The sequence below is a fragment of the Myxine glutinosa genome, chromosome 9, assembly GCF_964187855.1.
Source record: "Myxine glutinosa chromosome 9, kmMyxGlut1.1, whole genome shotgun sequence".
In the NCBI taxonomy this organism is placed as follows: Eukaryota; Metazoa; Chordata; class Myxini; order Myxiniformes; family Myxinidae; genus Myxine; species Myxine glutinosa.
Window position 1 is genome coordinate 96,559,277 of NC_136269.1, and position 288,358 is coordinate 96,847,634.

A 288,358-nucleotide genomic window follows, 5' to 3' on the forward strand; every position below is an offset into this window, starting at 1 on the left:
GCGCTATACAAAATAAATGAATTATTATTATTATTATTAACCTTCATTCCATACCAATGCTAACTTGACTCAAACAGAGAAAATCATGGATGAAATGAGTTGGCTTGATTATTCGTTTGATTTTTTTTTTTTTTTTTTACATCATTATCATTGCACCATACTAGGGCATGCCCGTACTATATATATGCCCGTACTATATATCTATCTAAAATTATATCCCCCCCCTCTATTTACATGAAATGGTTTGGTCCATTCGCAACGCCAAAGCGAACGGCGAACGGCTTGCGAGTACAGTGACAATCCCCCCCCTCTATTTACATGAATGGTTTGGTCCATTCGCAACGACCACAGAACCCCCCCCTCTATTTACATGAAATGGTTCGGTCCAAAGCGAACGGCTTCCGGAGTTTGGTAAAGAAATCGCCATCGCGTACACAAACGCGCAGGAAAGCGAATGAATCGCAAATTCGTTTTTATTAGTTTTAAAACATCGTTTAACGCCAACATAGCGCCAACATAGTTTGCAAACGTGAAATAAATGAATACGCTCTCAAATGTGCCATCCGAGGCAGAGTGTGTCCGCCACGTTCGGCACACGCGCTAGTTCGCTGCTCTCTGATTGGTTGAATCGTTTTTTGGACATCGCTCGGTAAGTAATTGTCCGATTAATATGAAACCTTGAAAAGGCACATCCTCGGGTCCCCAGCAATATACCTGGCAAGTTAAAAGTATATCGGACCCGTGGTTGTCGAGAAACAGCGGTCACAGACAAACACACAGACAGACACACACACACACAGAGATTACTGGAATTATAGATAGATTATTACCCTGCGCTCGCGAAGCGAAAAGCGGGGTTAAGCATTCAGTTACACATGTACGTCTGCATTTTAAAAATTCATTTTCTCGCCAACCACTGGTCCAATTTACATTAAATTTTACCATAGAAGGGCCTCCTCCTGTAGAATATTTTAATTATTATGACGTCATAGATCACGTGGTACAGGCGCCATCTTGGAAAAACGTCACACCTCTATATCTCTGAAACCACTCCATGCAAAAAATTGAGACCTGGCTCATTGTCAAGTACTCCCCATGGGGAATAAGACATGTTAATGATGTCATCGGTGCCTTCCTTATGACGTCATAATTTGACAAGTACAACACTTAACCGATCATTTAAAAAAAAAAAATTCAGCAACTGTTGGTCTGATGGACACGAAATTTTCACCATAGGAGCACCTCTTCCTGTAGAATATTTTAATGATAATCATGACGTCATTGGTCATGTGGTACAGGCGCCATCTTGAAAAAAAAATCGAAAAATGTTGCACCTCTATATCTCCAAAACCGCTGCATGGAAAAAATTGAAACATGGCTCATTGTGAAGAACTCCATATATGGGGAATAGGTGCTGTTAACGATGACGTCATTGGTGCCATAATTATGATGTCATAATTCGACAGGGCCAACGCTTAGTCTGATCAATTTGAAATGTAGTGAGCGTGATCTAAGCAACAATTATATTAGAGAATAGAAATTTATGAAGTCATCACTCACGTGGTCTGGCAGCCATATTGGATCAAAGAAAAAAATGTTCAAAAACAGAAGAGTTGTCTCGTAATAAGTTGACTGTGCAGGGTAAGTATTCTATGAATACCATCTAGTTACCTTCGCAAAAGCGGAAGGTTATGTTTTGATCGCTGTGTATTTATTTGTATGTCTGTGTGTGTGTGTGTATGTTATTCGCATAACTCAAAAAGTATTCAACCGAATTGCATGAAATTTGGTGGGATGATTGGTTATTATACGGGACACATTTGATTAGATTTTGGGAGCAATCGGGTCAAAGGTCAAGGTCAAGGTCACGAAAAGGTCAAAATCGTATTTTTACCAAGTACAGAACAGTAGCTGCGGCGAAGGTATGCGCTCTACCGAGTGCCCGTTCTAGTTTACAAAGCGTTGGTGCAGCTAAATGAGAGGGTTTGCCATCGTCTTCCAAGGAGTCAATGAGGGCAGTAATTTGGAACTTTTTTCGGGTGCCGGCAATTCGCCGCTCACCGTGAAAGACAAGATGGGATCTGTCCTCCATCAACAACGCCGGCACACATTTTGATGAATCTCCCTGACTGAGATACACCAGGATGACAGTTTATAGCCGGGTTGGGATTCGAACACAGGCTTGAGTTGCGCAAACATCGAAACCTATCCTGCCAGACTCTACATCTTGCTAGAGGCAAGCAGAGGTCATATTGAAAGAAGTCTTCATAGTGAATGAACAACATTGATAATAAAACATTGGGGTAATACACCTGGCGTTCACCTGGTAGAATAAACAGTATACTGCACCGACTGAGGGTATTTTAAACCAATTTCAATGGTTGCTAGAAGACAGGGCAGCAGGTAGAATCATACTAACATAATCATAAGACTTTAAACAAACAAACAAACAAAAAAACCTATAACCTCCTAAGACCCCAATTTTTCTAATGTCCTGAACAAACATTGGTACATCATGGGTGATTAAGGTTGTGGTGAAGTTTCATCGAAATTGCGTGTGTAGTTTCTGAGAAGAAAGCAAATACCTATCTATTTTAGGGGGAAAACCCCCCATTGACCCCTAAAGTGGCAGTTTAAAAAAAAATGTCTTGAAGCTGATAATGATCCATGTTCAATGACAATGGAAGCTGAATGGAATTCTAAATGGGAACCTTCACTTTGCAATCCTTTTTCTCAGAACTCACATCATGCTGGATATCCCAGTTCACTTGGCAGCAGCTCAGGTGTAATATTCGAGCGCCCCGACTTCTTCATACTCTCAAAATGATCAATGATCCTGGTTTGAGCCTTCTATAACCTTACATGATTAGATTGTGACCGTTTCTGGAGAATCACAAGATCACAGCTAAAATCAGTCATCCGTCAACAACTTTTTGAGATATCCTGCTATGTATCGTTTGTGGCCCAATCTCCCAATGGTGAAAAATCACTTTAAAAATTCTAGTAGCCGGATCCGAATCCAGATCTTCATCAAAATCTAATCATTTTGTCCTCAACACATACACTACATCTCTGCCAAATTTCGTTTGAAAAAGGTCCACAACATTGAGATATTTTGTTCACAAACAGACAAATAGACAGGGGTGCAAACATAACCTCCATCCACCATTGGTGGCGGAGGTAACTAGAATGACACTCGGTAAAGCACCTACCTCCACCAGACGGAACACTGTGTTTTGGATCCCACTGGTAGGCCACATCTGATTCCGGACCTGAACCATTGCTTGTTCTTGTCACTTAATCAACTCATCCACCTAATTTTGTTATACTCCATCCACAACTTTTTGAAATATCATGCTATATACAGGGTGAGTCTCAAAAGTAGTGCCCGATTTCTGTTTATATATATATATATATATATATATATATATATAAATACACATATATATATTTATTTATATTTCTGTCAGTTGATTGTTTGTTTGACATTTGTATTACAGTGTACAATAAAGTATAAATAAGTGAATGACATGTTTATCTAACCATTTATTCAGGGGAAAGTTATTACGGAAGTGTACCAAGCTGTTTTACTTGCAATTTTCAAAGTGCCCTCCCTCGTGATCGATGCACAATTGCAGCCGAGCAGGCACACACGCTTTACATTCCATTCAGGAATTGAAGGCTCAAATCACTGCAAAGTTTGAGGAAATCGATATCGAACTCTGCAAGCGTGTGTGCCACTCTGTGCCTGCTCGGCTGCAATTGTGCATCGATCACGAGGGAGGGCACTTTGAAAATTGCAAGTAAAACAGATTGGTACACTTCCGTAATAATTTTCCCCAGAATAAATGGTTAGATAAACATGTCATTGATTTATTTATATTTTCTTGTACACTAATACAAATGGCAAACAAACAATCAACTGACAGAAATATATATATATATATATAAACAGAAATCGGGCGCTACTTTTGACTCACCCTGTATATCGTTGTTGACCCGATCACAATGGTGAAGAATCATTAAAAAAAAAAAAAAAGTCTCATATCCAGATTGGATCTTCACCAAAATCCAAAAATTTGTCCTCGTCACACACCCAACCTGTCCATCCAGTTTCGTCCAAATCTGTCCACAACTTTATGAGATATCGTGCTCACAAACATAAACAGAGGTGAAATCATAGCCACAGTCTACCTTCAGTGCTGGAGGTAACAAAATGTGAGGACAAATGAGGTTTACGACAAAATGATCCAAATAAATGTCAAATGACACACGACATTAAACATTAACAAAAAAAACAAAAAAAAACAATCTCTGTAAACTATAAAGTTCATAGAACACGATTCCCCCATGCAGTGGCATGAAGCCATGAAGCCCCATGAAGTATATACTTCAATTTTAATAAAATGCTTTTAAAGATTGTAAAAAAAATAATAAAGTATATACTTCAATATACACTAATAGGAAGTTGAATCACAGTTTGACATGGAGGCTTTATTGATCACCAGAAACGCAGCATCAATGGGCTTCTTACATAGCCATATTGGCATCCTCTTCTTCACCCCATCACTGCACCCTCTCACATGCCACACCCACTTCCCAGGGGGTGAATTTGACAGCTCCTATTAAATCTACGACCCGATAAAACATGTGCAATTACTGCAAAACTGGAGCTTCTTGGAAGTAAAGTCCCATGTCCTTTTTCTCAAGACTGAGCTGGGTAAAGAGTTCCATGTACTCTAAAGTCGTAATAGTAATCTGATGTGTGTCTACCTTTTCCAATAACTGGCGGAATCGTTTTGGAGCAATGTCGGGTCCACAAATTTTAAAATGTGCTAAGAAAAGATTGTTGGATAGTTCAATATTTCAGAAAATTTACAATGAAAAAAAAATGTTCTCTTATGATTAAAGGTACAAAAGCGATTCAATTCCAACCTGACCCAATCCATCTTTGTGATTCTTGAGAATTATACAAATTGATTATACATATTGATTGATTATATTATAATTATACAAATTATATATATACTAGGGCATGCCCGTACTATATATATATCTAAAATTATATCCCCCCCCTCTATTTACATGAAATGGTTTGGTCCATGAAATGTTTTGGTCCATTCGCAACGCCAAAGCGAACGGCGAACGGCTTGCGAGTACAGTGACAATCCCCCCCCCCTCTATTTACATGAAATGGTTTTAATTAGTTTTAAAACATAGTTTAACGCCAACATATGGCATGCCCGTACCCGTACTATTCGTAATGGCGCACGGGCCGCACGCTCTCACAGGAGCTCCGGAAGGTCGCATATCGCAGGAAAGCGAAAGAATCGCAAATTAGTTTGAATTAGTTTTAAAACATAGTTTAACGCCAACATAGCGCCAACATAGTTTGCCGACGGGAAATAAATGAATACGCTCTCAAATGTGCCATCCGAGGCAGAGTCTGTTCGCCACGTTCGGCACACGTGATAGCTCGCTGCTCTCTGATTGGTTGAATCGTTTTTTGGACATAGCTCGGTAACTACTTCTGCGATTAATTTAAAACCTTGAAAAGGCACATCCTCGGGTCCCCAGCAATATACCTGGCAAGTTTAAAGTATATCGGACCCGTGGTTGTCGAGAAACAGCGGTCACAGACAAACACACACACACACAGACACACACACACACAGACACACACACACACAGAGATTGCTGGAATTATAGATAGATAATGTATAATATATAATATAATTATATAATATAATTATATATAATGCTGATTATACAAACACAAACTGTACAACTTTCAAAGCAACTTGGGGCCGTCTACTTAGGAATCCTCCACCACCGAAGGTGGACAAAGATTGTGTTTTCACCTGTCTGTCTGTGAGCAGGATATCTCAAAAAAGTTGTGCACGGATTCAGACGAAACCTGGCGGACAGGCTAGGTGTGTGACCAGGACGAAATGTTTAGATTTTGGTGAAGATCCAGACACGAATTTTTTAAATGCGATTCTTTACCATTCAGAGATATGATCAAAAACTATATGTAGCACAATATTTCAAATTGGTGGATGGATTATGACAAAACTAGAACGGCACTCAGTCGAGAGCATACCTCCACTTGGTTGGCCATATCACTCAATGGTGAAGAATAACTTTAAAAATTCTAGTAGCCGGATCCGGATCTTCACCAAAATCTAATCATTTCATCCTTGTCACATAAGCTACATCCCTGCCAAATTTCGTTTGAATCCGTCCACAACTTTTTGAGATATTTTGTTCACAAACAAACAGACAGACAGACAGGGGTGAAAACATATCGTCCATCACCTTTGGTGGCGGAGGTAACTTGGTGGATAAGTTGGTTGGGTTACAAGAACAAGCTGATTAGATATTGGTTCAGGTTCAGGTCCAGATCCAGGTCCAGGTCCAGGTCCAGCCTATCAATGGGAAACAAAACATAGACTGTTCGGCCTGGCACATGTATACGCTCTACTGAGTACCGTTCTCGTAACATATGCAACGGGATGGAAAAGGAGATGTGGGCAAATTAGGAAAATCAGGTGAAGGGAGAGAAAGAAAAGCGGGTTGTCAGAGGGGGAAAAAAACATTTACCCTCCAACAGGTTAAGGTTTGTGTGCATGTGATTCCATTGTTAAACGTACAACCATCTTAGATTGAAAAGTAAATAAAACAGATCTCGCCGTATCCTTTGGCTTAATGCGTTTTAATTTGAGGACAACAGAGCATCCATGTTGAGTCGATGGTACACCAAGACCAAAGGAGAAACCAATAACAGCTCGAATGGGCAGCCGGGCCGTGTTTACAACGCAGACATTCAATGTCCGACCAATGGTGACAACCAGGCAGATGTGCACGATGATAGTCCGACACGTGGTCAGCCAAGGACCCTTAATCATTGGCAGGAACCTCAGCTGAAGATTCGGTGGAAAACCCGCGAGGAACCTCGGCTGAAGACCCGCCAGAGACCTCGGCTGAAGGAAGCCTCGCCAGTGACCTCACCTGAAGACTCGCCAAGGACCTCAACTGAAGACTCACCAAGGACTTCACCTGAAGACTCGCCAAGGACTTCACCTGAAGACTCGCCAAGGACTTCACCTGAAGACTCGCCAAGGACTTCACCTGAAGACTCGCCAAGGACTTCACCTGAAGACTCGCCAAGGACTTCACCTGAAGACTCACGAGGAACGTCGGCTGAAGACCCGCGAGGGACCTCGGCTGAAGACCCGCGAGGGACCTCGGCTGAAGACTCACCAAGGACTTCACTTCAAGACTCACGAGGGACGTCGGCTGAAGACCCGCAAGGGACGTCGGCTGAAGACCAGCGAGGGACCTCACCTGAAAACTCACCAAGGACTTCACCTGAAGACTCACGAGAGACCTCGGCTGAAGACCCGCGAGGGACCTCGGCAGAAGACCCGCGACGGACCTCGGCTGAAGATCCGCCAGGGACATCACCTGAAGGAAGCCTCGCCAGGGACCTCGGCTGAAGATCCGCCAGGGACATCACCTGAAGGAAGCCTCGCCAGGGACCTCACCTGAAGACTCGCCAAGGACGTCACCTGACGACTCGTCAGGGACAACAGCAGGAACCTTGGCTTGGCTCCGAGCTCGTTCTCTGGCAAGGACCCGCTTCTGCTTCTTGTCCTCCTTGACCTGCTTGCGTTCCTCTTTGTCGATCTCCTGCACCATGAGCAGAAAGTCCGCACTCCGCTGATCGACGTTGTACCCAAGCCGTTCCTGCGCTTGCTCGAGAATCCTTTTCTTTCGCGCCTCAGCAGCCCGGGCCGTTGCTCGCAATTCCTTTTTGGCCTTTTTCCATTTGACCACAGCCTGGTCCATGCCGGCCATGCATTCTACGATGTGACGTCGTCGGGCCTTGCGTTGCTCCTCGAGGTCGGCAAGACGCTCTCGGTCAGCGCTCACGATCTCCTCCAGGCTCGGGTACAATTCTCCTTCCTCCTGGATAATCCTGCTCAATTGGTCTCGGCTCGGCCAGAGCTCGGCCACGTCCACGCCCGACGCCTCACCCTTTCGCCCGAACTGCTTGCGCCGCCACAGCGGGCTGCGCCTCCACGCAGGGTCTTTTCCGTTCGGATCGTCAAGGGCAAATGATCTTGGAGTGGCTACTGACAAAATGACTGGAGGTCGTGCATGGTAGCAAGTCAGAGAGACCCACCTTGAGAATGCCACAGGAGAAAGAAAGGGCGAAGAAACGCACCGGAACAAGGGCAGCGCCATGACGCCGGGAATCTTCTTCTGCCTGCCTCCTCTTCTTCTTCTTCTTCTTCACAGAGCATTCATTGCGTGTTTCCGTCAGTACATCTTTTGTCAGTTCATAAAACAAACATTTAAATTAAGCTGATACTAAATCGAATATGTACACCGAAAAATCATCAGAATCGGGTTGAAAATAAAAAACAAATTTAATCCACCATTGGATATACGGATGTGTTCCCCGCTCCGTGCAACTTCCCGCCTTTTGCATACGGAGTAAATAGATGGTTTTAAACCTGTAAACGTTTACAAAATTAACTAATAAATATTGTAAGTATTTCCCCTTTGAAAATGAAAGTATTTCCCCCCCGAAAAATCATCAGAATCGGGTTGAAAATAAAAAACAAATTTAATCCACCATTGGATATACGGATGTGTTCCCCGCTCCGTGCAACTTCCCGCCTTTTGCATACGGAGTAAATAGATGGTTTTAAACCTGTAAACGTTTACAAAATTAACTAATAAATATTGTAAGTATTTCCCCTTTAACCCCTCCATCGGCGCCCCTGCACCTGACACCTTAAAGTAGGGGTGTGCTCCATTACCAATCTGCTTGTAGTGCGCTCGCCAAGCGGCTTAAGCATTCCATTCAAAACAGCTGTAAAGGAACGGCTGGCTTGGCAAACGCTAGCTGACTGATTGGTAATGGGACACATCATGTCTCCAGGTATAAAGTCAAGCAGAGTCGAGAATGCAGCAATGGCGTTGAATGCACAGAAAGAAGGATAATAGGGAAGTTTTGGCGGGTACAGGATATACATTGTTACGTATCAATGACAAGCACAGACATCATACTCATAGGCAAAGCTCCAGGATATATATTGTTGCGAATATGGAATTTGGCCTCCATATCCGCTTGTAAATATTCCCCTATTTCCCCAATACTCCCCAACTATCCCCAATCCCCCATTCCCTAGTCCCATTGTCTGTAAACAACAATCAGTAGAGCCGACCTTCCCCTTATTCCCCCATTAAATGTCGTGCCCAGGTCCACCGCACCACACGTAGACAACTTTCGGACATCTTGCTAGTTATTCTTAGTCTATGTCAGTTAAGGCCTCGTTTCCATTAATTATGACTCTTCGTTGCACCAGAATGTGATTATATGGCACCAGTAGTGAGTTTAGGACCTTTCCCATACCTCCTCCCATCTTCTTCCCCGTCTACAACAACAGAGGGGCACGGCGCTGCGCGGGGGGGAGTGTGCGTCCTCCCACCGGCTCGGTTAGCCGCCATCGACAATGCGCTCCAGACAACGCGCTCCAGACCATGCGCTCCACGGGGTTACCACGAAGGGGCTGGCTGTCAGCTCCTCGTCAAGGGCGGAGCCGGTAACCCCCCCGCACGCACCCAAGGAGAAGCAACGTGCCGATTCCACGAGGCGGAGCTAACGAGCCGAGGGCGTGTCACTCCCCGCCGGATATACGCGGCCCCGCGCCGGATGTGACGTCAGATGCGCCCCCAGCTTGAGCAGACAAGACGCCATCCGAGCGCTGCGACCTCCCCGCATCTCTAGACCGGACCGGGTCGACCCTGTCCTTGAGCCAAGAGTGCACCTTGAGCCATCGATACCCGCTGTCCTTTCCATCAATCCCCGTGTGAGTCAGCTTTGTCCCGTTTATCTGTCGTCTGTTGGGAATAATATAAGATTGTGTCTAAGTGCTTGTCTTTCTATGTTGTACCTCTCGTCCCTGTAATCTGACCTTCCGAACGAATATAATCTCCTCCGGAGGTCTTGAGAACTGAACCCTGGGTGTCGTGTCATTTGAAACCCAGCCGTGTGTCCTTTTCCTTTGTTGCCTTTATTGGCCTAGCGCAGCGCGATTAGTCAACGTTCGGGTATAATCGGGTAACTTGTGCAGACGTGGTCATACCAAAACCGCTCGGTAAATAACATCTAAGCCACGTCTGTAACAATATATTATTTTTTTTGTATACAGAATCGAGGCTCGTGTAAGAGCTAACACATTGAACATGACAACATGCACAGACACATTAAACATGCAATAAAGGGAGCGGGAGACAAGAGGGGGAGAGAGAGGGAAGCACACAAGCACAACAGAAGAGAACAGGGACGTCGGTAGATCTGTGGAAGGGAGAGGCTGGGGGAGGAGGGAGCTGTACGCTGTATAAAGCAAATGAACACTTCTAGGAATTTGAGGAAAGGTGGGGATTTAAAGAAGCGGATTTGGGGTGTTTTAACGGGGGTAGAAAAGATCAAGGTTTTGGATGGGGGAAGATAAGAGATGGTGGTAAACAGCTGTTTTAAAGACCTAGAGTGAGGAGAGGGATTGAAGAGAGTGTGCGGGTTTGTTCCAGAGGCAGGAGAAAAGAGGAATGGAGTGAAGGTGAGCAGAGTCTTGATTTTGGCAGTTTAACAATAAGAGGGTTGCTGGCAGATCTTGTGCGTCCTGCAGGAATATTTGGGGGACAGCCAGAGCTGGGGGATCTAGGCCGGAGAGGAGTCGGTAGAAGACAGAAAGACCACCTACCTGCCTGCGGTGAGAGAGAAAGGCCCTCAGAATCGGCTTCATCGCAGGAGATTGCAATGATTCTGAATGCTTTGGTTTCAACCGCATGAAGCCAAACTAGGTGAGAAAGGAGCACCAGCCCAGAGGGGAGAGCAGATTAGTTTTTGAAGCAGAGAGAAGAGAAGTTTAATGGGACAAAATTAATCATGTAAGTTTTTGAAGCAATTTGTTTAAGGGATCATACCCCTGACCCATTCGCACCCAAAAAATGTTTTGGGAAAATAAAAAGCCAGATAATCTTGTTTTAAAATCACTTTTCACTTCCATTATGAAAATGAGCTACTTCCGTCGATTCGCGTGATGTCACAGATGCACCACTCATGGATGGTGCACCAGGTATTGACGGATGTGTACGTCTGCGTTTCATCGCAAGTTATTTTGGCGTTCAAGATGCCGATGTGCCAAGCTTTTAACTAACTGTTCCGTCGAGATATTTACCCAAAAACCTCAGAAGTCATTTTTATTCATCCCTGACCAACCAAAAGATCATCAACAATCATGTGCTTTGTGAATGATAAACCAAGGAACAACCAAATTCAACAGCAAAACGCTTGATCATTCAAAATATCGTGTTGTTTGTGAAGTCTACTTCGAGCCGTGAGTGTTCGTACTTGAAAAACAGGCGATCACGACCTGGGAAACAAGCCTCATAAATCGCTGAAACACGATGCCGTACCGACACTCAACGGGCGAGAGTTATGTGTTGATTTGAAGCCACGCCCATGTGCGGCAAGCTCAGAGCTAGTCCTCAAGTAGTTACCTATATTACTAGCATACCAGGAGAGCCTACCTGTCACTTCGCTGATCGACCAATTAGTCATCCTGTTTGCCAAAAATTGCTATATGGGTTTTTGGTTTCCTGTGTATGTATTGAGTCCGTACATCACGATAAACTTGACCAGAATATTTCATCAGTTGATGAAGTGCCCTCAGGTCTATTATTGGTCATGGCTCATTGGGGCTTCCTTTGTCATATGCCCCAAGGGCAGTTTGCATTCTCATGAGATAGCTGATCGATCTCCCAGGAGTGGCCTGCAAATGCTTACTATGGCTTCGCCTTCAAGTTCGGCTACTTCACAGCCTCAGCTGACTGTCGTATAGTTTAGGTTCACCCATCATTTTTTTTTTTGACGAATTCACCACTATCATCCAACTCTTCGACCTGTTGCCTTATGCATGTTGTAATACATTTCTCATTTTATTCCAATCCTGCCCGTCGCTTGTCTCACGGATTTAAACAAAAGACAGACATTGGCCTTTCATAATCCCCCCTCACAGCACCCGTTCACCCCAAGCTCCCCCATCCCACCCGTTTCTATAATCTTTCCGGTTTCTCTCACCTTCCTACCTAATTAAGTTAAATTGAAAATTGTAATGACCTAATTGATATGTAGTTCTGTGATTTTGGATTGATACTCGTGTCGTAAATTCAATATAAAAAAGTTTATGGCACATTTTAGCAGCCATATTAAAATAAAATGGCCACCGTGTTGAACTTTGAGTCGGCTAATCGACTGGATTTAAAGAATAGCTATATATACACAAAGAATTAAGTTAAGCACCCCCCCCCCCGTTTTTTTACAACCTCGCACATTACAAGTTTGTTGTCGTCAAAACAGTGTAATATACCCATGTTATTGCTATATTTTCTGGAGAAGTGATATTATGGTCACATAAAAACATAACAATCATGCCGTTTTCAATATTTTATTCTGAATAATTTAAGGTGAAATGTTTTGGGAATTTTAGGCATATTTTCACCTCAATTTAAGTATGGAGCTATAGGTCCATCACGGACAGTGTGGATGACGTTTATGTTTTCTAACGTACAGTCATTGTTCTGAGAAGACCTCTAGCGATCTTTGCGTCAATAACGTGTGTAGGACCCACGTGATCGGATCACTGACTCAACCCTACGTCTCATAGACCCTGTAAGCCGTCGTATGCGTTGCTGTGGCAGGTTGTTCCATTCCCGATGTAATGCACGTTCGGGACATGTTGGGACGACAAATTGCGAAGATGGTCCCTCCAATAGCCAATCTGGATGAATTGGAACGTGCATTACATCGGGAATGGAACAACCTGCCACAGCAACGCATACGACGGCTTACAGGGTCTATGAGACGTAGGGTTGAGTCAGTGATCCGATCACGTGGGTCCTACACACGTTATTGACGCAAAGATCGCTAGAGGTCTTCTCAGAACAATGACTGTACGTTAGAAAACATAAACGTCATCCACACTGTCCGTGATGGACCTATAGCTCCATACTTAAATTGAGGTGAAAATATGCCTAAAATTCCCAAAACATTTCACCTTAAATTATTCAGAATAAAATATTGAAAACGGCATGATTGTTATGTTTTTATGTGACCATAATATCACTTCTCCAGAAAATATAGCAATAACATGGGTATATTACACTGTTTTGACGACAACAAACTTGTAATGTGCGAGGTTGTAAAAAAACGGGGGGGGGTGCTTAACTTAATTCTTTGTGTATAAGAACATCACTGCCAAGTTTTGTGAATGTATCACAATGTCAACGTTTTTCGTTAACCACGTACTTATTTACCTCCGTCAAGATGAACAGTTTACGTTTTGTATCCCTTCTGCTGCTAGATTTTTAAAGTTTAGACACATTAATGGGAGGACATTTAAGGCACTAATAGAAAGAAAAAGTAATGAATCAAAACCATCAATTGACAAACGTATACTTTAACGGCATAGATACTCCGTAAATGTAAGAAATGCACCAACCAGCACATATGCAAACTAATAAACTGCAATATACGGTAAGATGTTTTTCATAAGCGCTTCACATTCTGTTCAGTCCTTAATCACCATAGAGGAAAAAGATGTAAATATAAACAGGTACAATCAACTGCATAATTTGCATTGGACCAACAAGAGAATAATTCACGATTCAACTCCAACCATAATGAAATTTTCCTTTATTCAGCACAGTTGTTACATGTACTGGAAGCTGTAAGAATGCACTAAAAATTAAATTAAGGCTTGTTCCAGATCGGGCTTGAAGTGTTTGACCTGCATTTCCATGGCCATTCTGATGAATCTTATGTTGCTTAAAATATGTTTTTGTCGGCAGGTTTCTCCACTCTCCACATTCTCAAATGAAATATGGTCAAAGAAGGAATAAAAGGTAAAACAAAATAGATACAAATGGAAATGAAGGAAAAAATAATTCAAACAACATACCCTGCTGGATTTTGGCAGAAAAAAAGTATATTAGGCTTTAGCAGTCAAGACATCCTGAGCTTCAGTAGAGATCTTATTGAGGTACATAACTTTCACTAGGTCTTAATCAGTTATGGAATAATAATTTTATACAAGTAGTCCTTTGTTTTGAGCAACAGGCAGGCGTTTGCATACATTTTAGCAAGTGCAGTAAAAAAAAAAAAATACAATAGTAGCACGTTAGCTTCAGGACAGGAAAGAATGAGCTTCACAACAATGTCAAGGTGGTTGGTGACAGCCTTCTTACAGCTCACCCTGTTCAGTTAATTCCTTAATCCACAATTAGTCATTAAAACGGCAAGCCATGCAAAAGAACAGCGATGGTGAATGCACATTTTTCAACTGCCTTTTGTACAACCCATTATTAAAAACCTGCATGAACAAGGAAAATATGGTAGTCAGATTTTCTTATCACAAAAGCAAGTTGAAAAAGCAAACCAAGTTGTTAACCAATGAAAGGTGAAAGCTTCCGGCCAAAGTAGATCAACAAATATGACACTTTGACAAATAAGAAGCATAAACAGAAACTTGAAATTACACCAGCCCCCCCCTGCCCCCCCCCCAAAAAAGTTAATTCAAACACGATTTAAGATTTATTTTTTCTAGATTCAAGCGCCTTAATTAAAGGAGTGCAACATAATGGAAATGTGTATACATGTATATATTTTTTAAATCACGACAGCCAAATGGAAAGAAAATTGTTTGCTGCAACATAAATAAACATCAACGATGAGACAACATATTTTCAGGAATGAATACAAAAATTAAAAGTTAATTTAAAATATCAAAATTTAAATCGGTTTCTATAGAAAAGGGCAACCAAAAATAATCTCGTAAACGATTCTGATGTATATTCTGTTTGCGTCGCTGCTACATCTGTCAAATATTGTGTTCTCATGATATGGAGATGACTGTGCAAAATATAACAAAAGTAATGAACAAAGAAAAGATAGACGCAAAGGGTAAAAAGTGAAAAGGGAGGGGGATTAAAGCAGAGTATATTAGAGCAATTAAGAGAAAGAATGAACATTACAAGCAACACAAAAGATGATCGTTTTTGGACGGGAAAAAAAGAAGAAAAAAGAAAAGAAGCTAGAACAAGAATTCTGTAGAGCTCGGTAGAGCGCATACCTCCACCAGGCTGAACAGTTTACGTTTTGTATCCCACCAATAGGCCAGATCCAGACTTTAATCAAAATCTAATTGGCTTGTTCTTGTCACCCACCCAACTCGCCCACCAAGTTGTCATAACCCGTCGACAACCTTTTGAAATATATTGCTAAATATTGTTTTTGGCTCCATCTCTCAATGGTGAAGAATCATTTTCAAAATTTGAAAAATTATCGTATCTGGATCCATTCTAATCCAAAATCTAATCAATTAGTCCGTGTCACACTCCAAACCTGTCGACCAAGTTTCGTCCAAATCTGTCCATTACTTTGAGATATCCTGCCCATAAACAGACATGGGTGAAGATATAACCTCCGTCTTCCTTTGGTGGTGGAGATAAAAAAAATCCCATCTTTTGGACATTAATAAACTTATTTGAGAATTTAAAAAAAAACAAGTCAATAATTAACATATTTCAAAACATTTTGTATCTGGTGTGTCTCACATTGACCGATGCTTCAATAGAGAATCTACACATTAAAAAATATACACATTACATACAAAGACAATCACATTACATACAATAATGACAATTTTTGACCATTTTTTCTTTTCTTTCTTTAAACTTAAAGTGGTGAGACAGGGGTAAAAGAGCCATTCGTTATAAAGAGGGCATTTTTTGTAAATGATAAAATAATAAATAAAATGAGGTGTGTGGTCACAACATGATCCATGCCGACTGAATGGGCACATAATCCTATTTGAAGTGCAAGTTGAAAAGAGATCCCCTTGATGCACATCGCAATTCCTCAATCTCTCTTCCTGGATATTCTCTCCTCTGTATAACCAGGCACTACTTCATTCTGGTGGTGGGGTGTGTCAAGAACTCCATTTTTCATTGTCAATGCTGGACTTTTGAAATGACGTATTAATGTTAACAAGGCCTTTCAACACATGCACTACTGTGTGCGTGTTTTCAGCGACTCACTTCTACTAACTGGGCCACTTTTAACCTACAGTTGCTAGCACGAAATCTGGAATTTCATTGGTCTTTTAAAAAGAATTTTCAGCATTTAAACAAGAGAGGCAATCTCAAGATGGTTAACCATAATTGTTGTGTCCCTGTATGCAAATCAGACACACAGATGTTCAGCCTCGACAATGTAGCTCCAGAAATGCAGCTGGTCCAGATAGCACCTGTGTCCGTGTTCTCAAATCCTTCTCTGGTGTTCTTGCTTCTCTTCTGTCTGATCTCTTCAATCTGTCAATCTTTGGCTATGCCCATTTGCCTGGAAAACAGCTAATATCACTCCCATTCACAATAAGGGTTAAAAACAAAAAAGCAGTTCCTCTCAACTATAGGCCAATATGCTTGCAACCAAATGCAAGTGAAGTAATTTGATACCAGCATTGCTGTTGCAAATTTTCCCCCCAATGGAGGCTCATCAGTTTGGACTTTGTTCCAGTCACTAAACTTAGGATATACTGCTTCTCTTCAAACAATGGTCTGAGACCCAAAACGTGTAGTGGGGCGGCTTAGCCCAAATATTCAAAAGAATTGTGCATTTTGTGAAACAAGCACCAAATTTGGCACAAATGTACATTAATATGTTGCGAACATTTTCAGATATTGGGCCACTTGAAATTCCGTAATTTTTTTCTTCAAATTTTTTCAAATTTCGTAATTTCAAATTTTTCGGGTGACACCGTCACAATTTCGGTCTTCGAGGCCGGCCGATAGGCAAAGTGTGACCGGAAGGGACGAGGTTCTCCTGACCACGTGGCTGGGAAGCGAGAGGCGTTCCATTAGTGGACGCGCCCCTCACGCCCGACTTTTGGGCGGCCCCGGCAGGCCGTTTGTTTTGACGTTCCGTGACAGGCCCCGCACCCCCACCTCCGGGCCGACCGGAAGCTTGTGCTGAGTACATCATACCTGAACAACTCAGTGAGGCAGAACACAGCAGTGCACATCAGGGTGACCCGACCCCTTCAGTGCATAAACCAATTAACCTGTCCACTGCAGGGCATATAGAAATGAAGTTATTTCCTGCATATAATAATAATATAAGTTCAGTTCTATATAACAATTTCTGTTATCACCACTACCACTACAACTACTACAAGCTTTGTCTGGAATTTTGTGGACTAACAGACAAACAGACATACAGACAAGCTGGGATCAAAACATTACCTCCTTCCACCATTGAGTGTAGAGGTAAACATCATGGAAATTATATCATGCCCTAGATTTAATTCATGCTTACCCGTGTATTTGCTTCACTGGTTCACAAGGTCTTTTGCATACATGTAATTCAGACTCTCGTCTTCATTGCTGACCACACAATGTTCGCAACATATTAATGTACATTTGTGCCAAATTTGGTGCTTGTATCACAAAATGCACAATTCTTTTGAATATTTGGGCTAAGCCGCCCCACTATATCGGCCGGCCTCGAAGACCGAAATTGTGACGGTGTCACCCGAAAAATTTGAAATTACGAAATTTGAAAAAAAAAATTGCGGAATTTCAAGTGGCCCAATATCTGAAAATGTTCGCAACATATTAATGTACATTTGTGCCAAATTTGGTGCTTGTATCACAAAATGCACAACAGGTTTGCTATGCTGCTACACTAGTGTGCATTTTCAACTCTTCAACTTCCAGGTCTCGGCATCAGCTTCAAACATAAAAGTGGCATCCAAAGACAGCCACAGAATGGGTATCTTCCGTTGTTCCAAAATCTGAACTAATCAATCTAAAAATCATTGGTCCATAGCTCAATGGAGTAATCCTTGGTCCGTAGCCATGTTCTTCCCTCTGGGATGACGCCACTGCATCAAATATGCATCTGCAATGGATTTGGATTTGAGCACTATTATCATCATCATCATCCATGTTAAAGCAGAAGCACAAGATCCGCTGCTCTCACGTCAGACAGGTTGGTAGCGTTGCCGTTATTTGCATTCAAAACCACCTCCTCGCTGGTCTTTCTCCCTCAGTCCAATGAACCCTCCACTGCCTCCACAGGATGCACATCTTCTTTCACTAACCCAACCTGATTAAAGTCCCAAAATTCACGTTTACTACACACCTGCACACGTTTTATTTTTTTCTCCCATATGGGGAACAGCTTTCCTTAAGCTGTTCAATCATAATATTCCCTGCAGGGCTTCAACGTTGCCAGTACACCACCATCCATCATCCCCTACCCGAATAACTTTGCTACCTTCCACTCCCTCCCCCCTCACTTCCAAACCAACCCGCTTCTCACAGTTTACAGAGTATCCATCCCCTCCTTTCACTGCTCCGTCTACCCCTTTCTAGTATATGTCCATCTGTTGCCCAACTGCCCCAGTGCCATTACAGCAGAAACATTCAGTTCCTGCAGGAGAGAAATATGGTGTCACTGAATCATTTGCACTATGCAATGTCTCATTTCCCCACCGTTCGGCAGAGGGTCAGTGGTTAAACCACTTGCAAAGATGAAAATTGCTAGTCTCCACATCATCATTGGAGGAAGTGGCAGGCAGGGGAAGAGGATTTATATCATACCCAGGAGTCTACCTTGGGTACCCCAAGCACACGTGCAATATCTGAGGGAAATCGGCCTGTTTGATTCTACAAGGTTCAGACATCCACATCCACATCCACATAGAGAAATGCCAAAGTTTACTACGATTGCCTTTGTCATCTACCACCTCTTCCATAAACCTAGATGTTGCATAAAAAAAGGCGTATTGCATACCATTCTGCTACCAGTGTGCAACTGCACAAAAAGTCTCACGTCAAGGCTTCTTAATCACACTGAAATATGGAATTTGGTGTCTGTCTGACCACGATACATTCGGTCATTACTTATCCAATCTCAACCAAACTTGACAGGAGGACAAAGCGTCACATGATGGGGGTTGTGGGGACCTCATTTGACATCCCTCCCCAAGGAGGTTTTCCGCCTTGGGTAAAATCCGTGTTACGGTGTATATCCGTGTTACGATTCTAATAACAAAAGTAACAACAATGAAATACATGAATGTGAATGTTGTCACAAAACCAAATTAATACAAATAATATCCCCCCCCCCCCCCTCGCCAAATGGTTTTTCGTTCTTGAAGAAATGCCGTGTTAATGCTTATAAACACCTTATCGTGGCATTTTGTGGGGCACGCCTACCAGAAGTAAAAATATTATAAACTACAAGCACACATGATTACCTTTTGAAACAGTAGCTACTGCTGTTTAACACTAAACTGAAAGGGAGGAAACCTGGGGTATGTTAATTTTCGAAGCAGCCAGCTCGCGCTTGCCAAGCCAGCCGTTCCTCATCAACAGTTTCAAATGGAGTGTTTGCTCGAATGCTTCACCCACTTGGTGAGCACACGACAAGAAACTTGGTAACTGTACACACCCCCGAGCTACTCAAAATCTACTACAATCTATACAAGATGACCTTTCCTGCCTCTCCCCTAAAGAGAGGGTGTACTAGTTATTAAAATATAAACCAATACTTACAAAGCAAAAAATTCAATCGATTTGATTTGAGCTACAGCAAAGAAATATTTATTAATGTTTGATAACTTATCCCTTTCAATTTCACCAACATAATTAGTTTGTTTGTTATTTCAGCAGTTTAGACTGAGGAAACTTTTCTTTGTCATGCTTCACTGAAGCGAGTAGCCTTCAATTGCATGTTACAGATAAAAATAAAATCTGCATGAAGAAACAATGAAACCCACATTATTTGGGAACTACAAAATTACAAGAAAGCAAAGGCAAACCATCCAACTTATTCCTTCCCGTGAGTAGCATCTTATTGTTCTTATGTTTTACGTGAGTAGCATCGTGAGTAGCATTTTATTCCTTCCAAAAATTTGTATTGGGAACATAATGCATCAAATCTGTCAAGCAAAAGTAGAGCTGTGCTGTCAAAGATGATCCACAGTCACTCTTCAGAACTAATTCCCAAGAATTACGATCTCTAGCTGTGAGGTTTTTTTAGCATGGATGGAAATATTCAATTTTGCCAGAAAGCAGGTGGCAGACGAGTTGGGATCACGAGATAACGTCACTCCCAACCACATGACTACCATTGCCAGATGAACTTCTCTGTGGACACACCTTAACTACAGAACTGAGGTTGTTCAACAGTATAAAAGACAGACACATGCCTATACTTTTGTCAGTCAGTACATAATTAAGACGGTAAATGACAATATTTCTGCAAAATAAAAATAAATAAAAATTCCGAGGAGCGAAACTTGTGCTTTCAGAACTACACACCACCCAAAAATGATGAACGGATGATGTTCCTTACCAACACAAAATAGTGACGTTTCTCACCACAAAAAAAGAAAGAAATACTCAATCCATGTAGTAATAAAATAAAATAAAATAAACCAGACTAAGTTATTTAGCCACTGAAAAGAGTGAAGACCACTTGCATTATTCCTGGTGTGAAAGGGTTAAGGAAGAGTGCAATTCTCAAAGCTTTCTGCAGAGGGGAACACACTAACATGATTGCAGGTCTGACATTCACAGCAGTAAACTTCACTTATAAATAGTTCCATGAAACTGATCAATATTTATAAATCTATTAAAAACCTGATTACCAGATTACTAATACAGGTGAGGTAAAGGAAAAATTTGGAATGCCTAAGGCTGTTGTCTTGGGAAGGATTTGGTATGTACGTAGATGGCTATCGAAAACATGATCGGTGGAGATAAAAAGACAACTTGAGCTTGCAGACAGAGATTGGGTAAGCCAGTGCATCTTGTAACATACACCCTGAAGATCTTTAGGACTCCTGTGGGATGACCGTCAGCAATTTCTGGCAGACCATCGTAGTAGATTCTGCACAAGTGAAGGACAGACACTGTATTAGTATCTCACATTGAAACAGTTTGAAAGCTACAGCTCAGTAGTATTAGGTATTGTAAAGTCCTGTTCAAACAGCATCGAGTTGTAAATATCTATTCGGACCTGTACATTTAACTCGTCTCACGTATTGTTGCATTACTGCTGTGCTGAAAGAATAAATAAGTAAAATCAGTTACACGGGGAAACAAAATGTCAAGTTGAAGGTATATTCATTGGAAGAGAAGCTTGGCTCAATATTGGAGCAGCACACATTTGAATTTGTGAATGAAAACAGCAGCAACTTCCTGCCTCTCTGTCCCAGCTACATTCCCTTTTTTACCCTTCTGAAATTCCTGCTCCAATGTTTCCTCCCTTGCATCAAAAACAATTTCTTCCCCATTTTTGTCGTCACAGCACATTGTGTGAATTAAAACAGGGGAGAAATTCAATCCCAATGGTTCACAACAAATCTGCTCATCAGATCACGCCAAGAACTGGTCGAGCCGTTGAATTGGTCAATCGACTTGCTGCCCAGCGTCAGAGGTGTACAAATTGTCCTCCAGGTTTCTGATGTTTCTCATCATTTTAATGACGATTCTGGGCCACGTGAACAATAGCGGAATGTATAGGAATTGATTTATGAGATTATGGCCTGGCAGTGGAGCGTTCCTTCATGTATATAGTACTGGTGTGATATGAACAACAGTAACCAAAGCTACTTTCCATACTGCAGCTCACAAAATTACTTTATGTATGTTATTAATGACGTTTTCTTCAAATATTTGGTATGTGCCATGGTTTGTGTGGCGAGATTGTGGTTGTGTTGTGACCAAAAATACTCCTATCTAAAATTCTTAGCCAAATCGGGCCACGATCGTGGTCCTACCAAATATGGTCATTATATGGGTGTGTTCTAGCCACCATATTTTGTATGTGAATGGGTTTAATGTTTAATAATGTGAATAAGATCCCTGGTGTTGGGCTAGCGGCTAGGGTGCCGGCTTAGGATCCTAGGATCCTGGGTTCGAATCCCGGTTGATCGCTGAATTAACGCCAGGGGGGTTGACTCAGCCTGTCATCCTTCCGAGGTCGGCTAATTGAGTACCAGTTCACTGGTAATTCCCTGTTTGTCGTTAAAGACGGCAAAAAGGGTTGGCGTCAGGAAGGGCATCCGGCCGTAAAAGCATTGCTTCAAAAAGGGGACCAAAAAAAACAACAACAACCACGGTTCCCGAAAAAGGCCAACCCCCGCTTGCGGGTAAAAATGGCCTCTAAAGGTGGTTTTTTTTTTTAATGGGTTTAAACTGGCATCAACCCAAATAACGAATCATGACCTTTCTTACAATATATAATACCCGGGGCAACTCATGAAAGCTCGTTTCTAATTGGTGGAGAAAAGCCGATGCTAACCGATAGGCATTTCTGGCCTACTAACCAGTAAATCCAGCACTTCATGGGTTAATGATTTTGCAGTTTAAAATCCACAATTTTAATCGTCGAGTTGATTCATTCATTCTTGTCATATGACATGATTCTCCAACAGTTTGGCTAACCATCCATGGCCCGTTGTCAATGTGTATGGTTCCATCGCAATGTAAATTTTATATTTATTATACATTATTTGTAACATAACAAGCTACATTCGTTATGCCGCATCATGCAAAGATCGTTGTAATAATGACAACAAATACTGAAGATAAATGGTACACAAAATATCGGTTTGGCTTCATCAGACTACAGTACTGCATAACAAAAGACTATGTAGATAGTTTTTTACTTTTTAAATTAACACCACAGAGGAAGGGTCAAGCCCAAAGTGAATATGAACTATAAATTACGGAAATATGAATGTAAATATATCAATGAAATTGAATGTTTTATACTATATTTTCATTCCTTCTGCCCTACATCTATTCCGCTACTCTGTCAACTCCTTCCAGTATCAGCATGTGCACTTCGGCAATTCCGCACGCTTGGTTTGGTATAAATAAATGCAGGGTGGCTTAAGACAGAATGATGAGAAAATATAGAATGGGCACCCATCATTATAATGGGCTTTTGCACTAGTAATACAATGTATTGAAGAGGACAATACAAACTTGGAACCACCTTTAGAGGCCATTTTTCCCCGCAGAGCAGGGGTTGGCCTTTTTCAGGCACCTTGGCCCCCTTTTTGAAGCAATGTTTTATGGCCGGATGCCCTTCCTGCCGCCAACCCTGTTATAGTCACCTCTTGCATTTCTTACAACATATAATTATTTCATAATCTTCATAATCAACTAGAAAGCATCTCAAAATGTAAAGCCTGTCCACGTGTGCTTTGCACACAGGGAATTACCAGCAAGCTGGTACTCAATTTGCCGACCTCAGAAGGATGACAGGCTGAGTCAACCCCCCTGGCGTTAATTCAGCGATCGACCGGGATTCAAACCCAGGATCCTAGGATCCCAAGCCGGCACCCCAATCGCTAAGCCAACACCCAATAACGGAGGCATAAAAATGTAGAATACTAGGCTTTTTTGCTTAAAAACAAAAAGCAATCACAACACATTCTTGAAAATAAACTTGCATAATCAACTAGAAATAATCAACTTCATAATCAACGAAAAGAAAAAAGAAAAAAGAAAAAAGAAAGCATCTCCTGTGCTAAAGAAATCTAAAGCCCATCCGCATGTGCTTTGCACCCAAACTAAACTTGATTAAAACAACAGACCAGATAAAAACAAAATGTAAATTTTAGTTTACCTAATTATTCTCCATATTCTCAATTAAGGTTTGCTGAAAATTTGATGACAAATGCTCAAATGGTTAAAAAGAAAAGTTATGGCCGAGATAGACACACAAACTCAAATGGCAAATAAATAAAGAAATACGGAAATGATGAAAAACCCGGCCATCTCACACTGCGCTATATTTCCAGCGATGGATGGTCTAAATATAAAATAAATGGAATTGAAGAAAGGGTGTGTTTAAATAAATAAAGAAAGAAAGAAAGAAAGAAGAAAACTGTGAGGCAATGTCAAAAAAATGAATTAATGCAAATGTATTTGACACGCTACTAACCAATTGCATTGATAAATTTTGCGGGCTTATTCTGCCACTTCACCCCGATCATATAGACCGGAATTCCCGAGAGTAGAATGGCCAAACCGATGCCACACTCCACCGGAGTCTCCTTGATGGACACGACGACAAGGAAGATGCATGCGAGTATAAAACTGACGGGGAGGACAACATTGACCTGCAAATAACAACAAAAAGAAGACAATGGCAGCACATCTGTACAGGTCACAACCAAATAATTTATTTACAAACTGCACGAGGCAAATGACTCAGTGATTAGCTCAGCATTTGAGGCAGAAACAAATCTAACTGACCTTGATGGGTCTTTCCAGGTCAGGCTTTTTATATCGAAGCCACAACATGCCAGCAATTGCCAAAGCAATGCACAGCCAGTTGAAGAAGCTGAAGAAGTTGATGACGGAGAAGACGTCGTCGGAAATGGCGTACAACAACGTCAAGAAGCACTGAGAATAGAGGACAAAGAATTGTCATTTTTAGCGATTTGAATGCGTTCAGAGTGCACCAAGATGGCAATGGGGCCTTGATAGGCTTTTAAAACAAAAATAATTCAAAGCAAAACAAGCATTACCGCATGCCCGGCCCTCTCCAATACTTAGCGAAATTTGGTTTGACGAAATCATACAACAGTCGTAATGTTAAGTGTTGAGCAAATAAAATAACCGAATGAAAACGGCTCTCCAACAAATCGTGCTTCTTATCACCGATATCACGATCCAAGAAAGAAAAGAAAGGTGCAAGGGAAAAATTCCAGTGATTTTAGAAACTTTACACTCGTATTGCACCACTTTTTACAGCACAATGAAATTGGTGTAAAGCCTGCAACAACGTGACACCATCTTGCCTGGCACCATCTACTCTGCACTTTTCAAATAAAGAATGCTCTTGTGACATTCTAATGAAATCAAATAGTGAGACTCAAATAGACATTTCATAGTCATGCATCTTAAAGAATAAATATGGATCTTAACTAAGCTTGTGCAAGACGAGTTAAAAAAAAAAGAAGGAAAGTACAGTACTGTACTTCACAATCGGATAATGTCCGAAAATGGAAAAAATTTAGAAAATAGAAGTAACATGCCCATGAGTGACAATACAGGAAAAAGCAAAATCGCTATTTCAGGAAAGAAAGAGCATATTGAAGGTTCAACAATGGAAACTTTTCAGAAAGCTGTGGTTGGTTTCAACGGTTTAGTTGCAATTAGTTATATCTTTTTTGGTTCTAGCTTAATTTTTCTGCAAATTTTGACCAAAAGTTGCTCCCAGGAATGTATCCTAAATTTTTATCATCAAGTCAATGGTAAAATAGCCTGGTGTTGGCTCAGCGGTCAGGGTGCCGGCTTGGGATCTGAGGATCATGGGTTCGAATCCCGGTTGATCGCTGAATTAACGCCAGGGGGGTTGACTCAGCCTGTCATCCTTCCGAGGTCGGCAAATTGAGTACCAGCTTGCTGGGATGAATGATCATGGTGTGTACCCCGGTTTAGAATAGGTACACTGCATCCCTGCGCATCGTAAGAATGTGACCAAGGGTTGGCGTCAGGAAGGGCATCTGGCCATAAAAGCATTGCCTCAAACAGGGAACCATGATTGTCATGGGGCCCGCAAGGCTAAACCCCACTCTAGCGGGGAAAATGGCCTTAAAACGATCATTCATTCATTCATTCATTCATTCAAGTCAATGGTAAAATAGGGCTCGATTTACAATGCTCGACCTAACCGTATTTTCCAGGAACGCATACACAACAACAACAACAACAACATGCATTTTAAGGCCATTTTCCCTGCGAGAGCGTGGGTTAGCCTTGTGGTCCGGTCCCCATGACAATCTTCTCCATGTTGCCCTATTTTCTGCATCTCCCCTTGTTAACCCCCTTGCCCGCATTTCTTCTTCGACCATCTTTAGCCAAGTCTTTCTCGGTCTTCCCCGTCCTCTACTTCCTTCTACATTCATTTCCATCACTCTTCTCAACCAGTCACTTTCATCCTTCCTCAACACATGACCAAATCATCTCAAACTGTTTCTCTTCACAGCATCCATCACAGGCTCTAGTCCCATCATCTTTCGCAATTCATTATTTGTCTTCCTCTCTCTCAACGATACTCCACACATCCACCGAACCATTCACATTTCCACCCTTTCCAGCCTTCGTTGCTGCTCTACGTTCATTACCCATGTCTCGCTCCCATAAATCATACAACATAATAACACTTCTCACACAATTATAAATCATAACAATCAATTATAAATCATAATAACACTTCTCACACATGCAGCATACACCCTTCCCTTCAGCTTCAACGACACTCCCCTCCTCATCAGCACGCCACTCAGTTCCCGAAACTTCATCCATGCACACCTCACTCCAGCAACCGTTGCAGAGTCTGATCTACCTTCTCGATTCAGCATGTCTCCGAGGTAACAAAATGTTTTCACACCTTCCAGCTTCATGCCGTCTCCAAGATCCAACTCCACATTTCCTCCATCTGCAGCTCCCTCTGTGCACACCTTACACTTGAATGTAGCTGCCAAACTGGTCAATGACCCTCTCAAACCACTACATTTTTGATGAACCCACTCAGCGCACATTGTACATCGAATGGAATTCACTCCGACACCCTTCCTGCACACAGCACACGGCCACTTCCCAGTTCTTTCCACCTCACCACATGCTTTACCACTTGACATCACCTTCGTTTTTCCGATATTCACCTTCAGACCTTTTGTCTCCAAACATTCCTTCCACTTGTTCATCTTCTCCTTCAGTCCATCCATACTTTCTGCAAACGAGATCATCTGCATACAACAACTCCCACGGTAAACCCTCCTTTACGTTCCAAGCCAGCACCTCCATCACAGCTACAAATAGTAGTGGACTTAGTACCGACCCCTGATGCACTCCCACCTTCACCTCAAACTCACCACTGTTCCCGTCCTTCGCCCTTACAGCTGTGCGCGCTCTTTTGTACATTTCCATTTTCCAGGAACGCATCCCCAACATAAATGAAAGACTTGTGGGGTAAACGTCACATTGAGAAGTAGAATGGAAATTGGAAGAGCACAAACCTCTGCCAGACTGAACTGTATGTTTTTTATCCCACAGATAGGCCGGATCTAGATGCAGATCCGAACCAAAAATCGAATCGGCTTGTTCTTTTCACTGTACAAACTCATCCACCGAGTTTTGTCACAACACGTCCACAACTTTTTGAAAAATCGTGCGATATATCGTTGTGAGCCCCATTTCTCAATGGTGAAGAAACAACAACAACAACATGCATTTTAAGGCCATTTTCCCTGCCAGAGCGGGGGTTAGCCTTGCAGTCCCCATGACAATCTTTTCCATTTTGCCTTATTTTCTGCATCTCTCCTTGTTAACCCCCTTGCCCACATTTCTTCTTCCACCATCTTTAGCCAAGTCTTTCTCGGTCTTCCCGGTCCTCTACTTCCTTCTACATTCATTTCCATCATTCTTCTCACACAGTCACTTTCATCCTTCCTCAACACATGACCAAACCATCTCAACCTGTTCCTCTTCACAGCAATCACAGGCTCTATTCCCATCATCTTTCGCAATTCATCATTTGTCTTCCTCTCTCTCAATGATACTCCGCACATCCACCGAACCATTCGCATTTCCACCCTTTCCAGCCTTTGTTGCTGCTCTACGTTCATTACCCATGTCTCGCTCCCATAAATCATAACACTTCTCACACATGCAGCATACACCTTTCCCTTCAGCTTCAACGACACACCCCTCATCAGCACGCAACTCAGTTCCCGAAACTTCTTCCATGCACATCTCACTCCAGCAACCGTTGCCGAGTCTGATCCACCTTCTCCATTCAGCATGTCTCCGAGGTAGCAAAATGTTTTCACACCTTCCAGCTTCATGCAGTCTCCAATATCCAACTCAACATTTCCTCCGTCTGCAGCTCCCTCTGTGCACACCTTACATTTGAATGTAGCTGCCACACTGGTTAATGACCCTCTCAGACCACAGCATTTTTGATTAACCCACTCAGCGCACATTGTACATTGAATGGAGTTCACTCCGACACCCTTCCTGCACACAGCACATGGCCACTTCCCAGTTCTTTCCACCTCACCACATGCTTTACCACTTGCCATCACCTTCGTCTTTCCGATATTCACCTTCAGACCTTTTGTCTCCATACATTCCTTCCACGTGTTCATCTTTTCCTTCAGTCCATCCATACTTTCCGCAATCAACACCAGATCATCTGCATGCAACAACTCCCACGGTAAACCCTCCTTTACGTTCTGAGCCAGCACCTCCATCACAGCTACAAATAGTAGTGGACTTAGTACCGACCCCTGATGCACTCCCACCTTCACCTCAAACTCAACACTGTTCCCGTCCTTCGTCCTTACAGCTGTGCGCGCTCTTTTGTACATTGCCATCACTACTCTGATCAACCATTCCTCCACTCCTAACTTCCTCGATGCCCATGTCAATACTTCGCGTGGAACCCTTTCGAATGTTTTCTCCAGATCAACAAACCAAAGAAACAACTTCTTCCGCTTCTCCATGTACTTCTCCTGCACCTGCCTCACAATAAAGAGCACGTCTGTTATTCCTCTTCCTGGCATAAATCCAAACTGCATTTCGTCGATCTTCACCTTCTTCCTTATCCTCCTCTCCAACACCCTTTCCAATACCTTCATTCCATGCTCCAAGCCACACTCCAGAGGGTCACCTTTCCCCTTGTATAGAGGGACGAGGGTACTCAGTTCCCAATCCACTAGAATGTGGCCTTCTTTCACCACCAGATTACAGATCTCTGTCATTCTCTTCACACCCCAACTTCCTGCTGCCTTCAACATATCTCCCACAACTCCCGTGGCCCCTCCCGCTTTTCTACTCTTCATTGCTTTTATCGCTTCCTCAACTTCCTTCTCAGTTATCTTCTGTCGGTCCGAAAACTGGGTTACTCTCTATGTTGCCATCGCATTCATTCTCTGTATTCAACAGCATTTCCATATATCTTTTCCATCTTCCTTCAATTCCATCTGGGTCCACAACAATTTGTCCCACTTCATCCTTCAAGCAACTCACCCCCATCACATTACACCTCTTTCGCTATCTGCTTTGCCATCCTGAATACCGCTCTCTGACCCTCTTCCGAATCCAAGCGTTCTCCGAACATTTTCCTACATGCCTCCTGCGCCTTTACTACCTCTTTCGTTGCAGCCTTCTTGGCTGCCTTATAAATTCCATGCTCTGCTTTTTCTGCTCCCGTACCCTTCGCCTTCTGCCACTCCTTGAACTTCTTCCTCTTCTCGTCAATCCTCTTTCCAACTTCATCATCCCACCACCATGTTTCCGAGTGCCTCGGTGGTAGTGCTGTTAGCTAGATTCAAAATCCCGTCTCGGAACCGTCTCGATAAATTTTCAATTTTCATAACGGGATCTCGGATCGGCTCGGTTCCCGGCAAAGTAAAAAAAAAAAAAAAAAAAAAAAAAAAAAAAAAAAAGGCTTCAAAAATAATGGAATTTTAATTACAATATATTGTTACAGACGTGGCTTAGATGTTATTTACCGAGCGGTTTTGGTATGACCACGTCTGCACAAGTTACCCGATTATACCCGAACGTTGACTAATCGCGCTACGCTAGGTCAATGAAGGAAAAGACACACAGCTGGGATTCAAATGACACGACACCAGGGTTCAGTTCTCAAGACCTCCGGAGGAGGTTATATTGTTACGGAAGGTTAGATTACAAGGACGAGAGGTACAGCATAGAAAGACAAGCACTTAGACACACTCTTATATTATTCCCAACAGACGACAGATAAACGGGACAAAAGGCTGACTCACACGGGGTTTGATGGCTAGGAAAGGCAGGATCGATGGCTCCAGGTGCACCTGGGCTCAAAGGTCAGAATCGACTCGGTCCGGTCCAGAGATGCGGGGAGGTATTCAGCGCTCGTACGTGGCAACTTCTCTCTCCAGGCTGGGGGCGCATCTGACCTCACATCCGGCAAGTGGCTGCGTAGATCCGGCGGGGAGTGACACGCCCTCGGCTCGTTAGCTCCGCCCCAGATGGAATCGGCTCGTTGCTTCTCATTGGGTGCGTGCGGGGGGTTTACCAGGCTCCGCCCTTGACGGGGGACTGACAAGGAGCCCCTTCGTGGTAACCCCGTGGAGCGCATGGTCCGGCGCGCATTGTCAATGGCGGCTAACCGAGCCGGTGTGATGACGCACACTCCCCCCGCGCAGCGTCGTTGTTGTTGTAATTGTTGTTGTAGTTGTAGTTGTAGTTGTAGTTGTAGTTGTTGTTGTAGTTGTTGTTTGGGGAAGAAGATGGAAGGAGGTATGGGAAAGGTCCTAAACTCACTACTGGTGCCATATAATCACATTCTGGTGCAACGAAGAGTCATAATTAATGGAAAGGAGTCCTTAAATGACATAGACTAAGAATAACTAGCAAGATGTCCGAAAGTTGTCTACGTGAGATGCGGTGGACCTGGGCACGACATTTAATGGGGGAAAAAGGGGAAGGTCGGCTCTACTGATTGTTGTTTACAGACAATGGGACTAGGGAATGGGGGATTGGGGATAGTTGGGGAGTATTGGGGAAATAGGGGAATATTTACAAGCGGATATGGAGGCCAAATTCCATATTCGCAACATTGCACCCTTCTCTACCCTCGGGGCGTCCCGACCCGATAAATTTTTACCTACTTTAGTGTGGCACGCAATGTAGTTCCCTCTACTATTAACTCTACCCTGAGTGCGACAGTTTTACAGATATTCACAAATGAGTAAATATGTCCCCCTGCGACGTTGCACCCTTCTCCTCACAGAAACACACCCACAGGATAACCGAATCCGGAAAGAATCCTCAAACTAAACATACAGCCGGTAGGGAGCATTATTTACACAAGACTACGCTGATATTTACACTACGATCCAGGACCTGTTTTTGGAGGAACACATGCAGATGTTATGCATAGAGAGAGCACGCATGCTAGCATCGATACACCAACCCACGAGTGCTCTGTGGCCTACGGCCTTTAATAATGTGCAGAGCACCCCTTCCAAGCATCAAGCACCACCCCATCACACAGTGAGCACCATCCGGTGCACCAATAAAGTGTCTATAAATCACCGGTGGTGTCGCAGCCGGCCGATGTTCTGCCGCTGGTCTTGCCTTCGTGTGGTGCACTTGGCCTTCTTGCCTCTTTCAAAAAATAAAGAAAGGCGCCAACCGCGTCCATTTCTATATTGTGGCCTTCAGTGGTGTCAACTAAAAGTGGTTCACCTGCATGGCATAGGTGCCACGTTGACCCATAGGTCCATCCACGGGTGGTGCTTGGCCGCAAAAGAGCTGCGGTCCATGGTGGGTGGCCACAAACATTGCGGTCCATATGGTGTATCGATCCAAGCAGCAAGCAGCGAAAGTGCAGGCCCACAACTGCGTAGCCAGCACCTCTCTCTCCTCTCTCTCTACCCCAAAGCCAGATCCTCGGAGGCGGGAGACAAAAGAAAAGACAAGTGAGTAAGGTGGTAAGGGCGCAAAAGTGCACGCAATGTAAGATGATGCACACTGGGGGCACATGGGAACCAGGTGAGACAGGTACGTTTCTATCGTACGCCCCCCCCCCCCCCCCCCCACCAGGTAACCTACATGGCCCCTCCCTTACCCCTTACTGTATCCACACAACACAACACTACCCATAAACATCTACTTTACAAATCAACAAACATCCCTACTGTCTTCCCCGTTCCTCCCATAAAGCAAATTCGTCTTCTCTCCCTCCTAACCAATCAAATTTGCCATTTTCAACTTTCATCAAAATTTGCCATCTCCAACTCAACATCATAATTTGCCATCACCAATTCATCATCAGTCCCTCCTAAGGAGGGAGAGATGGAATCACCCCAATGTCTCATCCACGTCGTGATGCGTCTCACAATCCACACAGCAATTCTCATTTCCTGCACACAGAACAAAGAAAACACAGGTGTGGAGTCCTCATCATCACCACAGGTAAGTGGCTGCGTATGGTGCGACAGGTTCATCAATCCTATCTCCTAAATGACTTTAACAACTTTACACTACCCGGGGTCTTTCTCCGGCCAAACCATTGGCCTTCTTATACTATGGGTTCTAAAAACCAATTCCCATTGGCCAAACTGTGGTGCTTTTCAATTTGGGGTCTCACTCCCCCGATTCATCTCCCGGTGCCCTCGCACAATTTCTGGGCTGTGGCGTGTACCTCTCCCAGCGGGTCTACCCACCTGCACACCTCCACCACTGCAGTTGCCTCCGAGCTTACCTGCTCCTTACCCTAACCTAACTACCTGGGGAAGGCCCTCTGGCGCTCTCCCCACTCGGTGCCCTCTCTGGCACTGGGCTGCCCGATCCACACCCGGGATCCTCAGGCACCCACTCACAACTACCGGCTCCCAGAGCCCACCTGCGGCCTCACCTGGCTGACATCCTCACAGTGGTGGAGTGCCCAACCAACTACACACACTAACAGGCTACACGCCCAGCCATTTCCACAACACTAATGCACCCATCCACAACACCATTCTGCAACCGCACCACAGATGCCAATATCCAACCACAATTTACCTGTACCCTCTACCTAACACTTACACTACCCGCCCCGGGTATCCGTGATGGGGGTCCACTCTTCCCCCATTCACACCTTCGCACCATGCACACCACTCCGTACCACTTACTCCAACTCTCTCCACACACCTGTACCTGCACACCTGTGCTCTCACACCTGGTGCCACCTGCACCCTTCTCTCCCCAAGCGCATTCGCGCTGATCTACAACACTCACTACTCACACACTGCTCCACACACCTGTCCAGTTGCACACCTGTGCAATTCTCACACACACGGCATCATCTCAGCTAACTACTCCCTTCTGAAACTTGCGCTTCCCAGTCGTCCCTTTAAACTATTGCGCTCCCACGTCATTATCATCCACACTAATCTACCTGCGTCCCCACTACAGGTATCAGTCACTAACTAAACTTAACGTTACCTAATGTCATCTTCTAGGGCCCTATCAATATAACCTAACCCACCCGGGCTAGTTTTCACTGCCATACACCCCATAAGCTATTGCGCATTTGCCCCACATGGGAAGGGTGGCAGGGATGCCACCCTTACCCACCGGGCCTATCGCTCCTCAATCCCCCAGTCCTCTGGCACTAATAAGCCCCCCCTTATTCAGAGGTACTGGGTCCCGCCTCGGCATCTAAAGCCGAGGCAATCCACGGGGGCGCCTGCTCGCCGGTGTAAGGTCTTATCCGGTCGGCGTGGACGATCCGAGGGAGGGCTCGTGGTCCAAATTTGGATCTTGATGACCACGTCACAGATTTGCGACAGGACGACTCCCGGGCCTTGCCAGGGGGAGGTGAGCTTTGGGCACCTTCCCTTCCGCCTCCGGGGATTAAAGAACCAAATCTTCATCCCCGGAGCGTATTGACTCCCCTGGCTCCGGTCGTCGTACCTGCGCTTCATCTTCTCCCCCGCCAGATGGAGTTGGCGGCGGGCGAAGGCATGGACTAGCTCCATGCCTTCCTCTAGGTGACGTGCGTACCCCTCCCTCGGCGGGTTAACCACCGTGTCTGGCACGGGACCGCATAGCAAGTCGGCGGGAGCCCGTAACTCCCGCCCATACATAAGCAACGCTGGACTGCATGCGGTGGCCCCGTGCTGGCTGGTTCGGTAGGCCATGAGCAAATAAGGGAGATGTTCGTCCCAGTCATCCTGACGGGTGGCGGTGAACAGTGCCAGTTGTTGGATTAAAGTTCGGTTGAATCTTTCCACCATCCCGTCAGATTGAGGTCTAAAAGGCGTTGTTCTGGTTTTCCGAATTGACAGGAGACTGCACACATCTTTTAGCAATTTGCTCTCAAAATTTCGTCCCTGGTCGGTGTGCAACTCCTGTGGAATCCCATGCCGGCACACAAATCCTTCCACGAAGGCCTGCGCTACCACCCCTGCTTCTTGGTTGGGGAGGGCATAGGCCTCCAGCCACTTGGTGAAATAGTCCATTACAATGAGGATATACTTATTACCTTGGCGGGTGCGGGGCAGCGGTCCTAGAATATCCATAGCCACCCGCTCAAGGGGGGCCCCCACCTGATGTAATTGAAGGGGGGCCCTCATCCTCCGTGCTGGTCCCTTTTTGGCAGAACAGGCGTCGCATCTCCGACACCAGTCCTGTATGTCGCGCCCCATATTCACCCAATAGAACCTCCGGCGGACCCGAGATATTGTCTTTGTCCTGCCCAAATGGCCGCCGGAGCGGGTACCATGCACCTGTTGCAATATGACGTTCTTGAATTTGTCAGGGACTATCACCAGCCAGGAAGTTCGATCAGAGGGAACCTCCACCCACTTGCGATACAAGATGTTGCCTTTCAATTCCAGGGTCTGCCACTGAGCCCAATATGCCTTTGTTTGTGCCCCGAGGGGGGTGACCTCTTCCCCCTTTGGTCTTTGCCCCAATTTGACCCATTGGAACACCGGCCCCAGAACAGGATCCTCCTGCTGGGCCGTGCTCCAAGCCAACTCTCCAAATTCTTCGTCCGCGGTTAGTGGCAAAATTGGCCCTCTCACCCGGGTTGCCCGGACAACGAGGGTCGGGTCCGAATCGCCCAATTGCTCCCTCTCCTCGTGTCTCGCACAAAATTTGCAGTTTTCCCCCAGACAAGGACGCCGAGAGAGTGCGTCCGCATTACCATGGGCCTTCCCGGCCCTATGGGCCACATCAAAATCGTACTGCTGCAACTTTTCCAACCACCTTGCAATTTGGCCCTCCGGTTCCTTGAACCGAAGGAGCCATTGCAAGGAGGAATGGTCAGTTCTAACCAAAAATTTCCGCCCGTACAAGTACGGGTGGAAATGGTTCATGGCAGCCAGCATAGCCAATAACTCTTTGCGAGTGACGCAATAATTTCTCTCGGGCCTACTTAAGGCCCGACTATAATAACCAATCACTCTCTCCACGCCCTCCTGTGTCTGAGACAAAACTGCGCCCAATCCTTCCTGGCTCGCATCCGTGTCCAGGGTAAATGCTCCGTCGCTAGTGGGGTAAGCTAGAAGGGGTGCGGATGTTAGACACCCCTTCAATTTTTGGAAGGCCTCGTGGCACTCCCGTGTCCAATTAAATCGCGTCCCCTTCTCCGTAAGCCGGTGGAGGGGACGGGCCAACTCCGCAAATTTCGCCACAAAGCGCCGGTAGTAGGAGCAGAGTCCCAAAAATCCCCGCACCTCTTTGATGGTACGTGGTGCGGGCCACTCCTCTACCGCTTTAATTTTTTCTGGGTCCGTTTTTACCCCCTCGCGGCCGATCACGTGACCTAGATAGGCCACCTCTCTTGCAAACAAAGTGCACTTACTCGGGTTCAGCTTCAACCCTGCCTGTCTGAGGCACCCGAACACCTGGTCCAAATTAGCTACTGCCTGGGGGAACGTTTGGGCATGTACCAGGACGTCATCCAGGTACACCAGGCATGACTGCCATGGCATGCCGCCTAGTACATGCTCCATCAATCTTTCAAAGGTGGCGGGGGCGTTACACAAACCAAACGGCATCACAGTAAACTGATACAGTCCCTTACCTGTGGAAAATGCCGTTTTCTCCTTCCCTGCCCTATCCATCTCCACCTGCCAATACCCACTCTTGAGGTCCAAAGTTGTGAACCAATTTGAGCCCGCAACGGCATCGAGGGTGTCATCAATCCTTGGCAGGGGATATGAGTCCTTGAGTGTCACGTTGTTTAGCTGGCGATAGTCCACGCAGAACCGCGTGGTCCCATCCTTCTTTTTGACCAGCACAACAGGTGACATCCAAGGACTTCCCGAGGGCTCGATCACACCTGCGTCGAGCATTTTTTCAACCTGCTCGTCAGCTTCCGCCCTCTTGCTCCAAGGGAGCCGTCGGGCGGCCTGACGAATAGGCCGGGCCTCACCGGTGTGGATCTGATGTTTCACCAGGCCCGTACGTCCAATATCCTCGGTGGACAGGGAGAAGAGGTCCAAATGGGACCCAACCAGTTTGTGCAAGGCCTCCCTCTGGGTACCTCCCAACTCTACGCTACTACGATTTACCATCTCGCAAATGGGATCGGGCCAATTCCTACTTGTTATTGAAGGCTCCCCCCGGGGTCGGCTCGGCTGGACGTTCTCGCCCCTCACTGTCGCGACTTCCTCAACTGGGGTGCAGCCAGCTACCCTCGTGCCCCTTACTATAGTGCGTGGTTCTGTACTCATATTTATTACTCGGACGGCCACTACCGGTCCGTCCGTTTTTACAAGGGTGCGGCCCACGATTAAACCCGGTATGGACTGCGCTGCCACCGGTTCGACCAGGCCGCAGGACTCCTGCCATGTTGGGCGAGCTGCCCACCGGGCCGGCACTATCGCCTCGGCCCTTGGGGGGATGGTCACAGCCTCGGAAGCCTCCAGCTCCGCTCTCTCGGCCGTGCTCACTCCCCCTAACGGCAGCTCTTCTACTCCCACCTGCAGGATCCCCCGGCACAAGTCGATTTTACAACCGCTGGCAGTCAACAGGTCCAACCCTATTAAACATGGGTCGCACACCTCCGCCACCCAAACATCTATCTCCCTCCTTACCGACCCTAACTTGAGGGTCACAGAACCACGCCCTATGATCGGGGCCGTTACCCCGGTAGCAAGCTGCAAACTATAATTTTGCAGGTGCTGGATCTTATCCCAGCCACCTGCGCTCGAATCAAGGACCACAGGGCTGATGATCGTGGCGCTAGCTCCTGTGTCCACTACGGCGTCTACCCCCACGCCGGCAATTTTGCATCTAATTGTCAGGCTACCGGTTCCAATTTGGCCACAATAAATGACCTGTCGCGTCAATGAGGGCTCTCCTCCATCCTCTGCTGCCGAACACCGCCCTACGTGCCCGACACCTTCTAGTTTCCCGGGGTCTGGCGGGGGGGGGTGTCTGGGGTCGGCTAACCCGCTCCCCCCTGGGCGGAGTTGAGGACCTCAACTGCCGGGGATCATCCCGGCGCGCGTTTCGACAGTGCCGTGCCAGGTGACCCAGGCGGTTGCAGGTATAGCACCTCACCTGATAAGGTGCTTGCCTCCGGAATTCCAAATTCCCCCCCCTGTAGGTCCGAATTGGATTACCCGCTCATGGTCCACCGCGGGCCACCTCCGGGGCCGCCTGCCATGGTCCAGGTCCTGCCAGGCGCTGGTCCACCAGCCTCCGGACCATGCCCGCCAGGTCAGGACCCACGTCGTGGGCGGGCCCCCTTAGGGGTCCGCCCTCCATCGGGGGTCCCACCTGGCGGACCGCCATTGCGAGACGCTCGCCCCCCCGGGCCAGGGGCCTCGCTGCTTCCCAACGGGCCGCAGCGTCAGCCGCCTGGCTCAGAGTCTGCGGGCGCCACATGGCGAGCTGTTGCCGGAGCTCAATGTCCGGGAGGGCCTGGATAAAATGGTCCAGCGCCAGGCTTTCCCGGGAATCCGCTGCCATGCTAGCATGTGCGATCCCCACTGCGCGGCGAATGTCGTGGGCAAGTTCCCCGATGGCTTCCTGGGGCTTGCGCTTTCGCAGCGCGAGCTGAGCTTTAACAAGCTCGCTCTGCTGTTCTATGCCGAATCGATTAATTAGGGCGTCGCGGAGGGCTGGCAGGGTGAGAGCACCCGCTGGTAATGCCGTCAGCACCTCCGCCGCCGCGCCGCGCAATGCGGCCACCAGGTGTACTCCACCTTCGTCCTCACCCCAACCGTTGCCCTTACACACACAGTCGAACTGCGCCAGGTACGCGCGTAGATCACTCTTGCCGTCATACGGCGCGAGTGGGACCTTGTGGGACCACCTCGCATGCGAGTCGTTGCCCGCCTGCCGGACCCCGTGCGTCGCCCCTTGCGGGGTCAGCGCGGGGCCGAACCGGCCGGGCCCCCACAGTACATTACCCCCAAGGGGCTCTCGTGCCTCCCCAGTCCCTCCAACAACTACCCCTGTTGGTGTCGATGCATGGGTCACACCTCCGCAACCCGCTACCCATTCCATACCACCACAACCTTGCTCACCCACACCTCGCACCTCTTGTTCCATACCCTCCGGACCAGCCATACACCTCACTCGTGGCCTCTCACGAACATCCGGGTCTATCTCGACCCCCAAGCTTATTAAATCACCCGGCGCATCATACGCACGACCATATTGGTCACCACTTACACCGGGTCCTCTTTCTCTTCGCTTCTCCTCCATCACCTGCGAATCCCTCATCCGGTTAATGAGCACATCATCACGATCCGAACACAGACTTTGGACCAATTCTTTTACTTCCTCCTTTATCTCTTTCTTATCCTCTCTCCGTCGCTTCTTAATTTCGCTCACCCCTTCTTCCACTTCTTCTAATTTCTGCTTCACCTCCTTCATCTCTTCGTGCGCCCCTTTAAGTTCTTCCTCTAACTCCACTTTATTTTTTTCTATGTGCTCCCGCACCTCCCGCTCTTTAACCTCCATCACCTCTACCACCTTGTCCATTTTCCTCGTCAGGTCCTCATGTACCGTCTGACACTCTTTTTTAATTACCCCTACGTCCTTTTTCATCTCCTTCTGTGTCGATTTTAAACCCTCTATTACCGCTGTGTTCTTCTTTACCTGGTCCCCCAACTCCTTTTGTCCCACTGTCAGTTGTTCTACTCCCAGCGTCAACTCCTCTATACCCCCTTGCAATTTTACAGTCCCTTTTCTCACCTCCTTCTCCATGCGCTCCTTACAGTGCCTCACCTCCTCGCGCACTCCTCCGACCTCCTCACTCACTCCTCTTCTGATCTCCTCCCCCATCACTTGCATCTCCTGCCCAGATGCCACCCTCATCTGCTCCATTTCCTCCCTGTGAGCATCCAGTTTGGCTTCTACCCCCATTCTGACCCCCTCTATCTGCTGCCCCATTTGGTTAACTTCCCTTTCCGCTTGGTCCCTCATGTCCCTCAATTTGCCTTCCATGGTGTTTTCTAACCCCTCTAACCCCTTTTGCATCCCTTCCATTTGATTCTCTTGAGCGGCCATTCTGTTTTCTACCCCCATTAACCCATTTTTCACCTCTTTTATCCCGTTGTCTAGCCCCTCAAAATTATTGTCTAACTTCCCAAATTTCTTGTCTAATTCCTCAAAATTATTGTCTAACTTCCCAAATTTCTTGTCTAATTCCTCAAAATTATTGTCTAACTTCCCAAATTTCTTGTCTAATCCCTCATCGGTACCCCTCGCTTCGTCCCTCATTACCCCCATTTGGTTTCCCATTACCCCCATTTGGTTTCCCATTACCCCCAATTGCTCACTCCGAGCCCTCGCTTCGTCCCTCATTACCCCCATTTGGCCCTCCAATCGCTCACCCAATCGCTCACTATCGGCCCTCATTTGCTCACTCCGAGCCCTCGCTTCGTCCCTCATTGCCCCCATTTGCTCACTATTAGCCCTCATATCGTCCTTCTGCAGGTTGAGGGACGCCTGCATTTGCGCCATAAATTGCTCCATGAGGGCCTGCATTTGGGCCATCCCTCCCACTTGTGCAGCGGGTGCGGCCGCCGTAGCTATGTGCGAGGCGCCATTTCGCGCGCCCGTTACCTCGTGCGTGACGACGCTATTTTGCGAATCTGCTACCCTCACTGCTTCGCTCTCCTCTTGTCCCTCAATTTGGTCCTGGATCGACCCTGCCTCACTCTCCCCTACCGGACCCCAGCTGTCTTGGTCTGCCATAGCGCGACTTTCAAAATTCGGGTTTTTATTTTCGTATAACAAAATCAAATTTCGCCGTTATAATTTCGCGCGGGAAACGCGCTCCGAATCGATTCTAATTGTTACAAATTTGGGCCTAATAAATTTAGTCCCGGGTCCGAATTCCACTCCTCTACACCAATTGTTACAGACGTGGCTTAGATGTTATTTACCGAGCGGTTTTGGTATGACCACGTCTGCACAAGTTACCCGATTATACCCGAACGTTGACTAATCGCGCTACGCTAGGTCAATGAAGGAAAAGACACACAGCTGGGATTCAAATGACACGACACCAGGGTTCAGTTCTCAAGACCTCCGGAGGAGATTATATTGTTACGGAAGGTTAGATTACAAGGACGAGAGGTACAGCATAGAAAGACAAGCACTTAGACACACTCTTATATTATTCCCAACAGACGACAGATAAACGGGACAAAAGGCTGACTCACACGGGGTTTGATGGCTAGGAAAGGCAGGATCGATGGCTCCAGGTGCACCTGGGCTCAAAGGTCAGAATCGACTCGGTCCGGTCCAGAGATGCGGGGAGGTATTCAGCGCTCGTACGTGGCAACTTCTCTCTCCAGGCTGGGGGCGCATCTGACCTCACATCCGGCAAGTGGCTGCGTAGATCCGGCGGGGAGTGACACGCCCTCGGCTCGTTAGCTCCGCCCCAGATGGAATCGGCTCGTTGCTTCTCATTGGGTGCGTGCGGGGGGTTTACCAGGCTCCGCCCTTGACGGGGGACTGACAAGGAGCCCCTTCGTGGTAACCCCGTGGAGCGCATGGTCCGGCGCGCATTGTCAATGGCGGCTAACCGAGCCGGTGTGATGACGCACACTCCCCCCGCGCAGCGTCGTTGTTGTTGTAATTGTTGTTGTAGTTGTAGTTGTAGTTGTTGTTGTAGTTGTTGTTTGGGGAAGAAGATGGAAGGAGGTATGGGAAAGGTCCTAAACTCACTACTGGTGCCATATAATCACATTCTGGTGCAACGAAGAGTCATAATTAATGGAAAGGAGTCCTTAACTGACATAGACTAAGAATAACTAGCAAGATGTCCGAAAGTTGTCTACGTGAGATGCGGTGGACCTGGGCACGACATTTAATGGGGGAAAAAGGGGAAGGTCGGCTCTACTGATTGTTGTTTACAGACAATGGGACTAGGGAATGGGGGATTGGGGATAGTTGGGGAGTATTGGGGAAATAGGGGAATATTTACAAGCGGATATGGAGGCCAAATTCCATATTCGCAACAATATAAACAACAATGAAAAAAATTCATTTCTGATGTTGAGTACTTAAATTCCGACTTAGCTTCCATTTACCGGGATGAAATAAAATACACCGCCTACATGCAGATGATCGGCTACCGACGGGACCGGGTTATCTCATTACAGTTTGTATTGTCGTGTAATTTCTTGCTCGGAATGTCAGAGGGAGAAAATGTTTCTGCCCAGGCATATTCGAGTCCCGGTTGGAGTTTCATTATCATTTTGTGAGTTGTGATCGCCAAGGGGCTCGCTCCCCCCCCCCCCCCCCCCGTTCCCCTCCCCTCCCCGGCAATGCCGGGTACTTCTGCTAGTAAATTATAAAGCAGGCGGTGTAGTGATCACCCCCCCCCCCCTCCTCCTTATTTTGACTCTGTGACTAAAGTAAACGTAATCAACTTATCAGGCCTAAAGTGGAGATAAGATAACCAAAATACTTTCACATTCAAACCGTCAAACCAAACCCCGAGGGATTCTTACAATTTATAGATTTAGCGTTGCAATTAAACATAAACGTTCATCAAAAACTCATTTCAAAAAACTACATAATGTATTGTACTTGTATTAATACATTGTGTGGAGAATAATCCGTTATAAACGTGTTTTGAATCCAAATAAACATCGTCCCTCCATTCACGGAGCCTCGAGCGAGTCCCTCGATATTAATGTGCAAAAGACCATAGCAACCACATTCCGTAACTCGTCTCCAAGGACGGACACGTGACCGCAGCGTAAGGCGGGGCGAGGCGGAGTGATACAGCGGAAGGATTCAACGGTTTAAATGAAGCCGCGATGCGGCGGATTTTCATTGGGACCTTCATCCTGATTTCGTTACCTGCGCCACCAAAGGTCGATGGAGATTATGTTTTCACTCCTGTCTGTTTGTCCGTTTGTTTGTGAACACAATATCTCAAAAAGTTGTGGACGGATTCGGACGAAATTTTGTGGAAATGCAGCGTGTGTGACAAGGACGACATGATTAGATGTTGGTGAAGATCCGGATTCGGAATTCGGATTCGTTTGCAGTGCATTGTTTGTTGACAAGGGGAAAATCCTGGAACAGTGAGTTTACTTTATCTATCATCGTTTGTGTCAGTTCAGCTGCACTTGCGAAAAATGATGCTTGTGCAGAAGCAGAGTAATGAAAGCAAGGCTCAATAAATTCCTCTATTATGGAAAATATCTGCAAGAAGTTGGAATTTTAACCGGGATTTTTTTACCGAGAAATTGCGTCAATCAATTTATCTCGGGACCGTCCCGAGACCGTCTCGAAAGCCGAAACCGCCGGGATTTCGTCCCGGTCTCGGCTCGGTTGACAGCCCTACTCGGTGGTCCTTTTGTCCATCCACATACCTCACCAACGGCTCCCAACAGACTATCTTTCATTGACATCCAACCACTTTCAAGCTCAACCACATCATCCTCTACCCTACTCAGCCTCTCTTTTAATGCCTCCCTTACTGTCACCTCTTTCAACCTGCACACCTTCATTCTCGGTTGGTACTTCACCCGCCGAGCTCTCCTCGCACCTTTCACCCTTATGTCGCAGACAACCAAGTGGTGCTGTGAAACAGCCTCCTCCCCCGGGATCACCTTTGTGTCCCGGAGGTGCCCCCTGTCTCGCCTACGCACCATCAGATAGTCATCGGTTGTCGTCGACCTACCTGACGTGTATGTAACAAGCTTATTATCCTCTTTCTGGAACTGAGTATTACAAATCAACAAATCAGCTCCATCAGCAAACTCCAAAATCCTTTCACCTTCTCCATTTTTCACACCATATCTGTAACCCCCATGAACTCCCTCAAAACCATCCATACTCCTTCCCACATGTCCATTCAGGTCTCCTCCTACCACAACAACTTCCTCATCTTTCACGTTTTTCATCAGCTTCTCTATCGCACACCAGAACTTGTCCTTCTCTTCATCACTCCGACCAACCTGCGGAGCATATCCTGAGATGACGTTCACCAAGAGCTTTCCAATCATCATTTTCACCATCATCAACCTATCACTCACTCTAGTCACACTCACCACACTGTACAAACTCCTCAGAAAACAGGACACCAACACCATTCACGCCCTCCGGGCACCTTTGCCACACAAAATTGTATTTCTGTGCCTGCCTACCCTTTACCATTTTCACACCACTTCCCTTCCATCTAGTCTCTTGCACACAACATATGTCCACTCTTCTTCTGATCAATACTTCCACCACTTCTCCTGATCTCCCTGTCATTGTCCCTACATTCCATGTCCCAAACCTCAGAAACCGATCTCCACTTCGGGCTGTACCCTGCCCATATGTACTTGTAATCGTCATGGTTCTCTTTTTGAGGCAATGTTTTTATGGCCTGATGCCCTTCCTGACGCCAACCCTCTTAGTCGCCTCTTATGACACACAGGGATATGGTGTACCTATTCTAAACCAGGGTACACACCAGGATCAATGGTGAAGAAAGACTAAAGAAAAAAAAAAATTATCATCTCCGGATCTTCACCAAAATCTACTCAATTAGTCCTTGTCACACACCCAACCTCTCCACGAAAACTTTATCTGAATCCATTCACAACTTTGAGATATCCTGCAGGTGTGAAAACATCATCCATTCACATTCGGTGGTGGAGGTAATTAAATCACATTGTGATTTATTAAATCAAAAGCTTCAGAAAAATCTGTTACAACCACCTAGCTGTGACTTAGTTGTTTGTCAGCGTGCTCGTATAGATTATTCATTAACTTCACAAGGTAGTGTGAGGTGGAATAACCTGCTCAGTTACCAAATTGATTGATGTCAACATTGTCTTTAATGTCACTGAGAATCCATCGAATTGCAAAAGTTTTCGCAAGTTTTGCAAAGTGATCAGTCAACGATATTGGCCTGAGCTTATTCCAAACTGGTCGCGAAGTCTTCGGGATCGGGCCAACGATTGCTTTTTTCCATCAAAATGACAAAAATCAAAGCAATTTTGAGGGAAAGGTGGTGGGGGCGGAGGGGCTCACCGACACCGTTTCTGCTTTTCATCAACGACTTTCTGCCACAAACAATCAAATGGAATTGGCTCTTGACTGACAACTCCACTCATGATCCACTCTTCTTCCTGTTACAAATCTCAGTCCGTTTCCTCCCAGTCAAATTGATACCAACAACCTCCAACTTGCTCAATGCTGATTTGGATTTTATATCCTCAAGTGGGGCTTAGATAACCTGGTCTCTTTCGACCAAACAAAGTATCGATCCTTTCTCATCTCTAGCAAGACCAACACCAACGTTCCTCCTCTCCACACATCTGACAAACAACTTCACCAATCCTCGGCCATTGGCATGTTGGGGTTTTCATCTGCTTTTTCCTGGCAGCCAACAATGCTGGAAAGGCTTTCTGGAAGGTCGGCTTTTTAGAGCCAGGAAGTATTTTACATGTGGCAGCTCCTTACTCTTTACAAAGCTCAGGTTGGGTCCACGATAGAATACTGCTCTCACTTCGAGGATACGACTCTTCATTCTGTCCTTCACATTTAGGTCAAAACTGTCCAACCGATTGGCAACAGCTCACTTATCACCAATCTTTAGCCTATGGCACATGATCAAGTTATTTAATCACGGTTTACTTTAATCACTATTACTGTTCAGCAGAATATCCCGGTGTGTACCCCGGTTTAGAATAGGTACACCGTATCCCTGCGCATCGTAGGAGGCGACTAAGGGTTGGCGTCAGGAAGGGCATCCGGCCATAAAAACATTGCCTCAAACAGGGAACCATGATTGTCATGGGGCCCGCAAGGCTAACCCCCGCTCCAGCGGGGAAAATGGCCTTAAAACGATCATTCATTCATTCATTGTTCAGCAGAATTAGCGAGTATCACCCCTTCACCAAGGCCTCAGCCTTGACAATCTAGGTTGGCCTCTACATGTCACACTGCATGCAATGACACATACCCATTCATTCCATGTAATTTGACTGGAATGATAATAACCCACACCCCGTCCTCCCACATCACTCAGTGGTTCCTTTGATCTACAGGTTTCCACAAATTACCATCCTAAAATCAAACCATAATTTAACAAGACCGAAAGTCTAACATCGGTGTAGCCGGGCTTGTTTGATACTTTAGTTGAAGAGGATAGTATGACCTAGGTGGAGATACCAGTTAGCAGATAATGTAAGTATTAAATTATTTTGAAGTACTCAATCTCTAAGCTGTCTGTCACCATGGAGATGGAGATTGTATTGGGACACTGCTTTATTCTGTGTTGATCAGTTAGTCAACACGATCACCATTGTGTGTGTTACGGAATGAGGCGTTTTACGGCGGCCGGAGTGCAAATTCTGGCACCAACCTCCTTAAGAAAGGACCCAATGATTGGTACTCATTTTGCCAACCTCGGAAGGATGACAGGCTGAGTCAACCCCACCTGGTGTTAATTCAACAGCTGACCGGGATTCTAACTCGGAACCCTAAGATCCCAATTCCCAAGCCCTCCACCCTAACCGTCAAGCCAACACCAGGCTTGGGTGGTTGGAGGAAGTCATATGAAATGCTTCAATGTTTGAAGAGCCCTTCATCAAAGTTTTATTTATATATGATCTGGGGGGCATACACCTCCCCCCCCCTAACCCACCCCCATCATATATCATCGCCCTGTTGTCTTAATTTCAGTTTCCCCCCCAATTATCAAATATGGCAATTTGCCCCAACCAGATATATGACATAATATATGAACGTTCCCTAAAGGGTGTTGAAAAACATAACTGGCAAAGCTAAATGGCGATGGGGGGGGATGGGGGAAACATTCTTTCTACCTATCACAAGCATAATTGTCAGCTATAAAACTCACCCAGTATGTAGGATATATATATATATATATATATATATATATATATATATATATATATATATATATATATATATATATATATATATATATATATGCGAGGGTCATACGTACATGCGGAGAGATAAACGCTGTAAACACAGGAACCAAACATCTGCACCATAAAAATATCGTTTGTTTAAATCACTAATTTGGCAGTTCTAAAAGCCTGTTGGCAAGTTTAAAGAAGAGGAAGAAGCGCGAATGTATGGTTCATTCACACAGCAGTTTGAATGGAAACATTTATTATTCTACGACACTAGAAACCCTTTAGGACATGGAATGAGCATAAAAAATTATATATACAGCAGTGATATTTTGCGAAGCAATAGAAAAATATATAATTCGACACAGGAGACCACAAACAACAACAACAACAACAACCACCACCACCACCACCATGGCCATGATAAAAATCGAGTGTTAGAAAAGATCGTTATTTTCACATGTTTTACTTCATGTGTTGCAAATGTTTGTGTTTCGCACGGAATGAAAAATGTAAAGGTAGAGCATGCAGATTGCGATACTTGACAGGTTCAACGATATGTCCGGCCTGAACGGCATCGGAATCAAATGGCGGTGTGTGGCTTCAGCAGTCATACCACCATAATGACATCACATCACCCCTGTCATGTGACCAGATCCTCAGCTCTGATTGTTATACGTTCGAGGGGGCATACATATATACATACATACATACATACATACATGTGGTGGACACGATGGCTCACTGGCGCGGTGACATCATTCCGCGCACCAATGGGGTGTCGGCCACGCCGGAGGGGTAGGCGTGGCTTCGGGATATACACGGGGCTCGCAGTCCCGAGCGAGTCAGTGCTACAGTTTGAGCTTTACAATAAAGACTCTTTTGGTTTTGATCCTACGTGTTGTGGCTTACCTTTTTGGCAAACAAGTTGTGTGCATAGCACCGCACTACACTGGTGACCTCGATTGGTTCAGCCGTCGCTGACCACAGAACACGCCATGGCCAGCAACGCGGTCGCGGTAAAGCTCCCTGAGTTTTGGGAAGCACAGGCCGAGGTATGGTTCGTGCAGGCCGAAGCACAGTTCCAGCTTCGAGGAATAATGGCGGACGAGACGCGTTACTACCACGTGATCGCCGCCCTCGGGCCCGGCACAGCCGCCCGAGTCGTGTCCATCCTGCGGCACCCACCGGCAGAGCACAAGTACAAGGCACTCAAACGTCTCATCGCCACGTTCGGCCTCACGGAGTTCGAACTGGCGGACCGCCTCCTGGACCTACCCGAACTCGGCGACACACGACCATCGGTGCGGATGGATTACATGCTGTCGTTGCTGGGTGACAAAGTCCCGGATTTTTTTTATTCCGGGCACTTTTTCTACGCCAGCTACCGGCACAGGTACGCCTCGCGTTGGCCGGTTCCAAAATAGGGGAACCCCCGCGCTCTGGCCATCGAGGCCGACAAGTTTTTCGCAGCTTGTGACACGCGGGCGAGCTTCGGTGCGGCCGTCGTGGATCCTGAGGCTGATGCGGCTGCACACCTCGTGGATCCCGAGGCTGATGCACACCTCGTGGCCGCCGCCACGCCCCGCCCTCCACCACCGCAGCTGCGAAAGCCGCGGCCTCCGCCGATCCCGCCGCAAGCCTGGTGCTATTTCCATGCCAGGTTCGGCCACAAGGCTAAGAAGTGTTGCCCGCCGTGCTCGTTTGGCAAGTCGGGAAACGACCGAGCCGGCGCTCAGTAGCGGCACTGAGCGTCGGCAATTCCGGCAGCCTCTTATTCATCACGGACACCTTGTCCGGGCGCCGTTTCCTCTGCGATACAGGAGCGCAGGTAAGCGTCATCCCAGCCCACACGTCCGACAAGCGAACCGCGGGCCGGGGCCCCGCGTTGCTTGCAGCCAACGGTACACCCATACGCACATTCGGGAAGCGCTGCCTCTCCCTGCGGTTCGGAGCGCAGCGCTTTCAATGGTCGCTCGTAACCGCCAGCGTGCCCATGGCATTGCTCGGTGCGGACGTCCTATGTGCAAATGGGTTGTTGGTGGACGTGAAGCACAGACGGCTCGTCCAGGCCGAAACCTTCAGCTCGCTCGCTCACTGAGCGGCTTACCGAGCGGCTCACCAAGCGGCTCACCAAGCGGCTCACCAAGCGGCTCACCAAGCGGCTCACCAAGCGGCTCGCTAAACGGTTCCGTCCCGGCGAGTTTGGTTTGTACGCTTCCGGCAGCGGATGACTTTACCCGCCTCCTCGCCAGTTTCCCGGCCCTCATGCGGCCCACCTTCTCGGCGGTGGCCGTCAAGCACGGGGTGGAGCATCACATCCCCACCGTCGGGCCACCGGTCTACGCCCGGGCACGCCGCCTCGAGCCGACGAAGCTCGCGGTGGCGAAAGCGGAATTCGCTATGCTGGAGCGGCTGGGCATCGTACGGCACTCCAAGAGCGCTTGGGCATCGCCGCTGCACATCGTGCCGAAGCCCGGCGGGGGATGGCGGCTGTGCGGAGACTACCGCCACCTCAACGATGCTACCACCCCCGACCGCTACCCGGTCCCTCACATCCAAGACGTTTCCGCCCGGTTGGCGAAAATGTCCCTCTTCTCCAAAGTGGACCTCATCCGCGGATACCACCAGGTCCCCGTCAAGCCGGAGGACATACCGAAGACGGCCGTAATCACACCATTCGGCCTCTTCGAGTTTCTGCGGATGCCCTTCGAGTTGAAGAATGCGGGTCAGGCGTTCCAAAGGCTGATGGACAGCGTCTTGCGCGACTTGGACTTCATTTACGTCTACGACGTCCTCGTCGCAAGCGCGTCCCGTGAGGAGCACCTCCGCCATCTCCGCACGCTCTTCGAACGCCTGGGCTGGCATGGCCTGATCATCAACCCCGCCAAGTGCCGGTTCGGCGTCGCCGAAATCGACTTTTTGGGGCACCGCGTCACCAGGCACGGGGCCATCCCCTTACCGGCCAAGGTGGAGGCGGTCAGGGGGTTTCCGCGACCCCGCACGATCAAGTGGCTCCAGGAGTTCCTGGGCATGGTGAACTTTTACCACCGTTTCCTGCCCCGCGTCGCCCAGCTCCTGCGCCCCCTGCACGAGGCCCTCCGGGGGAGGCCGGGCAAAGGTGACGTTGCTTGGACCGAGCCGATGGACGCGGCATTCGCGGGCGCGAAGCTCGCCTTGGCTAACGCCACCATGCTCACGAACCCGGCACCCGATGCACCGATCGCCCTCACCACCGACGCGTCGGACTACGCGGTGGGCGCGGTGCACGAGCAATGGGTGAAGGGAGCTTGGCAGCCGCTGGCGTTTTTTAGCCGGCAGCTCCGCCTGCACGAACGGCGGTACAGTACCTTCGACCGTGAGCTCCTCGGGCTTCACCTGGCGGTCCGGCATTTCCGCCATCTGCTCGAGGGCTGTTCGTTCACGGCCTTCGTCGACCACAAGCCCCTGGTCTTCGCGATGGCCAAGGTCGGCCCGGCAGCAGCGTCACCTCTCGGCTGTGTCCGAGTACACGACGGACATCCGGCACGTCACGGGGAAGGACAACCCGGTGGTGGATTGCCTTTCCCGGTCCGTCGCCCACGCGGTCCACCTCGGGATCGACTATGCCCGGATGGTGGCGGACCAGACCGCCGACCCCGACGTCCAGGCCTTGCGGACCGCCGTCACGGGCCTCCGCGTCACCGCGGTACCTTTCGACGGCGCGGGCGCGGCCCTCTTGTGCGACGTCTCCCTCGGCTGGCCTCGCCCCATCATGCCCGCGGGCTAGCAGCGCCGGGTTTTTGACGCCATCCACGGCCTGGTCGCCGACAAGTTCGTCTGGCATGGCCTCCGGAAGGCCGTCTGCGATTGGGCCAGGACGTTCTCGCGTGCCAGCGCGGGAAGGTGCACCGCCACACCCAGGCCCCATTGGCCCCGTTGGCCCCATTTACTGTGCCCGAACGTCGGTTCGACCACGTTCACGTGGACTTGGTGGGACCTCTGCCCCCCTCGCGGGGTTTCACCCACGTCCTCACCATGGTGGACCGCACCACCCGGTGGCCGGAGGCCGTGCCTTTGGCGGCGACGACGGCGGCGGACGTCACGCAGGCGTTCGCCACCTGGGTTGCCCGGTTCGGCGCCCCCTCGGACATCTCGTCCTACCGCGGCCCCCAGTTCACCTCGGAGCTCTGGGGGGCGGTAGCGTGGGGGCTCGGCGTCCAGCTGCACCGCACCACGGCCTACCACCCCCAGGCCAACAGCCTGTGCGAGCGCTTCCATCGCTCCTTGAAGGCCTGTGCGAGCTCCGGGCCACTCTCCGCGACTGGGTCGACAGGCTCCCCTGGGTCCTGCTGGGCCTCAGGACGGCACCCAAGGACGACCTGCGCGCATCCGCGGCGGAGTTTGTCTTCGGACAACCGCTGCGGGTGCCGGGCGAGTTCCTCCCCGACCCCACGGCACCATGGTCCGCGGCGCAGCAGCGCTCCGCACTGCAGGAGACCGCCCAGAGGTTCGCCCCGGTGCCGACGGCGCACCACGGATGCCCGCCAACGCACGTCGCCCCGGAGCTTCGTACGGCGGAGTACGTTTTCGTCCGCCACGACGCCCACCGGACACCGCTGCGACCCCCGTACGACGGGCCCTTCCGCGTGCTGGAGACCGGGGCGAAGCATTTCACCCTGGACATCGGCGGTACTCCTGACCGCGTTTCCGTGGACCGCCTCAAGCCGGCCCACCTCGACGTGGACCACCCCGCGCAAGCGGCTCGGCCCCCGCGTCGGGGCCGCCCCCCGGCAGGCGGACCCCCGGCACCGCCCAGCCCCGCCGGCACGCCACCCCCCCTGTCCTGCACCCATCCCAGATGCCGCCAGAGGCATCCCAGATGGTATCCCGCCATCCCAAACGCCACCAGCCACCAGAGGGCGCTTCGGCCGGGTCATCCCGTTTGCCCCGCAAACTGACCCTTCAGGTGCGCGGGAATTCTGGGGGGGCGCGTGTGGCGGACACGATGGCTCGCTGGCGCGGTGACATCATTCCGCGCACCAATGGGGTGTCGGCCACGCCCGAGGGGTAGGCGTGGCTTCGGGATATACACGGGGCTCGCAGCCCCGAGCGAGTCAGTGCTACAGTTTGAGCTTTACAATGAAGACTCTTTTGGTTTTGATCCTACGCGTTGTGGCTTACCTTTTTGGCAAACAAGTTGTGCGCGTAGCACCGCACTACATACATACATACATACATACATACATACATACATATGCTGTTCTAGATGGCTTTGTCCTATGGGCTATGCCATAAAAAAAAAAAAATGAAAAGAGATAAAACGATAGGGTTTGCTGCACATAAAAGCCTTTCTCAAAGTTGTATTGACTCCTCTCAAACCCTCACACCATTTGAAGGTGGCTCCTGCAACAAATAACATTGCAGTGATTGGAAATGGTGTTCATCCCAGAAGAAAAATTGCAGTGTTGCCTGGTTTATCGACACCAAATCAACAACAGGTTCAACGAAGCTTCAGGATGGATGACCAATGGAAGGTACCCACCATCGAGAAAAATGATTCGTGAGCGGCACATGAGGTTTATGGAGACTGGTAGCATATTGTAGAGGAAGCTGGCAGGTCAGCCAAGCACAAGTACGAAACATGTTAACATGTTCGTGAGTCATTCTCGCAGTCCCCATAAATACTTCTTGTTTCATATGCATCACAAGGCTGCACAGTATAATCATTGGCTGAGATTGTGGTCATGTGTCGCTGATGCAATGCCCTCTATAGGTTAAGATACGAATATGGTTCAGAGTGCAAGCGATCTCACCTACTCTTTGCAAAAGACGCGAGGAACTTTAACGTCCACCAACTAGTGGTGGCAGACCAAAGTAGAGTTTAACGAAAACAGTGGTGGTGGCAGACCAAAGTGGAGTTTTTGAAAACAAATGTCCAGTTTAACGTCCATTCGAGAGACGGCACATTTTGACAAATCATCCTGCTTGTGAAACACAGGGATGACAAGTTATAGCTGGGTCACAATTCAACGCTAGACGGCTTAGAGGTGTGTGTGCTTACCTCTCAGCCATCACGTCAGCCCTTCTACAAGTACTGAGGATAAATGATGATCTTGACTTTAACAAAAAAAAAAAAAAAAAAAAAAATGTTCTTTCATGTGCAGCAAGGTCGCATTGTTGTATCAGTAATTTGTTGACACCCTGTACATTCTCCAACTATTTCAGACCAAGATTAACAGATTTCTCACATCTTAACTCTTCCCTACTTTTTCTTTTTTTTTTAACATTCTCCTATTCTAAAATTTCACGACTATCGTTGTAGTTTCATAAATTAGCGCTTTATTTTCTGAAGGCATTATTTTTAAAAAAAGAAAAAAAAAAGTATATATTGGATTTACTGTAAATTTGTTATAGAAAAGTTTCCCTAAGTCCAAGTCAACAAAGTAGCAACATCACACCAAATGAGATTTGAAACCTTTCGGTGACATAGAGCTTTCACATAGAGCTTTCATCCGCAGCTCAATGGAATACTGCTCTCCCCTCTGGGCCGGTGCTCCTTGGTCACACCTAGCTCGGCTTTACGCGCTTGAAACCAAAGCATGCAGAATCATTGGAATCTCCCGCGATGAAGCCGATTCTGAGGGCCTATCACTTGCTCACCGCAGGCAGGTAGGTGGTCTTTCTGTCTTCTACCGACTCCTCTCCGGCCTTGCTCCCCCTGCTCTGTCTGTGCTCTGCCTGTGCTCTGCCCCCCCCCCCACCCCCAAATATTCCTGCAGGATGCACAAGATCTGCCAGCAACCCTCTTCTGGTGAAACTGCCAAAATCAAGACTCTCTGCTCACGTTCACTCTTTCATTCCTCTTTTCTCCCGCCTCTGGAACAACCTCCCACTCTCTCTCCAATCCCACTCCTCCCTCCAGATCTTTAAAACAGCTGTTCACCACCATATTTTATCTTCCCCCATCCAAAAGCTTGATCTTTTCTACCCCCGATAAAACACCCCAAAAACTGCTCTCCCCTCTGGGCAATCAATTTATGGCAGTAAAACATCGTCCATCACCTCTTTCAATCCCCAACTTATTTCCTGAAATTCCTAGAAGTGTTCATTGTACCCCTCCTTCCCCAGCCCTCCCTCTTCCACAGATTTACCGACGTCCTTGTTCTCAACTGTTGTTGTGCTTGTGCGTTTCCCTCTCTCTCTCTCCCCCTCTTGTCTCCTGCTCCCTTCATTGTATGTTTTATGTGTCTGTGTACGTTTTCATGTTCAATGTGTTAGCTCTTCCACGAGCCTCGTTTATGTATACAACAAGAAAAAAAACTGTTTAGGAGATAGCATGACGGACAGACAATATTACAATAGCCCCCATTTTTTTATCTTCCTTTGCTCCAGCATCATGACGAGATTGAAATGTTAAGGCCAAACTTGCTTTGTTGGTGCTCTTTACACCAGACTGACTCCAAAGAACCTCACCATGGTCACATTGGCAGGATGCAAAGAAGAAGACAGTGTGCTCCCTTGGACAATTTATACTTGAACAATTACAAAAGACAAAAAATAGAAATTAAGCCAAATTTTGATCGTGCTCGGCCAAACATTCATGTTATTAAAAATAGATGTGGGCACTCACAGTGAAAATGAGAGATGGCAGAGGAGTGAGCAAGTGCATGTGGATCATAGCAAGCAGGTTCGGAAGATGACCCTCTCGTGCACCAACAAAGAACAACCTACAATGAGCAAAAGGTAAGTGAAGGGTGACTAAACCACAAGCATGACAATTATATAAATGGCTATGGAAAGAAATCCTGTTGCAAGTTGTAATCTGGAGTTTTTGACCTACTTGAGGGCCTCAACAAGCAAATACTCTAAAACCACACACTTACCAAAACTTCACTTGTAGATTACACTTCACACAATATGCAATTTCTTTTTCCACAAAAACAAGCTGCATGGCATTTAGTGCAGTTTGTTTACACGAAATCAAAATACTCAGGGCTTTCATCCAAAACCTAATCCTAATCTACATTCACCACACAACCCATGTGTTCATAGTAGAAATTAAAGCTCTTTATTGCTCGTCTTGCTAGATAACAGCACACGAAAATAATAAAAAAGCACAACAACAGTGCGTTATCTCTATTTGCTATAAAACGAAGAGCGATGACACAGCCAAGCCGAACACTCGTGCACAAATAACCAAAGCATTGATGGCAGGACGAGGAAAAAGAACTGCCTGGTATAACAGCATTCTTCTTTTAAAGCTAAATTCAAGCAAGAAAAAGACCTTACAACAACAACAAAAAAACATTTTGCATAATGGACAAGGTTGATCCAAGATTTGGTTCATTCACAAATCAACATGTTTAAATATAAAATCACCCTTGGTTTGACAAAGTCTGCTCGGTCTGTTTGGTGCTCCCATCTGAGCACGTGCCTCCTGATGCTGGGACCCCACATTCAAATCGCATGCACTGTTGATTTATCCATCATCTGCTAAACGTCCTTGGAATCGGGGTTTAAAAGCAAATAGAGTCCTGGAGAACTCCGACATTCACAGGGGATACGTTCCTGAAAAACGCTACGAATGTCGAATTGAATGCATGTTAGGGTGCTGAAAGTGATGAGGTAGAGGGGCCAAGGCAAAAAAAAATGGGTGATCTCAAGCTGTTTCACCAAGTGCTGCAGGTTTCTGTGCAGCTCCTTTTATGGCAGCAAAACATCATTGAACCCCTTCTTGAACCGGAGGTCCTGCTCTATCACTGAAATGGCATCTTGCAATCTGTCATTGACTGACCTCATATCCTGCAGCACCTCAGTCAGGAACTTGACGGTCAGCTTGGGCCTCGCCACCTATTCCTCCTCTTCATTGTCCTCCTCCTCGTCCTCCTCCTCTTCCTCAGAAGCATTAATGACGGCCCTAACTCTTCCGCAGTCAGCTCCCAACAACGTGAGGTGATGAGTTCCTCCAATTCCTCAAGCTGCATGTCATTGAAGCCTTCCCCTCCCACCTGCCGTGGCAACCCAGCAATTGTCCACCTCTCTTCCGTGCTGTCGGGAAAGCCTCTGAAGTCATGGACTGCCTGTGGCCATACATTGTGTCAGCAAATGTTGGTGGAGGCTTTAAACTCATCCAGAGTCCTTGATGTCGCTGATACAGTGTACTATGTTGAAGTCCTTCCAACATTTCAGTGATGGTAAGTTTGGGGTGAACTCGATGGCATCCAAGATGCGACGGAAGGTGCGGTGGCTGTAATACATTTTAAACGATGAAATCACCCCTTGGTTGAGTGGTTGGATCAAGGAGGTGGTGTTGCGTGGCAGCAGGATGACCTCGACATTGGCGTAGGCCACCTTCAGGATGCCCTTGAGCATTGTCAACCAGCAAGATAACCTTGAAGGAGAGGTTCTTTTCTGCCAGGTGCCTCTCTACTTCAAGAATGAAACAGTTGTGGAATCGATCCATAAAAATGCCTTTGTTGCCCACGCCTTTGTTGGCTCTCCAAAATACAGGCAGAGTGTGCTTGTTTTTGCCCGAGAGAGCACACAGGTTTAGGGCATGGTGCAGCATCTTTGGTTTAATCATGCAGTCCCCTTTGGCATTGGTGCAGAGGTGAAGAGATACCTGGTCCTTCGCAGCTTTGAAGCCTGGTGCTGTCCTCTCGCTTCAAGATGAGTCATCGTGGGCATTTCATTTTTTTTCCCCAAAACAGGCCGGTCTTATCTGCATTGAAGACACCCTTTCTCCTCAACGAGCTGAGTGAGTTGAGCAGGGAAAGTTCCAGCTTCCTCATGGTCCGCTGAGGCACACTCCCGTGAGCTTTACATTGCAGAAACCGCACTGCTCTTTGAAGCGGCCTAACCATCCACTGCTGGCTTGGAAGGAACTGGGGCCACTCTTACCGACATGACTCGTGCTTGCAGCACCATCAGTGCCAGCCAGATGATCGTACATGCACTTTGCCGTTTCATGAATAAGAGGTCCACTTAAAGGCATGTTTTTCTGGGCATTGTCCTCTCTCTAACCACACATTCAATACTTTTCCAATTGCTTCGATGTGAACGTCCCAGACCTGGGTAACCACTTTGGTCCTGGGTACTGCGCTAGCCGTGCAAATTGCCTTCTCGATTTTCTTTATGTAGCGTAGTCGGCTCAATGCCATAATGCCTACCAAGAGGTGGTACTATCACCTCTTGATAACCGGTCAAGTAGCTGCACTTTCTGGCTCAGGCTCATGAGTTTTTTTAATGCCTCTTGGGAGCAGATATCTCCTGCACTATTCGTACACTTAAGACCCATGATCGAATGATGTGCGCAAAAGCTCATATAGGCGAGCAATAGGCGAGGAATCACAGCAGGTCAAGGCAGCGGGACGAGAACATAGAATGAGACCTCGGACACGCTACACAAGTAGTCATGCAGGGGTTGTAGGTATATGAAGGATGGGTGGGTAGTGTGACCATTATTTGTGGGGGATGGTGGCGCATAATGGTTTATGCACACGTACAGCTGCTACGAGTGACGTGTGGAAGATGCTTTGTTTATTGTTGCTTTGTGGGAAATGGTTTATGCGTGGCTCCAAGTGCTTTTATGCACAACATGTGGAAGATGATTTTAGAAGTATTATGCGCACGGCTGGTGGGGGATAGTTGGTCAGAGCTGCTTTGTGTTTATGCACGGCTGACAAATATGGTTTTAGAACTGGCATGTGTGCAGCTGGTGGGGGATGGTTTTTATGCCTGCAAAAGCCTCGGTTAAAGGTCCATAACATATTCGGGGTTGTGTGAATAATAAAGCAGGCACAACAGAGCAAGCATCCTTACCTTGATGAAGTGAAAAGCGAGCCATTCACAGATCCGAAGCAAGAGAGGGCCACAAAGACAGGAATCACCCAAGCCATGTACCCGAGATGATAGTTCCCGAAATCCTGTGAGTAAATATTGGAAACTGTGCTGTTATTGCACAATCAAGAATGATTATCACCATCATAAACATTATCAACACACATCAAACATCTTTTTATTCCCACAACCATTGTGAAGTCCTTATCACCTTGGCTTGAGTAATACAAACCTCAACAAATCAACTTCTTCGTTGTGATCCCACTTCATCAGCCGACTAATGTACATTTCCTTAACCCCTCCTTCTTCCTGTTTTCATTAATAAAATTCCTTCGTGATTAATGTCCAATAGCTTTCTCACAGTACTTAGGACACATTTATCATTTTCAAATACTTCAAAAACTCTTTAGATTGCCACATGCCAATACTTTTGGCCAAAGAGCAAAGTGACATTATGGCAAAGGTAGCAATTTTGCATTCAATTGTCTGGAAGCAAATCAAAACACACCATTATGGATGACAAACACCAAAGGGTCAAATTACAATCAGCTGTGAAAAGCTATTAGTGAAACCCACAAAAGCCCAAACCAGCAACTCAGGGACACCAAGAAGGCCCAGACCCTATACTTCTGTTTTATCATTGCAGGATTCACCAATGACAATTTACTGCCAAATGGCTATCTTTATCAAAAACTCTCTTCCTCACTCTCCTTGCACTGCCCTCTCTCCACCTCACCCCCAGGAGTACCTCTGGCTACGGCTTCCTCTCCGCTCCCACCTTTTGTTCATATCTGTTCTGTACCGTCCTCCAAACAGTGATGACTCCATTTACATTTCACTGTCTGACAACATGGACCAACTTCTATCCACTCATCCCAACTCTCTCTTCCTCATATGTGGCGACTTCAACTGTCATCATGCCAGCTGGCTGGGTGTGGGTTCATCTCTCACCAGTCATGGCACCTCAGCAAAGGACTTCTGCGACTCACTGGGATTGACACAATCTGTCAATTTCCCGACCAGGATCTCAGCCAATGGTGTATCTCCTCTTCTAGACTTAGTTATGACAAACTTCCCTGCTAATGTCTGCTGCTCTTCTTCTGCCCCAATCGGTTCTTCTGATCATGTGCTTGTTAAAGTGGACATATCTCTCTGGCCATTCTCAGAGAGCCTCCTCAGCGTCGCCGAGTCTGGCATTTCATTCAGGCCGACTGGCACGGTCTTCAAGCAGCCATCAATCATCTGGATTGGTCTCCCATCTCCACTGCCTCTGACATAAATTCTTCCTGGGAATTCTTCCAAAGCAAACTGCTCTCTCTCTCATGCACAGATTTATCCCATCTCGTTTTCAGTTGTCTTACCCTTCCTCCCTTCCATGGTACACTGAATCTTGTGGTGAGGCAGTTGCCCTGAAACAACTTGCCTTTGCCTCTTGGAAGGCTAATCCAACTGAAGGCAATCTCAGTTCCTTCCACCAAGCTCGGAACAAGTGTGTGTCTACCCTCAGGAGTGCCAGGAAGCACTATCTCTCCACACTCAAGAATGAACTCTCAAACCCGTCTCCTTCCTCCAAATCCTGGTGGCGCCTGGTCAAATCCGTTTCTGGTGTTTGTTCCCCCTCCATCCCCTCCCTTACCTCATTTTTTTCGGTGGTTGCGCGACAATACATACATACAACATTAACCTGCTCTATCAAGACTGCAATCAGCGTAGAATGAATTACTGGCTATACTTTCCAAGTGACCTTTCTTTTTAGAACAAATGTGGATTGTGCTTTGGAGACAGACTATCGAAATACATTTTGATGACGAGAGTACTATTTGCCCAAATGACAAACACAAAACGGATCAACTTTAATTTGCCATGTTCACCACCTTTCTTGCTCTGATGAATAGCAAAAGTGGGACCACACTTTGTGGCTACAATGTTTGAAATGACTTGTACAAAAGTCCACACAAAGCTTCCATGCAATGTTTACAGGGATAAAGCATTTGTTAAATATCTTTACAGAAAAACAAAAGGGTCTTTCTTGAATTGAAATATATATATATATATATATATATATATATATATATATATATATATATATATATATATATATATATATATATTGTGAGAAACCACCGGTGAAACCACCTGTTCTCACCCAGATTTGGTGCCCCGCCCACCGCGTGACGTGGCCTCCTTGGAGCCTCACGCGATCGGGAGGCGATTCGGCACGTGATGGGTGGAGAGTCGAGAGAGCGCGGTCGCCATCTTATGCAACGGACGCGGCTCGAAGGCTCCGAGTGGGAAATAGATAAAGGGATTTCCCTTAATCTTCACGACAGCCGCGTTGGGCTGATCGTTTACCGTTCTGTATTTTACGAGTGAGTAACTCCGGAAGAGAACGAGTGATTCCCGGATCTCGTGGATTGGAACCGTGAGTCAGATATTGCCTGCGTCGTGTTGGAGCTGCTGGCCGACCGTCCTGCAGGCCTTGTGCGGTGTATTCCACTCTGTTACCCTCCGAGTCCCGGAGATCGTCGATTGGAACCGCGAGTGATCTTGCCTGCGTCCTGTTTGGAGCTTCTGGGGCCGACAGTTCCTGCAGGCTTGGTGCGGTGTATTCCACTCTGTTACTCTCCGAGTCCCGGAGATCGTCGATTGGAACCGCGAGTGATCTTGCCTGCGTCCTGTTTGGAGCTTCTGGGGCCGACAGTTCCTGCAGGCTTTGTGCAGTGTATTCCATTCTGTTACCATTTATGGTTTTTGTGATCGAGCCAATAAAGCATCGTGCCTTACCCCTAGAAGGCCGATTAAAACACAATTGTGTTTATTGAGTTCTCTCTGTCCACTCCGTGGACTACTTGAAGCCCGGACATTAATGTCCGTATTCCGTGCTGGGAACCATTTCACAGCCGGGATCGCGACAAATGGGTTGCTCGTCCTAGGATCTTTCAAGTGAGAGACATTCGAATTGAGACGGGAATTCGGCATCTGCATCTTCTCTGCATCTTCTCACCAGCGGACGCCGTCTTGGAGGAACTTTCTCGCCGTAGGACGCTGTCTTGGGTGGTGCTTCACTGCAGAATAAGTGAGCCTCGGATCCCTCCAAACAACCGACAAAAAAAAAAAAACGTGAGTATTTGTACGTGGTATTTTTCTCATTGGCAATTTGATGTGCGGGTGATATTGTGTAGTTCGTGTCGTATTTCCCCAACAGAGCGTTGTGTTTGAGCGTTGTGTTTTGTGCCTTGTCTTATGATAACTCGTAGCCAAGCTATGTCGACCAGAGAAGTGAGAGTTCAACCTGATCATGTTGACAGTCACGTGGGTGGCGATGTGAGCGACGCAAGCAGCCTTGACCCGGTCACTCAACCCGAGATGTTAGGAAGCGATTCCATCATGACTAAATGCATGCGTTCGCCCTTCTGGACCGGGCTGACTCCGGTTCAACAACTTGACATGTATAACAGGGAGAATGACAGGGCAGAGGCAGAGCGTGCGGCAGCAGAGAGAGAGCGTGAGAGAGAGAGAGAGAGAGCGTGCGGCAGCAGCAGAGGCAGAGCGTGCTGCGGCAGCAGAGGGAGAGCGGGCAGCAGCAGAGAGAGCGCATGCGGCAGCAGAGACAGCAGCAGAGAGAGAGCGTGAGAGAGAGAGAGAGCGTGCTGCGGCAGCAGAGAGAGAGCATGCGGCAGCAGAGAGAGAGCGTGAGAGAGAGAGAGAGCGTGCGGCAGCAGCAGAAGCTGAACACGTCAGAGAGCATGAGTTGCGAATGTTGACTGAACGACCGCGGGCAGAGGGGTCTGCTGCAAGAGTCCCGGAAACTGTTCATGTTCGTTTGCCGGACTGGACGGGAGACACGAAGCCAGAAGCGTATCTGGAGATGGCGGATAAGTTGTTGGCTGCCGGTGGCATTGATGAGAGCTTGTGGGTCGGCCATCTTGTGAGCCATCTATCTGAGAAGGCGAGGGAGGTATATGCGAGGATGGCAACCGAGGACGCAAACAAATACAGGGCATTGAAGGCCGAGATTTTGAACGCCTATGCGGTGTCCGCATGTATTTATAGGAGAAATTTTTTCAGCTGGACTCGTGAGTCCAGTCAAACCTATGAGGAACATTCGCGGGCCTTGTTGGAACAGCTGCAGAGATGGTTCAAGGGGAGCAAGGTTGAGTTACCTCAAGCGGTTGCGGAACTCCTGGTGCGTTACCGTATCGATCAACAGCTTCCGCTTGACTTAGCATTGTTTCTTGTCGACAAAGACACTGTTTCCTTGGCAGACTGCGTCAACCTTATTGATAAACATGTTTTGGCGTGCAAAATGCTGCAAGTCACGCAGTCGCGTCGTAAGACGGAGGAGTCTGCGATCAAGACCGCCCCCCGTCTGCCCGGCGGCTGGATCGAGGGGAGGGGTTCTCCGATGCCCTCCACTGGTGGCGGTCGCGAGCCGCAGACCAGGGCAGGGCCCTGGTGCGATTTCTGCAAACGCGTGGGGCACGGTGAAAACCGCTGCTTCTCTAATCCCGCTAGTCCGGCCTACCGAGGCAACCCTCCTGTTAAGTCGGAGGGAGATCAGTGGAGCTCATCCGCCGGGCCCTCGCACACGACGGTGGCATCGGTGACCGAGGTCACTGCCACCGAGGCTAATTCCATTCATCCACTGTACCAGGATTATTCAGGGACAGCCTTAGTGGGTGGCCCTGATTCGATGCTGAAGTTTGAGGCCCAATACCTTCGGGATACTGGGGCGACACGGTGTGTTCTCCGGGCGGGGGTAGTTCCGGCCTCTCAGATGCGTTATACCGGCGAGTATACCCTCCTTCGGGGCATTGACCGGGTTCTTGGCCGGTATCCCCTTGCCCTCCTCGAGGTCCGGAGTGACATTTTTAAGGGTCCAGTGACCTGTGTGGTGGTACCCTACTACCCGATACCCGGGGTCTCCTTGCTGATTGGCAATGATGCCATGGCCAGGGAGGAGTCATTGACTCTGACCTGTGGGGGGGTCACTAGATCCCAGAGTAAACAGGCGGAGAGAGTGGCGGAGTCAGACATATCTTCACTCTGGCCCGAGGAGCCTAGCGCCTCGACTCCAGTTCCCGACGGTGACGTTGCGTCAGCTGAAGTCCACCCGAGCCTCCCGTCAAGCCACCCTCAGGTGCCGTGCTCCTCAGGGACCGCTCCCGCCATGTCGCGATTCAGCAGGAACGCTAATGCTAAGGTATATGTGGGAAACCTGGGCAATGGAGCAGCGAAAGCCGAGCTAGGGAGGGTCTTCGAACATTACGGACCACTCCGCAACGTATGGGTTGCTCGAAACCCACCTGGATTTGCAGTTGTTGAGTTTGAAGAGCCACGAGATGCTGAAGATTCGGTCAGAGCCCTTGATGGAAGGTTAATTTGCGGATCGCGTGTGTGCGTCGAGATGTCGAATGGCATGTCGCGGCGGCCTCGTTTCAGACGCCCTTTGGTCCGCAGGCCTTTCGACCCGAACGATCGATGTTACCAGTGCGGTGAAAGGGGTCATTACGCATATGACGGTTGTTCTCGACACCGGAGGAGTACCCGCCGCTCTAGGTCTCGGCCCGTTTCCTTCCTGTCAACGCTTCCCCCAACTTGAGTTTGGCCCCCTTGCCTCTCTATTGTGCTTTGTGTGAAGTGTAACTCTTGTAGGGTAGATATTAATGTGGTGTATGGTGTTAAAATTTGTGTGTGAAAAAAAAAAAAAAAAAAAACCAAACTGGTTCATTGTTAACCTGTTAATGCCTGTTAATTGCCTGTGCGTTAATAATTGCGTTATTGTTGCGCTATTGCGTTGCGTTGTATTGTTGCGTTGTTGCGTTATTGTTGTTAATAAGTGTTAATAATTGTTAATTGCGTTAATTGCCTGTTAGAGATTACCGCCATCATCTTGCCATGTGATTTGCACCTACTACAAATACTGGTTTTAAAAACGCCGTCTATTCGACGGGGTTTTTACTTAGGGGGGGAGGACTGTGAGAAACCACCGGTGAAACCACCTGTTCTCACCCAGATTTGGTGCCCCGCCCACCGCGTGACGTGGCCTCCTTGGAGCCTCACGCGATCGGGAGGCGATTCGGCACGTGATGGGTGGAGAGTCGAGAGAGCGCGGTCGCCATCTTATGCAACGGACGCGGCTCGAAGGCTCCGAGTGGGAAATAGATAAAGGGATTTCCCTTAATCTTCACGACAGCCGCGTTGGGCTGATCGTTTACCGTTCTGTATTTTACGAGTGAGTAACTCCGGAAGAGAACGAGTGATTCCCGGATCTCGTGGATTGGAACCGTGAGTCAGATATTGCCTGCGTCGTGTTGGAGCTGCTGGCCGACCGTCCTGCAGGCCTTGTGCGGTGTATTCCACTCTGTTACCCTCCGAGTCCCGGAGATCGTCGATTGGAACCGCGAGTGATCTTGCCTGCGTCCTGTTTGGAGCTTCTGGGGCCGACAGTTCCTGCAGGCTTGGTGCGGTGTATTCCACTCTGTTACTCTCCGAGTCCCGGAGATCGTCGATTGGAACCGCGAGTGATCTTGCCTGCGTCCTGTTTGGAGCTTCTGGGGCCGACAGTTCCTGCAGGCTTTGTGCAGTGTATTCCATTCCGTTACCATTTATGGTTTTTGTGATCGAGCCAATAAAGCATCGTGCCTTACCCCTAGAAGGCCGATTAAAACACAATTGTGTTTATTGAGTTCTCTCTGTCCACTCCGTGGACTACTTGAAGCCCGGACATTAACGTCCGTATTCCGTGCTGGGAACCATTTCACAGCCGGGATCGCGACAATATATACACACACACAGACTTGGCATTTAATATGGATTTTTTTTTCTTTCTTGAATTGGATTTACTTTCTTAACTCAGTATATCAATCTGGTGAGTTTCTTTTACACTTTGGTGATTTATTTGTTAAAAGAACCATGTCACTGATTGTCCGTCGCAGCAAGAAGTCAACAACAGGATTATATCACAGGTGGCGTGGCAAAATGTACGGACAGGTGCATTTGATGATTGGCTTCACAGTCGGGTATACAAGGGTTGTTGCGTTCTGTATTAGTGGAAAACAACTGCTGCACGTCTCCAAAAGTTATTGCCGCTTCCTCTGGAGATGGTCCGTCAACTCGACAATGCTGTTTGTCATGGAGTTGTGGCTTTGCGAAATTACAGCATGCTATTGCTCGGAAGTATGGCATCACTCAAGGTCAGGTGTCAAAGATCCTGAAACGAAATGCTCAGAGGGGTGTCCCTACTCCAATACCGAGGCCAGGACGTCCCCGCAGAACCACAAGGAGGGATGATCGCCAGCTGCACCGGTTAGTCCGCAATGGCCGTACCAAGTCAGCTAATCGGCTTAGGGCTGAGTGGCAGCAACTGACAAATGTGCCTGTATCCAGAAGGCGAGTCAACCAACGACTGGTTCAAGCAGGCTATCGTGCCAGGCGTCCCCTGAGAAAGCTACGCCTGACCAGACAACACCGCCAGCGCCGATTGCAGTGGGCCAGAGAGCACTGTCAATGGCAGCCAGGCCACTGGAATCACGTGATCTTCAGTGACGAGTCTAGATTTCTGGTCTATCGTCAAGATGGCCGCGCCCAAGTGCATGAAGCCGACATCAAAGATTGTATAGTGCCAAGAGTCCGAGCTGGAGGTGGTGGGGTGACCGTTTGGGCTGCTTTTCATGCAGGGGGCAAAACTGACCTGGTTGTTCTGAATGGAAACCTGAACCAGTTCAAGTACATGGCCATTCTGGAAGAAACATTGCTTCCATTTGCTCGTGCAGCCTTTCGAGGAACCTTTGTCTTCCAAGATGACAATGCACGGCCTCATCGTGCTCGCATGATCCAACACTTTCTTGCTGACCGTGGTGTAGAGCATATGGAGTGGCCTGCCATGTCCCCGGATATGAATCCGATAGAGAACTTGTGGGCAGAATTAACGCGTCAAATCGACCACTTGGACCAGCAGCCGACCTCTGTGCGTGAATTGCAGCAGGCTATTGTCACTGCATGTCAAGCAATTCCTGTCCAAACCTTGGCAAATCTCGTGAACAGCATGCCTCAACGTGTACGTGCTCTCCTGAATGCTCGTGGGGGTTACACGAAGTACTGAACTAATTTTACTGTCGGTAATCCCAGTCGTAATTTAACTTTTGTTTTTGTTAAAAAAAAATTTGGCTAATGTGCAAAATAAAGAGATACTTCTGGAAAACGTACAGAAGTTTAACACAGTACTGTCCATGAATTGAGTTCGATATCAGTTTACATCACTTTCAAGGATCAATTTATTTGTTTCAAAATGTCAAATGTGGTTTTTGTTTCTTTTAAAGGTCACATTAACAAAATCTAGAATAATTTCAACATAATTCCAATGAACTTTTGGTTCTAAGACATCTTGAAAAGTAGGTTCACCCCCACAATAAAAAATATTCCATATTAAATGCCGTCTGTATATATATATATATATATATATTTTTTTTAACAAGCCAACGTCTGTCTGACGGTCTCACCGACGGTCTCACCCACGGTCTCACCCACGGTCTCACCGACGGTCTCACCGACGGTCTCACCGACGGTCTCACCGACGGTCTCACCGACGGTCTCACCGACGGTCTCACTGACAGTCTCACTGACAGTCTGACCGAGTCTGACTGACAGTCTGACTGAGGAAAATGACATTTTTTTCAATCAGACAAAAAAACAAGCAAATTGGACCCGAGCAGTATATAAGCAACAGAACGCTGCCTCGATCACTCCCAATTTTTTTCCCCCCTCTTTCCTGTTAAGAAATATGTAACATCATCGACGGTCTCACCGACGGTCTCACCGACGGTCATTGGAGATCTCGCGAGATCTCGGAGACGGTGGGAGGGATTTTCGAAGCTCCACACGGTCTCCACGTTTTTCGAAGTTAAGTCTGTTCACAATTGTATTTTGTCGAAACTGTATTTATCTTTCGGTGTGTGAAGTTATTGTGTGCAACTTTGGTTGTTTCTCGGTGTTTATCTTTCATAAATTGATCGTCTGTTTGCCGTGTCGTGTCTTGAGGCCTTGTACAGTGTGCACTGTACAACCTTGAGGCTTTGTTTTTCTCTCAGCGGTCCGTCGTTTGTGATCCAATAACTTTCGTTCTCTGTATTCCCAGGCTTTTCACCCATAGCCTACTTCCTTGTGTAAATCTCAACTCGGAAAAAAAAAAAAAAAAAAAAAAAAAAAAAAAAAACATTTCCTTCTCTGTTCTCATTCGTTTATTCATTCTTATTCGTTCGTTCGTTCTTCGACCACGTGTTTCTCCCCCATTTCCCCAGATAGTTTTCGCTCATTAACCTTCAATGTTTACACTTTCCCCTCAAGTTATGTATTCCGTCATATTTTATAACACCTTTTTCTTCTTCTTCTTTAAAAGGCTGCTTTCGACTTGCTCACCAAATCAATTCATCCCAAAAAAAAATATCCATCTCCTATAGTGCCTTTTTTCTACATTCCCTAAACTCACCCGCACTCCATCCTCCATCCAGCGTCCAGCGTCCTTAAACGTATTTTTAACTCGAAGGTCACAAGAAACTCATTTTGCAATAAATGTTCGTTTCCCATAAATCGTACACTTTCAAAAATCCAATCTCACCCCTCCCCTCCAAATCTTCCCCATAACCCCTCCCCTCCAAATCTTCCCCATCACCCCTCCCCTCCAAATCTTCCCCATCACCCCTCCCCTCCAAATCTTCCCCATCACCCATCCCTTTCAAATCTCCCCCCTTGCCCCCTCCCTCCTAAACTACCCCCTCACCCCTCCCCGCCAAGACGCCCCCTCGCCCCTCCCCTCCTAGACTCCTGCCTCACCCCTCCCCTCCAAATCTCCCCCATATCCCATCCCTTTCAAATCCCTCCCCTTGTCCCTTCCCTCCCAAACTCCCCCCTCACCCCTCCCCTTCAAATCTCCCCACCCTCATTGCTTCTCAATTTCCCCCCTCACTCCCCCTCCTCAAAGCGTCCTCCCCGCTTCTTCCCCCTTCAAACTCTCACCTCCATCTCCCCCAACCTTCTGCCTCGCTCTTCCCCCTCCTAAAATAACACCTCATTGTGGCTCACCCAATCACCATCAAACCTTTTGTCTGCCCCATCCTTCCCTTTCTCCGAGCTATTCTGAAATCTCTGACACACCTTCAACAGCTCTCCCTATCTCTTCCACCTCTTCCACATCTTACCCTACCCCTCCTCCCCCCTGTTCTGTATCTGATGCTCCCCCTTCCTCTTCATTAACGGTATGGACCTCAAACATCCGGGGCCTTCGTTCAAACTTAACTGATCTCTCCATACAGGTTGCTTCTGTCAAACCAGACGTGATCTGCTCAACAGAAACTTTCCTCCTTTATGATGTCTCTGATTCCATAGTATCTCTCCCGGGCTACTCCCTCCTCCGGTATGATAGACCTGAGCCTCGTCCTGGAGGCGGGGTTGCTATCTTTATCAAAAACTCTCTTCCTCACTCGCCCTGCACTGCACTCTCTCCACCTCACCCCCAGGAATACCTCTGGCTACGGCTTCCCCTTCGCTCCCACCTCTTGTTCATATGTGTGTTGTACCGTCCACCAAACAGTGATGACTCCATCTACATCTCGCTGTCTGATGATATGGACCAACTTCTATCTACTCATCCCAACTCTCTCTTCCTCATATGTGGTGATTTCAATTGTCACCATGCCAGTTGGCTGGGTGTGGGTACCTCTCTCACCAGCCATGGCTCTTCAGCAAAGGACTTCTGCGACTCACTGGGACCGACACAATCTGTCAATTTCCCGACCCGGATCTCAGTCAACGGAACATCTTCTCTTCTGGACTTGGTTATGACTAACTTCCCTGAAAATGTCTGCTGCTCTTCTTCTGCTCCGATCGGATCATCTGATCATGTCCTTGTTAAAGTGGACATCTCTCTGACCATCCTCAGGGAGCCTGCTCAGCGTCGACGAGTCTGGCATTTCACTCAGGCCAACTGGCACGGTCTTCAAGCAGCCATCAATCATCTGGACTGGTCTCCCATCTCTACCACCTCTGACATCAACTCATCCTGGGAATTCTTCCAAAGTAAATTGCTCTCTCTCATGCACAGATTTATCCCATCTCGTCTTCAGTTGTCATACCCTTCCTCCCGTCCATGGTACACGGAATCTTGTGGTGAGGCTGTTGCCCAGAAACAACTTGCCTTCGTCTCCTGGAAAGCAAATCCAACGGAAGGAAATCTCATTTCCTTTCACAAAGCCCGAAACAAGTGTGTGTCCACCCTCAGGAGAGCCAGGAAACAATATCTCTCCGTTCTCAAGACCGAACTCTCTTATCTGTCTCCCTCTTCCAAATCCTGGTGGCGTCTGGTCAAATCCGTTTCTGGTGTTTGTTCCCCCTCCATCCCCTCCCTTACCTCAAACGGCTACACAGCTGACTCCGCACGTGAAAAAGCTGAATGCCTCAACTCTGTGTTTGCCTCTAAATCTTGTGTCCCAAACCCATCCCTCTCTGTACCCACCATACCCAGTCGTACCCTGCTGCTCCTGGACTCCGTGTCCTTTCCTCCTGACAAGGTGGAAAAGTTTCTGTCAACCCTCGACTCTGATTCTGCAACTGGACCCGACGGCATCAGCCCACGGGTCCTAAAATCCTGCTCTGCTGCTCTATCTCACCCTCTCTCTGTTCTCTTCACCCTCTCTTTTGCTCAAGGTCAACTGCCATCTGCTTGGAAATCAGCCAACATCACCGCTTTGCACAAAAAAGGTGCAAAAACAGATCCTAGCAACTACAGACCAATCAGCCTTCTCCCAATTATCAGCAAAGTCATGGAATCCATCATTGCTTCGGATATGAAATCTTTCCTCTTCTCCAATGGCTTGATCTCTGATCATCAATTTGGTTTCAGACCAGGTCACTCTACTCTGGACATGCTGCTTCTGCTGTCTCAACAATGGATGGAGGTCCTCAATGCCAAACAGGAAATTAGAGCCGTCTCCCTCGACATATCACGTGCCTTCGACACGGTCTGGCACCCCGCTCTGCTCACCAAACTCTCCTCCTTTGGTATCCATGGAAATCTCCACGCATGGCTGGCGGACTTCCTCTCTAGTCGTCGTCAACGTGTGGCCCTGAATGGGTTTCTCTCATCTCCTCTTCCTGTTCAGGCTGGAGTTCCCCAAGGCAGTGTTCTGGGCCCCGTGCTTTTTCTGGTCTTCATCAATGATCTCTCTGACTCTCTCGAAAATCCTCTCTATCTCTTTGCTGATGACTCCACTCTCTGCCGCTCCATTCCTCTTCCCTCAGATCGGCAGTCTGCTGCCTCCTCACTCTCTGAAGACCTGGACAAAATCACAGACTGGTCAAACAAGTGGAACATGTCTTTCAATCCTGACAAATCTCACACTCTTACTATGTCTCTCCGAAAAGATCGACTGGACAACCCTCCCATCTACTTTCTCAACAATCCTCTCCAAGAAGTTCTGTCGCTCAAGATTTTGGGTCTCACTATCTGCCATGATCTTTCTTGGAAAACCACATTTCCAAGCTGGCCTCCAAAGCCAGTCGTTGACTGGGCATCCTCCGTCGTGCGAAGTCCTTCCTCGGCACACCTGAGCTCCTCACCACATACAAGGCTTTCATCCGCAGCTCAATGGAATACTGTTCTCCCCTATGGGCCGGTGCTCCTGCCTCACACCTAGCTCGGCTTCACGCTGTTGAAACCAAAGCTTTCAGAATTATTGGAATCTCCCGCGATGAAGCTATCTCTGAGGGCCTTTCACTCACTCACCGCAGCAGGTAGGTGGTCTTTCTGTCTTCTACCGACTCCTCTCCGGCCTTGCACCCCCAGCTCTCTCTGTGCTCTGTCCCCCAAATATTCCTACAGGTCGCACAAGATCTGCCAGCAACCCTCTGATGGTTAAAACTGCCGAAATCTCGGCTCTCTGCTCACCTTCACTCTTTCATTCCTCTTTTCTCCCGCCTCTGGAACAAACTCCCTCACTCCCTTCAATCCCACTCCTCCCTCCAGGTCTTTAAAACAGCTGTTCACCACCATCTCTTATGTTCCCCATCCAAAACCTTGATCTTTTCTACCCCCGCTAATTCACCCCAGATCCACCTTGTTTGAAATTCGAACTTCTTTCCTGGAAGTCCTGGTAGTGTCCATATGTTTTATACCTCTCCCACCGCCCCCCTTCCCATGCCCCCCCCCCCCCAAAGCCCTCGCCCTCTCTCAGATCTCTCGATGTCTCCATGTCTCTCGGTCCCTGCTCTCAAATGTTGTGTTTGTGTCCTTCCCCCTCTCTCCCCATCTTGTCTACCGCTCCCGATGTTATATGTTTTATGTGTCGGTTTGTCTTTCTGTGTGATTAATGTTCGCTCTTTCACGAGCCTCGATCTTGTATACAAAAAAAAAAAAAAAAAAAAATCCCATTTTTGAGCTCTAAACCAGCATGAGGAAAGGCTTCCTTTTTATACCGTGGGATTACTACCACATGCTTCTGCAAATAACTAAATAAAAAGCAAAATACAACCTCTGATTTATTTCAAATAAAATTAAAATTCTACAATTTGGTACGAGCAGAAATTTTTTTTTTAGCTAAATTAAATAACTCCAGCTGCAAGATGCAGATTTTAAGATGACAAGATGTATAAAAAATGACAAGTGGAGTGAACAAACACAGGTCCTAATTTTAAATCCCCTTTCACCTACATTCCATCTCTCCCACAACCAAGCCAATTCATCTTCAGACTTCCCTTCCCCTCCTCGTCACTCAATCCCCTTTCACCTACATTCCATCTCTCCCACAACCAAGCCAATTCATCTTCAGACTTCCCTTCCCCTCCTCGTCACTCACCACGGCGACGGCATCAGAGTGGATGATGGCGGTCGGTGAGAGTGTGGTGAAATACGCAAGGTTGGTGAGCACGTACACGATGGTAACTATAGGCAGTGAAATGATGATGGCTCGGGGGAGGTTTCTACAAGAAAGAAGTAGCAATGTATTAAAACACTTCATTTGGTGGTTTGTGCAGGATGAAAAGGAAATACAAGCAAAAAATAACAAGAATGACTTTCCGTGAAATATAGCGATCAAAATCAGTAAGAGGGTGATCTTTAGTAAAAACACATTTTCAAATAATTCAAAACGTTTGAAGCCTCTCTGCTGGTAAAAACAGCACAGATGGCATTTGGAAAACTTTTCAAGGACACCACAAGATTATCATGCAGAAATACAAGCTATGGTTAGAGCGATATTAATCATTTTCATATCAAGGTCATGGCAACACCGAATTTCTGAGATTTACAAATGATGTACACACGACTGCAAGCAAATTGGACCACAACACATTCTTTCAAAAACATTGATCAAGCTACAATTTAGTTCATAATATCTCTCAAACAAATGACGGAGGAATGCCAACTACCACGAGAGAGGAGGGGAAGAGGTCTTCAGGCACAGGCCTTCAAAGCATGAGGAGACATGGTTAGCATATATGGTCATGGTTAGCATATACGTGTCGACATTTACTCATGCAACACCCTCCACACAGAACGTTGGTTCTGCCGCAGCAATTTCTTGTATAACGGTTGCAATCCTGGAAGGGTAAGACACCTGAAAGCCGGCTTGAAGTTTGCAAAAAATCACCTAAAGGACTCTCAGACTGTGAGAAACAAGATTCTGTGGGCTTTCATGTGTCTTTCACTGAGGAGAGGCTTCCGTCTGGCCACTCTGCCATAAAGCCCAGATCGGTGGAGTGTTGCAGTGATGGTTGTCCTTTTGGAAGTTTCTCCCATCTCCACACAGGATCTCTGGAGCTCAGCGAGAGTGACCATCGGGTTCTTGGTCACCTCTCTTACCAAGGCCCTTCTCCCCCGATTGCTGAGTTTGGCCGGGCGGCCAGCTCTTGGAAGAGTCAGGGTTGTTCCAAACTTCTTCCATTATAATTATGGAGGCCACTGTGCTCTTGGGAACCTTCAATGCAGCAGAATGTTTTTGGAGGCTTCCACAAATCTGTGCCTCGACACAATCCTCTCTCTAAGCTCTGCAGGCAGTTCCTTCAACCTCATGGCTTGGTTTTTGCTCTGATATGCATTGTCAGCTGTGAGACCTCATATAGACAGGTGTGTGCCTTTCCAAACCATGTCCAATCAATTGAATTTACCACAGGTGGACTCCAATCAAGGTGCAGAAACATCTCAAAGATGATCAAGAGAAATGGGAGGCACCTGAGCTAAATTTCAAGTGTCATAGCAAAGGGAATGAATACTTATGTCAATGTGATATTTCAGTTTTTTCTTTTTAATAAATTTTTAAAACTCTAAAATCCTGTTTAACTTTGTCATGATGGGGGTATTGAGTGTAGATTGATGAGGGAAAAAATGAATTTAAACGATTTCAGCATAAGGCTGCAACATAACAAAATGTGAAAAAGTGAAGGGGTCTGAATAATTTCTGAATGCACTGAATGTATGCATGTATTCATAAAATCCAGATTCTGGTTGCAGGACAGAGATGCTATCTGTTAATACAAGTACAAATATATATATTGTCTTTCTGATACAACTATGTTTATATTACATCAGATTGATATTGTTGCGGGTTTGGGGGTCGGCGCTCCCCTTATCAAGGGGGGGTTAATCCCCTTGTCTTTTAAGCTGGCCGTCCCCCAATCCTGGAAGTTATGATGCTCCTCTCGGTCGGAATTAGCTCGGGTGATTGGTCAATGAAGTACCAAATACCGACGTACTAACCCCGACCGTGAGTAGGGAAATAACTCCCGCTCGCACCAGGGATAAGATGGAACATTGCCGAGCGGTTAGCAATCTGCGATCCGAGCCATTAACAAATGACTAAACCCGATCCTGAGCGGTTTCCAAATCGTGCCACAGGTACTCAATTGAAAGAAAGAACGGAGGCGATCGAATAAGAGGAAACCAGAGTAAGGGAAGAACAAAGAGTGGGTTTATTAATTATTTACAAGACCCAAAGAAGAGGAAACGAAAGCATGTACAAGAAAGGAGAAACAAAAGGACAGGGCAAGCTTATCTATACAGTCTTAACTTATCACGACCCCAGGACAAACAGACAGACTCACACGGAATTGTAGTGGTGGGGAGGAAGGTCCAAGCAGATGGTCAGGCGGGTCGACTCCGTCCAGGCTCCGGGTCCGCGGGCGAAGAACGGCAGGCAGCTTCGCGTGTCGTTGGCGCGCGACCGGACCTTACATATGCGAGGGGCTGGACTGCTGCATACGTATAAGCGTGCCAAACGCTCTCTCTCTCTCTCCCGATCAATCAAGGTCCGCATCGAACAGGCAGTTCGTAACAACGAGCTCTCTCGGCGCCGTTCTTCAATAAACAGTTCGTGCAATGCAATCCCCCGGCGCAGTTCGTTACCATCGATGGTTCCCTGTGCAGTCCTCGCGCTTGCACTTATATAACGCGCTTTTGGATTAATCTGCGCACTGAGGCCACGCCCGCCAGCAGGCTCACCTCTGCCCTGGTTGGTTAGCGAGGGCTCACCGGCTCGTTGACAGGGCCACGCCTCGTTCTTGGCGCTCCGCCCCCCTTCTTCTCCAAGCTTGACCGCGTGCGTAATGGCGTTTGGAGCGAACGCTGAGGCGGCTGCGGCTGGCAGAGGCGCGTAATACAATTTGGAGAGAGAGACTGGAAAAATGGACGGAATGGGGCCTATCTTATTTAATTAATGCAACGCAGATTCAACTATTGGGAACACAGCCTTATCTGAAACACATACTAAGGAAATAACTGACAGTCCTATGGTGTCCTACGTGTTGCATATGGACTAACTATGGGTGCGACCTTTGACCTTTTAAATGATGGAGTATTTACAAGAAGTGATTATTTATTTACAAAGTGAGGGGTTCTCAAAACCGCAACAATATATTTGTGATGAAGTGAAGTTTTATAGCAGCCTCCGAACTCACACAGGTCTTCAAAAAGACTGTTAGGTCTCGGGAATGGTTGCTATGTAACAAGGTTGTTTAACCGTGAAGCGCACACGACACTTGAGATTTTTGATATGTGATAAATAATTAAAAACTGAGGATATCCAGAAAATTTGAGCTATGCTAATTATTTCCAGGTTTTCACCATATATATTGGCTAAAGTGACTGGACTATTGGTGTATTGATTCCACTGGTAACATTTCTCTGGAAGAGAGACCACATATGCGGATGTGTGAATTTAGGCTGTGGTTGTGAGAGAAAGCGTTATTGGAGTTGCTGGGCCTCCAATTGGGTGACGCGGACACCGTCTCTGCCATGCTCATCAACAGCTAGGAGGTTTGCAGTCAGGAATATTAAATTTAACCAAAGAAGCACACGAACCCAAGAACATGACACTGACGTCATGTGCATAAATTATACCAACACATCTGTCGTGTCCGCGTGGCAGATGACACTTGTTGCTAACAGGTTGTGCAGCAATTGCTGGGGTGAAACTCAATCTGTGCCTTGCTTCCGAGTCAAGTTTGGGGGTTCAATTTGTGTTTATTAGCGGCTTAGATTGGTCACAAATAAACAATTTGCAGTATGTTGTCCTGATGAGCGAAAAATAAGCCCTCGTCGGTACGGCATAGTGTTGAAGTCGTGGGGACTCACTCCTATGGAGGAGGGGTCCAATTGTATGACCATGCATTCTGGCCCTTCGGGGTCAGGATGCATGTGTTTTGATTGACCATGTGCTTCAGCCTTTGGGTTGAGGTGCATGTGTATGCCAATGGGACAATCTTGATAGATGGAGTGCCTTGGCCGTGGGGTCAAGGTGCACGTCCAAGGCTGTTTAAATGTTTGATTTTTTTACCTTTTTTACTATAAAAAAGGGAGGCCTCATAAGGCCCATAATGAGGGTGAAGTCGAAATCGACATCTCTGCCTTTGTCTATTTGTGACCACAGAGCTTTAATCTCAGTCTGCAAAGACTTGAGTACCACACGGATGCCTCCGAGTTTGGAGGTGATGTGTTGGTATAATTTATGCACATGATGTCAAGGTCATGTCATAAGGTTAGTGTGATTCTTTGGTTAAATATATATATATATATATATATATATATATATATATATATATATATATGTATATATATATATATATATATATATATATATATATATATATATATATATATATATATATATATATATACATACACACACACACAGTCACGTGAAAAGGTAAGTACACCCCATGTAAAGTTTTGACTTTTTCAACATATTTCAACATACAGCTATTTGATCTTCATTTCAACAATATCGAAAGATAAAAGTGATATAATAAAACAAATATCATGAAACATTTACATTTTGTAGTCCATTGTATAATTTAAATAAACAAATGCAAATTTCGCATGTGGAAAAAGTAAGTACACCCCTACATTTATCACGACTTCAAATACCTAAAATTAGAATCAGGTGCATATGATTAGAACATCGTTGGAGAGGATCTTGGAGAAACTTGTCTTATTTAAACCTCAGACATTTAGTTTGGTTTGCTCTTTGTTGTTGAAGTGTGCGGCATCACCATGCCGAGATCAAAAGAGCTCTCTGAGGCCTTCAGAAAGAAGGTTATAGATGCCGACGAGTCTGGGAAGGGATTTAAAAAGATCTCCAAACAATTTGAAATCAATCATTCGACTGTCCGGAAGATCATCTACAAGTGGAGAAGATTCCAAACTGCCAACTTCTTCAGGCCGGGCCACCCCAGCAAGTTCAGCCCGAGAGCAGACCGCAAGATGCTGAAAGAAGTCTCTAAGAACCCCAGAATGTCATCACGAGACCTACAGGTAGCTCTTCCCACTGTTGATGTCAAAGTGCACGAGTCTACCATCAGAAAGAGGCTGCACAAATTTGATCTACATGGGAGGTGTGCCAGGAGGAAACCTTTGCTGTCCAGAAAGAACATCAGGTCAAGACTAAAGTTTGCCAATGAACACCTAGGCAAAGACCAGCACTTCTGGAACAATGTGCTCTGGACAGATGAGTCAAAGGTAGAGCTATTTGGCCACAGTACCAGAAGACATGTTTGGCAAAAACCAAAGACAGCATTTGACCACAAGAACTTGATACCAACTGTAAAGCATGGTGGTGGAAATATTATGGTTTGGGGCGGCTTTGCTGCATCAGGGCCTGGGCAGCTCACCATCATAGAATCCACTATTAATTCTTCATTGTACCAGAGGGTGCTTGAGGATAATGTGAGGAAATCTTTCAAACAGTTGAAGCTCAACCGAAGGTGGACCTTGCAACATGACAATGACCCTAAACATACCAATAAATCCACCAAGGAATGGCTGAAAAGAAAGAAATGGAGGGTTCTGGAATGGCCAAGTCAAAGCCCGGATCTAAATCCCATCGAGATGTTGTGGGGGGATTTGAAACGAGCTGTGCATGCAAGAAACCCCTCAAACATCGCACAGCTGAAAGAATTCTGCATGGAGGAGTTGGCAAAAAATTCTCCCAGGCGATGTGAGAGACTGGTAGGCAGTTATAAGAAACACCTACTTGGTTGTTTTTGCCAACGGGGGCAATACCACCGATTAGAGCCAAGGGTGTACTTACTTTTTCCACATGCGAAATTTGCATTTATGTTTATTTAAATTATCCAATGGACTACAAAATGTAAATGTTTCATGATATTTGTTATATCATATCACCTTTATCTATCAATATTGTTGAAATGAAGATCAAATAGCTGTATGTTGAAATATGTTGAAAAAGTCAAAACTTTACATGGGGTGTACTTACTTTTTCACGTGACTGCATATACATATATATACAGTCACGTGAAATATAAGACATATATATATAAGCCTGGTGTTGGCTTAGTGGTTAGGGCGCTGGCTTGGGATCCTAGGATCCTGAGTTCGAATCCCGGTCGATCGCTGAATTAACACCAGGGCGGTTGACTCAGCCTGTCATCCTTCTGAGGTCGGCAAATTGAGTACCAGCTTGTTGGGATGAATGATCCGGTGTGTACCCCGATTTAGAATAGGTACACCGTATCCCTGCGCATCGAAAAAGGCAACTAAGGGTTGGCGTCAGGAAGGGCATCCGGCCATAAAAACATTGCCTCAAACAGGGAACCATGAGGTCATGGGGCCCGCAAGGCCAACCCCCACTCTAGCGGGGAAAAATGGCCTTAAAACGATCATTCATTCATTCATTCATACAGTCACATGAAAAAGTAAGTACACCCCATGTAAAGATTTGACTTTTTCAACATATTTCAACATACAGCTATTCGATCTTCATTTCAACAATATTGATAGATAAAGGTGCTATAATATAACAAATATCATGAAACATTTACATTTTATAGTCCATTGCATAATTTAAATAAACATAAATGCAAATTTCACATGTGGAAAAAGTAAATACACCCTTGGCTCCAATAGGTGGTATTGCCCCCTTTGGCAGAAAACCTCAAGTCGGCGTTTCTTATAACTGTCGAGCAGTCTCTGACCGACTGGGAGAATTTTTTTCCCACTCCTCCATGCAGAATTCTTTCAGCTGTGTGATGTTTGAGGGGTTTCTTGCATGCACAGCTCGTTTCAAATCCCCCCCCCACAACATCTAGATGGGATTTAGATCCGGGCTTTGACTTGGCCATTCCAGAACCATCCATTTCTTTCTTTTCAGCCATTCCTTGGTGGATTTACTGGTATGTTTAGGGTCATTGTCATGTTGCAAGGTCCACCTTCGGTTAAGCTTCAACTTCGACAGATGGCCTCACATTATCCTCAAGCACCCTTTGGTACAATGAAGAATTCATAGCGGATTCTATGATGGTGAGCTGCCCAGGCCCTGATGCAGCAAAGCTGCCCCAAACCATAATATTTTCACCACCATGCTTTACAGTTGGTATCAGGTTCTTGTGGTCAAATGCTGTCTTTGGTTTTCACCAAACATGTCTTCTGGTACTGTGGCCAAATAGCTCTACCTTTGACTCATCTGTCCAGAGCACATTGTTCCAGAAGTGCTGGTCTTTGCCTCGGTGTTCATTGGCAAACTTTAGTCTTGCCCTGATGTTCTTTTTGGACAGCAAAGGTTTCCTCCTGGCACACCTCCCATGTAGATCAAATTTGTGCAGCCTCTTTCTAATGGTGGACTGGTGCACTTTGACAACAGTGGCAAGAGCTACCTGTAGGTCCGGTGATGACATTCTGGGGTTCTTAGAGACTTCTTTCAGCATCTTGCGGTCTGCTCTCGGGCTGAACTTGGTGGAGCGGCCTGGCCTGAACAAGTTGGCAGTTGTTTGGAATCTTCTCCACTTGTAGATGATCTTCCGGACAGTCGAATGATTGATTTCAAATTGTATGGAGATCTTTTTCAATCCCTCCCAGACTCAGAGGCATCTATAGCCTTCTTTCTGAAGGCATTAGAGAGCTCTTTTGATCTAGGCATGGTGACACCACACACTTCAACAACAAAGAGCAAACCAAACTAAATGTCTGAGGTTTAAATAAGACAGGTTCCTCCAAGATCCTCTCTAACAATGTTCTCATCATTTGCACCTGAGCTGGTGCACCTGATTCTAATTTTAGGTATTTGAAGTAGTGATAAATGTCGGGGTGTACTTACTTTTTCCACATGTGAATTTTGCATTTATGTTTATTTAAATTATACAATGGACTACAAAATGTAAATGTTTCATGATATTTTATATTATATCACCTTTATCTATCAATATTGTTGAAATGAAGATCAAATAGCTGTATGTTGAAAAAGTCAAAACTTTACATGGGGTGTACTTACTTTTTCACGTGACTGTGTGTGTGTATATATGTGTGTGTGTGTGTGTGTGTGTGTGTGTGTGTGTGTGTGTGTGTGTGTGTGTGTGTGTGTGTGTGTGTGTGTGTGTGTGTGTGTGTGTGTGTGTGTGTGTGTGTGTGTGTGTGTGTGTATATATATATATATATATATATATATATATACAGTGAAACCTTGACTTACGAGTGCACCAACTTACGAGTTTTCTGAGATACGAGCCGTCGCTCGGTCGATGTTTTGCTTTGTGATGCGAGCCGAGATCTGAGTTACGAGCGAGCGAGCTTGGATATAAAACACGTAATCATCGAAAAACATGAGCGAGGTGTGCGTGTTGTCGACTTGGCGAGGCAGTACGATCGTAGTACTTCTACGATATGTACGATTTTGAAGCAGAAGGAGTCAAGGCTATAACGCCAACCAAGGGCGTTAAGATTATTTCAAAGCTCCGGACCTCTGTCCATGAAGAGATGGAGAAGTTGTTGTTTGTGTGGTTGACGGAGAAGCAGCTCGCAGGAGATACCGTGACCAAGAGCATCATCTGTGAGAAGGCACGAGACATTTACGGGGATTTGGTGCAGCAGACGGCGGGAACATCAACGGACGAGGCATCGGAAGAGTCATTCAAAGCCAGTCGGGGATGGTTTGATAATTTTAAGAAGAGGACCGGCATTCACTCCGTCGTCAGGCATGGTGAGGCAGCAAGCTCGGATGTGAAGGCAGCTGAAGATTTTATTATAACTTTTGCTGAACTGATAGACGCCGAAGGATACATCCCCCAGCAAATCTTCAACTGTGACGAGACAGGGCTCTTCTGGAAAAAGATGCCGAGGAGGACGTATATAACGGCAGAGGAGAAGAGCATGCCAGGCCACAACTTGTTCAGAGTGCCGGCGATAGCTCGCCTTCTCTTTGTGGAAGACACGGTGAGATCCTTAACATCCAACAACTAATGGGACGCAAACGAGGCGCCCAGTTTAGCGGTACACACATTGATGAATCACCCTGCCTGTGAAACACCGACATGACAGGTTATAGCTGGGTCGGGATTCAAACCCAGGCTGGACAGTTTAGAGTCAAGTGTGCGTACCTCCAGTCCAGGCCATCCTGCCAACTTGTATGCTGCATACAGGTGAAATATAAAGCACGAGATATTTATATATATATATTTCAAAAAAAATTGGTGTGGTTTTTGGGGGGCTGGAACGGATTAATAGCATTTCAATTCATTTTAATGGGGAAATTTAATTTGAGAAACGAGCAAATTGAGTTACGAGCTCGGTCACAGAACGAATTAAACTCGTAAGTCAAGGTTTCACTGTATGTATGTATGTATGTATGTATGTATGTATGTATGTGTGTGTGTGTGTGTGTGTGTGTGTGTGTGTGTGTGTGTATACATGTTTTTTTTTGATGAGGCTGTCCTCGGGGTCTTTTGAGTCATCGGGGTGATTCGAGTCCTCAGGGTATTTTGGGTCCTCTGGTTCTTCATGTATTTCAGGGTCTTTAGGGTATTTTTTAGTCTTGGTGGTCTTAAGGGTCTTGGGGAGGGGTTTAAAGGTTCTTCAAAGGTCCAATGGGTCTCAGCAATTCAAAGTGTCAAAAGGTACATTCCAATAGGACATAATTAATAGATCGGATGCCACTGACTTCAAACAGTACATAATTAATAGATATTGTCGCACGGACGGCTGTGAAGACAGAGCGTCCACGGATGGAATCGAGCTTACCGAGGCGACAATCAATTGATGGCGGATCATACACGAGAAGGGGGGTTTGGGGCAATGCCGCGGCTTACCTGACGGCCCTGCGCAGTCTTCACCTGCAAATTAATAACTCAAACCAAAAGCGGAGTTGCTGTACAAAAATACGCGGCTTTATTGCCGGACTCCGATAACAAAGAACGCGCCAGTAACTAAATATCCTAAATCGGGACGTCCCCACATCAGACTTCAACTACACACAGATGGAAGGATAAAGAAAATAAATCGTCGAAAAATGTATGTGGATGCTGTAGTGAAATCGTATTCGTACTAATGCTGAACCCAGGTGATGATCGTTGCTCGCTGACACCGCTAGGGGCGCGGCTATAAGACCCGCTGCGGTCGGTGCTCAGGGGGACTTCTCCTGTGACATGTTACATCTAGTGGACTCGCTAACGGTACGCCTGCATAGAATATTAAGCTTGCTTGCATTGAATGTTATGAATGGACCCATGTGATGCCAAACCTTATTCCTATTGCATTTCCTGTATTTACAGAATGATGTCATGGTCTTAATGGAATTAAACCAACAGATGGACTAAAGTTGTGGACCCGATTGGTTTTTCACAACACTTAATTCCATTAACGATCTACCGACATGGCGGGCAAGACGCTGTTGGTCACACAATTCTGCGCCGACCCGCAAGCCTCGGATGGTGGATTGCAACTGAAGCACTGGCTGAAAACGTTGGAGAACCATTTCGCTGAGCCTGAGACCGAGCTGACGGCTGTCGCGAAGCTAGCAATGCTGCACTCCAAAGTCGACTACAAGGTGTACAACAGTATTGCACAATGTGCGACGTACGACCTCGCTATTGCGGAGCTCAAACGATTGTACATAAAGGAAAAGAGCCCGGTGTATGCTCGGCATTTGCTATTAACGTGACGCCAGCAACCCAACGAGCCGATGGATCACTATGCCCAGGAGCTCCGGCAACTCCTGCTGGACAGCACCCGGGAGCCACGGACTCACGAGCAGGCTCAGGATGACCTTCTCCTAGACGCCTTCGTCGCCGGGGTCTCCTCTCAGGACCTAAGGCTCAAACTCCTGGAGAAGACCGACCTGACCTTCACGGCGGCACTCGAGCAAGGAAAGGTACACACTGAAGCGCGGTTGCAGTCGAACGCCTATGATCGCACGCGCCTCTTGGCGGGAACCTTGCTACACGCACAGCCGGAGAGTGCTACCGCCGAGGGAGCGGAACTCCAGGATGCTTCGGAGGAGGATCCGGTCCTGATGGCTGCCGCTAAGACCAGACCCAGGGCCTTACGCGGAGCCACTTGCTACTTCTGTGGGGGACAACGACATCTCCGGACAGTGTGTCCGGCTCGGGACGCCATATGCCATTTGTGCTCGCAAAAGGGGCACTACGCAAAAGTGTGCCGGAAAACCTTGAATGGGCTCATTGCGGAGCCTATGAGCCGAGCTCGGAACACGGCGCCTTACCCGGCTTTGAAGGACAGGGTCCCTCCTTGCGGGCCCCTGGTCGCTCAATCGACCTTGGCGAGAGTCACCGAACAGCCACAACAGTCTCATCCTCAATCGGGCATGGCACATGCGTCCTTGACCAGACTCCGGGCCACGCGAGGGGCTTTGGAGCCTCGCCAAGCCCCAGCGGTACGTTCTCGTCGTGTCTCTCAAGAGCGTACAGCGTCCACTGGCGGCGACACGAGTTCGGTACCAACTACGGTGGCCCTCACCCGTCAAACGGCGATTTCGAATACTACGGAGGCCCATACCCGTCAAACGGCGATTTCGGATACTACGGAGGCCCATACTCAAACGGCGATTTTGAATCGCAAAGCACCGGAATGCATGGGAAAGCTCTGACGGCTTTAACGGATTCCCCATGAACAACGAATACTCCGGCAACGACCGCAAAACTGCAGATTGCATGGGAACACACCCTGACAACTTATACGAGACTCCCCGGGCACCCTCTGACGCCCGAAAAACTGCCGCTGGCATAGGATCCGCCCGCGAGGCTCGGCCGACCCACTCGGGAGGTTCGGTCCCACTCCCAGCAGGCTCGTCCGGCCTGGCTCAAGCCCTTATTCCCCTCATGGTCGAGGGCCATTGTGTGCGGGCCTTGGTGGATACAGGGTCTACGGATAGTTTTATCGACCAGCGACTAGTGCACAGGCATGGTTGGCAGGTCTTGAGGTCTACGAGACGGATCTTCATGGCTTCCCAGGGACTTCGACTCAGCACGAAGGGGGAATGCCGATTGAAACTCGTGATAATGGGACGGGTTTTCCCAGATGTACACCTTATGGTCTTACCTGCTTTATGTGCTGATATTCTATTAGGACACGATTTTCTTAAGCGACATGGACGTCTGGAAATGGAGTTTGGTGGGCCTGACACGCTTGTTGTGGGGGCTGACGCGCTTGCTGTGTGTGCCCTAGCGAAAATGGAAATCCAGCCGCTTTCGCTGTTCCCCAATCTAACCTCCGACTGTACCCCTGTAGCTGTAAAATCACGGCGCTACTCTCGAGCAGACATGCAATTCATTGCGGACGAAACGGCTCAGCTCTTGAAAGACGGTATCATAGAACCTAGCCGGTCGCCGTGGCGAGCCCAGGTCTTGGTGGTGTGAAGCGATGCACACCGCAGACGCATGGTAATCGACTATTCCCAAACGATTAACCGCTTTACACAGCTGGATGCCTACCCCCTTCCGGGGATGGACGCGCTGGTGCGACAGGTGGCTCAGTACTCGGTCTACAGCACTCTCGATCTCCGTAGTGCGTACCATCAGATCCCCATCTCTAGGGCAGATCGTATCTATACCGCATTTGAGTCGGGGCAACGGTTGTACCAGTTTACTCGATTGCCTTTTGGGGTAACGAACGCCTGTTTCCAGAGGGCCATGGATGACCTCATTGCAAGGGAGAACTTAACCGATGTTTTCGTCTACCTAGACAATCTTACGGTTTGTGGGTATGACCAAGGGCACCATGATGCTAATCTGAAGCGCTTCCTCGAGGTCGCGCAGAGGTATCACTTAACCATGAACGAGGATAAGTGTCAATACTCTCTACGCAAGATAGATCATCTGGGGTACACCGTGACCCATGGCTCTGTCGCTCCAGATAAGGAGCGTCTGCGACCTTTGCTCGACATGGCCCCTCCCTGCGATCGGGCATCCCTGAAGCGCGACCTCGGGCTATTCGCCCATTACTCAAAATAGGTCCAAAATTTCTCCGCGAAACTTCGCCCCCTTGTGGCCTGCGACACATTCCCTCTGCGTCCGGCCGCATTGGCGGCCTTTGGAGGCCTTAAGGCCGACATCGCCAGTGCCGCTGTGGCGACGATCGACGAGAGCGGATCTTTCGTCCTCGAAAGTGATGCCTCGGATCAGGCCATCGCGGCAACCCTCTCCCAAGGAGGGCGTCCGGTGGCTTTTTCACTGACTCTTACCTCCGCTGAGCGGAGACATTCATCTGTCGAAAAGGAAGCGTATGCGATCGTCGAGTCTATTCGGCGATGGCGCCCGTACTTACTCGGGCGATGTTTCCAAATCATCACGGACCAGCAAAGTGTTGCGTTCATGTACGACACATTACACGCCCAGCGCATTAAGAATGAGAAAATCACTTGCTGGCGTATAGAGCTTGCCGACTTCTGCTACACTATCAAATACCGCCCGGGGAAGGATAACCAGGCCGCCGACGCCTTATCGAGACCGGCTACGTGCGTGGGTATCACCACTTTGGAGGGCCTACGCGTGCTGCATGCCACTGCGGGGCATCCGGGCGTAACGCGTTTCGCTCATTTTGTGCGGCGTGGCAATCTACCATACTCGATTGACGATATCTGCCGTATCTGTCGCGACTGCGCTATATGCGCGGAAATCAAACCGCGTTTCTATAACCCACCCATGGGGACTCTGGTTAGGGCTACGAGGCCGTGGGAACGCTTGGCGATGGATTTCAAGGGCCCATTGCCGGTGTCGAGTAACTCTCGCTATCTGCTCACTATCGTCGATGAGTACTCGCGATTTCCCTTCGCTTATACGTGCGTGGACATGACTGCTGCCACGGTAATGCGATGCTTACAGAATTTGTTCTCTATGTTCGGGTACCCGCCCTATGTGCATACTGACCGGGGTGCGGTCTTCTTGTCTCAGGAGGTGCGAGGCTATCTGCTCCAAAATAACATCGCTTCTAGTTACACCACGCCGTACAGACCCCAGGCAAATGGGCAGATCGAACGCTTCAACGGGATTATATGGAGGGCCGTCATGCTCAACCTCCAGACCCTCGGCCGGGGCCTCAATAAATGGGCTTGGTCGCTACCTGCGGCGTTGAACTTGATCAGGGCTCCACTGTGTACGGCCACCAACCAGACTCCCCACGAGAGACTTTTCCACCACCCCAGGAGCACGGGGTGTATAGGTCTTTACCCAGTTGGCTCGCTGAGCCCGGGCCGGCCTACCTCAAACGGGCGGTTCGCACGAGCAAGTACGACCCCTTAGTGGACAAAGTGCAGATACTCCAGGCTAATCCTGAGCATGCTCGTGTGATGACGGCTGATGGACGTGAGACCACTGTCTCCGTACGTCATCTTGCCCCATGTGGGATCGCCGACCCTTGTAGGGAATCGGACGAACCGATCGAACCAATCTATGAGACGATGGACTCTTCCGACGCTTCCGTCGCTGAAAGTCTGCCGACCCTCCCTTCGCCGCATCTACCCGTGCCCGAAGGCTTGGCGGTACCCCCTTCGTCACCTGACTCCGGTAGCTCCTCCGACGCCGGGGTCTCTGGGATACGTGATGCCGTACCCGGGGAATTTCGGACGCGTGCTGGCAGAGAAATTCGCCGCCCGGACCGGTACGGTGGGTCGACTGATACCATGTTCCACACCCTGTTAATGCTGACGCTCGCTCGATTCTAGCCGCTCTGCAGTGTAATTCTAACAGTGAGGAGAATGTAGTGAAATCGTATTCGTACTAATGCTGAACCCAGGTGATGATCGTTGCTCGCTGACACAGCTAGGGGCGCGGCTATAAGACCCGCTGCGGTCGGTGCTCAGGGGGACTTCTCCTGTGACATGTTACATCAAGTGGACTCGCTAACGGTACGCCTGCATAGAATATTAAGCTTGTTTGCATTGAATGTTATGAATGGACCCATGTGATGCCAAACCTTATTCCGATTGCATTTCCTGTATTTACAGAATGATGTCATGGTCTTAATGGAATTAAACCAACAGATGGACTAAAGTTGTGGACCCAATTGGTTTTTCACAACAGATGCATCTTATCTGTCTGCAGTGTCGGGTCGATCAGGCTCCGTCGGACGCGGCTCTGGTCAGCGCGAACCGCCCGGCCCCGTTTGCTGGCATTCCACACGCACCTCACCCCTCCCCCAAACCCTCCCGTTGACCAGGACTCTCGCGCCAAGCGAGCAATGGTCTCCCGGCTGCTGCAGCTCGTACGCTCGCCGTTCGCACGTGAACGCCGGGGAAGAGAATCGTCGGCGCTCCAACGTCTTTCGAAGCGAAACTCCAAAACGGGAACGAAAAGCAAGGGCAGAAGGGAGGTCCAAACAGGAAGGCAGCCAACAGGAGAAGGACAAAGGGGAGAGCTCAATCAGATAGTCCAGAGCAAGAGGGCCAAGGGAAGAGAGGAAAATGCCGGCGAGCGAGAGGTTTTACTCGCCGTCACGTGACGTCAGCCCTCCTCTCCCCCAACCAGCACGGTGCCCCTCGACTTCTCATCACGTTGGTGTCCTCTCATTGGCCGAGCGCTGTTTGCCCTTCGTGTCATGCCATCCGTCGGTGGCCATTCAGTCTGCCGCTTCCTTCCACCAATCAGTGGCCAGCTGATGTGGCTGGCTGCGGGCTTCCTGCCTGTTCTTCCTGCAAGTCTTATTGTGGTGGAGGGAAATTAATTAATGTGCGCAGCTAAGGGCCTAGCTAAGTGTCTGTGGTGCGGTGCCAAAAGGGGCAACAGGATAACGACAGGGGGATGACATACAAGGGAATTTTACCCATAGCCCCTGAATTAATTAGCATGCCCCGCCCCCTCGTAACAGACAAATATCCAACTTGTCCGACATCCGGGCTACCGGTCCCTGACTTATTGTACATCGAGATGGTTCTTCGATCACGATCATCGGAGCACCTACCTATGCAGATCTACCTGGATCTAGATATTCCCCCCTACCCCAAATTCATAACAATACATTGAAAACTCACATGGCTGGAGAAGATAATATAGTAGAGTTTCGTCTTCTTCAAACAACAACTTCTGGTTGCCAGACCGTAAGACCAATCATGTTGAATTTTTAAACACGTGTTCCGTTTTATGTCTACGACATTACTTTGAAGCTTCACACGATCAATGAAGTGGTTGAAGAGACATAATTTTTTTTTAAAGATTTTCGCTCAATCCAATATAGCCACCAAACCATATGACGCATGAATTGTTCATGGACGCCATGTTATCCCGAAGGCATGGGGAACATGTGTGAAGTTTCCATTCGATCTGTTCTGCCGTTCTGGAGGAGTGGCTTTTTGAAGGTTTATTCTTCAAAAAAAATCATAGCCGCCATACCATGTGATTTATGACATCATGATCGTGGAACTTTTTGTTTGTCCTGGGTATGCGATCATGCATGCAATGTTTCACCCCGATCTGTTTAGCCGTTTTGGAGAAAAAGGGTTTTTGGTGGTTTTTTATGTTAAAAAAGAAATATGGCAACCGAACCACATGAGCGATGATGACATCACTATTTTTGTTTTCTCCACCAATTTATCCCGAGAGGATTCTCAAGGAATTTCATCTTAGCTATGGTGAAAATTTCCTGTCAATCAGACCAACGATTTCAGAGAAAAGCATACTTATTCTGCAGACAAACAAACGGACTGAAATGCAATACCCTCTCCTCTGGTGAGGGTAAAAAAAAAAAAAATTGTCTCAACCGGCCTACAAATTAATACTCAAAACAAGGAAATAAGGAGCAGGGCCACCTTACTTGAATGGCTCGATCATCTCTTCGGTCACAAAATTCAGGTAATTCCTGAAAGAGCAAAACAGTAAATAAACAAACATTCATAACCATGCAACATTATCTGCATAATATTTTTAACGTTCAAAGCAACGAACTGTACGAATGCTGTGTTAACTCCGCTGACTATTCAGTTCCTTTGGTGGTGCACGAGCAATTTTACTTTTAATTTCCAGCTCGGGATTGTATTCCTATTCACAATGGAACAAAGCTCGACTTCGACCCAAACGCAAGATTACCCAACATGAGAGCGACATGTCAAAGAACACAACAGAAACCCTCTTCTACGTCCACACAGCACAATGACAAGCCGTCGGTACTCGGGTGCAAGCGGCTCGGCACGAGTGAACAACCTCACCAGCCTCCGTAAGCAAAAAGACCACTGTACAAGGACAGCACAATGCTCCCGACTTCTGCATGTGTATTGTCGAAGGAGTTCTCTGGCCGTAGGTACACGATGTCACCTGCAATGAATTATATGTTATTGTAGAGGCAACAACAACAATAATAAATAAATAAATAACAATAATACTGCAAACACTTTAGGTTTAACCAGTTTTAAAGTATTCTTTACATTTACCAAAGGTGGATAGAGGTTATGTTTTCACCAGTCTGTCTGTGCATGGCATATCAAAAAGTTGTGGACGGATTTGGAAGAAATTTGATGGACAGGTTAGGTGTGTGACAAGGACGAAATGATTCGATTTTGATTAAAGGGGAACCCAAACTCTCAGAACACCTCGACGCTAATCTATCCCTTGATATCCTGTAAATAGGTGTCAATTTATTAAGTGGTTAATTTTGTGATTAAAAATCGAGATCTTTTTATTCACGCTTAGCTGTGACGTCACTATAAGTCGACTGCCATGTCCGTATTGTCTACGGGTTACATCGCGGTACGATATAGATGAAACGGAGAATAATTTTCGATTTTCCACAAATATGCCTAGTCGGTGCGTCCTTGGTTTGGTTATATAGCAACACATACAAACAGAGATCGTTTCATGCAAACCAATGACTGAAAGACCCTAAGTTTGCCAGAAAGTGGACAAGGGTTGGTCGAATTACCCAAGTGTTGATTGGGCCTAAAATGTTCTTTTTCATGCTTGGAACAATTTACAGAACACCGTTTTGAAACAAGAGATGGCTAGATCTTGTGGTTATCCACCATGATCAACAGAGGATATCCCTGCCCTCAAAAGCGGAAGAAACAGCAGTCACTAAAAACTGTAACACCATCTTTACCGAGCTACCAGCACATGTACACAGGTGATTTGAACAGTGAATCGAACAACTCTGTTGGCCTGCTGGCATCCGATCTCACCTCGCCACCACACCACACCACATCACACCACCTCCCCCCCTCCACCACCTCCCCCCACCACCACTCCATTGGGGGCAGAACATCAACACAGCACGGTCACAACACAACAAATATCATTTGTGCCAAGTTTGGTCACAATCCCTTCAGCGGTTTCGGAGAAGTTGCAAGTGTTTACGGACTGACGGACGACGCACCATCGCATAAGCTACCCTGAACCTCGTTCCAGGTGAACTAAAAATAATTCCCATCAAATTGTACTGGAATTTATGATTTTCAATGGATTTCAGAAAGAAAAAAAAATTGCATTTGGGTTCCCCAGTAATATGTGGATGCAGATCCAGCCTATCAGTGGGATACAAAATGTAAAATGTTCAGCCTGGCAGAGGTATGCAATCTACCAAGTGCCATTCTAGTCTTCTTGTTTCCAAATGCACTGCAAATGGAACTTTAATGAAAATCAACCATTTACTCTGCTTCTTCTTTTGAGTAGACAGGCCAGCTCAGACATAGCACACACGCATTTCAGCCGTCCACTCTGGGTTTGATTTCAAACCTGACAATAAACAGTCATCCTGGTGCCTTGGACGTTCAGCAACGAATCAATGAGTGGTTTGTGCCGTGCCATCCATTGAAAGAGATTCTACGCTGGATGTCCTTTCTGCTAGCGGACCTGAAAGATCAAAGTTTCTTTTGCAAATAGTGGTGGATTGGGGTGTCAGCACACTGGCCAAATTCCACTGCAAATTTGGCAGGGTAACCCGAGTCACATGCAGGCGCTACTACCAAGAGACGAGTTACCCAAACGGTGCAAAAACACACGCTCATTTAGAAAGCTACCAACCTGGCCCACTCTGAGCGCAACACAGACCCCATTTACAAGTGATGCCAGTGCACACATTGTGGTCAAATAGTAATGTCTTCAGAGGAACTTCGGATGAGGAACTAAAATAACACGTTTTTTCTATGGATATCAAATTCAGGTTGAGATGGTTTGGTCATGTGTTGAGGAAGGATGAAAGTGACTGGTTGAGAAGAGTGATGGAAATGAATGTAGAAGGAAGTAGAGGACGGGGAAGACCGAGAAAGACTTGGCTAAAGATGGTGGAAGAAGAAATGCGGGCCAGGGGGTTAACAAGGAGAGATGCAGAAAATAGGGCAAAATGGAGAAGATTGTCATGGGGACCGCAAGGCTAACCCCCACTCTTGCAGGGAAAATGGCCTTAAAATGCATGTTGTTGTTGTTGTTTGTTTCTATGGATATCAAAGGAAGCAAGTCAATAATCCTGTTTGTTCACCCAAATATGGTAGACGTTATACAAGACACTTGATCAAAATAAGTTAAACCCGAGTCAAATGGAGAATTCCCAGCACGCATCACATGATCCACAAATGATACTGAACACATGGCTTTGGAGAAGCATCGGGCTTGATCGAAAGCACCATGAACCAGTCATGTGTTATTCAAAGCAATAACATCTGCATCAGTTTACAGTTTGAATACATAAATTAATAAAGCCAACTAAAGGATTTCAAAAATAATATCAGAAGAAATGGATGTGTATAAATTATAGGGTGTAAAGGTTTGATGATGCATGCATCGCCAGACACTCGTCCGTTCTTGCAAACTCTCGCCTGTGGGAGCCAATAGCAACTTCCAACCTTAATCCTCTTCAGAAGCTGCATTCCTCATGGGATTTTGCAGTATTTATATGACTAATGAGGCCAATGCTATCCCTAATTAGCCTCTACCCAACGATCACAAACTATGACCTGAATTTTGCTGGAACAAGCCACACATTCCTCCTGTGCATGTAGCATGCAATCACTGCAAGATTCCAAAAAAAATAAAAAAAATAAAAAGAGAGAAAGGCTACAGGGAAGTCGATGGCATGCCATCGCAGATCCTAACACTTCCCACCGAAAGCAACGTTCAATTCGAACGGCACTCCGTAGAGAGTATACATCCGCCAGTTGAACAGTCTACATTTTGTAACCCAGAGTAGACCAGAAAAATCACAATACAGAATCACATTTAATCAAAATCATCCGTCCACAACTTTTTGAGATATCCTGCTATGTATCGTTTTTGTCCCCATCTCCTTATGGTGAAGAATCACTTAATAATTATACTAACCGGAACCGGATCTTTACCAAAATTTAATCGATTCTTCCTCGTCTTGTTTGGCTAACAAGGTTCCGTGCACAGACCTGTGCTCTTGCGGAGGATGTGAAAATGTTTCACTTTCACCAGATCAACCTGAACGCAATGAAATTGACACTTCTGACTCCGAGGATGAATTGCAGCTTGTTCTTGTCTTTCATGCACTTCACAAAAGCAATGACTACTGGATTTTTCTGTTAAATTATATATATGTATATATATATATATATATATATATACATACATATATATATATATATATTGTTACGGATCCGGGGGACGGCACTCCTGTTAGCAATCCCCTTGTCCCCTTGGGGGGGGGGGGGAGGGGGTTAATCCCCTTGTCCTGTTAAGCTGGCCGTCCGACCGGTCCTGGGGGTATGACGTCACTTCCGGTCGATGGTAAATAGGGTTGTAAGTCCAATTTGTCTTAATACCTAAGTACTACCACCGGCCGTAAGCGAGGAAATACTCCCACCGCAGCATGATTGGATTGCGCCGAGCGATACGATCTGCGACTCGGGCCGTTATCAAGAGACTAAACTCGCCTATAAAGCGTTTGGCCAAAATCGCGCCACAGGTATTCAATGGGAAGAAGGGACTAAAGCGATCGGGGGAAAGAAGAAACCAAAGTAAAGGAATACCAGATATTTATTAACTATATACAAAACCAAAGAAGAAACGAAAGGTAATGTATAGTGAAGAAGAAGAAGACACAGGGCAGCCTTAAGCAGTCTTATACTATTCCCCAGTACAGGACAACAAACATACTCACACGACAGGGAATGGCAGGCAGGAATGGCTGGAAGGAATGAGAAGGCCCAGGCAAACGGTAGGCGTCGAGGTCCGGCTCCAGGAGTCGACTCGCGTCGTGGCGGGAAAACCCTGGCAGGCAGCGAGCGCGTATCGTTCACCGCGAGCGGACATTGCATATAGCGATGGGACTGGGATGCGCCGTATATAATAAATGGCTCGTGTCAACGCTCTCTCTCTCTTGAACCAGATGGGGGAGACGCCAGTTCGTCGCGCACTCCAGGTCCTTCTCTTCTCATCTGTACCTTCTCACTCGTCTCTCTCGTACCTTCTCACCCGACTCTCTCGTACCTTCTCACCCGACTCTCTCAAGCAGTCCCTCGCAGCCGCTTTTATTGCGCATGGAATCAAGCCGCGGGCTCTGATGACACGCCTACCGGTTGGCTCACCGCGGCGCTGGTTGGCTGGCAAAGGGCTCGCCGACTCCACCTCTGCTGACGAGTCGACGTGCCACACCTTGTTCTTGCGGCCCCGCCCCCTTCTTCCTTGGCTTGAGACCGCGTGCGCAATGGCAGTTTGGGGCCAACAACCGAATCAAGGCAAGGAGCAGCAAACGCCGCCCGACTGCTACTTTGTAGCGCGGGTGAGACGATTGGGGAAATTGAAAGGGGCCTATCTTATTTGATTCATGCAACGCAGATTCAACTATTGGGAACAGATCCTTAACTGAAACACACAATAATGAAATAACTACTGAGAGGTCCTATAGTTCGCTACGTGTTGTACATGGACTAACTAGGGTGCGATCTTTAACAAGCCAATTGATGGGGATATTTACAGGGGAACATTTATAAGAGAAACATTTACTAATATTTACTAGTGAAGGTTCTAAAAACCGTAACAATATATATATATATATATATATATATATATATATATATATATATATATATATATATATATATATATATATATATATATTAGGGTGGTGCTCAAAATAATTTTTTTTAAATATTTACTGGGACATGGCTTTATGTTGTTCCTTTTGTTCCAAAATGAAAAGACACCAAATATGAAAGCAATCTGATTTTATTTAGGGGTGCCACATCAGCCTTCAAACTAAAGGTGTGTACAAAACTTTTCTATATATGGATCGAAAGCAAAACCAGAAGTGTGTTTTATGAAAATCCACCCTCCACTCACTTTCTTTGTATTCTAGCAAACACAAGTTAGAATAGCTGCACAAGTAGCACTATATTGCTATGAAAACTCAAATTCAATGATAACAATCCAAATGTTCAGTTCATAAAATGAAGAGACACCATATCACATAATATTAAAAAACCCAAATATAATGAGAAATGTAACTCCTATTTCTGGGCCTGTTTCACCACTGTTGCCTTCTTGGCATCGGGGTACATCTTCCTGTGAGCAGCAACAACTTGGAGCAGAGCTTGCTTTTGCTCTTCATCCTTTGTAAGGAGCTTATTGTAGTCTTGTATCAATGCGACACCCCTTTCTGCCCTGTCGTTCACCACGACTAAGCCACTGGCGGCTTTCTTTGCTTCCTGAAAGCTGGTTTCTTGCTCCCATGAACCAGGATCCTTATCCATCCAATCAGTTGGGGTCCCTAGGATGCTGAAGAAATGCTTGGTGTGTTTTGTTATGAGGCCAGCGATTGACAGGGCGGTTCCTCGTTTGATAGCTGGTCTCTTTGGAGAGGGGTTTTCACCGTCATTTTTCAATGCTTCAATCATATTGATCTTGCTTTCTTTGTCAATTCTGGTGTCAAAGAATGCAAATGCCACTAGTACTGGGCTCATGTACCACGTGTGGCGGCCAAGTGCCTTCAAGGCTGCCTGAGCCATCTTCTGATTGATTTGTTCAAACTTTTCCAACTTCTTGAAGAGGTTAATGTCATTCAGGGGAGCCTCAATAGCTTGTGGAGCCCGAAACCAAGCCTGTACATACACAAGGCAGACAAAAATGTTGAAGGCTCGGAGTTCTCTCGCCTCTCGAAGTGTCAAGTGGAACTCTGACCGAAACATGAACACCTGTAGTGAATATAGTGCTTTTGCCATCCATCTGGCTCTGTGCATTGCTCCTGGAGCCATGATCCGGATTCCACGAGGTGGGATTCTTCCCATGTAGATGACAGTCAGTTCTAGGAGTTCACGATAATCATCTCGTGGCTGCTGATCTTTCAAACACACAAGAACGTTTTTGCTTCCAACACAGTGTCTACAGATCCCATTGAAGCCTTCCTCTCTGAGAATTGATCGTGAAGAAACTTCCTGTCCTCGGGGTTGGTGATTATGGCCTCCGAATCTGCATGCCTAAGATCAAACGTCTTCTCCAAGGAGGCCTTGAAGGATGCTTCCTTTTTCTGTTGGGTCGCACCACCCCGCTTTGCACCTTTTTGGAGGCTCCTCCATTCTTCATATAGCCTCTCCAAACGATGGATGCAGTGCTGCTTCGTCGTTGTAGGTAGGTGAGCTTTTTCCCAGAACTTCACAACTTCTTCAATGGTGAGGGTTGCACTCTCCCGGGCAGTGCGATTCTCCTTCTTCAGGTGATGGAAAAACAGGACAAGAGATTGATGCACAGTCGGGAGCTTGGCACCTTTGATGGCATCTCCAGAAGTGGACCCAATGAGATACACATTATCCTGAGCCCGAGTTTTCAATGAAACGCTGGTACTAGCACATGCCATATCTGCAAAATAAGCAAGAATGTGGGTAAAATCCTGTTAATTCTTACTCCACAGGGTCACTCTCTACAAAAGAGCCACAGTCAATAAGTTAGGCCTACATATTACACACTAAAAAAGCGTACCCCTGACCCCGGAAACCTGTGCAAAACATGCATGAAAATTGCCCAGATAGTGATCATAGGAAGTCTCAAAACTGTATGTATAATATATTGTATATATATAATGTATAATGTGTATTTATGTATATTTATTATTTAATGTATATTTACTATATATTTATTTTTAATATTATATTTAATGTATATATATAATTATGTATTTATTTTGTGTATATACAGCCCAAAAAATGGGAATTCCTATTTTTGCATGGGGGAAAATTCATCACTGATGTGGTACCCCTAAATATTATTGGATTCCATTCAAATTTGGTGTGGTTTCCTTTGACACCAAAAGGAACAAAAATAGACCATGTCCCGGAGAAACTCTGCATTTTGATTTTTTGAAGCCCACCCTAATATATATATACAGTGGAACCTTGACTTACGAGTGCACCAACTTACGAGTTTTCCGAGATACGAGCCGTCGCTCGGGCGGTTTATTGCTTTGAGATGCGAGCCGAGATCTGAGTTACGAGCTTACGCCACCCGCCACCAGGTGGGTTCCGGTCACGTGGTTATCTTGCCGTGCAAGCATATCTGCCGTATATCGCTGCTGTTTTGTTTTCGCAAGTTGGTTATTTTGGAGCTTACGCCAGCCGCCACCAGGTGGGTTCCGGTCACGTGGTTATCTTGCCGTGCAAGCATTTCTGCCGTATATCGCTGTGTTTTGTTTTCGCATTTTGGTTATTTTGGAGCTTACGCCAGCCGCCACCAGGTGGGTTCCGGTCACGTGGTTATCTTGCCGTGCAAGCATATCTGCCGTATATCGCTGCTGTTTTGTTTTCGCATGTTGGTTATTTTGGAGCTTACGCCAGCCGCCACCAGGTGGGTTCCGGTCACGTGGTTATCTTGCCGTGCAAGCATATCTGCCGTATATCGCTGCTGTTTTGTTTTCGCATGTTGGTTATTTTGGAAAATTTCTTAGTTTTAACCATGGGTCCTAAGTATTTGAGTGCCAAGGGCAGTACTGAGAAGAAGAAGAGGATGATGTGCTTGGATATAAAACACGCAATCGTAGAAAAACATGAGCGAGGTGTGCGTGTTGTCGACTTGGTGAGGCAGATGTGAAGGCAGCTGAAGATTTTATTATAACTTTTGCCGAACTGATAGAAGCCGAACGATACATCCCCCAGCAAATCTTCAACTGTGACGAGACAGGGCTCTTCTGGAAAAAGATGCCGAGGAGGACGTATATAACGGCAGAGGAGAAGAGCATGCCAGGCCACAACTTGTTCAGAGTGCCGGCGATAGCTCGCCTTCTCTTTGTGGAAGACACGGTGAGATCCTTAACATCCAACAACTAATGGGACGCAAACGGGGCGCCCAGTTTAGCGGTACACACATTGATGAATCACCCTGCCTGTGAAACACCGACATGACAGGTTATAGCTGGGTCGGGATTCAAACCCAGGCTGGACAGTTTAGAGTCAAGTGTGCGTACCTCCAGTCCAGGCCATCCTGCCAACTTGTATGCTGCATACAGGTGAAATATAAAGCGCGAGATATTTTTATATATACTGCATATTTAAAAAAAAATTGGTGTGGTTTTTGGCGGGCTGGAACGGATTAATAGCATTTCAATGCATTTTAATGGGGAAATTTGATTTGAGAAACGAGCAAATTGAGTTACGAGCTCGGTCACAGAACGAATTAAACTCGTAAGTCAAGGTTCCACTGTATATATATATATATATATATATATATATATATATATATATATATATATATATATATATATTGTTACGGACGCGGTTTAGATGTTATTTACCGAGCGGTGGTATTGCCGCGACCTAACAGTTCCCCCGATTCTTCCCCAACTCACCCGATTCACCCAGACGTTGACCAAATCGCGCTATGCCAAATCAATGATGGAAAGGACACGACGACTGGAAAAGAGGAAACGACGCAAGGGGTACAGTTCTCAAGACCTCCGGAGGAGGGTATAATTACAGTGGTGGAGAAAAGGGGGTAGATTACACGGCAGAGTGAGGTAAAAGACAGAAGAGATGGGCACTTAAATACAATCTTATCTATTCCCGGACAGACCACAGACAAACGGAACAAGGCTGACTTACACAGGGATTGATGGCAGGGAGGGACAGGTAGTTTGATGGCACAAGGTGCACCTTGGCTCGGGGACAGGATAAAGCACGGTCCAGTCCAGAAGATGCGGGGAGGCCTCACAGCGCTCGGAGGTGGTCTTGCTTGCTCCAAGCTCAGCGCGCATCTGACGTCACCTCCCTCTCCCTGCGCATGCTCAGCGGGGAGTGACACGCCCTCGGCTGGTTGGCTCCGCCCCACTGGGGCCGGTCCGCCGCTTCCATTGGGTGCGGGGGTTACCGGGCTCCGCCCTTGACGAGGAGCTGACAGGGAGCCCCTATTTGGTAACCCCGTCGAGCACATGTTCGATGGCGGCTCGTTGGGAAGGCCTGATGCCCTCCCAACACCCCCTACCAACCAAGCCGGAGTGAGGACGCGCACTTCCCGCGCCCGCCGCTGCCGTTGTTGTTGTTGTTGTTGTTGTTGTTGCTGAACCGTGAGGAAGAGCTGCGGGGAGGTATCGGGAGGTCCTAAACTTCCTAACGGTGCCATACAATCACATTCTGGTGCAACGAAGGGTCAGAATTAATGGAAACGAGTCCTTAACTGACAGACTAAGAATTAACTAGCAAGATGTCCTATAGTTGTCTTACATGAGATGCGGTGAACCTGGGCACGACATTTAATGGGGGAAATAGGGGGAGGTCGGGTCGACAGAGTGTTGTTTACAGAAAATGGGACTAGGGAATGGGGGATTGGGGATAGTTGGGAAGTATTGAGGAAATAGGGGAATATTTAAAAGCGGATATGGATGGATGCAAATCCCATATCCGCAACAATACATATATATATACAGTGGAACCTTGACTTACGAGTGCCCCAACTTACGAGTTTTTCGAGATACGAGCCGTCGCTCCGGCAGTTTATTGCTTTGAGATGCGAGCCGAGATCCGAGTTACGAGCTTTCGCCACCCGGTCACGTGGTTATCTTGCCGTTCAAGTACGTATCTCTGTCGTATAGCGCTGCATTTTTTTTTCCGCATTTTGGTTATTTCGAGTTCACGCCGCCAGGTGGGTTGTTCTGGTCACGTGGTTATCTTGCCGTGCACGTACAGTACGTATCTCTGTCGTATAGCGCTGCATTTTTTTTTTCGCATTTTGGTTATTTCGAGTTTACGCCGCCAGGTAGGTTCTGGTCACGTGGTTATCTTGCCGTTCAAGTACAGTACGTATCTCTGTCGTATAGCGCTGCATTTTTGTTTTCGCATTTTGGTTATTTCGGAAAATTTCATGTTCATGTCGAACATTTAATGTTCATGTTTTCATGTTCATGCCATGCCAGGCCACAACTTGTTCAGAGTGCCGGCGATAGCTCGCCTTCTCTTTGTGGAAAACACGGTGAGATCCTTAACATCCAACAACTAATGGGACGCAAACGGGGCGCCCAGTTTAGCGGTACACACATTGATGAATCACCCTGCCTGTGATTCACCCATGACAGGTTATAGCTGGGTCGGGATTCAAACCCAGGCTGGACAGTTTAGACTTTAGAGTCAAGTGTGCGTACCTCCAGTCCAGGCCATCCTGCCAACTTGTATGCTGCATACAGGTGAAATATAAAGCGCGAGATATTTTTATATATACTGTATATTTAAAAAAAAATTGGTGTGGTTTTTGGCGGGCTGGAACGGATTAATAGCATTTCAATGGGGAAATTTGATTTGAGATACGAGCAATTTGAGTTACGAGCTCGGTCACGGAACGAATTAAACTCGTAAGTCAAGGTTCCACTGTATATATATATATATATATACAGTCATCCCTCGCTATATCGCGGTTCACTTTTCGCGGATTCGGTACATCGCGGTTTTTTCTCGCTAGTATATGTAAAATTATATCGCGGATTTTTCGCTATATCGCGGGATTTTGCGGTATAAATGTATTTTTATATACTATTATTTTAAATATTTTTGTGGCCGGGGCTCTTGCCGGGGCGCCCAAACGCTCCCCGGCTAAAGTTCATCCTGAAAGCGCCCACATTGTGCGGACAAACCAAGTCAAGGGCCACGTGGTCAGGAGAACCTCGTCCCTTCCGGTCACACTGTGCCTATCGGCCGGCCTCGAAGACCGAAATTGTGACGGTGTCACCCCGGCAAGCAAGAGCCGGGGCTCTTGCTTGATATGGACGAAATGACGGGCAAGACACAAACTCGTCCGAGAAGATATTTATTCTCAAAACCAACTCGGGAACACTGAAAAGCCCATTTATCGGGCTGCATTATAAAGCACAACCAGAAACCGAAAGCCACGCCTCTCAAGCGTGGCGTGCTTCGGCGGTCACGTGATCAACAGGTGTAGCTGATTATACCCGCACGCGCGGCACGCTTTGGCGGTCACGTGACCAGCTACTCTGGCACCGGGGATCCCCGCCGGTGACGTCACCGGCTGGAGCAAGGAGATTCTGATGCTGGTCTTGCTTGGGGAACCCATGGGTAGCTACAGTATCTTCAATGGTGAGTACCCATTAGAATTTTATATGTTGTTAAAATTACGTATGTTTAAGAGTGTAAAAAGTGTTTAAGAGTATAGGAAGTGTTTATAAGAGTATGGGAAAGGTTAATAAGAGTGTGGGGAGTTCATAATGCTTTAAAATATATATAAAAAAATATGGTCGCTACTTCGCGGATTTTCGTTTATCGCGGGGGGTTCTGGAACGTAACCCCCGCGATAAACGAGGGTTCACTGTATATATATATATATATATATATATATATATATATATCTATATATCTATATATCTATATATCTATCTACATATATATATATCTATCTATCTATCTATCTATCTATCTATATATCTACATATATATATATATCTATCTATCTATATATATCTATATATCTACATATATATATATCTATCTATCTATATATATCTATATATCTACATATATATATATATATCTATCTATATATATCTATATATCTACATATATATATATCTATCTACATATATATATCTATCTATCTACATATATATATATCTATATATCTACATATATATATATCTATATATCTACATATATATCTATCTATCTACATATATATATCTATCTATCTACATATATATATATCTATCTATCTACATATATATATATATCTATCTATCTATCTATCTATCTATCTATCTATCTATCTATATATATATATATATATATATATATATATATATATATATATATATATATATATATATATATAATTCATGCTTTGAGACATTAGGAGTATATCTAAATCTCTCTCCAGCCTAGTTTTGACATCCCAGTGCACCAAAACCTGTTAATCTTGCTTACATGCCATGGTTCCTAGGGTAAAATGGCCTTAGCAACCAATTCTATGTATTTCTTTGCGTTTGTATGAATTTCTCAATTTGCTCAATTTTCAGACTTGGGAACAATTGATTTTGTGTTCAGGTACATCTTTTGAACATATTGTTACGGACACGGCTAAAGATGTTGCTTGACCGAGCGGAATGGCCGCCGTGTTCGTACAGTTCCCCCGATTCTTCCCCAACTCACCCGATTCACCCCAAACTTTGGCCGTATCGCACCGCAGCTGCCCAATCTGGAAAACTCTAAAATGACCGAATGCAAAGAGGAAAAGGAATAAGACGAGAAGACGGACAGAAGAGTAATGGGATTTATTATTTACACATATAATCAAGAAGGAGCAGTCACGATTATGTACAGGGACACGAGACGCAGGTGACACAGTGAATTCCTTATACAAGCTTAATTACCTACCCAGGACAGAACAAACAAAGACGACTCACACGGGGAATTGCAGAGTGGATTGGCTGGAAGGAGGTGTGTGGCTGGAGGGGGAGGACGGCACGGAGCTGGCTGGAGCTTGATCCCGCCCGCACGGGACGTCGGGCTGGACCTCGACGGCCGCTGATGCCACCGATCCTGTCGTGTGCGCGGGATCACGGGTCGGATCACGGTCAGAGCCGACGCGCTCGTGGGGGGTCTGGCGTGACGGGTTCTCTTCTCTCTCTTTTGTTTGTCCAACCACTCTTTCTCCAACGCAACCACTCAACGCAATCACTGACCACCCCTAACGACCACCTCAGCTCTTGTCATGGACCTCTCTACGCGCTCTTGCTCTGACGACCCAGCTCTTTCCTTTGTACTCGTCTCTCCTCTGTAAAAGCTCATCTGCCTTGGACCTCCTGTCGTCTCAACGGCTTGGGCTCCCTTTCGTCTGCCGGTAAAAGCTCCTCTTTTGTCTGCCGGTAAAAGCTCATCTTTCGTCTGCCAGTAAAAGCTCATCTGCCTTGGACACGCCCTGCCTGCGGGTTATATAGGCCCCACCCCTCAACCTTCGCGAACCTCCTCGATGTTTCTCTCCACACCCTCTCCAAGTCCAACCCCTTGTTCGTGGTTGGTTGAGTGGGGCTGACTCACTCCTCCCCTCTATGACGAGGTGGGGACCCGCCTTTCTTCCCCAACCCTGCCTCGTGGTCAATGGCGGATGAAGGGAAAACCGCCCAACATGCAGTTGGCAATGCGAATTGCAATTGACGAAAAGGGGGGAATGGAAGTGTTGGGAGTGGGAATGAAGGGAATCTATCTCTTTCACTGGTGCAATGGAGTATTTCAATTAATGGGAGACACAGCCTTACCCTAAAACATAGAATAAGATATAACTATTGAACAGGGGTATTCTATGATTGGCTGTGGTGTGGATGCTTTATGGACTAATTATGGGATGCCCCTTTGATCTTTACACAGCTCCGGAGGCAGGAGGCGCAGAATAACAATAATAATAATAATAAAGCACACAATCAAAAATATATATACAGTCCTCATATCCGCAACACTGCACCCTCCTCCTCTTAGGCACGTCCCGGGCCTACAACTTTTATTTAGTGTGGCACGTAGGTGTAGTTCCCTCTACTTTTAACCTGACCCTGAGTGCGACAGTTTTAAAACATAAATAAATGTGTCCCGCTGCTCCATTGCACCCTGCCTAACAGACTTACGCCCACAGTTAACCGAATTGCGGAATTGTCTTCAAACTATACACTGACGGTGGGGAGCATTATTTACAATGACGCTATTTTTATTTACAAAACTAACCCAGGACCTGTGATTGTTCTTTCTGGGGGGGGAGACAGTCTGCTCTGCATCGACGCACCATTAAAGCACCCAAAAACGCACCAATACACACCCAAGCACCAATCGGTGCAGTCATCACTGTTCAAGAATAAAAAAATTAATCAACAACCCCTAACCCTGCAGGTGATCTCTTGCTCTTCGGCTCCCTCTGCTGGTTATTATTATTGTCTTTCAGTTGTTGTCTTTCTTTCATTTTCTTACTGGCGGCCTATTTGCAATAAAGCTTGCCCAAACGTGTCCATTTTATTTATTTTATTTATGGCCCACAGGGCCGACTACGTGTGGTTCACCTGTGGGGCATCGGTGCCCTGTGGCCAAGGTCCGCCAGCAAGATTTCGGGCCCTCATGGCTGGTTCCAGCAGAGGGGCCATGCCCCAACCCATGGGGTCCATAAGTGGTGCTCGGCCACAGACATGTGGTCCATAATGTGGTGCATCGATGCAGACAGCTGGTTCTGAGAGTTCCGGGCGCACAATGGCCGACTCACGCACGCTCCCCTCGGCGCCCCATGGCGCACAGGTCATGTGGGAGACAAAAGGGGGACAAGAGAAATGAGCGAGGGGTAAGGTCACAAGGGTACACGTCAATAAGGCAATGCAAGGCGAAATGCGCACGGAGAGCGAAATGAGAAAGCTCGTCCCTACCGTACGTCACCCCCCTGTCACCTACACTACCTTACCCCATATGTACAAAAATCTACACATTACCAATCCGTCGCTACCGTCACGTCTTCCCCTTATTTCCCTTATACCAAATTCGTCTTCACTCCCCCACTATCCAAAATTTGCCATCACCCAATTCGTCATCAATCCTCATAAGGAGGGAGAGATGGAATTACGCACAATGTCACACCCACGTCATGATGCGTCTCACAATCCAAAACATTTGCATTAATGAAAAATAATAAAACATGGCATGGTGTGGAGTTACCTCATCTCAGGTGAGTGGATGCAGATGGTGCGAGGAGATCCTTCTTCCTAACTATCCTCTAAATTACTTTAACACACTTTACACTACCCGGGGTCTTTCCCTGCCAATCCATTGGCCAACTTACACTATGGGTTCTAAAAACCAATTCCCATTGACCAAACTGTGGTGCTTCTCAATTTGGGGTCTCATTCCCCCGATTCATCTCCCGGTGCCCTTGCACCATTTCTGGGCTGTGACGTGTAGCTCTCCCAGCAGGTCTACCCACCTGCACACCTCCACCACTGCAGTTGCCTCCCGAGCTTACCTGCTCCTCACCCTAACCTATCTACTGGGGAAGGCCCCTCCTGGCTCTGTCACCCCACTCGGTGCCCTCTGACACTGGGCTACCCGGGTCCGTCCTCCGGATCCTCGGGCCCCATCCACAACTACCGGCTCCCAGAGCCCACCTGCGGCCTCACCTGGCCGACATCCTCACAGTGGTGGAGTGCCCAAACCAACTACACACACCAACAGGCTACACGCCCAGCCATTTCCACAACACTAATGCACCCATCCAAATACCATTCTGTCACCCGCACCACAGATGCCAATATCCAACCACAATTTACCTATACCCTCTACCTAACACTTACACTACCCGCCCCGGGTATTCGTGATGGGGGTCCACTCTTCCCCCATTCACACCTTCGCACCACCCACTCCACTCCATCGTTTCCACCATACTCACTCCACGACCATCCATTCCAATACTCCACTTATTCCACACTCCATGTCTTCCACACAACCATTTATTCCATTCACCTGTTGGTGCACACCTGTGCACTCACACCTGGTGCCACCTGCACCCTTCTCTCCCCCAAGCGCATTCGCGCTGATCCACAACACTCACTACTCCCTCACTGCTCCACACACCTGTCCAGTTCTCACACAGCATCATCTCATCTAACTACTCCCCTCTGAAACTTGCGCTTCCCAGTCGTCCCTTTAAACTATTGCGCTCCCTCGTCATTATCATCCACGCTAATCTACCTGCGTCCCCACTACAGGTATCCTTGTCACTAACTAACCTTAACGTCACCTAATGTCATCTTCTAGGTCCCTATACACGATATCCTAACCCACCCGGGCTAGTTTTCACTGCCATCAACCCCATAAGCTAGTGCTCCTTTGCCCCCCTTTCGTGAGGGATGGTGGATTTGCCATCCCACCACATCGGGGGTCTCTCACTATAAATTTTGTTCGTCCAAATTCAATAAATCAAAAATTTGCCAAAACACACTTTACACTACCCGGGGTCTTTCCCTGCCAATCCATTGGCCAACTTACACTATGGGTTCTAAAAACCAATTCCCATTGACCAAACTGTGGTGCTTCTCAATTTGGGGTCTCACTCCCCCGATTCATCTCCCGGTGCCCTTGCACCATTTCTGGGCTGTTCAGGGGTCTCGCGAGATCTTGGAGACGGCGGCAGGGATTTTCGAAGCTCCACACGGTCTCCACGTTTTTCGAAGTTAAGTCTGTTCACAATTGTATTTTGTCGAAACTGTATTTATCTTTCGGTGTGTGAAGTTATTGTGTGCAACTTTGGTTGTTTCTCGGTGTTTATCTTTCATAAATTGATCGTCTGTTTGCCGTGTCGCGAGCAAGGCCTTTGCCGCGTCGCGAACGATTTGAAATCGAAGTTAAGTGATTGTTCCCATTTGTATTTTCGTTAAAACTGTATTTATTTATGGTGTTGTACGTATATTGTGTCCCGACGAAGATTTTTCGGTGCAAATCTTTCATACCTGTATTGAAAATCGTGTTAATTCGTGTCGTGTCTTGAGGCCTTGTACAGTGTGCACTGTACAACCTTGAGGCTTTGTTTTTCTCAGCGGTCCGTCGTTTATAACTTTCGTTCTCTGTATTCCCAGTCTTTTCACCCATAGCCTACTTCCTTGTGAAATCTCAACTCAAAAAAAAAAAAAAAAAAAAAAAAAAAAAATTCCCTTCTCTGTTCTCATTCGTTTATTCATTCTTATTCGTTCGTTCGTTCTTCGACCACGTGTTTCTCCCCCATTTCCCCAGATAGTTTTCACTCATTAACCTTCAATGTTTACACTTTCCCCTCAAGTTATGTATTCCGTCATATTTTATAACACCTTTTTCTTCTTCTTCTTTAAAAGGCTGCTTTCGACTTGCTCACCAAATCAATTCATCCCAAAAAAAATATCCATCTCCTATAGTGCCTTTTTTCTACATTCCCTAAACTCTCCTGCACTCCATCCTCCATCCAGCGTCCTCAAACGTATTTTTAACTCGAAGGTCACAAGAAACTCATTTTGCAATAAATGTTCGTTTCCCATAAATCGTACACTTTCAAAAATCCAATCTCACCCCTCCCCTCCAAATCTTCCCCATAACCCCTCCCCTCCAAATCTTCCCCATCACCCCTCCCCTCCAAATCTTCCCCATCACCCATCCCTTTCAAATCTCCCCCCTTGCCCCCTCCCTCCTAAACTACCCCCTCACCCCTCCCCGCCAAGACGCCCCCTCGCCCCTCCCCTCCTAGACTCCTGCCTCACCCCTCCCCTCCAAATCTCCCCCATATCCCATCCCTTTCAAATCCCTCCCCTTGTCCCTTCCCTCCCAAACTCCCCACTCCCCTTCAAATCTCCCCACCCTCATTGCTTCTCAATTTCCCCCCTCTCACTCCCCCTCCTCAAAGCGTCCTCCCCGCTTCTTCCCCCTTCAAACTCTCACCTCCATCTCCCCCAACCTTCTGCCTCGCTCTTCCCCCTCCTCAAATAACACCTCATTGTGGCTCACCCAATCACCATCAAACCTTTTGTCCGCCCCATCCTTCCCTTTCTCCGAGCTATTCTGAAATCTCTGACACACCTTCAACAGCTCTCCCTACCTCTTCCACCTCTTCCACATCTTACCCTACCCCTCCTCCCCCCTGTTCTGTATCTGATGCTCCCCCTTCCTCTTCATTAACGGTATGGACCTCAAACATCCGGGGCCTTCGTTCAAACTTAACTGATCTCTCCATACAGGTTGCTTCTGTCAAACCAGACGTGATCTGCTTAACAGAAACTTTCCTCCTTTATGATGTCTCTGATTCCATAGTATCTCTCCCGGGCTACTCCCTCCTCCGGTATGATAGACCTGAGCCTCGTCCTGGAGGCGGGGTTGCTATCTTTATCAAAAACTCTTCCTCACTCGCCCGGCACTGCACTCTCTCCACCTCACCCCCAGGAATACCTCTGGCTACGGCTTCCCCTTCGCTCCCACCTCTTGTTCATATGTGTGTTGTACCGTCCACCAAACAGTGATGACTCCATCTACATCTCGCTGTCTGATGATATGGACCAACTTCTATCTACTCATCCCAACTCTCTCTTCCTCATATGTGGTGATTTCAACTGTCATCATGCCAGGTGGCTGGGTGTGGGTACCTCTCTCACCAGCCATGGCTCCTCAGCAAAGGACTTCTGCGACTCACTGGGACTGACACAATCTGTCAATTTCCCGACCCGGATCTCAGTCAACGGAACATCTTCTCTTCTGGACTTGGTTATGACTAACTTCCCTGAAAATGTCTGCTGCTCTTCTTCTGCTCCGATCGGATCATCTGATCATGTCCTTGTTAAAGTGGACATCTCTCTGACCATCCTCAGGGAGCCTGCTCAGCGTCGACGAGTCTGGCATTTCACTCAGGCCAACTGGCACGGTCTTCAAGCAGCCATCAATCATCTGGACTGGTCTCCCATCTCTACCACCTCTGACATCAACTCATCCTGGGAATTCTTCCAAAGTAAATTGCTCTCTCTCATGCACAGATTTATCCCATCTCGTCTTCAGTTGTCATACCCTTCCTCCCGTCCATGGTACACGGAATCTTGTGGTGAGGCTGTTGCCCAGAAACAACTTGCCTTCGTCTCCTGGAAAGCAAATCCAACGGAAGGAAATCTCATTTCCTTTCACAAAGCCTGAAACAAGTGTGTGTCCACCCTCAGGAGAGCCAGGAAACAATATCTCTCCGTTCTCAAGACCGAACTCTCTTATCTGTCTCCCTCTTCCAAATCCTGGTGGCGTCTGGTCAAATCCATTTCTGGTGTTTGTTCCCCCTCCATCCCCTCCCTTACCTCAAACGGCTACACAGCTGACTCCGCACGTGAAAAAGCTGAATGCCTCAACTCTGTGTTTGCCTCTAAATCTTGTGTCCCAAACCCATCCCTCTCTGTACCCACCATACCCAGTCGTACCCTGCTGCTCCTGGACTCCGTGTCCTTTCCTCCTGACAAGGTGGAAAAGTTTCTGTCAACCCTCGACTCTGATTCTGCAACTGGACCCGACGGCATCAGCCCACGGGTCCTAAAATCCTGCTCTGCTGCTCTATCTCACCCTCTCTCTGTTCTCTTCACCCTCTCTTTTGCTCAAGGTCAACTGCCATCTGCTTGGAAATCAGCCAACATCACCGCTTTGCACAAAAAAGGTGCAAAAACAGATCCTAGCAACTACAGACCAATCAGCCTTCTCCCAATTATCAGCAAAGTCATGGAATCCATCATTGCTTCGGATATGAAATCTTTCCTCTTCTCCAATGGCTTGATCTCTGATCATCAATTTGGTTTCAGACCAGGTCACTCTACTCTGGACATGCTGCTTCTGCTGTCTCAACAATGGATGGAGGTCCTCAATGCCAAACAGGAAATTAGAGCTGTCTCCCTCGACATATCACGTGCCTTCGACACGGTCTGGCACCCCGCTCTGCTCACCAAACTCTCCTCCTTTGGTATCCATGGAAATCTCCACGCATGGCTGGCGGACTTCCTCTCTAGTCGTCGTCAACGTGTGGCCCTGAATGGGTTTCTCTCATCTCCTCTTCCTGTTCAGGCTGGAGTTCCCCAAGGCAGTGTTCTGGGCCCCGTGCTTTTTCTGGTCTTCATCAATGATCTCTCTGACTCTCTCGAAAATCCTCTCTATCTCTTTGCTGATGACTCCACTCTCTGCCGCTCCATTCCTCTTCCCTCAGATCGGCAGTCTGCTGCCTCCTCACTCTCTGAAGACCTGGACAAAATCACAGACTGGTCAAACAAGTGGAACATGTCTTTCAATCCTGACAAATCTCACACTCTTACTATGTCTCTCCGAAAAGATCGACTGGACAACCCTCCCATCTACTTTCTCAACAATCCTCTCCAAGAAGTTCTGTCGCTCAAGATTTTGGGTCTCACTATCTGCCATGATCTTTTTTGGGAAAACCACATTTCCAAGCTGGCCTCCAAAGCCAGTCGCCGACTGGGCATCCTCCGTCGTGCGAAGTCCTTCCTCGGCACACCTGAGCTCCTCACCACATACAAGGCTTTCATCCGCAGCTCAATGGAATACTGTTCTCCCCTATAGGCCGGTGCTCCTGCCTCACACCTAGCTCGGCTTCACGCTGTTGAAACCAAAGCTTTCAGAATTATTGGAATCTCCCGCGATGAAGCTATCTCTGAGGGCCTTTCACTCACTCACCGCAGGCAGGTAGGTGGTCTTTCTGTCTTCTACCGACTCCTCTCCGGCCTTGCACCCCCAGCTCTCTCTGTGCTCTGTCCCCCAAATATTCCTACAGGTCGCACAAGATCTGCCAGCAACCCTCTGATGGTTAAACTGCCGAAATCTCGGCTCTCTGCTCACCTTCACTCTTTCATTCCTCTTTTCTCCCGCCTCTGGAACAAACTCCCTCACTCCCTTCAATCCCACTCCTCCCTCCAGGTCTTTAAAACAGCTGTTCACCACCATCTCTTATCTTCCCCCATCCAAAACCTTGATCTTTTCTACCCCCGCTAATTCACCCCAGATCCACCTTGTTTGAAATTCCAACTTCTTTCCTGGAAGTCCTGGCAGTGTCCATATGTTTTATACCTCTCCCACCGCCCCCTTCCCATGCCCCCCCCCCCCCCCAAAGCCCTCGCCCTCTCTCAGATCTCTCGATGTCTCCATGTCTCTCGGTCCCTGCTCTCAAATGTTGTGTTTGTGTCCTTCCCCCTCTCTCCCCATCTTGTCTACCGCTCCCGATGTTATATGTTTTATGTGTCGGTTTGTCTTTCTGTGTGATTAATGTTCGCTCTTTCACGAGCCTCGATGTTGTATACAAAAAAAAAAAAAAAAAAAAAAAAAAAAAAAAATCACTCTACCATCATCAAATTTTGCTTTTTTCTAATTTCGGGGCCAAAACACTATCCTCATCACCCGTCTACTTATTAGATCCTCTCGGTGCGCCAATTCCCTTCTAAAGCTCAGCTTCGTACAGCCGAGCAATGAATGCGGGTTGTTTTGTGCCAGCGGCTGGATACGTCCCGCATTCGGGGCAGGGGCGGGGGCTTACCCGGGCCGAGATCCCACGCACCACCTCGGCGTGGAGCCATCCAATGTCCCGATCTCGACCTGCCGGCATGTCTCAACAAAAAGTGGTCGCCATGACGACCCTTCCTATCGAGCTGCCCGCTCCGCCTAGTTGAGCACGGACGCGGCCGTTCCAAGCGAGGCCCAGCGTGGATCGCGTACGGCGGTCCTTTCGAACCCGCCGTGGCTCGGATCCCCGCTGGTTCTCGCGGCACGCGAAGCCCGGCACGCACCGAGGGCCCGATTCGGCTAAAAGTCGCTCTAACCGCTAACCCAGTTACCGTCGATGCCTCACCTGCATGCTTACACGCATACGCTACCCCTTTCTTGCCCATACATCCAGCTGTTCCCATGCTCCTCGTCGTACCTTCTCTAACACACCCAGGTACACTCATTCCACTCACAGACTTGGTCACACACCTGACCACCGAACACCGTGGCACACATTCGTTGTTCGCACACCTCACCAACACACCTCTTCGCGCCCCTTCCTCGGTCACCTCCTCTGTGACAATCACAGGTGTGCTTTCACTCGCACACCCAACCACGTGCCTCACGACCAACTCAAGTGTGCATTCCCACACACGCTCTACCATTCCAGGTGTGCATCCTTCCATTCCAGGTGTACATCCTCGCTCACCTGTCACAACCAACTCACGCTCCGTGTCACTCTCACTACTCTCACCTCCATTCTTGACAGCGCACTCACCCTTACTCTCGACAGCACACTCTTTCCTCATGCACCCGTCCGTTACACACCTTTCTCGCACACACTCTTGCGCACACTCTCCCGTTACATCCTCTGTAACACTCACCACAGGCGTACACTTTCTCGTTACATCCTCTGTAACACTCACCACAGGCGTACACTTTCTCGTTACATCCTCTGTAACACTCACCACAGGCGTGCATTCCCCCTTACTCTTGACAGCGCACTCTTTCCCCATGCACCTGTCCGTTACACACCTTTCTCGCGCATCCTCTTGCGCACACTCTCCCGTTACACCCTCTGTAACACTCACCACAGGCATGCATTCTCCCTTACTCTTGACAGCATGCGCTTTCCCCATGCACCCGTCCGTTACACACCTTTCTCGCGCATCCTCTTGCGCACACTTTTTCGTTACTTCCTCCGTAACACTCACCACACCACGCTTCCATGTGCTCCCTCGCACACGCGCTACTACCGACTCACTCTCGACAGCACACTCACTGGTCGGCGCGCACTTTTTCCTCTCACCCCATGGTCGGACATTCTCGCACACCTCTTTTTTCACACACCTGACCTGTCACACACTTCACCAACGGCCTTTCACGAACACCCGGATCCAAACCAATCCCCAAGCCGACTGAAGCTTTCCTCACATCATGTACATTTCCGATTATATCGCCACTCACCTTGGCACCTCGTCTCCGCACCTCCTTTGCCACCTGCAAACTCTTTATTTGGTTAGTAAGCAGAACATCATGAGTTGAGCACCGACCTTGTACCAATTCCATCACTTCCTCCTTTATCTCCCTCTTAGTTTCCCTCCGTCTCTTCTTAATTCCACTCACCCCCTCTTCCACTTCCTCTAATTTTTGCTTCACCTCTTTTAATTCCCGGTGCGTCTCCTCAAGTTCGTCCTCTAAGGCTACCTTGACCGTCTCTATGTGCATCCTCACCTGCCGGTCCTTTGTCTCCATTACTTCTGTCACCTCATCCAACCTCATTGTCAGTCCCTCACGTACCATCTGACATTGCCTCTGTGTCGCTATTAAGTCATTTTTAATTTCTTTTTGTGTCGCCTTTAACCCTCCTAGTACCGCAGTGTTCTTTTGAACCTGCTCCACTAACTCCGTCTGTCCCTCTGTCAGCTGTTCCACCTCCTCCGTCAGATCTTCTATTCCCCCTTGTAACTTTGCCGTCCCATTTCTCACCTCTTTCTCCATACGCTTCTCACCTCGCTTTACCTCCTCGCGTAGCCCCGAAACCTCCTCACTTACACCTCGTCGTATTCCCCCTTTCATCTCCTCCATCTCTTTTGTAGATGCCACCCTCATCTGTCCCAATTCATCCCTCTGAGCATCCAGTTTACTTTCTAACCCGATTTGCACCTCCTCTATCTGGTTCCCCATTCGTTTGATTTCCCTGGCAGATTGTTCCCCTATTTCCCGCAATTTGTCCTCCATCCTATTTTCTAACCCCATTAACCCATTTTTCACCTCTTTTATCCCGTTGTCTAACCCCTCAAAATTATTGTCTAACTTCCCAAATTTCTTGTCTAACCCCTCACCGGTACCCCTCGCTTCGTCCCTCATTACCCCCAATTGCTCACTCTGAGCATCCATCCGGTTCCCCATTCCTAAAATTTGGTTTCTCATCCCCCTGTTCTCTTCCCTCTCCTCATCCGCCTTGACCATGAAGGCCTGCATCTGCTGCATGAATAGGCCCCAGTTCATTGGTGCTGCGGCCGCTGCTACGGTCACGGGCGCGGCAAAATTTGGTGCCGCTACACCCACGTGCGCGAGGACGCCATTTTGTGCGTCTGATACTCCCTCAACCTCCTCCTCATTGCTCCCCTCCATTTGATCGTGGGTTACTCCTAACCCCTCCTCTAGCTCACCCACCGGCATCCGATCGCCTTGACCAGCCATGGCGCGATTTCCAAAATTCGGGTTTTTGTAAGAACAAAAGCAAATTTCGGCTACTTTGTAATTTTGAGCGCGTTATACGCTTCAGGTCCGAATCTGACACTTCTGACACCAATTGTTACGGACACGGCTAAAGATGTTGCTTGACCGAGCGGAATGGCCGCCGTGTTCGTACAGTTCCCCCGATTCTTCCCCAACTCACCCGATTCACCCCAAACTTTGGCCGTATCGCACCGCAGCTGCCCAATCTGGAAAACTCTAAAACGACCGAATGCAAAGAAGAAAAGGAATAAGACGAGAAGACGGACAGAAGAGTAATGGGATTTATTATTTACACATATAATCAAGAAGGAGCAGTCACAATTATGTACAGGGACACGAGACGCAGGTGACACAGTGAATTCCTTATACAAGCTTAATTACCTACCCAGGACAGAACAAACAAAGACGACTCACACGGGGAATTGCAGAGTGGATTGGCTGGAAGGAGGTGTGTGGCTGGAGGGGGAGGACGGCACGGAGCTGGCTGGAGCTTGATCCCGCACGGGACGTCGGGCTGGACCTCGACGGCCGCTGATGCCACCGATCCTGTCGTGTGCGCGGGATCACGGGTCGGATCACGGTCAGAGCCGACGCGCTCGTGGGGGGTCTGGCATGACGGGTTCTCTTCTCTCTCTTTTGTTTGTCCAACCACTCTTTCTCCAACGCAACCACTCAACGCAATCACTGACCACCCCTGACGACCAACTCAGCTCTTGTCATGGACCTCTCTACGCGCTCTTGCTCTGACGACCCAGCTCTTTCCTTTGTACTCGTCTCTCCTCTGTAAAAGCTCATCTGCCTTGGACCTCCTCTCGTCTCAACGGCTTGGGCTCCCTTTCGTCTGCCGGTAAAAGCTCCTCTGCCTTGGACACGCCCTGCCTGCGGGTTATATAGGCCCCACCCCTCAACCTTCGCGAACCTCCTCGATGTTTCTCTCCACACCCTCTCCAAGTCCAACCCCTTGTTCGTGGTTGGTTGAGTGGGGCTGACTCACTCCTCCCCTCTATGACGAGGTGGGGACCCGCCTTTCTTCCCCAACCCTGCCTCGTGGTCAATGGCGGATGAAGGGAAAATCGCCCAACATGCAGTTGGCAATGCGAATTGCAATTGACGAAAAGGGGGGAATGGAAGTGTTGGGAGTGGGAATGAAGGGAATCTATCTCTTTCACTGGTGCAATGGAGTATTTCAATTAATGGGAGACACAGCCTTACCCTAAAACACAGAATAAGATATAACTATTGAACAGGGGTATTCTATGATTGGCTGTGGTGTGGATGCTTTATGGACTAATTATGGGATGCCCCTTTGACCTTTACACAGCTCCGGAGGCAGGAGGCACAGAATAACAATAATAATAATAATAATAAAGCACACAATCAAAAATATATATACAGTCCTCATATCCGCAACAATATTAAGGAAGGTTTCATGTAGTCCCCATGTGGAGACAACAGAACTCAAAAACTAAGAAGAAAAATTGGGTACGGCCCGTGGTCTATATGGCGCACCGAAACCGAGTCTGCCTTATTTCAAGAGTGGCAGAGAAAGTGAATTTGCCCTTCTTAAGCTGGCATTGGATAGCCTGATAAGTAATCACACCTCCTTGTCAGAGGAGTACAAATATCAAATACTCTGAACCCACCTTAAGCTACCAAGTGCATACAAGCTTGCATGATCCAAAGCCATACACGGTGGCCTTACGGCCCTGCAGGACAAGTATGGACAGCCAAGGCAACTCGTACAGAGCGAAATTGGTGCTATCATGAACATGGCACCAGTGAGGCCTTTGAAGACTTTGCTCTCGCAGTGCACTCCGTTGTGGATATGTTACAACCCCTGAGCATGGATTTGAACTACGATGTGGCTCACATGTAGACAGGCTAATTAGCAAACTGCCACCCAGCTATCGTGATGGATTCATTGTCCACTGCATTAACCAAGGACTTTTAAATGCAGATTCTAATCAGACCTACACGTTTCACCATCTGGCAGCTTGGCTGCAGGTGAAGTCCCAAAAGCTGCTGTTCTCTACAAATGCGAGGGCCAGGGAATAGAGAGAAAGGAACAGCATTTTTCATCTTTCAAGAAGAAAGAATCACGGGCATCGGTGTTTCACAACTCTGAGTCACCAATAGCTGGCACGAGGCCAGAGCCATTGCGTAATGTTTCTTCAACAACCAAGACAAAGCCTTAATGTCCTCATTGTGACACCTGTGATCATTACCTCAGTTCCTGTGCGGAATTCAAGAAGCTTTTCACAGACCATATTATTAAGTGGATAAGGGAACATGACCGTTGCTGGAGGTCACACCCAGCTGATCGCTGTACACTGAGGAAGCCATGCGTTACTTGCAACGAGTTGCACCTAACCATCCTACATGATGCAGTGCAGAGATCCAGCAATACCGTCCTAATGACAGGCTCCGCACCACCTGTAGTAGTGTACCTTGACAAGCCTTCCCGTCCATATGATGTCCTGTTAAAGGTCGTAAAGGTGCTTCTTCATGGTCCACAAGGATCCAGAGACCTATGCCACTCTCGACGATAGTTTAGAAAAGACTATGCTTTTGAATTAAATAATGGCGCAGCTTAACCTGGTGGGTAAACATGAAACATTACTGCTCAAGACAGTGCGAGAAGATACGTTGCAGTGTACCGGGGCTTCTGTCAAGCTTCAAATATCATCAGTCAAGAACCCGAACCAAAGGTACGGGATACATGCAGTATTCACTGCCACAATGCTGCGCTTATCCAAGTATTCTTACCCGGTGACCGATCTTCAGAGACGGCACCTCCACCTAGCTGTGACACCACTCCCTTTGATGAACAAGGCTCAACCAACAATATTGATCAGGTCAGATTACCCGCACCTCATCTTACCAAAGCAACCTGTGCGATTTGGCCCAAAGGCTGCTCCAGTAGCAGTTTGTACCAACCTGGGCTTGTCACAAGGACCGGCCAGCATACTGCATTACTGCAACAAAGGGTAATTCAGCAACATTGCATGTTTGCTGCTGTCAGGCCCTCATCACCAGACCTAATGAGAAATGTGGAGGGACTCTGGCAGACTGACATATTACCATACATCAGTGGGAAACATGCAACCAGGTCCAAGCAAGACCAGCAAGCAATCAAACTTCTGGAATCAAAAACTATTAGACTCGAGATAAATGGAGTGCAACGTTATGATACACTGTTACTCCGTGCTCATGATTGAACAGTTTGAGGCCACCAAAGAACCAGCCTTCCTTAACCTGAAACACACCGAGCGATGTCTCTTAAAAGATCCCGACCTTGCTAGGATCCATTCTGAACAGATGCAGAAACTTGTTCATGCAGGTTACGTGAAAAAATTGAGTAATGCAGAGGTTGATGCGTCAAACGAAACCTGGTTCGTCCCTCACCATGTGGTCAGACACAATGGGAAGCATCGATTAGTGTTTAACTGTTCATTCCAGTCTAACAGCATGGTTCTCAATGAACACCTGCTCCCCGGACCAGAAATTGACCCTTCTCTACTCAGTGTCTCAGTCCGGTTCAGGCAACATCGGTTGCAATCACGGATGGCATTACTTGCGGCTGATCTCTACACCATTTGTGCCAGGATAACCGTTGGAGACACGGACCCCCGTTCCTGGCACAACCTCCCGATCAGTGGCATGTTGCCGAATATAGAGCAAAGTGATGTGACTGAGCTCCGGAAGTCGACCTTCTGTGGAACGACGTCGGTGGACATACAGGCCTTACCTGACCATTCACAGTACGAGACTTGGAACGCTCTGGTTGTGGCTGCACAGCAGGCTCCCAATGGGGTGGCCTCGAATCAAGACTGTCCACCTTAAGCGCTCACCAGTGTGGGGAGATAGAGAATCTTCTGCTTCAACGCTCACAGCACGATAGTTTTCCAGACGAAGTCCAGATACTTGTCACAGGTAGGGATTTACCCATCAGACGTCGACTGGCATCTCTCTCACCTGAATATAACCATACCCTTGGTCTCATCAGAGTAGGAGGAAGACTACGCTGCGCGGATGTCCTTGCACAAGATGCTGTCCATCCTATTGTTTTAGATCATCACACAGTAACCAAGCTCCTCATTCGAGAATATGATGACCAACTGCTTCACTGTGGTCCAGAGCGAATTCTCGCTGAAGTACGTCGCAAGTACTGGATTCTGTGTGGCCGAGAGGCTATTCATCGACACCAACATCAATGCCACGAGTGCCGAAGATGGCGTGCCAATGCAGAGGTGCCAAGAATGGCTGATCTACCCCCTGCTCAGTTACGACTATACAAGCCTGCCTTCTACTCTACTGGAGTGGACTGCTTCGGTCTCACACACACACACACACACACACAATGTAGAAACGGTGAATGCTACACGATGGAACCAAGAAAGTCCACATTATTGTGCCACCTTCAGTCAAACGTCAGACATGGACAACCGGTTCGTGAATGGCGCACAAAAACGTACCCAGTCTGAATTGTTCTGTACCCAGTCAATGGCGAATCCATGAATGCCATGGTTAGAAACTAGAAACCCTCATCATTTCCTCATTCATATTTAAACTCAATATCTCTATTTTCATTCCAATCATACATTGACAAAATACTGGGTTAAATCATGTTATGATAATACACACACTGTGTGTATATATATATATATATATATATATATATATATATATATATACACACACTGTGTATATATATATATATATATATATACACACACAGTGTATATATTGTTGCGGATCTCGGGCGTCGGCTCTCCCCTTATCAAGGAGGGGGGGGGGGGGGGTTAATCCCCTTGTCCTTTTGTCTGGCTGACCCGAGTCCTGGGGGTTATAACGTCCTTCCCGGCGCGGCATTAAGTAGGGCTTGTTAGGCCTCGGGGTTCACTACTACCTAATTACTAACGCCGGCCGGAAATGAGGGAATAACTCGCGCTCGAAACACGGATATGATGGAAAATGCCGAGCGGATAGCAATCCGCGATCCGAGCTATTAACAAATGACTAAACCCGATTCTGAGCGGTTCCTAATCGTGCCACGTTTACCCAATGAGAGAAAAGACGAATGCGATCGGATTAGAGGAAACAAAGAAAGAACAAGGCAATTTATTATACATGTACAGAAAGAAGAGGAAACAAAAGAATGTACAGGATAGGAAGAGGAAGAAGAATAACACAGGGCAGCCTGAGACAGTCTTACTCTTAGTACCCAGGACAAACGGACACACTCACACGGGGATTGTAGATGGTGGATGGAACAGGTAGAGGGTCCGGCGTTGGGGTCCAGGCTCCGGTGCAACGGGCGAAACCCGGCAGGCAGCTCCGCGTGTAGTTGAACGCGACCGGACAATTTATATAGCGGGGGGGAAGCTGGTACGCTGCGTACGTAATATGTGCACACTATTCAAAGGCGCCAAATGCCCCCTCTGTCTCCAATGTACTCCTTTGATAAAGTCCTTCTTACATCAGCGCCACTGCACGAGTCCTTTCAATGCAACGCGTGTTCTCCCAGTAAGTCAAATGCGCTCTCCCCCATCATTAAGTAAGTCCTCATCAAGCACGCCGTATATCTCATAGGTCGGTCCTCGCAATCACGACAGTCCTACGCACGTCGCGCAGTCCTCCAAGCAGTCCTGTAAAAGGGCTTTGCGTTCGCTTTTATAACTCACCAAAGCGATCACTCCGCGAGCCCAAAACCATGCCCGTCGGCGATGTCACTTCAGCCCTGGTTGGCTGGTGAGGGCTTACCGGCTCCGCCTTTGACGGCTGGATGACGTGGCCACACCTTCTCCTTGGCGTTCCGCCCTTTTTCCGGGCCTCACCGCGTGGCTTATGGCAGCGTTTGAGTGAGCTCCAGCTCAAGGCAGCGAACACTGCTAACAAAGGCGCGTAACAAATTGGGAGGGCCATGGGTAGACTGGAGGGCACGTAATGGCGTCGTTTGGAGAGGGAGGCTGACAAAATGAACAGAATGGGGACCTACTCTAATTTGATCGACACAACGCAGATTCAACTATTGGAAACACGGCCTTACCTATACACATACGAATGAAATAATTGAAGTCCTATGGTGGCCTACGTGTTGCTTGTGGCCTAACTATGGGGTGCAACCTTTAACCCTTTAATAATGTCATATTTACACAAGTGTGGGTTCTAAAACCACAACAATATCATGGATATATACACATGTAGTTATGGCACGTATTTTGGGTCGACTACGATGGGGAGGAGTGGGTTGCCCTGGTTCTTCCCGAACTACCTTACCTGAAGCCAGAGTGCACATAACACCGTGACCCAGGTGGGTTCAACCTCAAATGCCAATTAGTTGACCACATGGCCCAGGACCCTCCGTCTATTTACCGTTTATCTGAGGATCACGTGGTTTTCCCAGCCGGGGAACATGCTCTCAATGTGCACTAATCTTATCTTGGGATCGTAATTGGATGTGGCTGAACAACCACTCAATGCACACCGGAGTTGGAATGAAGCCAATGAATTGCCGAATTGTAACCTCCCAGAATAACCTCGTCCCAGAATAATAAGGATGGACCCAGACCGATCAGAAAGAGTTCAACAACAGGGGAATCAATTTTTTTTTTAACAAGGCAAACGTGTAATGTGGGGATCATGCAGTTATTCAAGCATTCATTGTGCAAATGAAGCAGGCAATCAAAAAGGGGAGATGCAAAAAAAATGTACAAAAGGGGAAACAATTTGCAAGCAATGAAGGGTGTGAGCAATGTTCAGAAATGAGACCAAGAACAGCACTACATCGACTCCTTACTTATCATCAAATTCCTTCCTCGAAATTGGGAGTCAAATCAAAAAAGGATAGTTACCCATTTCCATAACCGTCCAATGTTGATTGCATAAATAATCAATGTTAACTTTTTTTAAATGTTTGAAATGTGCCCATAATTGCATATTTTGGTATTTGACCATTTGATCCCACCCCAGAGTCTCAGGGGGCCAGGCCAAAAATGATAGTGCTCTCACACCTTCTCGCCTTGCGGTGATCATAACTACCACTGATCATAACTACCACGTTTGTTGAAATCCTGCACAACCATTTGAGGTTTTGTGACGGACAGACAGAAAGACAGCCAATGACAATATCAATCTTTTTTAAGCAGTGAAGTCCCTTCAATATTTGGCAACGTCCTTCCGTCCATCAAAGATGAAGAACATTTCTAACCCACCGTGATGAATTATAAAGTGATTCTAAAAGGTGATTCGAAAGGGTAATTTTAAAAGGTTTCATTCATTTCTAGGCTTTAGCCATCTCATATTTTAAACTACAACGGCACTCAGCAGAGAGAATACCTCCACCTGGTTGGCCAAATCACTCAATGGTGAAGAATCACTTGAAAATTCTACCAGCAAGATCAAGATCCGAATCTTCCCCAAAATTGAATCTATTTTTCCTTGTCACACACACAACCAGACCACAAAGCTTCGTCCAAATCTGTCCATAACTTTTTGAGACATCCTGCTACATATCGTTTTTGGTGCTATTGCCCAATGGTGAAGAATCGCTTTTAAAAAATTCTACTAGCCGGATCCGAATCCGGATGTTCACCAAAATCTAATCATTTCGTCCTTTTAAGATACGCTACATCTCTGCCAAATTTCGTCCAAATCCATCCACAACTTTTTGAGATATCTGTTCACAAACAAACAAACGGACAGACAGGGGTGAAGACATAACCTCCATCCACCTTTGGTGACGGAGGTAAAAATCCAAACTGAACCACTTCCTTCGGACACGGGTGGGAAATGTTTATTTTTATCTTAAGCGTGGGGATAATAATTTGGCCAAGGCCGAGTGAAGCGAGGTAGAGGCCATTTATTCCCCATACGTGAAACATGTTGTATCCCATGCCTGCAGAAAACAGACTATAGAACGCCGGCCATATTTTCCAACCAATTATCATGCAACTTAAAATATATATATATGTATGTGTATATATATATATATATATATATATATATATATATATATATATATATATATATATATATATATATATATATATATATATATATATATATATATATATGTATGTGTGTGTGTGTGGTATATATATATATATATATATATATATATATGTATGTGTGTGTATATATATATATATATATATATATATATATATATATATGTATGTGTGTGTATATATATATATATATATATATATATATATATATATATATATATATATATATATATATATATATAGTTACGGATCTCAACGTCAGCCTTTTCCCCTTACCAAGGGGGGTTAGCCCCTTGTCTATAACTGACCGACGTGAGTCCGGGAAATCCCAACGCTCCCTCCGGTCCGGAGCAGCCAGGGTAATTGGTCAATGAAAAGTCCCAATGACCTGAGTGCCACTCCTGACCGTGACGCAGGGAAGGGACTCCCGCTCGAACCACGGTTTTAGATGGACTAGTTGCCGAGCGGTTTTAGCAAACCGAAGTTCGAGTCATTTATCAAGGACTAACCCGATCCTGTGCGTTGGCCAAATCGTGCCACGTATATCAATAGGTAAAAGACAAAGACGATCGGACGAGCATGAAGGAGGCAAAGGTAGGAAGAACAAATATTTATTATTATTTACACAAGACTAAAGGAAGAAAAGAAGAACGAAGTAATTTACAGGGAATGGAAGGAGCAGAAGGACACAGAGCAATTCTTACTTACACAAGCGTAACTTATACCCCATACAACACAAAGGACAGACGACAGGCAGACTCACACGAATGGGGAATGAAGGCAGGAACGAATGGCTGGAAGGAGAGGAAGGTTCAGGTCCGGGCAGAACGGCAGGCTGGAGGCGTACGGCCGCTGACACCCCCGCAAGGTTGCTCGAAAAACAGCACATCAGGGCTTCACGCTGCTGGGGCTGTTGAAACAGCGTCTCCCAGCAGAACCGCAAGCTCACCTCTCCACAGAATCTCTCCACTTCCAAGCACCTCCCTCCATGTATATCTTTTAGTGCGTGCTCCCTTGCTCATCTCTCTTACGCATCTCCTGGTGGGGGCTGATGCAACGGGTTTTATAACCCCGCCCTCGAACCTGCTCGATGTTTCTTTCTCCACCCTCTCAGGCCAAACCCACCGAGCCTTTATTGGTTGATCGGGGCTGGCTGACGACTCCTCTTGATGACGATGGGCGGGCCACGCCCTTCTTCCCCGAGTTAGAGCACATGGCAATGGCGGCGAATGCAGTTGGTAATGCAGTTGGCAATGGAGGCAATACAGTTGGTAATGGAGGTTCTGGGGCCATCGAAAGGGGATCTATCTTATTCGATTTTGGTGCAACGTAAGATCGACTATTGGACACACAACCTTATCTGAAACACAGACTAATGAAATAACTATAGAGAGGTTCTATGATTGGCTACGTGCTTGTACATGGACTAGCTAAGGTGCACTTATTTCAATTCACAGCCAATTAAGGGGAAATGTACACAGGAACTTTACTACTAAATTTACAAAGTGAAGGTTCTAAAAACCGGAACGCAGCACCCTCATTCCTCACGGCACGTCTCGGGCCGACAAAACTTTAACTTAGTGTGACACTCACGTGTAATTCCCTCTACAATTAATCTGACCCTGAGTGTGACAGTTTTAAAACACAATTAAATATGTCCCGCTATTACGTTGCACCCGACCTAACAGATTCACGCCCACAGGATAACCGAATTTCGGAATTAATTCTCAAACTATACATGAACGGTGGGGGAGCATTATTTACAAGTTGCACAATTTGTATTTACACTACTGCTACCCAGGACCTGTCATTTCTTTTGGGAGACACAAAAAGAAAATCCTGTGGGAGGGAGGAGACAGCATGCACTGCATCGACGCACCAGCACCAAAAAAACACCAAAGCACCATAAAGCACCAATCAACACAATCAGCACGAAAAGCACCATCCAGTGCTCATTTCACACATGTCATCACATTTCAATAATAAACAAACTGATGACTCTCTTCTCAGTTCCTGCTCTGCTGGCTGATGTTTCTTGATGTTGTCGTTCTTGTGGCTTGCTGCCTATTTGTAATAATAAAAAGGCACACAATGCGTCCATCTTTTTTATTTATGGCCAACAGGGGCCGACTATGGGTGGTTCACCTGTATGGCTTGGTGCCACCTCACCGAGATCCGCAAGCATGATCTTGGGCCATCGTGGCCGGTCCCAGCAGAGGGGCCATGCCACAAAACTTGTGGTCCATAAGTGGTGCTCGGCCACAGTACTGTGGTCCAGATGGTGGTGCTCGGCCACAACAACGTGGTCCATAAAGTGGTGTATCGATGCAGGCAGCTGGTTGCGGGGATTCGGGCACAGATGCGAGCGCCCGCACGCTCCCCCTCAGTGCCCAGAGAGCACGATCCATGGGTCGGGAAGGAAGACAGAGATGCAGCGTTAGCGAGGGGTAAGGTCACAAGGGTGCACATCAACAAAGGTAATGCAAGATGAGGTGCGCACGGAGAGCGAAGTGAGAAAGATCGTCCCTACCGTACGCCACCCCCCCACCACCCCCCCCCCCGTCACCTACTCTACCCTCGCCCTTACCCCATATTTACAAAACAATTTACAATTCGTCTGTAGCGTCACGTCTTCCCCATATCTCCTAATACCAAATTTGTTGCAATCCCAATGTCTAAATTTGCCATCACCAATTCATCATCAATTCCTCTTAAGGAGGAAGAGATGGAACAAACTGCACAATGTCACGCCCACGTCATGATGCGTCTCACAATCCAAAACATTTGCACAAAAATAAAACAACAACAGATGGCACGGTGTGGAGTTCTGTCGTCACCTCAGGTGAGTGGATGCAGATGGTGCGAGGAGATTTCAATCCTAACTACTTCCTAAATGACATTAACACACTTTACACTGCCCGGGGTGTTTCCCTGCCAATCCATTGGCCATCTTACTCTATGCGGTTCTAAAAACCAATTCCCATTGCCCAAACTGTGGTGCTTCTCAATTTGGGGTCTCACTCCCCCGATTCATCTCCCGGTGCCCTTGCACCATTTCTGGGCTGTTCAGGGGTCTCGCGAGATCTTGGAGACGGCGGCAGGACCCACCGGCTGCACCACGGACGCACCCACCGGCTGCACCACGGACACACCCACCGGCTGCACCACGGACACACCCACCGGCTGCACCACGGACACACCCACCGGCTGCACCACGGACACACCCACCGGCTGCACCACGGACACACCCACCGGCTGCACCACGGACACACCCACCGGCTGCACCACGGACACACCCACCGGCTGCACCACGGACACACCCACCGGCTGCACCACGGACACACCCACCGGCTGCACCACGGACACACCCACCGGCTGCACCACGGACACACCCACCGGCTGCACCACGGACACACCCACCGGCTGCACCACGGACACACCCACCGGCTGCACCACGGACACACCCACCGGCTGCACCACGGACACACCCACCGGCTGCACCACGGACACACCCACCGGCTGCACCACGGACACACCCACCGGCTGCACCACGGACACACCCACCGGCTGCACCACGGACACACCCACCGGCTGCACCACGGACACACCCACCGGCTGCACCACGGACACACCCACCGGCTGCACCACGGACACACCCACCGGCTGCACCACGGACACACCCACCGGCTGCACCACGGACACACCCACCGGCTGCACCACGGACACACCCACCGGCTGCACCACGGACACACCCACCGGCTGCACCACGGACACACCCACCGGCTGCACCACGGACACACCCACCGGCTGCACCACGGACACACCCACCGGCTGCACCACGGACACACCCACCGGCTGCACCACGGACACACCCACCGGCTGCACCACGGACACACCCACCGGCTGCACCACGGACACACCCACCGGCTGCACCACGGACACACCCACCGGCTGCACCACGGACACACCCACCGGCTGCACCACGGACACACCCACCGGCTGCACCACGGACACACCCACCGGCTGCACCACGGACACACCCACCGGCTGCACCACGGACACACCCACCGGCTGCACCACGGACACACCCACCGGCTGCACCACGGACACACCCACCGGCTGCACCACGGACACACCCACCGGCTGCACCACGGACACACCCACCGGCTGCACCACGGACACACCCACCGGCTGCACCACGGACACACCCACCGGCTGCACCACGGACACACCCACCGGCTGCACCACGGACACACCCACCGGCTGCACCACGGACACACCCACCGGCTGCACCACGGACACACCCACCGGCTGCTGCACCACGGACACACCCACCGGCTGCACCACGGACACACCCACCGGCTGCACCACGGACACACCCACCGGCTGCACCACGGACACACCCACCGGCTGCACCACGGACACACCCACCGGCTGCACCACGGACACACCCACCGGCTGCACCACGGACACACCCACCGGCTGCACCACGGACACACCCACCGGCTGCACCACGGACACACCCACCGGCTGCACCACGGACACACCCACCGGCTGCACCACGGACACACCCACCGGCTGCACCACGGACACACCCACCGGCTGCACCACGGACACACCCACCGGCTGCACCACGGACACACCCACCGGCTGCACCACGGACACACCCACCGGCTGCACCACGGACACACCCACCGGCTGCACCACGGACACACCCACTGGCTGCACCACGGACACACTCCCCGGCTGCACCTCGGACATACCCACCAAGTGTTCCACACACCTGTTCTTCACTTGCACCCCATGCAAGCTCATTCACTCAACACAATGTCACTCATCTCACACTTCTCACAATACGCTGCTCCATCACTATCTATCTATAATTCCAGTAATCTCTGTGTGTTTGTTTGTTTGTACGTTTGCACGTTTGTCTGTGACCGCTGTTTCTCGACAACCACGGGTCCGATATACTTGCAACTTGCCAGGTATATTGCTGGGGACCCGTGGATGTGCCTTTTCAAGGTTTGAAATTAATCGGACAAGTACTTACCGAGCGATGGCGATTTAGCCGTTCGCCGTTCGCTTTGGCGTTGCGAATGGACCAAACCATTGCATGTAAATAGAGGGGGGGGGGGGGGTTCTGTGGTCGTTGCGAATGGACCAAACCATTCATGTAAATAGAGGGGGGGGGGGGGGTTCTGTGGTCGTTACTGCCACGTGGTTTCAAAGTTTTTTTTTGTTGTTGTTGTTTGCACGCATGTTTTTTTGCACCCACGTACGGGCACGCCCTAGGATGTTTACACACACACACCCCTACACAATTTTTTTTTTTTTTTTTTTTTTGGCAAGGAACGGGCACCCACGTACGGGCACGTCCTAGCTTATATATAGTACGGGCATGCCCTAGTCACTTTCAATTCCCCAAACCATTGCCTCAGGCACCCAAATTCTTCCACGCTCATACACATCTTCCCCGAGCATTGCCCCTCAATTCCTCATTTGCTCAACATGCTCACCCGCAAAAACTTCCATACCAATTCCTCATCCAATAAACCACAAACACACTGCATCATCTGATCTACCTGGTTTCCTTCTAACTTGGTGCTCCCCGTCTTCCCTTTAAACTAAGCACATACCACGTCATTAACAACCATTCTAACCTCTCTACGTCCCCGAATACCTGTACAATGTCGCTACTTACCTCTACCGTTACCTATTGTCATTTTTCTAGATCCCTATACATTTATCCAAACCCTCCCTTGGCGAGCTTACACTGCCATAACCACATAGCTATTGCTCATGTGCTTGGGAGAAGTGAGGGATGGTGGATTTGCCATCCCTCCACATCGGCTATCTCTCACTATTAATTTTGCCCATCCAATTTTCTGCAAGTCAAAATTTGCCAATCACTGCCAATCATTTTTACCAATCATCTTACCTATTCCCAATTTAGAATCCAAAACACTATCATCTTCACAGTCCATTAAACGTGAGCCTCGGTGCATCGTTACATCATTAAAACTTGGCTTCGCAAAGCCGAGCAATGAATTCGGGTGGTTTGGTTGCCTGCAGGTTGAGTCCGTCCGGCATTCGGTTCAGGGGAGGGGGTTCGCTCGGGCCGAGATCCCAAAGTCCACCTCGGCGGTCTTTGGGATCTCAAAGTCCCAAAGTCCTCAAATCCCAAAGTCCCAAAGTCCACCTCGCCTTTCGGTCTCCCGCCCGATGACCCGATCTCGCCCGGCCGGAATGCCGCAACCACGAGGGGCCGCCGTCCCGACCCTTCTTACCTTCCCTCGCACCGGGCCGCCCGCTCTGCTAAGCAGAGCGCGGACGCGACCGTGCAGGGCGAGGTCCGGCCCGGATCGTGCGCGGCGCTCCGAACAGGAGCCACGTTGCACCGATCACCGCCGGTTCTCGCAGCCAACAAAGCACGCCGCGCACCGAGTGCTCGCGTTGGCGAAACGTCAACCTAATCGCTATCCCGTTTAGCGTCGATGCTCCCCGTACATGCTCACACCGCTCGTTCCTCTTCCTCCTCACACGTCCAGGTGTCTCCATACACTCCGTCATTGTACCTTCTCTCACACACCACCCGGGTACACTCATTCCGCTCACAGACTTCGTCACACACCTGACCACCGCACACCTTGGCACACACTTGTCGTTCGCATACATCAACACACCTCCTCACGCCCACTCCTCGGTCACATCCTCTGTGACAACCATGGGTGTGCACTCTTCTGCACACCCCCATCACGTGCTTCGATGTGCCCTCTCGCACCACCACCAACTCAGGTGTACATTCCTGCACGCGCTCAACCATTCCAGGTGTGCATTCCTCCATTCCAGGTGTGCATTCTCTCTCACCTGCCACAACCAACTCGTGCTCCGTGTCACTCTCACCACCACACTCTGTCATGCGTTCACTCTCACTCTTGGCAGCGCACTCACTCCTCGGCGCACACTTTTCCCTCACACACACCTCCGTTCCACACCCTTCACACACACCCTCTTGCGCACTCTCGCCCGGTACATACTCCGTACGACTCCTGGAGGTGCGTTCTTGCACACACCTGATCACCGCCGCACACGATGGCTCACAAATACCTTCCGCATTCCCCAAAGTCGGACCTCCTTGCACTCCTCCTCTTTCCACACACTCTGCACCTGTCGCACACCTCACCAGCAGCCTCTCACGAACGCCCGGGTCTAAACCAACACCCAAGCCCACTGAATCTCCCCTCGCAACATATACATTTCCGATTATATCGCCACTCACCTCGGCACCTCGTCTTCGCTCCTCCTCCGCCACCTGCAAACTCTTTATTTGGTCAGTAAGCACATAAGCACGATTTGAGCACAGACCTTGTACATAATCCATCACTTCCTCCTTTATCTCCCTCTTAGTTTCCCTCCGTCTCTTCTTAATTTCACTCACCCCCTCTTTCACTTCCTCTAATTTTTGTTTCACCTCTTTTATTTCCCGGTGCGCCCCCTCAATTTCTTCCTCTAATGCCACCTTGGTCGTTTCTATGTGCGTTCTTACTTCCCGTTCTTTTGTCTCCATTGCCTCTGTCACCTCGTCCAACCTCTTTGTCAACCCCTCTTGTACCATCTGACATTCCCTCTTCGTCGCTATAAGTTCTTTTTTTATCTCTTTTTGTGTCGCTTTCAACCCTCCTATCACCGCCGTGTTCTTTTCCACCTGCTCCCCTAACTCCTTTTGTCCCACCGTCAGCTGCTCTACTCCCCGCGTCAGATCTTCTATGCCCCCCTGTAACCTAGCCGTACTATTCCTCACCTTTCTCCATGCGCTCCTCACCCCGCTTCACCTCCTCGCGTACCCCCGCGACCTCTTTGCCCACTCCACGCCTTATCTCCTCCCCCATCTCTCCCATCTCTTTGGTAGATGCCGCCCTCATCTGTTCCAAACCATTCCTCTGGGCATCCAATTTACCTTCCAACCCGATTTTTACCTCCTCTATCTGGTTCCCCATCTGTTTAATTTCCCGGGCAGATTGCTCCCCTATTTCCCTCAATTTGCCTTCCATGGTGTTTTCTAACCCCCCTAACCCATTCTTCACCCCTTCCATTTGGTTCTCCTGGGTGGCCATTCTATTTTCCAACTCCGTTAAACCAGCCTTCATTTCCCCAATTTGATTACCCACGTCCCTCAGTTGGCCCCCTAATTTACCTTCTAGCCCCCCCAATTCTGCCATCGAGCCCCCCGATTTGGCTTCCCATATCATTCCTCAATTCCCCAATTTGGTTGCCCAACCGTTCACTGGTACCCCTCGCTTCGTCCCTCATTCTGCTTTCCATTCCCTCCATTTGGCTTCCCATTTCTGCCCTTGATTTGTCCCCCGACTCGGCCATAAGGGCCCTTATTTGCTCCATAAATAGGCCCCAGTCCATCGGTGCCGCCGCAGTCACGTGCGCAGCACCATTTGGTGCTGCTGCCACCTCGTGCGCAAGGCCGCCATCTTGTGCACCTGAAACCTCCGCTACCCAATGCGTATTGCCTTCCTCCACCATTATTCCCACCTCTTGCCTGGGGTCCTGAGCTGCTTCTAACCCTTCTCCTAGCTCCCCCACCGGCATCCGGTCACCTTGATTATCCATGGCACGATTTAAACTTAGGATGTTAAATAAAATTTCGGCCGCTCGTAATTTCGACCAAATTTCTAGATGTAAAAAATTTGGTTCGGGTCCAAATCCCAACTCCTGACACCAATTGTTACTGATCTCAACGTCGGCCTTTTCCCCTTACCAAGGGGGGTTAGCCCCTTGTCTATAACTGACCGATGTGAGTCCTGGAAATCCCAACACTCCCTCCGGTTGGGAGCAGCCAGGGTAATTGGTCAATGAAAACTCCCAAGGACCTGAGTGCCACTCCTGACCGTGACGCAGGGAAGGGACTCCCGCTCGAACCACGGTTTTAGATGGACTAGTTGCCGAGCGGTTTTAGCAACCCGAAGTTCGAGCCATTTATCAAGGACTAACCCGATCCTGAGCGTTGGCCAAATCGTGCCACGTATATCAATAGGTAAAAGACAAAGACGATCGGACGAGCATGAGGAAGGAGGCAAAGGTAGGAAGAACAAATATTTATTATTATTCACACAAGACTAAAGGAAGAAAAGAAGAACGAAGTAATTTACAGGGAATGGAAGGAGCAGAAGGACACAGAGCAATTCTTACTTACACAAGCTTAACTTATACCCCAGACAACACAAAGGACAGACGACAGGCAGACTCACACGAATGGGGAATGAAGGCAGGAACGAATGGCTGGAAGGAGAGGAAGGTTCAGGTCCGGGCAGAACGGCAGGCTGGAGGCGAACGGCCGCCGACACCCCCGCAATCTGGTTCACACCGCAAGGCTGCTCGAAAAACAGCACGTCAGGGCTTCACGCTGCTGGGGCTGCTGAAACAGCGTCTCCCAGCAGAACCGCAAGCTCACCTCTCCACAGAATCTCTCCACTTCCAAGCACCTCCCACCACGTATATCTTTTAGTGCGTGCTCCCTTGCTCATCTCTTACGCATCTCCTGGTGGGGGCTGATGCAACGGGTTTTATAACCCCACCCTCGAACCTGCTCGATGTTTCTTTCTCCGCCCTCTCAGGCCAAACCCACTGAGCCTTTATTGGTTGATCGGGGCTGGCTGACGACTCCTCTTGATGACGATGGGCAGGCCACGCCCTTCTTCCCCGAGTTAGAGCACATGGCAATGGCGGCGAATGCAGTTGGTAATGCAGTTGGCAATGGAGGCTATGCAGTTGGTAATGGAGGTTCTGGGGCCATCGAAAGGGGATCTATCTTATTTGATTTTGGTGCAACGTAAGATCGACTATTGGACACACAGCCTTATCTGAAAAACAGACTAATGAAATAACTATAGAGAGGTTCTATGATTGGCTACGTGCTTATACATGGACTAGCTAAGGTGCACTTATTTCAATTAACAGCCAATTAAGGGGAAATGTACACAGGAACTTTACTACTAAATTTACAAAGTGAAGGTTCTAAAAACCTGGTGTTGGCTTAGCGGTTAGGGTGCCGGATTGGGATCCTAGGATCCTGGGTTCAAATCCTGGCCGATTGCTGAATTAACACCAGGGGGGTTGACTCAGCCTGTCATCCTTCTGAGGTCGGCAAATTGAGTACCAGTTCACTGGTAATTCCGTGTGTGTCGCAAGAGGTGACTAACAGGGTTGGCAGCAGGAAGGGCATCCGATCCGGCCATAAAACATTGCTTCAAAAAGGGGACCATGGTGCCCGAAAAAGGCCAACCCCTGCTCTGCGGGGAAAAATGGCCTCTGAAGGTGATATATATATATATATATATATATACATATATATACATATATATATATATATATATATATATATATATATATATATATATATATATATATATATATATATATATATATATATATATATATATACAGTGAAACCTTGACTTACGAGTTTAATTCGTTCTGTGACTGAGCTCGTAACTCAATTTGCTCGTTTCTCAAATTAAATTTCCCCATTAAAATGAATTGAAATGCTATTAATCCGTTCCAGCCCCCCAAAACCCACCAATTGTTTTTGTTACGTGTTTTTAAATAAGAAAAATGTACTTTATAAATAACAAATAATGTATAAACAAGCACGACCTCGTATATACTGTGCATAATAAAAGAGAATGTAAAGAAATAAACTGGTTTTATCAAGTGTATTTACTCACACTCCTCACTGTATTTACTCACTGTATTTACTGACACTGTCAACCACACAAACAACAACTTTTCCATCTCTTCATGGACAGAGGTCCGGAGCTTGGAAATAATCTTAACGCCCTTGGCTGGCGTTATAGCCTTTATAGACTCCTTCTGCTTCAAAATCGTACATATCGTAGAAGTACTACGATCGTACTGCCTCGCCAAGTCGACAACACGCACACCTCGCACACCTCGCTCATGTTTTTCGACAATTACGTGTTTTATATCCAAGCACATCATCCTTTTCTTCTTCTCAGCACTGCCCTTGGCACTCAATTTCTTAGGACCCATGGTTAAAACTAAGAAATTTTCCAAAATAAACAAAATGCGAAAACAAAGCAACAGCGATACGGCAGAGACGCTTGCACGGCAAGATAACCACGTGAACTGAACGCTCGCTGGGCCACCTAGTGGCGGGTGGCGTAAGCTCACTCGCTCGTAACTCAGATCTCGGCTCGCATCACAAAGCAAAAAATCGACCGAGCGACGGCTCGTATCTCGGAAAACTCGTAAGTTGGTGCACTCGTAAGTCAAGGTTTCACTGTATATATATTGTTACGGAACCCAACGTCGGCCTATGGTTCCCCTTTGAGGGGGGATTAGTCCCCTTGTTTGTTACTGACCGACGTGGTCCCTGAAGCTGCACTGCGACCTCTGGAAAGGCCGGTGAGCAGCTTCGTTCGCGACCGCAGATAAGATGGTAATTTGCCGAGCGGATGGCAGCCGCGGCCCGAACCGTTAACAAAGACTAACCCGATTCTGAACGTTGGCCAAATCGTGCCACAGGTATTCAATTTGGAAAAGACAAAGACGACGGATGTGAAGAAGAAGAAGACAATAGGTAGGAAATACGAATATGATTTATTATTACTATTTACAATCAAAAGAAACCAAGGAGAAGGAAGGATAATAAAATAAAGGCAGAAAGAGGGACGGACCAGAAGGACACAGTGAAACTCTAGCTTAACTAAACAGGCTTAACTTATACCCCAAGGACAAGACAAAGACAGACTACAAGCACACTTACACGGGGGATGATGACAGGAATGGCAGGAGGTGGATGGCTAGAGGGAGAGGAAGGTTCAGCTCGGACTGAAGCACGGTCGGGCCGGAGGGAGCAGTCGCCGCCCTCTTGATCGGTCTCGCACGGCGCGTTCCTTCGCGGCCACGGTCGATACTGCCGGTGAAACCCGAAGCTGCTGTGGCTGAAGCTGCTGCGTGCCGCTGCTCTTTCAGGGATTCCTCCGCCTCATGCGCCGCGTGCTCTCCACCGGTTCATCTGCCTTCTCTCTCGTATCTCGTGGGGGCGTTGCGTGACGGGTTCTCTCCCTGGCGCATCTGTTCGTGGGGATCCCTTACTCATCTCCGTACTTTCCCGAAATGCTTGCGCGGGCGCTTTTATAATGCGCTTTCAGATCAACCCGCGCCACGCCCGTGATGGTATTTCCCCAGCCCTGGTTGGCTGGTCAGGGCTCGCTGGCTCCACCCTTTTGATGACGATGGGTGGGCAACGCCCGTGATTTGGTTCCTCCCCCTTCTTTTCCGAGATTACCTCGTGGCTAATTGAGTCTTGCGGCGATGGAAAACCACTCGCACCGCTGGGATGAAAACGAAAGGGGACCTAGCTTATTTGACTTCAGTGCAATGGAGTATCAATTAATGGTAGACACAGCCTTAATCTAAAACACATAATAAGGAAATAACTACTAACAAGGAGGAACTCTATGATTGGCTAACGTGATTGTATATGACCTAACTAAGGGACGCCCTTTGACCTTTATACACAACTGGAGGAAGGAGGGTGATATTCTTACAACAATAAAAAAACACAATTCTCATATCCACAACAATATATATGGTTAGGCTCCAATGTTGAAAGCTTCGTGTCAATCACTTAAACGGTCGCTGGGAATTTAATTGAAAAGGGAATAAAGATGAAAAAGTGAGGGCAGAAAAAAGGAAAAAAATAAGGGAGGGCCGCAGCCGATGTTCCACAACATGGTCAAGGGTGGTTGCGGATGGGATGCCAATCACGAGTAATAATTTCACTGTGCTAAAACGTTCTGGAACCAAGCAGTCTCTGACAAAACCTCAGGAAGCAGTACAGGATAGGAATATTGGGAGAAATCTGCTCATGAATGTCACCAGAAGTCGGTGACTACTTGATGGAAAGAGAGGAAATAATAATAATGCAGAAGAATTAAAGAACAAGTCAAATTAGGGTTTCCCATTGTGGTTCATAATAGACAGTGAAACTACAAAGGCCTAATGAAAAACTTCAAAAGCATTTCCCCATTCTCAAACATGCAACTCCTCTCCACAATACGAACTTTGTAATTTGAGTCGACATGTTCTGGGTTGACTACGCTCGCTGAGATCATGAATTATAAGCAAGTGACTGCACTGCAGATCGAGAGCCTGCATCAAGTGACGCACCACTTGCATTATAGAGATAAGAACAATGTTCCTTGAAATTGGGCACTGTCACCAATTTCACTGCACCCCAGTGATGACGCACAAAGCAGCCATTTTGTACAAGATTAGATCAGAAAATCAGGCTCTTCTCCCCCACCCCCGACGTGTTCCCTTCCCTCAAAATTGCTGTTTAAATATATCCCAGCAACTTATTTAAACTAATACTAATAATAAGGTTTTGCCTCGTTACAATTACGATCTATATTTATTATAAGTCGCGACTCTTCAGAAATTGGTATTTTAAATGAAGGCTTCGCATTTCATTTACATCTCAATGTTTTATTGATGCACACCCAAGCTACGCACGCATTTGTTCAGCAAAATGTTTTAGCGAGTGCCCCAAAACCCAAATAGAAGAGCTTTCAAAAGACATAAATCAGTCGACCAAGAAGAGCAGGAGGTATGCTGGGAAATACGTGAGCAGAGAGCAATATCAAACCACAGTTCTCCAGATTGAAAAGTAATAAGAACAGATATGAGAGCCGTCTATCTAAAGGGGAAAGCAAAAACGTCACATGGATAATAAAAGAAAGCCCTGAGAACTGAAAACAAGCTTCACATCCACATAGTTCAATATGCAAAGCAGCTTGCCATATGTAATCAGAAAGCCAGCGAACATACTACTCATTCAATTGTAATGCATGTTTATTGTTGCCTTAATCTAAACTATACAATTGAAGCAGATGCTCACAGGAAGATGGCATCATTCAGAGAATTATTTTCCCCAAGTTAACGTCTCCTGATGTGGTAACAGCTCCTGTTTTCTTTCGTTTGTGCCTTTTGAAAAGTCACGAACCAGAAAATTCTCAATCATGCTTGATCACCCAAACAGTAGCAGCTGGTTTCATTTGGAGTCAAAACTGAATGTTCACAGACTATGTACACACAAGTTGGGGTTTTTTGGCATAGTTATCTGCTTTTATGAAATTCAAAATCTAAAAATGAAAAAAAACAAAAAAAACAAGACAAAACCCTAAACAAACCGGTTTCAGTTCTGCAGATCAAGTCAAGGGACGTTTTGAATACCATCCACGCTTGCAAAGACCGAGTAGTCATGGGGATTGAACCCACATAAGCTAATGGGGAAATAATCAAATGTCCTTCACCACTCAGTAAAACAGCCATTCAAACGAAGTCAAAAATAAATCAAAACGGAAGTTACCAATTCAGGAAGAAATCACACGAATCTATAATGAAGTTGAACAAACAAACTTTTCTCACTCCAATGATGAGATAACCAATGTGGAACATTTAACAATATGTTCCTTAGTACAAAACACAATGACAGCCCTATTCAAGTTGAAGCTGCGGGATCAAGCTTAGCTACTACACAAAACCTGATACATCTCATGCCATGGCAAAGAGGAGCACCAAATGCATTTTATGCACGAGATGAATCACCAAATTAAAGGCACAATTTTTGGATAAAATCAAACAAATAAAATGTCAACTATCTTGAGATATGGAAATATCCACTCAAGTACGACATTTGATGATTTGCCAGCAAATTCAAAAGCAGACGCTCCGATGGTGCAAAGAGGTGGATGGTTTTACGTTACACAAACAAAGCCAAGGCTGCGAATTTGGTTTCGCCAAATAAGCTTCGTTACCAGCACTTTTCAATGCAATTGGGAAATCAGTCCAAAACAATTTTATGTTGTGAACATTTCGACCAGTAGAAACTAAACAACATCTACTAAATAACCTCTCACCCAGATGGATGGTCTGTTCCAAAACAACAAAAGCTGTGGCATGTGAGTAATATAGAAATTAAAGTTCGAGCCAACTTGTTCCACAATGTCAACAGCAATGCTTTGACATGCTCTCCCAAACTTTGCAACCACTTTGCAAACTTTTTACAAAAATATTTCATAATGCTCCTTTTCAGTTAAAATAGAGACCCAATGCAATCAAAGATGTTTTTTAAAATTTAGGTTAAACTTTGAGGCCTCCTACAGAGGAATACAATTTTAAATAGTTTCCCAAAATAAATGGCGATGGGAATAGAGGAGGGCGATACAGAGTCAACCTTGCAAGACCTAAATTCACGAATCAAAATTTCCTTCAAAGGTACATAGTCTAGTAGGAAGACTAGGTCCCCCTGCACCCCCCGGAGATATACTTCTAATCAGTGTTTCTAGATTGGAAAAAATGTGTAGAAAATGACTAGCTATGGCCCCAAGCTGAAAAAATGTCCCACATACCATTTTTATGCAAATTACTGCTGCAAATTTTATGCAAAATTATGCAAATTTTATGCAAATTTTTGATGAGGACTAGAGTTGAGGGGTCTTTGAGGGCTTCATCGAGGTGCTCTCGGTTGCAAGACTGGGTCATTCTGAGAAGCACAGCAGGGTCAGAGATCATGATGTTCTCCTCCTCAGTGAATCTCTCCATCAACAGCCTCTCCATTGCCTCACACACTGTTTTGAGGCAAAAGAGGGACTTTGCGTAGGCCTTTCCACTGAGAACACCTTTGAGAGATCCACTTGTTACTAGTTGTGCCTCAAAGAGAATCTCTGCATATCCAGAACCACGCATCTTGTGTCCAGTGAGCATCCCGATGTAGTTCATGGATGTGTGGAAGGGTCCAATCGTTACTACATGACTAGCAAATTCATTTGGCCAGCGCCAGATGATGGGAAGGGCTTTCATGCAGACACCCAGATCAAATGTATTCAGGACCCATCTCTGACCCACCTCAGCAGTTGCTGCCTCGGAACGCTTCAGTAGCTCACGAACAACTGCGTTGTCTGTGATCGGTTGGTGGATAGGCGTGCAGTAGTCGACTGTTGATTTGCTGGGTGGGGGAGAACCAGTTGCAGAGGTGAAACCCCCTAGCCCAGGCACAGGCTGCAGGCCATTGCCATGCCATGCAGGCACCAGGCACAGACCGATCACAGACAACGCAGTTGTTCGTGAGCTACTGAAGCGTTCCGAGGCAGCAACTGCTGAGGTGGGTCAGAGATGGGTCCTGAATACATTTGATCTGGGTGTCTGCATGAAAGCCCTTCCCATCATCTGGCGCTGGCCAAATGAATTTGCTAGTCATGTAGTAACGATTGGACCCTTCCACACATCCATGAACTACATCGGGATGCTCACTGGACACAAGATGCGTGGTTCTGGATATGCAGAGATTCTCTTTGAGGCACAACTAGTAACAAGTGGATCTCTCAAAGGTGTTCTCAGTGGAAAGGCCTACGCAAAGTCCCTCTTTTGCCTCAAAACAGTGTGTGAGGCAATGGAGAGGCTGTTGATGGAGAGATTCACTGAGGAGGAGAACATCATGATCTCTGACCCTGCTGTGCTTCTCAGAATGACCCAGTCTTGCAACCGAGAGCACCTCGATGAAGCCCTCAAAGACCCCTCAACTCTACTCATCAAAAATTTGCATAAAATTTGCATAATTTTGCATAAAATTTGCAGCAGTAATTTGCATAAAAATGGTATGTGGGACATTGTTTCAGCTTGGGGCCATAGCTAGTCATTTTCTACACATTTTTTCCAATCTAGAAACACTGATTAGAAGTATATCTCCGGGGGGTGCAGGGGGACCTAGTCTTCCTACTAGACTAACACGAACATCTACTGGTGTGAAAATGGGAAGAAAGTGCATTGCATAAAGAAAGTGAAGAAAGCATACAGAGTGCTTACATTGTAATAAAAAATTAAAGATTTTCAAAGAACATCTCAAACAAATAAACACAAGAAGAATACCATTTGGAAGGGGTAGCAGTTTGAGGTAGATAAACGCTTAGTCTAGAAATACAATATTACTCTCAAGCCAAATACTGAACCAATGTGTTAAGTTCAGAAGTCTTGAAAAGAGAAATACTGTAATAACGAGAGAGTTCATGGAACATATCACCCTACACTGTCTTGAGAAACAGGGGGCTACAAGCAGAAAATTTGATTGGTTGAGATGACATAAAATGCTGTAATATTTTGTCCAAGTACTGATAAACTGAAAGGTTTTGAAAGTCCAAAAAGGAGATTTGCATTCTTCAGTGTTCAAATACAACACAACAACAACATGCATTTTAAGGCCATTTTCCCTGCAAGAGCGGGGAACATATAAATCAATTGAAATAAAATAAAGATTTTAAAGGACGTTTACCACCGTTGATGCAGCACCTTTTACACCACCTTATTTAACGTTACATTAATTATTTGTGCCTGTTTGTATCCTTTATAACATCACTGCAAACAGCAAGCTTCCTGTTTGGAATGATTTTCAATTTTGTTGGACTACTAAACTGCAGATTATTGTTCCACCATGTTAAAAATATATAATTAAATTTAAATCAAGTAGTTCCTAGTTCATAGACTGACATCGATAGACAGACAAAGTGAACCAATTGCTCAACACCACTTTGCATGCAGGTTAATAATAGTAGGCTTAAACCAAGTGAGATGAGATGTATCGTAATCATAGTCTTGACAGTGTTGGTGCTGACGAAGCCGTTTTTGTCAAGGATTAATGCGTCGGATCTATAACATCTACAAACTAATGTTGGCAGACATGACACCCAATTTGAAAACCATCTGAGGGACAGCACCCACATCAATGGCCAAAACAGCAGGATGACAGTTTATCAGTAGGTAGAGATCTAAACACCGCTGATACCTTTTTATTGCACAAATTTTAATTCAGCAATGCTGGTGAAAATAAAATTGTCACATTCTCAAAATATTTGATCTGCACAATGTTTGAATGCTTGGGGTATACGTCAGAGCTTAAGAACTTGAAGCGTTGTTTACAGTCATGTGAAAAAGTAAGTGCACCCCATGTAAAGTTTTGACTTTAACACATTTCAACATACAGCTATTTCAGGGGTGGCGAACCCGCGGCTCGCGAGCCGCATGCGGCTCTTAGCCAGCTCTTGTGCGGCTCGCGAGGGGCTGCTCTATCGGTGCATGTTTTTACATTTAAAAATGTATTTCTATTATAAAAACAAAATGTATTTGAATATTTGACTATACTGCCAATAAATTTGCCAATATTTTAAAAATAAAAGATAATTTTGTGGTGATGTGTTTGACAGAAATCTCCCACTAGTCATGCATGAGCCCAAACATGAAACACACTTTTGCGCATAGAAACACTTGCGCGCGCAGACCCGGAAGTTTGTTAGCGAGGTTAGCACTAGCCCAGCGGCAGTGACCGAATCGCCATGGCAGAGTCAGGAAAACGTAAAGCTAAGCGCAAATATGAAGAGGAGCACAGGGAATTTTTGCCTGAATGGGAGGAATTGTATTTTTTAACGGGGCGAAATGGGAAACCCTTGTGCTTGATTTGCCAGACTGCACTGTCGCATTTTAAAGCTTCAAACCTGGAGCACCATTTCACCTCACTCCATGATAACGTGGCCCGGGATTTTCCCAAAGGCTGTGAACTTCGCAAGCACAAGGTAAATGCATTGAAATGTCAGTCAGAGAAGCAGACTCAGTTTTTTCGGAAATTAACGAAGCACTCAGAGACTGTCACATTAGCATCATATCAGTTGGCATGGAACATTGCTCGAGCTAAAAAGCCACACAGTGAAGGAGAATTCGTGAAAACGTGTCTCAGAGATGCTGTTGCCATCCTCACTCCTGAAAATGACAGTTTGAAGCGTTCTGTGTCAGACCTGCAGCTGTCACAGCACACCGTTGAACAGAGAATATCACATATTAACAACTCCATTGAAACACAGTTGCATACAGATCTTGAAAAATGGCGGTATTTCAGCATTACTTTGGATGAGTCTTGCGACATTCAAGATAAGCCACAGTTGGCAATATTTGTACGGTCTGTCAGAAGACTGCACAATTAAGGAAGAGCTGCTTGACATTGTGCCGTTAAAAGATGGGACCCGCGGCATCGACCTGAAAGAGACACTCACGACTGTTGTTGAGAAGGCAAATTTGCAATTACCAAAACTAACAGCAATAGCCACAGATGGTGCACCAGCTATGTTGGGTTCTGCAAATGGCCTTGTAGGGCTGTGTAAAGCTGACGACCGTTTCCCTGATTTTTGGACATTTCATTGCATCATCCATCAAGAGAACCTGGTGTCGAAGAAGCTGAACTTGGACCATGTCATGAAACCTGTGCTAGAAATTGTGAATTTTATTCGCACTCATGCTCTCAAGCACAGACAGTTCAAAAACCTCATAGCTGAACTGGACGAAGACCTTCCCAATGATCTGCTTCTCCACTGCACTGTGAGATGGCTTTCAAGAAGTAACATGCTTTCCCGTTTTTTTGAACTTTTGGACCCAGTGGAGCTGTTTCTGGCAGAGAAACATAAGGACTATCCTGAGCGACATGACCCACAGTGGATGTCAGACTTGGGGTTTCTGGTCGACATGTTGCATCATCTGAACAAACTGAATCTAGATCTGCAAGAAAAGTTAAAAATGCTGCCTGACCTGGTGCAAAGTGTTTTCACATTTGTGAACAAACTCAAGCTCTTCCAGACCCATCTTCAAATGGGAGAGCTCACACATTTTGCCTCCTTGTTGAAGGTAAATGGAGAAGCAGCTGAGGTCACAAAAAGGAGCATTGCACACCATGCAACACTGGTTGAAAATCTGCAGCAGTGTTTTGAGGACAGATTCTGCAACCTGAAGAAAACGGCCACAGATCACATTCATCAACCCTTTCACTGCTGAATCGGATTGTTTAAAAGCCCCCTTAGTGGCAGATGAAGCAGCATCCCAGTTGGAGATGATTGAACTTTCTGAGGATGACAGACTTAAATGTGTCTTGAGAGAAGGAACCACAGGCACAGAGTCTTGGACAATTGTGCCCACAGACAGATACCCCAGTGTCAAACAGGCTGCACTCAAGCCAATGTGAATGTTTGGATCAACTTACGTCTGTGAATCAGTTTTTTCTACACTGAAACAAGTGAGGTCAAGACATCGCTCTGTTCTTACGGACACACATGTGAAAGAGTTGCTCTGAGTGGCCACAACTGAGCACAAGCCAGACCTGAAAATGATTGTGGAAAACAAAGACTGCCAGGTGTCCCACTGAGGTAATAAACAACCTATGAAAACTGTTAAGCTATGCATTATGATAATTATGACATAACCATAATACATATAATTAATAATTTTGTCATTAGGCCTATAAGTTGCTGTTGTAGTGCGAGCATGCAGGTGTTGTGCGGCTCTTTGCAATGGTGTTCGGGTTTTTTTTTTGGCTCTTTATGCTGGACTGGTTAGCCACCCCTGAGCTATTTGATCTTCATTTCAACAATATTGATAGATAAAGGTGATAGAATAAAACAAATATCATGAAACATTTACATTTTATAGTCCATTGTTTAATTTAAATAAACATTAATGCAAATTTCGCATGTGGAAAAAGTAAGTACACCCCTACATTTATCACTACTTCAAATACCTAAAATTAGAATCAGGTGCACCACCTCAGGTGCAAATGATTAGAACATCGATAGAGAGGATCTTGGAGGAACCTGTCTTATTTTATACCTCAGACATTTAGTTTGGTTTGCTCTTTGTTGTTGGAAGTGTGCGGCGTCACCATGCCTAGATCAAAGGAGCTCTCTGATGCCTTCAGAAAAAAGGTTATAGATGCCTACGAGTCTGGGAAGGGATTTAAAAAGATCTCCAAACAATTTGAAATGAATCATTCGACTATCTGTAAAATCATCTACAAGTGGAGAAGATTCCAAACAACTGCCAACTTGTTCAGGCCAGGCCGCCCCAGCAAGTTCAGCCCGAGAGCAGACCGCAAGATGCTGAAAGAAGTCTCCAAGAACCCCAGAATGTCATCACGGGACCTACAGGTAGCTCTTGCCACTGTTGATGTCAAAGTGCACGAGTCTACCATTAGAAAGAGGCTGCACAAATTTGATCTACATGGGAGGTGTGCCAGGAGGAAACCTTTGCTGTCGAGAAAGAACATCAGGGCAAGACTAAAGTTTGCCAATGAACACCTAGGCAAAGACCAGCACTCCTGGAGCAATGTGCACTGGACAGATTAGTCAAAGGCAGAGCTATTTGGCCACAGTACCAGAAGACATGTTTGGCGAAAACCAAAGACAGCATTTGACCACAACAACCTGATACCAACAGTAAAGCATGGTGGTGGAAATATTGTGGTTTGGGGCAGCTTTGCTGCATCAGGGCCTGGGCAGCTCACCATCATAGAATCCACTATGAATTCTTCATTGTACCAGAGGGTGCTTGAGGATAATGTGAGGTCATCTGTCGGAAAGTTGAAGCTCAACCGAAGGTGGACCTTGCAGCATGACAATGACCCTAAACATACCAGTAAATCCACCCAGGAATGGCTGAAAAGAAAGAAATGGAGGGTTCTGGAATGGCCAAGTCAAAGCCCGGATCTAAATCCCATCGAGATGTTGTGGGGGTATTTGAAACGAGCTGTGCATGTAAGAAACCCCTCACACATCACACAGCTGAAAGCATTCTGCATGGAAGAGTGGGCAAAAATTTCTCCCAGTCGATGTCAGAGACTGGTAGACAGTTATAAGAAATGCCAACTTGAGGTTGTTTCTACCAAAGGGGGCAATACCACCTATTAGAGCCAAGGGTGTACTTACTTTTTCCACATGTGAAATTTGCATTTATGTTTATTTAAATTATACAATGGACTACAAAATGTAAATGTTTCATGATATTTGTTATATTATATCACCTTCATCTATCAATATTGTTGAAATGAGAATCAAATAGCTGTATGTTGAAATATATTGAAAAAGTCAAAACTTTACATCAATTACAGTTATTACTTTCCAGTAAATTACTTACTTTTTCATGTGACTATGTGGCATCTGATAAAACAAAGTTCACCATATATTTTCTAAAGCCGCTGTCACACCTTGACGTTTTAGCCAGCGTATGCCGACGTATGAAAAATTTGGCGAATACGCTGGCACACGTCGAATACGTTATGGATAAGTTTTGTATACGTTAAGAGCACGCTGAAGCACGCTGGCATACGTCGTAGTACGCCGAGCTCGTCGACAAATTTTGTGCATGCACAAAATTTGTCGACGTATGCCAGCGTATGACTCAGACGTTCCGCATACGCTGGCCATAAGTTGTAGGCACGTTAGGCGATCGTTGACACACGTCGACACACGTTCAGGTAATTCATGTTTACATAGCATATATTATACAGTATACAATGCAATTTAACTTTTAGCCTATGCTTATAAACATTATATGATTTACCTTAAATGTTATATGTATCATTATATTACTTTTTATTGTACAGTGCATTAGAATATATGTTTTTATTATAGGTGCACTTTATAAGTAAATAAAATCAAATTCAAATTCCAGCTACCCAGGACTACAGAACCAGCAGCTTGACCGGGCAGAGAATGAGAACCGCGACCTTGTTCCAGGAGCATGGCGAGAGGGACATCACTTGGAGGATACACAGACAGCTACTGGCCCCAACACTGCCTCCAAGGACGGAAAGAAACAGGAATCTCCTCAAGCACTGGGTTAACTCCCCAGCTGGCGCAGTTCCGTGGCAAGATAGGATGATTTAGATATTTGTATTACTGCATTGTTCAGGCAATAAAGTAAGATTCCTCTTGAAATGAACATCGTATAAAAAGCTTTTTTTCAATTATGCACTTTGCAATATACATGTACAATTCAACAAATAAAAAATGTTCTTGTTACTTTGTAATACGTTTATATTGACTGTATATTATATTATTATACCTTTTTCAAAGTGTATGAATAAACATATATATTTATATGGACCCAAAGGGAGTCAGTGATTCGAATTCGAAGATTCGAAGTTTTCTTCGACATGACGGTGATGTTGACACTTCGATGTCTAGTGCGGTTATGATTTGAATCGTCGAGCGGCAGCCTTTTAATAGGCTACGCCACATGATCGTCGGCAATACGCTGCCGCGCGCTATGCATAAGTTAGACTATCGTTGGGCATAAGTTGTGAATGCCGACAACACGCTAAGCATTCGTTGGTATAAGTTATCTATAAGTTATCGAAACGTTCTGTGTACGTTACTAATACGTTATGCATACGTCCAACTCGTTATGAATACGCTATTATACGCCCAAAACAGAAAAAAAACATCGATAGTTCAGCGAACGCCAGCGTTTTAGATAAATTTTGATACGTCGGCATATGCTGGCTAAATCGTCAAGGTGTGACAGGGGCTTTAGTGATAGTTTGTGGAAGGGAACCGTTTGGAGCCTTTGGTCCGAACATGTCAATGGGAACAAACACAGAACATTACTATAAACAAAGGAAGGGGATCCATAACAATAACTTAAAAAAACAAAAACACCAAACACATTTACAGGAGTAGTTCCACAAAAGGGAATCTTTGGATTTTGTGATTATGATACAGGGAAAAAAAATTATGGAAGATGAAGGAAGACAAAATAAAGATTGTTTTTTTTAGCTGCTGATGCTTTGACAGGAGAGATGCAATAAGTACTGGGGAGTGTAAGGACGCATTTGAGAAACATGGGCTGAAAATGAGCATGGAGAAGACTGCAGTGATGTGCGTTTGGGCAGCAGAGAAAATAAATGAATACGAGGTTGGAGGAGAAGGAGGTCAGACAGGGAAATATGTTTGAGTATCTGGGGGGGGGGGGGGGGACGGGGACGGGGGGGACAGTAACCAGAGATGGTAAGTCAGAGGCAGAGGTGCAGAGAAGGATTCAGGCATGGAGGAGAGTGTAATGGCAGACAGAAAAAATTCAATGAGATTGAAAGATAAGGTTCTGATGTCGTGCGTAAAGCCAGCCTAACTTTATGGTCTGGAAACGGTGGCACCGACAGAGCCAACAACAGAGGCTGCAGGTTTGTGAGAACAACTGTGTCAAGAGAATTGCGGGAGTGAAGAGGGTGTATAGAAGGAGAATGGACGAACAGAGTGAGTAGATTGGTGCGCAGATGAGCTTGACAGGGAGATTGGTGAAATGCCAACTGAGATGGGCTGGACACTTGGTGGAGATCAGGGAAGAAAGAATGGCAAAGTGCAAGTGGGTTGAGGGACACAGGTAAAAGGAAAAAGCGGAAGATTGCGGTTGAGATGGGAGGATTGTGTGAGGGGGACACAAGTAAAGTAGTGGTGGTTGGATGGTGGTGAGAGTTTGCTGAGGACAGAGGGAAGTGGAGGAGTATCGTGGTCAAGACAACGCAGGCAACGCAGGAGCTTGGTGCCATTGGACCTCAAAGGGAAGAGGAGGAGAATAACATACGAAGTTTGGTCAACATCCCATCTCTGGTTCACAAGTTAGCACAGTTACAGAATTTTTCCACGTGACTTCTGACCTTTGACCTCTTGACTCCAAAATTAAATCAGTTCATTCAACTTTGCATCATAAGACATACTCGTACCAACTTTGGTCAAAATTACATCACTGGTTCACAAGTTATCACGGTAACAGGATTTTATCTTACATGACCTCTGACGTCAAAATCTAATTAGTTCATCGTTAACTCATTATACATACATGCACCAAGTTTGACTTAATCCCTTCAGCCGGTCTCAAGTTATTGTGGTAATGAAAACCTTTCACCAACGCACCCACAGACATGCAACCTGAAAGCAACCTCCGACGACTTCATCAGCAGAAGCATAAAAACAAAACAAACAAAAAAAACATTTATATTTGATGACTGTCAGCGGAGGCATAAAAAAAAACCAATTGCTTTCGCATCAGCCGCAACGACAAAGGAAAACATGATCGCTTGTACTCTGCTGAGGTTAAAAGTCAAAACGTACAGAACCTACTTTCTGACCAAGTCTTGACTACGTTCCAGGAATACCCAAGGGCATCAAAGTCAGTTAAATTTATATTTTCGCATTTCACACACAGTATTCTGTGACCCCAAGCAAAAGGGGCACATTTCACATGCAGTCTTTAACAGCCCCATTATATTTCTCAAAACGAATATGAGTTTTTTTTTGTTGTTGTTTTTTTTGTATACAGAATCGAGGCTCGTGAAAGAGCTAACATTTATCACACAAACAAATCAAACAGACAAACAAACAAAGTATATAAAAAGGGGAGCGGCAGACAAGATGGGGAGAGAAGGGGAAGCACATAAACAACATTTGAGAGCAGGGACATCGGGAATGTGTGGGAGGGAGAGGGCTTGGGGGGAGGCGGCGTGAGAAGGGGAGTGGGGGGTGGGAGGGAGGTGGTGGGACAAGTATAAACACAAGGACACCAAGGACTTCCAGGAAAGAGGTTGGTATTTCAAAAAAGTGGATGTGGGGTGAAATTAGCGGGGGTAGAAAAGATCAAGGTTTTGGATGGGGGAAGATAACAGATGGTGAACAGCTGTTTTAAAGACCTGGAGGGTGGAGTGGGATTGAAGAGAGGGAGGGAGTTTGTTCCAGAGGCGGGAGAAAAGAGGAATGAAGGAGTGAAGGTGAGCAGAGAGTCTTGATTTTGGCAGTTTAACCATAAGAGGGTTGCAGGCAGATCTTGTGTGACCTGCAGGAATATTTGGGGGACAGAGCCCAGAGAGAGCAAGAGGAGCAAGGCCGGAGAGGAGTCAGTAGAAGACAGAAAGACCACCAACCTGCCTGCGGTGAGTAAGGCTTCATCGCGGGAGATTCCAATGATTCTGAACGCTTTGGTTTCAACAGCGTGAAGACGAGCTACGTGTGAGGCAGGAGCACCAGCCCAGAGGGGACAGCAGTATTCCATTGGGCTGCGGATGAAAGCCTTGTATTAGGTGAGGAGCTCAGGTGTGCCAAGGAAGGACTTCGCACGACGGAGGATGCCCAGTCGGTGACTGGCTTTGGAGCCCAGATTTGAAATGGGGTTTTCCCAGGAAAGATCATGGCAGATAGTGAGACCCAAAAGCTTGAGTGACAGAACTTCTTGAAGAGGATTATTCAGAAAGTGGATGGGAGGGTTGTCCAGTCGTTCTTTTCGGAGAGACATCGTAAGAGTGTGAGATTTGTCAGGATTGAAAGACATGTTTCACTTGTTTGCCCAGTCTGACTTTGTCCAGGTCTGCAGAGAGTGAGGAGGCTGCAGACTGCCGATCTGAGGGATGAGGAATGGAGCGGAAGAGAGTGGATTCATTAGCAAAGAGATAGGATTTTCAAGAGAGTCGGAGAGATCATTGATGAAGACCAGAAAAAGCACAGGGCCCAGAACACTGCCTTGGGGAACTCCAGCCTGAACAGGAAGAGGAGATGAGAGAAACCCATTCAGGGCCACACGATGACTACGATTAGAGAGGAAGTCCACCAGCCATGTGTGGATATTTCCATGGATACCAAAGGAGGAGAGTTTGGTGAGCAGAGCGGGGTGCCAGACCATATCGAAGGCACGTGATATGTCAAGGGAGACAGCTCTAATTTCCTGTTTGGCATTGAGGACCTCCATCCATTGTTGAGACAGCAGAAGCAGCATGTCCAGAGTAGAGTGACCTGATCTGAAACCAAATTGATGGTCAGAGATCAAGCCATTGGAGAAGAGGAAAGATTTCATATCCAAAGCAATGATGGATTCCATGACTTTGCTGATAATTGGGAGAAGGCTGATTGGTCTGTAGTTGCTCGGATCTGTTTTTGCACCTTTTTTGTGTAAAGCGGTGATGTTGGCTGATTTCCAAGCAGATGGCAGATGACCTTGAGCAAAAGAGATGGTGAAGAGAACAGAGAGAGGGAGTGAAAGAGCGGAAGAACAGTATTTTAGGACCCGTGGGCTGATGCCATCAGGTCCAGTTGCAGAATCAGAGTCGAGGGTTGACAAACTTTTCCACCTTGTCAGGAGGAAAGGACACAGAGTCCAGGAGCAGCTGGGTACGACTGGGTACGGTGGGTACAGAGAGGGATGGGTTTGGGACACAAGATTTAGAGGCAAACACAGAGTTGAGGCATTCAGCTTTTTCACGTGCGGAGTCAGCTGTGTAGCCATTTGAGGTCAGGGAGGGGAAACAAACACCAGAAACAGATTTGACCAGACACCACCAGGATTTGGAAGAGGGAGACAGATAAGAGAGTTCGGTCTTAAGAATGGAGAGATATTGTTTCCCGACTCTCCTGAGGGTGGACACACACTTGTTTCGGGCTTTGTGAAAGGAAATGAGATTTCCTTCTGTTGGATTTGCTTTCCAGGAGACAAAGGCAAGTTGTTTCTGGGCAACAGCCTCACCACAAGATTCTGTGTACCATGGACGGGAGGAAGGGTATGACAACTGAAGACGAGATGGGATAATTCGGTGCATGAGAGAGAGCAATTTACTTTGGAAGAATTCTCAGGATGAGTTGATGTCAGAGGCGGTAGAAATGGGAGACCAGTCCAGATGATTGATGGCTGCTTGAAGACCGTGCCAGTTGGTCCCAGTTGGTCCGGTCCGAGCTGCAGACTGCCGATCTGAGGGATGAGCCGATTGGAGCAGAAGAAGAGCAGCAGACATTTTCAGGGAAGTTAGCTTTGTGGACTTCAGATATTAAAATTCTTAAATGTGGCATTATCCTTCTTTTGAACTTTAATGTGGCTTTAAAATGACAGTATGCTGTGCCGTTCAATGAACCAATCGATTAGAGAAGAAATTTAAAATGTATCGATTCACAGCCAATCAACAATGTCAATACGTCAATCACGGGCACGGCACTGATCCGGCACGGTATGCACTTCATGGGTGCACAATTCATTTGGACGTCGTTATTTACCACTTTATAATCAGCATTGGTATTGGCCAATTCGAAGTTGTCATCTTTTGCAGCTTCTTTTACGAGTGAAGAAGTTGGAGCCATCTTTTTTCTGAAATCGATATCATGAATTTATGGCTTTTAAATGCCTTTCTTCGATTTGTTGGTGATATAATAATTTTGATTTTCACGCTCAATTTGTCGGTATACCGGTGTACCAGTATATTCAAATTTCCAATATCAATATATCGATATGAAAAATAGATAGCCCCGTAGGGGACTGACGGTTATTTCCCCAAGGTGTCTGAGAAGATTTTAAAACAAATTACCAGAATTTGAGGTGAACCCCCCCATTTTCAGCCTCTTATGGGAGGCAGATCCAGATGGGGAGCTGCTGGGGGAAGGGGGTCCAGAACATTCACTTAACTATTTTTCCACTTTGTGATGTATTATATTTTTAACCATCAATACACTCTGACTTCCATATTGTGGGGTCGGGGGGTGGGGGGGGCAAGGGCTTAATATTAATAATAGGTATTAATTATTGTTACTCACGTTTAAATACGGGATGTTTTTGTCTTAATTTCAACAAACGACTGAAAAAAATTAAGGGCCCACCCCCAAACTCTGTCGGTGACCGACATGATATTTAGACTTCTCTTGGTTGTCAAAAAACGACAGACAAATCTTTAGCATGAAGTCTTTGTTGTCTTGCTGCCTACATAATATGTATGTGGTTAAAGCTTATGGTAATGTCAAATTTTTGGCATACCTTTCTTGGTGGTAGAATTCAATATCCCTTTCATCCCTTCATCAAACTGACATTCATACAATGGTCTCCATTTACAGAGCCCAAAAACTGGTCAGCAGCCTCTGCCCGTTTAGCTTACAAGAGGCCCAACAAGTTTAAACTTTCGGCATTGCTATGTCACCATGGATGATAGAATATGCATTTTAATATGGCAACGTCCAGAACACGCATAGCAATTATACAAACATTGGAAAACTCTTTAGAAATGTTGGCGTGAATATATGAAATCAATGTTTGCAATCTTCAATTTACTATTTTTCTCTGCAGTAGCTAGTAGAAACTGAGGAGGGAATTGGGGGGAGGGGAAGCGTTGGAGGTGGAGAAGGAGGAGGAGCATACAATCAAGTGTGATATCTCAACAAACTAGGCTAGCTGTTTGCTCGAGAGTTTCGACTCATCTTACTGCACTGACAAGTGTGGGCTTGATGCCCTTGGCTGCGGAGCTTCACCAACCCACATTTGTGATGGCTGGTAAGCGTGATGAATATATCAAACACCCAATAAAATTATATTATGGAGAACTTCAACCCTGCAGCAGACTAAATACGCCAATTTCGATTTATTTTATACACACTCGTATCTTGGGTTGTTAGGGTTGTTAGTTTGATATCTCATATCTTGAATCAGAAAAAACCCTTTGAACAACTTGTATGCAATTATTGTACAAATGTATTTGCTACAGGAAAAAGCTTGTTTTTTTTAATCCCTCTTCCTCGTTCATTATTCTGCATTATACGCCACTTTCCATAAAGGGCAAGATATAAGATAATAAATATACACACAGGCTCCATGGTCCATAGCCTACACTAATCATTTGTGCCAAGAAAAATGAAAATAAATAAATTAATGATACAAGATATCATTGTAACAGGCAAATGGTGTTTCGCAATTTTTTCATGTATCAAAATAACAGTCCTTCCCTCTCTCTCCCCCTCTCCCTCAGTCCTGCCAGAGCTGCTGCAGCAGTTGTAGTTCCAAATTGGCAACAATGAGGCGACATAGTCAAACAGTCTTACCACACACAGAATTTCAAAAGTAGTCAAGATATTAGTCTATTAGCACACATTGTTTTTGACCTCTACAATATCGAGGCTGATGGGAGAGCAAGGTGATGGAAGGTAGGGAATGCACAGCAAGGAAGCGGGCCACTCTGAATTAATAAGCAAAGGAATGAACAAATCAGAAAAAAAGGGGGGGAAAAAAAAAAAAACCAAGAGGTTTGCAATACATGTCCTCTACCAGGTTACAGTTCAATATCAGTTAACACATTGCTTTATTTGGGTAGTATTATGCCACGTTTGGTGCCAAAAATAATAATAAACTAGAACGGCACTCTTTCACAAGTAGGCAGGCACAGCAACATAATTTTTCCTTAACATGACCCCTGACCTTTTGACCCAAAAATATAATCAGTTCATCTTTACATCATTATACATACGTCTACCAAGTTTGCCTTAGATCCCTTCAACTGTTCTCAAATTATCATGGTAATGAAAACCTACCATGGACGGACGGAAGGACAGTCGGACAACCAGAGGGACAACCTGAAAACAATGCCTCTGGCGACTTCGTCGGCCCGATGTACACACATGAAGCAAAAACATGTGTTCAGTTTATGTGCATATATAATATATTGTGGTTATATACCTGGGATCATAACAATTGCACTGGGCCATGGACTAACACCTAGACCTAAGGCTTGCCAATCTATGCTGCTTCATGGAATGGAATGGCGGTGCATGATTTTAATTGAGGTGTAGTCAGGTCAGGCCAGCTATCCAGCGAATGGGTGTAAAGCAGTGGGGTTGAGTCAGGGTAACAGCCATGTACAATATGTGATATTTTCCAAGTTCAAAAAAGGGCACAACTCCATGAAAAAACTGGGAAAATTCCCCAAAACCGAAAACTTCTTCTGTAACTTATCATAATAAAGCCATGTACCAAGTTTCAGTTGAATATGTTCTGGGGTATGGGGAAAAAAGTCAAGAAAAGCAGAGGTGGAATGGACAAATGGATGGACAGACGGAGAGCAAACCTATAGTCCCCTCTGGTAGGGGACTAATAAGAAAAGAAAAATGAGGGGAAAAAAAATAGAAATAAATAAAAAAGTGAAAGAAAAAGCACTGCAACCTGTATAGTAAGTGGGCTTAGTTAGGAAGGAATAAAGGGGGTAAATAAAGATTGTGTATAAGTTTGGGGCATGAGATAAGAAGGCAGTGCACAGCCTGCTTTAAGCCTTGCAGGAAAGAGTGAGATAGAACAGCCTTCGGAAGGCGGTTTCACACATGGCAGAAGTGAGGAACAAAAAAAAAAGTTAAGGTGCGTAATAAACCTTGTTTTTGGAAATTCAATGTGGGGTTAATGATAGAAGGCATACATATTTGGAGTCATTGGGGAGGGTCAGAGAAAACTTGGTGGTTAAACAAAAGAAAGAAAGAAAAAAAGGATAAATAAGAGAGGTTCCCAACCTACCTGCCATTGGCGAGCAGCAAATCTTGTGTTTCGCCTCATCGCAGCAAACACTTCACAAAAGCAATCTTAAACATCCACAGTACTAATGAGACAGACAACTTGACACATCCTTCAAAATATGAGCTCCGTCTGCACCGCCGATGGTAGTTTAGTTGCATCAAATTTGTCCAATGAGCAAATGGATGTGCATACTGCTCGGAGGTGTACACAATAATGGCAAGCGATTCCGCTCTCAAAATACTGATGGAAACGCATATTTTGAGACTAGTCGAGAAATTTACTTCTGATATGACTTTTAAAATCAATGTTTCTCTGAGCATAAGTACCGCTCATAATAATAATAAACAAACTCACCTGTGGAAATCTGGTAAAAGCCACAACAGATGATGAGAATCAGAGCCAGTAGCTTGGCAGCGGCAAAAAGATTCTGAACTCTCATTGCTGCTTGGACACTGAAGCAGTTCACAGCAGTGAGCATCACTGTTTGACAAGAAAGGCAGAAAAATTTAATTTATTCAATCAAACATCACCATTGAGGGTGCCAAGAGTGAGCACAAATATAAAATGCAAACAATCAAACAATCAGGCGATTTTGGCCCCAGGCATGCAACGGACCTTGACAAACAATTCCTCTGCAAACCTGGAAGTAACAATACAACATCGCCCTCCTCGGAAACAAAATGAAGAGCTCACACATCTCTTTTAAAGGAGCCTTTAACCTGGCACCACAAAATAAATAAATATGGAACAGCTTCCACAAATGTAGCCCAGGTGTGTAGATGAGGTGGTGATTGAGGTTACTATGCTTCCCTCAACAGCTGTCATCAGACATCATCAGCACCGTTTTACAAAGCTGCAAGATAACTTTCAATGTTGACAACCACAATCTTCAAAATATACTCATTCTTCTCTTCTATAAATAAAGATTTTTGACTAATATTTTTGCGTAATTACAGCCACCTGAAAGTTAAAATTTCCAGAATTACAGGTGGAAACGAGAACGGCACAAGGTAGAGCGCACACTTCCACCAGGCTCGACAGTTTACGTTTTGTATCCCACCGATAGGCCACATCTGGAGTCGGACCTGAACCAAAATCTAATCGCCTTGTTGTCACCTAACCAACTCATCCACCAAGTTTTGGCATAATCTGTCCACAACTTTTTTGAAATATCGTGCTATATAGTTATATATATATATATATATATAGGCCCCATCTCTCAATGGTGAAGAATCACTGAAATTTTTTTTAAATTATCAGATCCGGATCGAAATCTTCACCAAAACGTAATCACTTCTCCCTCGTCACACATTCATCCTGTCCTAGTATTACCCAAATTCATCCACTTTAAGACATTGTGATATATATCGTTTTTGGCCCCATCTCTCAATAACAAAGAATGACTAAGAACTCTAACAACCGGATCTTCACCAAAACCGAATCAATTCGTCCTAGTCACAGAAACCAAGCTCTCCACCAAATTTCATCCAAATATATCCACGTTTTGAGCTATCCTTCTCACACACAGACACACAGACACACAGACACAGACACGCAGACACGCCTGAAAAAACCCTCCGTACAACTTTGGTGGCAGGGGTTAAAAAATAAAAACCACCAATATCACAAATTTATATTTCACCAATGATGACAAGTTTTGGGCAACTCGCCTTTTCAATCTGGCAACACTTTTCATTAGTTATATCATCTTGCATCCGATAGGATAGGGCAGAGGTAGCTGCTTGCCTCTAACCTGTCTGTCTTGGTTCAATTCCTGAACAGACTATAAATGGCCGAAGCCGAAGTTGGGCTTCTCATCTATGAGCAACAAGCCGGGGGATGGGTCTGACAGCATTTTCGAGACGATAAAGATCCCACAGTCTTTTGATAGAGTAGGTTGGTTATTGTCAGGGCAGGCTAATTCAAAATGTATGCTATCACCTGAAATAGAGAGATGAGCACCACCATGTACTATTGGCCCATGGAAATGCTAACATTGTGCCCCAAAGATCTGATATCATGAGACGTATCATATGTTACAAAAGACGTCTATAAATTTGCACTTTAGTGGGCCAGTTTTCACGTGTGTGATCTGACACCCCTGCTAGTCCATATCATTGAATGAATTTCTTGAATCTCATTTAAAAATTACTTCTGAACATTGCTCCAGTTCGACCTCAGACAGCCAACTAAGGATACGTCGTACTTATGCCCTAACCAATAAACAAAACCTACCGCAAGAATAAACTCTTCACAAGACCTTCTCATGCTGCTTCCATAACAATCATCTCACTTGGGAAATTAAATTCGCTTTCAATTCCCCTGACACAATTGCTTTCTCTTATTAAATGTGATCATGCACTTCTTTATAGTCCCTCAAAATACCACAAAGAAATTCTAAGGACTATATGTGTTGTTCTCTCTCCCAAAAACTTTAGCCAAGCATTAAAATGAGAGGAGCCATACAAATAAGGAGAGGGGGTAGGGTGCGAGCATATTGGGGGGGGTGGGGTGGGGGGAAGGAACGTTGAGACAAGAGCATTGTGTGAGAAAGAGACAGACAGAGAGACAGAGACAGAGACAGAGACAGAGACAGAGACAGAGACAGAGACAGACAGAGACAGACAGAAGACAGGAGACAGGAGACAGACAGACAGAGAGACAGACAGACAGAGCGAGAGAGACAGAGACAGAGAGACAGAGACAGACAGAGAGACAGAGACAGACAGAGAGACAGACACAGACAGACAGAGAGACAGACAGAGAGACAGACAGAGAGACAGACAGAGAGACAGACAGAGAGACAGACAGAGAGACAGACAGAGAGACAGACAGAGAGACAGACAGAGAGAGACAGACAGAGAGAGACAGACAGAGAGACAGAGAGACAAACAGAGACAGACAGACAGACAGAGAAAGGGGGATTATTGAGAAATATATTGAAAGGGGTGGGGTGAAGAAGGAACAGCAAAAAGTTAGAATTTCTTTTTAAGTCTGCAATATATAGCTGTCCGTCAATTTGGACAAAGAAAACGAATGTGTGGATTGGACGGACAGTGCAGCGACCATCCGAGCACAAAGCTCATGGTACTCGATCCCAGTTGGTGTTCATTTATCCATTTGTATAGTCAACTTCTCGCCCTGCAGAAAATGACATTAAAAGCTCCTCCCTGAGCCTTCAATCACCGCAAAAATAAAAAATAATAAAAATATAAAAGACGCCTGAAAAAAAGAAAAGTCAAACGACATGTGACAATCACAAGACAGGACTTGCAGCGGAAGGTTTTGTATTGGTTACGGTTAAAACAAGACAGCGAGGTTGCCACTTATAAAACCAAAGTTAAATAAATAAATACAAATAAAGTACCATACAACTACAATATATACAAATACAGAACAGACAAAATGTAGATTAGTGCTGTGCAAGGTAAACACACTTTTGCAAACGACTGCAGTTTGGGGGGTTTTTTTTCTTTTCTTCACTTGCAATATAAATTGACAAAGAGTTGCAACAGAAGAGTTTCATAATGTGTTGAGAACAAGAGTCCTGCATGGGGACACGCAACGAACATGGCTTCATCCAGAGATGGTATCAGTCAAATAACCCCAAACTAAAAGTAAACAGCTACAAGAAGAAACTCAACACAATAAATTACAAATCTCACGTGAACATGGAGTCTTCAGTTCTTTTATAGCAATGATGACAGCACTTTAATGCTTTTATAAACGAAGCAAAGACGGTGGGAGTGAAGCGATTGCTGCTTCCTATTTTAACACAAAGAGTCAAGAGCAAAGAAAATCAGAGGAAAAAAAATTGAGGCAAGAAATGTCTGTCGGCAGCACGAAACTCCTGGAAATTCTTTGCCACTTTTGTCACAATTACATATTTATTAAAAATCAAGAAATTAGAGCAACATTTTAGTTATCGCGCACTCCAGGTCGTCTTACTCTGCCATGTTTGGATAAGGAGTGAAAGTACAAATTATATCAAGTTTTGACAAAACTGTTCCACCCCTTCACCCCCGACCTATCAAATGGTAAAAGATAAATAAAAAATGCTTTCTAACCCACTGATGTGAATGCTTAAGTGTGAATACGAGTAGTTTCTATCCAATCTCATGAAGCCAATGCAAGCATTTTCTGAGATGTACTGTGATCCTTTTTCCTGAAAATAAATAAAACTAAATAAATTTAGAAAGGAAAACAACCCTGGCCATCGATAGGAGGGTGATTGCTCAAGATGCCCAGTCCACTCAGTCCAAGGACAACAAGCGTTACGCCTAGGTCCCCCGTCGTTGAAGTGATGCGAGTTGACAAAGTGGAAGATGCAAAGCGGCCATCTTGGATTTTGACGTGGCGACGCAATTTTCAATCGTGTTCTTCCTTATGCCTGGATACACCCACACACCAGATTAGAAGTTAGTAGTTCGTTTATTTTTCAAGATATTTCGCTCACAAGGTTCAGACATGTATATGGTGGCGGCCATCTTGTATTTTGGCATGGCGACCCAATTTTCAATAGGGTTCTTCCTTATGCCTAGATACACCCACACACCAGATTAGAAGTTGGTACTTCGCTTATTTTTCAAGATATTCCGCTCACAAGGTTCAGACATACATGTCGTCAGACATACATGGTGGCGGCCATCTTGGATTTTGACGTGGGTTGCACCCACACACCAAATTAGAATTCGGTCCTTCGCTTACGCACGCGCTTACGCACGCACGCACGCACGGGAAAACCATAGTCCCCCTTTCGCTCCGCGGTGCGACGGGGGACAACAACCATCGCAAGACGGTTGCGCTTCCACACGATAGTTCTTGCTGATATGGCATTTGCTTTTATTTTAGGCTCTAGTTCAGTACAGAAACTGTTTAAGCAAGCTTAGGAGGATTTTTATATTTTATATTAAAGTGTGTATGCTGATGGGATGGCCGAGACATATGCACACTCGCCTCTAAGCCGGCTCGCTTGGGTTTGAATCCCGACCCAGCTCTAAACTGTCATCCTGGTGTTCCACAGTCAGGGAGATTCATCAATGTGTGTGCCCTCCTTCGGGCAAACGTTAAACTGGGCGTCCTGTCTGACAGCATTAGTTGGTGGACGTTAAAGATCCCATGGTGTCCTTCGCGAAAAGTGGGCGAGCTATCACCAGCAGCCTGGCAAAGTTCCAAATTCCGGCCCGAACCTTTGTTGAACGTCAGGCCTGGCCGCCCGGTTTGTAAAAGACTTGGGCTAAACTTCCCCCAGCAAACCTAACAAGAATGTGGGAATACATAGTTGTTTCCAAAGATGATATTTATGTGCATGAATAAAGTAAACATCTAATAATGATCAGCTGAGCTGTTTATTTGTTAATTCTTGAAGCGCATGGTCTGCCAGCTTATAAACCGACATGGATTATTGCGATCTTTCAATATTCTGACAAAAGCTTATTTTTCATCTACACGAGGAGAAATCAAGGAAATCAAAATAATTAAGATATATATTTTAAGACAAATAGACTAGACGGATTTATGGAAAAAGGCCATGTATAAGCTTCTACTTGCAATTTTGGGTAAAAGTTGGGAACATCACTTTTTAACATAATTAGGGTATGCTGAAATCGATTAACCCGGTTCCCAAGCCGAATTTTGAGTTTTTTTTTTTTTTTTTGAGTTTGGAATAAACTGCTGAAGAACTTGGGCATTGGTGAACTCACAGAGGAGACAATTAAATCTGCAGAAGCGTTCGTCTGCAGAATATATAATGTGCACAGAACAACCTCTGTTGATTCAGCACGACATATGTTGTTCTCTAAGACTGGTAAACCAGAAGCAATGTCAACGACAAGTGATGCTCTTCATTTCCATTTGATGCGAGTACACTATCAAGCCATGGTATGGAGAAATGCTCATTGTGCCATAGCTGACCTACCTGCACACCTATTCTGATGTCACTGAGTCCAATCCCAGAAAGTTTCCTCGAGACGATTTGTTGTGCAAGACTCGACGCTGCAAATGTCGCTATTCAGAGTTGAGGTGCACATCAATGTGTGCCTGACAGTGATGATCAGACCCCTTGTATGAATTTGATGTAGTTTGGAAAAACAACATGTGTGACATTCCAGAATGTTTGTGCTTCATGGCCATGTATACCTAATTTTAGAATAAATGATTGTGTGAAACATTGTCATATTAAAACCATTTCCCATTTTATAGTGTCCAATTTCAATATCAGTTTGAATGTCTTTCAATATGTCGCCAACCATAATATATAGACTAGACGGATTTATGAAAAGAAGGCCATGTATAAGCTTCTAGGTGCATTTTGGGGTAAAAGTTGTAAAGTTAAAGTAAAAGAGCTGCATGTATACACACGATATATAAATGCTTGTTGAAAGAAATTGTCCAAAAAATGGCAATTTGGTGGCAATTTTGTTTATGCTCAAAATTCGGCTTGGGAATCGGGTTAATCAAATTCAGCATACCCCAATTATGTTAAAAAGTGAGGTTCCCAACTTTTACCCAAAAATGCACCTAACATTCACATTTCTCAGAAATCCGTCTAGTCTAAAAGGAATCATTTTGGCTCACCAATAAAGAATCTTTTTTTTTTCTCTTCGTTTTTGTTTTTGTTTTTGCCATATCATCTTTCCACATTGATTTCACAAACCAGAGGCGGGCTGTAGTTCAGATGAAAGCCAGTCGAAATGGCAAAACAAATAAAAATGAAGCAACCAAAAAGCAAACACACTGACTTCACATTTAGGCAAACATGCTGCACGAGCAGCTCCGAAGGATAAGATATAATGAGAGAAGTACATACTAACGCAGATGCAAGCCACCAACTTGCAGGCCAAGAGAGGCATGTCACAGATGAAGAACGGCTTGAGGATGTAGGTTGCAAAAACGAGGGCAACGATGTACTGAGATGAAGGTCGAATGATGAGGAGTTCAATCCACAGCTTGAGAAAAGCAACAAGCGGTCCATACACCTCCAGGATGTAAGCATAGTCACCACCAGACTTTGTGATAGTCGTTCCAAGTTCAGCATAGCAGAGAGCACCGACTGTAGAGAAGACGCCACACACTGCCCAGATGATGAGTGACAGGCCGACAGAGCCAGATGCACGAACCACACCTGTCGGGCTGATGAAGATACCAGAGCCAATAATGGTGCCTACGATAATAGAGACCCCTCCGACGAGAGAGATTGTCTGCTTCAGTTCCACTGCAGGCCGACTGCCCTCCGAAGGCGACGTGAACTTCTGCGTCTCGTCGCCTGGCGGGTCATCTTTTATTCGTTTTACTGCTGACATGGCTGTGGGAAGAAAAATCAGGGTAAAGCAGCATAAAGACAGAAACATATATGTATGGTTAATTTTTTTTTCTTGGACTGAACGTGAAAAATGCATTTTTTTTTTTTCACTACAAGGAAAATAAATGCAAAATCACACCAAGGTTTCACATTTAAATGTCACAAATCGCAAAACAAAAAATTCATAAATAAAAACACTGCAAAGAACGAATTACAGTTCAGGAAACTATGCTCCACTTAGAACGACCACAATCACAGTGCCATGCTCTATCTCAAAAACAAAAACCCATACCATGACGTGTTTATCTTTCAAGATAAACTGTGCACGAGTTGTCGCAAGAGTTTGCGATTAAAGTAAAAGATTAGAACATGAAGTGTACTCTGATCACAGTTTACCCAGCTGGCTTGGGAAGTGTGCAATTTTGCCTATTTTAAGCTCGTCCAGTGACAGTCCAGCAACGCAGTAGCGGCATTTTTGCAAGTATGGGCTTTGAGAATAATCACGAATCACCTACGTTGTCTCAAATTGGAAAGATTTAGGAAAAAAAAGTTGTGGTGCTCTCCAATCGTCATATCAGTGGTATGGCTGATGTACATAAACCTCATCCATGGATGACTGGTTTTGGCTCCATATGTCAAGGAGTTAAGAAAGCCACTTTTGAAGGAGGCTGCGTCAACTTGCCCTACGCTAACACTTAAACCACAATGTCCTGAAAGTTTAGTACTACAGGTGACACACTTGCCTTTCAGCAGTTCAATCTGGTTTTCTTTCTCGACACGAATATAAACTATCGGATTGGTGTCTTTGCAGGAAGGGAATTGCATCATAAAGTGCACCGTCTCTCAAATAGACGTGAAGCTGGGTACCCGGGTTGTTAACAAGCATTAGTTGGTTGACGTTGAGGACCTCCTAAAACCGCAAATCCCCTATGCACACGACATACAGGCCAAACTCACAATTGACTGCCTGCCAGTAATGCACATCATCCAATGATTAATTATTTAATAAAAAGCGTCGGCATCACAATCTGTTCAATTTAAATCATTATTCTATGGCAACTTCATCAACAATTGTAACTAGCAGAAGCCCGTGGTAAAAATACCACAATATAGAATAATTACAAAAATAAATAAATAAATAGGAAGCCTTTTATTATTGTGCCAGTTGAAAGCTTCATAATGGGAGGTTCTACTGTGTATGTATAGATATATATGTAACAGCAAAAAAAACTATATTTCCGGGAGCGATAGAGGCAGCGGTTAGTTGCCTATACACCGCCAAGATTGAAGCTTTGGTCTGATTTAAAAAAAAAAGAATTACAATTGTCCTGTAGGTTGGGATTAATTTGAATTGGAAACAACTTTTACTTAATTTTTTTTTTCTCTCCGAGGAGTGTTTCTGTGTTTCAGGGGATGGACAGAGACAGCGTTAGCCTGTAATATTTACAGTTCAGGCAGTCCCCGGTTTACGAACACTACACCAGCATACTTTATAAACCAGGTTTCGGTATTTTGAACGGTCTGTGCATTCACACGAACACGGCTTTTTTGAACACACCTTGCCGACCGCTAAACACAGGAATTCGGACATCGAGAGGCTTCGCTCCAGCAATCTTCCAACATTCCCTGCATGTGTTCCTTACCGGCACGAGAGACAGGGTGCTCATCCTGCTTCACCATAAACCACTCCAATTAGTTCGTAGTCCCTTATAGTTATACTACACAAATTTGATTTACTCTATTATATTCATTTTTATATTTTAAAAGTATATTTAATAACGTTTATGTAAAACAATAAATTAATTAATTAAAAGGTTGAATTAGGGTTGGGGGAACTAATTAGTCACTTGTTACATGTGTTTAAAAGCGATCTATTGATTCGGTTTACGAACATAACGTGTTCGGAATAACGGGGAACTGCGTGTACTGTACATACATCGGTTATCTAGAAATGCAGAAAATCCAACCAAACACAACACAGTACATTGACTTTTTGTGTCAATGCCTCCATTGACACAAAATGGGCTTGCTTTTCATAAAATAGAACAAAAGTTACACCTTTCACAATTATGTAAAATTTTGTAAAATTGCAAATTTTTTGTATTTTTTCTGTAAAAACAGACATTAGACATGAGAGCGAACATTTCATTTAACCAGCATCAAGCAACTTGTTATTGTTAAATCCGGCTCCTTGTGCTGAACCTGGAGCCCTAGTCCGTCGCCTGGTGGGTCATGGAGCCCGGTCAAGAGTTTTTATTTAGCCCCATGGTCGCGGCATCGTGCCAGCTCCTCGGCGGTGGTCTCGACCCACCAACAAACACGTGCTCCGCTGTTCCGGCGAATGGATATCATCGGTACAGCATCCCACGCTTATAGATACCAAACTGACCTTTAGCAAAACACCATCCACATCGTCATTTGGTTCACATCACCAGGTGTCCTCGCACCTTTTAAACGTAGTTCGCGTTTCGGTTAAAGGAAATACCACGTGGAACGACACATGGCTGATGCAACACGACATCACCGTCACCGTCTCACCTTCCGCGTACTCCACGCGATGTCGTTCTCACTACGAATGCTGTCACTGGCTTTTCCTTCTTTATATTCGCTCCTTGTTTTTGCACTGCCCGCCCGGGAAGCTGGAATCTCATAAGCAATGATCTCTTCCTTCGACCGAACCGTACGGAGCAGCAAACCGCTAAGACATCACCGGCTTTTCATTCTTATTGGCTTGGCTTGGCTTCCTTATTGGCAAGGAGACACGCCCCCACTTCCTTCATTAGCCACGCCCTATATTTCACAAACCCACGCAGATTCGTGTTCTCGTACAAGGAACAAATTTACGGAGGATCTGTTCGTATCACACGCTGGAAAATAAATCTCCATGGGTCTTCCCAGTTTGTTCAAATTTTCTTTCGACAGATTACCAAGTGTACAAATTAAAGTGAAAGAATGAATACTTTGAACCAAGGACTTAGTAAGGGCATTTTATGAGATATTTCACAAATCTGTTAACTAAATTGTTAGCAAAAAATTTCTTCACCAATATGTTTGTAAAGGTGTGTAATAACATGTGTTAAAATGTTGAAGTTCAACTCCCGTGGGAAACCCAGAAAAAAAGCTGTTGAATTCCATTTGAGAATGGCATTATTTTCGAGAATTTTTATTTTTTTAATCGGCCCTTAAGTAACTTATGAGGGGTCAAATAAGGGTTTTTCATGATTCTGAGTTGATTGTTAACATTTATATTTTCACTTTTACATTTCCACACAAAGTAGCTTTTATTTCACATACATATATAATACTCAAGAGTTATTTCTCATTCACAATGTCAGAAGTTTCAACAGTCATTGTCTATGTCTTTCAACAGTCTGCAGAGTGCAGGTGTTCTTCCTCCTTTTGCGAGTCGTTTGAAGGTTTCTTCAAACCTTTGCTCAAACACTGGCACTACTGGGTCTGAGTGTCTGGCTCCCATCTTCCCATCAGCCACCTTCTCCATGAAGGTCTTCATGTCACCACGCTCCTCCTCAGTGAAGGCAAGTTTCATGATGTGTTGATAGATGGCTGCATCGATGAGGAGGTGAACACGGATTGCCTTGTCAAAACATCCTCCATCCATGATGTGGTTGGCTGTCGTACTTCCAGGATAGATCAACTGGATCACATCTAGTAGTCCAGAATCTTCCATGATGTTACCCATTGATCCAAGATAAGACTTCAGCAGGTGAAAACCACCCAACCTTGGAATGACGGGTAGATTTGCCTGCTTTATTATATTCACAGCCTTCAGCCAAATCGGAAGATCAAAGGTCACTATAGCGACCCCAGCGCGCCGTATGCACTCTTTCAGAGTGGTGAAGATGGTGTTGAGGTCATTAGGGTCTCCTTCAATAACTGGGAGGAACTCGATCTGTGTGCTCTGCTTTGCATCATTAGCATGGATTCTCTTCATCCAGCCATTCCAGTTGGAGTGTGGGAACTCAGGATCGTTGGCTTTGATCACCCACCCCGCTGCCCAGAGTGTGTCACCTGGAGTGAGGAGTGGCTGATCATGAGCCAGGGAGGAGGAAAGCTCAGCGAGGGGGAGAAACATGATCGCGTTCGTTCCTATCTGTTTCCTGTTCGTCAATGGAATAATCTTTACTTCAGTTCCTCTCAGGATCTTAGCTTTGTCGAGTGCCTTCAACTTCACCCGGGGGAAAGCTGCTGTTGTCTGTGGATCTGGCAAAGATGGTGCCGGAGAGGTGACTTCGATCCAACCCATTGAGTGAAAGGGAGTGTTTCCGTGAATAGAGACAATGTTTAAATCTATATTGTCTCCAACAAACTGAGTGACTGCATTGTTTGTTTCCCCAACCTTCATAAAGACCACCTTGTAGCGGTTACCGCTGGATGCACACAATCGCCTTGCACCGGCCAGAACACGGCCAGACGCGCCTCTCCCGGGCATGCCCGGACTCACTGTTCCCGGGCACGCCCGAACCTCCCGGGCACGCCCGGTCTCGTCTTTCCCGGGCATGCCCGCTCTCGCCTTTCCAGGGCTCGCCCAGAGCGTCCGGGCATGCCCGCTATCGCCTTTTCAGGGCTCGCCCAGAGCGTCCGGGCATGCCCGCTATCGCCTTTCCAGGGCTCGCCCAGAGCGTCCGGGCATGCCCGCTATCGCCTTTCCAGGGCTCGCCCAGAGCGCCCGGGCACGCCCAGCCTCGACTTGCCAGGCCGCAGCCAAACACGCCCGGGCAGGTCCAGACTCGCCTTTCCAAGGCTCGCCCTTGACACCCGGGCATGCCCGGTATAGCTTTTGCCGGGCAAACTTCCCGACATAAATGTGTATATATATTGCTGCCCGATAAACGGGCTTGTCAGAATACCTGAGCTGTTTTGTTTCAATAAAGCAACTCGGACGAATTCCGTCTTTGGTCGCGTCAATTCTTTCGACTCGCGTTGGAGCGCAGTTCCTTCATTGGTGACCTACCGACATGGATACGGCAGTGACGCTTAAACTGCCTACCTTCAGGGAGGCTCACGCGGCTGTTTGGTTCGCTCAGGCGGACTCTCAGTTCGCCCTGCGAGGCATCACCGCGGACGACACCCGCTTCCACCATGTTGTGGCGGCGCTCGGTTCCGCCACTGCGGCCCGCGCCTTGAGCCTCCTCGAGCACCCGCCGGCTGCTGACAAATACGACGCGCTGAAGACACTCCTCCTCGACGCTTTCGCCCTCTCACCGGCAGCACGCGCACGGCGCCTGCTCGCTCTGCCCGAGCTCGGCGACACGCGCCCGTCAGAGCGCATGGACTATATGCTCTCGTTGCTCGGTGAGCACTCTCCGGATTTTCTGTTCCGCGAGCTGTTCCTTCGCCAGCTGCCTCACTCGGTACGCCTCGCCCTGGCTGGCACGTTGATCACGGATTCCCGCGCCCTCGCCAGGGAAGCCGATAAGATCTCCTCGGCGGGCCAGCACATCGGCACGGTTACCTGGAGCCCGCCGTCGTCCGAGGCGACGCCCACAACGCCCGAGCTCCCTGCGCGGTTGGAGGCCGAACTGCCGGTGCAACTGGCGGCCGCCACGCCGCACCGCCCGCTTCCGACACGACGGCCGGGGCCTCCACCTGACCGGGCGTGGTGTTATTACCACGCCAGGTTCGGACACAAGGCTCGGACGTGCCGGCCCCCCGTGCACTTTCGGCAGGTCGGGAAACGGCCGGGCCAGCGTTCATTCCCAGCCATGAGCGCCGGCCACTCGGGCAACTTGCTGTTTATTCGGGACAAAGCGTCTGGGCGGCGTTTCCTGTGTGACACCGGCGCCCAACTGAGCGTCATACCCGCCTCCGAGCAGGACAGGCGGGACGCCGTTTGCGGCCCCTCTTTGGTCGCTGCTAATGGCTCGGCCATACGCACTTTCGGCCCATGCGTCGTCACCCTCTGCTTCGGCAGCCAGCGTTTTCAATGGACTTTTGTGACCGCCTGCGTCCCCATGGCTTTGCTGGGCGCCGACTTCCTCTGCGCGCACGGGCTGCTGGTCGACGTCAAACGTCGTCGCCTTGTCAACGCCGAGACCTTCAGCTCCCTGGCGTGCACGATGAGCAGCTCCGCGCCGACCGAACTGGCGTGCGCCCTCCCGGCAGCGAACGAGTTCGCTCGCCTGCTCGCGGAATTCCCGGCCCTCACGCGGCCGACGTTTTCGGCCGGCGCGGTGCGGCACGGTTCCAGCGCTTGATGGACGGCGTGCTGCGCGACCTGCCGTTTCTTTTCGTCTATCTGGACGATATCCTCGTCGCCAGCACGTCCCGCGCCGAGCACCTCCTCCACCTCCGAACACTGTTCGGTCGCCTCAGCGAGCACGGCTTAATTGTCAACCCGGTCAAATGCCACTTTGGCGCGACGACCGTTGACTTTTTGGGCCACCGCATCACCAAGACCGGGGCCGTGCCGCTGCCGACCAAGGTCGAGGCCATCACCACGTTCCCGCGTCCCCGTTCCATCAAGGCCCTCCAAGAGTTCCTCGGCATGGTGAATTTTTATCACCGATTCGTGCCCCGCGCTGCTCAGCTCATGCGGCCCCTTTACGAGGCCCTCCGGGGCAAGCCGGCCAAGCATGACATTGTTTGGTCCGTGGCCATGGACGCGGCCTTCGCCAGCGCCAAATGGGCCCTCGCCGACGCAACGCTGCTGGCTCACCCGGTGCTCAACGCGCCCATCGCCCTCACTACGGACGCCTCCAACTACGCGGTGGGCGCCGTCCATGAGCAATGGGTGGACGGGGTTTGGCAGCCACTCGCTTTTTTCAGCCGGCAACTCCGGCCGAACGAGTTAAACTACAGCACGTTCGACCGCGAGCTGCTCGGGCTATTCCTGGCCGTTCGCCATTTCCGACACCTCCTGGAGGGCCGCCCGTTCACGGCTTTCGTCGACCACAAGCCATTGGTCTACGCAATGGCTAAAGTCACGGAGCCGTGGTCGGCCCGCCAACAGCGCCACCTCTCCGCCGTGTCGGAGTTCACCACGGACATCCGGCACGTCGCCGGCAAAGACAACGCCGTGGCCGACTGTCTTTCTCGGGCCAGCGCGAACGCGGTCCACCTCGGCGTGGACTTCGCGCTCATGGCGGCCGACCAGACCACCGACGCCTCGGTGCAGGCACTCCGTGCGGCGGACACGGGCCTCCGCCTGGCCGACATTCCCTTCGCGGGCACCGTCCTGCTCTGCGACGTCTCCCAGGGCCAGCCTCGCCCCATCGTGCCCGTTTCCTGGCAGCGCCGCATCTTCGCCTCCATCCACGGCCTTTCTCACCCGGGCCGGAAAGCTTCTCAGAAGCTGGTGTCGGCGCGTTTCGTCTGGCACGGCCTTCGACGAAACATCCGCGACGGGGCCAACGCCTGCACGGCCTGCCAGCGGGTCAAGGTCCACCGCCACACCCAGGCCCCGCTGGCACCTTTCGCCGTGCCTGAACGGCGTTTCGACCACGTCCACGTGGACCTGGTGGGTCCCCTGCCCCCCTCGCAGGGGGTTCACCCACCTGCTCACCATGGTGGACAGGACCACCAGGTGGCCGGAGGCTGTGCCCCTCGCCTCCACCACCACCGCCGACGTGGCGCAGGCGTTCATCGCCACCTGGGTCGCGCGCTTCGGCGCACCAGCGGACATCTCGTCCGACCGCGGCCCACAGTTCACGTCTGAGCTTTGGGGCGCGGTCGCCCGTTCGTTGGGGGTCACGCTGCACCGCACCACGGCCTACCACCCCCAAGCCAACGGGTTGTGCGAGCGGTTTCACCGCTCCATGAAGGCCGCACTCATGGCCGGCCTTCAGGACGACGGTTGGGCCGACCGGCTGCCGTGGGTCCTTTTGGGCCTTCGCACGGCCCCCAAGGAAGACCTCCAGGCGTCCGCCGCCGAGCTCGTCTACGGCCAGCCGCTCCGCGTCCCAGGCGAATTCGTGCCCGACGCTACCAGTCCCTGGTCCGCCGCTCGCCAGCGCTCGGACCTCCAGGAGGCCGCCCGACGATTTGCCCCTGTGCCGACGTCCCGCCACGGTGGCCCCCAGTCCTACGTCCCCCCGGCGCTTCGCACAGCGGAGTACGTCTTTGTGCGTCATGACGCGCACCGGGGGCCACTCCGGCCGCCGTACGACGGGCCCTTCCGGGTCCTGCGACGGGGCGACAAGTCTTTCATCGTCGACTTCGGCGGCCGGCCGGACCGGATTTCTGTGGACCACCTCAAACCGGCGCACATGGACGTCGACCGACCACCACGGTTGGCCCTTCCTCCGTGGCGAGGCCGCCCCCCGTCCACAGTTCCCCCCGCTCGACCACCCACCACCACGTCGGACCCCTCCCCACGACCCTCCAGGGGTCGCTTCGGCCGGGTCATCCGGACACCCCTTAAATTGACCCTGCCGGTGCAGGTCGATTCTGGAGGGGCGTGTGTAGCGGTTACCGCTGGATGCACACAATCGCCTTGCACCGGCCAGAACACGGCCAGACGCGCCTCTCCCGGGCATGCCCGGACTCACTGTTCCCGGGCACGCCCGAACCTCCTGGGCACGCCCGGTCTCGTCTTTCCCGGGCATGCCCGCTCTCGCCTTTCCAGGGCTCGCCCAGAGTCTCCGGGCATGCCCGCTATCACCTTTTCAGGGCTCGCCCAGAGCGTCCGGGCATGCCCGCTATCGCCTTTCCAGGGCTCGCCCAGAGCGCCCGGGCACGCCCAGCCTCGACTTGCCAGGCCGCAGCCAAACACGCCCGGGCAGGTCCAGACTCGCCTTTCCAAGGCTCGCCCTTGACACCCGGGCATGCCCGGTATAGCTTTTGCCAGGCAAACTTCCCGACATAAATGTGTATATATATTGCTGCCCGATAAACGGGCTTGTCAGAATACCTGAGCTGTTTTGTTTCAATAAAGCAACTCGGACGAATTCCGTCTTTGGTCGCGTCAATTCTTTCGACTCGCGTTGGAGCGCAGTTCCTTCAACCTGATCATTACTTGACAATTCACTTTCACTGGCTGGCACTTTGGCTGTCATCACTGATTGATCCTCAAGCGCAGCATCAACCGCAACCTCATCATTGATCTGTTCATCGGTTTCCTCCACAATGGTGTCAAGAGTGCCAGACGTATCTGGAACATCATCTCCACTCCTACTATTAAGGAAGCAGTATTTGTAATTTTGTGTCTCCGTGTAAGACTCAGTGTATCCCAGCCGGTGGAACTTGTTGAGCATCCATTTTGACCCAAATCTATGATCAAGTTGTATGGCAAGCCCCATTTGGTGTGGCAATACTCCAGACCGAGGTCGACAGGCCTTAATAAAATTCTGCCCCCAAACGGCAACTCTTTCGTCTGTCTTGACAATCGGTCTCAAGAACATCTGAAGGCTTGCAGGAACAAGTGTCAGCTGACTATCGATGTCAGTCATACTGTGTGTGGTGGGGTATGACTTTGGACCTAAATCAATCAAGGCAATATCATTGGATATGAACTTGAGTGCCGTCTTTATGATCTGAGTCTTCTCATCTCCATGGTCAAGATTAGCATGATGCACTCGCAGAATATTGTCGGTGCCATCTTTGAGACAAAGTACATCTGCCCTTCTTTCCTGTGTTGTGAAATACAAGGTGTCTTCGTATTTCTCTAGAAGTTTATCTTTAGCCAATGCTTTGAATAAGAAAGGCTCTTCTCTGGTGACTGATCAAACTCCTGCAGCTTTTCATGGACTTGGTCCATGTTCATTACCCCATGCTCTAATTCTGAGTCTAACCATTCGCAGAATTCAATAAAAACTGCCTCTCGCTCCTCATCAATACTCCTCTATCCTCTCTTCCTTTTTCCTTCCTCATCAGTCTTGGACAAACTGTCACCTCTCGCAAACATAAGTTTGCATCGCAAATGGTACAGTGTTTCTTCTGCTACCAAGTCGTTGATCCCTTCCAGGCGTCCAGTGACTTCAGTGCCCCAGTCATCCCCGCGACTCTGTGCTGTCTTCAGCAAGCTTGCCTTCAGTGTATCTGCAGTCAAATTATCTGGCACTCTGTATTTCTTTCTAGCTTGTGCTGGATTATTTTTGTAGAGCTGGGCTGGTTGGTTGCAAAGAATGCATACATCCTTATACAGGAGGTCAACTGACTGTGATCTTCTCGAACTGCAGCCAGTTGATGAACTGAACTCACAAGTAGTGCGTCTTCTCTTCAACTTTGATGACTCTTTCTCTGCCTTTGATGCTTGAGCTGACTTCTTGGTGGTTGCAACAAAGTTGTTGTACAGATCATTTTTACACTTCTGGTGGTACCTCAGTTTTCCTTCCTTTTGAGCCTCCTTCATACGTTCCACAACAGTAACATTTTCGACAGTTTCTGCTTGTTTCAATAAAGTTGAGTATCCCTTTGGAGTTGCCTGTATGAGCCTTTCAGCTGGTGTATCCGAGCGTGCACAGATGAAGCAATTGAGCACAGGTGGAGTAACGTCTTCATCCATATTGCTAGACTCCATGTCCTGCAAAGTAGAAAATGAGATATATTTAGAAATTATTTTTCCACAAAGGAGTGTCTGTGGTGAAATATAAATGTTAACAATCAACTCAGAATCATGAAAAACCCTTATTTGACCCCTCATAAGTTACTTGAGGGCCGATTTAAAAAAATAAAAATTCTCGAAAATAATTTTTCGGTACCCGAATTCAACAGCTTTTTTTCTGGGTTTCCCACGGGAGTTGACCTTCAACATTTTAACACATGTTATTACACACCTTTACAAACATATTGGTGAAGAAATTTTTTGGTAACAATTTAGTTAACAGATTTTCATATGTTTCCCTTACTAACTGATTTAAAAAAGAATGAAAATGCGATTATCGACATGGAACTCTTTCAGTTTCCTTCAAAAGTACAATATTGGGTGCGCTTTACTGGCCAACGCTTGGGACACAAGGCTGACGCAACATTCGGCCAACACTTGGGGATCTGGCCAACACTTGGGAATTCGGCCAACACTTGGGAATTCTGCCAAAACTTGGGAATTCGGCCAACACTTGGGAATTCCACCAACACTTGGGAATTCGGCCAACACTCGGGAATTTGGCCAACACGTGGGAATCTGGCAAGCATTTTGCAATTCTGCCAACACTTGGGAATTTGGCCAACACGTGGGAATCTGGCAAGCATTTCCCAATTCTGCCAACACTTGGGAATTTGACCAACACTTGGGAATCTGTCCAACACTTGGGAAATTCCACCAACACTTGGGAATTCGGCCAACACTTGGGAATTCGGCCAACACTTTGGAATTCGGCCAACAATTGGGAATTCGGCCAACACTTGGGAATCTGGCCAACACTTGGGAATTCCACCAAAACTTGGTAATTCGGCCAACACTTGGGAATTATGCCAATACGGGAATTGCACCAACACTTGGGAATTCGGCCAACACTTGGGAATTTGGCCAACACTCGGGAATTTGGCCAACACTCGGGAATGTGGCCAGCACTCGGGAATTACACCAACACTGGGGAATTACACCAACACTTGGGAATTTGGCAAGTATTTTGCAATTCTGCCAACACTTGGGAATTTGGCCAACACTTGGCAATTCGACCAACACTTGGGAATTTGGCCAACACTCGGGAATCTGGCACGTATTTTACAAACCTGCCAACACTTGGGAATTTGGCCAACACTGGGGAATTACACTAACACTTGGGAATTCGGCCAACACTTGGGAATTTGGCCAACACTTGGGAATCTGGCATGTATTTTGCAATTCTGCCAACACTTGGGAAGTTGGCTAACACTTGCAAACTACACCAACACTTGGGAATTCTGCCAACACTTGGGAGTTTGTCCAACACTTGGGAATGACACCAACAATTGGGAATTCTGCCAACACTTGGGAATACAGCCAACACTTGAGAATTCCACCAAACACTTGGGAATTCCTGCTCCATTTCAATTTGTTTTCAATCATTGAACACAAATACTTTTGTTGAGGGACTTGTTCTATACTATGGTCGTGAATGATCAAAGGGTCATGATTACCTGCTGAGCGTCGAAAATCAAAAATCAGTTCCGATGTCTTGTTGACATTAAGAAGTAAATAATGACGCCACACCAGTCAACAAACTTCTGAACTTCGTTCACATATTGATGTTTGTCGTGGAGTAAGAACCCACTAATTACTGTATCATTAGAATATTTGATAATACTACAATTAGGACTTGAACGACAGCAGTCACTTGAACACATTTACACAAGTAAAGCAAAATAAGGATACAGCACAACATTGTGGTGCTTCCAGACTCAAAACTCTGAGACGTGACACCATGATATTGTTGTGGTTTTTAGAACCCTCCACTTGGTAAATATTTGTAATATTCCCTTGTAAATAATACCCTGGAAATATTCCCATTTTTGGTTTAAAAGGTCAAAGGTTGCACCCGAGTTAGGCCACGAGCAACACGTAGCACACCATAGGCTTCTCCTTTAGTTATTTCATTAATATGTGCTTCAGGTAAGGATCTGTTCCCAATAGTTGAATCTGCGTTGTATTAATTAAATAAGAGTAGGTCCCCTTGTCAATTCATATTGCGGCGTAGCCTTCCTCCAAATTGTGTTCCTTGGCTTGCCAGTAGCGTTCGTTGCCTGGCTCAAGCCGCCATTGAACATACGGTTGGCTCGAGGAAAGAAGGGGCGGAGCCACGGGAAGAGGTGTGGCCTCTCCCACGAGCCGTCGAGGGTGGAGCCAGTGAGCCCTCGCTGACCAACCAGGACTGAGGTGAGCTCGTTAATAGGCGTGGCTCGATGAAGCGCGGCTTGATTTCTAAGCGGGTTATAAAAGCGCAAGCGCCAAGCCCTCTCGGAGAGGTGCGCCAGGGAGAGAGAAGGAGTCAAACCAAAGGAGATGCGCGAGGGGAGGCCATTGATGAAGAACTGCGCAGGGGACCGTTCGGCACGCGATACGCACACAGCATCCCCGTCCCTCACATATGTAAGGTCCGGTCGTGCGCCAACGACACGCGAAGCTGCCTGCCATTCTTCGTGGCAGACCCGGAGCCTTGAACCATCTGCTTGGACCCTTCTCTTCCTTCCCACCACCACCACCCCATGCATGTAAGTGTGTTTGTATTGTCCTGGGTGTGTGATAATATAAGACTGTTTAAGGCTGCCCTGTGTCACTGCTTCTTCTTCTTCTTCTTCTTGTATATTCGCTTCTTTCATTTCCTCTTCGGGTTTCTTGTACATCATGAATAAATTATATTTGTTCTTGCTTTCCTTTGGTTCCTCTCATCCGATCGCTGGCGTCCTGTCCCCAATTGAATATCGGTGGCACGATATAGGAACCGCTATAATCGGGTTTAGACTGCCGCTAACGGCTCGAGCTTCGGATTGCTAAACCGCTCGGCAACATTCCATCTTGTCCGTGGCTCGGGCAGAAGTATCGCCCTGCTTCCGACCGGAAGGAGCGCAGTATCTTCTAGGACTCGGACGGCCAGCTTAATAGACGAGGGGATTAAACACCCCTCGGTAAGGGGAGCGCCGTAATCTGAGATCCGCAACAATTGGTAGTCAGGAGTTGGGATCTGGAACCTGGGACTAAATTTATTTAGACCAAATTTTGGACACCAATTGTGCTATTGGCCACAACAATTGGTGTCGGGGAGTGGGATTGAAGCCCGAACCAAATTTTTAATCCATCTGAAAAATTTGGTCGAAATTACGAGCGGCCGAAATGTATAATTAAAAACCAAATTTATATCGTGCCATGGATGGTCAAGGCGATCGGGTGCCGGTGGGGGAGATAGAAGAGGGGTTAGAATCGACACAGGACCCCAGGGAAGAGGTGGGAGTAATGCAGGAGGAAAGCAAAGAAGGTGCGGTAGCGGGGGCTGCAGGTGCACAAGATGGCGGCGCCTCACACGTGGTCGCGGCAGCGCAGGGTGGCAGCGCCTCGCACAGGGCCGCGGCAGCCGAGCCCGCGGTGCCAATGGGCTGGGACCTATTTATGATACAAATGAGGGCCTTTATGGTCAAGACGTGCATGGAGAGAGAGGTGAGAAAGAGTACGGCGAGGTTACAAGGGGGTATAGAGGAGTTGACGCAAGGAGTAGGCAGCTGACAGTGGGACAAAAGCAGTTGGGTGAGCAGGTCGACAAGAACACAGCGGTGACAGGGGGGCTGAAAGCAACGCAAAATGAGATAAAGAAGGAATTAATGGCGACAAAGAAAGAATGTCAGATGGTACATGAGGGGTTGACAAAGAGGTTGGAGGAGGTGGTAGAGACGATGGAGACGAAAGAACGAGAAGTGAGGGAACACATAAAGACGAACAAGGTAGCATTAGAGGAAGAAATTGTGGGGGCGCACCGGGAGATAGAAGAGGTGAAGCAGAAGTTAGAGGAAGTGGAAGAGGGGGAAAGCGAAATTAAGAAGAGACGGAGGGAAACTAAGAAGGAGCTGAGGGAGGAAGTGATGGATTATGTACAAGGTCTGTGTTCAAATCGTGATGATGTACTTGCTAACCAGATAAAGAGTTTGCAGGTGGCGGAGGAGGAGCGACGAGGAAGAGGCGTCGAGGTGAGTGGCGATATGTTCGGAAATGTATATGGTGTGAGGGGAGGTTCAGCGAGCTTGGGTGTTGGTCTAGACCCGGGCGCTCGTAAAAGGTCCGTGGTGCGCGTTATGGATGGCAATGGCGCGCATGTACGAATGGTGTCAGAGCGCGAGTGTGTCACCAAGAGCGAGGGAGAATGCACAAGGGAGTGTATGTGTGAGGGTGAGTGTGACACGGAGAGCGAGTTGGTTGTGGCGAGTGAGACAGAATGCACACCTGGAATGGTTGAGGAGCGTGTGCGAGGAGGCACACCTGCGTTGGTGGTGAAGCACGTGATTGGGTGTGCGATGAGGGAGTGCACACCCGTGGTGAGTGTTACAGAGGATGTAACCGAGGAGTGGGCGCAAGGAGGTGTGTTAATGAAGTGTGCGAACGACGGGTGTGCGAGGAGGTGTGCGGTGGTCAGGTGTGTAACGAAGCCTATGAGAGGAATGAGTGTGCCTGCGTGGTGTGCACGGACAGAGAGTGCAGTGATAGAGTGCACGGAATGTATGGGTTGTATGAGAGGCGTTGGCGCGCGAGAACGTGTGAGTAAGAGAAGGAACGCATGGTGTGAGCATGCGGGTAAGGCATCGATGTTAACCGGGACAGCGTTCAGACCAACGTTTAGCCGACGTGAGCTCCCGGTCCATGCCGGGCAGTGTGTGCTGCGGGAGCCGGCGGGGATCGGTGTCGCGTCGCTCCTGCTCGGAGCGTCGTGCACGATTCGGGCCGGGCCCCGCCCTGCACGGTCGAGTCCGCACTTTGCCAGGCAAAGCGACCCGCCCGGTTCGAGGGAAGGTAGGAGGGGTCGGAACGCGCCCCCTTGTGGTGGTGGCGCTCCTCCCAGGCAAGGCAGGGCCATCGCGCTTGGCAGCGCGGGGCCTTGCGCCGGGATGGGGCTTGGAGCCTTGGCCCGGCGAAACCTCCTCCCCTGAATCGAATGCCGGACGGATCCAACCTGCAGTAGACAAACCACCCGCATTCATTGCTCGGCTTTGCGAAGCCGAGCTTTGAAAATGTCATGACGTACCGAGAGGCTCAGAATAATGGACGATTAATGATAGCAGTAGTGATAATTGGAAATTGATACCCAGTGTCGGGGGGTGGTATCTCTACCATCCCTCACATTCGTGGGGGCAAAGGAGCTATATGGTTTATGGGGTATGGCGGTGAAAACCTAGCCAGGGAGGGTAGGTTAATGATTAGGGAAATAGATGACCATAGGGACAAGATTTAAGTAGCGACATCATACCGGTAGAGGGGACGCAGAATAGATTAGTGGTTGTTAATGACGTGGGATGTGCAATAGTATAAGGGAAGACGGGAAGCACTAAGTTAGAGGGAAAACCAGGTAGATCAGATGATGCAGTGTGTGTGTAGGAAGTGATTGAGCAGAGTATTGTGAAAGGTGCGATTGTGAATTGAGTTGAGTGTATTGTATTGAGTGAATGGTCCTGGAGGGAAGGAGGGTGCAAGTGCCACCAGGTGTGCAAGTGCCACCAGGTGTGCAGGTGCCACCAGGTGTGTGGGCACAAGGTGTGCTAGTGAAAGTACAGGTGAATGAAGAATGGTTGTACGGAATAAATGGTCTGGAGTGTGTTGGAGAATGTGTTAAGACTCAGGAGACTCCAATATGACCGAAACAGCTTTATAAAGTAAGGATTTATTATCATTTGGTAAGTCACTTGTTTCAATTCAATAATTACTACAATAGCTAAACGGATTGTTAATTCAAGTCGTTGGTTCTTCTTCTTCGGCCGGTCCTCTCTCAGCGCTGTTCACAGGGTTCCGTTCCGTTCCGTAGGTCAGAGCTTCTGGTGACGAGTCTCCTGACTCATCGTTTGCTCTGGTTTTTATTGGCCTTGTCGCGCTAATCCTTTCTCCGCTAATGCCCCGAGGTCATGCATGCACCGAGTCCTGGCATCAGCTCGCTCCCCTCCTGCTGCGAGTTCCGTTTACCAAACGATAGGGGGGGGTGCTCCAGCCTGGGGCTGTGACCAGGTGGACAAGAGATTACCATGTTCGTGCACATTCTTGGCATCCATTTACGAAATCGTTACCAGTCTTTAATCAATGAGTTACCAGTGCCAATCAATAAGTTACACTGAGTTACACTTCCACAATTCCCTCATCTTTTTGTTTTTGTTTATATTAACCATTAATCTAAACATCAATATAAGTAAACAGTCAATCACTACAAGTAAACATCATTACAAGTATAAGTAAATAATCAATCACTGCAAGTAAACATCATTACAAGTATAAGTAAATAATCAATCACTGCAAGTAAACATCATTACAAGTATAAGTAAATAATCATAACTTTGGTAATCAAATTCCCTCAGGCATACACCGTCATCCTGCAAGAATCACAAAACATTTCGTTGGTCATTGACTCCTTCCATATTGTTCAATCTATTGCATTTGCATCACAAATATATTTTCAAAACAACACTTCACCATCACCAAGATACAACAATTTCACTTCATTTTCAAGTTTTGTAAAGCATCTGCACCATCTGGCAAAAACGTTTGCCTCCACACAAATGTTGACTTTGTTTGAAAGGAAGGGCTGATCACTTGTGTTTGAATCCAGGTATGAAACATTTTCTCCTAATGTCTTCATAGCTCCTGCACTACTTCGTGTAGGATTTCGCTGTTGTGGTAACATTGCGGAGTCATAGACTGACCCTGCTCTCCTTGTAGCATTCTTGCCACTTTTTGCTGTAAACCATTGTAATTCCTGAACAAGGCCTTCACCCAGTTGTAGTCGACTTGCCTCCTCCCTCATTGTGAGTGGGCAGCAAGTATTGGTGTGACGTTGATTGGCCAGCAAGATGTGGAACAGGGATGCCGGATGCATCCACAATGATGTTGGGACCATGGTGTTCAGGTCATCCATGGTCCATACCAGGAGTGGCCCGCAGAATCGCGCACAGCTGTTGTGAAAAGGCACAGCCATTGGTTTGCAGCTCCATGCTGGCTCCCCGGAAGTTGGTGAAGTAATAACATATGTCCCCGCATTTCACAGAGGTTGCGGGTAAAATGTCGTTGTCCTGCAACTTCTGATGTGATGAATGTTCGAAGCCTTTGAACAAGAGTAAGTGATCGCCTTTCTTTCATATGTTGCAGTGTGATCCAGGCAAATGGTCACATAAATTTCCTTGGTGAAGGTAAGCATTCATCTCCAAGTTACATGGGAGAATGTCTTCATCATTCTTTGAGAAAGAGGGTGTATGCCATGATTAACTTCATTTTTAGCCACAAATTTTCTTTCTCGAACTTCTTCCCAATTCCGTTAGCACTCCCTTCAAAATGTGATCTCGTCTTACCCTTATGCTCAGTCACATCTGAATCTGCTTTCCGCACACACTGAATCAGATAGGGTACATCTTACCATGAAATCAGCATAATCATGTATATCTTCCGACAGTTTCACATTCAACAATTTGTTGTTTTTCCTTAACACATTCAAAAGTTATATTCATTTATATGCGTCACACAAATAATATTCAATCAGGTATGTATTTCACTACTAAACTAAGAATAGCATCCACAATTGCTTTCAGGTTAATATAGTTCAAAAATTAACTCATGCAGGTATTTTAGCACTACTCTAAGAAAATAAATTGTATATGATTACAATCACAAATGGGAATATCTAATTCCCAACAACAATTTTCCCAAACCAACAAATTAAGCATAATGTATTATTACAATAATTCCTCTCCACTTTTCTTTTTTTTTTTCTTTTTTTTTTTCCTAACAGTGTGTCACTCGTGGTGATATGAGTTCACTGATATTGTAATTGACACAACTCATAACATTGTCGTTATGCCATTATCTTAATTCTACTGTATTCATTTGCAACATCACTTGATTTAATCTTTTAATCTCAGTATTTATGTCGCCATAAAAGTCTTCCTTTTCTGGTTCCACATTTCTTTCCTCATTTGTCACTTCATGCGTTATCATCGTGTTGTTGGTTACCTTATTCAAACACACCGTCACTAAGGCTTTCAAGCAAGCCACCACTAAAACAATTGCCAATATAACTACTAAACCAACAAACAAGTCTGCTACTCCTTGTATATATTCATACCTATGACATAATTATATGTTGATGACATTCAACATTATATACCAAACTAACAAGCTTCCTAAAAGGTAAATAAAGAAAATCCCTTAATATGTAACATAAATCAGATTATTTGTCTTGCCCTGATCCCCCTATCTCCCAGGGTTGAACTCAATCCCCTGATCATGAGTGTAGTTGTGATACATTTTTCACTCATGTTGTATTAATATCAGCAGGTAATTGTATGTCATGTAGGCAAATAAATGTGACTATCCCAAGTAGGAATATCACATGTTGAAAATGTAATGTTTATCAATGCAAGGGGTGTTAAAATGTAATTCAAATGACTGTAAATCACGACTATCATTTATCTGCCACTGAATGTTCTGCTGGGCTGCTAGGTGCAGCCTCATTTTCTGTGGGATCGTCCACCTTAGCCCCATGTGCTTGCTTGCAATGAGGGGCATGAATCCAACTTTCTATTTTGGGTCCATATTTTTCCTATTCTTATCAATATCCTATGGTTTGTCATTTCGTTCCAAGATACCGCAACCAAAGGTTTTAACCAAAGCTCTACCAAACTATTTCCAATTTGAACAAAAATGCCAGTGAAACAATGATTCGAAGAATTAACTTCAAGGGGTCAATAAATTTATTCTATAGCCAGATCTAATTTTCCCATCCAATAGTTTGCCTTGCCACATGTCATATTATAACACTTTAATAAACCTTTGAAAAATGTTTTCCATCTCAACAAATTTCCTTTTTTTTTTTTTTTTCAAATAGCCATGTGTAACTTACATATTTAACTACAATTTCCTCTCAATTTGTTTGGCCTAACTGGCCGCAAAAGTGGCTGCCAGCATGCAGTACCGTTTTTTATCTACCAAGGAAGTGTTCGTCCACACAAGACCTCTACCAAAAATGTTGTTTGTAAAAACAAATCTGGGATTTCTGATTACATGGATGCACACTCTCAGGACATTTTCAGGCTGCTGTTAACAATCCACTACGATAAATTAATTCCTTTACCCACAATCAAATAATTAGTACAAATTGAGGATATTATCCCTATCACATTCTTTTATAGATTCATTATGTTGGATCTAATTTTTCCCAATAATTTTCCACTGCTGTAAGGCAGAACAATAGCTCTCATAAGTCTTAGTAATATCGTACTTAATTTGCCCATCATCGAATAATTTATTTACTATCCTTTCTCATCTGTTAACCAGTGACTTTGTTTGAACTCCAGAACTGAAAACTCACAATAGTTCAAACCAGCAAAATTTTCTTTACTATTTTCCCATATCATCTATGCCTAAACCACATCCATACATACAGCACAATTTATATGCTGATAAAATTCAAGTTTATATATATAAAAATCCGTGAGCAGAGTACTCTGGGAAGTCAGTGTAAGACCTCTCCCAAATTTGGCTAATTTTGTACTCCCACATTTTTTAATGAAGCTCATATCCATAAATAGCTTTGATTCTCATATAAATTCTATCAAAATGGAATCCCAAGATTACTCCCAATTTTACTATCAATGAATGGCTGCTCATAACTCAGCAAATCAAATCTTTATTCTCCATCTCCCTTGACAAAAGTGATAATTTTCATAATCAAATTATATTTCTATTTTTTATTTTACGAATTCTCTCGATATGCGATCCCATCCCCATGGAACTATCTATTTTCCAGAGAAGGCACACTGTCGGTGTCAACAATCTTGTAAGATTGATACACAAAAACAAAAAAACACTGACACACAAAATACCCACACACGCATGCATTATGCGTATTTGTTTGCGTTGGAACCCTTATTTACAGATCCGGATGGGTGCCAACTTTATTTCAATTTCTCAAAATTTGTCCTTCAATTTTATAAGCGCTAATACACAAATGGACCAAAAAGTTTATTCTTAGAAAACCCCTATGACGTCACATTGACATTACCCTTTCAGTTCTCACAATAATTTATCCAAATTTGACTACCCACCCATTTGTATGTCAGTCGACCACTGACCTATCATTCGTGTGGAACAATAGTCCGAAATTCCCACCTGATCATCATGTGACTCTTGTCACTTGGTTTCAAAAAATTTGCAACGCAATTGTTCCAAACTTTGTAAATTTAAAATTGCTGTGCCCAAAATAGAAGATCCAATTTTGGCATTTGATCAATTAATTATTAATTTGTTAACAAGCAAAAAGAAAAAAATGAATCATTCTTGCTCTGAAAACTTTTCAGACACAAGAATCATCGACAGTTATTCATGTTTGTCCAGTAATCGAATCTGTTGAGGCCAATCATCATTTGGGATTTGCAGCAATGAAGGCCTAATCATTGTCTGAGGTACCGGTAAGCACTGGTACCCTTGATCTTGGTTTGCCCCATGAACTTGTCTTCCTGTTGACATACGGACATCTTCTTTTCCAATGTCCCATCTTTCCACACTCGAAACACCGGTTTCTGTCGTTGCCTGGTCTGTGCACCTGTGCACTTGTATTGCTGGGCTGCATCTCTACATCCCTGAGTTGCCACTGCAATCTCTCGTTATCTCCTGAAACACGAAAAATTCTCTGTACCGTCCTTTTTGGGGAGACAACTGGAAATCAGATGGGACAACTGTCACTTTCATTCCTAATTTCGAGGGCAGTTGTGCATTTGTCTCCTCCACTGTATCCTGTATCCTTTTTATTTTAAGTTCTAGATCCGTTATCCGTTCTTGCTGTTCCCGTTGTCTGGATTCACCATCCCAAAGATGGAATGCAAGCCAGTCTACCGTTAGATTCTGTCTCTTCCTGGCTTTCAATCTTTGTTCCAATCTTTCCAATCGACTTCGCTCAAATGTACCATCTCTTGGAAACTCCTCATCATGTCCCTTTGTCCACAAATACCAATTCTCGACCTGCCTTATAGCTTCGGCACCATAACGGTCGTACATATGATGTGTACAAGTACCTTTTTGTGGAATCTCTGGTTGTCCTTGTGTGTTCTTGCAGGCTCCATTTCCCATTCTGCCTTTTATCAAAGTAGCGTTGGATGTGTTGTAGTTTGTTCCTCTAAAGTCTAAAGCTTCACTCGTACCTCCAGGAAGGATCTCTCCACCTGTTCAAACGGTGATTTCCAGAGAATCTCCCTCAGCTGTGGCTTTTGCACAATCCAATCTCACAGATCAGTATTTGCAGATGAGCCGGAGGGTCAGTATGAAATGGGTGAATCCTCAGGTGTCCGCTCTGTTGACGGGGAAATCACACAATGGTAACCGCACATATATATCTGTATATAAACTCACCACCTTGCTCAATTTTCCCAGGTTGTCTCCACATTGATAATATCTCGCAAAGATATCAAAGCTTCTTTCTTGAGACCGCATTTTCATCAATCAAACAATCAATATATTCAATTCAATTTATTCAGTTCAATTTATTCAGTTAAATTTATTCAATTAAATTCAATCAATTAGATTCAATCAATCAACAATTCAATCAATTATTCAATTTCAATTAATTCATCAATATTCATCAATAAATCAAATTAATCATTTTGGATGACTCCTTGCATAAGCCCTTTCCCCAATGATGTCAGGACAGGTCCATCCATTGACTGAGATCGAATCTCATCGGTCGTCCCCTCTGGTTCGTACCTCATGTCAATTGATGAATCACCGTCCTGTCCTAGGGTCATATCTGACATATTTCCCCATTTTGCCTGGTCTCCACAAATTTTCTTTGCAACCACTAAAGGCAACTCATCCTTCATTCGTGAGACAGCCAAAATGGATGGCAGATATTAAAGTTCATTGGGAAAAATATCTCATCATTTTTTTTTTTTAATAGTACCCAAATCTCTTGGCAATATAAATTTCGTAAAACTCCTGAAATAAGACTGTAAAATTCCTTCAATCATGCTAAATTTTGAAACTCCATCGCTTGTAACACCCACTTTATCCCATAGGGCTTGAAAGTTCTTTCCCAAGTTCATGCAATCATTCTGCATTTGAACCCTATGATATCATTCATAATAATCATCATGATTTTATAGTCATGGTCCTATCATAATCATCTGTTTAAAACGAACATTTCCTTTATCACCACAGCTATGTGGTATAATCAACAATAGAATAAAACTGTACATAGCAACAGGCTACCTCATGGCCACTTAGTATACCTATTGACAATAAGTCATAACAATATCGAATAATCATTGAACAATTCAAAAATCGCTTCCACTGCTCCAGCCGCAGCATTCGTCATTTTGTCTGCTCATCCGCATGACCAAAACGAAATAAAGGGAGCTCAACCATTACACAGCGCTTTTAATGGCGCATGCCATAGGACCTCAACGCAATTTCGACTCGGCCAGAAAACGAGCAAATTTTGCAGGATGTTAACTGGAATTAGTCGTGAAAATATATCCAAAATACACAAAAATACACACCCACACAAATAAACAACATTTATTCCGTTCAACAGAACAAACATTTCCTATATCATGACATGCATGTCCTCAAAATTATATGACCAAGAGAAAAAGTAAAACTAATTAAAAACTGCGGGCAGTGATGATCCGGGGACCATACCGCTCCATCCTGATTGGACGAGTGCGTGCTAGAGTCGTTAACAACGACAGTCCAGATCCGATTGTTCAAAATTTCAACTCAATCGATCGAAAAATGAACGCAGGGATGCATTTTAAAGGTGCAGTGGCACTAACTGAGTTGCCACGAATATGGCCACGAAATTGCCAATATGGCCATCACAAAATATTTTCCTTAATCAATTGGCTCATAGCATAACCAATCTGCAAGTATCTCATCCGAAGATGTATCTCTGAGGAATTTTAATTAAATAAGTCATTTATAAATCAACGAGTTAATTTATTAAATGATTAATCAATAAATCAAAATTTTTCTTGACAGCCACATCACTTGGTCAGTGTCATGTCCAAATATCAGCTTCCTTACTCAAAAGGTGCCTGAGTTAATGTAATGTAATTACTGTAATAAAATTACTGCAATTACTGTAATGATTACTGTAATTACTGTAATTACCGGAACTGTAATTACTGTAATTACCTCAGGTAATTACTGTAATGTAATTACTGTAATGTAATACGAAATGTAATTAATTAAATAAGTACTTCCTTAATCGCTAATAATTAAATAACTCGTGAATTCTTATCCGATTTACTTAACATTTGAGTGTCCCCAAAACGTTGGAGCAAAACGTTGCAACAACGAAAGTGAAACGTTGTAGCGACGTTGTGGAAACGTTAGCAAAACCCAACATTTGAATGTTCCCAAAACGTTGGAGCAAAACGTTGCAACAACGAAAGTGAAACGTTGTAGCGACGTTGTGGAAACGTTAGCAAAACCCAACATTTAAATGTTCCCAAAACGTTGGAGCAAAACGTTGCAACAACGAAAGTGAAACGTTGTGGCGACGTTGTGGAAACGTTAGCAAAACCCAACATTTAAATGTTCCCAAAACGTTGGAGCAAAACGTTGCAACAACGAAAGTGAAACGTTGTGGCGACGTTGTGGAAACGTTAGCAAAACCCAACATTTAAATGTTCCCAAAACGTTGGAGCAAAACGTTGCAACAACGAAAGTGAAACGTTGTAGCGACGTTGTGGAAACGTTAGCAAAACCCAACATTTAAATGTTCCCAAAACGTTGGAGCAAAACGTTGCAACAACGAAAGTGAAACGTTGTAGTGACGTTGTGGAAACGTTAGCAAAACCCAACATTTAAATGTTCCCAAAACGTTGGAGCAAAACGTTGCAGCAACGAAAGTGAAACGTTGTGGCGACGTTGTGGAAACGTCAGCAAACCACAACATTTGAATGTTCCCAAAACGTTCCAACAACAAATGATCACAAGTAATTATCACATTGCAATGACCTCTAAACATTCCTAAACCAATAAGCTAGTCTGGCGATGCCAAATACCCCACACCCCTGTCATCCCAGAAGTCACTGTTTGCCACAACCATTATTTGGAAGTCTTTTGCTGTCAAAACTCAATTTCTCTGCTGTCAAAGGCCCAAAACCCGGCCTCTGTGACTTCTCCGCCAATTGTCACTTTCTCTTGACAAAAACAAACATCTTCTATATTTATCCCATTAAAATCCCATTAAAATCCCATTAAAATCCCATATCTTGTCACCCTTTGCATTGTTGAAAACAATTAATTCCATAACTCAATATTACCTCACATCGTTACATCCTTACATCCTTACACCCACTTTTTGTCCACAAATCTTTTTTTAGAAGTGAAACAAAATTTGTCTGTACTTTGTCTCATAGAATCCACAGTTTCAGAGAGTAAACAGTTATATACTTTTTCATTATTTTTCCATTTAACTTGTTCAAAGAACGTTCATTTCGCAAAATCGAACCAACCACAACCTTCGCCATTAATATCTATTGTAAGCGTGCCGAATCAATAAGTATCACTTTTCCTATGAGCCTCGACCAGAGGGTGGTTGTTACTCACAAACACTCGTCGCTAGCTGTTCCATTGTCTGTTGATTTTCATTCTGCTGCCTATTTCCATTGAGCCATCAGAGTGGAATTTGGAATTTTTTTTTTCTCTGAGCTCATGAAAGTGGTGACAATGGGTGGTCTGCCATTGCTTTTCCACAAAAGCATCTTTCACCTTTCAATAAAATATTTGTACCAACCAAATCTGCGAGCATGGGGCGCAGAGAAAATACACAAAAAAAACAATAACCCTGCAGTAACAACTTCAACCTAGGTTGAGGGTTCACACAAACGCTTTGCTCCTCGCAAAGCGTCCGCCAATGGGAACTAAAGGGAGGGAGAAGGAGCGGGAGCAAGAGACAGGGTGCCGGAATGGACATGAGGGACAATGAGGGACAGTGAGGGAGTGTTGGTATGCAATTTTCATCCAATCGCCATCTTTCACAATAATTCTGGACCGGCATGAGGTGGCGTTGTCTGTCATGAATTTATTTGTTGATCGAACGAGTTTTAGGTGTTTCAGAAAATGGCGGGAAAAACATTTTTTCCTCCTCTCCTGTACCATTTGGAGCAAAACCATCATCATCCCAATCACCCATCATCCCAACTGTCCACCCATCCCTTTTTCCCTTGGACCCACGGCTTCTGGTCCTACACAATTTCGTTTAATTTATCTAAATCCCACTAGTCGTTCCAAAGATATGAGCACATTGGAATGGGGGAAAATATAAAAGTGCAATTTTCATCCAATTTGAATGAGAGAAAAATATCTGTATATAAAATTCCATTGCCCGCTGCCTTAATCGCACACCTTGAGCGGGCAGCTCAGGGGTACGTTTACAAGTGCTAAACAAATGTGCGTGTGCAAACAGGTGTACGCGCCCTAGTGTACGAATGTACGTGCCCTACAGACCTCGGAAAACAGATCGCCCCCATGGTGCACTTCATGGGTCGGTCCGTTCGCCGTGCTCCGTAGGGTTTTTTAATTATCATGTCAGAACTGGCACATTTTACTTAGACAGCGCAAAAATACATATTTTACAAAAATTGTTACACTCCTCGGATAAAATCGTTACGTACGCCTCCTTGCCAACACACGGTCCCAACTGCAGGCAAGCCTACAGACGCGCGTTTCTCAGTGACGCGTGTCAGACGAACTGGCGCATTTATTTACACAGCGAAAAAAACCCGTATTTACCACTGAACTATAACACTACGTGGAACGGACGGTGCCCGTGATCCGCTGAAGCCACCGACATGTATGGCGCCCCCTATCGTATGCACCCAGAAAAATGAATGCCCCCATAGCCTTTGTGGGTAGGTGTAAGTTTTCCAAGATAAATTTTGCCATTATTTTCATCGCAAGAACGTACTAAAAATATTGAATCCATGATTATCAATGTTACACACATGACTAATACTGTAATGTACACTGTACTTGCACAAAATACAAGGCAAAACATGGCTATCAAGGTCGAGTTTAGGTAATTTTGTGGCATACTGTCCATAATTCACACACAAAGCAAATTACAATAAACATGTCAAAAAAAATTAAAGGAAGTGTAGCACAACAAAGCGCTTAAATTGCATCATATACTTCATACATGTACACATACATAGATATAATAGTGAGTAAACATGCATAAATGTCCATGATAGGTACATGAACATTTTCTGTACAGTGTATACAGTAACAAATATGTTGCATTTCAGAAATGAGCTGATGAGAGTGAGGCAAGAACTTTCAACTGTAGTTATACAAATAACAAGGCAAATTACTGTACACAGTCAAGTGTCAAAGCTTCATACTATTAAAAAAATTACCAGTGACAATAATTTTCACTATCATTAAGATCATACATGTCTTTGAAATATCTGGATGTTGTATGCTAATAAAAAAAAAAATCCAATTTATTATCATTTTCTACATAATATAAAGTCCATGTCTACTGATGACGAAACAAAATTGTTTTGGCTAGGAGCTTCCTTACTTTGGGCCCGGTAGCAGCATCCGTTTTTACCCTTCCTAAGTGGTAGAGCTTGATCTGTCCATACCGTGATGCAATTTTCTTGATCAGGCTGTGAATGTGGTTGTTGTCAATTGTAGTATCAAACTGGTGACGGTGCAACTGAGGAAATAAGTTCATGTGGCTTGTGTTCTCCAGAACTGAGGAAGAGATAGCAGATGTCACTCCACGGCCTTGAGGAAGCTTTCCTTGAGTTATTCTTAGAAGTCGCTGGAAACATTTCTCTGTTTCTCTACATACAGATACTACGCTAGCTGATGGCCTCTGCAGCCTCCCGCGATCTTTCATGGTGACAAAGTCATGAGCATTGCCATCAGAAGATGACATTGCATTGGCACATTCCATACAGTCCATATGCAGCCTAAGAGATTTCACAATGTATCCACTGATGTAGTTGACAGCCGCATCCTTATATTCTGATAAGGGCTCAATATGTGGCATGTCACTGTAGTCATGATCTGTCTTGCTGGGTTGTCTGGGAATGAGATCATACTTTCGAGTAATGTTCATAGTTGTGACATCATTGACGCTCTCAGTGTGAAGAATGGCTGTGTCATCACGAAGAATACAGTTCCCAGTGCCATTTTTTATGTGATGTCTCATCAACAGGCGTTTGTATGCAGCTTTGAACTGTCTTGCAGTGGGGTTGTTGTTGAATCCTCCACGTGCTCTGAGGGCGGAAAAGAACAATTCAATGTGATCCTGAGAGAATTTATACGTTAGTAGGTATTTGAGTGGGGCATCGGTTGGTGCGACAAGTTCTTGATACATGTTTAAAATGCTTCTGATGCTAACAACGAAGCCAACAAAACCAGTCTTTCTTGGTCCTTCACACATTTTCCTACCAGATCCATCTTTGAGACCGAGAAGGAAGACTTCAGCATCATGCAATCGTTGTTGAATGGATGCATGGTTGTCCCCTTTCAATGGTGCTTTCAGCCCCCTTCCAAACGGATTTCTGCTGTTTAAAGCATCGAAGGCTGAATCAACATGCCGAAGAAACTCTATAGTTGCACTGCAGCCCTGGAATTGTGGAAGTTGAAGTTTTTCTTCGCAATATTGCAGAGCATCAGCAACACTGGCACTGAATATTTGTGCTGCCAGGTTCACTTTCATTTTCTGCGTTCTCCACTGAATGTGGGCATTTTTTACCTTGTTCCCAAGTCGGAGTCCTTCAGATCCTTGAAGTTTGTGAAGCTCTTCAATGTATGTCCATTTCACACTTTGACCATCCTGCGTTCTAAAAATCCCACCATCTGCAAATGAATTGCGAAGTAGTTTCAGCATATGGCAGACGTCAAGTATCACATATACGTGCACGGAAGGGTCAGCTGGGTGTGGAAATGAAGGATCCATTCCATTGATGTTCACGTTTGCTCCTAGTACCTTCATCATTGCAATATGGCAGGATGGTCCATCGCACGTTAATGACACAGCACGTACACCAATGTTATTCAGTCGCAACAGACATTCCAGAACCAAATTTGCCCTTTCTGCTCCCGTCATTCCATCTATGAGGAAATATGCTAATGGTATTTTCCAAGATTCATTCACTGAGACTGCCATGAGAACAAGGGCATCTTTAGCTAATGGGGTGGCATCATCTGTTGCACCATTTCCAACATCTACATAGCCATGATATTTGCCTTCAGCAAATTCCACATGCTTGTGAATAGACATCTCGTCCAACATCAAGGCGATGATAGTCTCCTTTCCAGTTTCTCTGTTTCTGGTCACTTTTCCTGCTAGTGAGGAGAATGCCTGTTTCGTGAAACCTGGATCACCATCAATCCTACTGTACCATCTCCGAAGTTGGCGTGGGTGGGGTATGCTCAAGTCAAAAGTTTTTCTGACATATTCATAAGCCTTTGCCGAGTAGAATTGTAGTGTGAGTGCAAAGGACTTCAGCTCCTCAGGATAAGCAGATGATCCCTTTCCCTTTTTGCATTCAACGATTCTTGTCATCAAATCTTTAGGTATGCCATCAATGGTGCCATCAAGCAAGTCCGCGCAATTGGTGGAAATCAGGTTTTCATTCCGTAGCTCATTGATGACACCTCTCAGGGTCTCTACCTTCCGCTTAAAACGGCGTGTTCGTTGATGCACTACTTTCATTTTCTTTTGACATATTTCCAGTCTCTCTATGGACTTATCTAACTTGTGCTTCAATTTCCTCGGAGAGTCCATTGTAGCATAATTGTGCTCAGCCAGCGGGTCAACAGGGGCATTTTGCTGTGGCAATGGGCAAGAATGAAGATCTGGTTCCCTTAAAGGTGGTGTAGAAATGCGGACTGCTGGGCATTTCCGGTTGTTCACTTTCTGAAACAAAAAACAAAAAACAAAATTTCAAAGGGTAATTCCATGCAAACAGTGATGTACATTGCAGAAGCTAATAATTAAAATTGCTGTAATCACTATAGGAACTAGTAAATTTCATAAATTAGTATTTTAATCACAAAGTACCAGAAGGTCTTACATTGGTTGCCCATTTGTGTGCACACAAACAAAATCAGAATTTCTGCCAGTGTGCATTAGCAGGTAACATAAATGTTCCCAAAATGTGATCTCTTTCAATACATTAGTTGTCTAAGAGACTAAGACAATCAAATAGACAATGTCATCAGATATAAAGATAAATTCTTTAAAACTATTTTATTGCAGCCGTCTAATGACAGGTGCCTCTTTTGGTGAAAATTGTCATCCCTTAAACAATGGCTTTATTCCAAAGTGTTACTAAAATTCATTATGAAATTTAATTTTGTTTTACACCTCACCAATTGCATCAATTATTTCTGATGTGAAGGATTGTCTTAGTACCTCAAAACCTGATCAAGACACACAATATCAAAGATGGAATCACATGTGACATATATACTGTACATGTCACAATGTACTCTACCTGTATTTCTTAGTCTAAGTTTGATATAATTATTAATAATAGAACAGTGTACACTCAGAGCAACTTGGATTTAAATGTACAGATGTGAATACAACATACCTTTTGGAGATGACGAGGGAGGTCAAATATTGTTGGCACAGCAGAATCACGGAGCTTTACACGCAGTCCAAACGTGTGGAAGCTTTGTGCTGTGAAGTGCTTGGAGCATAGCACAGACCTGGCTGTTGGCATCCATCTGTCCCTCCGCATGTTTATCAGCCATTGCCTCAACCGATCTGGGTTGCATCGTGGAAACCTGAAAAAAAAAGTGATTACATGTAAGTGACAAAAGGGTGACAAGGGAAAAAAATGGAAAAAAATTGGCGTTTCCTTACCTGTGAAATGTCAACCCTTTCTCGCGATTTTCACGAACATCTCGATTCGTGCAGTTGATTGCAGAACAGGATGGCATTCTGTTTTACTCTAGTATCATGTCACCGAAGTGAAACAACTAAGAACAAATGTGCAATTATGAAAGAAATCTCTATATAAATCTTGCAAGATGTGTACGTCGTTCAATCACAGCGATACAAAAGCAATACGCTTTTTGCGTGACTAAATCCCATAATGCATTGCGATCCCGTGGCTTCATGTAAAACTCACTGCCTATGGGCCTTTTGTGTGTGTGTTCGCAGACTGTCCGTTCCACGTAGTGTTATAGTTCAGTGGTATTTACAGATCGCTAGAGAAAAAAAAAAACACGAATAATAGATAAAACCGTTTGTCAATGTTCCATCCGTGACTTTGTCCGCTCATTCACTTTTCCTGATTCGCATCAAGGATCTCCATCATCAGACAGCGTACTTAATTCCGCATTTTAATGAGAATTCAACAGGATTTTACGACTCAAAGGAAAAAGAACGAGCAGACCTTTTGCAGGACGATCGTTACAAAAATCGTTACATTTTTTTTTTTTTTTTTTTTTTTTTTTTTTTTTGTATACAAGATCGAGGCTCGTGAAAGAGCAAACATTAATCACACAAAAAGACAAACCGACACACAAAACACAAAAAACAAGGGGAGCGGCAGACAAGATGGGGAGAGAGGGGGGAGGACACAAAAGAGAGGGGGAAGAAGGGGCAGGACACAAACACAACATTTGAGAGCAGGGACATCGGGGAGGACTTGGGGGGAGGTGGGAGAGGATTAAAACATATGAACACTGCAAGGACTCTGGGGTGAAATTACCGGGTGTAGAAAAGATCAAGGTTTTCGATGGGGGAAGATAAGAGATGGTGGTGAACAGCTGTTTTAAAGACCTGGAGGGAGGAGTAGGATTGAAGGGAGTGGGGGAGTTTGTTCCAGAGGCGGGAGAAAAGGGGAATGAAAGAGTGAAGGTGAGCAGAGAGCCTAGACTTTGGCAGTTTAACCATAAGAGGGTTGCAGGCAGATCTTGTGCGACCTGAAGGAATATTGGGGGGACAGAGCACAGAGAGAGCTGGGGGAGAAAGGCCGGAGAGGAGTCGGTAGAAGACAGAAAGACCACCAACCTGCCTGCGGTGAGTGAGTGAAAGGCCCTCGGCGTTGACTACATCGCAGGAGATTCCAATGATTCTGAAAGCTTTGGCCTCAACAGCGTGAAGCCGAGCAAGGTGTGAGGCAGGAGCACCAGCCCAGAGGGGGGAACAGTATTCCATTGAGCTGCGGATGAAAGCCTTGTATGTGGTGAGGAGCTCAGGTGTGCCAAGGAAGGACTTCGCACGACGGAGGATGCCCAGTCGGCGACTGGCTTTGGAGGCCAGCTTGGAAATGTGGTTTTCCCAAGAAAGATCATGGCAGATAGTGAGACCCAAAAGCTTGAGCGACAGAACTTCTTGGAGAGGATTGTTGAGAAAGTAGATGGGAGGGTTGTCCAGTCGGTCCTTTCGGAGAGACATTGTAAGAGTGTGAGATTTGTCAGGATTGAAAGACATGTTCCACTTGTTTGACCAGTCTGTGATTTTGTCCAGGTCTGCAGAGAGTGAGGAGGCTGCAGACTGCTGATCTGAGGGATGAGGAATGGAGCGACAGAGAGTAGAGTCGTCAGCAAAGAGATAGAGAGGATTTTCAAGAGAGTCAGAGAGATCATTGATGAAGACCAGAAAAAGCACAGGGCCCAGAACACTACCTTGGGGAACTCCAGCCTGAACAGGAAGAGGAGATGAGAGAAACCCATTCAGGGCCACACGTTGACTACGACCAGAGAGGAAGTCCGCCAGCCATGCGTGGAGATTTCCATGGATACCAAAGGAGGAGAGTTTGGAGAGCAGAGCAGGGTGCCAGACCGTATCGAAGGCACGTGAAATGTCAAGGGAGACAGCTCTAATTTCCTGTTTGGCGTTGAGGACCTCCATCCATTGTTGAGAAAGCAGAAGCAGCATGTCCAGAGTAGAGTGACCAGGTCTGAAACCAAATTGATGATCAGAGATCAAGCCATTGGAGAAGAGGAAAGATTTAATATCTGAAGCAATGATGGATTCCATGACTTTGCAGATAATTGGGAGAAGGCTGATTGGTCTGTAGTTGCTGGGATCTGTTTTTGCACCTTTTTTGTGCAAAGCGGTGATGTTGGCAGATTTCCAAGCAGATGGCAGATGACCTTGAGCAAAAGAGAGGGTGAAGAGAACAGAAAGAGGGAGTGAAAGAGCAGAAGAACATGATTTTAGGACCCGTGGGCTGATGCCGTCAGGACCAGTTGCAGAATCAGAGTCGAGGGTTGACAGAAACTTTTCCACCTTGTCAGGAGGAAAGGACACAGAGTCCAGGAGCAGCTGGGTACGACTGGGTATGGTGGGTACAGAGAGGGATGGGTTTGGGACACAAGATTTAGAGGCAAACACAGAGTTGAGGCATTCAGCTTTTTCACGTGCGGAGTCAGCCGTTAAGCCGTTTGAGGTGAGGGAGGGGATGGAGGGGGAACAAACACCAGAAACAGATTTGACCAGACGCCACCAGGATTTGGAAGAGGGAGACAGATAAGAGAGTTCGGTCTTGAGAATGGTGAGATATTGTTTCCTGGCTCTCCTGAGGGTGGACACACACTTGTTTCGGGCTTTGTGAAAGGAAATGAGATTTCCTTCCGTTGGATTTGCTTTCCAGGAGACGAAAGCAAGTTGTTTCAGGGCAACAGCCTCACCACAAGATTCCGTGTACCATGGATGGGAGGAAGGGTATGACAACTGAAGACGAGATGGTATAAATCTGTGCATGAGAGAGAGCAATTTACTTTGAAAGAATTCCCAGGATGAGTTGATGTCAGAGGCGGTAGAGATGGGAGACCAGTCCAGATGATTGATGGCTGCTTGAAGACCGTGCCAGTTGGCCTGAGTGAAATGCCAGACTCGTCGACGCTGAGGAGGCTCTCTGAGAATGGTCAGAGAGATGTCCACTTTGACAAGCACATGATCAGATGAGCCGATTGGAGCAGAAGAAGAGCAGCAGACATTTTCAGGGAAGTTTGTCATAACCAAATCCAGAAGAGAAGATGCTCCGTTGACTGAGATCCGGGTCGGGAAATTGACAGATTGTGTCAGTCCCAGTGAGTCGCAGAAGTCCTTTGCTGAAGAGCCATGGCTGGTGAGAGAGGTACCCACACCCAGGCAACTGGCATGGTGACAATTGAAATCACCACATATGAGGAAGAGAGAGTTGGGATGGGTAGATAGAAGTTGGTCCATATTATCAGACAGTGAGATGTAGATGGAGTCATCGCTGATTGGTGGACGGTACAACACACATATGAACAAAAGGTGGGAGCGAAGGGGAAGCCGTAGCCAAAGGTATTCCTGGGGGTGAGGTGGAGAGAGGGCAGTGGAGGGCGAGTGAGGAAGAGAGTTTTTAGACAGCCACACGACATACGACACACGACATATATTAAAGTATTTATAATGTCGACAAAAATCATATCTTAATTCTTACAAAATTTGGTTCTTTGAATAAATCACAGCACCGGGAGTCCCGCTCCAATGGATCTTTTGTGTTTATTCAGCACCCTAGTAATTGGTTCTTTGTGTACTAATTAATTACACAGCACCCAGGCCCCACTCATATGGATCTTTTGTGCAGCGCTGCACAGCACCTGAGCAAAAGGGGTCTCATCTACATTTTCCTTCTGAGGGCTATCCTGCACCAATAGTGCGGGGAAGAAGCCCAAACACCACTTTCTCCATATACTGTACATACAAAATAACTATACACAGGTTCGTATATCATAATGGTCAATCCACAAGAAGCCATGCTTACCTTGGCGACCTTGTCGATGTCCACTTGATCCACGTACGGTAGCCACCAAGTTGTTGGAGAATGTGTTAAGACCCAGGAGACTCCAATATGACCGAAACAGCTTTATAAAGTAAGGATTTATTATCATTTGGTAAGTCACTTGTTTCAATTCAATAATTACTACAATAGCTAAACGGATTGTTAATTCAAGTCGTTGGTTCTTCTTCTTCGGCCGGTCCTCTCTCAGCGCTGTTCACAGGGTTCCGTTCCGTTCCGTAGGTCAGAGCTTCTGGTGACGAGTCTCCTGACTCATCGTTTGCTCTGGTTTTTATTGGCCTTGTCGCGCTAATCCTTTCTCCGCTAATGCCCCGAGGTCATGCATGCACCGAGTCCTGGCATCAGCTCGCTCCCCTCCTGCTGCGAGTTCCGTTTACCAAACGATAGGGGGGTGCTCCAGCCTGGGGCTGTGACCAGGTGGACAAGAGATTACCATGTTCGTGCACATTCTTGGCATCCATTTACGAAATCGTTACCAGTCTTTAATCAATGAGTTACCAGTGCCAATCAATAAGTTACACTGAGTTACACTTCCACAAGTGAATGGAGTATGGAATAGATGGCATGGAATGAATGGAGTACGGAATGGATGGTGTGGGGTGAGTATGGTGGAATATGTGGAGTGGAGTGGTTGGTGCGAAAGGAGTGGATGGGGAGGATAGACCCCTTCACGAGTACCCGGGCAGGGTAGTTTAAAAGTTATGTAGAGGGAGTAGGTAAATTGTGGTTGGATATTGGCAGCTGTGGTGCGTGTAGTTGCACAGGAGTGTTGTGTTGGGTGCATTAGTAGAGTAAATTGGCTGGGCATGTGGCCTGTTAGTACGTGTGGTTAAATGGGCACTCCGCCACTGTTAGTCTGTCGGCCAGGTGAGGCCGCAGGTAGGCTCTGGAAAACCAGTAGAGTTCAATGGGGCCCGATGATCTGGAGGACGGACATGGGTAGCCCGACGCCAGAGAGGGCGGTAGTGGGGTGAGAGCACCAGAGGGCCTTCCCCAGGTAGGTTAGGGTGAGGAGCAGGTAAGCTGGGGAGACAACTGCAGTGGCGGAGGTGTGCAGATGAGCGGACCTGCTGGGAGCGCCACACGACCCAGCCCGGAAATTGTGCGAGGGCACAGGGAGTAGGATCGGGGGAGTGAGACCCCAAATTGGTGAGCACCACAGTATGTTCAATGGGAGTTCGGTTCTTAGAACCACATAGAGTAAAAGATGGCCAATGGGTTGGCAGGGAAAGACCCCAGGTAGTGTAAAGTGTGTTAAAGTCATTTAGAGTATAGTTAGGATTGGAAGTCTCTTCGCACCATCCGCATCCACTCACTAAGGTGGCAGGACTCCACACCACCGGTTTTGTGCAAATGTCTGGTATGTAAGACGCATCATAATGTGGGGGTGACATTGCGCTCATTGTTCCATCTCTTCCTCCTTATGAGGGATTGATGGTAAATTTGGAATAGAGGGATTAAGGAGAAATTGGGATTGATGATGAATGTGGTATAGAGGGGAGATATGGGGAAGACAGGACGTTAGCGACGGCTTTGTAAATTGTGTAAATACGGGGTAAGGGCAAGGGTAGATTAGGTGATGGGGGGGATGTACGGTAGGGACGAGCTTTCTCGGCTCGCTCTCCTGCGCACCTCACCTCTGCATTACCTTGTGTTGACGTGTACCCTTGCGATCTTGCCCCGCTGCTTGCTTGTCCTCCTTCCCCCACTCATGGATTTGTTTCTTTTGGGCCCGGGGGGAGTGCGCATGTGTCCACAGTTGTGTGCCCGCGCCCTCGCTGCTGCCTGTCTGGACCGGCACCCCACTTATGGACCGCACATCTTGCGGTCTAGCACCATGTGGACCACAGGTTTGTGGCCGAGCACCACATTTATGGACCCCACGTTTTGGGGCCTGGCATCGCTGCTGGGAATCTTGCTTGCGGACCACGGTCACAGTGGCACCTATGCCAAGCAGGTGAACCACCTTTAGTTGGCCCCTGCTGGCCCTAATTTTAAAAAGTGGACGTGGTTTTGTGCCTTTTTTAGATTTCAAGTAGGCCGCAAGCAAAGAAGTCACCCAGAACCATCGGCCCAGCAGCCATCGGCCCACCCGAGAAGACGTCGGATGCCATTGACATTGACATTGATTATAAGTGCATGACTGTGCACCGGATGGTGCTTTTGGTGCTTTTTGTGCATTTTGGTGCTTTGGTGCTTATTGGTGCTTATTGGTGCTGGTGGTATCGGTGCAGTGCAGTGCATGCCTTTCCTCTTCTCAAAAGATCTTCTTTTTGTTTCCCAAAAGACAGGTCCTGGGTTCGCGTTGTAAATACCAAATAGTGTCTTTGTAAATAATGCTCCCCACCGTCAATGTTTAGTTTGAGAATTCTGTAATTCGGTTATTCTGTGGGCGTGAGTCTGATAGATAGAATGCAATGCAGCGGGCGGGACATACTTAGTTGTTTTTAAAATGTCGCACTCAGGGTGAAGTTAATAGTAGAGGGTTACCACACCTGAGTGTCACACTAAGTTAAAGTTCTGTCGGGCCGGGACGGCCCTGGACGTAATGAGGGTGCAGTGTTGTGGTTTTTAGAACCCTCCACTTGGTAAATATTTGTAATATTCCCTTATAAATAAGACCCTGTAAATATTCCCATTTTTGGTATAAAAGGTCAAAGGTCGCACCCTAGTTAGGCCACGAGCAACACGTAGCACACCATAGGTTTCTCCTTTAGTTATTTCATTAGTATGTGTTTCAGGTAAGGATCTGTTCCCAATAGTTGAATCTGCGTTGTATTAATTAAATAAGAGTAGGTCCCCTTGTCAATTCATATTGCGGCGTAGTCTTCTTCCAAATTGTGTTCCTTGGCTTGCCAGTAGCGTTCGCTGCCTGGCTCAAGCCGCCATTGAACATGCGGTCGGCTCGAGGAAAGAAGGGGCGGAGCCACGGGAAGAGGTGTGGCCTCGCCCACGAGCCGTCGAGGGTGGAGCCAGTGAGCCCTCGCTGACCAACCAGGGCTGAGGTGAGCTCGTTAATAGGCGTGGCTCGATGAAGCGCGGCTTGATTTCTAAGCGGGTTATAAAAGTGCAAGCGCCAAGCCCTCTCAGAGAGATGCGCCAGGGAGAGAGAAGGAGTCAAACCAAAGGAGATGCGCGAGGGGGGGGGCCATTGATGAAGAACTGTGCAGGGGACCGTTGCGATTGAGAGAACAGTGCAGAGACGGCGGATGATAAGAACACTGTGCAGAGGATCGCTTGGAACGATCGTTTGATACGAACTGCCGTTTGGTTTGAGAGCGTTCGGCACGCGATACGCACGCAGCATCCCCGCCCCTCGCGTATGTAAGGTCCGGTCGTGCGCCAACAACACGCGAAGCTGCCTGCCATTCTTCACGGCGGACCCAGAGCCTGGAACCATCTGCTTGGACCCTTCTCTTCCTTCCCACCACCACCACCCCATGCGTGTAAGTGTGTTTGTATTGTACTGGGCGTGTGATAATATAAGACTGTTTAAGGCTGCCCTGTGTCACTGCTTCTTCTTCTTCTTCTTATTGTTCTTCTTCTTCTTGTATATTCCCTTCTTTCATTTCCTCTTCGGGTTTCTTGTAAATAATTAATAAATTATATTTGTTCTTGCTTTCCTTTGGTTCCTCTCATCCGATCGCTTGCGTCCTGTCCCAAATTGAATATCGGTGGCACGATATAGGAATCGCTATAATCGGGTTTAGACTGCCGCTAACGGCTCGAGCTTCGGATTGCTAAACCGCTCGGCAACAATGCATCTTGTCCATGGCTCGGGCAGAAGTATCGCCCTGCTTCCGACCGGAAGGAGCGCTGTATCTTCTAGGACTCGGATGGCCAGCTTAATAAACGAGAGGATTAAACCCCCCTCGGGAAGGGGAGCGCCGTAATCTAAGATCCGCAACAATATTATACTTCACCCATTGTGGTCTATCTGTAAGAAAGTTGTGAATTGATCTTGAAAGTCGAGGTACAACATTTAGTTTCAGTAATTTGTCAATTAATATGTGTGGTACGATGGTATTGAAAGCATTCGAGCAACCAAAAAATAATGATTTTACAATGGAGTTCAGAGTATCAATAATCTATATGATGGTACAATCTTTGGAGATAATCAAGCAGAGCATCCTCCACACCTCGATTTCCAATCTTTGGAGATAAACAAGCAGAGCATCCTCCACACCTCCATTTCCAATATTTGGAGATAAACAAGCAGAGCATTCTCGACACCTCGATTTATAATCTATGGAGACAAACAAGCAGAGCATCCTCCACAACTCGATTTATAATCTATGGAGATAAACAAGCAGAGCGTCCTCCACACCCCAATTTCTAATCTTTGGAGATAAACAAGCAGAGCATCCTCCACACCCCAATTTCTAATCTTTGGAGATAAACAAGCAGCGCTTCCTCCACACCTCGATTTCTAATCTTTGGAGATAAACAAGCAGAGCATCCTCCACACCTCAATTTCTAATATTTGGAGATAAACATGCAGAGCTTCCTCCACATCTCGATTTCCAATCTTTGGAGATAAACAAGCAGGGCATCCTCCACACCTCGATTTCTAATCTTTGGAGATAAACATGCAGAGCTTCCTCCACACCTCAATTTCTAATCTTTGGGGATAAACAAGCAGAGCATCCTCAACACATCGATTTCCAATCTTTGGAGATAAACAAGCAGAGCATCCTCCACACCTCAATTTCTAATCTTTGGAGATAAACAAGCAGAGCATCCTCCACACCTCGATTTCCAATCTTTGGAGATAAACAAGCAGAGCTTCCTCCACACCTCGATTTCCAATCTTTGGAGATAAACAAGCAGAGCGTCCTCCACACCTCGATTTCTAATCTTTGGAGATAAACAAGCAGAGCTTCCTCCACACCTCGATTTCTAATCTTTGGAGATAAACAAGCAGAGCTTCCTCCACACCTCGATTTCCAATCTTTGGAGATAAACAAGCAGAGCTTCCTCCACACCTCGATTTCTAATCTTTGGAGATAAACAAGCAGAGCTTCCTCCACACCTCGATTTCTAATCTTTGGAGATAAACAAGCAGAGCTTCCTCCACACCTCGATTTCTAATCTTTGGAGATAAACAAGCAGAGCTTCCTCCACACCTCGATTTATAATCTATGGAGATAAGCAAGCAGAGCATCCAACACACCTCAATTTCTAATCTTTGGAGATAAACAAGCAGAGCATCCTCCACACCTCGATTTATAATCTTTGGAGATAAACAAGCAGAGCGTCCTCCACACCTCGATATATAATCTATTGAGATAAACAAGCAGCGCATCCTCCACACCTCGATTTATAATATATGGAGAAAAACAAGCAGCGCATCCTCCACACCTCGATTTATATAATCTATTGAGATAAACAAGCAGAGCATCCTCCACACCTCGATTTATAATCTATGGAGATAAACAAGCAGAGCATCCTCCACACCTCGATTTATAATCTATGGAGATAAACAAGCAGAGCATCCTCCACACCTCGATTTATAATCTATGGAGATAAACAAGCAGAGCATCCTCCAAACCTCGATTTACAATCTTTGGAGACAAACAAGGAGGGCATCCTCCACACCCGATTTCCAATCTTTGGAGATAAACAAGCAGCGCATCCTCCACACCTCGATTTATAATCTATAGAGATAAAGAAGCAGCACATCCTCCACACCCGATTTCCAATCTTTGGAGATAAACAAGCAGAGCATCCTCCACACCTTGATTTCCAATCTATGGCGATAAACAAGCAGAGCTTCCTCCACACCTCGATTTCCAATCTTTGGAGATAAACAAGCAGAGCATCCTCCACACCTCGATTTCCAATCTATGGAGATAAACAAGCAGAGCATCCTCCACACCTCGATTTCCAATCTATGGCGATAAACAAGCAGAGCATCCTCCACACCTCGATTTATAAAGCTATGGAGATAAGCAAGCAGAGCATCCTCCACACCTCGATTTCCAATCTTTGGAGATAAACAAGCAGAGCATCCTCCACACCTCGATTTCCAATCTATGGCGATAAACAAGCAGAGCATCCTCCACACCTCAATTTATAAATCTATGGAGATAAACAAGCAGAGCATCCTCCACACCTCGATTTCCAATCTTTGGAGATAAACAAGCAGAGCATCCTCCACACCTCGATTTCTAATCTATGGAGATAAACAAGCAGAGCATCCTCCACACCTCGATTTCCAATCTTTGGAGACAAACAAGCAGAGCATCCGCCAACACCTCGATTTCCAATCTTTGGAGATAAACAAGCAGAGCATCCTCCACACCTCGATTTATAATCTAAGCTCTAAGGAGACAAACAAGCAGAGCATCCTCCACACCTCGATTTATAATCTAATCTCTAAGGACACAAACAAGCAGAGCTTCCTCCACATCTCGATTTATAATCTTTGGAAACAAACAAGCAGCGCATCCTCCACACCTCAATTTCTAATCTATGGAGACAAACAAGCAGGGCATCCTCCACACCTCAATTTCTAATCTATGGAGACAAACAAGCAGAACATCCTCCACACCTCAATTTCTAATCTATGGAGACAAACAAGCAGAGCATCCTCCACACCTCAATTTCTAAGCTATGGAGACAAACAAGCAGAGCATCCTCCACACCTCAATTTCTAATCTATGGAGACAAACAAGCAGAGCATCCTCTACACCTCGATTTCCTATCTTTGGAGATAAACAAGCAGCGCATCCTCCACACCTCGATTTCTAATCTAAGCTCCAAGGAGACAAACAAGCAGAGCTTCCTCCACATCTCGATTTATAATCTTTGGAAACAAACAAGCAGCGCATCCTCCACACCTCAATTTCTAATCTATGGAGACAAACAAGCAGGGCATCCTCCACACCTCAATTTCTAATCTATGAAGACAAACGAAGCAGAGCATCCTCCACACCTCAATTTCTAATCTCTGGAGACAAACAAGCAGAGCATCCTCCACACCTCAATTTCTAATCTCTGGAGACAAACAAGCAGAGCACCCTCCACACCTCAATTTCTAATCTCTGGAGACAAACAAGCAGAGCATCCTCCACACTTCGATTTCTAATCTTTGGAGACAAACAGGTAACGCATCCTCCACACCTCCATTTCTAATCTCTGGAGAAAAACAAGCAGAGAATCCTCCACACTTCGATTTCTAATCTTTGGAGACAAACAGGTAGCGCATCCGCCACACCTCAATTTCTAATCTATGGAGACAAACAAGCAGAGCATCCTCCACACCTCGATTTATAATCTTTGGAGACAAACAAGCAGAGCATCCTCCACACCTCGATTTATAATCTATGGAGATAAACAAGCAGAGCTTCCTCAACATCTCGATTTATAAATCTATGGAGAAAAACAATCAGAGCATCCTCCACACCTCGATTTCCAATCTTTGGAGATAAACAAGCAGAGCTTCCTCCACACCTCGATTTATAATCTGTGGAGATAAACAAGCAGAGCTTCCTCCACACCTCGATTTATAATCTATGGAGATAAACAAGCAGAGCTTCCTCAACATCTCGATTTATAAATCTATGGAGAAAAACAATCAGAGCATCCTCCACACCTCGATTTCCAATCTTTGGAGATAAACAAGCAGAGCTTCCTCCACACCTCGATTTATAATCTGTGGAGATAAACAAGCAGAGCTTCCTCCACACCTCGATTTATAATCTATGGAGATAAACAAGCAGAGCTTCCTCCACACCTCGATTTCTAATCTATGGAGATAAACAAGCAACGCATCCTCCACAGCTCAATTTCTAATCCATGGAGACAAACAAGCAGCGCATCCTCCACACCTCAATTTCTAATCTTCGGAGACAAACAAGCAGAGCATCCTCCACATCTCGATTTATAATCTTTGGAAACAAACAAGCAGCGCATCCTCCACACCTCAATTTCTAATCTATGGAGACAAACAAGCAGAACCATCCTCCACACCTCAATTTCTAATCTATGGAGACAAACAAGCAGAACATCCTCCACACCTCAATTTCTAATCTCTGGGGACAAACAAGCAGAGCATCCTCCACACCTCAATTTCTAATCTATGGAGACAAACAAGCAGAACATCCTCCACACCTCAATTTCTAATCTCTGGAGACAAACAAGCAGAGCATCCTCCACACCTCGATTTATAATCTGTGGAGATAAACAAGCAGAGCATCCTCCACACCTCAATTTCTAATCTCTGGAGACAAACAAGCAGAGCATCCTCCACACCTCAATTTCTAATCTATGGAGACAAACAAGCAGAACATCCTCCACACCTCAATTTCTAATCTATGGAGATAAACAAGCAGAGCATCCTCCAAACCTCGATTTACAATCTTTGGAGACAAACAAGGAGGGCATCCTCCACACCCGATTTCCAATCTTTGGAGATAAACAAGCAGCGCATCCTCCACACCTCGATTTATAATCTATAGAGATAAAGAAGCAGCACATCCTCCACACCCGATTTCCAATCTTTGGAGATAAACAAGCAGAGCATCCTCCACACCTTGATTTCCAATCTATGGCGATAAACAAGCAGAGCTTCCTCCACACCTCGATTTCCAATCTTTGGAGATAAACAAGCAGAGCATCCTCCACACCTCGATTTCCAATCTATGGAGATAAACAAGCAGAGCATCCTCCACACCTCGATTTCCAATCTATGGCGATAAACAAGCAGAGCATCCTCCACACCTCGATTTATAAAGCTATGGAGATAAACAAGCAGAGCATCCTCCACACCTCGATTTCCAATCTTTGGAGATAAACAAGCAGAGCATCCTCCACACCTCGATTTCCAATCTATGGCGATAAACAAGCAGATCATCCTCCACACCTCGATTTCCAATCTTTGGAGATAAACAAGCAGAGCATCCTCCACACCTCGATTTCTAATCTATGGAGATAAACAAGCAGAGCATCCTCCACACCTCGATTTCCAATCTTTGGAGACAAACAAGCAGAGCATCCGCCAACACCTCGATTTCCAATCTTTGGAGATAAACAAGCAGAGCATCCTCCACACCTCGATTTATAATCTAAGCTCTAAGGAGACAAACAAGCAGAGCATCCTCCACACCTCGATTTATAATCTAATCTCTAAGGACACAAACAAGCAGAGCTTCCTCCACATCTCGATTTATAATCTTTGGAAACAAACAAGCAGCGCATCCTCCACACCTCAATTTCTAATCTATGGAGACAAACAAGCAGGGCATCCTCCACACCTCAATTTCTAATCTATGGAGACAAACAAGCAGAACATCCTCCACACCTCAATTTCTAATCTATGGAGACAAACAAGCAGAGCATCCTCCACACCTCAATTTCTAAGCTATGGAGACAAACAAGCAGAGCATCCTCCACACCTCAATTTCTAATCTATGGAGACAAACAAGCAGAGCATCCTCTACACCTCGATTTCCTATCTTTGGAGATAAACAAGCAGCGCATCCTCCACACCTCGATTTCTAATCTAAGCTCCAAGGAGACAAACAAGCAGAGCTTCCTCCACATCTCGATTTATAATCTTTGGAAACAAACAAGCAGCGCATCCTCCACACCTCAATTTCTAATCTATGGAGACAAACAAGCAGGGCATCCTCCACACCTCAATTTCTAATCTATGAAGACAAACGAAGCAAAGCATCCTCCACACCTCAATTTCTAATCTCTGGAGACAAACAAGCAGAGCATCCTCCACACCTCAATTTCTAATCTCTGGAGACAAACAAGCAGAGCACCCTCCACACCTCAATTTCTAATCTCTGGAGACAAACAAGCAGAGCATCCTCCACACTTCGATTTCTAATCTTTGGAGACAAACAGGTAACGCATCCTCCACACCTCGATTTCTAATCTATGGAGATAAACAAGCAGAGCATCCTCCACACTTCGATTTCTAATCTTTGGAGACAAACAGGTAACGCATCCTCCACACCTCCATTTCTAATCTCTGGAGAAAAACAAGCAGAGAATCCTCCACACTTCGATTTCTAATCTTTGGAGACAAACAGGTAGCGCATCCGCCACACCTCAATTTCTAATCTATGGAGACAAACAAGCAGAGCATCCTCCACACCTCGATTTATAATCTTTGGAGACAAACAAGCAGAGCATCCTCCACACCTCGATTTATAATCTATGGAGATAAACAAGCAGAGCTTCCTCAACATCTCGATTTATAAATCTATGGAGAAAAACAATCAGAGCATCCTCCACACCTCGATTTCCAATCTTTGGAGATAAACAAGCAGAGCTTCCTCCACACCTCGATTTATAATCTGTGGAGATAAACAAGCAGAGCTTCCTCCACACCTCGATTTATAATCTATGGAGATAAACAAGCAGAGCTTCCTCAACATCTCGATTTATAAATCTATGGAGAAAAACAATCAGAGCATCCTCCACACCTCGATTTCCAATCTTTGGAGATAAACAAGCAGAGCTTCCTCCACACCTCGATTTATAATCTGTGGAGATAAACAAGCAGAGCTTCCTCCACACCTCGATTTATAATCTATGGAGATAAACAAGCAGAGCTTCCTCCACACCTCGATTTCTAATCTATGGAGATAAACAAGCAACGCATCCTCCACAGCTCAATTTCTAATCCATGGAGACAAACAAGCAGCGCATCCTCCACACCTCAATTTCTAATCTACGGAGACAAACAAGCAGAGCATCCTCCACATCTCGATTTATAATCTTTGGAAACAAACAAGCAGCGCATCCTCCACACCTCAATTTCTAATCTATGGAGACAAACAAGCAGAACCATCCTCCACACCTCAATTTCTAATCTATGGAGACAAACAAGCAGAACATCCTCCACACCTCAATTTCTAATCTCTGGAGACAAACAAGCAGAGCATCCTCCACACCTCAATTTCTAATCTATGGAGACAAACAAGCAGAACATCCTCCACACCTCAATTTCTAATCTCTGGAGACAAACAAGCAGAGCATCCTCCACACCTCGATTTATAATCTGTGGAGATAAACAAGCAGAGCATCCTCCACACCTCAATTTCTAATCTCTGGAGACAAACAAGCAGAGCATCCTCCACACCTCAATTTCTAATCTATGGAGACAAACAAGCAGAACATCCTCCACACCTCAATTTCTAATCTATGGAGATAAACAAGCAGAGCATCCTCCAAACCTCGATTTACAATCTTTGGAGACAAACAAGGAGGGCATCCTCCACACCCGATTTCCAATCTTTGGAGATAAACAAGCAGCGCATCCTCCACACCTCGATTTATAATCTATAGAGATAAAGAAGCAGCACATCCTCCACACCCGATTTCCAATCTTTGGAGATAAACAAGCAGAGCATCCTCCACACCTTGATTTCCAATCTATGGCGATAAACAAGCAGAGCTTCCTCCACACCTCGATTTCCAATCTTTGGAGATAAACAAGCAGAGCATCCTCCACACCTCGATTTCCAATCTATGGAGATAAACAAGCAGAGCATCCTCCACACCTCGATTTCCAATCTATGGCGATAAACAAGCAGAGCATCCTCCACACCTCGATTTATAAAGCTATGGAGATAAACAAGCAGAGCATCCTCCACACCTCGATTTCCAATCTTTGGAGATAAACAAGCAGAGCATCCTCCACACCTCGATTTCCAATCTATGGCGATAAACAAGCAGAGCATCCTCCACACCTCGATTTCCAATCTTTGGAGATAAACAAGCAGAGCATCCTCCACACCTCGATTTCTAATCTATGGAGATAAACAAGCAGAGCATCCTCCACACCTCGATTTCCAATCTTTGGAGACAAACAAGCAGAGCATCCGCCAACACCTCGATTTCCAATCTTTGGAGATAAACAAGCAGAGCATCCTCCACACCTCGATTTATAATCTAAGCTCTAAGGAGACAAACAAGCAGAGCATCCTCCACACCTCGATTTATAATCTAATCTCTAAGGACACAAACAAGCAGAGCTTCCTCCACATCTCGATTTATAATCTTTGGAAACAAACAAGCAGCGCATCCTCCACACCTCAATTTCTAATCTATGGAGACAAACAAGCAGGGCATCCTCCACACCTCAATTTCTAATCTATGGAGACAAACAAGCAGAACATCCTCCACACCTCAATTTCTAATCTATGGAGACAAACAAGCAGAGCATCCTCCACACCTCAATTTCTAAGCTATGGAGACAAACAAGCAGAGCATCCTCCACACCTCAATTTCTAATCTATGGAGACAAACAAGCAGAGCATCCTCTACACCTCGATTTCCTATCTTTGGAGATAAACAAGCAGCGCATCCTCCACACCTCGATTTCTAATCTAAGCTCCAAGGAGACAAACAAGCAGAGCTTCCTCCACATCTCGATTTATAATCTTTGGAAACAAACAAGCAGCGCATCCTCCACACCTCAATTTCTAATCTATGGAGACAAACAAGCAGGGCATCCTCCACACCTCAATTTCTAATCTATGAAGACAAACGAAGCAGAGCATCCTCCACACCTCAATTTCTAATCTCTGGAGACAAACAAGCAGAGCATCCTCCACACCTCAATTTCTAATCTCTGGAGACAAACAAGCAGAGCACCCTCCACACCTCAATTTCTAATCTCTGGAGACAAACAAGCAGAGCATCCTCCACACTTCGATTTCTAATCTTTGGAGACAAACAGGTAACGCATCCTCCACACCTCGATTTCTAATCTATGGAGATAAACAAGCAGAGCATCCTCCACACTTCGATTTCTAATCTTTGGAGACAAACAGGTAACGCATCCTCCACACCTCCATTTCTAATCTCTGGAGAAAAACAAGCAGAGAATCCTCCACACTTCGATTTCTAATCTTTGGAGACAAACAGGTAGCGCATCCGCCACACCTCAATTTCTAATCTATGGAGACAAACAAGCAGAGCATCCTCCACACCTCGATTTATAATCTTTGGAGACAAACAAGCAGAGCATCCTCCACACCTCGATTTATAATCTATGGAGATAAACAAGCAGAGCTTCCTCAACATCTCGATTTATAAATCTATGGAGAAAAACAATCAGAGCATCCTCCACACCTCGATTTCCAATCTTTGGAGATAAACAAGCAGAGCTTCCTCCACACCTCGATCTATAATCTGTGGAGATAAACAAGCAGAGCTTCCTCCACACCTCGATTTATAATCTATGGAGATAAACAAGCAGAGCTTCCTCAACATCTCGATTTATAAATCTATGGAGAAAAACAATCAGAGCATCCTCCACACCTCGATTTCCAATCTTTGGAGATAAACAAGCAGAGCTTCCTCCACACCTCGATTTATAATCTGTGGAGATAAACAAGCAGAGCTTCCTCCACACCTCGATTTATAATCTATGGAGATAAACAAGCAGAGCTTCCTCCACACCTCGATTTCTAATCTATGGAGATAAACAAGCAACGCATCCTCCACAGCTCAATTTCTAATCCATGGAGACAAACAAGCAGCGCATCCTCCACACCTCAATTTCTAATCTACGGAGACAAACAAGCAGAGCATCCTCCACATCTCGATTTATAATCTTTGGAAACAAACAAGCAGCGCATCCTCCACACCTCAATTTCTAATCTATGGAGACAAACAAGCAGAACCATCCTCCACACCTCAATTTCTAATCTATGGAGACAAACAAGCAGAACATCCTCCACACCTCAATTTCTAATCTCTGGAGACAAACAAGCAGAGCATCCTCCACACCTCAATTTCTAATCTATGGAGACAAACAAGCAGAACATCCTCCACACCTCAATTTCTAATCTCTGGAGACAAACAAGCAGAGCATCCTCCACACCTCGATTTATAATCTGTGGAGATAAACAAGCAGAGCATCCTCCACACCTCAATTTCTAATCTCTGGAGACAAACAAGCAGAGCATCCTCCACACCTCAATTTCTAATCTATGGAGACAAACAAGCAGAACATCCTCCACACCTCAATTTCTAATCTATGGAGATAAACAAGCAGAGCATCCTCCAAACCTCGATTTACAATCTTTGGAGACAAACAAGGAGGGCATCCTCCACACCCGATTTCCAATCTTTGGAGATAAACAAGCAGCGCATCCTCCACACCTCGATTTATAATCTATAGAGATAAAGAAGCAGCACATCCTCCACACCCGATTTCCAATCTTTGGAGATAAACAAGCAGAGCATCCTCCACACCTTGATTTCCAATCTATGGCGATAAACAAGCAGAGCTTCCTCCACACCTCGATTTCCAATCTTTGGAGATAAACAAGCAGAGCATCCTCCACACCTCGATTTCCAATCTATGGAGATAAACAAGCAGAGCATCCTCCACACCTCGATTTCCAATCTATGGCGATAAACAAGCAGAGCATCCTCCACACCTCGATTTATAAAGCTATGGAGATAAACAAGCAGAGCATCCTCCACACCTCGATTTCCAATCTTTGGAGATAAACAAGCAGAGCATCCTCCACACCTCGATTTCCAATCTATGGCGATAAACAAGCAGAGCATCCTCCACACCTCGATTTCCAATCTTTGGAGATAAACAAGCAGAGCATCCTCCACACCTCGATTTCTAATCTATGGAGATAAACAAGCAGAGCATCCTCCACACCTCGATTTCCAATCTTTGGAGACAAACAAGCAGAGCATCCGCCAACACCTCGATTTCCAATCTTTGGAGATAAACAAGCAGAGCATCCTCCACACCTCGATTTATAATCTAAGCTCTAAGGAGACAAACAAGCAGAGCAGCCTCCACACCTCGATTTATAATCTAATCTCTAAGGACACAAACAAGCAGAGCTTCCTCCACATCTCGATTTATAATCTTTGGAAACAAACAAGCAGCGCATCCTCCACACCTCAATTTCTAATCTATGGAGACAAACAAGCAGGGCATCCTCCACACCTCAATTTCTAATCTATGGAGACAAACAAGCAGAACATCCTCCACACCTCAATTTCTAATCTATGGAGACAAACAAGCAGAGCATCCTCCACACCTCAATTTCTAAGCTATGGAGACAAACAAGCAGAGCATCCTCCACACCTCAATTTCTAATCTATGGAGACAAACAAGCAGAGCATCCTCTACACCTCGATTTCCTATCTTTGGAGATAAACAAGCAGCGCATCCTCCACACCTCGATTTCTAATCTAAGCTCCAAGGAGACAAACAAGCAGAGCTTCCTCCACATCTCGATTTATAATCTTTGGAAACAAACAAGCAGCGCATCCTCCACACCTCAATTTCTAATCTATGGAGACAAACAAGCAGGGCATCCTCCACACCTCAATTTCTAATCTATGAAGACAAACGAAGCAGAGCATCCTCCACACCTCAATTTCTAATCTCTGGAGACAAACAAGCAGAGCATCCTCCACACCTCAATTTCTAATCTCTGGAGACAAACAAGCAGAGCATCCTCCACACCTCAATTTCTAATCTCTGGAGACAAACAAGCAGAGCATCCTCCACACTTCGATTTCTAATCTTTGGAGACAAACAGGTAACGCATCCTCCACACCTCGATTTCTAATCTATGGAGATAAACAAGCAGAGCATCATCCACACTTCGATTTCTAATCTCTGGAGACAAACAAGCAGAGCATCCTCCACACCTCAATTTCTAATCTCTGGAGACAAACAAGCAGAGCATCCTCCACACTTCGATTTCTAATCTTTGGAGACAAACAGGTAACGCATCCTCCACACCTCCATTTCTAATCTCTGGAGAAAAACAAGCAGAGAATCCTCCACACTTCGATTTCTAATCTTTGGAGACAAACAGGTAGCGCATCCGCCACACCTCAATTTCTAATCTATGGAGACAAACAAGCAGAGCATCCTCCACACCTCGATTTATAATCTTTGGAGACAAACAAGCAGAGCATCCTCCACACCTCGATTTATAATCTATGGAGATAAACAAGCAGAGCTTCCTCAACATCTCGATTTATAAATCTATGGAGAAAAACAATCAGAGCATCCTCCACACCTCGATTTCCAATCTTTGGAGATAAACAAGCAGAGCTTCCTCCACACCTCGATTTATAATCTGTGGAGATAAACAAGCAGAGCTTCCTCCACACCTCGATTTATAATCTATGGAGATAAACAAGCAGAGCTTCCTCAACATCTCGATTTATAAATCTATGGAGAAAAACAATCAGAGCATCCTCCACACCTCGATTTCCAATCTTTGGAGATAAACAAGCAGAGCTTCCTCCACACCTCGATTTATAATCTGTGGAGATAAACAAGCAGAGCTTCCTCCACACCTCGATTTATAATCTATGGAGATAAACAAGCAGAGCTTCCTCCACACCTCGATTTCTAATCTATGGAGATAAACAAGCAACGCATCCTCCACAGCTCAATTTCTAATCCATGGAGACAAACAAGCAGCGCATCCTCCACACCTCAATTTCTAATCTACGGAGACAAACAAGCAGAGCATCCTCCACATCTCGATTTATAATCTTTGGAAACAAACAAGCAGCGCATCCTCCACACCTCAATTTCTAATCTATGGAGACAAACAAGCAGAACATCCTCCACACCTCAATTTCTAATCTATGGAGACAAACAAGCAGAACATCCTCCACACCTCAATTTCTAATCTCTGGAGACAAACAAGCAGAGCATCCTCCACACCTCAATTTCTAATCTATGGAGACAAACAAGCAGAACATCCTCCACACCTCAATTTCTAATCTCTGGAGACAAACAAGCAGAGCATCCTCCACACCTCGATTTATAATCTGTGGAGATAAACAAGCAGAGCATCCTCCACACCTCAATTTCTAATCTCTGGAGACAAACAAGCAGAGCATCCTCCACACCTCAATTTCTAATCTATGGAGACAAACAAGCAGAACATCCTCCACACCTCAATTTCGAATCTATGGAGATAAACAAGCAGAGCATCCTCCACACCTCAATTTCTAATCTCTGGAGACAAACAAGCAGAGCATCCTCCACACCTCAATTTCTAATCTATGGAGACAAACAAGCAGAACATCCTCCACACCTCAATTTCGAATCTATGGAGACAAACAAGCAGAGCATCCTCCACACCTCAATTTCTAATCTATGGAGACAAACAAGCAGAACATCCTCCACACCTCAATTTCTAATCTATGGAGACAAACAAGCAGAACATCCTCCACACCTCAATTTCGAATCTATGGAGACAAACAAGCAGAGCATCCTCCACACCTCGATTTCTAATCTAAGCTCCAAGGAGACAAACAAGCAGAGCATCCTCCACACTTCGATTTATAATCTAATCTCTAAGGAGACAAACAAGCAGAGCTTCCTCCACATCTCGATTTATAATCTTTGGAAACAAACAAGCAGCGCATCCTCCACACCTCAATTTCTAATCTATGGAGACAAACAAGCAGAGCATCCTACACACCTCAATTTCTAATCTATGGAGACAAACAAGCAGAGCATCCTTCACACCTCAATTTCGAATCTATGGAGACAAACAAGCAGAGCATCCTCAACATCTCAATTTCTAATCTATGGAGACAAACAAGCAGAGCATCCTCCACACCTCAATTTCTAATCTATGGAGACAAACAAGCAGAGCATCCTCCACACATCGATTTCCAATCTTTGGAGATAAACAAGCAGAGCTTCCTCCACACCTCGATTTCCAATCTTGGAGATAAACAAGCAGAGCATCCTCCACACCTCGATTTCTAATCTATGGAGATAAACAAGCAGAGCATCCTCCACACCTCGATTTCCAATCTTTGGAGATAAACAAGCAGAGCATCCTCCACACCTCGATTTCTAATCTATGGAGACAAACAAGCAGAGCATCCTCCACACCCGATTTCCAATCTATGGAGATAAACAAGCAGAGCATCCCCCACACCTCGATTTCCAATCTTTGGAGATAAACAATCAGAGCATCCTCCACACCTCGATTTCCAATCTTTGGAGATAAACAAGCAGAGCATCCTCCACACCTCGATTTCTAATCTATGGAGATAAACAAGCAGAGCATCCTCCACACCTCGATTTATAAATCTATGGAGAAAAACAATCAGAGCATCCTCCACACCTCTATTTCCAATCTTTGGAGATAAACAAGCAGAGCATCCTCCACACCTCGATTTCCAATCTTTGGAGACAAACAAGCAGAGCATCCGCCACAGCTCGATTTCCAATCTTTGGAGATAAACAAGCAGAGCATCCTCCACACCTCGATTTATAATCTAATCTCCAAGGACACAAACAAGCAGAGCTTCCTCCACATCTCGATTTATAATCTTTGGAAACAAACAAGCAGCGCATCCTCCACACCTCAATTTCTAATCTATGGAGACAAACAAGCAGAACATCCTCCACATCTCGATTGCTAATCTATGGAGATAAACAAGCAGAACATCCTCCACACCTCGATTTCCAATCTTTGGAGATAAACAAGCAGAGCATCCTCCACGCCTCGATTTCCAATCTTTGGAGACAAACAAGCAGAGCATCCTCCACACTTCGATTTCTAATCTTTGGAGACAAACAGGTAACGCATCCTCCACACCTCGATTTCTAATCTATGGAGATAAACAAGCAGAGCATCATCCACACTTCGATTTCTAATCTTTGGAGATAAACAAGCAGAGCTTCCTCCACACCTCGATTTCTAATCTTTGGAGATAAACAAGCAGAGCTTCCTCCACACCTCGATTTCCAATCTTTGGAGATAAACAAGCAGAGCTTCCTCCACACCTCGATTTCTAATCTTTGGAGATAAACAAGCAGAGCTTCCTCCACACCTCGATTTCTAATCTTTGGAGATAAACAAGCAGAGCTTCCTCCACACCTCGATTTCTAATCTTTGGAGATAAACAAGCAGAGCTTCCTCCACACCTCGATTTATAATCTATGGAGATAAGCAAGCAGAGCATCCAACACACCTCAATTTCTAATCTTTGGAGATAAACAAGCAGAGCATCCTCCACACCTCGATTTATAATCTATGGAGATAAACAAGCAGAGCATCCTCCACACCTCGATTTCTAATCTTTGGAGATAAACAAGCAGAGCGTCCTCCACACCTCGATATATAATCTATTGAGATAAACAAGCAGCGCATCCTCCACACCTCGATTTATAATATATGGAGAAAAACAAGCAGCGCATCCTCCACACCTCGATTTATAATCTATGGAGATAAACAAGCAGAGCATCCTCCACACCTCGATTTATAATCTATGGAGATAAACAAGCAGAGCTTCCTCCACACCTCGATTTATAATCTATGGAGATAAACAAGCAGAGCATCCTCCACACCTCGATTTATAATCTATGGAGATAAACAAGCAGAGCATCCTCCACACCTCGATTTATAATCTATGGAGATAAACAAGCAGAGCATCCCCCACACCTCGATTTATAATCTATGGAGATAAACAAGCAGAGCATCCTCCACACCCGATTTCCAATCTTTGGAGATAAACAAGCAGCGCATCCTCCACACCTCGATTTATAATCTATAGAGATAAAGAAGCAGCACATCCTCCACACCCGATTTCCAATCTTTGGAGATAAACAAGCAGAGCATCCTCCACACCTCGATTTCCAATCTTTGGAGATAAACAAGCAGAGCATCCTCCACACCTCGATTTCCAATCTATGGAGATAAACAACCAGAGCATCCTCCACACCTCGATTTCCAATCTATGGCGATAAACAAGCAGAGCATCCTCCACACCTCGATTTATAAAGCTATGGAGATAAACAAGCAGAGCATCCTCCACACCTCGATTTCCAATCTTTGGAGATAAACAAGCAGAGCATCCTCCACACCTCGATTTCCAATCTATGGCGATAAACAAGCAGAGCATCCTCCACACCTCGATTTCCAATCTATGGAGATAAACAAGCAGAGCATCCTCCACACCTCGATTTCCAATCTATGGCGATAAACAAGCAGAGCATCCTCCACACCTCGATTTCCAATCTTTGGAGATAAACAAGCAGAGCATCCTCCACACCTCGATTTATAATCTATGGAGATAAACAAGCAGAGCATCCTCCACACCTCGATTTATAATCTATGGAGATAAACAAGCAGAGCTTCCTCCACACCTCGATTTCTAATCTTTGGAGATAAACAAGCAGAGCTTCCTCCACACCTCGATTTATAATCTATGGAGATAAGCAAGCAGAGCATCCAACACACCTCAATTTCTAATCTTTGGAGATAAACAAGCAGAGCATCCTCCACACCTCGATTTATAATCTATGGAGATAAACAAGCAGAGCATCCTCCACACCTCGATTTCTAATCTTTGGAGATAAACAAGCAGAGCGTCCTCCACACCTCGATATATAATCTATTGAGATAAACAAGCAGCGCATCCTCCACACCTCGATTTATAATATATGGAGAAAAACAAGCAGCGCATCCTCCACACCTCGATTTATAATCTATTGAGATAAACAAGCAGAGCATCCTCCACACCTCGATTTATAATCTATGGAGATAAACAAGCAGAGCATCCTCCACACCTCGATTTATAATCTATGGAGATAAACAAGCAGAGCTTCCTCCACACCTCGATTTATAATCTATGGAGATAAACAAGCAGAGCATCCTCCACACCTCGATTTATAATCTATGGAGATAAACAAGCAGAGCATCCTCCACACCTCGATTTATAATCTATGGAGATAAACAAGCAGAGCATCCCCCACACCTCGATTTATAATCTATGGAGATAAACAAGCAGAGCATCCTCCACACCCGATTTCCAATCTTTGGAGATAAACAAGCAGCGCATCCTCCACACCTCGATTTATAATCTATAGAGATAAAGAAGCAGCACATCCTCCACACCCGATTTCCAATCTTTGGAGATAAACAAGCAGAGCATCCTCCACACCTCGATTTCCAATCTTTGGAGATAAACAAGCAGAGCATCCTCCACACCTCGATTTCCAATCTATGGAGATAAACAAGCAGAGCATCCTCCACACCTCGATTTCCAATCTATGGCGATAAACAAGCAGAGCATCCTCCACACCTCGATTTATAAAGCTATGGAGATAAACAAGCAGAGCATCCTCCACACCTCGATTTCCAATCTTTGGAGATAAACAAGCAGAGCATCCTCCACACCTCGATTTCCAATCTATGGCGATAAACAAGCAGAGCATCCTCCACACCTCGATTTCCAATCTATGGAGATAAACAAGCAGAGCATCCTCCACACCTCGATTTCCAATCTATGGCGATAAACAAGCAGAGCATCCTCCACACCTCGATTTCCAATCTTTGGAGATAAACAAGCAGAGCATCCTCCACACCTCGATTTATAATCTATGGAGATAAACAAGCAGAGCATCCTCCACACCTCGATTTATAATCTATGGAGATAAACAAGCAGAGCTTCCTCCACACCTCGATTTATAATCTATGGAGATAAACAAGCAGAGCATCCTCCACACCTCGATTTATAATCTATGGAGATAAACAAGCAGAGCATCCTCCACACCTCGATTTATAATCTATGGAGATAAACAAGCAGAGCATCCTCCACACCTCGATTTATAATCTATGGAGATAAACAAGCAGAGCATCCTCCACACCCGATTTCCAATCTTTGGAGATAAACAAGCAGCGCATCCTCCACACCTCGATTTATAATCTATAGAGATAAAGAAGCAGCACATCCTCCACACCCGATTTCCAATCTTTGGAGATAAACAAGCAGAGCATCCTCCACACCTCGATTTCCAATCTTTGGAGATAAACAAGCAGAGCATCCTCCACACCTCGATTTCCAATCTATGGAGATAAACAAGCAGAGCATCCTCCACACCTCGATTTCCAATCTATGGCGATAAACAAGCAGAGCATCCTCCACACCTCGATTTATAAAGCTATGGAGATAAACAAGCAGAGCATCCTCCACACCTCGATTTCCAATCTTTGGAGATAAACAAGCAGAGCATCCTCCACACCTCGATTTCCAATCTATGGCGATAAACAAGCAGAGCATCCTCCACACCTCGATTTCCAATCTATGGAGATAAACAAGCAGAGCATCCTCCACACCTCGATTTCCAATCTATGGCGATAAACAAGCAGAGCATCCTCCACACCTCGATTTATAAAGCTATGGAGATAAACAAGCAGAGCATCCTCCACACCTCGATTTCCAATCTTTGCAGATAAACAAGCAGAGCATCCTCCACACCTCGATTTCCAATCTATTGCGATAAACAAGCAGAGCATCCTCCACACCTCAATTTATAAATCTATGGAGATAAACAAGCAGAGCATCCTCCACACCTCGATTTCCAATCTTTGGAGATAAACAAGCAGAGCATCCTCCACACCTCGATTTCTAATCTATGGAGATAAACAAGCAGAGCATCCTCCACACCTCGATTTCCAATCTTTGGAGACAAACAAGCAGAGCATCCGCCAACACCTCGATTTCCAATCTTTGGAGATAAACAAGCAGAGCATCCTCCACACCTCGATTTATAATTTAAGCTCTAAGGAGACAAACAAGCAGAGCATCCTCCACACCTCGATTTATAATCTAATCTCTAAGGACACAAACAAGCAGAGCTTCCTCCACATCTCGATTTATAATCTTTGGAAACAAACAAGCAGCGCATCCTCCACACCTCAATTTCTAATCTATGGAGACAAACAAGCAGGGCATCCTCCACACCTCAATTTCTAATCTATGGAGACAAACAAGCAGAACATCCTCCACACCTCAATTTCTAATCTATGGAGACAAACAAGCAGAGCATCCTCCACACCTCAATTTCTAAGCTATGGAGACAAACAAGCAGAGCATCCTCCACACCTCAATTTCTAATCTATGGAGACAAACAAGCAGAGCATCCTCTACACCTCGATTTCCTATCTTTGGAGATAAACAAGCAGCGCATCCTCCACACCTCGATTTCTAATCTAAGCTCCAAGGAGACAAACAAGCAGAACTTCCTCCACATCTCGATTTATAATCTTTGGAAACAAACAAGCAGCGCATCCTCCACACCTCAATTTCTAATCTATGGAGACAAACAAGCAGGGCATCCTCCACACCTCAATTTCTAATCTATGGAGACAAACGAAGCAGAGCATCCTCCACACCTCAATTTCTAATCTCTGGAGACAAACAAGCAGAGCATCCTCCACACCTCAATTTCTAATCTCTGGAGACAAACAAGCAGAGCATCCTCCACACCTCAATTTCTAATCTCTGGAGACAAACAAGCAGAGCATCCTCCACACTTCGATTTCTAATCTTTGGAGACAAACAGGTAACGCATCCTCCACACCTCGATTTCTAATCTATGGAGATAAACAAGCAGAGCATCATCCACACTTCGATTTCTAATCTCTGGAGACAAACAAGCAGAGCATCCTCCACACCTCAATTTCTAATCTCTGGAGACAAACAAGCAGAGCATCCTCCACACCTCCATTTCTAATCTCTGGAGAAAAACAAGCAGAGAATCCTCCACACTTCGATTTCTAATCTTTGGAGACAAACAGGTAGCACATCCTCCACACCTCGATTTCTAATCTATGGAGATAAACAAGCAGAGCATCATCCACACCTCGATTAATAATCATTGGAGATAAACAAGCAAAGCATCCTCCACACCTCAATTTCTAATCTATGGAGACAAACAAGCAGAGCATCCTCCACACCTCGATTTATAATCTTTGGAGATAAACAAGCAGAGCTTCCTCAACATCTCGATTTATAAATCTATGGAGAAAAACAATCAGAGCATCCTCCACACCTCGATTTCCAATCTTTGGAGATAAACAAGCAGAGCTTCCTCCACACCTCGATTTATAATCTGTGGAGATAAACAAGCAGAGCTTCCTCCACACCTCGATTTATAATCTATGGAGATAAACAAGCAGAGCTTCCTCCATACCTCGATTTCTAATCTATGGAGATAAACAAGCAACGCATCCTCCACAGCTCAATTTCTAATCCATGGAGACAAACAAGCAGCGCATCCTCCACACCTCAATTTCTAATCTACGGAGACAAACAAGCAGAGCATCCTCCACATCTCGATTTATAATCTTTGGAAACAAACAAGCAGCGCATCCTCCACACCTCAATTTCTAATCTATGGAGACAAACAAGCAGAACATCCTCCACACCTCAATTTCTAATCTATGGAGACAAACAAGCAGAACATCCTCCACACCTCAATTTCTAATCTCTGGAGACAAACAAGCAGAGCATCCTCCACACCTCAATTTCTAATCTATGGAGACAAACAAGCAGAACATCCTCCACACCTCAATTTCTAATCTCTGGAGACAAACAAGCAGAGCATCCTCCACACCTCAATTTCTAATCTATGGAGACAAACAAGCAGAACATCCTCCACACCTCGATTTATAATCTGTGGAGATAAACAAGCAGAGCATCCTCCACACCTCAATTTCTAATCGCTGGAGACAAACAAGCAGAGCATCCTCCACACCTCAATTTCTAATCTATGGAGACAAACATGCAGAACATCCTCCACACCTCAATTTCGAATCTATGGAGACAAACAAGTAGAGCATCCTCCACACCTCGATTTCCTATCTTTGGAGATAAACAAGCAGAGCATCCTCCACGCTTCGATTTATAATCTAATCTCGAAGGAGACAAACAAGCAGAGCTTCCTCCACATCTCGATTTATAATCTTTGGAAACAAACAAGCAGCGCATCCTCCACACCTCAATTTCTAATCTATGGAGACAAACAAGCAGAGCATCCTACACACCTCAATTTCGAATCTATGGAGACAAACAAGCAGAGCATCCTTCACACCTCAATTTCGAATCTATGGAGACAAACAAGCAGAGCATCCTTCACACCTCAATTTCGAATCTATGGAGACAAACAAGCAGAGCATCCTCAACACCTCAATTTCCAATCTTGGAGATAAACAAGCAGAGCATCCTCCACACCTCGATTTCTAATCTATGGAGATAAACAAGCAGAGCATCCTCCACACCTCGATTTCCAATCTTTTGAGATAAACAAGCAGAGCATCCTCCACACCTCGATTTCTAATCTATGGAGACAAACAAGCAGAGCATCCTCCACACCTCGATTTCCAAACTTTGGAGATAAACAAGCAGAGCTTCCTCCACACCTCCATTTCCAATCTTTGGAGATAAACAAGCCGAGCTTCCTCCACACCTCGATTTCCAATCTTTGGAGATAAACAAGCAGAGCATCCTCCACACCTCGATTTCCAATCTATGGAGATAAACAAGCAGAGCATCCCCCACACCTCGATTTCCAATCTTTGGAGACAAACAAGCAGAGCATCCTCCACATCTCGATTTATAAATCTATGGAGATAAACAATCAGAGCATCCTCCACACCTCGATTTCCAATCTTTGGAGATAAACAAGCAGAGCATCCTCCACACCTCGATTTATAAATCTATGGAGAAAAACAATCAGAGCATCCTCCACACCTCGATTTCCAATCTTTGGAGATAAACAAGCAGAGCATCCTCCACACCTCGATTTCCAATCTTTGGAGACAAACAAGCAGAGCATCCGCCACAGCTCGATTTCCAATCTTTGGAGATAAACAAGCAGAGCATCCTCCACACCTCGATTTATAATCTAAGCTCCAAGGACACAAACAAGCAGAGCTTCCTCCACATCTCGATTTATAATCTTTGGAAACAAACAAGCAGAGCATCCTCCACACCTCGATTTATAATCGATGCTCCAAGGAGACAAACAAGCAGAGCATCCTCCACACCTCGATTTATAATCTAATCTCCAAGGACACAAACAAGCAGAGCTTCCTCCACATCTCGATTTATAATCTTTGGAAACAAACAAGCAGAGCATCCTCCACACCTCGATTTATAATCTAATCTCCAAGGACACAAACAAGCAGAGCTTCCTCCACATCTCGATTTATAATCTTTGGAAACAAACAAGCAGAACATCCTCCACATCTCGATTGCTAATCTATGGAGATAAACAAGCAGAACATCCTCCACACCTCGATTTCCAATCTTTGGAGATAAACAAGCAGAGCATCCTCCACGCCTCGATTTCCAATCTTTGGAGATAAACAAGCAGAGCATCCTCCACACCTCGATTTCTAATCTATGGAGATAAACATGCAGAGCAGCCTCCACACCTCGATTTCTAATCTCTGGAGACAAACAAGCAGAGCATCCTCCACACCTCAATTTCTAATCTCTGGAGACAAACAAGCAGAGCATCCTCCACATCTCGATTTATAATCTTTGGAAACAAACAAGCAGAGCATCCTCCACACCTCGATTTATAATCTATGGAGATAAACAAGCAGAGCTTCCTCCACATCTCGATTTATAAATCTATGGAGAAAAACAATCAGAGCAGCCTCCACACTTCGATTTCTAATCTTTGGAGATAAACAAGCAGAGCTTCCTCCACACCTCGATTTATAATCTATGGAGATAAACAAGCAGAGCTTCCTCCACACCTCGATTTATAATCTATGGAGATAAACAAGCAGAACATCCTCCACATCTCGATTGCTAATCTATGGAGATAAACAAGCAGAACATCCTCCACACCTCGATTTCCAATCTTTGGAGATAAACAAGCAGAGCATCCTCCACACCTCGATTTCCAATCTTTGGAGATAAACTAGCAGCGCATCCTCCACATCTCGATTTACAATCTTTGGAGGTAAACAAGCAGAGCATCCTCCACACCTCGATTTCCAATCTTTGGAGATAAACTAGCAGAGCATCCTCCACACCTCGATTTACAATCTTTGGAGATAAACTAGCAGCGCATCCTCCACACCTCAATTTCTAATCTATGGAGACAAACAAGCAGAGCATCCTCCACACCTCGATTTATAATCTTTGGAGACAAACAAGCAGAGCATCCTCCACACCTCGATTTATAATCTATGGAGATAAACAAGCAGAGCTTCCTCCACATCTCGATTTATAAATCTATGGAGAAAAACAATCAGAGCAGCCTCCACACCTCGATTTCCAATCTTTGGAGATAAACAAGCAGAGCTTCCTCCACACCTCGATTTATAATCTATGGAGATAAACAAGCAGAGCTTCCTCCACACCTGGATTTATAATCTATGGAGATAAACAAGCAGAGCTTCCTCCACACCTCGATTTATAATCTTTGGAGATAAACAAGCAGAGCATCCTCCACACCTCGATTTCCAATCTATGGCGATAAACAAGCAGAGCATCCTCCACACCTCAATTTATAAATCTATGGAGATAAACAAGCAGAGCATCCTCCACACCTCGATTTCTAATCTATGGAGACAAACAAGCAGAGCATCTTCCACACCTCGATTTATAATCTTTGGAGACAAACAAGCAGAGCATCCTCCACACCTCGATTTATAATCTATGGAGATAAACAAGCAGAGCTTCCTCCACATCTCGATTTATAAATCTATGGAGAAAAACAATCAGAGCAGCCTCCACACCTCGATTTCCAATCTTTGGAGATAAACAAGCAGAGCTTCCTCCACACCTCGATTTATAATCTATGGAGATAAACAAGCAGAGCTTCCTCCACACCTGGATTTATAATCTTTGGAGATAAACAAGCAGAGCTTCCTCCACACCTCGATTTATAATCTTTGGAGATAAACAAGCAGAGCATCCTCCACACCTCGATTTCCAATCTATGGCGATAAACAAGCAGAGCATCCTCCACACCTCAATTTATAAATCTATGGAGATAAACAAGCAGAGCTTCCTCCACACCTCGATTTCCAATCTTTGGAGATAAACAAGCAGAGCATCCTCCACACCTCGATTTCCAATCTTTGGAGACAAACAAGCAGAGCATCCGCCAACACCTCGATTTCCAATCTTTGGAGATAAACAAGCAGAGCATCCTCCACACCTCGATTTATAATCTAAGCTCTAAGGAGACAAACAAGCAGAGCATCCTCCACACCTCGATTTATAATCTTTGGAAACAAACAAGCAGCGCATCCTCCACACCTCAATTTCTAATCTATGGAGACAAACAAGCAGGGCATCCTCCACACCTCAATTTCTAATCTATGGAGACAAACGAAGCAGAGCATCCTCCACACCTCAATTTCTAATCTATGGAGACAAACAAGCAGAGCATCCTCCACACCTCAATTTCTAAGCTATGGAGACAAACAAGCAGAGCATCCTCCACACCTCAATTTCTAATCTATGGAGACAAACAAGCAGAGCATCCTCTACACCTCGATTTCCTATCTTTGGAGATAAACAAGCAGCGCATCCTCCACACCTCGATTTCTAATCTAAGCTCCAAGGAGACAAACAAGCAGAGCTTCCTCCACATCTCGATTTATAATCTTTGGAAACAAACAAGCAGCGCATCCTCCACACCTCAATTTCTAATCTATGGAGACAAACAAGCAGGGCATCCTCCACACCTCAATTTCTAATCTATGGAGACAAACGAAGCAGAGCATCCTCCACACCTCAATTTCTAATCTATGGAGACAAACAAGCAGGGCATCCTCCACACCTCAATTTCTAATCTATGGAGACAAACGAAGCAGAGCATCCTCCACACCTCAATTTCTAATCTCTGGAGACAAACAAGCAGAGCATCCTCCACACTTCGATTTCTAATCTTTGGAGACAAACAGGTAACGCATCCTCCACACCTCCATTTCTAATCTCTGGAGAAAAACAAGCAGAGAATCCTCCACACTTCGATTTCTAATCTTTGGAGACAAACAGGTAGCACATCCTCCACACCTCGATTTCTAATCTATGGAGATAAACAAGCAGAGCATCATCCACACCTCGATTAATAATCATTGGAGATAAACAAGCAAAGCATCCTCCACACCTCAATTTCTAATCTATGGAGACAAACAAGCAGAGCATCCTCCACACCTCGATTTATAATCTTTGGAGACAAACAAGCAGAGCATCCTCCACACCTCGATTTATAATCTATGGAGATAAACAAGCAGAGCTTCCTCCACACCTCGATTTATAATCTATGGAGATAAACAAGCAGAGCTTCCTCAACATCTCGATTTATAAATCTATGGAGAAAAACAATCAGAGCATCCTCCACACCTCGATTTCCAATCTTTGGAGATAAACAAGCAGAGCTTCCTCCACACCTCGATTTATAATCTGTGGAGATAAACAAGCAGAGCTTCCTCCACACCTCGATTTATAATCTATGGAGATAAACAAGCAGAGCTTCCTCCACACCTCGATTTCTAATCTATGGAGATAAACAAGCAACGCATCCTCCACAGCTCAATTTCTAATCCATGGAGACAAACAAGCAGAGCATCCTCCACACATCGATTTCCAATCTTTGGAGATAAACAAGCAGAGCTTCCTCCACACCTCGATTTCCAATCCTGGAGATAAACAAGCAGAGCATCCTCCACACCTCGATTTCCAATCTATGGAGATAAACAAGCAGAGCATCCTCCACACCTCGATTTCCAATCTATGGCGATAAACAAGCAGAGCATCCTCCACACCTCGATTTATAAAGCTATGGAGATAAACAAGCAGAGCATCCTCCACACCTCGATTTCCAATCTTTGGAGATAAACAAGCAGAGCATCCTCCACACCTCGATTTCCAATCTATGGCAATAAACAAGCAGAGCATCCTCCACACCTCGATTTCCAATCTTTGGAGATAAACAAGCAGAGCATCCTCCACACCTCGATTTCTAATCTATGGAGATAAACAAGCAGAGCATCCTCCACACCTCGATTTCCAATCTTTGGAGACAAACAAGCAGAGCATCCGCCAACACCTCGATTTCCAATCTTTGGAGATAAACAAGCAGAGCATCCTCCACACCTCGATTTATAATCTAAGCTCTAAGGAGACAAACAAGCAGAGCATCCTCCACACCTCGATTTATAATCTAATCTCTAAGGACACAAACAAGCAGAGCTTCCTCCACATCTCGATTTATAATCTTTGGAAACAAACAAGCAGCGCATCCTCCACACCTCAATTTCTAATCTATGGAGACAAACAAGCAGGGCATCCTCCACACCTCAATTTCTAATCTATGGAGACAAACAAGCAGAACATCCTCCACACCTCAATTTCTAATCTATGGAGACAAACAAGCAGAGCATCCTCCACACCTCAATTTCTAAGCTATGGAGACAAACAAGCAGAGCATCCTCCCCACCTCAATTTCTAATCTATGGAGACAAACAAGCAGAGCATCCTCTACACCTCGATTTCCTATCTTTGGAGATAAACAAGCAGCGCATCCTCCACACCTCGATTTCTAATCTAAGCTCCAAGGAGACAAACAAGCAGAGCTTCCTCCACATCTCGATTTATAATCTTTGGAAACAAACAAGCAGCGCATCCTCCACACCTCAATTTCTAATCTATGGAGACAAACAAGCAGGGCATCCTCCACACCTCAATTTCTAATCTATGAAGACAAACGAAGCAGAGCATCCTCCACACCTCAATTTCTAATCTCTGGAGACAAACAAGCAGAGCATCCTCCACACCTCAATTTCTAATCTCTGGAGACAAACAAGCAGAGCATCCTCCACACCTCAATTTCTAATCTCTGGAGACAAACAAGCAGAGCATCCTCCACACTTCGATTTCTAATCTTTGGAGACAAACAGGTAACGCATCCTCCACACCTCGATTTCTAATCTATGGAGATAAACAAGCAGAGCATCATCCACACTTCGATTTCTAATCTCTGGAGACAAACAAGCAGAGCATCCTCCACACCTCAATTTCTAATCTCTGGAGACAAACAAGCAGAGCATCCTCCACACTTCGATTTCTAATCTTTGGAGACAAACAGGTAACGCATCCTCCACACCTCCATTTCTAATCTCTGGAGAAAAACAAGCAGAGAATCCTCCACACTTCGATTTCTAATCTTTGGAGACAAACAGGTAGCGCATCCGCCACACCTCAATTTCTAATCTATGGAGACAAACAAGCAGAGCATCCTCCACACCTCGATTTATAATCTTTGGAGACAAACAAGCAGAGCATCCTCCACACCTCGATTTATAATCTATGGAGATAAACAAGCAGAGCTTCCTCAACATCTCGATTTATAAATCTATGGAGAAAAACAATCAGAGCATCCTCCACACCTCGATTTCCAATCTTTGGAGATAAACAAGCAGAGCTTCCTCCACACCTCGATTTATAATCTGTGGAGATAAACAAGCAGAGCTTCCTCCACACCTCGATTTATAATCTATGGAGATAAACAAGCAGAGCTTCCTCAACATCTCGATTTATAAATCTATGGAGAAAAACAATCAGAGCATCCTCCACACCTCGATTTCCAATCTTTGGAGATAAACAAGCAGAGCTTCCTCCACACCTCGATTTATAATCTGTGGAGATAAACAAGCAGAGCTTCCTCCACACCTCGATTTATAATCTATGGAGATAAACAAGCAGAGCTTCCTCCACACCTCGATTTCTAATCTATGGAGATAAACAAGCAACGCATCCTCCACAGCTCAATTTCTAATCCATGGAGACAAACAAGCAGCGCATCCTCCACACCTCAATTTCTAATCTACGGAGACAAACAAGCAGAGCATCCTCCACATCTCGATTTATAATCTTTGGAAACAAACAAGCAGCGCATCCTCCACACCTCAATTTCTAATCTATGGAGACAAACAAGCAGAACATCCTCCACACCTCAATTTCTAATCTATGGAGACAAACAAGCAGAACATCCTCCACACCTCAATTTCTAATCTCTGGAGACAAACAAGCAGAGCATCCTCCACACCTCAATTTCTAATCTATGGAGACAAACAAGCAGAACATCCTCCACACCTCAATTTCTAATCTCTGGAGACAAACAAGCAGAGCATCCTCCACACCTCGATTTATAATCTGTGGAGATAAACAAGCAGAGCATCCTCCACACCTCAATTTCTAATCTCTGGAGACAAACAAGCAGAGCATCCTCCACACCTCAATTTCTAATCTATGGAGACAAACAAGCAGAACATCCTCCACACCTCAATTTCGAATCTATGGAGATAAACAAGCAGAGCATCCTCCACACCTCAATTTCTAATCTCTGGAGACAAACAAGCAGAGCATCCTCCACACCTCAATTTCTAATCTATGGAGACAAACAAGCAGAACATCCTCCACACCTCAATTTCGAATCTATGGAGACAAACAAGCAGAGCATCCTCCACACCTCAATTTCTAATCTATGGAGACAAACAAGCAGAACATCCTCCACACCTCAATTTCTAATCTATGGAGACAAACAAGCAGAACATCCTCCACACCTCAATTTCGAATCTATGGAGACAAACAAGCAGAGCATCCTCCACACCTCGATTTCTAATCTAAGCTCCAAGGAGACAAACAAGCAGAGCATCCTCCACACTTCGATTTATAATCTAATCTCTAAGGAGACAAACAAGCAGAGCTTCCTCCACATCTCGATTTATAATCTTTGGAAACAAACAAGCAGCGCATCCTCCACACCTCAATTTCTAATCTATGGAGACAAACAAGCAGAGCATCCTACACACCTCAATTTCTAATCTATGGAGACAAACAAGCAGAGCATCCTTCACACCTCAATTTCGAATCTATGGAGACAAACAAGCAGAGCATCCTCAACATCTCAATTTCTAATCTATGGAGACAAACAAGCAGAGCATCCTCCACACCTCAATTTCTAATCTATGGAGACAAACAAGCAGAGCATCCTCCACACATCGATTTCCAATCTTTGGAGATAAACAAGCAGAGCTTCCTCCACACCTCGATTTCCAATCTTGGAGATAAACAAGCAGAGCATCCTCCACACCTCGATTTCTAATCTATGGAGATAAACAAGCAGAGCATCCTCCACACCTCGATTTCCAATCTTTGGAGATAAACAAGCAGAGCATCCTCCACACCTCGATTTCTAATCTATGGAGACAAACAAGCAGAACATCCTCCACACCTCAATTTCTAATCTCTGGAGACAAACAAGCAGAGCATCCTCCACACCTCGATTTATAATCTGTGGAGATAAACAAGCAGAGCATCCTCCACACCTCAATTTCTAATCTCTGGAGACAAACAAGCAGAGCATCCTCCACACCTCAATTTCTAATCTATGGAGACAAACAAGCAGAACATCCTCCACACCTCAATTTCGAATCTATGGAGATAAACAAGCAGAGCATCCTCCACACCTCAATTTCTAATCTCTGGAGACAAACAAGCAGAGCATCCTCCACACCTCAATTTCTAATCTATGGAGACAAACAAGCAGAACATCCTCCACACCTCAATTTCGAATCTATGGAGACAAACAAGCAGAGCATCCTCCACACCTCAATTTCTAATCTATGGAGACAAACAAGCAGAACATCCTCCACACCTCAATTTCTAATCTATGGAGACAAACAAGCAGAACATCCTCCACACCTCAATTTCGAATCTATGGAGACAAACAAGCAGAGCATCCTCCACACCTCGATTTCTAATCTAAGCTCCAAGGAGACAAACAAGCAGAGCATCCTCCACACTTCGATTTATAATCTAATCTCTAAGGAGACAAACAAGCAGAGCTTCCTCCACATCTCGATTTATAATCTTTGGAAACAAACAAGCAGCGCATCCTCCACACCTCAATTTCTAATCTATGGAGACAAACAAGCAGAGCATCCTACACACCTCAATTTCTAATCTATGGAGACAAACAAGCAGAGCATCCTTCACACCTCAATTTCGAATCTATGGAGACAAACAAGCAGAGCATCCTCAACATCTCAATTTCTAATCTATGGAGACAAACAAGCAGAGCATCCTCCACACCTCAATTTCTAATCTATGGAGACAAACAAGCAGAGCATCCTCCACACATCGATTTCCAATCTTTGGAGATAAACAAGCAGAGCTTCCTCCACACCTCGATTTCCAATCTTGGAGATAAACAAGCAGAGCATCCTCCACACCTCGATTTCTAATCTATGGAGATAAACAAGCAGAGCATCCTCCACACCTCGATTTCCAATCTTTGGAGATAAACAAGCAGAGCATCCTCCACACCTCGATTTCTAATCTATGGAGACAAACAAGCAGAGCATCCTCCACACCCGATTTCCAATCTATGGAGATAAACAAGCAGAGCATCCCCCACACCTCGATTTCCAATCTTTGGAGATAAACAAGCAGAGCATCCTCCACACCTCGATTTATAAATCTATGGAGAAAAACAATCAGAGCATCCTCCACACCTCTATTTCCAATCTTTGGAGATAAACAAGCAGAGCATCCTCCACACCTCGATTTCCAATCTTTGGAGACAAACAAGCAGAGCATCCGCCACAGCTCGATTTCCAATCTTTGGAGATAAACAAGCAGAGCATCCTCCACACCTCGATTTATAATCTAATCTCCAAGGACATAAACAAGCAGAGCTTCCTCCACATCTCGATTTATAATCTTTGGAAACAAACAAGCAGCGCATCCTCCACACCTCAATTTCTAATCTATGGAGACAAACAAGCAGAACATCCTCCACATCTCGATTGCTAATCTATGGAGACAAACAAGCAGAGCATCCTCCACACTTCGATTTCTAATCTTTGGAGACAAACAGGTAACGCATCCTCCACACCTCGATTTCTAATCTATGGAGATAAACAAGCAGAGCATCATCCACACTTCGATTTCTAATCTTTGGAGATAAACAAGCAGAGCTTCCTCCACACCTCGATTTCTAATCTTTGGAGATAAACAAGCAGAGCTTCCTCCACACCTCGATTTCCAATCTTTGGAGATAAACAAGCAGAGCTTCCTCCACACCTCGATTTCTAATCTTTGGAGATAAACAAGCAGAGCTTCCTCCACACCTCGATTTCTAATCTTTGGAGATAAACAAGCAGAGCTTCCTCCACACCTCGATTTCTAATCTTTGGAGATAAACAAGCAGAGCTTCCTCCACACCTCGATTTATAATCTATGGAGATAAGCAAGCAGAGCATCCAACACACCTCAATTTCTAATCTTTGGAGATAAACAAGCAGAGCATCCTCCACACCTCGATTTATAATCTATGGAGATAAACAAGCAGAGCATCCTCCACACCTCGATTTCTAATCTTTGGAGATAAACAAGCAGAGCGTCCTCCACACCTCGATATATAATCTATTGAGATAAACAAGCAGCGCATCCTCCACACCTCGATTTATAATATATGGAGAAAAACAAGCAGCGCATCCTCCACACCTCGATTTATAATCTATTGAGATAAACAAGCAGAGCATCCTCCACACCTCGATTTATAATCTATGGAGATAAACAAGCAGAGCATCCTCCACACCTCGATTTATAATCTATGGAGATAAACAAGCAGAGCTTCCTCCACACCTCGATTTATAATCTATGGAGATAAACAAGCAGAGCATCCTCCACACCTCGATTTATAATCTATGGAGATAAACAAGCAGAGCATCCTCCACACCTCGATTTATAATCTATGGAGATAAACAAGCAGAGCATCCCCCACACCTCGATTTATAATCTATGGAGATAAACAAGCAGAGCATCCTCCACACCCGATTTCCAATCTTTGGAGATAAACAAGCAGCGCATCCTCCACACCTCGATTTATAATCTATAGAGATAAAGAAGCAGCACATCCTCCACACCCGATTTCCAATCTTTGGAGATAAACAAGCAGAGCATCCTCCACACCTCGATTTCCAATCTTTGGAGATAAACAAGCAGAGCATCCTCCACACCTCGATTTCCAATCTATGGAGATAAACAAGCAGAGCATCCTCCACACCTCGATTTCCAATCTATGGCGATAAACAAGCAGAGCATCCTCCACACCTCGATTTATAAAGCTATGGAGATAAACAAGCAGAGCATCCTCCACACCTCGATTTCCAATCTTTGGAGATAAACAAGCAGAGCATCCTCCACACCTCGATTTCCAATCTATGGCGATAAACAAGCAGAGCATCCTCCACACCTCGATTTCCAATCTATGGAGATAAACAAGCAGAGCATCCTCCACACCTCGATTTCCAATCTATGGCGATAAACAAGCAGAGCATCCTCCACACCTCGATTTCCAATCTTTGGAGATAAACAAGCAGAGCATCCTCCACACCTCGATTTATAATCTATGGAGATAAACAAGCAGAGCATCCTCCACACCTCGATTTATAATCTATGGAGATAAACAAGCAGAGCTTCCTCCACACCTCGATTTCTAATCTTTGGAGATAAACAAGCAGAGCTTCCTCCACACCTCGATTTATAATCTATGGAGATAAGCAAGCAGAGCATCCAACACACCTCAATTTCTAATCTTTGGAGATAAACAAGCAGAGCATCCTCCACACCTCGATTTATAATCTATGGAGATAAACAAGCAGAGCATCCTCCACACCTCGATTTCTAATCTTTGGAGATAAACAAGCAGAGCGTCCTCCACACCTCGATATATAATCTATTGAGATAAACAAGCAGCGCATCCTCCACACCTCGATTTATAATATATGGAGAAAAACAAGCAGCGCATCCTCCACACCTCGATTTATAATCTATTGAGATAAACAAGCAGAGCATCCTCCACACCTCGATTTATAATCTATGGAGATAAACAAGCAGAGCATCCTCCACACCTCGATTTATAATCTATGGAGATAAACAAGCAGAGCTTCCTCCACACCTCGATTTATAATCTATGGAGATAAACAAGCAGAGCATCCTCCACACCTCGATTTATAATCTATGGAGATAAACAAGCAGAGCATCCTCCACACCTCGATTTATAATCTATGGAGATAAACAAGCAGAGCATCCCCCACACCTCGATTTATAATCTATGGAGATAAACAAGCAGAGCATCCTCCACACCCGATTTCCAATCTTTGGAGATAAACAAGCAGCGCATCCTCCACACCTCGATTTATAATCTATAGAGATAAAGAAGCAGCACATCCTCCACACCCGATTTCCAATCTTTGGAGATAAACAAGCAGAGCATCCTCCACACCTCGATTTCCAATCTTTGGAGATAAACAAGCAGAGCATCCTCCACACCTCGATTTCCAATCTATGGAGATAAACAAGCAGAGCATCCTCCACACCTCGATTTCCAATCTATGGCGATAAACAAGCAGAGCATCCTCCACACCTCGATTTATAAAGCTATGGAGATAAACAAGCAGAGCATCCTCCACACCTCGATTTCCAATCTTTGGAGATAAACAAGCAGAGCATCCTCCACACCTCGATTTCCAATCTATGGCGATAAACAAGCAGAGCATCCTCCACACCTCGATTTCCAATCTATGGAGATAAACAAGCAGAGCATCCTCCACACCTCGATTTCCAATCTATGGCGATAAACAAGCAGAGCATCCTCCACACCTCGATTTCCAATCTTTGGAGATAAACAAGCAGAGCATCCTCCACACCTCGATTTATAATCTATGGAGATAAACAAGCAGAGCATCCTCCACACCTCGATTTATAATCTATGGAGATAAACAAGCAGAGCTTCCTCCACACCTCGATTTATAATCTATGGAGATAAACAAGCAGAGCATCCTCCACACCTCGATTTATAATCTATGGAGATAAACAAGCAGAGCATCCTCCACACCTCGATTTATAATCTATGGAGATAAACAAGCAGAGCATCCTCCACACCTCGATTTATAATCTATGGAGATAAACAAGCAGAGCATCCTCCACACCCGATTTCCAATCTTTGGAGATAAACAAGCAGCGCATCCTCCACACCTCGATTTATAATCTATAGAGATAAAGAAGCAGCACATCCTCCACACCCGATTTCCAATCTTTGGAGATAAACAAGCAGAGCATCCTCCACACCTCGATTTCCAATCTTTGGAGATAAACAAGCAGAGCATCCTCCACACCTCGATTTCCAATCTATGGAGATAAACAAGCAGAGCATCCTCCACACCTCGATTTCCAATCTATGGCGATAAACAAGCAGAGCATCCTCCACACCTCGATTTATAAAGCTATGGAGATAAACAAGCAGAGCATCCTCCACACCTCGATTTCCAATCTTTGGAGATAAACAAGCAGAGCATCCTCCACACCTCGATTTCCAATCTATGGCGATAAACAAGCAGAGCATCCTCCACACCTCGATTTCCAATCTATGGAGATAAACAAGCAGAGCATCCTCCACACCTCGATTTCCAATCTATGGCGATAAACAAGCAGAGCATCCTCCACACCTCGATTTATAAAGCTATGGAGATAAACAAGCAGAGCATCCTCCACACCTCGATTTCCAATCTTTGCAGATAAACAAGCAGAGCATCCTCCACACCTCGATTTCCAATCTATTGCGATAAACAAGCAGAGCATCCTCCACACCTCAATTTATAAATCTATGGAGATAAACAAGCAGAGCATCCTCCACACCTCGATTTCCAATCTTTGGAGATAAACAAGCAGAGCATCCTCCACACCTCGATTTCTAATCTATGGAGATAAACAAGCAGAGCATCCTCCACACCTCGATTTCCAATCTTTGGAGACAAACAAGCAGAGCATCCGCCAACACCTCGATTTCCAATCTTTGGAGATAAACAAGCAGAGCATCCTCCACACCTCGATTTATAATCTAAGCTCTAAGGAGACAAACAAGCAGAGCATCCTCCACACCTCGATTTATAATCTAATCTCTAAGGACACAAACAAGCAGAGCTTCCTCCACATCTCGATTTATAATCTTTGGAAACAAACAAGCAGCGCATCCTCCACACCTCAATTTCTAATCTATGGAGACAAACAAGCAGGGCATCCTCCACACCTCAATTTCTAATCTATGGAGACAAACAAGCAGAACATCCTCCACACCTCAATTTCTAATCTATGGAGACAAACAAGCAGAGCATCCTCCACACCTCAATTTCTAAGCTATGGAGACAAACAAGCAGAGCATCCTCCACACCTCAATTTCTAATCTATGGAGACAAACAAGCAGAGCATCCTCTACACCTCGATTTCCTATCTTTGGAGATAAACAAGCAGCGCATCCTCCACACCTCGATTTCTAATCTAAGCTCCAAGGAGACAAACAAGCAGAACTTCCTCCACATCTCGATTTATAATCTTTGGAAACAAACAAGCAGCGCATCCTCCACACCTCAATTTCTAATCTATGGAGACAAACAAGCAGGGCATCCTCCACACCTCAATTTCTAATCTATGGAGAAAAACGAAGCAGAGCATCCTCCACACCTCAATTTCTAATCTCTGGAGACAAAAAAGCAGAGCATCCTCCACACCTCAATTTCTAATCTCTGGAGACAAACAAGCAGAGCATCCTCCACACCTCAATTTCTAATCTCTGGAGACAAACAAGCAGAGCATCCTCCACACTTCGATTTCTAATCTTTGGAGACAAACAGGTAACGCATCCTCCACACCTCGATTTCTAATCTATGGAGATAAACAAGCAGAGCATCATCCACACTTCGATTTCTAATCTCTGGAGACAAACAAGCAGAGCATCCTCCACACCTCAATTTCTAATCTCTGGAGACAAACAAGCAGAGCATCCTCCACACTTCGATTTCTAATCTTTGGAGACAAACAGGTAACGCATCCTCCACACCTCCATTTCTAATCTCTGGAGAAAAACAAGCAGAGAATCCTCCACACTTCGATTTCTAATCTTTGGAGACAAACAGGTAGCACATCCTCCACACCTCGATTTCTAATCTATGGAGATAAACAAGCAGAGCATCATCCACACCTCGATTAATAATCATTGGAGATAAACAAGCAAAGCATCCTCCACACCTCAATTTCTAATCTATGGAGACAAACAAGCAGAGCATCCTCCACACCTCGATTTATAATCTTTGGAGATAAACAAGCAGAGCTTCCTCAACATCTCGATTTATAAATCTATGGAGAAAAACAATCAGAGCATCCTCCACACCTCGATTTCCAATCTTTGGAGATAAACAAGCAGAGCTTCCTCCACACCTCGATTTATAATCTGTGGAGATAAACAAGCAGAGCTTCCTCCACACCTCGATTTATAATCTATGGAGATAAACAAGCAGAGCTTCCTCCACACCTCGATTTCTAATCTATGGAGATAAACAAGCAACGCATCCTCCACAGCTCAATTTCTAATCCATGGAGACAAACAAGCAGCGCATCCTCCACACCTCAATTTCTAATCTACGGAGACAAACAAGCAGAGCATCCTCCACATCTCGATTTATAATCTTTGGAAACAAACAAGCAGCGCATCCTCCACACCTCAATTTCTAATCTATGGAGACAAACAAGCAGAACATCCTCCACACCTCAATTTCTAATCTATGGAGACAAACAAGCAGAACATCCTCCACACCTCAATTTCTAATCTCTGGAGACAAACAAGCAGAGCATCCTCCACACCTCAATTTCTAATCTATGGAGACAAACAAGCAGAACATCCTCCACACCTCAATTTCTAATCTCTGGAGACAAACAAGCAGAGCATCCTCCACACCTCAATTTCTAATCTATGGAGACAAACAAGCAGAACATCCTCCACACCTCGATTTATAATCTGTGGAGATAAACAAGCAGAGCATCCTCCACACCTCAATTTCTAATCGCTGGAGACAAACAAGCAGAGCATCCTCCACACCTCAATTTCTAATCTATGGAGACAAACATGCAGAACATCCTCCACACCTCAATTTCGAATCTATGGAGACAAACAAGCAGAGCATCCTCCACACCTCGATTTCCTATCTTTGGAGATAAACAAGCAGAGCATCCTCCACACCTCGATTTCTAATCTAAGCTCCAAGGAGACAAACAAGCAGAGCATCCTCCACGCTTCGATTTATAATCTAATCTCGAAGGAGACAAACAAGCAGAGCTTCCTCCACATCTCGATTTATAATCTTTGGAAACAAACAAGCAGCGCATCCTCCACACCTCAATTTCTAATCTATGGAGACAAACAAGCAGAGCATCCTACACACCTCAATTTCGAATCTATGGAGACAAACAAGCAGAGCATCCTTCACACCTCAATTTCGAATCTATGGAGACAAACAAGCAGAGCATCCTCAACACCTCAATTTCTAATCTATGGAGACAAACAAGCAGAGCATCCTCCACACCTCAATTTCTAATCTATGGAGACAAACAAGCAGAGCATCCTCCACACATCGATTTCCAATATTTGGAGATAAACAAGCAGAGCTTCCTCCACACCTCGATTTCCAATCTTGGAGATAAACAAGCAGAGCATCCTCCACACCTCGATTTCTAATCTATGGAGATAAACAAGCAGAGCATCCTCCACACCTCGATTTCCAATCTTTTGAGATAAACAAGCAGAGCATCCTCCACACCTCGATTTCTAATCTATGGAGACAAACAAGCAGAGCATCCTCCACACCTCGATTTCCAAACTTTGGAGATAAACAAGCAGAGCTTCCTCCACACCTCGATTTCCAATCTTTGGAGATAAACAAGCCGAGCTTCCTCCACACCTCGATTTCCAATCTTTGGAGATAAACAAGCAGAGCATCCTCCACACCTCGATTTCCAATCTATGGAGATAAACAAGCAGAGCATCCCCCACACCTCGATTTCCAATCTTTGGAGACAAACAAGCAGAGCATCCTCCACATCTCGATTTATAAATCTATGGAGATAAACAATCAGAGCATCCTCCACACCTCGATTTCCAATCTTTGGAGATAAACAAGCAGAGCATCCTCCACACCTCGATTTATAAATCTATGGAGAAAAACAATCAGAGCATCCTCCACACCTCGATTTCCAATCTTTGGAGATAAACAAGCAGAGCATCCTCCACACCTCGATTTCCAATCTTTGGAGACAAACAAGCAGAGCATCCGCCACAGCTCGATTTCCAATCTTTGGAGATAAACAAGCAGAGCATCCTCCACACCTCGATTTATAATCTAAGCTCCAAGGACACAAACAAGCAGAGCTTCCTCCACATCTCGATTTGTAATCTTTGGAAACAAACAAGCAGAGCATCCTCCACACCTCGATTTATAATCGATGCTCCAAGGAGACAAACAAGCAGAGCATCCTCCACACCTCGATTTATAATCTAATCTCCAAGGACACAAACAAGCAGAGCTTCCTCCACATCTCGATTTATAATCTTTGGAAACAAACAAGCAGAGCATCCTCCACACCTCGATTTATAATCTAATCTCCAAGGACACAAACAAGCAGAGCTTCCTCCACATCTCGATTTATAATCTTTGGAAACAAACAAGCAGAACATCCTCCACATCTCGATTGCTAATCTATGGAGATAAACAAGCAGAACATCCTCCACACCTCGATTTCCAATCTTTGGAGATAAACAAGCAGAGCATCCTCCACGCCTCGATTTCCAATCTTTGGAGATAAACAAGCAGAGCATCCTCCACACCTCGATTTCTAATCTATGGAGATAAACATGCAGAGCAGCCTCCACACCTCGATTTCTAATCTCTGGAGACAAACAAGCAGAGCATCCTCCACACCTCAATTTCTAATCTCTGGAGACAAACAAGCAGAGCATCCTCCACATCTCGATTTATAATCTTTGGAAACAAACAAGCAGAGCATCCTCCACACCTCGATTTATAATCTATGGAGATAAACAAGCAGAGCTTCCTCCACATCTCGATTTATAAATCTATGGAGAAAAACAATCAGAGCAGCCTCCACACTTCGATTTCTAATCTTTGGAGATAAACAAGCAGAGCTTCCTCCACACCTCGATTTATAATCTATGGAGATAAACAAGCAGAGCTTCCTCCACACCTCGATTTATAATCTATGGAGATAAACAAGCACAACATCCTCCACATCTCGATTGCTAATCTATGGAGATAAACAAGCAGAACATCCTCCACACCTCGATTTCCAATCTTTGGAGATAAACAAGCAGAGCATCCTCCACACCTCGATTTCCAATCTTTGGAGATAAACTAGCAGCGCATCCTCCACATCTCGATTTACAATCTTTGGAGGTAAACAAGCAGAGCATCCTCCACACCTCGATTTACAATCTTTGGAGATAAACTAGCAGCGCATCCTCCACACCTCAATTTCTAATCTATGGAGACAAACAAGCAGAGCATCCTCCACACCTCGATTTATAATCTTTGGAGACAAACAAGCAGAGCATCCTCCACACCTCGATTTATAATCTATGGAGATAAACAAGCAGAGCTTCCTCCACATCTCGATTTATAAATCTATGGAGAAAAACAATCAGAGCAGCCTCCACACCTCGATTTCCAATCTTTGGAGATAAACAAGCAGAGCTTCCTCCACACCTCGATTTATAATCTATGGAGATAAACAAGCAGAGCTTCCTCCACACCTGGATTTATAATCTATGGAGATAAACAAGCAGAGCTTCCTCCACACCTCGATTTATAATCTTTGGAGATAAACAAGCAGAGCATCCTCCACACCTCAATTTCCAATCTATGGCGATAAACAAGCAGAGCATCCTCCACACCTCAATTTATAAATCTATGGAGATAAACAAGCAGAGCATCCTCCACACCTCGATTTCTAATCTATGGAGACAAACAAGCAGAGCATCCTCCACACCTCGATTTATAATCTTTGGAGACAAACAAGCAGAGCATCCTCCACACCTCGATTAATAATCTATGGAGATAAACAAGCAGAGCTTCCTCCACATCTCGATTTATAAATCTATGGAGAAAAACAATCAGAGCAGCCTCCACACCTCGATTTCCAATCTTTGGAGATAAACAAGCAGAGCTTCCTCCACACCTCGATTTATAATCTATGGAGATAAACAAGCAGAGCTTCCTCCACACCTGGATTTATAATCTATGGAGATAAACAAGCAGAGCTTCCTCCACACCTCGATTTATAATCTTTGGAGATAAACAAGCAGAGCATCCTCCACACCTCGATTTCCAATCTATGGCGATAAACAAGCAGAGCATCCTCCACACCTCAATTTATAAATCTATGGAGATAAACAAGCAGAGCTTCCTCCACACCTCGATTTCCAATCTTTGGAGATAAACAAGCAGAGCATCCTCCACACCTCGATTTCTAATCTATGGAGATAAACAAGCAGAGCATCCTCCACACCTCGATTTCCAATCTTTGGAGACAAACAAGCAGAGCATCCGCCAACACCTCGATTTCCAATCTTTGGAGATAAACAAGCAGAGCATCCTCCACACCTCGATTTATAATCTAAGCTCTAAGGAGACAAACAAGCAGAGCATCCTCCACACCTCGATTTATAATCTAATCTCTAAGGACACAAACAAGCAGAGCTTCCTCCACATCTCGATTTATAATCTTTGGAAACAAACAAGCAGCGCATCCTCCACACCTCAATTTCTAATCTATGGAGACAAACAAGCAGGGCATCCTCCACACCTCAATTTCTAATCTATGGAGACAAACAAGCAGAACATCCTCCACACCTCAATTTCTAATCTATGGAGACAAACAAGCAGAGCATCCTCCACACCTCAATTTCTAAGCTATGGAGACAAACAAGCAGAGCATCCTCCACACCTCAATTTCTAATCTATGGAGACAAACAAGCAGAGCATCCTCTACACCTCGATTTCCTATCTTTGGAGATAAACAAGCAGCGCATCCTCCACACCTCGATTTCTAATCTAAGCTCCAAGGAGACAAACAAGCAGAGCTTCCTCCACATCTCGATTTATAATCTTTGGAAACAAACAAGCAGCGCATCCTCCACACCTCAATTTCTAATCTATGGAGACAAACAAGCAGGGCATCCTCCACACCTCAATTTCTAATCTATGGAGACAAACGAAGCAGAGCATCCTCCACACCTCAATTTCTAATCTATGGAGACAAACAAGCAGGGCATCCTCCACACCTCAATTTCTAATCTATGGAGACAAACGAAGCAGAGCATCCTCCACACCTCAATTTCTAATCTCTGGAGACAAACAAGCAGAGCATCCTCCACACTTCGATTTCTAATCTTTGGAGACAAACAGGTAACGCATCCTCCACACCTCCATTTCTAATCTCTGGAGAAAAACAAGCAGAGAATCCTCCACACTTCGATTTCTAATCTTTGGAGACAAACAGGTAGCACATCCTCCACACCTCGATTTCTAATCTATGGAGATAAACAAGCAGAGCATCATCCACACCTCGATTAATAATCATTGGAGATAAACAAGCAAAGCATCCTCCACACCTCAATTTCTAATCTATGGAGACAAACAAGCAGAGCATCCTCCACACCTCGATTTATAATCTTTGGAGACAAACAAGCAGAGCATCCTCCACACCTCGATTTATAATCTATGGAGATAAACAAGCAGAGCTTCCTCCACACCTCGATTTATAATCTATGGAGATAAACAAGCAGAGCTTCCTCAACATCTCGATTTATAAATCTATGGAGAAAAACAATCAGAGCATCCTCCACACCTCGATTTCCAATCTTTGGAGATAAACAAGCAGAGCTTCCTCCACACCTCGATTTACAATCTGTGGAGATAAACAAGCAGAGCTTCCTCCACACCTCGATTTATAATCTATGGAGATAAACAAGCAGAGCTTCCTCCACACCTCGATTTCTAATCTATGGAGATAAACAAGCAACGCATCCTCCACAGCTCAATTTCTAATCCATGGAGATAAACAAGCAGAGCTTCCTCCACACCTCGATTTCCAATCTTTGGAGATAAACAAGCAGAGCTTCCTCCACACCTCGATTTCCAATCTTGGAGATAAACAAGCAGAGCATCCTCCACACCTCGATTTCTAATCTATGGAGATAAACAAGCAGAGCATCCTCCACACCTCGATTTCCAATCTTTTGAGATAAACAAGCAGAGCATCCTCCACACCTCGATTTCTAATCTATGGAGACAAACAAGCAGAGCATCCTCCACACCTCGATTTCCAAACTTTGGAGATAAACAAGCAGAGCTTCCTCCACACCTCGATTTCCAATCTTTGGAGATAAACAAGCCGAGCTTCCTCCACACCTCGATTTCCAATCTTTGGAGATAAACAAGCAGAGCATCCTCCACACCTCGATTTCCAATCTATGGAGATAAACAAGCAGAGCATCCCCCACACCTCGATTTCCAATCTTTGGAGACAAACAAGCAGAGCATCCTCCACATCTCGATTTATAAATCTATGGAGATAAACAATCAGAGCATCCTCCACACCTCGATTTCCAATCTTTGGAGATAAACAAGCAGAGCATCCTCCACACCTCGATTTCTAATCTATGGAGATAAACAAGCAGAGCATCCTCCACACCTCGATTTCTAATCTATGGAGACAAACAAGCAGAGCATCCTCCACACCTCGATTTCCAAACTTTGGAGATAAACAAGCATAGCTTCCTCCACACCTCGATTTCCAATCTTTGGAGATAAACAAGCCGAGCTTCCTCCACACCTCGATTTCCAAACTTTGGAGATAAACAAGCAGAGCATCCTCCACACCTCGATTTCCAATCTTTGGAGACAAACAAGCAGAGCATCCGCCACAGCTCGATTTCCAATCTTTGGAGATAAACAAGCAGAGCATCCTCCACACCTCGATTTATAATCTAAGCTCCAAGGACACAAACAAGCAGAGCTTCCTCCACATCTCAATTTATAATCTTTGGAAACAAACACGCAGAGCATCCTCCACACCTCGATTTATAATCGATGCTCCAAGGAGACAAACAAGCAGAGCATCCTCCACACCTCGATTTATAATCTAATCTCCAAGGACACAAACAAGCAGAGCTTCCTCCACATCTCGATTTATAATCTTTGGAAACAAACAAGCAGAGCATCCTCCACACCTCGATTTATAATCTAATCTCCAAGGACACAAACAAGCAGAGCTTCCTCCACATCTCGATTTATAATCTTTGGAAACAAACAAGCAGAACATCCTCCACATCTCGATTGCTAATCTATGGAGATAAACAAGCAGAACATCCTCCACACCTCGATTTCCAATCTTTGGAGATAAACAAGCAGAGCATCCTCCACGCCTCGATTTCCAATCTTTGGAGATAAACAAGCAGAGCATCCTCCACACCTCGATTTCTAATCTATGGAGATAAACATGCAGAGCAGCCTCCACACCTCGATTTCTAATCTCTGGAGACAAACAAGCAGAGCATCCTCCACACCTCAATTTCTAATCTCTGGAGACAAACAAGCAGAGCATCCTCCACATCTCGATTTATAATCTTTGGAAACAAACAAGCAGAGCATCCTCCACACCTCGATTTATAATCTATGGAGATAAACAAGCAGAGCTTCCTCCACATCTCGATTTATAAATCTATGGAGAAAAACAATCAGAGCAGCCTCCACACTTCGATTTCTAATCTTTGGAGATAAACAAGCAGAGCTTCCTCCACACCTCGATTTATAATCTATGGAGATAAACAAGCAGAGCTTCCTCCACACCTCGATTTATAATCTATGGAGATAAACAAGCAGAACATCCTCCACATCTCGATTGCTAATCTATGGAGATAAACAAGCAGAACATCCTCCACACCTCGATTTCCAATCTTTGGAGATAAACAAGCAGAGCATCCTCCACACCTCGATTTCCAATCTTTGGAGATAAACTAGCAGCGCATCCTCCACACCTCGATTTACAATCTTTGGAGGTAAACAAGCAGAGCATCCTCCACACCTCGATTTCCAATCTTTGGAGATAAACTAGCAGAGCATCCTCCACACCTCGATTTACAATCTTTGGAGATAAACTAGCAGCGCATCCTCCACACCTCAATTTCTAATCTATGGAGACAAACAAGCAGAGCATCCTCCACACCTCGATTTATAATCTTTGGAGACAAACAAGCAGAGCATCCTCCACACCTCGATTTATAATCTACTAGCAGAGGTACCCGGCTTTGCACGGGAGTGGGAGGAGGAGGGGAGGGGGAAGAGGAGGGGAGGGGAACGGGGGGGAGGGGGGAGGGGGAAGCGGGGGAGGAGGAGGGGAGGGGGAAGATGAGGGGAGGGGAATGGGGGGGGAGGGGGAAGGGGGGGAGGGGGGGAGGGGAAGGGGGGGAGGGAAGGGTGCGGGGGTGCCCAGGGGAAGAAGGGCCCCTCCCCTCCCCCTCCCCCCTTTCCCCTCCCCCCCCTCCCCTCCCCCTTCCCCCTCCCCCCTCCCCCTTCCCCCTCCCCCTCCCCCCTCCCATCCCCTTCCCCCTCGTTCCCCTCCCCTTCTCTTCCCCCTCCCCTCCTCCTCCCCCTTCACACCAGGGGGGTTGACTCAGCCTGTCATCCCACCGAGGTCGGAAGTCGGAACTCATTGTCGTCAAATAAATGTAGCCTGTATGTTTCACTCTTTGTCACATGCCGTTGGTCCCATGTCAATCGGATGAAGTTGAAAAAGTAACGTTACGAAGGTTCTCTGGGACGTACTGATTCCGAATAATGAAGTTGAAAAATTAACGTTCCGAAATACGCTAATTACGCGAACAGAAGCGCTGGAGGGAGCACTGCGCTCCCTCCCTTAGATTCCCTCCCTCTTCTGCTAGCGCTAATTACGCGTAACACACTAATTTTAAAACCCGAAGTTTTTTTAATTTTAAGGTGTGCTGTAGTCAGAAGCGCTAGAAGCGCTGCGCTCCCTCCCTTCGAATCCCTCTCTCTTCTGCTAGTGCTAATAATACGCTAATTTTAAAACCCGAAATTTTTTAAATGTTTATGTCTCCGTGACATTCCTGGGACCATCCCGAGTCGAACAGTACTTTCCGCTCGCAAATCCGTCCACGGGTTCTCGAGATCTTAGAGATCGTAGATACATCAGGATACAGACACAGAGGCCAACTCTACTTTATATATATAGATGGAGATAAACAAGCAGAGCTTCCTCCACATCTCGATTTATAAATCTATGGAGAAAAACAATCAGAGCAGCCTCCACACCTCGATTTCCAATCTTTGGAGATAAACAAGCAGAGCTTCCTCCACACCTCGATTTATAATCTATGGAGATAAACAAGCAGAGCTTCCTCCACACCTGGATTTATAATCTATGGAGATAAACAAGCAGAGCTTCCTCCACACCTCGATTTATAATCTTTGGAGATAAACAAGCAGAGCATCCTCCACACCTCGATTTCCAATCTATGGCGATAAACAAGCAGAGCATCCTCCACACCTCAATTTATAAATCTATGGAGATAAACAAGCAGAGCATCCTCCACACCTCGATTTCTAATCTATGGAGACAAACAAGCAGAGCATCCTCCACACCTCGATTTATAATCTTTGGAGACAAACAAGCAGAGCATCCTCCACACCTCGATTTATAATCTATGGAGATAAACAAGCAGAGCTTCCTCCACATCTCGATTTATAAATCTATGGAGAAAAACAATCAGAGCAGCCTCCACACCTCGATTTCCAATCTTTGGAGATAAACAAGCAGAGCTTCCTCCACACCTCGATTTATAATCTATGGAGATAAACAAGCAGAGCTTCCTCCACACCTGGATTTATAATCTATGGAGATAAACAAGCAGAGCTTCCTCCACACCTCGATTTATAATCTTTGGAGATAAACAAGCAGAGCATCCTCCACACCTCGATTTCCAATCTATGGCGATAAACAAGCAGAGCATCCTCCACACCTCAATTTATAAATCTATGGAGATAAACAAGCAGAGCTTCCTCCACACCTCGATTTCCAATCTTTGGAGATAAACAAGCAGAGCATCCTCCACACCTCGATTTCTAATCTATGGAGATAAACAAGCAGAGCATCCTCCACACCTCGATTTCCAATCTTTGGAGACAAACAAGCAGAGCATCCGCCAACACCTCGATTTCCAATCTTTGGAGATAAACAAGCAGAGCATCCTCCACACCTCGATTTATAATCTAAGCTCTAAGGAGACAAACAAGCAGAGCATCCTCCACACCTCGATTTATAATCTAATCTCTAAGGACACAAACAAGCAGAGCTTCCTCCACATCTCGATTTATAATCTTTGGAAACAAACAAGCAGCGCATCCTCCACACCTCAATTTCTAATCTATGGAGACAAACAAGCAGGGCATCCTCCACACCTCAATTTCTAATCTATGGAGACAAACAAGCAGAACATCCTCCACACCTCAATTTCTAATCTATGGAGACAAACAAGCAGAGCATCCTCCACACCTCAATTTCTAAGCTATGGAGACAAACAAGCAGAGCATCCTCCACACCTCAATTTCTAATCTATGGAGACAAACAAGCAGAGCATCCTCTACACCTCGATTTCCTATCTTTGGAGATAAACAAGCAGCGCATCCTCCACACCTCGATTTCTAATCTAAGCTCCAAGGAGACAAACAAGCAGAGCTTCCTCCACATCTCGATTTATAATCTTTGGAAACAAACAAGCAGCGCATCCTCCACACCTCAATTTCTAATCTATGGAGACAAACAAGCAGGGCATCCTCCACACCTCAATTTCTAATCTATGGAGACAAACGAAGCAGAGCATCCTCCACACCTCAATTTCTAATCTATGGAGACAAACAAGCAGGGCATCCTCCACACCTCAATTTCTAATCTATGGAGACAAACGAAGCAGAGCATCCTCCACACCTCAATTTCTAATCTCTGGAGACAAACAAGCAGAGCATCCTCCACACTTCGATTTCTAATCTTTGGAGACAAACAGGTAACGCATCCTCCACACCTCCATTTCTAATCTCTGGAGAAAAACAAGCAGAGAATCCTCCACACTTCGATTTCTAATCTTTGGAGACAAACAGGTAGCACATCCTCCACACCTCGATTTCTAATCTATGGAGATAAACAAGCAGAGCATCATCCACACCTCGATTAATAATCATTGGAGATAAACAAGCAAAGCATCCTCCACACCTCAATTTCTAATCTATGGAGACAAACAAGCAGAGCATCCTCCACACCTCGATTTATAATCTTTGGAGACAAACAAGCAGAGCATCCTCCACACCTCGATTTATAATCTATGGAGATAAACAAGCAGAGCTTCCTCCACACCTCGATTTATAATCTATGGAGACAAACAAGCAGAGCTTCCTCAACATCTCGATTTATAAATCTATGGAGAAAAACAATCAGAGCATCCTCCACACCTCGATTTCCAATCTTTGGAGATAAACAAGCAGAGCTTCCTCCACACCTCGATTTATAATCTGTGGAGATAAACAAGCAGAGCTTCCTCCACACCTCGATTTATAATCTATGGAGATAAACAAGCAGAGCTTCCTCCACACCTCGATTTCTAATCTATGGAGATAAACAAGCAACGCATCCTCCACAGCTCAATTTCTAATCCATGGAGACAAACAAGCAGCGCATCCTCCACACCTCAATTTCTAATCTACGGAGACAAACAAGCAGAGCATCCTCCACATCTCGATTTATAATCTTTGGAAACAAACAAGCAGCGCATCCTCCACACCTCAATTTCTAATCTATGGAGACAAACAAGCAGAACATCCTCCACACCTCAATTTCTAATCTATGGAGACAAACAAGCAGAACATCCTCCACACCTCAATTTCTAATCTCTGGAGACAAACAAGCAGAGCATCCTCCACACCTCAATTTCTAATCTATGGAGACAAACAAGCAGAACATCCTCCACACCTCAATTTCTAATCTCTGGAGACAAACAAGCAGAGCATCCTCCACACCTCGATTTATAATCTATGGAGATAAACAAGCAGAGCTTCCTCCACATCTCGATTTATAAATCTATGGAGAAAAACAATCAGAGCAGCCTCCACACCTCGATTTCCAATCTTTGGAGATAAACAAGCAGAGCTTCCTCCACACCTCGATTTATAATCTATGGAGATAAACAAGCAGAGCTTCCTCCACACCTGGATTTATAATCTATGGAGATAAACAAGCAGAGCTTCCTCCACACCTCGATTTATAATCTTTGGAGATAAACAAGCAGAGCATCCTCCACACCTCGATTTCCAATCTATGGCGATAAACAAGCAGAGCATCCTCCACACCTCAATTTATAAATCTATGGAGATAAACAAGCAGAGCTTCCTCCACACCTCGATTTCCAATCTTTGGAGATAAACAAGCAGAGCATCCTCCACACCTCGATTTCTAATCTATGGAGATAAACAAGCAGAGCATCCTCCACACCTCGATTTCCAATCTTTGGAGACAAACAAGCAGAGCATCCGCCAACACCTCGATTTCCAATCTTTGGAGATAAACAAGCAGAGCATCCTCCACACCTCGATTTATAATCTAAGCTCTAAGGAGACAAACAAGCAGAGCATCCTCCACACCTCGATTTATAATCTAATCTCTAAGGACACAAACAAGCAGAGCTTCCTCCACATCTCGATTTATAATCTTTGGAAACAAACAAGCAGCGCATCCTCCACACCACAATTTCTAATCTATGGAGACAAACAAGCAGGGCATCCTCCACACCTCAATTTCTAATCTATGGAGACAAACAAGCAGAACATCCTCCACACCTCAATTTCTAATCTATGGAGACAAACAAGCAGAGCATCCTCCACACCTCAATTTCTAAGCTATGGAGACAAACAAGCAGAGCATCCTCCACACCTCAATTTCTAATCTATGGAGACAAACAAGCAGAGCATCCTCTACACCTCGATTTCCTATCTTTGGAGATAAACAAGCAGCGCATCCTCCACACCTCGATTTCTAATCTAAGCTCCAAGGAGACAAACAAGCAGAGCTTCCTCCACATCTCGATTTATAATCTTTGGAAACAAACAAGCAGCGCATCCTCCACACCTCAATTTCTAATCTATGGAGACAAACAAGCAGGGCATCCTCCACACCTCAATTTCTAATCTATGGAGACAAACGAAGCAGAGCATCCTCCACACCTCAATTTCTAATCTATGGAGACAAACAAGCAGGGCATCCTCCACACCTCAATTTCTAATCTATGGAGACAAACGAAGCAGAGCATCCTCCACACCTCAATTTCTAATCTCTGGAGACAAACAAGCAGAGCATCCTCCACACTTCGATTTCTAATCTTTGGAGACAAACAGGTAACGCATCCTCCACACCTCCATTTCTAATCTCTGGAGAAAAACAAGCAGAGAATCCTCCACACTTCGATTTCTAATCTTTGGAGACAAACAGGTAGCACATCCTCCACACCTCGATTTCTAATCTATGGAGATAAACAAGCAGAGCATCATCCACACCTCGATTAATAATCATTGGAGATAAACAAGCAAAGCATCCTCCACACCTCAATTTCTAATCTATGGAGACAAACAAGCAGAGCATCCTCCACACCTCGATTTATAATCTTTGGAGACAAACAAGCAGAGCATCCTCCACACCTCGATTTATAATCTATGGAGATAAACAAGCAGAGCTTCCTCCACACCTCGATTTATAATCTATGGAGACAAACAAGCAGAGCTTCCTCAACATCTCGATTTATAAATCTATGGAGAAAAACAATCAGAGCATCCTCCACACCTCGATTTCCAATCTTTGGAGATAAACAAGCAGAGCTTCCTCCACACCTCGATTTATAATCTGTGGAGATAAACAAGCAGAGCTTCCTCCACACCTCGATTTATAATCTATGGAGATAAACAAGCAGAGCTTCCTCCACACCTCGATTTCTAATCTATGGAGATAAACAAGCAACGCATCCTCCACAGCTCAATTTCTAATCCATGGAGACAAACAAGCAGCGCATCCTCCACACCTCAATTTCTAATCTACGGAGACAAACAAGCAGAGCATCCTCCACATCTCGATTTATAATCTTTGGAAACAAACAAGCAGCGCATCCTCCACACCTCAATTTCTAATCTATGGAGACAAACAAGCAGAACATCCTCCACACCTCAATTTCTAATCTATGGAGACAAACAAGCAGAACATCCTCCACACCTCAATTTCTAATCTCTGGAGACAAACAAGCAGAGCATCCTCCACACCTCAATTTCTAATCTATGGAGACAAACAAGCAGAACATCCTCCACACCTCAATTTCTAATCTCTGGAGACAAACAAGCAGAGCATCCTCCACACCTCAATTTCTAATCTATGGAGACAAACAAGCAGAACATCCTCCACACCTCGATTTATAATCTGTGGAGATAAACAAGCAGAGCATCCTCCACACCTCAATTTCTAATCGCTGGAGACAAACAAGCAGAGCATCCTCCACACCTCAATTTCTAATCTATGGAGACAAACATGCAGAACATCCTCCACACCTCAATTTCGAATCTATGGAGACAAACAAGCAGAGCATCCTCCACACCTCGATTTCCTATCTTTGGAGATAAACAAGCAGAGCATCCTCCACACCTCGATTTCTAATCTAAGCTCCAAGGAGACAAACAAGCAGAGCATCCTCCACGCTTCGATTTATAATCTAATCTCGAAGGAGACAAACAAGCAGAGCTTCCTCCACATCTCGATTTATAATCTTTGGAAACAAACAAGCAGCGCATCCTCCACACCTCAATTTCTAATCTATGGAGACAAACAAGCAGAGCATCCTACACACCTCAATTTCTAATCTATGGAGACAAACAAGCAGAGCATCCTTCACACCTCAATTTCGAATCTATGGAGACAAACAAGCAGAGCATCCTCAACACCTCAATTTCTAATCTATGGAGACAAACAAGCAGAGCATCCTCCACACCTCAATTTCTAATCTATGGAGAAAAACAAGCAGAGCATCCTCCACACATCGATTTCCAATCTTTGGAGATAAACAAGCAGAGCTTCCTCCACACCTCGATTTCCAATCTTGGAGATAAACAAGCAGAGCATCCTCCACACCTCGATTTCTAATCTATGGAGATAAACAAGCAGAGCATCCTCCACACCTCGATTTCCAATCTTTTGAGATAAACAAGCAGAGCATCCTCCACACCTCGATTTCTAATCTATGGAGACAAACAAGCAGAGCATCCTCCACACCTCGATTTCCAAACTTTGGAGATAAACAAGCAGAGCTTCCTCCACACCTCGATTTCCAATCTTTGGAGATAAACAAGCCGAGCTTCCTCCACACCTCGATTTCCAATCTTTGGAGATAAACAAGCAGAGCATCCTCCACACCTCGATTTCCAATCTATGGAGATAAACAAGCAGAGCATCCCCCACACCTCGATTTCCAATCTTTGGAGACAAACAAGCAGAGCATCCTCCACATCTCGATTTATAAATCTATGGAGATAAACAATCAGAGCATCCTCCACACCTCGATTTCCAATCTTTGGAGATAAACAAGCAGAGCATCCTCCACACCTCGATTTCTAATCTATGGAGATAAACAAGCAGAGCATCCTCCACACCTCGATTTATAAATCTATGGAGAAAAACAATCAGAGCATCCTCCACACCTCGATTTCCAATCTTTGGAGATAAACAAGCAGAGCATCCTCCACACCTCGATTTCCAATCTTTGGAGACAAACAAGCAGAGCATCCGCCACAGCTCGATTTCCAATCTTTGGAGATAAACAAGCAGAGCATCCTCCACACCTCGATTTATAATCTAAGCTCCAAGGACACAAACAAGCAGAGCTTCCTCCACATCTCGATTTATAATCTTTGGAAACAAACAAGCAGAGCATCCTCCACACCTCGATTTATAATCGATGCTCCAAGGAGACAAACAAGCAGAGCATCCTCCACACCTCGATTTATAATCTAATCTCCAAGGACACAAACAAGCAGAGCTTCCTCCACATCTCGATTTATAATCTTTGGAAACAAACAAGCAGAGCATCCTCCACACCTCGATTTATAATCTAATCTCCAAGGACACAAACAAGCAGCGCTTCTTCCACATCTCGATTTATAATCTTTGGAAACAAACAAGCAGCGCATCCTCCACACCTCAATTTCTAATCTTTGGAGATAAACAAGCAGAGCATCCTCCACACCTCGATTTATAATCTAAGCTCCAAGGACACAAACAAGCAGAGCTTCCTCCACATCTCGATTTATAATCTTTGGAAACAAACAAGCAGAGTATCCTCCACACCTTGATTTATAATCGATGCTCCAAGGAGACAAACAAGCAGAGCATCCTCCACACCTCGATTTATAATCTAATCTCCAAGGACACAAACAAGCAGAGCTTCCTCCACATCTCGATTTATAATCTTTGGAAACAAACAAGCAGAACATCCTCCACACCTCGATTTCCAATCTTTGGAGATAAACAAGCAGAGCATCCTCCACGCCTCGATTTCCAATCTTTGGAGATAAACAAGCAGAGCATCCTCCACACCTCGATTTCTAATCTATGGAGATAAACATGCAGAGCAGCCTCCACACCTCGATTTCTAATCTCTGGAGACAAACAAGCAGAGCATCCTCCACACCTCAATTTCTAATCTCTGGAGACAAACAAGCAGAGCATCCTCCACATCTCGATTTATAATCTTTGGAAACAAACAAGCAGAGCATCCTCCACACCTCGATTTATAATCTATGGAGATAAACAAGCAGAGCTTCCTCCACATCTCGATTTATAAATCTATGGAGAAAAACAATCAGAGCAGCCTCCACACTTCGATTTCTAATCTTTGGAGATAAACAAGCAGAGCTTCCTCCACACCTCGATTTATAATCTATGGAGATAAACAAGCAGAGCTTCCTCCACACCTCGATTTATAATCTATGGAGATAAACAAGCAGAACATCCTCCACATCTCGATTGCTAATCTATGGAGATAAACAAGCAGAACATCCTCCACACCTCGATTTCCAATCTTTGGAGATAAACAAGCAGAGCATCCTCCACACCTCGATTTCCAATCTTTGGAGATAAACTAGCAGCGCATCCTCCACACCTCGATTTACAATCTTTGGAGGTAAACAAGCAGAGCATCCTCCACACCTCGATTTCCAATCTTTGGAGATAAACTAGCAGAGCATCCTCCACACCTCGATTTACAATCTTTGGAGATAAACTAGCAGCGCATCCTCCACACCTCAATTTCTAATCTATGGAGACAAACAAGCAGAGCATCCTCCACACCTCGATTTATAATCTTTGGAGACAAACAAGCAGAGCATCCTCCACACCTCGATTTATAATCTATGGAGATAAACAAGCAGAGCTTCCTCCACATCTCGATTTATAAATCTATGGAGAAAAACAATCAGAGCAGCCTCCACACCTCGATTTCCAATCTTTGGAGATAAACAAGCAGAGCTTCCTCCACGCCTCGATTTATAATCTATGGAGATAAACAAGCAGAGCTTCCTCCACACCTGGATTTATAATCTATGGAGATAAACAAGCAGAGCTTCCTCCACACCTCGATTTATAATCTTTGGAGATAAACAAGCAGAGCATCCTCCACACCTCGATTTCCAATCTATGGCGATAAACAAGCAGAGCATCCTCCACACCTCAATTTATAAATCTATGGAGATAAACAAGCAGAGCATCCTCCACACCTCGATTTCTAATCTATGGAGACAAACAAGCAGAGCATCCTCCACACCTCGATTTATAATCTTTGGAGACAAACAAGCAGAGCATCCTCCACACCTCGATTTATAATCTATGGAGATAAACAAGCAGAGCTTCCTCCACATCTCGATTTATAAATCTATGGAGAAAAACAATCAGAGCAGCCTCCACACCTCGATTTCCAATCTTTGGAGATAAACAAGCAGAGCTTCCTCCACACCTCGATTTATAATCTATGGAGATAAACAAGCAGAGCTTCCTCCACACCTCGATTTATAATCTATGGAGATAAACAAGCAGAGCTTCCTCCACACCTCGATTTATAATCTATGGAGATAAACAAGCAGAGCTTCCTCCACATCTCGATTGCTAATCTATGGAGATAAACAAGCAGAACATCCTCCACACCTCGATTTCCAATCTTTGGAGATAAACAAGCAGAGCATCCTCCACACCTCGATTTCCAATCTTTGGAGATAAACTAGCAGCGCATCCTCCACACCTCGATTTACAATCTTTGGAGGTAAACAAGCAGAGCATCCTCCACACCTCGATTTCCAATCTTTGGAGATAAACTAGCAGAGCATCCTCCACACCTCGATTTACAATCTTTGGAGATAAACTAGCAGCGCATCCTCCACACCTCAATTTCTAATCTATGGAGACAAACAAGCAGAGCATCCTCCACACCTCGATTTATAATCTTTGGAGACAAACAAGCAGAGCATCCTCCACACCTCGATTTATAATCTATGGAGATAAACAAGCAGAGCTTCCTCCACATCTCGATTTATAAATCTATGGAGAAAAACAATCAGAGCAGCCTCCACACCTCGATTTCCAATCTTTGGAGATAAACAAGCAGAGCTTCCTCCACACCTCGATTTATAATCTATGGAGATAAACAAGCAGAGCTTCCTCCACACCTGGATTTATAATCTATGGAGATAAACAAGCAGAGCTTCCTCCACACCTCGATTTATAATCTTTGGAGATAAACAAGCAGAGCATCCTCCACACCTCGATTTCCAATCTATGGCGATAAACAAGCAGAGCATCCTCCACACCTCAATTTATAAATCTATGGAGATAAACAAGCAGAGCATCCTCCACACCTCGATTTCTAATCTATGGAGACAAACAAGCAGAGCATCCTCCACACCTCGATTTATAATCTTTGGAGACAAACAAGCAGAGCATCCTCCACACCTCGATTTATAATCTATGGAGATAAACAAGCAGAGCTTCCTCCACATCTCGATTTATAAATCTATGGAGAAAAACAATCAGAGCAGCCTCCACACCTCGATTTCCAATCTTTGGAGATAAACAAGCAGAGCTTCCTCCACACCTCGATTTATAATCTATGGAGATAAACAAGCAGAGCTTCCTCCACACCTGGATTTATAATCTATGGAGATAAACAAGCAGAGCTTCCTCCACACCTCGATTTATAATCTTTGGAGATAAACAAGCAGAGCATCCTCCACACCTCGATTTCCAATCTATGGCGATAAACAAGCAGAGCATCCTCCACACCTCAATTTATAAATCTATGGAGATAAACAAGCAGAGCTTCCTCCACACCTCGATTTCCAATCTTTGGAGATAAACAAGCAGAGCATCCTCCACACCTCGATTTCTAATCTATGGAGATAAACAAGCAGAGCATCCTCCACACCTCGATTTCCAATCTTTGGAGACAAACAAGCAGAGCATCCGCCAACACCTCGATTTCCAATCTTTGGAGATAAACAAGCAGAGCATCCTCCACACCTCGATTTATAATCTAAGCTCTAAGGAGACAAACAAGCAGAGCATCCTCCACACCTCGATTTATCATCTAATCTCTAAGGACACAAACAAGCAGAGCTTCCTCCACATCTCGATTTATAATCTTTGGAAACAAACAAGCAGCGCATCCTCCACACCTCAATTTCTAATCTATGGAGACAAACAAGCAGGGCATCCTCCACACCTCAATTTCTAATCTATGGAGACAAACAAGCAGAACATCCTCCACACCTCAATTTCTAATCTATGAAGACAAACAAGCAGAGCATCCTCCACACCTCAATTTCTAAGCTATGGAGACAAACAAGCAGAGCATCCTCCACACCTCAATTTCTAATCTATGGAGACAAACAAGCAGAGCATCCTCTACACCTCGATTTCCTATCTTTGGAGATAAACAAGCAGCGCATCCTCCACACCTCGATTTCTAATCTAAGCTCCAAGGAGACAAACAAGCAGAGCTTCCTCCACATCTCGATTTATAATCTTTGGAAACAAACAAGCAGCGCATCCTCCACACCTCAATTTCTAATCTATGGAGACAAACAAGCAGGGCATCCTCCACACCTCAATTTCTAATCTATGGAGACAAACGAAGCAGAGCATCCTCCACACCTCAATTTCTAATCTATGGAGACAAACAAGCAGGGCATCCTCCACACCTCAATTTCTAATCTATGGAGACAAACGAAGCAGAGCATCCTCCACACCTCAATTTCTAATCTCTGGAGACAAACAAGCAGAGCATCCTCCACACTTCGATTTCTAATCTTTGGAGACAAACAGATAACGCATCCTCCACACCTCCATTTCTAATCTCTGGAGAAAAACAAGCAGAGAATCCTCCACACTTCGATTTCTAATCTTTGGAGACAAACAGGTAGCACATCCTCCACACCTCGATTTCTAATCTATGGAGATAAACAAGCAGAGCATCATCCACACCTCGATTAATAATCATTGGAGATAAACAAGCAAAGCATCCTCCACACCTCAATTTCTAATCTATGGAGACAAACAAGCAGAGCATCCTCCACACCTCGATTTATAATCTTTGGAGACAAACAAGCAGAGCATCCTCCACACCTCGATTTATAATCTATGGAGATAAACAAGCAGAGCTTCCTCCACACCTCGATTTATAATCTATGGAGACAAACAAGCAGAGCTTCCTCAACATCTCGATTTATAAATCTATGGAGAAAAACAATCAGAGCATCCTCCACACCTCGATTTCCAATCTTTGGAGATAAACAAGCAGAGCTTCCTCCACACCTCGATTTATAATCTGTGGAGATAAACAAGCAGAGCTTCCTCCACACCTCGATTTATAATCTATGGAGATAAACAAGCAGAGCTTCCTCCACACCTCGATTTCTAATCTATGGAGATAAACAAGCAACGCATCCTCCACAGCTCAATTTCTAATCCATGGAGACAAACAAGCAGCGCATCCTCCACACCTCAATTTCTAATCTACGGAGACAAACAAGCAGAGCATCCTCCACATCTCGATTTATAATCTTTGGAAACAAACAAGCAGCGCATCCTCCACACCTCAATTTCTAATCTATGGAGACAAACAAGCAGAACATCCTCCACACCTCAATTTCTAATCTATGGAGACAAACAAGCAGAACATCCTCCACACCTCAATTTCTAATCTCTGGAGACAAACAAGCAGAGCATCCTCCACACCTCAATTTCTAATCTATGGAGACAAACAAGCAGAACATCCTCCACACCTCAATTTCTAATCTCTGGAGACAAACAAGCAGAGCATCCTCCACACCTCAATTTCTAATCTATGGAGACAAACAAGCAGAACATCCTCCACACCTCGATTTATAATCTGTGGAGATAAACAAGCAGAGCATCCTCCACACCTCAATTTCTAATCGCTGGAGACAAACAAGCAGAGCATCCTCCACACCTCAATTTCTAATCTATGGAGACAAACATGCAGAACATCCTCCACACCTCAATTTCGAATCTATGGAGACAAACAAGTAGAGCATCCTCCACACCTCGATTTCCTATCTTTGGAGATAAACAAGCAGAGCGTCCTCCACACCTCGATTTCTAATCTAAGCTCCAAGGAGACAAACAAGCAGAGCATCCTCCACGCTTCGATTTATAATCTAATCTCGAAGGAGACAAACAAGCAGAGCTTCCTCCACATCTCGATTTATAATCTTTGGAAACAAACAAGCAGCGCATCCTCCACACCTCAATTTCTAATCTATGGAGACAAACAAGCAGAGCATCCTACACACCTCAATTTCTAATCTATGGAGACAAACAAGCAGAGCATCCTTCACACCTCAATTTCGAATCTATGGAGACAAACAAGCAGAGCATCCTCAACACCTCAATTTCTAATCTATGGAGACAAACAAGCAGAGCATCCTCCACACCTCAATTTCTAATCTATGGAGAAAAACAAGCAGAGCATCCTCCACACATCGATTTCCAATCTTTGGAGATAAACAAGCAGAGCTTCCTCCACACCTCGATTTCCAATCTTGGAGATAAACAAGCAGAGCATCCTCCACACCTCGATTTCTAATCTATGGAGATAAACAAGCAGAGCATCCTCCACACCTCGATTTCCAATCTTTTGAGATAAACAAGCAGAGCATCCTCCACACCTCGATTTCTAATCTATGGAGACAAACAAGCAGAGCATCCTCCACACCTCGATTTCCAAACTTTGGAGATAAACAAGCAGAGCTTCCTCCACACCTCGATTTCCAATCTTTGGAGATAAACAAGCCGAGCTTCCTCCACACCTCGATTTCCAATCTTTGGAGATAAACAAGCAGAGCATCCTCCACACCTCGATTTCCAATCTATGGAGATAAACAAGCAGAGCATCCCCCACACCTCGATTTCCAATCTTTGGAGACAAACAAGCAGAGCATCCTCCACATCTCGATTTATAAATCTATGGAGATAAACAATCAGAGCATCCTCCACACCTCGATTTCCAATCTTTGGAGATAAACAAGCAGAGCATCCTCCACACCTCGATTTCTAATCTATGGAGATAAACAAGCAGAGCATCCTCCACACCTCGATTTATAAATCTATGGAGAAAAACAATCAGAGCATCCTCCACACCTCGATTTCCAATCTTTGGAGATAAACAAGCAGAGCATCCTCCACACCTCGATTTCCAATCTTTGGAGACAAACAAGCAGAGCATCCGCCACAGCTCGATTTCCAATCTTTGGAGATAAACAAGCAGAGCATCCTCCACACCTCGATTTATAATCTAAGCTCCAAGGACACAAACAAGCAGAGCTTCCTCCACATCTCGATTTATAATCTTTGGAAACAAACAAGCAGAGCATCCTCCACACCTCGATTTATAATCGATGCTCCAAGGAGACAAACAAGCAGAGCATCCTCCACACCTCGATTTATAATCTAATCTCCAAGGACACAAACAAGCAGAGCTTCCTCCACATCTCGATTTATAATCTTTGGAAACAAACAAGCAGAGCATCCTCCACACCTCGATTTATAATCTAATCTCCAAGGACACAAACAAGCAGCGCTTCCTCCACATCTCGATTTATAATCTTTGGAAACAAACAAGCAGCGCATCCTCCACACCTCAATTTCTAATCTTTGGAGATAAACAAGCAGAGCATCCTCCACACCTCGATTTATAATCTAAGCTCCAAGGACACAAACAAGCAGAGCTTCCTCCACATCTCGATTTATAATCTTTGGAAACAAACAAGCAGAGCATCCTCCACACCTCGATTTATAATCGATGCTCCAAGGAGACAAACAAGCAGAGCATCCTCCACACCTCGATTTATAATCTAATCTCCAAGGACACAAACAAGCAGAGCTTCCTCCACATCTCGATTTATAATCTTTGGAAACAAACAAGCAGAGCATCCTCCACACCTCGATTTATAATCTAATCTCCAAGGACACAAACAAGCAGAGCTTCCTCCACATCTCGATTTATAATCTTTGGAAACAAACAAGCAGAACATCCTCCACATCTCGATTGCTAATCTATGGAGATAAACAAGCAGAACATCCTCCACACCTCGATTTCCAATCTTTGGAGATAAACAAGCAGAGCATCCTCCACGCCTCGATTTCCAATCTTTGGAGATAAACAAGCAGAGCATCCTCCACACCTCGATTTCTAATCTATGGAGATAAACATGCAGAGCAGCCTCCACACCTCGATTTCTAATCTCTGGAGACAAACAAGCAGAGCATCCTCCACACCTCAATTTCTAATCTCTGGAGACAAACAAGCAGAGCATCCTCCACATCTCGATTTATAATCTTTGGAAACAAACAAGCAGAGCATCCTCCACACCTCGATTTATAATCTATGGAGATAAACAAGCAGAGCTTCCTCCACATCTCGATTTATAAATCTATGGAGAAAAACAATCAGAGCAGCCTCCACACTTCGATTTCTAATCTTTGGAGATAAACAAGCAGAGCTTCCTCCACACCTCGATTTATAATCTATGGAGATAAACAAGCAGAGCTTCCTCCACACCTCGATTTATAATCTATGGAGATAAACAAGCAGAACATCCTCCACATCTCGATTGCTAATCTATGGAGATAAACAAGCAGAACATCCTCCACACCTCGATTTCCAATCTTTGGAGATAAACAAGCAGAGCATCCTCCACACCTCGATTTCCAATCTTTGGAGATAAACTAGCAGCGCATCCTCCACACCTCGATTTACAATCTTTGGAGGTAAACAAGCAGAGCATCCTCCACACCTCGATTTCAAATCTTTGGAGATAAACTAGCAGAGCATCCTCCACACCTCGATTTACAATCTTTGGAGATAAACTAGCAGCGCATCCTCCACACCTCAATTTCTAATCTATGGAGACAAACAAGCAGAGCATCCTCCACACCTCGATTTATAATCTTTGGAGACAAACAAGCAGAGCATCCTCCACACCTCGATTTATAATCTATGGAGATAAACAAGCAGAGCTTCCTCCACATCTCGATTTATAAATCTATGGAGAAAAACAATCAGAGCAGCCTCCACACCTCGATTTCCAATCTTTGGAGATAAACAAGCAGAGCTTCCTCCACACCTCGATTTATAATCTATGGAGATAAACAAGCAGAGCTTCCTCCACACCTGGATTTATAATCTATGGAGATAAACAAGCAGAGCTTCCTCCACACCTCGATTTATAATCTTTGGAGATAAACAAGCAGAGCATCCTCCACACCTCGATTTCCAATCTATGGCGATAAACAAGCAGAGCATCCTCCACACCTCAATTTATAAATCTATGGAGATAAACAAGCAGAGCATCCTCCACACCTCGATTTCTAATCTATGGAGACAAACAAGCAGAGCATCCTCCACACCTCGATTTATAATCTTTGGAGACAAACAAGCAGAGCATCCTCCACACCTCGATTTATAATCTATGGAGATAAACAAGCAGAGCTTCCTCCACATCTCGATTTATAAATCTATGGAGAAAAACAATCAGAGCAGCCTCCACACCTCGATTTCCAATCTTTGGAGATAAACAAGCAGAGCTTCCTCCACACCTCGATTTATAATCTATGGAGATAAACAAGCAGAGCTTCCTCCACACCTGGATTTATAATCTATGGAGATAAACAAGCAGAGCTTCCTCCACACCTCGATTTATAATCTTTGGAGATAAACAAGCAGAGCATCCTCCACACCTCGATTTCCAATCTATGGCGATAAACAAGCAGAGCATCCTCCACACCTCAATTTATAAATCTATGGAGATAAACAAGCAGAGCTTCCTCCACACCTCGATTTCCAATCTTTGGAGATAAACAAGCAGAGCATCCTCCACACCTCGATTTCTAATCTATGGAGATAAACAAGCAGAGCATCCTCCACACCTCGATTTCCAATCTTTGGAGACAAACAAGCAGAGCATCCGCCAACACCTCGATTTCCAATCTTTGGAGATAAACAAGCAGAGCATCCTCCACACCTCGATTTATAATCTAAGCTCTAAGGAGACAAACAAGCAGAGCATCCTCCACACCTCGATTTATAATCTAATCTCTAAGGACACAAACAAGCAGAGCTTCCTCCACATCTCGATTTATAATCTTTGGAAACAAACAAGCAGCGCATCCTCCACACCTCAATTTCTAATCTATGGAGACAAACAAGCAGGGCATCCTCCACACCTCAATTTCTAATCTATGGAGACAAACAAGCAGAACATCCTCCACACCTCAATTTCTAATCTATGGAGACAAACAAGCAGAGCATCCTCCACACCTCAATTTCTAAGCTATGGAGACAAACAAGCAGAGCATCCTCCACACCTCAATTTCTAATCTATGGAGACAAACAAGCAGAGCATCCTCTACACCTCGATTTCCTATCTTTGGAGATAAACAAGCAGCGCATCCTCCACACCTCGATTTCTAATCTAAGCTCCAAGGAGACAAACAAGCAGAGCTTCCTCCACATCTCGATTTATAATCTTTGGAAACAAACAAGCAGCGCATCCTCCACACCTCAATTTCTAATCTATGGAGACAAACAAGCAGGGCATCCTCCACACCTCAATTTCTAATCTATGGAGACAAACGAAGCAGAGCATCCTCCACACCTCAATTTCTAATCTATGGAGACAAACAAGCAGGGCATCCTCCACACCTCAATTTCTAATCTATGGAGACAAACGAAGCAGAGCATCCTCCACACCTCAATTTCTAATCTCTGGAGACAAACAAGCAGAGCATCCTCCACACTTCGATTTCTAATCTTTGGAGACAAACAGGTAACGCCTCCTCCACACCTCCATTTCTAATCTCTGGAGAAAAACAAGCAGAGAATCCTCCACACTTCGATTTCTAATCTTTGGAGACAAACAGGTAGCACATCCTCCACACCTCGATTTCTAATCTATGGAGATAAACAAGCAGAGCATCATCCACACCTCGATTAATAATCATTGGAGATAAACAAGCAAAGCATCCTCCACACCTCAATTTCTAATCTATGGAGACAAACAAGCAGAGCATCCTCCACACCTCGATTTATAATCTTTGGAGACAAACAAGCAGAGCATCCTCCACACCTCGATTTATAATCTATGGAGATAAACAAGCAGAGCTTCCTCCACACCTCGATTTATAATCTATGGAGACAAACAAGCAGAGCTTCCTCAACATCTCGATTTATAAATCTATGGATAAAAACAATCAGAGCATCCTCCACACCTCGATTTCCAATCTTTGGAGATAAACAAGCAGAGCTTCCTCCACACCTCGATTTATAATCTGTGGAGATAAACAAGCAGAGCTTCCTCCACACCTCGATTTATAATCTATGGAGATAAACAAGCAGAGCTTCCTCCACACCTCGATTTCTAATCTATGGAGATAAACAAGCAACGCATCCTCCACAGCTCAATTTCTAATCCATGGAGACAAACAAGCAGCGCATCCTCCACACCTCAATTTCTAATCTACGGAGACAAACAAGCAGAGCATCCTCCACATCTCGATTTATAATCTTTGGAAACAAACAAGCAGCGCATCCTCCACACCTCAATTTCTAATCTATGGAGACAAACAAGCAGAACATCCTCCACACCTCAATTTCTAATCTATGGAGACAAACAAGCAGAACATCCTCCACACCTCAATTTCTAATCTCTGGAGACAAACAAGCAGAGCATCCTCCACACCTCAATTTCTAATCTATGGAGACAAACAAGCAGAACATCCTCCACACCTCAATTTCTAATCTCTGGAGACAAACAAGCAGAGCATCCTCCACACCTCAATTTCTAATCTATGGAGACAAACAAGCAGAACATCCTCCACACCTCGATTTATAATCTGTGGAGATAAACAAGCAGAGCATCCTCCACACCTCAATTTCTAATCGCTGGAGACAAACAAGCAGAGCATCCTCCACACCTCAATTTCTAATCTATGGAGACAAACATGCAGAACATCCTCCACACCTCAATTTCGAATCTATGGAGACAAACAAGCAGAGCATCCTCCACACCTCGATTTCCTATCTTTGGAGATAAACAAGCAGAGCATCCTCCACACCTCGATTTCTAATCTAAGCTCCAAGGAGACAAACAAGCAGAGCATCCTCCACGCTTCGATTTATAATCTAATCTCGAAGGAGACAAACAAGCAGAGCTTCCTCCACATCTCGATTTATAATCTTTGGAAACAAACAAGCAGCGCATCCTCCACACCTCAATTTCTAATCTATGGAGACAAACAAGCAGAGCATCCTACACACCTCAATTTCTAATCTATGGAGACAAACAAGCAGAGCATCCTTCACACCTCAATTTCGAATCTATGGAGACAAACAAGCAGAGCATCCTCAACACCTCAATTTCTAATCTATGGAGACAAACAAGCAGAGCATCCTCCACACCTCAATTTCTAATCTATGGAGACAAACAAGCAGAGCATCCTCCACACATCGATTTCCAATCTTTGGAGATAAACAAGCAGAGCTTCCTCCACACCTCGATTTCCAATCTTGGAGATAAACAAGCAGAGCATCCTCCACACCTCGATTTCTAATCTATGGAGATAAACAAGCAGAGCATCCTCCACACCTCGATTTCCAATCTTTTGAGATAAACAAGCAGAGCATCCTCCACACCTCGATTTCTAATCTATGGAGACAAACAAGCAGAGCATCCTCCACACCTCGATTTCCAAACTTTGGAGATAAACAAGCAGAGCTTCCTCCACACCTCGATTTCCAATCTTTGGAGATAAACAAGCCGAGCTTCCTCCACACCTCGATTTCCAATCTTTGGAGATAAACAAGCAGAGCATCCTCCACACCTCGATTTCCAATCTATGGAGATAAACAAGCAGAGCATCCCCCACACCTCGATTTCCAATCTTTGGAGACAAACAAGCAGAGCATCCTCCACATCTCGATTTATAAATCTATGGAGATAAACAATCAGAGCATCCTCCACACCTCGATTTCCAATCTTTGGAGATAAACAAGCAGAGCATCCTCCACACCTCGATTTCTAATCTATGGAGATAAACAAGCAGAGCATCCTCCACACCTCGATTTATAAATCTATGGAGAAAAACAATCAGAGCATCCTCCACACCTCGATTTCCAATCTTTGGAGATAAACAAGCAGAGCATCCTCCACACCTCGATTTCCAATCTTTGGAGACAAACAAGCAGAGCATCCGCCACAGCTCGATTTCCAATCTTTGGAGATAAACAAGCAGAGCATCCTCCACACCTCGATTTATAATCTAAGCTCCAAGGACACAAACAAGCAGAGCTTCCTCCACATCTCGATTTATAATCTTTGGAAACAAACAAGCAGAGCATCCTCCACACCTCGATTTATAATCGATGCTCCAAGGAGACAAACAAGCAGAGCATCCTCCACACCTCGATTTATAATCTAATCTCCAAGGACACAAACAAGCAGAGCTTCCTCCACATCTCGATTTATAATCTTTGGAAACAAACAAGCAGAGCATCCTCCACACCTCGATTTATAATCTAATCTCCAAGGACACAAACAAGCAGAGCTTCCTCCACATCTCGATTTATAATCTTTGGAAACAAACAAGCAGCGCATCCTCCACACCTCAATTTCTAATCTATGGAGACAAACAAGCAGAACATCCTCCACATCTCGATTGCTAATCTATGGAGATAAACAAGCAGAACATCCTCCACACCTCGATTTCCAATCTTTGGAGATAAACAAGCAGAGCATCCTCCACGCCTCGATTTCCAATCTTTGGAGATAAACAAGCAGAGCATCCTCCACACCTCGATTTCTAATCTATGGAGATAAACAAGCAGAGCATCATCCACACTTCGATTTCTAATCTCTGGAGACAAACAAGCAGAGCATCCTCCACACCTCAATTTCTAATCTCTGGAGACAAACAAGCAGAGCATCCTCCACACTTCGATTTCTAATCTTTGGAGACAAACAGGTAACGCATCCTCCACACCTCCATTTCTAATCTCTGGAGAAAAACAAGCAGAGAATCCTCCACACTTCGATTTCTAATCTTTGGAGACAAACAGGTAGCGCATCCTCCACACCTCGATTTATAATCATTGGAGATAAACAAGCAAAGCATCCTCCACACCTCAATTTCTAATCTATGGAGACAAACAAGCAGAGCATCCTCCACACCTCGATTTATAATCTTTGGCGACAAACAAGCAGAGCATCCTCCACACCTCGATTTATAATCTATGGAGATAAACAAGCAGAGCTTCCTTCACACCTCGATTTATAATCTATGGAGATAAACAAGCAGAGCTTCCTCAACATCTCGATTTATAAATCTATGGAGAAAAACAATCAGAGCATCCTCCACACCTCGATTTCCAATCTTTGGAGATAAACAAGCAGAGCTTCCTCCACACCTCGATTTATAATCTATGGAGATAAACAAGCAGAGCTTCCTCCACACCTCGATTTCTAATCTATGGAGATAAACAAGCAACGCATCCTCCACAGCTCAATTTCTAATCCATGGAGACAAACAAGCAGCGCCTCCTCCACACCTCAATTTCTAATCTACGGAGACAAACAAGCAGAGCATCCTCCACATCTCGATTTCTAATATTTGGAGACAAACAGGTAGCGCATCCTCCACACCTCGATTTCTAATATATGGAGATAAACAAGCAAAGCATCCTCCACACCTCAATTTCTAATCTATGGGGACAAACAAGCAGAGCATCCTCCACACCTCGATTTATAATCTTTGGAGACAAACTAGCAGAGCATCATCCACACCTCGATTTATAATCATTGGAGATAAACAAGCAAAGCATCCTCCACACCTCAATTTCTAATCTATGGAGACAAACAAGCAGAGCATCCTCCACACCTCGATTTATTATCTTTGGAGACAAACAAGCAGAGCATCCTCCACACCTCGATTTATAATCTATGGAGATAAACAAGCAGAGCTTCCTCCACACCTCGATTTATAATCTATGGAGATAAACAAGCAGAGCTTCCTCAACATCTCGATTTATAAATCTATGGAGAAAAACAATCAGAGCATCCTCCACACCTCGATTTCCAATCTTTGGAGATAAACAAGCAGAGCTTCCTCCACACCTCGATTTATAATCTTTGGAGATAAACAAGCAGAGCTTCCTCCACACCTCGATTTATAAATCTATGGAGAAAAACAATCAGAGCATCCTCCACACCTCGATTTCCAATCTTTGGAGATAAACAAGCAGAGCTTCCTCCACACCTCGATTTATAATCTTTGGAGATAAACAAGCAGAGCTTCCTCAACATCTCAATTTATAAATCTATGGAGAAAAACAATCAGAGCAGCCTCCACACCTCGATTTCCAATCTTTGGAGATAAACAAGCCGAGCTTCCTCCACACCTCGATTTCCAATCTTTGGAGATAAACAAGCAGAGCATCCTCCACACCTCGATTTCCAATCTTTGGAGATAAACAAGCAGAGCTTCCTCCACACCTCGATTTATAATCTGTGGAGATAAACAAGCAGAGCTTCCTCAACATCTCGATTTATAAATCTATGGAGAAAAACAATCAGAGCATCCTCCACACCTCGATTTCCAATCTTTGGAGATAAACAAGCAGAGCTTCCTCCACACCTCGATTTATAATCTTTGGAGATAAACAAGCAGAGCTTCCTCCACACCTCGATTTCTAATCTATGGAGATAAACAAGCAACGCATCCTCCACAGCTCAATTTCTAATCCATGGAGACAAACAAGCAGCGCATCCTCCACACCTCAATTTCTAATCTACGGAGACAAACAAGCAGAGCATCCTCCACATCTCGATTTATAATCTTTGGAAACAAACAAGCAGAGCATCCTCCACACCTCGATTTCCTATCTTTGGAGATAAACAAGCAGAGCATCCTCCACACCTCGATTTCTAATCTAAGCTCCAAGGAGACAAACAAGCAGAGCATCCTCCACACTTCGATTTATAATCTAATCTCTAAGGAGACAAACAAGCAGAGCTTCCTCCACATCTCGATTTATAATCTTTGGAAACAAACAAGCAGCGCATCCTCCACACCTCAATTTCTAATCTATGGAGACAAACAAGCAGAGCATCCTACACACCTCAATTTCTAATCTATGGAGACAAACAAGCAGAGCATCCTCCACACCTCAATTTCGAATCTATGGAGACAAACAAGCAGAGCATCCTCAACACCTCAATTTCTAATCTATGGAGACAAACAAGGAGAGCATCCTCCACACCTCAATTTCTAATCTATGGAGATAAACAAGCAGAGCATCCTCCACACCTCGATTTCCAATCTTTGGAGATAAACAAGCAGAGCATCCTCCACACCTCGATTTATAATCTAAGCTCTAAGGAGACAAACAAGCAGAGCATCCTCCACACCTCGATTTATAATCTAATCTCTAAGGACACAAACAAGCAGAGCTTCCTCCACATCTCGATTTATAATCTTTGGAAACAAACAAGCAGCGCATCCTCCACACCTCAATTTCTAATCTATGGAGACAAACAAGCAGGGCATCCTCCACACCTCAATTTCTAATCTATGGAGACAAACAAGCAGAACATCCTCCACACCTCAATTTCTAATCTATGGAGACAAACAAGCAGAGCATCCTCCACACCTCAATTTCTAAGCTATGGAGACAAACAAGCAGAGCATCCTCCACACCTCAATTTTTAATCTATGGAGACAAACAAGCAGAGCATCCTCTACACCTCGATTTCCTATCTTTGGAGATAAACAAGCAGCGCATCCTCCACACCTCGATTTCTAATCTAAGCTCCAAGGAGACAAACAAGCAGAGCTTCCTCCACATCTCGATTTATAATCTTTGGAAACAAACAAGCAGCGCATCCTCCACACCTCAATTTCTAATCTATGGAGACAAACAAGCAGGGCATCCTCCACACCTCAATTTCTAATCTATGGAGACAAACGAAGCAGAGCATCCTCCACACCTCAATTTCTAATCTATGGAGACAAACAAGCAGGGCATCCTCCACACCTCAATTTCTAATCTATGGAGACAAACGAAGCAGAGCATCCTCCACACCTCAATTTCTAATCTCTGGAGACAAACAAGCAGAGCATCCTCCACACTTCGATTTCTAATCTTTGGAGACAAACAGGTAACGCCTCCTCCACACCTCCATTTCTAATCTCTGGAGAAAAACAAGCAGAGAATCCTCCACACTTCGATTTCTAATCTTTGGAGACAAACAGGTAGCACATCCTCCACACCTCGATTTCTAATCTATGGAGATAAACAAGCAGAGCATCATCCACACCTCGATTAATAATCATTGGAGATAAACAAGCAAAGCATCCTCCACACCTCAATTTCTAATCTATGGAGACAAACAAGCAGAGCATCCTCCACACCTCGATTTATAATCTTTGGAGACAAACAAGCAGAGCATCCTCCACACCTCGATTTATAATCTATGGAGATAAACAAGCAGAGCTTCCTCCACACCTCGATTTATAATCTATGGAGACAAACAAGCAGAGCTTCCTCAACATCTCGATTTATAAATCTATGGAGAAAAACAATCAGAGCATCCTCCACACCTCGATTTCCAATCTTTGGAGATAAACAAGCAGAGCTTCCTCCACACCTCGATTTATAATCTGTGGAGATAAACAAGCAGAGCTTCCTCCACACCTCGATTTATAATCTATGGAGATAAACAAGCAGAGCTTCCTCCACACCTCGATTTCTAATCTATGGAGATAAACAAGCAACGCATCCTCCACAGCTCAATTTCTAATCCATGGAGACAAACAAGCAGCGCATCCTCCACACCTCAATTTCTAATCTACGGAGACAAACAAGCAGAGCATCCTCCACATCTCGATTTATAATCTTTGGAAACAAACAAGCAGCGCATCCTCCACACCTCAATTTCTAATCTATGGAGACAAACAAGCAGAACATCCTCCACACCTCAATTTCTAATCTATGGAGACAAACAAGCAGAACATCCTCCACACCTCAATTTCTAATCTCTGGAGACAAACAAGCAGAGCATCCTCCACACCTCAATTTCTAATCTATGGAGACAAACAAGCAGAACATCCTCCACACCTCAATTTCTAATCTCTGGAGACAAACAAGCAGAGCATCCTCCACACCTCAATTTCTAATCTATGGAGACAAACAAGCAGAACATCCTCCACACCTCGATTTATAATCTGTGGAGATAAACAAGCAGAGCATCCTCCACACCTCAATTTCTAATCGCTGGAGACAAACAAGCAGAGCATCCTCCACACCTCAATTTCTAATCTATGGAGACAAACATGCAGAACATCCTCCACACCTCAATTTCGAATCTATGGAGACAAACAAGCAGAGCATCCTCCACACCTCGATTTCCTATCTTTGGAGATAAACAAGCAGAGCATCCTCCACACCTCGATTTCTAATCTAAGCTCCAAGGAGACAAACAAGCAGAGCATCCTCCACGCTTCGATTTATAATCCAATCTCGAAGGAGACAAACAAGCAGAGCTTCCTCCACATCTCGATTTATAATCTTTGGAAACAAACAAGCAGCGCATCCTCCACACCTCAATTTCTAATCTATGGAGACAAACAAGCAGAGCATCCTACACACCTCAATTTCTAATCTATGGAGACAAACAAGCAGAGCATCCTTCACACCTCAATATCGAATCTATGGAGACAAACAAGCAGAGCATCCTCAACACCTCAATTTCTAATCTATGGAGACAAACAAGCAGAGCATCCTCCACACCTCAATTTCTAATCTATGGAGACAAACAAGCAGAGCATCCTCCACACATCGATTTCCAATCTTTGGAGATAAACAAGCAGAGCTTCCTCCACACCTCGATTTCCAATCTTGGAGATAAACAAGCAGAGCATCCTCCATACCTCGATTTCTAATCTATGGAGATAAACAAGCAGAGCATCCTCCACACCTCGATTTCCAATCTTTTGAGATAAACAAGCAGAGCATCCTCCACACCTCGATTTCTAATCTATGGAGACAAACAAGCAGAGCATCCTCCACACCTCGATTTCCAAACTTTGGAGATAAACAAGCAGAGCTTCCTCCACACCTCGATTTCCAATCTTTGGAGATAAACAAGCCGAGCTTCCTCCACACCTCGATTTCCAATCTTTGGAGATAAACAAGCAGAGCATCCTCCACACCTCGATTTCCAATCTATGGAGATAAACAAGCAGAGCATCCCCCACACCTCGATTTCCAATCTTTGGAGACAAACAAGCAGAGCATCCTCCACATCTCGATTTATAAATCTATGGAGATAAACAATCAGAGCATCCTCCACACCTCGATTTCCAATCTTTGGAGATAAACAAGCAGAGCATCCTCCACACCTCGATTTCTAATCTATGGAGATAAACAAGCAGAGCATCCTCCACACCTCGATTTATAAATCTATGGAGAAAAACAATCAGAGCATCCTCCACACCTCGATTTCCAATCTTTGGAGATAAACAAGCAGAGCATCCTCCACACCTCGATTTCCAATCTTTGGAGACAAACAAGCAGAGCATCCGCCACAGCTCGATTTCCAATCTTTGGAGATAAACAAGCAGAGCATCCTCCACACCTCGATTTATAATCTAAGCTCCAAGGACACAAACAAGCAGAGCTTCCTCCACATCTCGATTTATAATCTTTGGAAACAAACAAGCAGAGCATCCTCCACACCTCGATTTATAATCGATGCTCCAAGGAGACAAACAAGCAGAGCATCCTCCACACCTCGATTTATAATCTAATCTCCAAGGACACAAACAAGCAGAGCTTCCTCCACATCTCGATTTATAATCTTTGGAAACAAACAAGCAGAGCATCCTCCACACCTCGATTTATAATCTAATCTCCAAGGACACAAACAAGCAGAGCTTCCTCCACATCTCGATTTATAATCTTTGGAAACAAACAAGCAGCGCATCCTCCACACCTCAATTTCTAATCTATGGAGACAAACAAGCAGAACATCCTCCACATCTCGATTGCTAATCTATGGAGATAAACAAGCAGAACATCCTCCACACCTCGATTTCCAATCTTTGGAGATAAACAAGCAGAGCATCCTCCACGCCTCGATTTCCAATCTTTGGAGATAAACAAGCAGAGCATCCTCCACACCTCGATTTCTAATCTATGGAGATAAACAAGCAGAGCATCATCCACACTTCGATTTCTAATCTCTGGAGACAAACAAGCAGAGCATCCTCCACACCTCAATTTCTAATCTCTGGAGACAAACAAGCAGAGCATCCTCCACACTTCGATTTCTAATCTTTGGAGACAAACAGGTAACGCATCCTCCACACCTCCATTTCTAATCTCTGGAGAAAAACAAGCAGAGAATCCTCCACACTTCGATTTCTAATCTTTGGAGACAAACAGGTAGCGCATCCTCCACACCTCGATTTATAATCATTGGAGATAAACAAGCAAAGCATCCTCCACACCTCAATTTCTAATCTATGGAGACAAACAAGCAGAGCATCCTCCACACCTCGATTTATAATCTTTGGCGACAAACAAGCAGAGCATCCTCCACACCTCGATTTATAATCTATGGAGATAAACAAGCAGAGCTTCCTTCACACCTCGATTTATAATCTATGGAGATAAACAAGCAGAGCTTCCTCAACATCTCGATTTATAAATCTATGGAGAAAAACAATCAGAGCATCCTCCACACCTCGATTTCCAATCTTTGGAGATAAACAAGCAGAGCTTCCTCCACACCTCGATTTATAATCTATGGAGATAAACAAGCAGAGCTTCCTCCACACCTCGATTTCTAATCTATGGAGATAAACAAGCAACGCATCCTCCACAGCTCAATTTCTAATCCATGGAGACAAACAAGCAGCGCCTCCTCCACACCTCAATTTCTAATCTACGGAGACAAACAAGCAGAGCATCCTCCACATCTCGATTTCTAATATTTGGAGACAAACAGGTAGCGCATCCTCCACACCTCGATTTCTAATATATGGAGATAAACAAGCAAAGCATCCTCCACACCTCAATTTCTAATCTATGGGGACAAACAAGCAGAGCATCCTCCACACCTCGATTTATAATCTTTGGAGACAAACTAGCAGAGCATCATCCACACCTCGATTTATAATCATTGGAGATAAACAAGCAAAGCATCCTCCACACCTCAATTTCTAATCTATGGAGACAAACAAGCAGAGCATCCTCCACACCTCGATTTATTATCTTTGGAGACAAACAAGCAGAGCATCCTCCACACCTCGATTTATAATCTATGGAGATAAACAAGCAGAGCTTCCTCCACACCTCGATTTATAATCTATGGAGATAAACAAGCAGAGCTTCCTCAACATCTCGATTTATAAATCTATGGAGAAAAACAATCAGAGCATCCTCCACACCTCGATTTCCAATCTTTGGAGATAAACAAGCAGAGCTTCCTCCACACCTCGATTTATAATCTTTGGAGATAAACAAGCAGAGCTTCCTCCACACCTCGATTTATAAATCTATGGAGAAAAACAATCAGAGCATCCTCCACACCTCGATTTCCAATCTTTGGAGATAAACAAGCAGAGCTTCCTCCACACCTCGATTTATAATCTTTGGAGATAAACAAGCAGAGCTTCCTCAACATCTCGATTTATAAATCTATGGAGAAAAACAATCAGAGCAGCCTCCACACCTCGATTTCCAATCTTTGGAGATAAACAAGCCGAGCTTCCTCCACACCTCGATTTCCAATCTTTGGAGATAAACAAGCAGAGCATCCTCCACACCTCGATTTCCAATCTTTGGAGATAAACAAGCAGAGCTTCCTCCACACCTCGATTTATAATCTGTGGAGATAAACAAGCAGAGCTTCCTCAACATCTCGATTTATAAATCTATGGAGAAAAACAATCAGAGCATCCTCCACACCTCGATTTCCAATCTTTGGAGATAAACAAGCAGAGCTTCCTCCACACCTCGATTTATAATCTTTGGAGATAAACAAGCAGAGCTTCCTCCACACCTCGATTTCTAATCTATGGAGATAAACAAGCAACGCATCCTCCACAGCTCAATTTCTAATCCATGGAGACAAACAAGCAGCGCATCCTCCACACCTCAATTTCTAATCTACGGAGACAAACAAGCAGAGCATCCTCCACATCTCGATTTATAATCTTTGGAAACAAACAAGCAGAGCATCCTCCAAACCTCGATTTCCTATCTTTGGAGATAAACAAGCAGAGCATCCTCCACACCTCGATTTCTAATCTAAGCTCCAAGGAGACAAACAAGCAGAGCATCCTCCACACTTCGATTTATAATCTAATCTCTAAGGAGACAAACAAGCAGAGCTTCCTCCACATCTCGATTTATAATCTTTGGAAACAAACAAGCAGCGCATCCTCCACACCTCAATTTCTAATCTATGGAGACAAACAAGCAGAGCATCCTACACACCTCAATTTCTAATCTATGGAGACAAACAAGCAGAGCATCCTCCACACCTCAATTTCGAATCTATGGAGACAAACAAGCAGAGCATCCTCAACACCTCAATTTCTAATCTATGGAGACAAACAAGGAGAGCATCCTCCACACCTCAATTTCTAATCTATGGAGATAAACAAGCAGAGCATCCTCCACACCTCGATTTCCAATCTTTGGAGATAAACAAGCAGAGCATCCTCCACACCTCGATTTCTAATCTATGGAGACAAACAAGCAGAGCATCCTCCACACCTCGATTTCCAATCTTTGGAGATAAACAAGCAGAGCTTCCTCCACACCTCGATTTCCAATCTTTGGAGATAAACAAGCCGAGCTTCCTCCACACCTCGATTTCCAATCTTTGGAGATAAACAAGCAGAGCATCCTCCACACCTCGATTTCCAATCTATGGAGATAAACAAGCAGAGCATCCCCCACACCTCGATTTCCAATCTTTGGAGACAAACAAGCAGAGCATCCTCCACATCTCGATTTATAAATCTATGGAGATAAACAATCAGAGCATCCTCCACACCTCGATTTCCAATCTTTGGAGATAAACAAGCAGAGCATCCTCCACACCTCGATTTCTAATCTATGGAGATAAACAAGCAGGGCATCCTCCACACCTCGATTTATAAATCTATGGAGAAAAACAATCAGAGCATCCTCCACACCTCGATTTCCAATCTTTGGAGATAAACAAGCAGAGCATCCTCCACACCTCGATTTCCAATCTTTGGAGACGAACAAGCAGAGCATCCGCCACAGCTCGATTTCCAATCTTTGGAGATAAACAAGCAGAGCATCCTCCACACCTCGATTTATAATCTAAGCTCCAAGGACACAAACAAGCAGAGCTTCCTCCACATCTCGATTTATAATCTTTGGAAACAAACAAGCAGCGCATCCTCCACACCTCGATTTATTATCGATGCTCCAAGGAGACAAACAAGCAGAGCATCCTCCACACCTCGATTTATAATCTAATCTCCAAGGACACAAACAAGCAGAGCTTCCTCCACATCTCGATTTATAATCTTTGGAAACAAACAAGCAGAGCATCCTCCACACCTCGATTTATAATCTAATCTCCAAGGACACAAACAAGCACAGCTTCCTCCACATCTCGATTTATAATCTTTGGAAACAAACAAGCAGCGCATCCTCCACACCTCAATTTCTAATCTATGGAGATAAATAAGCAGAACATCCTCCACATCTCGATTGCTAATCTATGGAGATAAACAAGCAGAGCATCCTCCACACCTCGATTTCTAATCTAAGCTCCAAGGAGACAAACAAGCAGAGCGTCCTCCACACCTCGATTTATAATCTAATCTCTAAGGAGACAAACAAGCAGAGCTTCCTCCACATCTCGATTTATAATCTTTGGAAACAAACAAGCAGCGCATCCTCCACACCTCAATTTCTAATCTATGGAGACAAACAAGCAGAGCATCCTCCACACCTCAATTTCTAATCTATGGAGACAAACAAGCAGAGCAGCCTCCACACCTCAATTTCGAATCTATGGAGACAAACAAGCAGAGCATCCTCAACACCTCAATTTCTAATCTATGGAGACAAACAAGCAGAGCATCCTCCACACCTCAATTTCTAATCTATGGAGACAAACAAGCAGAGCATCCTCCACACCTCTATTTCCAATCTTTTGAGATAACAAGCAGAGCATCCTCCACACCTCGATTTCTAATCTATGGAGATAAACAAGCAGAGCATCCTCCACATCTCGATTTATAAATCTATGGAGAAAAACAATCAGAGCATCCTCCACACCTCGATTTCCAATCTTTGGAGATAAACAAGCAGAGCATCCTCCACACCTCGATTTCCAATCTTTGGAGACAAACAAGCAGAGCATCCGCCACAGCTCGATTTCCAATCTTTGGAGATAAACAAGCAGAGCATCCTCCACACCTCGATTTATAATCTAAGCTCCAAGGACACAAACAAGCAGAGCTTCCTCCACATCTCGATTTATAATCTTTGGAAACAAACAAGCAGCGCATCCTCCACACCTCGATTTATTATCGATGCTCCAAGGAGACAAACAAGCAGAGCATCCTCCACACCTCGATTTATAATCTAATCTCCAAGGACACAAACAAGCAGAGCTTCCTCCACATCTCGATTTACAATCTTTGGAAACAAACAAGCAGAGCATCCTCCACACCTCGATTTATAATCTAATCTCCAAGGACACAAACAAGCACAGCTTCCTCCACATTTCGATTTATAATCTTTGGAAACAAACAAGCAGCGCATCCTCCACACCTCAATTTCTAATCTATGGAGACAAACAAGCAGAGCATCCTCCACACCTCGATTTATAATCTTTGGAGACAAACAAGCAGAGCATCCTCCACACCTCGATTTATAATCTACGGAGATAAACAAGCAGAGCTTCCTCCACATCTCGATTTATAAATCTATGGAGACAAACAATCAGAGCAGCCTCCACACTTCGATTTCCAATCTTTGGAGATAAACAAGCAGAGCTTCCTCCACACCTCGATTTATAATCTATGGAGATAAACAAGCAGAGCTTCCTCCACACCTCGATTTATAATCTATGGAGATAAACAAGCAGAGCTTCCTCCACACCTGGATTTATAATCTATGGAGATAAACAAGCAGAGCTTCCTCCACACCTCGATTTATAATCTATGGAGATAAACAAGCAGAGCTTCCTCCACACCTCGATTTCTAATCTATGGAGATAAACCAGCAGCGCATCCTCCACAGCTCAATTTCTAATCCATGGAGACAAACAAGCAGCGCATCCTCCACACCTCAATTTCTAATCTACGGAGACAAACAAGCAGAGCTTCCTCCACACCACGATTTATAATCTATGGAAACAAACAAGCAGCGCATCCTCCACACCTCAATTTCTAATCTATGGAGACAAACAAGCAGAACATCCTCCACACCTCAATTTCTAATCCATGGAGACAAACAAGCAGCGCATCCTCCACACCTCAATTTCTAATCTACGGAGACAAACAAGCAGAGCATCCTCCACATCTCGATTTATAATCTTTGGAAACAAACAAGCAGCGCATCCTCCACACCTCAATTTCTAATCTATGGAGACAAACAAGCAGAGCATCCTCCACACATCGATTTCCAATCTTTGGAGATAAACAAGCAGAGCTTCCTCCACACCTCGATTTCCTATCTTTGGAGATAAACAAGCAGAGCATCCTCCACACCTCGATTTCTAATCTAAGCTCCAAGGAGACAAACAAGCAGAGCGTCCTCCACACCTCGATTTATAATCTAATCTCTAAGGAGACAAACAAGCAGAGCTTCCTCCACATCTCGATTTATAATCTTTGGAAACAAACAAGCAGCGCATCCTCCACACCTCAATTTCTAATCTATGGAGACAAACAAGCAGAGCATCCTCCACACCTCAATTTCTAATCTATGGAGACAAACAAGCAGAGCAGCCTCCACACCTCAATTTCGAATCTATGGAGACAAACAAGCAGAGCATCCTCAACACCTCAATTTCTAATCTATGGAGACAAACAAGCAGAGCTTCCTCCACATCTCGATTTATAATCTTTGGAAACAAACAAGCAGCGCATCCTCCACACCTCAATTTCTAATCTATGGAGACAAACAAGCAGAGCATCCTCCACACCTCAATTTCTAATCTATGGAGACAAACAAGCAGAGCAGCCTCCACACCTCAATTTCGAATCTATGGAGACAAACAAGCAGAGCATCCTCAACACCTCAATTTCTAATCTATGGAGACAAACAAGCAGAGCATCCTCCACACCTCAATTTCTAATCTATGGAGACAAACAAGCAGAGCATCCTCCACACCTCGATTTCCAATCTTTTGAGATAACAAGCAGAGCATCCTCCACACCTCGATTCCTAATCTATGGAGATAAACAAGCAGAGCATCCTCCACATCTCCATTTATAAATCTATGGAGAAAACCAATCAGAGCATCCTCCACACCTCAATTTCCAATCTTTGGAGATAAACAAGCAGAGCATCCTCCACACCTCGATTTCCAATCTTTGGAGACAAACAAGCAGAGCATCCGCCAAAGCTCGATTTCCAATCTTTGGAGATAAACAAGCAGAGCTTCCTCCACACCTCGATTTCAAATCTTTGGAGATAAACAAGCCGAGCTTCCTCCACACCTCGATTTCCAATCTTTGGAGATAAACAAGCAGAGCTTCCTCCACACCTCGATTTCCAATCTTTGGAGATAAACAAGCAGAGCTTCCTCCACACCTCGATTTCCAATCTTTAGAGATAAACAAGCAGAGCATCGTCCACACCTCGATTTCTAATCTTTGGAGATAAACAAGCAGAGCTTCCTCCACACCCCAATTTCTAATCTTTGCAGATAAACAAGCAGAGCATCCTCCACACCTCAATTTCTAATCTTTGGCGATTAACAAGCAGAGCTTCCTCCACACCTCGATTTCCAATCTTTGGAGATAAACAAGCAGAGCATCCTCCACACCTCGATTTCCAATCTATGGAGATAAACAAGCAGAGCATCCTCCACATCTCGATTTATAAATCTATGGAGATAAACAATCAGAGCATCCTCCACACCTCGATTTCCAATCTTTGGAGATAAACAAGCAGAGCATCCTCCACACCTCGATTTCTAATCTATGGAGATAAACAAGCAGAGCATCCTCCACACCTCGATTTCCAATCTTTGGAGACAAACAAGCAGAGCATCCGCCACAGCTCGATTTCCAATCTTTAGAGATAAACAAGCAGAGCATCCTCCACACCTCGATTTCTAATCTATGGAGATAAACAAGCAGAGCATCCTCCACACCTCGATTTCCAATCTTTGGAGACAAACAAGCAGAGCATCCGCCACAGCTCGATTTCCAATCTTTGGAGATAAACAAGCAGAGCTTCCTCCACATCTCGATTTATAATCTTTGGAAACAAACAAGCAGCGCATCCTCCACACCTCAATTTCTAATCTATGGAGACAAACAAGCAGCACATCCTCCACACCTCAATTTCTAATCTATGGAGACAAACAAGCAGAACATCCTCCACACGTCGATTTCTAATCTATGGAGATAAACAAGCAGAGCATCCTCCACACCTCGATTTCCAATCTTTGGAGATAAACAAGCAGAGCATCCTCCACACCTCGATTTACAATCTTTGGAGATAAACTAGCAGCGCATCCTCCACACCTCGATTTCCAATCTTTGGAGGTAAACAAGCAGAGCGTCCTCCACACCTCGATTTCCAATCTTTGGAGATAAACAAGCAGGGCTTCCTCCACACCTCGATTTCCAATCTTTGGAGGTAAACAAGCAGAGCTTCCTCCACACCTCGATTTCCAATCTTTGGAGGTAAGCAAGCAGAGCATCCTCCACACCTCGATTTCCAATCTTTGGAGGTAAACAAGCAGAGCATCCTCCACACCTCAATTTACAAGCTTTGGAGATAAACTAGCAGCGCATCCTCCACACCTCGATTTCCAATCTTTGGAGATAAACAAGCAGAGCATCCTCCACACTCGATTTCCAATCTTTGGAGATAAACAAGCAGAGCATCCTCCACACCTCGATTTCCAATTTTTGGAGATAAACAAGCAGAGCATCCTCCACACCTCGATTTCCAATCTATGGAGATAAACAAGCAGAGCTTCCTCCACACCTCGATTTATAATCTGTGGAGATAAACAAGCAGAGCATCCTCCACACCTCGGTTTATAAATCTATGGAGATAAACAAGCAGAGCTTCCTCCACACCTCGATTTATAATCTGTGGAGATAAACAAGCAGAGCATCCTCCACATCTCGATTTATAAATCTATGGAGATAAACAAGCAGATAAACAAGCAAGCTATGTCTCTCCGAAAAGATCGACTGGACAACCCTCCCATCTACTTTCTCAACAATCCTCTCCAAGAAGTTCTGTCGCTCAAGATTTTGGGTCTCACTATCTGCCATGATCTTTCTTGGGAAAACCACATTTCCAAGCTGGCCTCCAAAGCCAGTCGCCGACTGGGCATCCTCCGTCGTGCGAAGTCCTTCCTCGGCACACCTGAGCTCCTCACCACATACAAGGCTTTCATCCGCAGCTCAATGGAATACTGTTCTCCCCTATGGGCCGGTGCTCCTGCCTCACACCTAGCTCGGCTTCACGCTGTTGAAACCAAAGCTTTCAGAATTATTGGAATCTCCCGCGATGAAGCTATCTCTGAGGGCCTTTCACTCACTCACCGCAGGCAGGTAGGTGGTCTTTCTGTCTTCTACCGACTCCTCTCCGGCCTTGCACCCCCAGCTCTCTCTGTGCTCTGTCCCCCAAATATTCCTACAGGTCGCACAAGATCTGCCAGCAACCCTCTGATGGTTAAACTGCCGAAATCTCGGCTCTCCGCTCACCTTCACTCTTTCATTCCTCTTTTCTCCCGCCTCTGGAACAAACTCCCTCACTCCCTTCAATCCCACTCCTCCCTCCAGGTCTTTAAAACAGCTGTTCACCACCATCTCTTATCTTCCCCCATCCAAAACCTTGATCTTTTCTACCCCCGCTAATTCACCCCAGATCCACCTTGTTTGAAATTCCAACTTCTTTCCTGGAAGTCCTGGCAGTGTCCATATGTTTTATACCTCTCCCACTGCCCCCTTCCCACGCCCCCCCCCCCCCAAAGCCCTCGCCCTCTCTCAGATCTCTCGATGTCTCCATGTCTCTCGGTCCCTGCTCTCAAATGTTGTGTTTGTGTCCTTCCCCCTCTCTCCCCATCTTGTCTACCGCTCCCTATGTTATATGTTTTATGTGTCGGTTTGTCTTTCTGTGTGATTAATGTTCGCTCTTTCACGAGCCTCGATATTGTATACAAAAAAGAAAAAAAAAAGAAAAGAAAAAAAAGAGCATCCTCCACACCTCGATTTATAATCTGTGGAGATAAACAAGCAGAGCTTCCTCCACATCTCGATTTATAAATCTATGGAGATAAACAAGCAGCTTCCTCCACACCTCGATTTATAATCTGTGGAGATAAACAAGCAGAGCATCCTCCACAGGTCGATTTCCAATCTATGGAGATAAACAAGCAGAGCATCCGCCACAGCTCGATTTCCAATCTATGGAGATAAACAAGCAGAGCATCCTCCACACCCGATTTCCAATCTTTGGAGATTAGCTAGCAGCGCATCCTCCACACCTCGATTTACAATCTTTGGAGATAAACTAGCAGCGCATCCTCCACACCTCGATTTATAATCTATGGAGATAAACAAGCAGAGCTTCCTCCACACCTGGATTTATAATCTATGGAGATAAACAAGCAGAGCATCCTCCACACCTCGATTTATAATCTATGGAGATAAACAAGCAGAGCATCCTCCACACCTCGATTTATAATCTATGGAGATAAACAAGCAGAGCTTCCTCCACACCTCGATTTATAATCTATGGAGATAAACAAGCAGAGCTTCCTCCACACCTCGATTTATAATCTATGGAGATAAACAAGCAGAGCTTCCTCCACACCTCGATTTCTAATCTATGGAGATAAACAAGCAGCGCATCCTCCACAGCCCAATTTCTAATCCATGGAGACAAACAAGCAGCGCATCCTCCACACCTCAATTTCTAATCTACGGAGACAAACAAGCAGAGCATCCTCCACATCTCGATTTATAATCTTTGGAAACAAACAAGCAGCGCATCCTCCACACCTCAATTTCTAATCTATGGAGACAAACAAGCAGAACATCCTCCACACCTCAATTTCGAATCTATGGAGACAAACAAGCAGAGCATCCTCCACACCTCGATTTCCTATCTTTGGAGATAAACAAGCAGAGCATCCTCCACACCTCAATTTCTAATCTATGGAGATAAACAAGCAGAACATCCTCCACATCTCGATTTATAAATCTATGGAGACAAACAAGCAGAACATCCTCCACACCTCAATTTCTAATCTATGGAGACAAACAAGCAGAGCATCCTCCACACATCGATTTCCAATCTTTGGAGATAAACAAGCAGAGCTTCCTCCACCTCGATTTCCTATCTTTGGAGATAAACAAGCAGAGCATCCTCCACACCTCGATTTCTAATCTAAGCTCCAAGGAGACAAACAAGCAGCGCAGCCTCCACACCTCGATTTATAATCTAATCTCTAAGGAGAAAAACAAGCAGAGCTTCCTCCACATCTCGATTTATAATCTTTGGAAACAAACAAGCAGCGCATCCTCCACACCTCAATTTCTAATCTATGGAGACAAACAAGCAGAGCATCCTCCACACCTCAATTTCTAATCTATGGAGACAAACAAGCAGAACATCCTCCACACCTCAATTTCTAATCTATGGAGACAAACAAGCAGAGCATCCTCCACACCTCAATTTCTAAGCTATGGAGACAAACAAGCAGCGCATCCTCCACACCTCGATTTACAATCTTTGGAGACAAACAAGCAGAGCATCCTCCACACCTCAATTTCTAGTCTATGGAGATAAACAAGCAGAGCATCCTCCACACCTCGATTTCCAATCTTTGGAGATAAACAAGCAGAGCATCCTCCACACCTCGATTTCCAATCTTTTGAGATAACAAGCAGAGCATCCTCCACACCTCGATTTCTAATCTATGGAGATAAACTAGCAGAGCAGCCTCCACACCTCAATTTCGAATCTATGGAGACAAACAAGCAGAGCATCCTCAACACCTCAATTTCTAATCTATGGAGACAAACAAGCAGAGCATCCTCCACACCTCAATTTCTAATCTATGGAGACAAACAAGCAGAGCATCCTCCACACATCGATTTCCAATCTTTGGAGATAAACAAGCAGAGCTTCCTCCACACCTCGATTTCCAATCTTTGGAGATAAACAAGCAGAGCATCCTCCACTCCTCGATTTCTAGTCTATGGAGATAAACAAGCAGAGCATCCTCCACACCTCGATTTCCAATCTTTGGAGATAAACAAGCAGAGCATCCTCCACACCTCGATTTCCAATCTTTTGAGATAACAAGCAGAGCATCCTCCACACCTCGATTTCTAATCTATGGAGATAAACAAGCAGAGCATCCTCCACATCTCGATTTATAAATCTATGGAGAAAAACAATCAGAGCATCCTCCACACCTCGATTTCCAATCTTTGGAGATAAACAAGCAGAGCATCCTCCACACCTCGATTTCCAATCTTTTGAGATAACAAGCAGAGCATCCTCCACACCTCGATTTCCAATCTTTGGAGATAAACAAGCAGAGCATCCGCCACAGCTCGATTTCCAATCTTTGGGGAGAAACAAGCAGAGCATCCTCCACACCTCGATTTCCAATCTTTGGAGACAAACAAGCAGAGCATCCACCACAGCTCGATTTCCAATCTTTGGAGATAAACAAGCAGAGCATCCTCCACACCTCGATTTATAATCTAAGCTCCAAGGACACAAACAAGCAGAGCTTCCTCCACATCTCGATTTATAATCTTTGGAAACAAACAAGCAGCGCATCCTCCACACCTCGATTTATTATCGATGCTCCAAGGAGACAAACAAGCAGAGCATCCTCCACACCTCGATTCATAATCTAATCTCCAAGGACACAAACAAGCAGAGCTTCCTCCACATCTCGATTTACAATCTTTGGAAACAAACAAGCAGAGCATCCTCCACACCTCGATTTATAATCTAATCTCCAAGGACACAAACAAGCACAGCTTCCTCCACATTTCGATTTATAATCTTTGGAAACAAACAAGCAGCGCATCCTCCACACCTCAATTTCTAATCTATGGAGACAAACAAGCAGAGCATCCTCCACACCTCGATTTATAATCTTTGGAGACAAACAAGCAGAGCATCCTCCACACCTCGATTTATAATCTATGGAGATAAACAAGCAGAGCTTCCTCCACATCTCGATTTATAAATCTATGGAGACAAACAATCAGAGCAGCCTCCACACTTCGATTTCCAATCTTTGGAGATAAACAAGCAGAGCTTCCTCCACACCTCGATTTATAATCTATGGAGATAAACAAGCAGAGCTTCCTCCACACCTCGATTTATAATCTATGGAGATAAACAAGCAGAGCTTCCTCCACACCTGGATTTATAATCTATGGAGATAAACAAGCAGAGCTTCCTCCACACCTCGATTTATAATCTATGGAGATAAACAAGCAGAGCTTCCTCCACACCTCGATTTCTAATCTATGGAGATAAACCAGCAGCGCATCCTCCACAGCTCAATTTCTAATCCATGGAGACAAACAAGCAGCGCATCCTCCACACCTCAATTTCTAATCTACGGAGACAAACAAGCAGAGCTTCCTCCACACCACGATTTATAATCTATGGAAACAAACAAGCAGCGCATCCTCCACACCTCAATTTCTAATCTATGGAGACAAACAAGCAGAACATCCTCCACACCTCAATTTCTAATCCATGGAGACAAACAAGCAGCGCATCCTCCACACCTCAATTTCTAATCTACGGAGACAAACAAGCAGAGCATCCTCCACATCTCGATTTATAATCTTTGGAAACAAACAAGCAGCGCATCCTCCACACCTCAATTTCTAATCTATGGAGACAAACAAGCAGAGCATCCTCCACACATCGATTTCCAATCTTTGGAGATAAACAAGCAGAGCTTCCTCCACACCTCGATTTCCTATCTTTGGAGATAAACAAGCAGAGCATCCTCCACACCTCGATTTCTAATCTAAGCTCCAAGGAGACAAACAAGCAGAGCGTCCTCCACACCTCGATTTATAATCTAATCTCTAAGGAGACAAACAAGCAGAGCTTCCTCCACATCTCGATTTATAATCTTTGGAAACAAACAAGCAGCGCATCCTCCACACCTCAATTTCTAATCTATGGAGACAAACAAGCAGAGCATCCTCCACACCTCAATTTCTAATCTATGGAGACAAACAAGCAGAGCAGCCTCCACACCTCAATTTCGAATCTATGGAGACAAACAAGCAGAGCATCCTCAACACCTCAATTTCTAATCTATGGAGACAAACAAGCAGAGCTTCCTCCACATCTCGATTTATAATCTTTGGAAACAAACAAGCAGCGCATCCTCCACACCTCAATTTCTAATCTATGGAGACAAACAAGCAGAGCATCCTCCACACCTCAATTTCTAATCTATGGAGACAAACAAGCAGAGCAGCCTCCACACCTCAATTTCGAATCTATGGAGACAAACAAGCAGAGCATCCTCAACACCTCAATTTCTAATCTATGGAGACAAACAAGCAGAGCATCCTCCACACCTCAATTTCTAATCTATGGAGACAAACAAGCAGAGCATCCTCCACACCTCGATTTCCAATCTTTTGAGATAACAAGCAGAGCATCCTCCACACCTCGATTTCTAATCTATGGAGATAAACAAGCAGAGCATCCTCCACATCTCCATTTATAAATCTATGGAGAAAACCAATCAGAGCATCCTCCACACCTCAATTTCCAATCTTTGGAGATAAACAAGCAGAGCATCCTCCACACCTCGATTTCCAATCTTTGGAGACAAACAAGCAGAGCATCCGCCACAGCTCGATTTCCAATCTTTGGAGATAAACAAGCAGAGCTTCCTCCACACCTCGATTTCAAATCTTTGGAGATAAACAAGCCGAGCTTCCTCCACACCTCGATTTCCAATCTTTGGAGATAAACAAGCAGAGCTTCCTCCACACCTCGATTTCCAATCTTTGGAGATAAACAAGCAGAGCTTCCTCCACACCTCGATTTCCAATCTTTAGAGATAAACAAGCAGAGCATCGTCCACACCTCGATTTCTAATCTTTGGAGATAAACAAGCAGAGCTTCCTCCACACCCCAATTTCTAATCTTTGCAGATAAACAAGCAGAGCATCCTCCACACCTCAATTTCTAATCTTTGGCGATTAACAAGCAGAGCTTCCTCCACACCTCGATTTCCAATCTTTGGAGATAAACAAGCAGAGCATCCTCCACACCTCGATTTCCAATCTATGGAGATAAACAAGCAGAGCATCCTCCACATCTCGATTTATAAATCTATGGAGATAAACAATCAGAGCATCCTCCACACCTCGATTTCCAATCTTTGGAGATAAACAAGCAGAGCATCCTCCACACTTCGATTTCTAATCTATGGAGATAAACAAGCAGAGCATCCTCCACACCTCGATTTCCAATCTTTGGAGACAAACAAGCAGAGCATCCGCCACAGCTCGATTTCCAATCTTTAGAGATAAACAAGCAGAGCATCCTCCACACCTCGATTTCTAATCTATGGAGATAAACAAGCAGAGCATCCTCCACACCTCGATTTCCAATCTTTGGAGACAAACAAGCAGAGCATCCGCCACAGCTCGATTTCCAATCTTTGGAGATAAACAAGCAGAGCTTCCTCCACATCTCGATTTATAATCTTTGGAAACAAACAAGCAGCGCATCCTCCACACCTCAATTTCTAATCTATGGAGACAAACAAGCAGCACATCCTCCACACCTCAATTTCTAATCTATGGAGACAAACAAGCAGAACATCCTCCACACGTCGATTTCTAATCTATGGAGATAAACAAGCAGAGCATCCTCCACACCTCGATTTCCAATCTTTGGAGATAAACAAGCAGAGCATCCTCCACACCTCGATTTACAATCTTTGGAGATAAACTAGCAGCGCATCCTCCACACCTCGATTTCCAATCTTTGGAGGTAAACAAGCAGAGCGTCCTCCACACCTCGATTTCCAATCTTTGGAGATAAACAAGCAGGGCTTCCTCCACACCTCGATTTCCAATCTTTGGAGGTAAACAAGCAGAGCTTCCTCCACACCTCGATTTCCAATCTTTGGAGGTAAGCAAGCAGAGCATCCTCCACACCTCGATTTCCAATCTTTGGAGGTAAACAAGCAGAGCATCCTCCACACCTCAATTTACAAGCTTTGGAGATAAACTAGCAGCGCATCCTCCACACCTCGATTTCCAATCTTTGGAGATAAACAAGCAGAGCATCCTCCACACTCGATTTCCAATCTTTGGAGATAAACAAGCAGAGCATCCTCCACACCTCGATTTCCAATTTTTGGAGATAAACAAGCAGAGCATCCTCCACACCTCGATTTCCAATCTATGGAGATAAACAAGCAGAGCTTCCTCCACACCTCGATTTATAATCTGTGGAGATAAACAAGCAGAGCATCCTCCACACCTCGGTTTATAAATCTATGGAGATAAACAAGCAGAGCTTCCTCCACACCTCGATTTATAATCTGTGGAGATAAACAAGCAGAGCATCCTCCACATCTCGATTTATAAATCTATGGAGATAAACAAGCAGATAAACAAGCAAGCTATGTCTCTCCGAAAAGATCGACTGGACAACCCTCCCATCTACTTTCTCAACAATCCTCTCCAAGAAGTTCTGTCGCTCAAGATTTTGGGTCTCACTATCTGCCATGATCTTTCTTGGGAAAACCATATTTCCAAGCTGGCCTCCAAAGCCAGTCGCCGACTGGGCATCCTCCGTCGTGCGAAGTCCTTCCTCGGCACACCTGAGCTCCTCACCACATACAAGGCTTTCATCCGCAGCTCAATGGAATACTGTTCTCCCCTATGGGCCGGTGCTCCTGCCTCACACCTAGCTCGGCTTCACGCTGTTGAAACCAAAGCTTTCAGAATTATTGGAATCTCCCGCGATGAAGCTATCTCTGAGGGCCTTTCACTCACTCACCGCAGGCAGGTAGGTGGTCTTTCTGTCTTCTACCGACTCCTCTCCGGCCTTGCACCCCCAGCTCTCTCTGTGCTCTGTCCCCCAAATATTCCTACAGGTCGCACAAGATCTGCCAGCAACCCTCTGATGGTTAAACTGCCGAAATCTCGGCTCTCCGCTCACCTTCACTCTTTCATTCCTCTTTTCTCCCGCCTCTGGAACAAACTCCCTCACTCCCTTCAATCCCACTCCTCCCTCCAGGTCTTTAAAACAGCTGTTCACCACCATCTCTTATCTTCCCCCATCCAAAACCTTGATCTTTTCTACCCCCGCTAATTCACCCCAGATCCACCTTGTTTGAAATTCCAACTTCTTTCCTGGAAGTCCTGGCAGTGTCCATATGTTTTATACCTCTCCCACTGCCCCCTTCCCACGCCCCCCCCCCAAAGCCCTCGCCCTCTCTCAGATCTCTCGATGTCTCCATGTCTCTCGGTCCCTGCTCTCAAATGTTGTGTTTGTGTCCTTCCCCCTCTCTCCCCATCTTGTCTACCGCTCCCTATGTTATATGTTTTATGTGTCGGTTTGTCTTTCTGTGTGATTAATGTTCGCTCTTTCACGAGCCTCGATATTGTATACAAAAAAGAAAAAAAAAAGAAAAAAAAAAAAGAGCATCCTCCACACCTCGATTTATAATCTGTGGAGATAAACAAGCAGAGCTTCCTCCACATCTCGATTTATAAATCTATGGAGATAAACAAGCAGCTTCCTCCACACCTCGATTTATAATCTGTGGAGATAAACAAGCAGAGCATCCTCCACAGGTCGATTTCCAATCTATGGAGATAAACAAGCAGAGCATCCGCCACAGCTCGATTTCCAATCTATGGAGATAAACAAGCAGAGCATCCTCCACACCCGATTTCCAATCTTTGGAGATTAGCTAGCAGCGCATCCTCCACACCTCGATTTACAATCTTTGGAGATAAACTAGCAGCGCATCCTCCACACCTCGATTTATAATCTATGGAGATAAACAAGCAGAGCTTCCTCCACACCTGGATTTATAATCTATGGAGATAAACAAGCAGAGCATCCTCCACACCTCGATTTATAATCTATGGAGATAAACAAGCAGAGCATCCTCCACACCTCGATTTATAATCTATGGAGATAAACAAGCAGAGCTTCCTCCACACCTCGATTTATAATCTATGGAGATAAACAAGCAGAGCTTCCTCCACACCTCGATTTATAATCTATGGAGATAAACAAGCAGAGCTTCCTCCACACCTCGATTTCTAATCTATGGAGATAAACAAGCAGCGCATCCTCCACAGCCCAATTTCTAATCCATGGAGACAAACAAGCAGCGCATCCTCCACACCTCAATTTCTAATCTACGGAGACAAACAAGCAGAGCATCCTCCACATCTCGATTTATAATCTTTGGAAACAAACAAGCAGCGCATCCTCCACACCTCAATTTCTAATCTATGGAGACAAACAAGCAGAACATCCTCCACACCTCAATTTCGAATCTATGGAGACAAACAAGCAGAGCATCCTCCACACCTCGATTTCCTATCTTTGGAGATAAACAAGCAGAGCATCCTCCACACCTCAATTTCTAATCTATGGAGATAAACAAGCAGAACATCCTCCACATCTCGATTTATAAATCTATGGAGACAAACAAGCAGAACATCCTCCACACCTCAATTTCTAATCTATGGAGACAAACAAGCAGAGCATCCTCCACACATCGATTTCCAATCTTTGGAGATAAACAAGCAGAGCTTCCTCCACCTCGATTTCCTATCTTTGGAGATAAACAAGCAGAGCATCCTCCACACCTCGATTTCTAATCTAAGCTCCAAGGAGACAAACAAGCAGCGCAGCCTCCACACCTCGATTTATAATCTAATCTCTAAGGAGAAAAACAAGCAGAGCTTCCTCCACATCTCGATTTATAATCTTTGGAAACAAACAAGCAGCGCATCCTCCACACCTCAATTTCTAATCTATGGAGACAAACAAGCAGAGCATCCTCCACACCTCAATTTCTAATCTATGGAGACAAACAAGCAGAACATCCTCCACACCTCAATTTCTAATCTATGGAGACAAACAAGCAGAGCATCCTCCACACCTCAATTTCTAAGCTATGGAGACAAACAAGCAGCGCATCCTCCACACCTCGATTTACAATCTTTGGAGACAAACAAGCAGAGCATCCTCCACACCTCAATTTCTAGTCTATGGAGATAAACAAGCAGAGCGTCCTCCACACCTCGATTTCCAATCTTTGGAGATAAACAAGCAGAGCATCCTCCACACCCCGATTTCCAATCTTTTGAGATAACAAGCAGAGCATCCTCCACACCTCGATTTCTAATCTATGGAGATAAACTAGCAGAGCAGCCTCCACACCTCAATTTCGAATCTATGGAGACAAACAAGCAGAGCATCCTCAACACCTCAATTTCTAATCTATGGAGACAAACAAGCAGAGCATCCTCCACACCTCAATTTCTAATCTATGGAGACAAACAAGCAGAGCATCCTCCACACATCGATTTCCAATCTTTGGAGATAAACAAGCAGAGCTTCCTCCACACCTCGATTTCCAATCTTTGGAGATAAACAAGCAGAGCATCCTCCACTCCTCGATTTCTAGTCTATGGAGATAAACAAGCAGAGCATCCTCCACACCTCGATTTCCAATCTTTGGAGATAAACAAGCAGAGCATCCTCCACACCTCGATTTCCAATCTTTTGAGATAACAAGCAGAGCATCCTCCACACCTCGATTTCTAATCTATGGAGATAAACAAGCAGAGCATCCTCCACATCTCGATTTATAAATCTATGGAGAAAAACAATCAGAGCATCCTCCACACCTCGATTTCCAATCTTTGGAGATAAACAAGCAGAGCATCCTCCACACCTCGATTTCCAATCTTTTGAGATAACAAGCAGAGCATCCTCCACACCTCGATTTCCAATCTTTGGAGATAAACAAGCAGAGCATCCGCCACAGCTCGATTTCCAATCTTTGGGGAGAAACAAGCAGAGCATCCTCCACACCTCGATTTCCAATCTTTGGAGACAAACAAGCAGAGCATCCGCCACAGCTCGATTTCCAATCTTTGGAGATAAACAAGCAGAGCTTCCTCCACACCTCGATTTCTAATCTTTGGCGATTAACAAGCAGAGCTTCCTCCACACCTCGATTTCCAATCTTTGGAGATAAACAAGCAGAGCATCCTCCACACCTCGATTTCCAATCTATGGAGATAAACAAGCAGAGCATCCTCCACATCTCGATTTATAAATCTATGGAGATAAACAATCAGAGCATCCTCCACACCTCCATTTCCAATCTTTGGAGATAAACAAGCAGAGCATCCTCCACACCTCGATTTATAAATCTATGGAGATAAACAATCAGAGCATCCTCCACACCTCGATTTCCAATCTTTGGAGATAAACAAGCAGAGCATCCTCCACACCTCGATTTCTAATCTATGGAGATAAACAAGCAGAGCATCCTCCACATCTCGATTTATAAATCTATGGAGAAAAACAATCAGAGCATCCTCCACACCTCGATTTCCAATCTTTGGAGATAAACAAGCAGAGCATCCTCCACACCTCGATTTCTAATCTATGGAGATAAACAAGCAGAGCATCCTCCACACCTCGATTTACAATCTTTGGAGACAAACAAGCAGAGCATCCGCCACAGCTCGATTTCCAATCTTTAGAGATAAACAAGCAGAGCACCCTCCACACCTCGATTTCTAATCTATGGAGATAAACAAGCAGAGCATCCTCCACACCTCGATTTCCAATCTTTGGAGACAAACAAGCAGAGCATCCGCCACAGCTCGATTTCCAATCTTTGGAGATAAACAAGCAGAGCATCCTCCACACCTCAATTTCTAATCTATGGAGACAAACAAGCAGAGCATCCTCCACACCTCAATTTCTAATCTATGGAGACAAACAAGCAGAACATCCTCCACACCTCGATTTCTAATCTATGGAGATAAACAAGCAGAGCA

General features: G+C 45.4%; 3 protein-coding genes across 5 annotated transcripts; all 3 read right to left on the reverse strand.

The window, feature by feature from the left end:
• Positions 1 to 6,699: 6,699 nt before the first annotated feature.
• GADD45GIP1 (GADD45G interacting protein 1) lies at positions 6,700 to 8,266 on the reverse strand. Its single transcript, XM_078784545.1, has 2 exons — positions 7,132 to 8,266; positions 6,700 to 7,059 (listed from the first exon to the last, which is right to left on the reverse strand). Exon 1 carries the CDS (start codon positions 8,248 to 8,250, stop codon positions 7,516 to 7,518), a length of 735 nt encoding a protein of 244 aa, XP_078640671.1. The 5' UTR covers positions 8,251 to 8,266; the 3' UTR covers positions 6,700 to 7,059; positions 7,132 to 7,515.
• Positions 8,267 to 13,754: 5,488 nt separating this feature from the next.
• Positions 13,755 to 160,984, reverse strand: SLC7A5 (solute carrier family 7 member 5). Of its 3 annotated transcripts, none has more exons than XM_068128800.2 (11): positions 160,754 to 160,984; positions 157,724 to 158,218; positions 151,270 to 151,395; positions 87,767 to 87,872; positions 87,376 to 87,420; positions 70,694 to 70,817; positions 56,829 to 56,932; positions 53,638 to 53,734; positions 24,418 to 24,567; positions 24,104 to 24,281; positions 13,755 to 21,034 (listed from the first exon to the last, which is right to left on the reverse strand). In XM_068128800.2, exons 2-11 carry the CDS (start codon positions 158,214 to 158,216, stop codon positions 20,979 to 20,981), a joined length of 1,479 nt encoding a protein of 492 aa, XP_067984901.2. In that variant the 5' UTR covers positions 158,217 to 158,218; positions 160,754 to 160,984; the 3' UTR covers positions 13,755 to 20,978. The 3 variants fall into 3 exon arrangements, with proteins under 3 accessions (XP_067984901.2, XP_067984902.2, XP_067984900.2); XM_068128801.2 differs by lacking the exon at positions 160,754 to 160,984 and adding an exon at positions 160,418 to 160,523; XM_068128799.2 differs by lacking the exon at positions 160,754 to 160,984 and adding an exon at positions 159,774 to 159,897.
• Positions 25,899 to 29,215, reverse strand: LOC144893643 (uncharacterized). Its single transcript, XM_078784551.1, has 2 exons — positions 26,835 to 29,215; positions 25,899 to 26,745 (listed from the first exon to the last, which is right to left on the reverse strand). The coding sequence occupies exon 1, from the start codon at positions 29,013 to 29,015 to the stop codon at positions 27,435 to 27,437; it is 1,581 nt and encodes a 526-aa protein (XP_078640677.1). The 5' UTR covers positions 29,016 to 29,215; the 3' UTR covers positions 25,899 to 26,745; positions 26,835 to 27,434.
• Positions 160,985 to 288,358: the final 127,374 nt, after the last annotated feature.

Bases quoted from the DNA above. Each gene is read 5' to 3' on its own strand.
- GADD45GIP1 (XM_078784545.1), bottom strand. From the start codon at position 8,250: ATGGCGCTGCCCTTGTTCCGGTGCGTTTCTTCGCCCTTTCTTTCTCCT.
- LOC144893643 (XM_078784551.1), bottom strand. From the start codon at position 29,015: ATGAAGAGTAGAAAAGCGGGAGGGGCCACGGGAGTTGTGGGAGATATG.
- SLC7A5 (XM_068128799.2), bottom strand. From the start codon at position 159,882: ATGAGCACCCTGTCTCTCGTGCCGGTAAGGAACACATGCAGGGAATGT. The intron at 158,219-159,773 runs GTGTGTTCAAAA...TTCTTCCCACAG, and splicing joins TGTGTTTAGCGGTCGGCAAG to CCATGTCAGCAGTAAAACGA. The intron at 53,735-56,828 runs GTAAGGATGCTT...TGCTCATTGTAG, and splicing joins TCGCTTTTCACTTCATCAAG to GTTGTTCTTTGTTGGTGCAC.